Source organism: Nannobrachium achirus, assembly GCF_963921795.1.
Source record: "Nannobrachium achirus genome assembly, chromosome: 19".
NCBI lineage: Eukaryota > Metazoa > Chordata > Actinopteri > Myctophiformes > Myctophidae > Nannobrachium > Nannobrachium achirus.
In genome coordinates this window covers 32,668,114-32,956,471 of record NC_137826.1, presented here as the reverse complement: position 1 = coordinate 32,956,471, position 288,358 = coordinate 32,668,114, and the positions used below count along the sequence as shown (strand labels likewise).

The window sequence follows — 288,358 nt, the reverse complement described above, 5'->3', positions numbered from 1 at the left end:
GTTGCTGACCCCTGTCGTACGACTATGTATAAATAAGGCTAAACACAAAATACTTTACCGGTATATATATATACTTTTATATTAGAGCACAAACAAGGCCCTACAATTAGCACAACGATCCCCAAGGAACCGCAAAACGGCCCAAAGTACCGTTATGTGTAATCCAATGCACCCAAGAAATGTGTTTACTGTAGATGAACTTGACGCAAAGTATGGTTGCATGCCATGGTTGTATAGTGGTTGAGGATATGCACTGCTTTCCGGTGGTTATGGTTAGCGTCAAGCATTCTGAGTATGGTCATGGTTGAGTCGACACAGTCCACATTGGATGTAGTACAATTATTAATATTTCCGAGTCTTTCGTGGAACCAAATCAAATTTCTCGGCCACAGTGGATTTGACATGACAGTACCGTTTAACATGCTGCAGAATCAGAACGACAATGTGTTGCAACAAATGTACAACAAAGAAACAATAAAGTAACAAAACAATAAAGTAACAAACAAAACTGTCACAAAGCACTAATAATTGTAAAATTACTACAAATTAAATATGAAGAAATACAAGAATACTGTGTGTGAACAAGAACAAGATATCATTGGCATTAGCATTTGTCCAATCTGGCTAGCCATCGTCATTGAAAAGGAAAAAATCACACCCGTGTGAACTGAGCGGTGGTTTACCCACCTCATAGATCATGTGTACCGATTTTTGTGACATTTGAAGAAAATATGTAGGAAAAGGAGCAAAAAGTGTGTTTTGGAGAAAATTCAAGATGGCGGAAAATCTATCCTGGCGCAAATGGGCGTGGCCTATATGGGGAGATGCGTCTTGACCCAAGGAATCCAGGGGAAAAAGAATTTTAATTTTCCGATCTACGGTTCAAGAGTTACGGGGCAAAACGTAAAGTGGGCCGTTATAGCGCCACCATGAGGCCGAGTGATGTAATTATTTTTCGATTCATTCTTAAAATCATTATGAATCTCCTCTCCGAGGTTTGAAACTGTAGCTCCTATGGTTTACGAGAGAAAAATACTTGAAAGTGATTTCTTGCATTGTCCCATTATAAGTCAATAGGGACAATTAAGCGTCGTTTTTTGCCGATTACGTCGCCATGGTAAGGCGGATCGGAACGAAAAGTAATAGCACACCATTCCCGGCCGAGCCGCACATTTTGATGTATATATTGCGCGAGTGGCGTAAATGGTGCGGCACTAGTTACGCGCCGAAGTTTAGGCTACATACAGACAGACAGACAGACACGGACGGAGACCCACACACACGGCCACGTATAGGAGCGTTGTGACCACCGCTCAAAAACATTGTCATTTGTCTGTCTGTCTCTTTTTGTGTGCGTGATACAAAGAGTCAACCTCTCTCTCTCTCTCTCTCTCTCTCTCTCTTTCTCTCTATTTCTCTCTCTCTCTCTCTCTCTCTCTCTCTCTCTCTCTCTCTCTCTCTCTCTCTAACTCTCTCTCTCTCTCTCTCTCTCTAACTCTCTCTCTAACTCTCTCTCTCTCTCTCTCTCTCTCTCTCTCTCTCTCTAACTCTCTCTCTCTCTCTCTCTCTAAGCAGATCAAATCTTAAGTTCTAACAAAAAAACAAAACGACAAAAAACAAAAACTCATAAAAGTTGAGATCCTTCTTTCTCTGAAGTGATTGCTCCGATGGCGATATAAAAATAGAACTGCATTGTGAATTCATTGCATGCCTACGTTTGGACTAAAGTGTGAAGAGTTGCATTATATGATACCTGTACTGTGTGTGTGTGCTATGCTTTCATTATCTGCCTGGGTCAAGGCCAACTGAGGTGAACATACAGTATAATATGTTCATTCCCACAAAGTATTCCCACAGAGAGCAGTTCCAGAGATTTATGGCAGCTGGCAGCTGCCAATAAAATGTTTTATTTTCCATGAAATAAAAATTATATATACGGTGTGTGTGTGTGTGTGTGTGTGTGTGTGTGTGTGTGTGTGTGTGTGTGTGTGTGTGTGTGTGTGTGTGTGTGGTCTACACACACACACACACACACACACACACACACACACACACACACACACACACACACACACACACACACATACATAAGTATATACGTATAATGTATTTAAATATATTGTCGTTGTCGGGTGGAAACCTTGTATGTCCAACAGCCTTCCTTTTTTGGTTATTATTTAAAAATCAATTTAAAATAGTGAAAATATCTACAAGTGCATTGTTTGCTTGTAGCTCTGCTATTTTCACTACTTTTGTGCAACACTTTTGTATGATGATGTAGGGCTTTAATTTATGGAGAAAAAAAAACATACAAATGTGAATCTTGGAGATACAAGATTTCTGCCTGCATGACGATATATAAGTTCAGGGGTCTGCCATGAGAATAGTCACAGTAGGGGCCACAAAACTGACAACAGTCAGACACCAGGGGCCACAGGTGCTGTTTCTCCAATACACACCAAACTCTCTGGCATCTGCATTTCAGCCTCGGATCAATAAAGGTATCAATCTATTGATCCAACTAATACGGCCCTATATGCAAACAGTATTTGGAAATACCGTTGTCCAGACTGCATCCGACCACTATGCCCATATATGGTCATGCGCATATATGGGACGGGACCAACCAATGAGTATTGTATAACCAGGTGGGACATGCGTTCCCAGTTTGCATCATTCCTGACTTGCACGTAGGCCGGTGCACCGGTCTAGTATAGCAGGGCGGTCTAGTATAGTAGGGCAGCATAGCTCAGGGGTAGAGAAACCGTTATTAGAGCACAAAGGGTTCCCGAAGGGTTCCCAGTTCGAATCCGGGCTCCCCCTGAGTTAATGTCGAAGGGTCCTTGGGCAAGACTCTGAACCCCTAATTGCTCCCGGTGAGTAGGTTGGTGCCTTGCATGGTTTCCTCCGCCACCGGTGTATGAATGTGTGCATGAATGGGTGAATGTAATGCACAATCTATGTAAAGCGCCTTGGATAAAAGTGCTATATAAATGCACCATTTTGTATAAGTATAATAAAATTCAGCAATGGATTTGTTCTGTTATGGGGAAAAAAACTAATCGTTAATATACATAACGTATATCAGCAGACACAGGCTTGTTTCCAGTCCTTTAGACAAATTCCAGATGTACACAGTACACACGCAGATGAACTGTATGCACACACACACACACACACACACACACACACACACACACACACACACACACACACACACACACACACACACACACACACACACACACACACACACACACACACACACACACACACACACACACACACACACACACACTCACACACACACTCCTTCTTAAACCCAAATATAGGGAACCAATAAATACCCGGCATTCTTTCTCAGGCTGTATAAACTACAATTAGGTGAACAGTTGAACACTGTCATTCACTCAAGTATGCAAGGAAAGAATGTGAGTGTGTTTGTCTGTCTGTGTGTGGCCAATGCAAGGTGCCTGCGACCACACTCTCACTTCTGTTATCCTGTAGGTGTCCTTAAAACATATACATAACGTATGTTAGCGTGACATAGGTCCCCTAAACCACTTATATATACTTAGTTCCCCCAGGGCTGTTACTAACGTAATAGTGGAAGATAACGTCATTCTGTCATGCCCTGCCTGCGTTCTCATTGGCTGAAGTCCCGATAGGGACAGGATAGTAAATCATGTTTGGGGGTGAGCTTTTGTCCGAACTGTCACTCAAAGTGCCTCAAAGTGACTACTGGCCAATCACAGTTATGCCGTTATCTTCGACTATCACGCTGTATACTAGGGGCCGCTCCTTTTCCCCTCCAACACCAAATCTTTTCTGCGAAAATAGCAGATCTGCTATCTTCCTGTTGAGACACATTGCGAGATCAGCTACTGTATTTTTTTACTTGCGAGGTGTTATGAGCTTGTAGATCACTATTTTTCACTGTTAATATCATTAGAATAGGAACAATAGGATTACAATGGTTAAAACATTAAAACTTTTTAGATGAAACTTTCTTTTTCAGGACAATGAATCAGGACTTTTGCTCACTGCAGTCCTATCTGCACAATGAACCAGAGTCAGAGTCAAGGCTATAAGGATAAGAGCAACACCTCCTACTGATAATGCTGTTGCACTATCTGTGCACTGCACACACGTGCAGAGGGAAGAATACCATTTTAGAGGCAATGGTACAGTGAAAAGGGGAATGCGTATTTTCTTTAGTTCGTAAAAGCCTGCAGAATGCTCAATACAAGATTGTGTGTGTCACAGCAAATAACTCAGCAGCTGAGTTCCATAACATTTGTGGATTCAAATTTCTCATACATATTTTATATTTTTGATCACCAATAGAAAAATGGATTAGACATAATATTTGGTCACCAAGCAGGAATACATTTTGTGTTTCTATGTATTGAGCTGAAATAGAATTAGCAAAAAGCCACATTTTGTGCTCCTTTCAGCAAAATATCTCTGTAAAGTTAACAAGTAAGCAGAGATTCTAGCCCAGAGATTCTGGCTAAGGACATGTTCTACACTACCATTGAAGTGGGCTATGGTGCCACGTTTAGCCCTGGGTTTCCTTTTCAGTGCCCTAGAAATGGTTGAAATTAAACACGTCTAAATGGCTAGTATGAACATGGATAAGATGGGTAAGATTTTCACTGACAAATCACACACACACACACACACACACACACACACACACACACACACACACACACACACACACACACACACACACACACACACACACACACACACACACACACACACACACACACACACACACACACACACACACCTACCCCAGGGTTTGTACTACGCTCCAGGCCAGCGTAAATGTGTATGGACGTGGGCTAAGCCAGCCCTAGGCTATCCTTAGCCTGGGGCTTGCATTAGCCTGGGCCTAAGCACAGTATGAATACCATTATGGTCTTTTTTTAGATGAGCTTATACAAAGAGCTAAACAAATGTACCAAACTCATGGCGTTGCACCCATGAATAAAGACTGGCCAGCAGCACACGGCACATTCTGTGTTATGTTATTAGAGGTCAGTGTTCATGTGATTTGCTGAATTACCGTGAGGATAGTTATTTTACTCTGTATGTTTTCCTTTAGGGACTATATAAGCCCGCTACTCTGACACACTGTAATAAGTAAGCCTTGTTCAAGCTGAGGTGGCTGATAAGACGGGAGCTTATCTCCTGTACCTGCGGCGTGAAACAGCTTAACTACACAAGTACAATTTGCTGAAGAGGACACCAATCCATCACTGGGGCTTATCCTTCATCCATCTATTTGTCTGCAAACTGCCAAGTAGTCCAGCAATATGGGCTGATTTATTTTGTAAGGAACCTGGCCACGATTTAGACACGGCAACAAAACCGTAACCAGTAACAGAACACATAAATGGTAAAAAGACATTTTGTGTTATGACTTTAACCACTTAGTACAGGGGTCTTCAACAGGGGGTCCGGGGGTCAGGGGGTCTTAATGGATTTGTTCTGTTATGGGGAAAAACAACTAATCGTTAATATCCATAGGGTGTCAGGGGGTCTCAGAGTTAGAGTTACTGCAGGGGGTCCTCCAAATGTATGATAAAAGCATTTTTTCTCCTTTTTTATATTAACCACTTGAACCCTAGAACCCCCATGCTGAGAACTTTAGCAGATCTACAAGCTCACAACGCCTCGCACTGCGAGGCGTTGTGAGCTTGTAGATCGGCTATTTTCAGCAAAGATGTTTGGCGTAGAGGGGAAAAAGAGGAGAGTACAGAGTGAAATGTCAAGTTATGTATTGGCGATTCAAGTGGTTAAAGTTATACTATGTAACTTTTTTTATAAAACATATCTTAAAATTGTCCTAACTATTAAATCGCTAAAGTTTTAGAACCCCCACTCCGTTAATTTCAGCCCCAAAAGCCTTTTCTTTATATGTTTTCTACTTAGCCGTGACAGGGGCGGGATTTCGCGGCAAAATGACGTCATCTGCATCATCCGTATACGTTGTCTATACGTTGGCCAATCACATTGCAGATCATACACACATGATACACTACCGGCCAATCACGTCTCTTCAGGAAATAGCTTGCTTTCTTATTATAACTCTATGTCTAGAAGTCTAGCCTGTAAACTCCCCGACGCCGGTACGCAGAGGGACACGAGACACCTCCACGGATGCGTGGCGAGGCGGGCGAGCCGGCGAGGCGGACGCGGTGGTCTGAAGGCCCGGTCCGCGGCGAAAAACGGCCTAAAAAAAGCAGACGCGACCGCGGTTTGCTATAACGCTACTGACCACTAGTTGAGCAACTTACACAGTATAACTTTAAATAATAATACATCTGAAAACACAAATTGACATGAATCCAAGATACACTGATGATTGTGCTGTCAAACAATGAAACTATATGGAATCTATGAAAAGGTTGTGGGGGTCCCTGCTTCATCTCTCCCTCAACTAAGGGGTCCTTGGCCTGAAAACGTTGAAGACCCCTGACTTAGTATATCATTTGTTGAACGACGGACAGTGTGAAATTAGCCACAATGTGTCACGAAAAGTTTGAAAGTGGTTAATTTGCCAAATTACACTGGGATTCTTATCTTGTAAAAAGCACATGTCTGCATGAGCTACATTTGTTTTCAGCCTTGCCCCTGGTGATGTCATCCCAAACGTTAAGTCACTGCCATATTGTGAGAGACTCCCTACTAGTGCCCTGAACACCGAACACATCTACACTGCATATCCCTTTCATCAGCCACAGACTACAACCACACGCACACACCACACATACTGTAAAATCTGAGACTAGGGATGGGACGATACGCGATATTATCGTTTATCGTGATAAAAACACTCACGATAATATTGTGGAAATTTAATTTATCGTGATATCGTCCTCAGTCATGCACTGGGATCAATTGACCTTTTATTTGCCGAGCTGCATATCCGGTACCACTTAAAACCCTCTATAATTGGTAAAAGGTACTTATAATATACGTACTTGATACAGTCTTTTTTTCACTCTATCAGATGTCTTTGCCAAAAAATAGCCGATCTACAAGCTCACACGTGACGCGTTGTGAGCTTGTAGATCTGCTATTTTTTGGCAAATGTTCCGCCCCAGGATAATGGATTTTGATTATCGTGATAATATCGTAAATCGTGATTTCTTTTGTCACAATAAACGTGACGTGAAATTTTCATATCGTCCCATCCCTATCTGAGACCATCACTCACATGCATGCAAGCCTGGTTGCACGCACGCACACACACACTGGAAAATCTCTCTCTCTCACACACACACACACACGCACGCACACACACACTGTACTCTCATCCCTCTCTTCTTCCATGTTAGTGTTTATGGCTAGTGGACAACTGCCCTCTCCATATGAAGAGGCGGAATTAATGGCCACAGCCCCAGGTGTTACTGCACTGAGTGGGGATTAAATGGGATCATAGATTGCGGGCTTGGATCCACAGGTTTACCATCTTTCTCGGATATGGACAACCTTCTGCAGCCAAGCCCAATGACAGGGCATCTGCGACAGCACAATGTTGGGATTTAACACAAGCTTTACGGGGTGTTTAAATAAATATTCAACCGGTGGGGAAGGAATTGTTAAATATTGTTGCTCTGTTCCAGTGGATCCAGTGTAGTCATTATTGTGGGCTCGCCTAAAGGCGAGCACACGTATGTTATCTTCATTATTTATTTCTATACTAGTCAGTATCCTCAAAACTTTGGCGCGCTTCATCTCTTAAACGCTTACACCTTTCAACACCATTCAAATTTTTATGTGTTCAGCTTACTGAGGACAAGTGTGCGTGTATTTTTCTTTTTGAAATGTTTTGTAGTATAATTATAAAAAAATAAAAATGTTTAACTTTAAGCACCCAATGCATTTCCAATGGGTTTAGTGAGGAAAGGGACCCATGTTTATATTAAGGCGCTGTGGCTGCAATATTCACACTTCAGATATGCTATTTATATCAATGCGTTCACACAGGTCTGCTCTCTGATTTGATCCAAATATCTAAGCTGTGTGATGTATAAAACTATAGTTATAGTTAAAACTATAAATAAATGTCCCTCTCCACTCTACTGATTACACAGCTGTGATCAAGAATCAAGTCCGGGCGATGGGATGTAAATCCCATAGCCATATATCCTAGAGCCCGCAGGGACAGTCAGCCATATTAGTGGTTGTTGTTGGTTGTCAGGGAGATATCAAAACCAATGCATTTCCAAGTCAGATCCACAAACACAATAAAAGCCATGCTCCACTCCTCAGTCTGGAGTGGCCACATAGAAGAACGCCTTGGTTATAGACATAGTGGAGGACAGATGTGATCTGGGATTGTTAGCCTACAGTATATGCACTCAATATACTCCACTACAGTTGGAGTCCATTTGACAGTTGCTGGTTCCCAAACACAGAATCAAAAATGTAGATCTAGAACACATAGAATATGTACAGTACAGTAAGGTTCAGTAGAGTACAGTAAAAGTACAGTAGGGTTCAGTAGAGTACAGTAAAGTACAGTAAGGTACAGAAAGGTACAGTACAGAAAGGTACAGTAGAGTACAGTACAGTAAGGTACAGTAAAGTACAATACAGTACAGTAAGGTACAGTAGAGTACAGTAAAGTACAGTAGAGTACAGTAAGGTACAGTAGAGTACAGTAAAGTACAGTATAGTAAGGTACAGTAGAGTACAGTACAGTAAGGTACAGTACGGCACAGTAGAGTACAGTATAGTACAGTAAGGTACAGTAGAGTACAGTAAAGTACAGCACAGTAAGGTACAGTACAGTAAGGTACAGTAGAGTACAGTAAAGTACAGTAAGGTACAGTACAGTAGAGTAGAGTAAAGTACAGTACAGTAAGGTACAGTAAGTTACAGTAGAGTACAGTAAAGTACAGTAAGGTACAGCAGAGTACAGTAAAGTACAGTACTGTAAGGTACAGTACAGTACAGTAGTGTACAGTAAAGTACAGTAAAGTACAGTAACGTACAGCACAGTAAGGTACAGCAAGATACAGTAGTGTACAGTAAAGTACAGTACAGTAAAGTACAATACAGTACAGTAAGGTACAGTAGAGTACAGTAAAGTACAGTAGAGTACAGTAAGGTACAGTAGAGTACAGTAAAGTACAGTATAGTAAGGTACAGTAGAGTACAGTACAGTAAGTTACAGTACGGCATAGTAGAGTACAGTACAGTATAGTACAGTAAGGTACAGTAGAGTACAGTTAAGTACAGTACAGTAAGGTACAGTACAGTAAGGTACAGTACAGTACAGTAAGGTACAGTAGAGTACAGTAAAGTACAGTACAGTAAGGTACAGTAGAGTACAGTAAAGTACAGTAAGTTACAGTAGAGTACAGTAAAGTACAGTAAGGTAAAGTACAGTAGAGTACAGTAAAGTACAGTAAGTTACAGTACAGTACAGTACAGTACAGTACAGTACAGTAAGGTGCAGTACAGTATAGTAAGGTACAGTACAATACTGTAGGGTACTGTACCTTACAGTACCTTAAAGTATCCTATTTGTTGGGTTGGAATCGAGCCCACACTGTTTCGAAGGAACAGTATTTCTAGTTAGTCACAAGATCTTGTTAATCCCTACTACTAATTCAGAGCGATTATTTTTCGATTATTTTTAGGCAAACCCGCGATAGAATCACATTTACACTGCTTCTAAAGACTCCACCTTTTGCACAAAAATCGCGCATTTTTACCCGAATGTTCTTAGCTGCTTCTCCTGAAACTATGGTATTTGCACGATGTACACTTTGTACAAAAGTAATGTGTAAGTTTACTGAGCATATCTTTCCCGGAAGTTCTCCTACGCAATTTTCGTCACGAAAGTATCAGGTTACAGTTTGCTTCAAGCCTCAAGCAGCGACGCAGCGAGACTGGCCCCCCCCCCCCCCCCCCCCCCCTTCCTCCGAGAGAGAGGGAGAGGGAGAGGGAGGGAGGGAGACAGTGAGCTGGAATATAGGCTACCCCTCTCCCACTACTTACATTGCGCGTGGAATGGATCCAAGTACAACATTAACCTCTATGCTGGATGTGTGAATCACCTAAAAACAGCGATGTTTGACGAGACACACGTGTGTTTGTGTAGTCCGTTAATAACAAGCATGGTACGTTGGTAGCGATACTTTTGTACTTTTACTTGAGACCTGAAGTTGGGAAGTGTTACCGAATATGTGTCGTGTTTCTATGCGAGTCTAGAACGTAACTCGACAAGTGTTATCCTTATGCATAGATTAAAAGCTGCCATTTCATTTGCCTTGATGTTGAAAGTGAACACGTAACGTGTGAAATCAGTGGTGGACATTTTAGACTGAAGTAAAAGTATCAATGAGCAGAGTGAGACCAGCACAACAGAACAGAGTAGCTCAAACGGGACCAATAGTTTGTCAATAGACAGTGTCCACTCTTGCTGTAGCCTCGCGTAACCCATGAGTCCCTGCATGGACTATAGTGCGCACACATGACAGATTTGGTGAGAGGCTGATAGCCTATTCATTCACTTCACCTATATACCCAGACAGTACAGCGACATAACGCCGATACCTACTCAACCTCTGTAACGAAGGAGGTTTGCTCATTGGGATGATGCATTTGCGACGTCGCTTGCCACACGGCACGGATATTTTTAAATTTTCAACATGTTACACCCATAGAGTTATAATAAGTAGGTTACACCACGGACAACCGCTTTTCGCTTGCGTCGCGTGTGTGAGTGAGTGAATGAGTGAGTGTGCGTTCATGCCTCGGAGATAGAGAGAGCACAGATACAGACAGCGTCTATAAAGCTGCGTGAGTATGATGTTTTAAGCATTGTTTCCCAAGTACTGTGTGGGTCTCGACCCACGGGTGGCTCGCGAAATGGGACTGTGTGTGTGTGCCAATGTTGTGTATTGTAACTGCGTCTTCTATTGCAAACAGTGCTAAACTCTTCAATCAATCAATCAGTCTAGATACAACAACCTCGCAAATTTGCCTACAGCCCCCCCCACCCCCACACCACTCAAAAGTCCTCAATTCAACATATAGGCTACGTCAGTAAAAGTACAAAAGTATTGACTGTCAGCCCAGACTACACTGGACACCTTACACAATTGTTCCTGTTTCCTGAGTTATTGGTGTCCGACCAAGTGTGCCTTTTTGTTCATGATAGATATTGACAATAAGGTATTGAAAACATTTTAATCTGAATTAAAACCTAAACCCTTATGTTGATCAAATATAGAGCAGTCCTGCCTGAGCGCCCCTAAACCCCTTATGTTGATCAAATATAGAGCAGTCCTGCCTGAGCGCCCCTAAACCCCTTATGTTGATCAAATATAGAGCAGTCCTGCCTGAGCGCCCACAGGGCGCGAAGCCTTTCTAGTCATTTTAATTAGTTAAATATTTATATTTATTTATATAAATAAAATCATCAAATCAATTCTAAAACGAATAGGTAACTATTGAAGGGAGGCTAAAATTGGTGTAATGTTTTTTCTAGATTTTTTCACTCCTTTGTGCTTCTCTGGGGAATGTATGTAACCACTATAGTGTGTGAGGAGGAAACAGAAATCCCTTAACACCAGCGGAACTCTTCTTAAAATAATTCTGCTTATCCAAGGAAATCTGGGACCTTGGTCGAGTAGTGTTCACCTATATATCCCCAAACAGTCAGTTCAGATCTCTGCACTCACTCACACAGTGTCCACTGCAATGCAGACAACCAGAGTGTGTGCCAAGAAGACCTATAGGCTGAGCTTGTGATGCTCTTGTAGTACATTATTCAACTCACACTTCTATGGCTCAGCAATGCACAAACTCTTCCCATATACCTGTGAAACAAATCACCCTAAACACATTGCACAATCCATCCCACTGGATGCCCCAAAACTCATGCATTCAGTATAACACAGTTGAGCAGAGCTAAAATTATGAAGGCAAACGTTGTAAACTAATTTAATTTCACACATACCAAGTTTGTATCACATGACTGTAAACTTAGCCTACATAAGAGAATGTCTTTGAAATGTTTGCTTGTTATGTTTGGGCTCTTTTTCTCTTCTATATTATCCGTTTCAAATTTGAAGGCAGAGGCCTGACCACTTCAAAGGAAGCGCTGTGTCTCATTCATTCACTGCAGTCGAACCAAAGCACGCAATGCGCATCTCACCGCAAGCACAGCTGCAACCCAACTGTCAATATTTGATCAAAAGACACCTTTAAATTAGTAAAGAGACAGGTTATCTGATAGAGGACTGATACACTCATAACTGTGTGATAAGGCAAAGGAACTTAAGGACAATATTTCCATTTACGTACATTCAAGAAAATAAGGAAGAAAGAAAGAAAGAAAGAAAGAAAGAAAGAAAGAAAGAAAGAAAGAAAGAAAGATAAACATTTAACTCTTCAATCCTATGTTTGATTGGGGTGCCTCGTATTCTCTAAAATAATTCAGCAAATTTGATCAAATGAATTGCTGAACTTAGTGCACAATGAAGGTACAGTATTATATGCATCAATTAGAAGAAATTGGGTAACTCTTTACTCTTCCATTGTTGCTCAGAGTCTGGCTTATCCACAAAGTAAAATCAAATGAGGGTGCATTTGGTGTAGCCTACACTCTTGATGTTAAATTGACACTCTGGATTTCACAGCACACATGCATACACACCAGCTGAGCTGCACCCCCAGAAAGAATTCCAGTCTACTTTCCCCCACTGCATTTAACACAGACAATAAAACCAGGAGTACAAAGTGAAAAGTGGCAATAAAACACAGCAGCGAGGGCTGCCATGGAGTCAGAGTTCAGCACAGTGGAGAACAAGTGCTTCCTGAAGCTCCATAATAACCTGACCCCTTCTTCCACTGGAAACCTGCTAATGTCAATCACCACAGCATTTCCTCCTAGCTTTTCCTCCTAGTGTGACATTCCCTGATGAATTGCCTTTCCCTGAATTTCCTCTGCTTTTTGCGCCAGGGCTCAGGTCTAATGTCCGTCTGGGAAGTTGTAATGTCAACCTACAATGGGCTTGAGTTGAGGAAGTTGGTACAGCTCATCCCCTCTATTAGAAATACTACGCCTCATCTAATTCAAGGGCTTTATCATTGGCTGCATTGGTAGCGGGGGCCATCTGTCATGCTGGCAAGCACAAGACACGTGGGCTTTGATTGGAGAGAGGCTCCGTGCCCAGAGATGAAGCTATATGTATACTCCTTGCTAGCACGACTGACACCTGCAATGCCGGTGCCTGTTGACACAAATCACATGGTTAAGTGGAGTCCTACCAACAGGGTTGTGGTTGTCAAGTGTGGACATGACAACCATGTTATCTGCGGATGTGTGAAAATGCCGCAGAAGTCACTACTCACAGGGGTTATTATGTGGCTTTATGTTTCCTGAGTTTGGGTAAAAGCAAAAGGACCGGCACATTACAAGTTGCCACTGCAGAGTTAGTCAAGGGAAAAGTGTTTCCCTAAATACAAATACATTTTCTTGGCGTTTTTGTCTCTGTTCCAAACCACTTCTCACTACCTTATCAGCCATTTATAATCTCTTAATCTTGCAATTGTAGCTGATTATTAGGTAATATTTCAATGGCCCTTTCAGGCGAAAGAATTTAATATTGTTCCAGAAGAAGAGTTTTGGTAGGACTAAACTAGTGTTGATGTATGTGACGTGTTTCGTTAGCCCACATGCCAAATTGCCAACGACTGTGGAAAACAAAGCACCGGAAAATACCATCCATCCCTTATTAATTTCTTTGTGACCATAATAAACATATTACATAACACAATTTCAGGAATGGTACTTGTTGATGGAAAACAATGACATTTTGATCTCTATTAAAGTCATCTTTCAGACAGAGATGACGGCCAGGTAAAGAATTTGTTATTTACTTATTTAAAACAGCTGTGAAATTATGCACGTTAACAGTAACGAGCAACTAATCCTTGATGAGGTGAAACAAGTTCCCGGTTTGCGTTTGAAAATTGTATAGTAGCTAGGTGGTCAATGCTAAAACTAGAAAAGTGTGTTGCCTGTGCCGCTGGTGCAGAGGTCCAGGGAAACCTAGGCTCAGTGTAGCCTGACAGCATGTTGTGGGTTCGAGTCCCAATCCCGACGGCCTTTGCTGCATGGGAGAGGAAGATGCTCCCCATCTCTCTCCCCCATTTCCTGTCAGTCTACTGTCTATCTATATCAATAAAGGCATAAATAAAGTGTGCTCCTCTCAGGCCCGGTGCCAGAGGGGGCATAGCACCCTCAGTTGCAAATTCTGCCCCCTCGGTGTAAGTTTTATCTTCATATTATTTTACTATACAAACAATTATGTGCCCCCATGCCATTCTCCATCTGCTTCCTCATCAGCTCCTCTGACAATGATATCTGCCAGGCTGGGTTGTCTACCCAGGGACTATGTCAGTCAAAGGGTGCAGCCATCAGGACACAAGGAAGCACGTGGGGGGAATAGAGTTTGTAAGACAGACGGTGTGCCCTTTTTTGTGTTTTTGGTCTATGGGCAGAAGTGACTTTTGGAGGTGTGCTGTGTAGGCTATAACCTCAACATGCGATTCCAATTTGGGGAGAATTGCATGTGGTGTTCAAGCCTTCAAGGTATGCCATTTTGTAAGAAAACTAATTATAGACAAACTACATTTTGAAGTTTTCTGGCAAGGCCCAGCGTTGCTTTTTGGCAACATTTTTTAAACCATTTTAAAAGAAATGTTATAATTAGTTTTCCTGTTCTTTTTTCACATCACCATTAAATCCTATTGTTTAGTATTACAATGCCATTGGCCACGATATTTGCATATAAATACCCCCCACAGGGGCTGACATTCACACCTCCCAGAGAAGTTGAAATTCCAGCGTCTGGACGAACAACATCTCACTTTTTAACAGAAGCTATTCCTCACTAAAACATAAGTAAAATGCCTGTAATATTTTTTTCCGTGATCATTAGAATGTCTAGAACACGTGCATATGTTAATATTGTGAAACATATCCCCAAAATGCAAATTAGAGCATGATTTATGATTTATAGCTATAAAACCTTACACAAACATTATACATTTTTAACATTACATTTTCCTGTGATTAGGACTCCTACAACACCATCTTATTAAAAAAAAAATTGGCCAGTAGAAATTAATTCGGGTCTTGCAGGGTTAAAAGAGTTTGGGCTCTATTTTCGTCCATACCTTACCCCTTATCCCTAAACTTTTTTGCCATTTCTTTCTATTTTGAAAAACATTTTTTGAATATTTCAAATAGCTGATCAACAAGCCCACAATGTGTCGATGTAGATAGACTATTTGAAGTATTTTAAAATGTTTTTAAAAATAGTAAAAAAAAGGTCAAAGTAGTTTAGGGATGGACAAATGGACACAAATATAGCTGTTTGTCTTTTACACATATCTGAGAGAGTGGATGCTCTTTTCTCATCTAACTCATATTTAAAGTTCAGCACCTGAGCCAAACCTCAAACCAAACCTTTTTTTGAGCGGTGGTTACACCGTCTCCTATACGTGGCCGTGTGTGTATGCGTGTGTGTGTGCGTGTGTGTGTGTCTGTATGTAGCCTGCAGGCCTGCAGTACCTTTTATGACCACACATGTTAAGGGAGGGGCGCTGTTGTTCAGGCCAGGCCAGACCAGGCACACACACACGCACACACACACACACACACACACACACACACACACACACACACACACACACACACACACACACACACACACACACACACACACACAGGGGGGAAGGGGGGGGGGGGGCGGGTAAACCACCGCTCAGTTCACACGGGTGTGATTTTTATATCACTTGTCACTTAAATATCATTTAAACCAAGCTATTTATCAAGAGGCTATATGTCAATGCTAAGAGGCAGGCCGATGCATTACAAAGTCAGCCTCTGATTAATGAAGCTCAAGACAGGCATGTCCTATCTTTGTGATAACAAAGGTAGTCCTGAGGGCATTGCACTCACACAGGCCTGCTGATCAGCCAGTTTGCCTTCATCGCTAAGTCCAACGCTGCAGGTTTTACAGTGATCTGACAAGCAGAGTACAGTGAAGGACTCGTTTGGCTTTAGAAGTCTTGTGGCTTGATATTAAGGCGAGACGTGTGAAGAATCGCAACCAGCCAGGATGGAATGACAGCAGCCACTGGGGAGAAGCCCCGCTTCATCCATGCGATTGAGCCAACATGACCTATAGTAAGCTGTGCAACCACAGAGCATGGCAGGGCAAGCTAACACTGCAGTCGATATCGCACCACACTCTGGTACTAATTATGTTCACGACAAAGAAATACCGTTACGGTTACTTACGTATTTAATGTTACAAACAGACCTTCCTCCTCTCACGCAGGTTTGAATAAACGCAGCATGACTGCATGGTGGTACACTTAACAAAGAGGTGGTGGGGAAATTAAAGGGAGGAAGTCTTCAATTCCAAACAATTACCCCAACTATTGGAATCATCAGCTTGAGTCATTACCCCTTCTTATCTCTGGACCCCATGCAAGAGCATTACAGCTGCTGGCAAATAATTGATCTGCAAATTAAGTGCAAATTATGCATTTGTTGGCCTCTACAACAAAATGGAACAGTGCTGGTGGGAAAGTGGTTCTTTAGGATGCGATCCTTCAGGATTTGTGCTTGTCAATAATGACAGGGGAAGGGAACAGAAGAGAAAGAAGAACAAAAGAGAAGGAGACCAAGGATTGAGGGAATGGAAGGATAGTGTGCAATGTTCTGATTAACTAATCCCAGGCTTAATGGTCAAAGAGTCGTCCTAATCAGTATGTACCAGTATGTGTGTGTGTGTGTGTGTGTGTGTGTGTGTGTGTGTGTGTGTGTGTGTGTGTGTGTGTGCGTGCGTGCGTGCGTGCGTGCGTGCGTGTGTGTGCGCACAAGTAGGTGTGTGTGTGTGTGTGTGTGTGTGTGTGTGTGTGTGTTTGTGTGTGGTGAGCAAAGAGGTTTGCCACTGTTTGTGTTTATCAAAGAATGTGTGCATGCATGTGTGTGCAACTGTGCGCGCGTGCGCGACTGAGTGTGCAAGTGTGTCTGAGCATGCGTGCATACGTGTGTGCGGTGAGCAAAGACGTTTTCGTCTTTTCTTGTGTTTATCAATGAATGTACTTGCGTGCGTGCGTGTGTGTGTGTGCGTGCGTGTAAAGGAGGAAGGGACGGGGGATTGTGAGTGTGTGTGATGTGTATGTTTGTGTGAGAGTATAAGTATACAAGTGAAAGTGAGACAATTCTGGAGGAGCAACTGAAACCGTATTGATTACTGCTATTGATCAATTGCTGCCTGACTGAAGCTGCAATGGAGCTAACTGAATCCCTGCGACCTATGACCTTCTATCATCGTGACCTTTTCAAGCTGTCCTTTCAAAATATTAATTTGCCCAATTACCCCCGAAACCGAATCCTTATTGGATACTATAAATAGCATCGATGCGAATACGTGAAATATGCCAGTTCCTCCCTCATTGGAATTCTTCTGAGCAGATGGAATAGTTGTAGGGTCACATGGCGCTAACAGTATACTTTTCGTAGGGACACTTCTGCAAGTCTGGGAGTGAAGCCATCTGCCTCAAGTCCCTCAGTCCATCTTGACTGTGGGAGGAGGGGGCAGCCTGATTGCCCAGATTAAACACACACTCCAGGACTGGGCGCCTGTCTGGGATTCCTTCCCATATCAAATATAATGTAAACTTATGGCCATGAGAAGAAAGGGGGGGAAAAAGAGTTTATTTACAGACCTAATTATCCACAACTGACAGCTCTGCCTCAGCGCAAAGTCATAGCTAGACGCTGACCTGCAAACAGGAAGCGTAGGCCAAAAGAAAACAAATTGCCGGCAGAAAACCACAAACCCAGGAGAATCATTTTGGCTTGTAAGTTAGTAAGTATATCCGTAACTGCAGCCAAGTATGAAGTGAAGTTGTAATCACAAGTCAAAAGGACATCCTACCATTTTCCATGGCTTAAAGGGAAATATAAAGTGAACACTTCTTTTGTTTTCGCTAAGGTCAATGAATGGATGAATAGTGAATGTAGTAACAGCTACGGTTAAAATATATCAATTAAATGACTAAATGTTTCAGTGCACACTAATTCGTTTCAGCAGATTAACGTTAAATTAACCGAGGTGGCAGCGACACTAAAAATGTAATAAAACTTCATGCTTAGTATTTTAGCTTAATGCATGTATGCTCAATATAATGTGTCACTTAACATCTCAAGTCATTCCCGTGTTATTTATTTCGGTGATTAATTTTGGTTGGTCATTCATTATCGTTTTCAATATTAGCTAAATTATGATTTATGGGACCATATACAGCTGTGTGTGTGTGTGTGTGTGTGTGTGTGTGTGTGTGTGTGTGTGTGTGTGTGTGTTTTTTGTAAGTAAAGATGAACAGGGAGCAAATGGTGAAGGAGTAGAGATCCCATGGGCAAGACCCTCTATTCAGACACACTTTCCAGACACCTCTGTAGGGTGTGTGTGTGTGTGTGTGTGTGTGTGTGTGTGTGTGTGTGTGTGTGTGTGTGTGTGTGTGTGTGTGTGTGTGTGTGTGTGTGTGTGTGTGTGTGTGTGTGTGTGTGCGTGCGTGTGTGCGTGCGTGCGTGCGTGCGTGTGTGAGTGCGGGAGAGAGAGAGAACCTGTGAACTCCAGGCCCACAGGCGCCTATTAAAACGCTCCCTAGCTTCCCTCCCTTGGGGCAGGCAACCCTGCTTGGCCCCCACATGGTATCACAGGACAGACACCAAAATGTAAACAAGGAAAAGCAATAAGGAAACAGCTTTCAGTGCACAATCCAAGAGCACACATATTAAGGAGCTTACACAAACACTATTATCTATGAATGTATGCAATAACACTCACATACACAGGACAGGGAGATTTCCATTCACTGAGACACTACTTTCAGTGGTTTCAGAGGTACCTGGTAAGATGTACAGTCTAGCCTACCAGTGGTGTAAGTACATTTACTTAAGTAATGTACTGGAGTACAATTTTGAGGTGTTTGTACTTTACTTGAATATTTCCAATACTTTTACTTCTACTCCACTACATGTTGGATCCAAATATTTTACTTTTACACCACTACATTTATTTGAAAACTTTAGTTACTAGTTACTTCGTAGATTTTTAACCACTTCAGGCCTATATACATTTTGGCCTTTTGAAAATAGACGATCTACGGGCTCACAATGTGTTGCGATGCGACACATTGTGAGCTTGTAGATCTGCTATCTTCCAAAGATTTTTAGACATTTTATACATTTGAAATGGGACATTCTTCATAATGAGTACTTTCTACTTTTGGACTTTTCCTTTTAACTGGGTATTTCTACACTGCAGTATTAATACTTTTACTCAAGTAAAAACATCTGAGTACTTTTTCCACCGCTGCTCAAAACAGCCTGTGTCTAACAAAGCTCAGTTGTTATTACTTATATTTCCATAATGGGCTGCTCACCCATGTGCAAAAGATGTGAGCGTGCGTGCGTTTGATGTGAGCATTAGCAAAGCAAGCATAATGAAAGGTGAGACGGTAATCGCCTCACATATTCACCTCCGGGTGAACTCGGCCAACAAAAATACAACCTTCTGCAGAGCCTCAGACACCAATCCCAAACCAGGACGTCTGAGGGGAAGAGTGAGAAGGAGATGAATTGCTGCGAGACCATTACGGCACGGCTGAGAAATGAGCCTGTGTCCAGGATGAAGGAACACATATGCTCAAGAAGAATTGCCTTTTCTATAATTTTTTCTTTTTTAATGAAAAAGAAAAAAAAACATTTTCAAGAGACACAAAGTCAGCAGTGTCAGAAGTAAAAGTCTGGAATTCAACATTTACTTGAGTAAAAGTACAAAAGTATTGGTATCAAAATGTACTTAAAATACCAAAAGTAAAAGTACTCATTAGGCAGAATGTTCCATTTCAAGTTTTCAAATGTCTAAACATCTTTTGAAAACAGCAGATCTACAAGCTTACAATGGTCGAAATGTATATAGGGCTGAAGTGGTTAATGTATGTTTTGTAACAAGCCTTATTCACGGCCCGCCCACTCAGCAAATTTCTCAGCATCCCCCGGGTGCTGACATCAATTTAGAAGGGGAAACTATAACAGAAATAGCTGGACTTAAAGCCAACAAATCATTATTTAGAACGGTAAAGTAAATTATAATGCTTTGTGCCTTTTACTATCTTGTGTTCTTGATCATGCTAGCCGTATTTTATACTTTACTATTCGGAAATTGCATTAAATCTGCGATTTCTGTGTTAACTCTATAGGCTATAGTAGGATTTTCCCCTTCAAAATGTGACTTCAGCACCCGGGGGATGCTGAGTGGGCAGGCCGTGAATAAGGCCAACTAGTAACTAAAGTTTTCAAATAAATGTAGTGGAGTAAAAGTACAACATTTACATCTGAGATGTAGTGGAGTAGAAGTAAAAGTATTGGAAATTGGAAACACTCAAGAAAAGTGCAAATACCTCAAAATTGTACTTAAGTACAGTACTTAAGTAAATTTACTTAGTTACTTAACACCACTGACAGTCAGCATGGATGAAGCTGCAAGCTAATTGCTGCCAGGCAAGATACAAGTTCACAAACAAATACAGTGGAAAGGGGGGGTGGAGTGGGCTGGAGGGGGGTGGACGGTGACAACCCCCCTAGTTCCATTTCCCCAACTTCCTCCGCCCACATTACATCATGGTGTTTTCCAGCAAATATAAAATACATAAGTGGAAGATGCTTTCCAAGCAAACTGGACTCGGACGGCTCTTCCTCATTAGCCGTGTTATTTCTGGAGGAGAAGAACAGAAGGAAGCTGAAAGGTTCGTTGAAGAAGGAGGCTTATCAAAGAAGGCCCCGTTAGTGTAAAAAGATGTCCTGTCAGCTCCATCATCCATGGAGGAGAGCTCCTCATTAGAGGTGGTGCTCAGCTCATCACTGTCAGCATCAAAGACTACAGACTAGACCACAGGGAGCCTCATTAGCTTAGGGATGACATTGCAGTACAAACCTCCACCCCCAAAACCCCACAACCCCAAGTCAGGCCAGATTACTCAAGATCCACCATTCCATATTACAATTTTGACATTTAGCAGACGCCCTTGTGATCCACAGAGACTTACAAAGTGCAAGGTCTCAGAGTAAAAGCGGAGTGCCTCTCTGATGTTACGCGTGATTCACCACATGTGTACGTGATGTGCATGTACGTGCAAGTGCATCGTACGTGTCGTGTCACAACAACATCCTGACTTGAGTGTTCGGTAAGCAGCACAAGCATGTGTGCAGCATGTGAACCGTGCTCTGTATTGAGCTATTCCCAGCACGACAGCCAGGTGACTCCATGAAACCGTTCCCGAAGGAATACCTGTACGCCATGAATGGATAGAATCAGGCTGTGGTCCACTATTCTTCTCTTGAACATATTTCGCTATTGGCAGTGTAGTACACGGATGAGCTACTCTCACGCTAAATTAGGCCTCAGAGGATCTAGATATTGGAAAACCATATGCTCCTTTTGAAACCATTATGTCAAGGCTGCAATAGCCATTTAGACGAGGAGATACGTATAACGGATAGACCAAATCTCAATTCAACCCTGTTTCACATTTTAAAACATGGTTTTCCCAATCCAGAAAGGTGGTATGGGCTGGTATTGGGCTGCTTGGCATCAAGTTACTGCATCACTCCGGGGACGCATAATGAGTATTTGTGGGTTGAATAAATCTCTTCCTGCATAAGCATATGGTTTTAATGGGCACCATTTAGACTATTACGTGTCATCCAATTACTGTTGGCAGATTTATTATGCAGAGATGAAACTCATACGGGGGGGGGGGGGGGGACTTTACCAGGTAGCCCTACAAGGTTTGATGCCAGCGCTGTGGAGACCTGGCACACCTGGGTGTGAGCTCACTGTACTGCTAATGGGCCGTTGTTTGTTTTTACGATGCTGTTGAGGAGGAGAGACAAAGAGAACGTGTCTCATATATTTAAGACACATTTCTGAGGCACAACTGGATACAGGGAAACTGAGGCAAATATTGAAGGCCACTTACGTGAGCCCAGCTATCTCTGGCTCACACCTAACTTATACTACCCCCTGTAATCTGTTTTGTGATAAGGAGACAAGTTGGCAAGTGCCAACGTGTGTGTGTTTATGGAGTGCACACACATATATGGCTCAAATAGCCTGCAGATGGGGACTGTTGTGTACATCTTCAATCCCACTTATTCTGACCGCTGAACCATTTGACTGCTGACTCAACACTATTCTGTTTAAATCTGCCCCCCCCCCCACAGCCTGTTACTTGTACAGACAGTACTCATTCAACCAAAGTCATACTGTAGAGAGAATGACTGTTTCCAGCGCTGTCAATATTGATTCTCAATCATTTGGTTTCCAACGACAGCCCAAATATAGTCCAGATAGCTTCAAGCAAACTGTGCAGCAATTGTTTGTACCCATTCTGGTCGGACCAACGGGAGGTCGAACCAATAATCAGTCCCCATATCCCCCGCATGAGCGCCCAAATTTCTACTGTTGATCAATAACGGATAGCTCATTTTGGAAGGCGAGATGTGTATATTATTTCCCTTTTAAATGTTATTCTATTTCATGCTATTGGTCCTAGTCCGAACTCAGCCACAGCAGTTGTGTTAAACTGTATACCAGATTGTTTAAAATATTTTTTTGTCTGCCTACCAGTGTTAGTAAGAATGAACTCTGAAGCACCCGGGAGGAAGTGGACTAAGAAAGGGGAGGAGCCAAATACAGTTCCTGTTTCCACACTAAAAAAGGAGGTGGTGCCCCCAGAAGCAAAAACAAAGGGGGGCAATGTGTTCTCAGATTGGTTGTGACAGCTTACAGTCATTTTCAAAACAACTGTCCCTATAGGACCTCCTCCTCCAGGACCTCCTGGAAAATGCTGAGAGTTCATTTAACGCTTGATGGAGGGGAAAGGAACTGGTTGGAATAACGTGTTCCTTTCACGCGCTACGTCCATCCCGGGAAATCCCCACTGTCAGGTGAAAAGAAACAACTTGGACTACTCATGCATTGAAGGAAGCATGAGGTCAGTCCGTTGTCTCCCCAGGCGCGGCAGAGGGAGAGCAGAGCCCACGATTACATAGGCAATTGGCATATTTGTACACTCTCAAATTAAACACAGACTATTTTTTTTTTAGTAGCCTACTATGGAAATTCCAAGAATTCATGAATATGTTTAATTTGTTTTCTGTCAGTGTTGGAAGGATATTGTAATTGAATTTCATTAAAATGGTTTGAGGACTTCTATGTGTCCAATTAAACACAGTTTGAGCTTGCATTCTCTATATCTATGCTATTAAAAATGCTATTGCAATGGATAATTAATTTAGGTTTAATTTTAGTTGTCGTAAATAACTATTAGGCTACTGGCTACTATATATTCATGTTGAATGTTATCTCAGAATGGTATAGTCCGAGGTACAACATCAAATGTTGGGGATGTAGTAGGCCTAAACTGAAATGCCTATAAACAGAGAGCATATAACTGTATCAGCTGAATTCTTATAGCAAGATGCACAACTAAGCAGCAGGCATCATCACCTGTCCAGTCCCAGGACTCCCAGCTATATAGCTGCACCCTGGCTGGGATGTAATGGCATGTCAACATAGCAGCACAATGTGTCTGTTACTCATTCATCTGTTACTGCCCTGACCTCAGCACCCACTGAGGACAGGCTGCAGCCTGCTGACCTATGCCCTAATGACACTCTGTGTGTGTCCTCCTGACTGTCACTGTCCTCTTGTTCAATAGTATGCTACTGTGTTCAGTCTTATATGCACGTGATATAATGCATGGCGAATGAGACCTTAACAGTGTAGACCTATATTATTACAAGGCTATTGCTCTACCATTGGGGTTGATTGCTAAAACATGGGACGTCAGCAGCAATCACGGGCATGTAATGTAGCCTAATTCTTAGCTGGAAAACAAAGAAAAAATGAACAATTAGGATAGGCTAGTCAGAAACGTATGAACTTTGACTATGTTCATCTCTCTCTCTCTCTCTCTCTCTCTCTCTCTCTCTCTCTCTCTCTCTCTCTCTTATTTCTAATGTAAGTAAAGTAGGCTAACACACAAACACAAGCTGCATTCCCTGATTTGCAAACTTTTGAACCAGGCAGTAACATTTGCTATTTTCGCACAATAGCCCATTATATACACTTACCTGAACCAATCTGAAGAATTGCCAGTAGAAAGTAAATCCCAATTGAACTCGCTGTCATCGTTCCAGAGCAGACGAAGGTATGAATTAGTGAACTAATCCACAAACTCTACACAAAATATAAATATGTTCATCGACAAAGCAAAAAAAGGAAACTTTTACATTTGGTCCCTCCTAATAGGCTACCACACGGTCTCCGTTCAACTTCAGAGCAGAGCGCAAATAATGTCGATGTCGGGATGGAAGAGAAGCGATCGTCCTACAACCGGACGATACTGCTCAAATCCTCGAAATATGTCTCTTTCTTCCTCCAAACGCGCATCTCTTAAAGTTCAGGGCAGTCTGTGGTATTATTGCTGACTTCTGTTGGAACGCTCCACTTCTTAACATCACTTATAGTTGGAGTCCCGGCCAGCTCCGCTGCTCCGCAATTCCAGATGAAAATAGTTCATCATCATTCGATGATGATCATCATCAGATAATGTTTCCTCTCATGTAGGATCACAGCGTGTCACACAGACACACAGTGTAGGTTCATCTGTCCTAGCAGGATATCGTAAGTTATTATGGATCCAAACTACAGAGGCGTCCGATCGAGTCCAGTCAGTCCAGTCAGTCACACAGATGCTTTTTAAAGTGTGTTAGTTCAGTTGTCCCTGTTAGCGCTGGCTGGCCGTGCGCCTCTGTTTCTCCACAATGTTGGCATGCTTCTAGTCAAAGGCAGTGGTGTAAAGTAACTAAGTATATTTACTTGAGTACTGTACTTAGGTACAATGTTGAGGTATTATTTGCACTTTACCGGAGTAGGCCTATTTCCAATTCCCAATACTTTTACTATAGCCTACTCCACTACATCTCGGATCAAAATATTGTACTTTTACTCGGATACTCCACTACATTTATGTGAAAACTTTAGTTACTAGCTAGTTACTTTGCAGATATAAATTATAAAACATACGTAAACCACTTTAGCCCTATTTTATTATACCTAGGCTGTTTGAAAATAGCAGTTCTACAAGATCACAAAGCGAAGCTTATAGATTGGCTATTTTCCAACATTTTGTACTTTTACTTTTGGTGATTTAAGAACATTTTGATGCCAATAGACTACTTTCAAGTAGCCTACATTTTGAATTCCGGACTTTTATTTGTAACAGTATTTCTAGATTGCAGTATTGATACTTTTACTCAAGTAATGTGAATACTTTTTCCACCACTGATCATTTGAAGCTGAAAATAGTTCAATTTGAACTGTGTGTATGAGAGAGTGTGTAGCCTACTAAAGTGAATAGGGTTACCTTGGACGTTTAAGTCAGCTGTCTTTTGTGACAAGGTCGCGCGCTCCCTCTGCTGGCTATTAAGTAACCAGCAGTGCTTTCATTGGCCTTCACACAAGTTCACAGTAGCCTATGGTTCTCTAACTTCTTCATGTTGAGGACCCACAAATTGACACTTATTAGTACTTATTTTAAAAGATATGCCAGGGACCCCCTTAAGGGAAGATGTTTACGTCTCTAGCAGTGATTCTGCAGCATTTTATTTTCAAGGACCCCCAGTTTGACATGCATTAGGCTACGGACACCCATTTAATGGCATTTCTATCTCTGAGACCCCAATTTATAGCCTACTGTCAAATCAATGTTAATAACTACATACCCATAAGGCTCATTGGTTCCTAACTATCATTTAGCTGGAACCGGACCCCACTTTGAGATATTCACTGTGAAACTGCTGAAACAGTAAAACATCCTCAAATTCAGCATTTGTTACCGGTAAATTCGTTAAATTCTGCCACCCAACTTTTGGTGATGAAAAACATGTTGGTGCCCTGTATTTATTTATATGTAAAACAGCCATCTGATTCTTAGAGTTAATACATTAAAGAAAATATGATATTACTGTTGCAAATCGCTATAAACAACATTATTGTGCAATATAATCATTATTAGTAGCCTATTATTCTATTTAGTGTGAGAAGTCATGTTTAAAAACGTACTGTATGTGAAATGTGTACATTTTTGTCTATTCGGTGTTTGAATTTGCATGACTTTAATTTACTTAGTGATTATCACCAAATTTTAGTTTGGAGAGGGAGGGTGGGGTGGGGGGGTGGGGTGGGGTAACCAGGGGTTTAACTGCCACGGCTGGAAATATAGATGCAAACGGTTCTGTAATCAAAATACTCATGGGGACATTAACATTCATGTTATTAACATTCACTTCACTAGTCTCATCCCCAGAGGGATTATAACCTGACTAATGAGGCCACTTCTTCCATTTGAAACGTGATGTCCATCTTAAAGTTTCTCTGTTTTGTCATATTCTCTACACAGCAGCACCCTCTTACACATGTTCGTTCGTATATGTATTTTTGTCAATAAAAATGTCAATCAATCAACCAAAATGGATGTAAAACCATATCATGATCTACCCTGGTCTGTGTTTAGCGATTCATTTCACAGCATGATCAGCAACTCGTAAAACATGAGCTGTCAGCAGCACCTAGCACTGCTGTATCACACAGATAAAGGGGAAATGCACTATACCGGTATATTGTTTTTCTGATAATATCATAATCCTTTACATCTCTGCTCATAAATAATGGCTGTATAATTGGTACACAACAAATGTAAGAATACTGATTTAGTTATTTTGTTTAAAAATATGTTTGTTGTCAAGATGTTCATCTTGGAATGTTTAGCTAAGTAAAGTAATACACAGTTTCACTACCACGAATAAGATATGAACACCTACAGTACAGTAAATGACATCAGAAATGTATCAGTATTCGGAATGGAACGTTCCATATCAAAAGGCTGCTGTACATAAGGTCCATGAAGTCTGTTCATGGACACTGTTCTTGTGAAATGCTACATTTATGCTACTACCATACATGTGTGTCTATAAAGAGTGGTCTCCATTAGACTAAGTGACCATTATTTCTCTCAGCATGAACATGTGACACATTAACAGTGAATTAAAATGTAATTATATACAGCTGCTATCCAAGAGTATAATTACATTTCAGAATAACTATTCTGTATCACATTCCCTGAAGACACAGACCATATATGACGCACTTATTCTACTGTTGCAGTGGGCCAGTTTCTTAGTGTCTCCGACCCATAAGTCGTTTATCATATTATATATAGTTTATGCACTGATGCTCTCTTGAGCCATCTGAGCAAATGAATCACATTATGGCTAATATGAGGCATATGATCTCTGGGTTCAGCACAGTGGAGCTAGGTTTATGAATGTGTGTTCAGAAACATAACAACAGGTGCGATACACACAGCCAAGTGTGGAGTTTATAATTTCTACAGGACATTTCGCAGATGGTCTCCCTGACAATACGATGCCTCTGTAGGACTATATTCCCCGGAACAGATGGTGGAGGAGGACAGAAAACAACACAAATGACTGCATGGCAATGTATCACATAAAAGGGCAAGGATTCTAAGCATATAATGCCAAGTATTAAAACCCTATTGTTTTCAAGCCAAAAGTAACTCTGAGCCAACCAGCAAAAAGGCTCAACCAAACACAAGCTCAAATCCCAAATATATGACTGAAGTGCTATATAGAGAGAGCGAACACCAATAGCTTGCCTGAGGAGTGCTACTTTATGAACGCAGGTATCACAAACAGGTGCTCTTTGAATCCAAGAGCACAGAAAAAGCAAGAGGATAGACTTTGCTTTGTGATCAATAAGTCATAACCTAAAAATAAAATACAAAATGCCTTTAATAAATAAAAAACACCTTAGCTACACCTTTCACACCTCACAGCCTTCTTCGGGGCATATACTGTATAAAAAACAAGAGATCAAAGATATCATATAACAAGGCTGAGTTACATCCATGGAGCTAGCAATAATGCTTGGCCATGTGGTATACTTCATTTGAATTGCCTATTTGTGCCTATTTGAGTCTTTCTTTCAGTTTTAATTTTGTTCTCCCCTAATAAAAATAGCCATAGGGGCATTGTAGGTTGTTTTGAGTTGTTTTGTTGTTAATGAATCATTGTACAGTATATACCAGTAAGACTCCCTAATCGAGAGATAACGACCGCCACGTCGCATACACAAACTTTAGAAGACAATCGTAGCCAATCAGGAGGGAATATGGGAAATGGGACAGATGTTGATGACATGACTTTAGAGACACTGTGTAGTGCTTTGTGTGATTTTAGGCCAAAATCTAAAATGTGTTTTGCAAAAGTCGGCCTGATGGTGGCGCTAGAAGAGGGCCATGTGAGAAATAAGGTTGTGATTTGCCATCCAAGGAGTGTGTGTGCAAAGTTTGGCATTGATAGGGCCAACGGTGGTGGAGATATGAGTAGGGAAAAAGTGTGACGTGGCGGACAGACAGACAGTCTGACTGACAGCCGGTGGAGCTTTTCATAGTAACTGCGACCTGACAGTCCCAATTAGAATATAGTTTATTGTGCATACTTTATGTTGTATCTATTAATTTATCCTTGAACAAGCCTCGTGGTCTGCAATCGAGCAAGGTACCTTTATTTGTCTACTGGTAAATAGATATAGACCACCTTGTCTCCTATATACGGTAGGTGCTCTTCTCACACAGACAGCTGGTGCAGAGTGCAGACGGGAACACATCATCAAGAAATTAATAATTTATGTGATTTTCCAATTATTGATGATTATGTGCTTTATAATGTTGTACTGTGTCACAAAGATTATTTATTTTTGTTCCCCGTGCTCAAAATAGCATTATTGTGAGCTGAGCTGTCACTTGTATTCACAGTATATTCCCTGAAGAAGTGTTGAAACGCATAGGCACTAAGCTCGTTTATTTTATTCTGGGGTTTATGGCCTTGACTATTGATCACAACGTACAGTAAGTCTAACCTTTATCTCTCTCTCTCTCTCTCTCTCTCTCTCTCTGTCTCTCTCTCTCTCTCTCTCTCTCTCTCTCTCTCTCTCTCTCCTCTCTCCCTCTCTCTCTCTCTCCCTCTCTCTCTCTCTCTCTCTCTCTCTCTCTCTTTCGCTCTTTGGTCTTATAACTGAAGTGCTACAGGGTGTGGATTGATACTAACACACTGTAGCATTTTGCAGGACTGATAATCGTGTTAGGCACTCAAATCAAATGTATAATCATAATTATGTTAAAGAGCTGACAGAGCTGCACAAATCAGTTGCCTCTTTCACCACTCTGAGCTTTCACAACCTATGAAGAATTTGTTTTATTATCCTACGCCGATACCTCCACTCTCCACATCTCGGGCCTGATTTATACTCAGTTGTGCGCCAGTGTCACACACCAAAAATAGCCGATCTACGAGCTCAAAACGAGCTTGTAGATTGTCTATTTTTAGTGCGTGACATGGCGTGTGGCTGAGTATAAATCAAGCATTCCTCCCCTTCTTGTATTTCCATCCACTCCCATTTGCCAGAGCCCCTCACAGCGCAGCTCTCCCGCTTGCTCAAGGTCATGCAATATGAATAACAAATGTGGTGGATACCTTCACATTCCCCTCCCGCCGACCCCAGCTGGAATGGATGGTGTAGCCTACAAACTATGCATTTCCTCTCTTGTCTGCACACATTGGTGAAATATGGCAACATGACTAATAGACTTTTCCTTAATTTGTCAGTAAAAGGAATTGCAAAGATTATCGAATAGCACTTTTCTTTATTCTGGGATAGAAAAAAGATTATTACAAATATTTTGATCATCAGACAGTTTGACAGCGCTGAGGAAGATCACTTGGTCGAAACGTGTCCGTTGTTTCTGTCCATGAGAGGTAAAATAAACCATGAAGGACATTCATTGTATGCTGGCTATTTCCTCACTTTGATGTCATTATCGAGCCGTGCACCTTAAGGACTTTTATTTAGTCTGGAGTGTTGCAGGCTTTCTGCTTTATTGCAATCAAGTCCATTTCAACTACTCCTGTTGTCCACAAAGGTAACCTGTGGACCCTTACTGTTAATGTGGTTTATCATAATGTTTTTAATGGAGAATCAAGCTAGAATGCTATTGCTAATTAGTAAATCAAGACAAAACTTGAGTCTAAATCATTACAATTGAACTAAAGCTGATGATCTAAATATAAAAACAAAAGTATGTCCCAGTTTAGTCATTACTAGCTGACAACATGTCACAGCTTGTAGATCTGCTACTTTCGAATAGCTCAAGTATAAAAGGTGCACACTGCTTTGACACAGGGGGCGATGTCAATTCAGGCAAAGAGTGTTAGAGATATGCTGATGATTATGTATTGGACATATCATGAAAGTATAATGATACTGTAGGGCATGACATTTCCTCCAGGGGTAGGCTTGGTGAGCTGTGTGCTAATGCATAATTCTGGCTCTGTGTGAAGGTTTCCTAGAATAGGAGAAACGCTCCTCTCAAACGCCATCAGAGTCTTGAATAAGGAATAAGCTTTAACCGTATGAACCATAGCAACGTGACGTGCTTTGAGCTTGTAAATCGGACAATATTGGCAAAGAGATCTCGTTGTAGAGGGGAAAAAGGAGCTGACCTATCCCTGGGGACCCTGGCTCAGTGGTCAAAGGATTTCTTCAGTGACAGACTTTAACAAGGACCCTTTTTGGAGCGGTGTGTGTAACACAGCAGCTCCGCTATAGGCAGTAATGTGTGTCTGTCCTCACTAGTACGAGTGTGTCTGTCCTCACTAGTACGAGTGTGTCTGTCCTCACTACGAGTGTGTCTGTCCTCACTAGTACGAGTCTGTCCAGTCAAGTTTGAAGAGGATCTGCACATGCGCGATTTTACCACCCACACACACATACACACACACACACAAACAAACACACACACACACACACACACACACACACACACACACACACACACACACACACACACACACACACACACACACACACACACACACACACACACACACACACACACACACGTGCGCACAGCAGTTACACAACATTTCGGTACCTATCGAATTGAGTTCCCCTCCGCCCGGATGCATGGAGGCTGATGGGATACTGCAACATACTGCGTTATATAGATCTAAGACACAGAATTCAGATATCTAGAACACATAGAATCTAAAACATAGACCTGGAACTGCTTAAATTCACCGCTCCACTTCGAACGAGGTTTGATTTTTATTTGACTAGTGGTTGGGTGCCACCAAAGGAAAATATCACATACATACAATACATACCGTATTATGTTATCAACCATCCATCATTACTGTGACATTTGTTTATTAACAAAAATACAATGATAAAATAGCATACGTTCAACATTTCAATGGACTATATGCACATTTGGGTGGGTGGAGAGAAGTTGGGTGTTATCAATTATACTAATGAAGGCTCAATTGAGTCTATTCCATTTCACATAGCACAGTGGTTCTCAAACCTTTTATATCAAGGACCCCCATAACTCTGAGAGTGTACAAATGGAATCAAAAGGACCATTTGGTTCCATTTGTGCACTCTCAGAGTTACTCACATTTTAAGGGGTCATTTGGAACCCCCAAGGAACCATGAGGGTCCTTGGTCCACACTTTGAGACCCACTGGTGTAGCAGAGTGTTTCCAGTGAGCCAACATGCACAATATCAGCACCCCGACTCTGTAGGACCAGAATAGAACAGAGCCTTCAATAGCTTTAGGCCTATTTATTGGTAACACCTGTGAAGGAAGTGAGAAAAGAGAACCAACTTCTCTCCAAAATGGCTGCTGTGCATAACCTATTGAATACATAGATTCATATTTCTGTCAACGAGGAAGGGGTGGGAGTTGGCTGGGAACATTGAAAATTATGCTGGCAGCTGGCCACACCATTGTTGGTAGTAGCCTACACTATGCAGCCATTGGACCGTTTGTTGGTACACTATGCAGCCATTGGAGCGTTTGTATTGTCTGCGCCCAGATAAACTCCAGCGTGTACATAGCAGCCATGTTTGATGGATTATTTTAGTCCTGGTTTTCACATTTTAAGTTCCTTCTGCAGCGAGGTTTCTCCCAGTGACAGTACAGTGTATGGTATAATGCATTGGTTCCAAAACCTTTTAGCTCTTGACCCAAAAGAGAAATTAGATGTTTGCCCGGGACCCAAACTAGTGAAAATAGCAGATCTACAAGCTCTCAACGCATTGTCCTTTTGATCACCCCCTCAGACAGAACAAAGACTGGGTGTGTGATCAAAAACTATAGCGTGCAGTAACTGTAAAAGAAGTCAAATGAACATCATTTGTAACAGCCAGATTCCTGTTCTCTTTAATTTCAGTGTTTTTGTTATAAAATATTGGCATGACATTCTCACTGTACAGTAGCCTACATTTACAAAGGATGAAATGAAGAAATACACTGTATGTGTCCAAAACTGTATTATATCCAGTGTTGGCCAAAATAGTAATATGTTACTTATTAAATATTACTCCTTTAAAAAGTAATAATATTATATTACTTGGAATCAAGTATAATTGTAGTGTCAGAACCGTCACAGTCTTGTCCGTGTCTGTCTGTTTGGTCGTCCGGACGGGTAATGCCTGACACTGTGGTTCCCCTGACACATCAAAACATCACAGGTGACATCACAGTGATGTCAGATACTCAAGCAGGGATCTCCATATATGGGCATAAACAGCTGACACCACAGTGATGTCAGATACTCAGAGCAGGGATCTCCATATATGGGCATAAAAGGGAATCTAAAACAGAGCTGAGTATTCACCAGTGTTGCGGACTCTATTCATCTCTCATAAAAGGGATTCTGTCAGGGATCTCCATATATGGGCATAAAAGGGATTGTATCCCAGATGATGCCCTGTTAGGAGAACCACACTAACAGAATCCATATATGGCCAAGACAGATGGCCAAGACAGATGACACGACCTTGTCGCTTTTCGCCCTTAGGCGTCTTACTGGTATATTAAATTACATATTATATTACATGTTGCTTTTATTACTTTGTTTGGACTGGCACGCTTTTTTTATTTTTTTATTTTTTTACAAGGCAATGTTGCAACGCGTCTACAACATTATCTATCTCTTTCAGAAACAGAAAAGAATCACGTTCATTGTAACGAGTAATGCGGCGCCATTTAGATTAGTAATATGGTATAACATTTCTGTTTTGGCTGAGTAATACATAACACAACTCGTTACTGGGTAAAGTAATAAAATGACAGTAGTATATTAGTAACTGGTCATTGCCCAACACTGATTATATCATACCTGTGTATCCAAGAATGTTGCGATCTTCATGCTCAGATGCATGGGTAGGGGTGATATCCTCTCTAGTCCCATCCTGGTTGTCTGCATGTACTGTACATGTACAAGAATTCATAATCATAATTATTAGCCGTAGGCTGAGAAAACACAAGTCTATTTGTATGTGGTGGAGAGTAACTAAGCAGACTATTTGATAACAACTTTGAGGCACCTTTACTTTACTTGACTATTTCCATTATTATACTATGACACACTATTATCAGAGGCAAATATTGTACATTTTAATTCCACTACAATTATTTGAAAACCTTAGTTACAAGCTACTTTTAAATTCATAATCTATTCACATTTACTTTACACTTAAAAATGTTTTAATGCAAGACTTTTACTGCAATACTTTTAACAGAGATATAGTGGGATATTGCTATTTTTACTTAAATCTGAGTACTTCTTCCACCACTACTATTTGTGTGGCACAATGGCACATTTCATAAGCAAAGCATTTCAAAGTGATTTAAAGGTCTTTAAATACATAAAAAGGCAGGGTGCCTCAGACCAAACTGTAGGGGTTGGCAGTGTCAGGGACTATATGCAATGGCATTGATTAAAATTGGGAGGACATTTTAAAAGGGAAAAAGTTTAATTACCCTTTGGCCTTGGAATTTTCAAAGGGGAAGTAAAATGTTACCAGTTTTTCTATTTGCCATAACAGTAGTAATCTCTCAAAAACAGACTTCTATGCTGCGCAGAAAGGAACAAAACAGTAGAGGGCGCTGTTTTCCCTTTCTTTGATTTGGGATGGCTAACAGTAGTAACTGAGGTGTCAAAGAGAGAGTCAACTGGGGTTTGAGGGTTCTGTTTAAATTACACCACTAGAGGGTACTAGTACTCCATTGTATTGATTGGGTTAGCTGCAATACAACATAAGAGTACAGTAAGTAAGGGTTTGTGTTGGTCATGTGGTTCTGTTTCTGTCCTTGATTGATTGATTGATTGATTGAATACTGTATTAGTCCGAAAATGTAAACAGCACAAGGTACAATCAATCATTAAGGCTACAACACCAAAACGTCTTGGGAACTTGTTTATCATACCAGACACAGAGGCACACCTCAATGCATTTCCCTCAATGCTGCTAAAGACCTGAACCATATGAAGCCTGCCATCCCTATCCTGGTGAACTGAACATTCAGGGAACATTCAGGGAAAACAGAAGATCTACAAGTCTGTAAAGAGATGTGGTGTGGACTGTGGAGGGAAATATAAGGCCCTAGTATAGACGTGCAGTATGGACCCCGGGGGGAGTATAAGGCAGTTTATCATACGTGCCATTCCACCTCTTTAATTACCTTTCTATTTGATATATTTTTACTTCATTACATCCAGCAGTATTACTTCATTTTATTAGTGTGTTGCTATAGGCAACACATTATTGTTCTAGGTCAGAGACCTTTTTTTGCCAGCAAAGTGAACCTGTTTTTTGTTAAAGATGGGGTGCCATGATTTTTCCCACCCTAAAACATGATGATCAGGTGTTATGATTAAACTAGGAGGACGATTTTTTTCCAAAAAAAGTGTACATATTACATAAAGTGTTAAAATTATTATTTCTATGTGGTCACACCCACCAGTTCATTAAGTATTCCTGGTTGTCAGGTGGGTGGTGACCCAGCTGAAGTTAGCCACACCCACAGTGTTGGGTGTATGGTAAAAGGGGAGGGGAGGATCTTATGATGTCATTAAATCAGTGTTTTTCGATTGAGCCTTTTGACTCAGGCTTTCAGCTTTCAGGAAGAAACCAAAGATACACAGGGAAGGCAAATTTGCACATTATAACCACACCCGGTGGTCTATTAGAGTAATATTAACTCCATAGACACAAGATTGTGGCTCCACCTCTTTAACCTTTAGACTGAAGTTATCTGGGACTGGGATGTAAGGCCGGACACCCTGGACAATAATAGAAAGGATCCAATCAGAAAGGATTGGTCATGCTTCACTTGACATCACAATATATAATATAAATGGTAAGACAGACAGTTAGCTTACTGCAGAATATAGTCACGTCAGCAACCACACCTGCAGTTTCCAATTGCATCTTTTCTAGTTATTATTATTATTAGTGTGGTTGCCCAACAGGGCAACACATTATAGTCCTAGGGAAACTTTATAGACTTCTAGGGTAACTTTATATAGACTTCTAGGGTAACTTTATATAGACTTCTAGGGTAACTTTTTATAGACTTCGTCTTCTAGGGTAACTTTTTATAGACTTCTAGAGTAACTTTTCCGCACCAGGAATGCTGGTCCCTCATTGGCTGTAGGGGGACACAGGGATAGGGAATCAATATGGAATCAGTAGGGAATCAATGGGAGTGGGAATCAGTAGGGAATCAATGGGAGTGGGAATCAATAGGGAATCAATTGGTCGAGCTTCACATGACAGTTAGCTTACTGTAGAATATAGTCAGCAACCGTCAGCAACCACACTCGCAATTTCAAATTGCATTATTATTATTAGTTGTAGTAGTAGAGTAGTAGTAGTAGTAGTAGTAATTAAAAGTTTCTCACCTGCAACAGTGGCCCCCTGTTTCTGCAGTGATTGGTCGAGTAAGAGCAGGCTGATTAAGAAGACAGTACAGACAACCGATGGCATGATTTTCTTTTGGACCGGCATGCCTTTCAGATAGTTCTGGAATAGAGAGATAGGATAGAAAGAATAGCATTAGGTCAGGCTTTGTTACAGTACATTGCATGAAATGTGCAGCTTGTGCAAAATCTGTCAGGTTGAGAAATTATGCACTGATATACGTAGGCTACTTTTTTACACTGAATTCAAAGGTAATTGAAGATCAAACAGATTTGCAAAAGAAATTCACTCAAATAACAGAATAACAATCTGACTCTACACTGTATAGGTGTGGCAGCTGCATGTAGGTGCTTTTTCAGAGCGGTTTTAAAGGAGGTTAGGGAATTACTCTCCTTTAAGGCCTTCGGTAGGGCATTTCACATTTTAGTGGTATAGCAAATAACACATTTTACCCTTTGTGCCAAATCTGGGTTGGACATGGTCTGTGGCGCTGCCTCTGGTGTTGTAACTGTGGACATCCGTGACGTTTTGAAAGTATTTCGTCAATTGTCAGGTACGTGGGTATCTTAGCGGTGGATAAAGCGGATAAAGAGGTGAACCCTTGTTACAGAACAAACACTATTAACAATGATTACTAACAGAATATAGAACTTTAACTTTTTAACAAAAACATTTTATAATTACTTACAGCACCTTCAATGTACTGATTTACAGCACAAGACCTAATCAATAAAGTGCTGCAGGATGAATTCTGTTTTCTGCAATAACATCCACTTACAATTCAAATCATAATCATAGTTGCTTCAGGTATGCCTAACGTCCACATTACTAAGGCCCCTGCTGAAATAGATCGACTACAGACGAAACAGGCAGACAGATGGGCTTTCATCTGAAGCCCACACTACACCCAGTCACAGGAGCATTCTGAGTCTGCCGGCCTGTTTCAGTCTGATCCAGCCCACACATGCAGGGATAGGGAATACACATTGGTATGGATCCAGCTCTGCCTTTCCCACTCCATCTGAACACTTGTGAGGCACTGTATCTTCATAGTGCTCCAGTCCCTTGAGGGACTGTGTGTGTGTGTGGGTGTATGTGTGTGTGTGTGTGTGTGTGTGCGCGTGCGCGTGCGTGCGTGCGCGCACACTTGCATGTGTTGAACAGTACAGTGCATCTGGGCAGGTTTGTGTGAAAAGTGAATACAAATAATAATTTAGTTCTCCCCTTTGGGGTGTTTTTGTCACTGTATATTGTCTCTGTAGACACAGACCAACCAGCTTGCTCACTCTCCAGTGGGCCTCATGGTGCGCGTCTCAGTGACAGGTCCAGGCGGTGGGACAGGAATAGACAGTCAACTCTACTGATCAGCCATCTGTGATACAAATTGCTTGCAACTGGTTGTGGTGGTCTGTTATGAACCGCCAAATTCCTGGGCTATCTTGGCACCCAATTAGCAGCCTCAAACTCCATCCCCCACTTCACTTGGCGTTATTTGAAATGCACCAAATGAGTTAAAAAACCTGCCATTTACTAACATCAGTAGAAGAAGCCTTTCCTAAAAAAAAATCTATATTCTAAAGTCTATTCATGTTTGCTTTGCTTATCATCTCTACATCATTATGATACATAAACATGAAACAGTATTATATGTACTTTTTTTAAAGGGGATATGTTGCATTGAACCTGTTATAAGGCATAGAGAGATAGAGAGAGAGAGAGAGAGAGAGAGAGAGATAGAGAGAGAGAGAGAGAGAGAGAGAGAGAGAGAGAGAGAGAGAGAGAGAGAGAGAGAGAGAGAGAGAGAGAGACCCTCTGGTTCTTGTGGAAAATATAGTAATTAGAGCACCTTTTTTCTCGCTGGTTGCAGAGCTGTGGTACATCTTTTGACTATGACAACATGCAGAAGAAGAGAAGAGAAGAGAAGAGAAGAGAAACGTTTTACGTTTACGCTTTCCTGGACGCCTGAGGATGATGCATTTCCCACTGACCCTGCACATAATGTAGGCTTTGCCATAGTGGATAATAATGAGCTGCAAATGCACCATTCACTGTGTCATGGAGATGCTGTCCAAAGTATCAGACGTGATCTGTTCATTAAATACAATTTTAATAAAGGAGGGAGTTGCAGATCAAGTGAAGTGGAACTGCTAAACACATTGGTTTCTTTCTTCTGCACCGCTCATAGAGGTAATATGGGGTGGCATAGCTCAGGGGTAGAGAAACCGTTATTAGAGCATGAAGGGTTCCCGAAGGGTTCCCAGTTCGAATCCGGGCTCCCCCTGAGTTAATGTCGAAGAGTCCTTGAGCAAGACTCTAAACCCCTAATTGCTCCCAGTGATCAGGTTGGTGCCTTGCATGGTTTCCTCTGCCACCGGTGTATGAATGTGTGCGTGAATGGGTGAATGTAATGCACATTCTATGTAAAGCGCCTTGGATAAAAGCGCTATATAAATGCACCATTTACCATTTAATATATAAGGTCCCACTCCCATGTTCCTGATCCTCCAACAGAATGTCAATATCCAAAAGCAACAGCCACAGGAGTCTTCCTCTCGACCAACAGATCATACAGGATGTGCCAGACCATGAACCCAAGCAGCCTTCACCTCCACACTTTCATTCTCACATCACATGTTCTCTCCACTACTTCGCTCTACATTTTCTAAGTCATGGTCATGGAGACAGGCAGATGAAATGAAATTCATGTATTAATGTGAACTATAATGGAATAAAAACGGTGCAGGAAAGATCCCTGAATTTGGCAAGAATCAAATAAACCAACTTGACACTTGCAGTAAAACAGCTTGCAGTCGCAAAGAAAGATTGTAATACAAGCAGTAATTTGGCTAGGTCCGATAGGAACCCCTCCCCCCGATATATAGCTCCCAGATGAGGTTCTGCTTGCCGGCAGAGTGTGACACCGGCGGAGAGTGGCCAACAGTACCATTCTTTACCTTTCTCCGCGCATCGTATCCAAAAAGGAAAGTAGTAGTCCCTGCTCTCAGATGTTAGCACTTAGCACAGTAAAGTCAATTTAAGCGACGGGTTGAAACAAGCGTTTAAATAGCTTTTTTTAGTCAGCCAGCTCCAATTTTGTGTGTGCGACTTCTGGGTGGTATATAAACCAACCAGAAAATATGGAACTGGCTGGCTAAAAAGGTGATTTTAAACAAGTTTTTCAACCCGCCGCTTAATTTTTACCGTTAGAATTGCAAACATCTGAGAGCAGGGAGGATGACCTTTCTTTTTGCATACATGCGAGGGAAAATATAAAAATCTGTACATTTGGCCACAGTTCGCCAGTGTCACACTCTGCCGGCATCCTACAAAGCAGGTCCCCAAACTCTGAGCTATCGTGGAGGGTGAGGTTCTAAACAGGGCTATACTGTAAGTTGGCTAGAATTAAACTATTACTCCAATAGTTTCCAATAGACAGTACACAGTATCGTGGGGGGCAGACATGTGGCACACACGCACGCACACCGCACACACGCACTAACGCAAGCACGCACTCACGCACGCACACACACGTGCGCGCAGCCGCGCACACTAGGGCATTCACGAATATTTTTTTTTTGATTTTTAGTATTCTAATTATTCAACCTCAAAGTATTCGAATAGTCGAATATTCGACAGGACTGGCCAAACTCCCAAAACTCAAATATTCACAAAGCAAGAGGCAAACATTGTGAAAATAGCCGATCTACATGCTCACAACGCCTCGCGTTGCGAGGCGTTGTGAGCATGTAGATCTGCTATTTTCACAATATTTATCTGTGGAACCAAGTCACATTAATACCTACAGTTTACAGTTTAGGCATTTAGCAGACGCTTTTAATCCAAAGCGACTTACAATAAGCAGATTCCAAGTGCTTGTCAGGGTGGGGGTCCCCAGTTAAAATATTTTTATTTTGGGGGTCACGGCCTAAAAAGGTTTGAGAAGCCCTGGTATACAAACAAAAACATCCACCAGGGGCATTGACAACTCATTTAAAGAGAAAACAATAAGAAAATAAAACAACGTCGAATAGTGACTTTGACATTCGAATATTCTAATATTTGGTGAATGCCCTAGTCAAGTGCACACACACACATACACACACACGCACGCACGCACGCACGCACGCACGCACGCACGCACGCACGCACGCACGCACGCACGCACGCACGCACGCACGCACGCACGCACGCACGCACGCACGCACGCACGCACGCACGCACGCACGCACGCACGCACACACACACACACACACACACACACACACACACACACACACACACACACACACACACACACACACACACACACACACACACACACACACACACACACACACACACACACACACACACACACACACACACACACACACACACACACACACACACACACACACACACAGGAAGTGTGCATCACTGGCTGCTTTTTACTCAAGGATTCCCAGTGGGCACCGCAGCAGGATGTATCTGAGATGAGCAGTTTGTTCATTGAGCAATGAGCATCAAAATAAATATAAGAGGCAGACACCATGCAGTATCTGATATAATAAAGTTAAACACAAACCATGCAAGCAATCAGTTGCTAACCTGTACTATAACAGGTCTTGCTAACAATTAGCATGTAAAAACCTCATGAACCCTAGAATAACTATTCTTGGCATCACATAATAGGCACACATTCAAAGAAAATTGCAGATCTACAAGATCTCACAACGCAAAAGCGTCTATTTTTGGCAGAGAGATTTAGTGTAGAGGGATAGAAGAACATGCAACTAGGATGTTTAGTAAAGTGTTTAACTCATAAATAAGACTAATTCATATGCATTCCCAGTCTTTCACACTGCAGTATCACCTCATAGGAGACCGATTTCTGTGAGACCTGAGCCAGGGTTGGTGAGGAATGGGCCTGTCTGTGTAAAGACTGACAGGGAGACAGGCTTGTACCGCAGACCAGGCTTATGACACTGTATTAAGGGAGTTAACAGAGTGAGACACGGGTGAATATTAAGAGCACGAGTGGATATATCTGGGGGTCGGTCAGGGCTTCGCATTAAAAGTCACAGAAGGGCGAGCAGGCTAGGTGAGTGAGAAAAGACCACAAGGAGGATCTGTTGGTGTCAGATAGATGACCCTTAACCTCTGTAGATCCACCATGTATGCCAGCTATAGATAATATGGCTTGGACATATAAATGGCTATGTGTACTGTAGCATTCATGCTTAGGTGTGATTTCGAAACAGGTGACGTTCATTGTTATGAATTCCACAATGACCCCATTGTATCTCTCAAATGTAACCAATTAAGCCATACAGTAAATAATACACTGTACTTCAAACGACAAATAGCGAAAAGTGCTGACCAATGTGAAGGGGGGAAAGCATGATTATAATGTATAGGCGTAAAAACCGATATTTCGGGTAGATTAAATGCCTTCCTAATTTGATACCAGATTTTTACAGATTGTTTAACCAAAAAATTGTTAGAGATGGAGGCCAGGGGTCTTGACGTTGAAAACAAAAGGGCAGGTAGGGATGTGTTAGCAATGTCCTGTTCAATGGCGAGCCATGAGGGGGTTGAGCTGGTGATTTTGCCTGGGTAAGCGCCTATCCAGTACATTAAAGCTCTGGAATTAGCAGCCCAGTAATAGTGTTGGAAATTAGGGAGGCTTAAACCCCCAACATCTTTGGGTTTAGTTATGTGTTTTTTAGATATTCTGTGAGCCTTGAAGCCCCATATAAATGGCATTATGGTAGAATCTAGCAATTAAAAAAAAGCCTTAGGTAGAAATATAGGCAAATTTTGAAAAATATATAGCAGCCTTGGCAGAGTCACCATCTTAATAGCGTTGACACGGCCAATCATAGACAAGGGCAGTAGTCTCCAGGTTTCAATATTGGATTTCAATTTTTCCACCGCCTTTAGATAATTAGCTTTATATATCAATTTAGGGTCCTTGGGTATCGTGAGACCTAGATACTCAATTTGGTTTACAGCAGTACGGAAGGGCAAACTTTCAAGAAACGTGGAGCTCACTTTACCATTGAGGAGCATAAACTCACTTTTGTCCCAATTTATGGTATAACCCGAGAGATCTCCAAACTTTTTAATAAGCTCTAATAACAGGGGGATAGATCTCTCCGGTCTGGACACAAACAGAACTACATCGTCTGCGTAAAGTGAGATATGGTGGTCTATCCCGCCGAGGCGCACTGGGGAGATGGAAGGATGCTTTCGTATGCTAATGGCGAGTGGTTCGAGCGCGAGTGCAAACAATAGCGGGGACAAGGGGCAACCTTGTCGGCAGGAGCGTTGTAGTGAAAAGGGGGGGGATTTATTCTAATTAGTGATAACTGAGGCCATAGGACGAGCATATAACATTTTAACCCAAGAGATAAAGTCATCGCCCATGTCGAATTCCTTCATGACTGTTAAGATATACTTCCATTCTACCTGATCAAAGAGTGCTGACCAATGTTAGTTATGTTTTCAACTTACCACTATACTTCCTCTGATCATTCATAATCAGATAAATACTGCTTACTGTGCAATTATGTAAATCTAAAAACGTTCCTAAAATGCAGAATGATTTGATAATCATATTAATTTACACCCTCTGACGCAAGTTAATGTAAGACATGACGGAAAGGAATATGGGGACAAAGTTATGACAGCTGTTCTTTCTGTATACAGTACAGTACCTGCAGTCAAACACTGTTTTCAGCATTCTAAAATGCACAAGATAGGGCATTTATTGTGTACTGTAATGCATTGTGGTGTAGTTCAGTGATTCTCAAACGCTTTAATTTCGTTCCAGTTTTATACACTGTACATACAGTACAGACCGCCATTTGATATCATTTGTATGCCTGAGACCCCAATCTACACTGTAAAACCCTGTGTTGATTTATTTACAAATATTTATTTTTATTGAGGTAGCATTACACAAACTTTTATGTATAAAGTTTGTCCTCTTGTTTCTTTTCAAGACTTCCAAAGCCTTTGACACACTTCATCATAATGTTACAGGTCATCAAGTCATTAATACATTGGAGAGGAGGTTGCCAGATCTTATTGTCTACTCTGTTTATAAGCCAGAACCATATTCTCTCCAAGTGGGAAAGCTTTACCAGTTCATCTAGCCTTAATTTGGCCCATGTGACTTTTTCCCAAAACATTAGAATAAGCTTTTTTTTTAAACAATAAGTTGCAACACATTTGTCATTTGCTATTTCTGTATCCAGCTCTTGCTCCCAGCGTGCTCTGATGCCTCAGTACTAGTGATAATTTAACTCTGAGAGTAAATGGAACCAAATGGACACATAGATAAGGGTCCATATGGTTCCATTTCTACAGTTACAGACCTGTACAAGTCTATTTGGTTCCTAACTGTGATTCATTTAGCTGGGGACCCCCTGAATCCCCCCCAAGGACCACTGGGGGATCCTGGACCCCATGTTGGGAACCAATAGACTAGATGGTGGATAGGCCTAGTCAGGGGCGTCACAAGGGGGGGGGGGGGGGTGGGGGGGGTGAGGACTGAGTTACACACAACAGTCACAAGGTGGAGGGGCCTTAATTATTTTATACTTAAGCAATTGAAGAATAGCAGATATACAAGCTCACAACACGGCACCGAGTGCTGCGTTGCAAGTTGTAGATCTGCTATTTTTGAAAAGTCGTGAAAATGTGAGCAAATCTTTGAATATATGTATTTTTTAAGAGAACATTTGAAGATTTTGTTTCTGGAGGTCCCTGGAACTAAATATTTTGAGATATTTTGGGGGTCCCTCACATGAAAAAGTTTGAGCCCACTGACATAGAAACATAGGTTTTGCAAAAAACCTTAGAAGGATTTAAAATATTCAAAGACTTTGATATCGGTGCCGCGCTGTGAGCTTGTATATCTGCTATTTTTCAATAGTTAAAGCACAAAATAAAGTGTAATAATGCGTTCCCAGTCTAAATGGGTTAAACCTCCTCCCCCTTTGAAGAACATTCATGCGGGGGCCCGCAGTGAATGCTTGTACCCAGGGCCCAGAATTTGGTGCGACACCCCTGCTAGTGGATTGATTCCATTATCACCAGGAAAAGGAGAGGAGAGTTAGTCGATATATCCCAGGAGAAAACAGTGCTTATTGCCATTGAACTGCTGTTCAAATATGACATTCAACCCCAATTTCACTGGAGCTCATCCCTCCTTTGAACCATCATGAGGACGTTGCCAGACTATGCAATGATAGGACTATATCCACCAACTACAAACACACTCGTTATCTAGTACAGCAAATCATTTTTAGAAAGGTTTCAGAATGTTACAGACAGTATGTCAGAATGTAGACACAACCAAAATACACAGAGCAAATCATCCACAAAATCATCTTTAGAAACCTAGAGACATTTACCATAGAAATATAATGTATTTTGACACACGCTGGACAGAAATTATTACGGGTATAAATGACTGGAAAATGTTATAAACGCATAAACTTTTTACAGGCAGAAAATACATTATAAGTTGAATTGAAGAACTTAGGAGCTCACCCTTACAAGCTGTTCTTCACTGAATGAACAGTGTACATTTTCACTGTTGCTTTACAAATGTTCCATTTCCGCTGTGTTTCCCAAGTCGACCATCTAATCTTACCACATGAACAATTACAACATTATCAAAAAGGAAAAAAGGAACAAAGACTATGCCAGGCAAGGCCAGCGGAGTCCCTGCGAGAGTACTGCCTAATCCGTCTATGATCCGAGAGAGACACTACATGGACTACAATGTGAGATACAAACGGCAGCGCATACAAATCACCAATATACCTCTGCAACAGCCAACCACTTTCCTCTGGGTCCTAGGGCTGCACAATTTACTCTCACAGATTAAACTCCACTCATCCATACCAGGTTTTCATTTTGAGATTATCATTAACTTAAAGTTCCAAATGTTTATTTTTTATTGTTCTTTCCCCTTTATAAAATACGGTATGTAAATTAATTGTCGTCTGGTTATTTGAGAGAAAAGGAACTGGCGGTCCTTGGTTATTAGTAAAGAAACTATGTTCTCTGAAAGATGCACAAGGGCATAATATTTGCATGGAGATAGAATGATGAGATAGAACTTGGTGTAACACTGATACTGTTCAAATAATATTTAATACATAATACTAACAACATAACATTTTATAAAAACATACCAGCCATTTAGAATCCACAATCTCTAAAATATTTAATACATAATAATACTAATAATAACACATTTCTTTAATAAAAACCTTTTTTAGAAATCACAACCTCTAAAGTAAAATCCCCACTGCTCCATACCTGGGTAAATGCAAATCCTGTTCAGTTCCATATGATCCCAAATCATTACTACCATGGAACATGCCAGAATTTGGTAGTCCACCAACACAAATCCTTTAGAAAGAATTTCTTTAATTAGACTGAAGACAACCAAACGACTAAAATCACATCAAACTATTTCAAATGGGTCTCTATAAAGACGGCAGGGGTCTTCAACATTTTCAGGCCAAGGACCCCTTAGTTGAGAGAGAGATGAAGCGGGACCCCCACAACCTGTTCATAGATTCCATATAGTTTCAATCGTTTGACAGCACAATCATCAGTGTATTTTGGATCCATGTCAATTTGTGTTTTCAGATATTTGACCCCTTGAACCGTCAATACATAATAAACTTGACCTTTCACTCTGTACTTAGTCTGCTCTTTTCCCCCTCTATACCAACGCTCTTTGCCAAAAATAGCCAATCTACAAGCTCACAACGCCTCACGCTGCGAGGCGTTGTGAGCTTGTAGATCTGCTATTTTTGACTAAAGTTCACGGAATATGGATATATGGATATGGATATATTATATTATATAAAAAAGGAGGGAAAAAACGTTCACTCAAAGATTTGGAGGCCCCCCTGTAGTAACTCTGAGGACCCCCGAGGGGTCCCGGACCCCCTGTTGAAGACCCCTGGACTATGGGAATGCTCATCATTCAGCATGGACTTGTTCTGCAGCTAAAGCGCATTGGGGGATGGAGTCTCAGAAATGTGTTAACCCTGGCCGCTGTCCTCTCTCTTCTCCGGCTCTATCTACGGCTTCATCTCTGTTTCTTTAGCTGTATGGTGAATCTGTCACATAGACTAATGGCCAGGCCTTAGCACCACACTGGGGCACAAGCAGGGTTTATTTTCCATTCAACTCCCAAACAATCCCTTTTTTTGTATGTTTCATTGTAGCTCAGAATTGTTCTAGATCACTGCGTAATAAATATGTATTTAATACTTAGTACCTTATTTGTATTGTAAGTTTCATTATTATTATGCCTTATTTTTTTTATTTTTTTATTACCACAGCCAGGAGGAGGCTGACACAACAATATTTCACTGCACATAGAAAATCTCTTTAATCTTGAAAGAATGAATCGTTAAACCCACGTCTTGATGAAGACACAAATCCCATCTGTTTTCAGGGGGGAAAACAAACCTTCAAGGTTTTTTCTTCTAACTTTTGATATAACTTTCTATCTCATTTTAATTGATGCGTAAAGTAATAGTTAAAGGAGTAGTTCACCAATTTTCAACCTGTCTTCATATAATAGGTCCTCACTAATGGTCATGATAAAATATCACAATTCTTTTCTACTTAGTCCAAGTCTCCTAGGAGAGCTGTGGGAAGTTCAGAATCCATAGTCTTGTGACATCATCATTTTCCAAAAAAAAATTTTTATCAATATTTTTGAAAAAAAAAAAATGATTTTTATTATCGCGAGAACAATGGCTTCCACTTTAAAATTGCAATTTTTCAGGAATAGAAAGCCTGCAGTTTCTATAAGCTGGATTGGCAATCGATGATGTCACAAGACTATGGGTTTCTGACCTGCCCACAGCCCTCCTTTGAGAAAAAAAAAAGAAAAAAAAAAGAAAAGCTATTTTTGAGTGAGGATCAATTATATGAACATAGGTTGAAAAGTGGTGGAGTGCCCCTTTAAGAACATAACATTAATCAATTCAATAAAATAAAATAATTTGTATATTTTCTTAAAATCTTTTGATCCAGATGTGTAAGAAATATAAAAATAAATATTCGTGATGCTCCCCTAATGTCACACATGCACGCACGCACGCACCCACACACAGTCAGACATTGCTTTGTAATCAAAATGTCCTGTGGTTATATTACCATATATTTATATGATAATATTTTAGTCCTGTTTATGCCTTCTCATTTTCCCACTTTGTTTATGCTGACTGACAGTCGAGCTTCTACAAAGGAGGCCAGACGAGCCCATTTAACCAGGCTGACCATTATACAAAAGCTGCACATGGCTTCTAGGAAAATAGATCTGGGTGTCTCGCCCCTTCGCAATCTCCCTTGACTTCAGGAATTAATTTCCTCCTTTACTCAAAAGAAGAGCAGCCTTAGATTTCACACTCTTGTCACATTTATGGAAATCACATTTGCCTCTTTATCACTGATACTCTCCAAACAGTCCAGGTAAAGTAGGTAGGGCCTCTCAGGAGAGAGAGGGGGGGGGGGGGGGGATCAATATGGCGAGAGAAGAAGGAAGGAAAGAAAGAAAGAAGGAGGTGATTAGAAATACTGCATCAAGGTTGTATGTTTATGCTAACCATTAGTTCAAGTTGCTGTATAGTTAGAGAGGACTCTCAAGGAATTCAATAAATGTGTTTTTTTTGTAAATCAGTGACCTTGCCCTTTCAACCACCTACTTCTAATCAGTCATCCTTGATTGATGGACATTTGTGCAGAACGCCATGTCGATTCCCTCCATGCATTACTGAGATATCTACTGGGATATCGCTTATCACGAGGATGGGGCCGTCATGAGGACACAGTGACCTTGGCCTTTGACCACCTACTCTTAATCAGTTCTTAAGCTCTTAAGCTCTTAAGTTAGGAAACCTAACTTTGAAATGAAGTGCTCAAATCCACCGCTCACTTTCTTTTTATTTTTTCAATATTCTTTTTGGCTATTCTGCCTTTATTGATAGATCAAGTGAAGATAGACAGGAAAAAGGGAGAGAGGCACAGGGAGAGATGTGTACAGTAGCAAAAGTCATCGGGAACAGGACTCAAACCCGCGACACGCTGTCAGGCATTAGAGCCTATGTGATATGCGCCTGGACCGCAAGGCCAGCGAGTGTCCCCGATCAACTATTTCTAATCAGTTCATCCTTGAGTCTAAGTGGACGTTTGTGCCAATAATGTCATGAAATTCACTCCAGGTTGTTCCTCAGATAACACATTCACGAGGTTGGGAGGGATGCATGGCTGAAGAAAACATACAGCTGTCCGCCAGCAGAGGCATACTGTGCAGATGAATGTAGAATAAACAAGGGGAGTGACAGTGTGCATTGGTGCACTTAACATAGAAGGAGGTAGTTGACACAAGTCTTTAGCCAACAGAGATCCTGCAACATTGCCACAGAGAAGAACCTCGTCATGTTGGCTTTTCTTTTTTGCACAGAACCAAACATAGCTCTTGTAACGCCACCTGCTTTTAGAATGTATGCCGACATTCTGTGTGAAATATATAACAACAGTGCCAGTGTCTACAGTGTTGTTTGACACTGACAACGAAGTCCCAAATGCTACGCAACTGAAGCGTTTTCCTTCGCTGAGCGACATAAAGGCTGATTTTACAAATAAACTATTATTTCACAAAATAATAGTTCCTCATTTAAATGGAAAACAATTAAAATACTATGTCTGTCTGTAGGCAAGGTCAAGTTGTGAAAATGGATGCGTTGAAGCAGGCCAGGTACCGTAGTTGCAGAAACTAGAAGCAGTGCTCTTACGAGCACGTCTCCACCAGGTCAGGACGGTTATTCTGGCCTCCTGGTGGCGCTATAATAGGCAAATGTGAAAATGGTGCCAGGTCTTCTTCGGCTGCATGCATGATTTTGTTCCAAAAGAAATGTTTTGCAAAGGTCGACCTGATGGTGGCGCTATAACAGGCCAATGTGAAAAGGGTGGCATTTTGTTCCTTGATCTAATGGGAATGTGCACGCAAGTTTCACGGAAAGCGCAATCTGTGTTCATTATTTGAGGCATTTTGTTCAAAACGGACCAATCCTGCAAAGTTTAGAGGCCAATCTTAGCTAATCAGGATGGAATATGGAAAATCGGACAGGTCCATGTCGATCACATGACTGTAGAATGTGCCTGAGTACTGTCAAAAAATGAGTTTGACTAAAATCGGCCTCATGGTGGCACTATAAAAGGCCCATGTGAAAATGTGGGACAGAGGTTCTGAATTGGCATCCAGGGAGTGTGTGTGCACAGTTTGGAGCGACTGGGCCAACGGTGCCGGTGATTAGCTGGTAACAGACGGACGGACGGACACACGCACGTACACACGGACGGACGGACAGGGACGAAAACTCCCCATGCCTTTGGCCTGGTGGAGACAATTATTGGGTGGGTACAGCCTGTACCATACAGTATGTACGTAGTATGTACGGGTACAAAAAAGAAAAAAGACAGACCTGTGCATCACTACTGAGCATCTTACAACATGCATTATGTTGATGTGTAACATTACAAAGGCAGATTTGTGTGAGCAACAGAAAAACGCTGGAAAAGAAGTTTGAAGCAGAGCGCTGCCGCACTGGCTCTGTGACTACCTCTTCTCCCGGCATAATAGGGAAACAATAATACGGGGTGTACCGGCCCACACCCCGTTCCGTGCCCGTACATTTCAAACAGAACAGCGGGGTGAAATAACCAGTAGTGGAAAAAGTAAAAGTATCAATACTGCAATGTAGAAACACTCTGTGAAAAGTGAAAGTCCGGGAACTAAAAGTACAAAAAAGTATTGGCATCAAAATATACTTACTTACTTACTTACTATACTTACTAAAAGTGAAAGTACTCATTGTGCAGAATGTCCCGTTTTACACGGTATCAATACGTATAAAATGTATAAAAAATCTTTTGTAAAATAGCAGATCTACAAGCTCACAGCGCATCGGATCATGACGAAATGTGAGCTTGTAGATTGGCTACTTTCAAATAACCAAAGTTTAAATAGGGCTGAAGTGGGTATAATAATTCAAATCTAAATAGTAACCAAAGTTTTCAAATAATTGTAGTGGAGTAAAAAGTACAACATCTGCCTCCGAGATGTACTGTATAGTAGAGTAGAAGTAAAAGTATTGAAAAATGGAAATACTCAGGTACCTCAAAATTAGTACAGTACTTGAGTACATAGTACTTAGTTACTTGCACCACTGGAAATAACAATGCAACATTCCTGCCTTGAACATGCTGCGTGAAAGGGCTATTTGAGGCACAAAGCCAAGGTCAAAACCTTGAGTAGAAATAGAGAGGGGGAAGAGGGGCAGCGAGGGATGAGGAGAGTGATGGAAGGACTAATGCGGTAAAGTTATTGCTATTCCTACCCATACATACAGCATGCAGTCTTGTGTATGACATTAGATGGGAGCTCCAGCAGGAAAGCATACAGCCGAGGACGCTCCTGAATGGAAAGCACATGGGTTTCCACCAGGGTTCTTCTCTGCAGGTGTAGGATGCAAGGTAGAATGTTCCTTCCTTTTGTCAGGGGATCCCTTGGGGTAGAGAGAGAGAGAAGATATAATTATGCGCATAGAATCTGCCATGCATGCATTCTAGTTTTAATATATCTAACAGTATTGCAAACACTGATCATTTCCCTGTGGTGATGATTGTCACAAAGCAAATCAGATGTTTGTAGGGGCCTCCCGCCTTCGGTAGAAATGCATTTTTCATCTACTGTAATTAAGCTGATATTTGTGATGTTTAATATTCAATGCAGTCACAATGACAGCAGTACAAATGCAAGGAACAATAGGATTAGATTAGGATGAATCTGTCACTGTATTTGGAAGAGATGGCAAGATATTGTGATATCTGGTCAAATGTTCAATGTACAGTATGTTGTCAAATTTAGTAAGTATGGTAAATGTGCATATGATCGCAACACCTATCTTAATTTACTTTTAAAAGTTTAATTGCATTAGCAAATGTTAATGTAATGTAGCACTTTCAATAAAAACAGATATAAATAATATAAATAATATAAGAAGTAGAAGCTTTTGTGGCCAAAGACATACTCTGTATGCTCTTTTCCAAGCTCAACAGTTAATATGATACCAATGAAAATGAAAATAGAACATCTCTGAGAGCAAAGGAACAAAGGAATAAGGAAATCTCAATAATCATAGAGAAATGAATGGGAATTTCCTGAACCATTTCAGAAATCTATGCAAATTCTATGACAATGTATGACATCTCATCTCATCACAAGTTAGACGCGTGCTCTCGACAAAATAAAAGTCTGGGTTTCCGAGGCTAGACGTGCTCTAAAGTCTAAAATAACAAGGACAAGGCCAATACAAATGCTGACATGTCTAACTAATAACTATATTCTGCCGTTAGAGCTTACAGCTCTGCTGCAGAGCTGCTGCCCAACAGTCTGGCTGTGTGATTGTAGCAGAAGCATTAGTAGTTAGTTTACTATCAGAGCGGTCACAGCTTGTCCGTGGACAGGTAACGTCTGACACTGCGGTTCACCTGACACATCACTGTGACATCACAGTGATGTCAGATATCAGAGCAGGGATCTCCATATATGGGCATAAACAGGTGACATCACAGTGATGTCAGATACACAGAGCAGGGATCTCCATACAGTATATAGTATGGGCATAAAAGGGATTCTGTTAGGGATCTCCATATATGGGCATAAAAGGGATTGTATCCCAGATGATTTTCTGTTAGGAGAACCACACTAACAGAATCCATATATGGCCAAGACAGATGGCCATACAGATAGCGCGACCTCGCAGTTTAGGGCTTTTCGCTCTTAGGCATCTTACTGGCAGTGGCGGCTCCAGGGGGGGGAGGGGGCTAGAGGGGGCTTAGCCCCCCTAAATCCCCCCTCCCCACAAACCAAATTGTGATGAAAAATATTTAAGGAATAAATACATAAAATATATTTGAATATGTGAAAGACAATTGACTGACTTCTATGTAAACCATACTATGAAATCATACCTTTTATGCTGGAAAGCATCTTCAGCCTCACAAAAACCCTATCTGAACACCTACAGTCCACAGATTTGGACCTGGCATCTGCCAATGATCTGGCAGATGCGAGAAAATCTTGTTTGTCGTAAATTAGTATTATTCATTATTGTTTGTTGACAAAGTTTATTAGCCCCTGCTCTAAAAAAGCCATAGCCCCCCGTCACAATTCTCTGGAGCCGCCGCTGCTTCATGGTAGTAGCATATATAGACTACTCCAAGTGTGAGATAATAGAAAATTACCTGTTATAGGCCACAGACATAATTAGAGATCTGTTTCGGACACAGAACATAAAGAGTCACATAACCACTGCTCCTTTAAATACACCATAAACAAGAACAAACATCCCTGAGGGTCATCTTGACAACAAAAGGTGGGCTCTGGTCATCTGACCAGAGCCTACAGCTGCTGAATCTGAATGGAGGAAATGGTTCCCTCTGATGCCCTCGACTGGCGTGTCTGTAGTGTAGAATGTACCCTCATAATAAACAAATTAATAGTAAAATATAAACGTAAATAAAATAACTGCTGACAATACATAGAAATGTGTCAAACAGATACTGTAGTTATTAATTTATTTGGTTAGGTAGTAGGTTAGGTACGAAGGCGGGTGGGTAACTGGGTATGTATGTAGGCTACTATAGTTTGTTGATACAAGGGTAACAGGTCAGGTGGGCATCAAAACCATCTGGGCACTGGGGACAACTGAAAATCTAAAAACTACATGGGCACTAGGGACAACTGGACACCAATACCATATGGGCAGTGGGCACCTGAAGGAGTGGGCAGTTAGGGATGGGGATAACTGGGCACCTGGTGGTGGACAACTGGGCACCAAAACCACCTGGGCAGTGGGCACATGTGGCATGTGGGCACCTGGACGAGTGGGCACTTAGGGGTGGGGTTAACTGGGCATTGCGTTACAGGAACACAATGGGCCGTCCACGGTACACTAACTAAGCACAAAAATATATTACCTTTGGCTGTGTTTGTGTTGTTTACCCGTCAAATTGTGGCCGTGGAACCACTGGTGATTCCTCCTGTCCGTCTTTGGTTCTGCTGTTTGTTTGTTTTTAGTTATGTTATGGATTTTACTGTGAGTGGGTGTGTGCTTAATCAAGTTTTGATTGACTGGCTAATGCCTGCAGATGGCGACATTGTGCATGTTCCCTATTCGGAGGAGGAACACTTATTTATGGCGGAACAGACACACACGTCAGCACGACGAGCACGTAACGGCGGCACGTTGACGAGCCGTCGGAGAAGATAAACAAAAAGGAAGGAAACCTCCGGGCGGCCAGTCCATCCTATCGCGGCAAAATTGGTTCGAACAGTATTGTTAGCTTCGGGCTACCAGTTAGCTAAGAAGCTACATGCATGATATTGTGGGTTTAGGAAGCCAACGAGAAGGTCTACACAGCCATGGACGAGGCGCTTGTATTCCGCATGAGCGCGTACTCTCAGCAAGGAGGGAGGAAATATATGGAGGACAATTTCGAGATAAAAATCGAGTATGAACCGTCGCCGACGGAAGACAACTCGCACGACGGCGGGGAGCCGGAGAATAAAGCGGAGAGCGACCATAATAATGTGACTCCACAGTCTGGTGCTGTGAACACTGTCTCGCCAATCAGTGCAATGTGGGTTGAAAATATGTCGACCAGCGACGAGAGTGAACCAAACCCACGGCTAGCGTCGAACCCCGAAGCCACGCAGGACTCTGGTGAGAGTGTGGTTGTTGATACTCGGAAATCCGTGGCGTTTTTCGCGGTGTTTGATGGCCACGGGGGTCGAGAAGCGGCGGACTTCGCCAGGGATCATCTGTGGGATTTATTGAAAAGGCAGAGGGGGTTCTGGTCGAAAGATCACAGTGAAGTGTGTGCCGCCCTTCGAAAAGGATTCATCGCCTGCCACCACGCAATGTGGAAGAAACTACGTAAGTGTCGGTTAATGTAGTGTTGTTTATTAGTCGTTTATTATAGCATTTGCCCTTCAACAAGCGTATTTGGCCGTTATTAGCGATTCTGCTGACTGTCACTGTGTGTCAACGATCATTAAATGTCTCCGATCACGACTAGCACGGTCCTTACTTTGTATTGGTTGTGTTGCACCGAAATTGGTGACCTGGAGTCTGGAGAATCGTGTCACTCCAGAGGTCGTTGTTTCAGAATTCAGACTGCTTTCCTTTCCACTGTAACATATGACTCAATCCTGTTTTGAAAATGTTTTTAAGTGCTGAAAATTTTAAGATAGTACCTTACTGATTAAAAAAAAAGTAATCATATGTACTTTTCCTGTTAAGCACGTGTGCTTCATTTCTGCTCTGTAAAGTGCTTTGAAATGCAGCTCATGAAAGGTGCTATACAAATAAAGTATTATTATTATTATTATTATTATAGAGTACAGTGTTAGAACCGCTGCTGGCCTTAATCACTGTAGCCTATTAAGTTGAATATTTATATTGGCATAATGTAAAGCATTCGGTCATTGGGAGTACCAGAGTCAGCAGGAAAGTCCCATGTCTCTAGTATAATAAAGACAAAAAAAATACACCATAGGTGTAGCTTATATTTTCTGCCTAGGCTGCCTGATTGAAACAAAACTCAACTGTGTCTATCTTTATTTCAGAAATAATGATTTAATTCCCTATTTTTATAGCACTCAGCACTAGAAAATGAATCCCTTTATTCCTCTACCACCGCTTGTTAGCTGAGCATTGACACGATGCTTTAATGATTTATAATCACTTTTGTCGTACATTTTTCCTTTACAGCGGAGTGGCCTAAGACTCTCACTGGCCTACCCAGTACATCAGGTACCACAGCCAGCGTCATGGTGATAAGGGGGGTCCACATGTATGTTGCCCACGTAGGGGATTCAGCTGTGGTTCTTGGCGTGAAAGACAATGACTCTGATATCAAACTCCAGGCACTGGAAGTCACACAAGACCATAAACCCGAACTTCCTAAAGAGAAAGAAAGGATTGAACGGCTTGGTGGAAGGTGAGATGAGGATAGCACTTCTTTATTGTTAACCATAATAACTTGTGATCTAATTGTGCAAACACCAGCATTTGGCGGGTGGGAAAAAAAGAGATGTGCAAGAAGTTTGACCTCCTTTTCACCTGACAAAATAAACATTCTAACTGGGTCCGAGGTTATTTGCTGTTCCAGTATTTGTGACTATCAGTAGCTGACAGGAATTAAAGTTGGACCCAAGCTTCAAAACTGCTTTATTACAATTCATTTTGAAGCCATACCTGTGATGTGTCTGGCTCTGCAGTTGCCTTCGGTATCAAGGACATCTTTGAGTCTTGACTGTTCGTCATTAACCTCAGTCCACATTAGGACTTTGCTTGTTTTTATCCTTGTCTTTACGTACCACTCACTACAAGGTAAAGGAAAGTGTGTGTGTGTGTGTGTGTGTGTGCGTGTGCGTGCGCGTGTGCGTGCGTTAGTGCAATTTTATTGACAAAATCGGACGTATAACAGCACACGCAGTCTCAAAAGGTGAAAAAAATATAAGCCACGTGTCTGGTTTAAAAACAAGGCCATTGTTGGACTCTATTTTGTTCTCATTGATTTTTTTTTATTTATCCTTCTGTAACTGCAGTGTAATGAAGAAGTCTGGGGTGAACCGGGTAGTGTGGAAAAGACCCAGATTAACCCACAACGGACCAGTAAGGCGGAGCACTGTCATTGACCAGATCCCCTTCCTGGCTGTGGCCCGGGCCTTAGGTAAAAAAAAAAGAAAGAAAGAGTACACACAAGTCACACATAGTACAGCATGCTGCCATAAATCAACTCTCGTGACTATATTCATTCATCTAATTAATGTTACCTGTATTTTTGACAGGTGATCTGTGGAGCTATGATTTCTACAGCGGGGAGTTTGTGGTTTCCCCAGAGCCTGATACCACTGTGGTGACCCTTGACCCCAAACGGCATCGCTACATCATCCTGGGCAGTGATGGTCTATGGAACATGATGCCGCCCAAGAATGCTGTCAACATGTGCTACAGTCATGACAAAATGATAGTGAGTGTCTGAGTGATCATGTTCCTAACTACTTTACAACAAAGATATTGTATATTAAAGTTATTATTAATGCCAGCTATTAAAATCTCTGAGCTTGATCCTAGGCGGGATGTTTTTTTTTTACGGGATTTAAACAAATGTGAATTTACTGTTGCCCTTCTGCACATTGCTTCAAAGGGACCCAAGGGGATATCCTGTGCCACCCGACTTGGTGCCACGGCCCTTTTGTTTTGGAAGCAGCGGATGCTTCGAGCGGACAACACAACGGTCATTGTCCTAGCCCTGCAGGAGCGCGGGGGTCCACCAATTCCTATGCATCAAAATGAGATCGTTGTGGATATGGCAACAGGAATTGATCACGTTCCCTTTCCGGGGTCTCCTTATAACACGTGTAAAGTTTATGAGGTTAGTCACTCATTTTGTTGATTTTCATCTGGAGCAACCATATCTGTTAGATAATTTAAATATAAAGCTGGTAATGCTTGTGTTATTTTAGCTCTTGAGAGTATATACTGTATTTTAAGGAGCCTTTTGCACTGGAAAAATATACCGTCTTTGGTTATGATAAAAAAAAAGTTTGTCGTCATCAAGTTTTCTGTTGTTCTGTTTACATCTTTTCACCACATGCCGTAGTTTGAAGGGAACTGTATTCACTCCATCCATAGGCATACAAGTAGATGTTCACTAAAGATGGTCACACAAGGTGTTTACTTTAGTGGTTCATGGTTTATAAAGTGACTCTTTGTTTTCGGGACAGAATACTTGGCTAGCGGGCCAGGCGGAGGAGGAGGATGGCATGTTTTATGAAGAAGATGAGATATTTGAAGAAGACAATGATGAGGATTGGACATGCCTGAAGTGGTAGTGAGGTGACTTCCCAGAAAAATGAAAATGTACTGAACGGTCACTACATGGCCAGCCAAAAGATTAACTTGTTTATCAACCCAAGTTGGATCAGTTTAGTCATTGATTGAATTGCGTTTAAGCCAAGGCTCTTCTTGTCGGACCTGTTGGCATAAATACTCAATTCTTAATGGACTAACAAATACAGCACCTTCAGTTCCATACATTAACTATAGCTTTTTGCAGTTTGCGTTATTTGGATTGTTATTGTGTGTTACTATTAACATTACTAGTTATGTGTGTGCGGTGTTTCTTTTGTTAAAAAATAATTAACCTGTTTATGAGCAATAACTGTCAATTGTATTTTTTGTAGATCGTTGTTATAAACTGTGTCTTCTGAGTCCAGCTTGTTTCATAATTGGAAGTTTAAATGAAACTTTCAATTAAATCAAAAGTATTTTTTTATATTTTTTTAGATTATTTTGATATAGGAAAAACCTTCCCATTTGTTTATTTCATTTTATTTGTATTCTCAATTCAACATGTCAGGGTTTATTTTCTGTCTCCACATTTCTTCATTAGCTTCAAAGAAGGCTTGGACTGAAGTAGTAGAGTAGTGAACATAAATCACTGCCCTTTCATGTATTCATTGATAAAACATGCAGTTTATTAATTGATACAAGATGCAGTCTATTAGCTAACCAGGTGGTTGAACTTGTACATGGTTAGGTACTTTATATAACTCTAGGCTACCATCCTCTTACATTGCCAAGCTTGACTACGGTAATGTTTTCCCTTACAATGGTTCATAATGTTACTGTACATTTATAGCTTTCAGCGTTCACTGTTCACTTGCACACCTGCCATTCATCTTCTATTCGAGTGATTTCCTGCGTTTGAAATCCAGGAAATGAGACAAATCGTAATGACCATTTGTTGTATGTGCTTTGTGCCTACAGAGCCCTGAGGTAAACGTGTCCTCTGCATTCAGTGACTGCTCTTGGACTGCGGAGCAGAGGAGCGGCCCCTGTGAACCCCTTCTCTGTCCCACTGCAGAGCTTTCAGCTGACGTTGACTCTCAGAGGGCCACGCAGTCGCCTACCCCTACAGACAGACCCCCGAACATCTGTGAAAATGAAGACTGGAAGATTCCAGCAGAGTCCTCCACAATGACTCCTCCATTGAAGAGGCCTCATGGGTCCCCGAACAGTTCTCCCAACCTAAGACCTCCTCACTGTCCTGTTGACCAGAGCCCTGGCAAATGTTCGTCCCCCAGAAGAACGCCCCATCGCAGAGCATGTGGGCAAATCTGTCGGACGCGTGCGGGAATGAGACTGAAAAGCTCGCCCAGTGTACCTAATGTCGTGCCCCATCAGCGGAGGGGCGCCTTCCTTTCCAACAGGAATGGAAAAACGACCACAGACCTGCATCAATGACACGCGCTGATCTTTATTTAAATATGCATCACAACACGTCCGCTTTCCTCATGTACCAGGTGCCACCCTGGCCTTTAGTTTATAGAATGTAACAGCGTTTTCCCTGTGCCCGTCTAAAAACATTTTAACAATTTTAATGATGTACAATATTTTGTTTTAGCCTTCCCCCACTTTTTTTTAATGGTACATTTTGGGGATCAAATGTTAAAGATTTTTGAAATATTTGATCTATTTTCATACCTATAAACAATGTACAGTATATCCAAAGGACATATTTTCAGAATCGAAAATGATACTGATGATACTTCATCTGATGATGTTGGAGGTGGTTTCTTCAGGAGCTGCATTGTGGCACAAGGACACGAAGGGAGTCGGAGGAGATTAATGTGGCATTTTCACCAGTGTGTGGGGTCCTTTGTCTGTCTTTTTAGGTGGTTGTGGTACGTTTTGAAACTGGATAAATATAACAAAGGGTGATCCGAGGTCAAACTTTTTAAAATTCTCATCTTTTTCTCTCATTGTTTTTAGCATACATCATTTTTAATGTGTTCTTCTTAACGGCCATTTAGGTACTGTTGTCTGCTGTTATGAGCATGATTGCATACTACTGAGCTAAATGGTCAGTCTGGCATTCTAGCGGCAGCAAGATGTTGACGACACAGCTGCATTGGATTTTCTTTTCCACCTCTTGTGCTTTTATATTATTTGGTTGACAATTTGGACAATTCCAATGTTTTTGCTGCCATGGGTGTACGGTATGTTTTATTTTTTTCTAATGTCTAATAATAATCCAAAGTTTAAAAACCTTGTTCAGTGCCAGTGCCTCCATGGAAGATGGTCTCGAGTTAGCTTTGGCCCTTCTTGTATTTCCCATATTCGGTCAAACTTTTACTTGTGTCACTGTGAAGTAAATCTATTGTTTCAAAACTACTTTAATACAATGTCTTCCTCTTCATTTTCACAGTTTCACTCTAAGCATCGTTTTCCTCCATGATTTGTTTGTTACTTCAGATAACCGTGGTTAGGCATTTTATTGTTGTTCACCGTGTTGTGGATTGCACATTAATGTGTGAGTGGTTGAAGTTTAAAATGACAGAAATTTTCTTTATCTGCATATAGCTTTTTTTAATATTTTCTTATGAAAGGCACATATGATTAATTTTACATCCTGTTTTATTTTTGGAGACCTTCTTAACGCCAGCAGAGCGCACAAGTTCTGTGTCCGGTGCTGTCTGTTTCCGGCCGACAGTACAAAGGCAGAGCCTTTAGACAGTCTAGTTGATCCATTTGGAGAGAAGTGTCTTGCTCATCACACTTGGACACACGTTACTGTGTCGTCCGAAAGGCCAACCAGTGCTCTTCTAATTACCAGACGGCCTCTCCCCACTAAGCTATGGCAGCCCCTCATGGGTTACAAACATAAGTAGTATGATTTACATCTTTTCAAGTCAGGGACCTTTGCTTCTCTCAAACATCTCATTCTCTCAGCTCTGTATTTTACATACCATTATCAGTATCATTGACATGACTTGATTACATTTTAGCAGATTTTTCTTTTACAGTACGTTATGCAAAACACTTGTTAGATTTTTATTAATTGAGTCTGGCATGCTCAGGTTGACTGTGTTGTGATGGGTCCAGAGCTAATAACTGTTTATGGGCATGATTATTTTAACAATGTCACAATTTCTGGATTTTAATCCACTACATCCAGGTGTCATGTCTAAATAGCTACAATACTATGCCTTGAATGTGACTGGATCAGTGTTATAATAAAATGTTATTTCATTATTTTATATAATTTTGTTATTCAGTGTCTGTAGAATAACAGACCAATGACCATGCATTGATGCAAGACAAGTAACTGTTTGCTGATGAACCAGAATCTGAATTTATATTTACTTTGATTACTATGGCTAAATATATGGATATACCAATAACCACATGCCATAATTTATGGGATACCACAAGACTCTTATACATTTTCACCTAAATAACTAATTCCAATTTATCCTGGAATAAAATGTTTTTCAGCAAGCGACATGGTCATACAACAAGTACAAATTAGGTTTTAATGTTCAGACCTTTAGATTGCATTGTGAGCTTTAACATGTTTATCCAGTAGATGGCAGTAATATAAAACGAATTAGCAGCTCTATTTGGAGGAATTATACCCAATTCACTTACTGCATTTTTATCCATGAAAAGTAAATGAACTGTACCATAATCTGAGAATATAATTTCCAAAATGATAGGTTTGACGTGCTTATTTTTATACCCAGACAAGAGAAGTATTTACTACTACAGCTACCATAGAGTTGCAGTTTGAACTTTTAAAATAGCTGCAGTAACATGTTTATCCAGTAGATGGCAGGAATGTAAAAGGCTGCATTTGGAGGCATTCTACAATAATTTGAGATTTTAATTTCCAAAATGATAGGTTGTGACTGAAGTGCTTATTGTTTTATACCCAGACAAGAGATAGTCTTTACTACAGCTACCATAGAGTAATCATGTTCAATCCATACATTCATTTTATAGTTCATCCAATCCACCGCTACAGAGTACAGACCATACACATTCGTAGTACTCTGACGAATTTGACCCCACCTGTGTGATTTGAAACCCTGTAATCCAGACAGGCGTCTTGTGTGGGAAGGGGTGGATTAGGTCTTGAAGGTAAAACGGAGGGTGTGCCACCAATGCACATGCCCTGTTGTAGGCCATCACCAGTGAATGGAATGCAGAAGGGGTAAGATGAGAAACTTTAGGGAGGTTGAAGACCAGGCTTTGATTGATTTTAGACTTTATTAGAAGTTTGCATAGGAAACCACCAAATCTTTGTGTGATAGGATCATCATGTTTTTACATTAACCATTTGAAACCTAGCGTTCCTATTCTGAGTGGAACATTAGCCAGCTTGTAGGTGAGCCATTTTTGGCAAAGAGGTTTGTAAAGGAAAAGAGCAGATAAGTATTTGTCGGTTCAAGTGGTTAAATGTCTGAAAATACACTCCAACAAGACAGTGCTGTCAACAAGTCTAAGAAATCTATGAACATTTTTTTATCTGCAACACAATTTTATACAATAGTGGGGGTCCCTGACATTTTATGGTGTAAGGGAGGGGCCTTACACCATAAAATGTCCACCACTACCCACAGAAGAATGAACTAGGAGCCTAGACACAAGTAATTTGCATAGGCCTAGCCATACATTCAAGTAGAAGCGGACTTAGTTCACTTGGATTAAGTTTGGGGATAATACATGTACCAACCTTGGTTAGGGTTTTCTTAGTGCGATTTACATCAACAGCACAATAAACAATTATAAAACATTGTGTGGCCACTGGCCAGGACACCCATGAATGACCATTTAGATGACCCAATAATTACAAAATTAAAGCTTAGCCGTTTATTAGAAAAGTGAAATAAAAGATCCTTGACACATTTTAAAACACTTTAAAATTCTTGTGACTGGATGTCCTTGGCCGAGCCACCATCATCGTCATCATCCCTTGCCGCTTTGGGTTTGGTCTTCTTGGGCAGAAGTTGGGCCTGGATGTTGGGTACAACGCCTCCCTCCGAGATGGTGACTCCAGACAGAAGGTGGGTCAGCTCCTCATCATTCCTCACTGCCAGGAGGATGTGGCGAGGAGCTATGCGAGCCTTCTTGTTGTCCCGGGCAGCGTTACCCGCTAGCTCCAATATCTCAGCAGTCAGGTACTCCATGACGGCAGCCAGGTAGATGGGGGCACCCGCGCCTATTCGCACAGCATAGTTCCCCTTCTTCAAGAGTCTGTGGATGCGGCCCACAGGGAAGGTCACACCGGCCCTGACAGAGCGGCTAGTTGAAGTTTTGCCCTTTGATGGAGCAACCTTCTTCCCGCGGCCAGACATTTCCTGAAGGACAAAATGACATTAAACTACATGTTAAGTTTCAAGTCAGACGTCACACGTCACACATCGCCTGAAGCAAGTGGGTCAAGTTGGGGTACAAGTGTAACCAAGTAGGCCTACTTTTACTGATATACTACAGAGTATCTCCATTCACATGCAAGCTGGTAGATCAATCATCTTTTACTGGTTATCCAAGCCTATAGTGATGCCAAACCTATTTACTCAAGTCAAATATTGAATAAAGGACCTTTACTTGAACAGTAAACATTGTGGTATTGCTACTTTCATGCAAGTAAAACATCATTAGGTCTTCCACCACTGTTGAACAAATGACACTATTGGAGCTGCATCTATAGCCTTAGGTGTGACAATATGGAGGGATATTTCACTTTCAACACATTGGTGTCAAAAACAATATTTGGACGTTTGTTGGCGAATTTGGTATAATGAATATGACATTTTGCAAGAATTAAGTCAAGGTTGATATACATTTTGTCTACATTCATTTTATCATTTGAAAGACCAAAATATGCCGAATATGTAATCAGTACATTTTGGAATTCATAAAATTTAGATCCATCCAAAAGACTTGTGTAAGTGCAGTCACAAAACAGGTAAGACAAAGTTTAATCAGCATTTCCAGAAGAATGTGTAGGCCTATTGCCTAAATTGATAACAGAGCTCATTTAAAAAAATGTTTCCCTTGTTTTTATATTAATGTGATTGCTTGTTGTCCCATTCTCTGTCCCATGTATAGCCTACTGTGATATTTTGTAAAAAGAAAAGAAAAATCTTGTTTGGTGTCATTTTAACATCCACTCATGCTTTTATGAACACTAGACAGTTAAGTCGCTTGATTCAGTAACATTTATCCAAGTTACTTATTTTTTCAAAAAAAAAAGAAAATTAGTTTAAAGTTACAAAGGGTTTACAGGAAGAGGGCAAATATTACTGAATCAAAGCAACTAAAAAAAAACAATTAAGCCGTAGGCCTAGAAGTTAGCATACACCAAACCACCAAACCAAACATATTTGAAGGTGATATCCCATTCGCTTTTTCACCAACAGGATGAAGGCACATTTAGCTGCACGAAAAGACTCAAGTGACTCAACAAAATTTTAACTTAATTCCACCACAAACCTTTCAACTTCTTTTTCTGTAAAAACCTTAACGGCAAGGAACACAGTCTTCTGGTCTAGTGAGTGAGGTAGATTCTCCTGGAGTCTGGGCTTTATGTGAAGCAGCTAATGATTAGCAGATTGATCACACCTGTCCACTCTCGTCTCTCGTTGTGTCCATGCAGGTTCATTGGGATCTCAGCTGTGTCTCTCTCATCTGTAGGCTGTAGCCGATATATCACATTGGGCTGTGTCCATAACCGTCAAATCGCAGTTACTATCAAAACCTCCACCGGCTGTCAGTCAGTCAATCAGTCAGTCAGTCAGTCAGTCAGTCAGTCAGTCAGTTTGTCCGTCACGTCACACTTTTCACCTACTCATATCTCCGCCACCGTTGCCCCGATCCATGCCAAACTTTGCACACTTGACTGCCAAACCACATTCTCACATGGCCCTCTTCTAGCGCCACCATGAGGCCGATTCTTGCAAAACATATTTTTGGACACTGCTCCTACAGATTTTGCCCTAAAATCACGCAAAGTGGTAAACCAAAACCAGATTAATCTGCAGAAAATATCCATACATGCACTGTGACCTTGACCAATGACCAATTTCAAAAGGTAACAAACAAGGCATGGTAACAAACAAGGCATGGTAACAAACACGGCATGGATATACTCATCACACTGTGAAATCAAATAGCAATATTAACAATGATATTTGAGGGGTGCTACCAAACATCAAACATGTGGCACTCTGTTTACACAGGACCACAATAGAAAAACGTTGTGTTGTATCCTTTCAACAGATAGTGTACGTGAAAATATATGTTCATGTAAATGCCATTTTATCAATAAAAACATACAATAGACCAACCAATCAATCAATCAATCAATCAATCAATCAGTCGGTCTTCAGTTTCTTTAATGTTTTTAATGCCAGTGTTCTATTGTCCAAGGATGGTTACCAGCACATGTTTTTGCCAAATGTTCACCTTTATGACATGACCAGAACAGCTACTTCTCGTGTTTGAGAAAGGTTTTGAAAATCTGGCCCCTATTAAGAAAGTGAGAACTTTATTGCGACTGTCAGGTCGCAAGTTACTATGAAGCTCCACCGGCTGTCAAACTTTGCACACACACTCCTTGGATGGCAAATCACAACCTCCGCCCCTGATTTTTCACATGGCCCTCTTCTAGCGCCACCATCAGGCCGATTTTTGCAAAACACATTTTTGGACACTGCTCCAACAGATTTTGGCCTAAAATCATGCAAAGCGGTACACAGTATCTCTAAAGTCATGTCATCAACATGGATCTGTCCCATTTCCCATATTCCCTCCTGATTGGCTACGATTGCCTTCTAAAGTTTGTGTATGCAGCGTGACACTCACTTATCGCCCGATTAGGGAGTCTTACTGGTGTGTACTATCATCAATATGATCTTCTCTTTGTAGTGAAGCTTCATAGTGTAATACATGGGCTAGGAGAACAGTGTGGTCAGGTGGCAAATGGAAACATGCTTTGTACAGTATAGTCTTCAGCTAACATTGCCCTACCCTGTGCTGGCTTTTTACAAGTGTCAGCAGTAGTTACATTCAGCTGTAGCGGTACAGGAGAAGATGAAAAGGTGTCAGTGTAGGTCATACAAAGCAGACGTTTGACATGCTATACGTGTGCTCCCTCTCATACATGCACACACATATGGACCCACCACACACACACAGGCACAGGCGCACACACGCACGCACGCACGCACGCACGCACGCACGCACGCACGCACTCACACACACACTCACTGCCCAGCCTCAGAGTGCCCTATGAAATTTTCATGATGAAATTAGGCTGTTGTTCATCTGGCACCTTCAGGCTCTTAGTGTGGACAGCACAGGAGTGGCGAGAGAGAGAGAGAGCTGTGAGCATATCGTCGTTGTCGGGTGGAAACCTTGTATGTCCAAGTTTCAAATTTGTACGTTTATTCGTAAAGTAAAGCCCTGCTTCGTCGTACAAGACTGTCCACAAGACTAGTGAAAATAGCAGATCTAAAAGCACACAACGCCTCGCGGTGCGAGGCGTCTGTGCTTGTAGAACGGCTATTTTCACTATTTTAAATCGTTTTTAAAATGACAAATCCAAAACGAACGGTTTTGGACATACAAGGTTTCCACCCGTCAACAACGCTATAAGTGTCTGGGCCACCGGTGGACCACTCCTGCTCCACTTCACCCATCCCTCCCTTCAGACAGCATCAGAAACACTTCAACAGGCCTTTAATGGCCAGCCCGCTGCCACTCTTGGGAGGCTCTAAAGTAACTGCTTTGAGTGGAAAGGGTTTCTCAAAATGATGGGAGATGACATGCCCTCCTTTTCTCACGTCGCTGCTGGCTCCTCCAGCAAGCAAAGCGGCTCAGCATAAAACTTTACCATCCACAGGTTTCTGTAACGGCCTGGCAAGAGGTGAGCCTGTAGACCCGTTCTAAAGCACTGTTTCCCAAACACTGGGTCGGGACTATTTTGGGTCACAGACTACATTTTGTTTTTAATTATAATTATTTCAAAATATCTCAAAACATTGCCCACGAAGCTAAGATTTTCATGAAAAAAAGCAATGATGCATTAATACATAAAAGAGAAATCTAAGAAATTCCATAAATTAGAAAACAAATGTTTAAGAAGTACTGAAAGTAGCCAAGCTTGTCACCAAGTCACCCAGCTCCGTCTCCCCATCACCTCCTGATAGGAGCTTTTTTTTGATTGATTGAAGAATTTATTAGAAGTTTGCAATAGAAAAAAAGTACAGTTTCATGACAGTACAAATCACTGGTACAAGGTCAACTAAAAGGAGATCCTAGAAAGCCGAGGCTTATTTCCACAGGATGGGAACCACACTTTAAGTATCTCATATAACATTGAAAGACAGACGGATAGAACATAGTACTTTATCTAGGATAATATCAGCTTAACAGAGAGATGGTCTGTGTTCTGTTTACATGGTCCAGAGTACACTTTAAAAACACAGTATGCTGCACACGTTTGCACAATGTATACGCTGCAGATTTCTTTCTTTCTTTTTTTAACCCTTTTTACTCATTCTCTACTGTATATCATGCCCATCCCCCCTTCACAGCTCTGTTCACACTGCAGTCTCTCCCTTTGTAACCTCTTTCTCTCTCACTCACTCTTTCTTTCGCGCTTGATTATCCACTCTCTTGCTCACGTACACACAAAAACTCGCAGAGACCCTCATGGCCAGTGCCTGCAGCAAATATGTCACTTATTCGTCTCATTGGCGCATGTGAGCGTGAAGTGAAAGTAATCTGTCAGAAAGCATCATCTCATACCAAAGGAGGACTTTCTGTGCACAATATTCACACCCTACAAATAGTCCATGGGCCATACGAGATGTCGGTATCCGAAAGGTGGCAAAGGTTACCATGCATTTTTGAAAAGCTCTATATCTGTAGATTATATTTTGGTATGATAACCCTTTCTGAGACACAGCCGCTAGAGTTGGTGTTCCATTAACTTTACTATACAGGGGGGGAAAAAGCAAAACATTAATCTGCTCTAAGTAGCATAATATGAGGGGTCGAACTAGGGGTTTTTCATAATTCTGAATCCATTGCAAGCATCTGTTTTGCACGAAAAACATTCCTTGGGCTAAAAACGTCCGTGAAAAAAACGTGATGAAAACTGATGAGTCATCACTTTTCACACTTTTGTGGAGGCCGTTTTAATAAGGGGGCAGGCAGTGGCTTATGAGGTAGAGATCTGGGAACCTGAAGGTCTCTCGATCGATCCCCGGCACCTCCTCGCTTTGTACTGGCTGGATGTCAATGGAATTTACTTTGAAACCCAAATAACGCAAATAATGTTGGTTCCATGGCCTATAATGTTCTGTTTGCACAAATTCTGTATATCTCAAATTCGAATGGGCAGATTGCTATGAAACTGAACTGCCTTCATACTCCACTGAGCTGCTTATTTTTGGAGACTTCATGGCCTTTCCAAAACACTGTTTCACTTAAAACAACTTTAATAAGTGCATTTATTCTCCCTGGAGGTTATCACCATTTGATTGGCCTCATGACCTTTCATCTATAGTGTCAAAATGCCAACTTTGCACACACAGTATGTCATAATCAATAGACCAAGGGCCTTCAACAGGGAGTCCGGGACCCCTAAGTGGTCCTCAGAGTTATATTACTGGGGGTCCTCCAAATCTTTGTGTGATAGAAACTTTTTTTTTCTCAGAACTTTTGCCAAAAATAGCAGATCTACAAGCTGTGAGCTTGTAGATTGGCTATTTTAGGCAAAGGGGTTTGGTGTAGAGGGGAAAAAGAGCACACTAAGTACAGAGTGAAAGGTCAAGTTTAAGTATTGACGGTTCAAGTGGTTAAATATCTGAAAACACAAATTGACATGAATCCAAAATATACTGATGATCGTGCTGTCCAATATACTGATGATCGTGCTGTCAAACGATGAAACTATCTATGAACAGATTGTGGGGGTCCCTGCTTCATCTCTCTCTCTCAACTAAGGGGTCCTTAACGACCTTGCCCTGAAAATGTTGAAGACCCCTACAATAGACAGAATTCAGTGGGGCTTTGCATCTTCCTGCCACTTCCAGCCACTCTGGATTTCAGAGCGCAAGAGTCAACAGCAGACCTCTTACATGATTTAGCATCACATATTGTAATTCCCTTATTCCCATGTTTAGCTTTTTAGCTCCCTGAGTCCTAACAATTAAATGTATGGTATTTCACAGTTTAAGCGTGTGTTTGGTAAGTGAGCTAATGATAAGCCTTTTTACAGGATTAGGAGAATGTTGGCCAGCCACCACAAGGAAGCACCAATACAACTAGAAATACTGTTCCTTCGAAACAGTGTGGGCTCGATTCCAACCCAACAAATAGGATACTTTAAGGTACTGTAAGGTACAGTACCTTACAGTATTGTACTGTACCTTACTATACTGTACTGCACCTTACTGTACTGTACTGTACTGTACTGTACTGTACTGTACTGTAACTTACTGTACTTTACTGTACTCTACTGTACTGTACTTTACTGTATTCTACTGTAACTTACTGTACTTTACTGTACTCTACTGTACCTTACTGTACTGTACTCTACTGTACCTTACTGTACTGTACTGTACCTTACTGTACTATACTATACTGTACTCTACTGTACCGTACTGTACCTTACTGTACTGTACTCTACTGTACCTTACTATACTGTACTTTACTGTACTCTACTGTACTTTACTGTACTCCACTGTACCTTACTGTACTTTATTCTACTTTACTGTACTTTATTGTACTTTACTGTACTCTACTGTACCTTACTGTACTGTATTGTACTTTACTGTACCTTACTGTACTGTACTCTACTGTACCTTTCTGTACTGTACCTTTCTGTACCTTACTGTACTTTACTGTACTCTACTGAACCTTACTGTACTTTTACTGTACTCTACTGAACCTTACTGTACTGTACATATTCTATGTGTTCTAGATCTACATTTTTGATTCTGTGTTTGGGAACCAGCAACTGTCAAATGGACTCCAACTGTAGTGGAGTATATTGAGTGCATATACTGTAGGCTAACAATCCCAGATCACATCTGTCCTCCACTATGTCTATAACCAAGGCGTTCTTCTATGTGGCCACTCCAGACTGAGGAGTGGAGCATGGCTTTTATTGTGTTTGTGGATCTGACTTGGAAATGCATTGGTTTTGATATCTCCCTGACAACCAACAACAACCACTAATATGGCTGACTGTCCCTGCGGGCTCTAGGATATATGGCTATGGGATTTACATCCCATCGCCCGGACTTGATTCTTGATCACAGCTGTGTAATCAGTAGAGTGGAGAGGGACATTTATTTATAGTTTTAACTATAACTATAGTTTTATACATCACACAGCTTAGACATTTGGATCAAATCAGAGAGCAGACCTGTGTGAACGCAATGATATAGATAGCATATCTGAAGTGTGAACACTGCAGCCACAGCGCCTTAACATAAACATGGGTCTATTATCCTTCTCTCCACTCTACTAAACCCATTGGAAATGCATTGGGTGCTTAAAGTTAAACATTTTTATTTTTTTATATTTATACTACAAAACATTTCAAAACCAAAAATACAAGCACACGTGTCCTCAGTAAGCTGAACACATAAAAATTTGAATGGTGTTGAAAGGTGTAAGCGTTTAAGAGATGAATCGCGCCAAAGTTTTGAGGAGATACTGACTGACTATAAATAATGAAGATAACATACGTGTGCTCGCCTTCCAGGCGAGCCCACAATTAATCCCTGGAGGGCAACCAAGCAACAAAGCATCATCTGATATTTTCAGTGTTTGACTCTTTATCAGTCTTCATGCCTGTGTGTTTGCAATAATGCTTTGAAAACCAATCCTCATACCATCCAAGTAGGAATGCCTTAAAGTCTTCGCACTGGTCAAGTTTTAGGCCAGTCACTGAGACTTTATGAGCATTCATCCTGTCCTGCAGGGCACTATTATTGTTTCCGTTGGAGGCTTGACGTAAGGGAGCGCTTGTTTTCAGTGGAGACGACGGAGTTGCACCGTCTTGTCGCGTTGTATTTTTTTATTTATTTTTGGCTAATTGGCTTGCAGTATCTAAAACAAAACAAAAGATTGTAAAGAATCATGGCAAAAAAAAAAGTTCCACCTCTGAATCCCCTTTAAGGTAGCAGTGAGGCATGTCTACGTGCAATCCCTTTGTGTGTGTGTGTGTGGCGGTATATGGCAGTGACAGGATCTTAAGCAAATTATATGAAATGGCTTGTTTGTGTGCTAATATATTAACTCCATACATACGCACTGTTGCACTGCAGTCAAACAAAGGGTTATTATAACAGTGCCAAGTTGGAATGCAAGGCCAGCAGCATTAACATGGTATTCCAGCCATGTCGCATTAGGGGAGGAGAAAAGAGCCTTTAAGTGGCACCTCGATGTCTGACTCTTGGTCTTGTTTACCAAAGAAGATTGAATAGGCTAATAAATGCCGACATACTTCCCGTTTCATCCATTATATAAAAAGAAAAAACTGTGAATGGAGGGTGCCTGGTGGTGGCTCAGCCAGTTAGTGCACAGACCACAATGCTCCTTGTGAGATGTGAGGACCCTAGTTTGAATGTTGTTTAGCATGTCTCCCTTCTTGCTGATGTTGGTTTCCCGTCGCTCTACACTCTTCTAAAGCAGTGGTTTTCAACCTTTTTCATATCAAGGTCCATTACTTATTCTGCATTTGAGCCACGGACCAACATTTGATGACATTTAGCCTCTCAGACCCAAAACGTAGAACATTTTCTTATCGTTGGATAAGATTTTGTCCACAATTCCGTGCTGTATTGATGTTTGTACCATAAGACATGCAGGCAAATGTTGATCAAAATAACAATTCTTCTACATTCTTTTGTAGACTTCTTGTAATGCTGATGTTTAACATAATTTAACTCTTGAGAGCGTAAAATGAAACCAAATGTACTCGTAAGGGTCCATTTAGTCTCGCGTAGCCAGACAACTATTCCACAATCTCCGAATGCTATATGGAACGGCAGCTCCCGAACGGCGAGTATCGGAAGTAGCCAGTGCTGCACTGAACTGTAGTCCCATTGGAAATATAACAGAAATACAATAGCTCAGACAAAGTCATTCGAGCGGCCTATTCTTGTTATGAGTGTATAGTTTAAGAAAACGTTTGAAAACAACATGGAAGTAACACCAACAACACCAGAGAAAGACGAAATAATGCCCCAAAAAATAAAGAAAGGAGACATAACGCTTCCAGTAGGACTTGTTATTGCTACTGCACCAAGGGAGCGGTTGCGTCACATCCGCTTTATCTCGCACTCATCATTTCTATTCCGGTTTGCCAGACTGTATGCCGGGAGCATTTGGCCAAATCGCGGAGGCAACAGTCTGGCCACGCGAGACTAGGGTCCATTTGGTTTCATTTTACACTCTCTAGAGTTAAAAGATCTAATAAGGGTCCATTTAGTTACCAACTCTCCATCATTTAGCTGGGGACCACCTGGAACCCCCCCAAGGACCACTGGTGGTCCCCGGACCACTGGTAAAAAAAAAAAAAGAGTAAACAGCACATTTTATGACTGTGACCTTGTTGAAAAGCATAACATGTTTAACACTTTAAGCAAGAGCCTGTCTATGCATACTGCTGGTGAACTGAGACCAGCGCTCTAGGAGAAATGGGAACCGCCCTGCGGTTATGGAAATCAGAGGACTGAGGCCATTCTGATTGATCCATAATTGCTATAAATGACTCCAACTCAAGTTCGGGCTACTCTGCTGTCGTGCGCACAGCTGAAGACACTGTCGGGCAGAAACCTTGTATCTCCAAGTTTCATTTTTGTACGTTTTTTTCCTCCTCAATAAAAGCCCTGCTTCACCATACAAGACTGTTGCACAAAACTAGTGAAAATAGCTGATCTACAAGCACACAACGCCTCGCACCGCGAGGTCTTGTGTGCTTGTAGATCTGCTATTTTCACTAGTTTAAATATTTAAAAAAAACTAATGAACACAAAACAAACCGTTTTGGACATACTGTACAAGGTTTCCAACCAACAACAGCGATTTATAAAGGTGTCTGAGTGAGTCTGTGTGAGGGTGCTGGCTCTGGCAGTGACAGAGTTGGACAGTTCCCTACTGGGCTACAGTGTTGTCCTGACTTCACCTTAACTGAAAATAGGACGCATTCTAGGGATAGAAAATTGACTTAAGAGCTGCCTCCAGGAATTATATGAGTCAACTGTTTCTTCTTACTTATTATACCTTCTGTGTATGTGTGTGTGTGTGTGTGTGTGTGTGTGTGTGTGTGTGTGTGTGCGTGTGCGTGTGCGTGTGCGTGTGTGTGTGTGTGTGTGTGTGTGTGCGTGTGCGTGTGCGTGTGTGTTTGCAGTGCTTCATTTGTCAATGAATAGGTGCTAGTCTGGATCCCAGGCTGCACCCGCGCGCAAAGATTTGCGTTTTTCTTTTTTCTTTTTTTTGCTGACCTAAATGTACGCACCCAGAGTAACATTACCAGCAACATTTGGCACATGTGGCCCATGAGAACACTGGTAGCATTCTGAATAACTGGCATATTCAAAATTCTATGACACCATGTATGTGTGTACTTGTCTTTGTGTGTCACTGTCGCCTATAAAGCACCACATCAGAAGAATTACAAGAAATGTATCAAAAACATGAAAATATAAAGTAAAGAAAGATGCTGCAGCCAAAAAGGTCTCTATTTGGAAGGATGAAAACATATATGACCAAACAGCACTATTTTGATTGATAGGGAAGGTCCCAGATCCAATCAAATAGGTTGCCGGATCCAATCAAAGTGATGGTGAGGTGAGGAAGCTTGTTCCCCTTGCTCCCCCACAAATTAAGCACTGTCTGTGTGTGTGTGTGTGTGTGTGTGCGTGCGTGCGTGCGTGCGTGCGTGCGTGCGTGCGTGCGTGCGCGGGGCATGTGGTGTGACAAAGACAAAAACTAATTCAGACAAAATGAGTTGATTCTTTTGTTTATTTTGCATGTATATTCAGTACCAGGGAATCCCTGTCCAACAACGGAACTCACAATTGTCTTACTATTTTAATACAATTAACTGTGTTTTGTACAATTTTTTTCAAATCAGTCACACATTTACAATGCATTCTATAATGAGGTACAACAGCATTCAAGAGACCTTTACTGTCTAGGAGTTCAAAAAGGATTGGTGCGAGATGCATACTAGTGAAAGAGAGCCGCATTCCTTTGACATGGAAGAGTTTAAAAACACAGTCCTGCAATGAAATGAGTTTCCCAAAACATAGTCATGACCTATTTTGGGCTGCAGACCTGTTTTCATTTTTATGGACTAATTTGTATCTTTCTTTTTTCCAAAATAAATTTCACAGGCAACATTTTCTAAAGATTCTGCAATTTTCTAAATAAATAAAAATAAAAAATCGTGAAAATATAGCAGATCTACTCGAACGCTTTGGCTCACAAGTCAAGTCAATGCTTGTACTGTATCTGCTTTTTTGCAATAGAGTTTAAATGGTTAAGTCATTGATGCCTTTCATAAATTTGGGTCCCAGGGAGACAAACTGAAAAGGTTTGTGAACCCCTGTCACACATTCTTTTCTGAATGTCATGTAATATTGAATATGTCTGAGCCACTCCGCCCCCAATCCCCATCCAACTAGTCTCATACCCTCAGGCATGGAAGCAGGCTTGTTTGGATATGAAATGTCCCTTCTGCTTCCATGAAGCAAGCACAAAAGGCACCAGCATTGAAAGTACTGTGCTCTTTGGACATTTAAGGTACTCTCCCTGCTATGAAGAGTTTGGTTGCCTGAACTTTGAAGAGGTGATAGAACGTAGAAGAAACAGCAAAAACGCACGTCTATGAAAGAATGCAGAAGTATATCCAGTAATCCCATTGACCGGATTATTGACACTTTTAGAACCCTGGGAAAGCATGGAGGCTCAAAGCGAAAAAGGAGTAAATCATGTACTGTAACAGCAAATATTCATGCTGTATGACAGGGAGAGGCCTGTAGCATCCAACGTGACTGGCAAGCTGAACCACTTCAATCAGTGGTTCTCAAACTCTTTCATGTCAAGGACCCCCAAATTGACACTTATTAGCCCGTGGACCCTCATAACAGAAGATATGCCAGGGAACCCCATGAGAGGATTTTACGACTCTAGCAGTGATTCCCGAACATTTTAATTTCAAGGACCCCCAGTTTGACATGCATTAGGCTACAGACCCACCATTTAATGCCATTTCTATCTCTGAGACTACAATTGTTATCGTAAAATGAATGTTAATTTAACTCGGAGAGTGTACAAATGGAACCAAATGGTTCCTAACTATCATTTAGCTGGGAACCCGGACCCCACTGTGAGAACCAATTACTTAAATCCTACATACTTAGTTGACCTTTCTTCCCTCTACACCACCATACCGGTATATATCTTTGCCAAAAATAGTCAATCCACAGCAGATTTTCCTAGAATTTTTGCTTATTTTGCAGAATGTTTGATGGAATCCCCGAGGTTATAAGTGGTTAGGTAACTCCTACTGGCCTCAGTTGACTGTGGAGGTCAAAACTGTGCACAAGACTGTAGGTGATTGCCCCTGTTGAACTTCAGGATGATTTAATTTACAGAGAGATCATCATGCCTAATGTTTGGGTGCTGGGTAAATCCCCTTAGAAAAATCCACCTTTCACAAACACTTTTCTCTTCTTTATTTGTCAATGGTTCGGTCAGATAAGGATCTTCATCAACACCTGATTTAATTTGGACCAATTTATTTGCAGTCTGTAAAGCAGGAGCCTCTGTGTAATGAGATTAGCTCTGACTCCCAGAGACTGCGCTGGTCCCTTGGTTGTAACATAAAATTCTCTTGTGATTGCATTTAGCCTTATGTGTCAGACAATGGGGCTCTCTCACAAACATTAGTTAAATCTTTAATGTGCACAGTAAAATAGTAAGAGAATAAAAACGGACCCATTTCCAAATGCCTGCTTAACCTTTTAGTAATAACTTAAGTGTTTCATTGTCTCACTGACAGCACAGTATACTGTACAATCAATGGAGAAATTGTCTCAGTGGGAGCCAGGATTGTGCTGAAGAAGAATCAAAGACTACATACATCAGTGGTGGACTGGTGGTAAAAAAGAGAGGACCAAGACCTGGGCCACTGCATGGCATAGTGGGGCGGCATAGCTCAGGGGTAGAGAAACCGTTATTAGAGCACAAAGGGTTCCCGAAGGGTTCCCAATTCGAATCCGGAGTCCTTGAGCAAGTCTCTGAATTGCTCCCGGTGAGTAGGTTGGTGCCTTGCATGGTTTCCTGCGCCACCGGTGTATGAATGTGTGTGTGAATGGGTGAATGTAATGCACAATCAATGTAAAGCGCCTTGGATAAAAGCGCTATATAAATGCACCATTTACCATTTATAGTGGTTCAGTATAGGCTGGTAATCTGGCCTGACAGCCGTGTTGCGTGTTTGAGTCCTGATCCCAACAGCCTTTGTTGCGTGTCACCCCTCATCTCTGTCCCCTATTTTTCTAAGGCCCAAAAGGCCCCCAAAAGGATAAGAGTGGACCAAGTACAGAGCCGACCCTGATCAACCAAGTAGGGGTAAAAAGACTTGGAAGGTTTACAGAATATGGCAAACATAACACCTTTCAATGGACGTAGCATTTCTAATGATATGATGAAAGGTAATTTGTCTTGAAAACCACTTACACAATGGGGAAGAGGTCAACTGTGCACTGAGTTGTCTGACACTGAAGGCAGATGACTTTGAATCAGGTACAGCATGTCCACTCATCCAGTTACTTGAATTTAATTCACTCTAAAATGACAGAGTGGATGGGATTGCAATTAACAGCCAGCTGTGAATAAATTCCATTAGGAGATCCTCGTGGAGGCAGACGCCTTTCACTCTAAAATTCATGAAATTGCATACTTTTGAGTTGAGCAATGCTGGTGACTCACCTCTGCCTAAGCCAGGAAAAAAATAACACGCTACCTTTGTTTTCTTTTCTTCCAGTCTCTCTGTGACCTCTTAATATCCAAACATGCACCCAGGAAAATAATGAGAGTTAATTTAACTCATAAGGGCTGCATTTCATAATAAGCAGGGTAAGTGATATATGGATTTCTTCAAATAAACCTGTGAGAGGACGTTTTCTACAGGTGCGGCTGCTCAGACATCAGTCGACCCAAAGCCTTTTCATTCTTAATGCTTCTTTATGGTTCAGTGAAAACTAATATGACAAAAATGTATTTGGTTTACTCAAGATTTGCTAAGAGGGCACGCCAACCATCAGATGTCATATCTACCTTGTGGCCTTGGCCTCAAGATGACTTGCAGTGGAATCCGGTTGACCTTAGCGTTTCACTTAATGTGCCCCAGCTGTTGGTTAAGCGGAAAACTGTGCTCCATTGTCCAGATTGATTGCCTTCCTTCCGGCCGTGCGCCTCATCTGATGTACTGTTGGCTGCCAGGGAAATATGGCACGACAATCAAATGTTCATCCCACTCAGGTGAAGTCATCAGAGAGGAGAAGCAAACTCCAAACGCCACTGTCGCTCGCTCGCTCCCATCTCTCATGTGCAATTTATCTGAGACAGAGTTTGATTGATTGATTGATTGAAGGCTTTATTAGAAGTTTGCATAGGAAAATGTACAGATTCATGACGGTACAGTTCACTGGTACAAGGTCTACTAAAAGGAGATCCATGAAAAGACTAAGCTTATTTCAACAGGAAACCATTTAAGTATCTCATATAACATTGAATGACAGACAAATAGAACACAGTACTATGCAGTAGATATGTAAAGAAAAAAAAGAAAACAGTAGGTCTATACAATCAGTAAGTACAGTATATACAATATATACAAGGAAGGGGCAGGTAACAGTAAGTCTAAACAATCAGTATGTACAGTATACAGGGCTGTATTAACCATTGGGCCGGTGGGGCCGTTGCCAGGGGCCCTTGGCTCTCAGGGGCCCTTGGGGGAACTGGCCTGCGTGGTCAATGACAATTTGCAAAAATTAAATGTATATTTTAAGCTAAAATCAAATGTGTGGGCCCCTCCTCTGTTGTCTACAGGTGCTTTCTTGGTCCACAGATGATCATCATGGCTTAAAGGTGATACACCATGCATTTAAAAAGTATTTATGTCATATTGTTTATGTCCCAAAAACGTTTTTCAAAAGGTTTGAGGCTAAATTACCTCCTGAATAGAGAGCCTCTCATTTTTGAATGGCTCTCAGAGCATTTTCCAGCTGCAGTACCACCTTTGGCCTGAACTGCGCCCCCCCCAAAAAAAAAAAAATCAAAAAAAATTTTTTTTTGAAAAAAAAAAAAAAAAAAAAAAAAAAAAATTTTGGGGGGGTGGGGGCCCCTAAAAAAAAATCGGCCAGGGGCCCTCGCGGGGGTTAATCCGTCCATGACAGTATATACAAGGAAGGGGCAGGGAGGGTAGGGTTGGGCTAGGTTTTTACCAGTTGTGAACGGCTGCTGCCTGTAAGTGGTTTTTTAGGGCAATTTTAAAGGATGCTAGTGATCCACACTCCTTTATGGCCTTCGGTAAGGCATTCCACATTTTTGTGGTGTAGCAGAAGAACGAGTTCGACCCTTTCTTTGAGTTGACTCTGGGTTGAACGTGATCTGTGGCACTGCCTCTGGTGTTGTAATTATGGACATCCTTAACGTTTATAAAGTATTTTGACAGGTACTTGGGTATCATAGTGGTGTAGTGTATCTTGTACACCAGGCCCATTGCAAGTTGCTGTACTCTGTCATCTACTCTGAGCCACCCCACTCTTAACTGGTGAGTAGCGGTGAGGTGAGTCTGATTGGGAAGGTTAAGCAGGACCCTAATTAGTTTATTTTGGGCTGTTTGGAGTTTAGTTTTAGGGCTTGTGGGGCGTCACGATACCATACGTGGACTCCATAGTCAAAGAGGGGCTGGATTATTGCACCAGCTATGGTCTTCAGTGTGTTGAAGTTGACCATTGGGGCGATCCTCTGTAGGAAACGAGTTCGTTGGTTGATTTTTTGTATTACTTTTGAAGTCATCTTTTCGCTGGAAAGATTAGCTTCAAGGATACATCCTAAGTAAGAGATTTCGTTTTTTCGTGTTATGACCTTGTCACCCACTTTGATTGTGAAGTTCTCTACCTTTTTGAGGTTATGATTTGATCCAAAGAGGATGGACTCGGTTTTGCCCAGGTGAATTGATAATTTGTTGTCGTTAAGCCATGTGCAGATCTTACTCAGTTCAGAGTTAAGTGTCTTTTCAACCTGCAAGTGGTCCTTGCCCGAGACTAGGAGAGCCGAGTCATCCGCGAACAGGAACAGGTTGCAGTCGCAAGCAGATGCCATGTCGTTCACGTATATTAGGAACAACAGAGGTCCCAGTATGCTACCTTGAGGAACTCCACAGCTTACTGGGAGGGGGGGGGACAGGGTACCGTTAATCTCCACCACCTGTTCCCTCCCCACCAGGTAAGATTGCATCCAGCTCACTGCTGCACTGTCAAGACCGATGGCTTTTAGTTTCTCAATCAGAATAGCATGATCCACGGTGTCAAATGCCTTCTGGAGGTCCATCATGACCATGCCACTATATTTGCCCTGATCCGCTTCGCGTTTGATTTGGTCAGTCAAATAGAGAAGGCATGTGTCAGTGGAATGGGATTTTCTGAATCCAGATTGGAACTCGTAAATCAGATTATTCTCATCGAGATAACTTGCAATCTGTTCGTAGACTATTTTATCCATGACTTTGGATATGGAGCTAAGAATGGAAACGGGGCGGTAGTTTCCAGGGTCTAGTTTGCTACCTTTTTTGTGCAGGGGGGTTACTTTTGCTAGTTTGAAGTCCTGGGGGACATGACCCTGTTCGATGGAAAGGTTAATTATGTGGGTAATGATTGGAGCAATGGTGGCGGCTGAATCTCTGAGAAATCTAGCTATGGGATTTTATCAAGGCCAGTGGCCTTGTGCTGAGGTAGGGCGCTCAATTTTTTAAACACTTCATCAGTTGTCACTGTGGAAAGTTTAAAGCTGTCTTTTCTGACGCCCAGTTTTTTGTAGAATTTTTTAACAAATTCTTCACCATACCGCCCAGATGGGGCGACCAGTCTTTCGACCAGTGAACGGGCTGTGGTGGTAAAGGTTTTGTTAAGATGGGTAGCCACTTCTCCTTTGTCAGAAATGAGAGCGGCGTCCGTTTTGATGTTTATGTTGTGGCATATGGTTTTTGATTTTAAGCCTAATTGGTTGTTAAGCAACTTCCATAGGTCTCGTGGTTTGTTTTTGTATTCCTCGATTTTGTCGTCGATGTAGTTTTTTTTGGCGGATCTAACTAGGGCGGTTGTCTGGTTTCTAAGTTTCTTGCATTGAGCAGTAAGATGCTCAATGTGGATTTTGAGGTCATGGTTGTATTTTTTTCTAAGCTTTTTGCAGCACTTTCGTTTTTCATCGTATTTTTTGTCTCTGAGTTTAGCTGATTCTGCAATATCTGAGTTATACCATGGCTCTTGGCGGGCTTTAACCCTGGTGGTATTCAAGGGGGCCACGTCGTCTAGAGCATTGGTCAATTTGGTTTTAAAACCACACCATGCTTCTTCGACATCTGTACACTGTAGCTCTGGGGAAAAGTCTACACCCGCTAGTTTGAGATTAAAAGCCTCACTGGAGTAGTTCTTCAGGCTTCTAGCAACGACAGTTCTGTGGCCACTAGCCTTGGGTTTGTGTATTTTACGGGTAGAGTAGATCATATAATGATCACTAAGACCGCATACAATAGCCCCGCTAGCGGTGACTTTGGACTTGTCAGTGGTTACGACGAGATCTATGAGGGTTTGAGAGTGCTCTGTCACCCTGGTGGGTACTGTGACAAGCTGAGTGAGGCTGTATTGATTGCATAACCCATCAAAGGACTTGAACATGGGTGCGTCTTTACGCAAAATGTCCACATTCCAGTCGCCCAAAATGTGACACTCAGTACCGTCCACCTTTGCTAAGCTCTCATCAAACAGCTCAAAGAAGTCATTCTGATCAGGTGGTCTATAGACAGCGCATACTAGTATGTTTTTTGCATGTTCAAAGATTACCTCAATCCATACAGTTTCAAGAGAACTGTGGTGTAAGTCTGGACGGGGCATAAAATTGACATCATTATGCACATACATGCAAACTCCGCCTCCACACCTGTTTCTATCATTTCTGATTACAGTATAGTTGGCAATTTCAATGCTAGCATCCGTAAACGAGTCATCAAGTTTAGTTTCAGAGAAGGATAAAATCTTTACCTTACCGTCATGAAACATTCCCTTAATTTGCTCCAGTTTATTGGGATTCAAGCTATTGATGTTTAAGTGGACTAGATGAAGTCCTGGTTTAGCAAAAACAACAGAGTGCATGTTCTCTGTAGTGATCGAACCAATGTCGGAGCAGGGGGGCTCCTTGTCCTCGACCGAGACAGGAAAGTTTGTCGTGGGGGGGAGGTGGTCATCATAGTCCGGTTGTAGCTGAGACTGAAGTGTGGGAGCGGTGGGGGTGGGGGTGGGGGGAAGCTCAGGTTCCTTTGTTGACTGTGAGCTCAAACAGGAGGAGATCCATGCCTTTTCGACCGCACGGGGGGTCGATGTGGCGACGCCGACAGCTTCAAAGCCAAGATATTGCGCCAGCCACGACTGATCTCGATCCCTGGTGGGTGGCGGGACCAGCGGGGGGGCATCCGGCTCGACGGACATCTCCGGCGATCCAGCGGCTGCAGTGGCTGCGAACTGTGCACCAGCCTCCTCGGTGACGGTGGGGGCGGCAGGGGGACATCCAGGGGGACATCCAGGTCCACGTCGGCACTGTTATCGGGCGGCGGCTCGGAAACCACGGCCGCGAGCTGGTCACGAGTAGCCTCGATGCTGGAGCTCTGCTGCAGAGATCCGCGTTGGCAGCCATAGCACTCGTAACCAGTAGAACCCGTATCGATGTTACCACCGCTGGGGTTCTTTGTCTCCGAAAGCAGTTGTTGTTCCCTCGTGAGACGGGCGGCTTGCCGAGTGACTACGGGCCCTGGATGAACCTCAATATCACCAGAAAGAAGCAGAATAAAGTAAATGATGGACCGCCTGTCCATTCTGCCTATCTGGGGTTTGTTCTTAGTCAGCAGCAGCGACCCAAGGACCGTCAGTTTACCGAAGCCGAGATGTTTTGGCTCCGATCCAACGTGAAGGAAAAAAAACACTGCGTGATTCCTCTCCATTCCGCACGTTGGCTCCGATCCAACGTGGAGGAAAAAAAACACTGCGTGATTCCTCTCCATTCCGCACATAATTCTCCGTATATACAATTAGTACAAGTATACAGTACACTGTATATCATGCCTAGGGCTGGGTGCAATAACTGCAATACCACCATACCGCGGTTGTGTACTGCATACAGCGGTGTGGAGTTCATAACCGCGATTATACAGCGTTCTTTTATGTATTAAAAAGAAATACGAAAAAATAAAAATAATTCTATTAAAAACTACCTTTTTTAGGAGATACAGTGACTTATTACCGCGATAACTAAAAATCCATACCACCACAGCCCTAATCATGGCTATACGGTTGGCACACACTACTGTACATGTGAAATATTAATTGTGCAAATAAGACACACCTTGACACTCTTTCTTTCTCTCTCCATGACTCCATCACTGTCTTTATGTCTCTCTCTCTCTCCCCTGTCTGTCTCCCTCCCAGGCCAGAGGAAGGTGTTTGATGAGTCAGACAGGAAATGTCCGCTCATGCTTCGTTGTTTGTTGAGGCAAGAATAATACATTCCAAAGCCTCCTCTGTTGACCATACATCTGTCTCATGATGTCGCTGATTGCAAGTTATTACCCTTTATTACCAGTAAGACTCCCTAATCGGGAGATAAGCGACCGTTGGTCGCTTATCTCCACAAATAGGCCAAAAGTTTGTTTTACCAATTATCAAGACATACGGGCAGTTGACAGTTTGCCATGGTTACTCATTGAAGTTGAATCTCCATATATGGAGATAACCTACGCATCACACTAAGTCTGACCTCACCAGCCCATATTTGGGCATGAGCAACTTATGTCTCCATATATGGAGATATGATGACATCACACAGTCCTCAGCCGATGATGTGGCGTGATGTCATACAATACACAAACGAGCCCTACAGTATAAAGGGGCAATTCTTGCCAGGAAAGAAGCATTTCTTCGACTCAGACCTTATAGCCAGGGTTGGCTTATAGCAGCTGTCGGTAGGACCATATATGGATTCTGTTAGTGTGGATCTCCTAACAGGGCATCATCTGGGATACAATCCCTTTTATGCCCATATATGGAGATCCCTAACAGAATCCCTTTCATGCCCATATATGGAGATCCCTAACAGAATCCCTTTTATGCCCATATATGGAGATCCCTAACAGCATCCCTTTTATGCCCATATATGGAGATCACTAACAGCTAACAGAATCCCTTTTATGCCCATATATGGAGATCCCTAACAGAATCCCTTTTATGCCCATATATGGAGATCCCTAACAGAATCCCTTTTATGCCCATATATGGAGATCCCTAACAGAATCCCTTTTATGCCCATATATGGAGATCCCTAACAGAATCCCTTTTATGCCCATATATGGAGATCCCTAACAGAATCCCTTTTATGCCCATATATGGAGATCCCTAACAGAATCCCTTGTATGCCCAATGCCCATATATGGAGATCCCTAACAGAATCCCTTTTATGCCCATATATGGAGATCCCTAACAGAATCCCTTTTATGCCCATATATTATGGAGAAATCCCTGCTCTGAGTATCTGACATCAGTGTGATGTCACCTGTTTATGCCCATATATGGAGATCCCTGCTCTGCGTATCTGGTTGCTATGGTAAACAGTTGGTTGCTAGGGTAAAAAAACATGGTTGCTATGGTAAACAGTTGATTGCTAGGGTAAACAGTTGGTTGCTAGGGTAAAACCATGGTTGCTAAGGTGGTTGCTAACGTACACTAACAAACCAGCAACAACAGACTGTTGCCACAGCAACGTACACAAAGGTTTGTGTACACATGTGGTGTGATGTCATACTGATGCAGAGATATGAGCAGGGCAAAGGTGTGACGTGTGACGTGTGACGGACGGACGGACGGACGGCCGGTGGAGGTTTTCATAGTAAACTGCTCCCTGACGGTCGCAATTAACCAGTAAGACTCCCTAATCGGGAGATAAGCGACCGTTGGTCGCTTATCTCCACAAATAGGGCAAAAATGTGTTTTTCCAAAATCTTACTGGTCCATGTTGATGACATGAGTGTAGACATGCTGTGTAGTGATATTCGTGCATGAAAGGGATTTTGTTTCTGGAAATATGTCTGTGGGGTGCCACATTTGGAATAAAACACTTACATCACACATCTGGATATCCATACAGCCCATCTAGTTTGCCTGTGTCCATTTATGCCCATATATCTGATGACATTGGGACAATGATCTCCATATATGGGCATAAAACTTATGTTAATTAGTAAAGCCTGGGGATCTCCATATATGGGCATGAGGGGTACCCTAAAAGGGCATCATCTGGGAATAGCAAATATAGTTATCCTAGAAAGTGAAAATCTTACATCAAAGGCCATAACTACCTACCTACCACCATACTGCATTCCTCATTAAACTACCTACCAGTAAGATGCCTATAGGGAGAAAAGCAAAGGGCGAGGTTGCACCATTTCTTGGTCTTCTGGCCAGTGATGTATATCGGACCATTTAACCATATATGGAGACATCTGGTACCCAAAGATATTCACAGATATGGGCTTAATATTGATGACATAAGGGATCTCCATATATGGGCGTAAAAGGGATTTGGTTCCCCTGGCATCACAGGGATCTCCATATATGGGCATAAAATGGATTTGGTTACCCTGGCAACACGGGGATCTCCATATCTCCATATATGGGCATAAAAGGGATTTGGTTCCCCTGGCATCACAGGGATCTCCATATATGGGCATAAAAGGGATTTGGTTCCCCTGACATTACAGTGATGTCAGTGGCTGGTTCTACAGAGGGGATCTCCATTTATGGGCATAAAAGGGAATGTATGTATGATGATGTCAGATATCATAGACGTCATAGGACTTTCACATAACGAATAACTGAGTAAGCATGTAAACCCGTAAAATCTATATTTGGGCATGGCTGATTTATGACCTCATCATGATGACACGAGCAAACACAGCTGAATTGTATAAATGATCAGTGCAGAAACCAACAGAAGTATTTGACCAAGACTCTTCGATTTAAACATCAACAAAGGTGTGACGTTTGTTGATGGTCACAAAGGTGTGACGGACGGACGGACGGACGGACGGACGGACGGACGGACGGCCGGTGGAGGTTTTCATAGTAAACTGCTCCCTGACGGTCGCAATTACCCTTCGCTTTGGGAGCCATACATGTATATGTGAGCAGTCACTTGCTAGAATGAGTCTTCCCTTACCAGTAGAAACTCCTCTCCACACTTCCTTTGTCATTTCACCCATCCAGTGAAGAATAGAGGGTATGCGCATGCATAAAGTCAATGGCAAATCGAGTGACAAAGTTGGTGGTAAAGTGAGTTTAACGTTGTTTAACATTGTTAATCAATCAGTAGGCGTACCCGCATAACTTCAGGGTATGATGATGATGTCACGCGCATACCCTCTATTGACGGACAGTGATAGGTGATCATCTTTTAACAAAATATCTGAAAAAGTAACAAACAGATTTTGTGAAAAAGTTGGTTATGGACCAAGACAAGAAATTCAAAGAATAAAGCTTTAATTTCCTTCGTCCGACAGGCGTGGGTGGCTGTGGGTGTGGCCTATCATAAAAAGGTACTTAACTTCCGTACAGATTAAAGTAAACCAACACCAACTTTGAAACAAGGTTTGTCATGGGACAAGGAGCACCTGCTAACTTTTCGATTGATTGACATCTCTAATTGATCATGAAAAAGAAAAAAAACATACATCTGACCCATCATAGTCAAATGGATAGCCAGTTAACTTCCAAAGGCCATCTCCAAAGCAACGCACTAGGCATTGGCATCAGACTTGGCTTAGAGCCACCAACTTGTCAGTCAACCCACCGGGCCACACCCCTTTCACCCCCTTCTCCTTCTTGGAATGTCTCCACTAAAGGGGTCCTCGTGGGTGTCATCTGACTCTGCTTAGAGATGCTGACACACTTGTCGACCTCTCGTACCACACACATTTTTTTAACGTCTCCAAAGGGGTCCTTTTTGGGGTGTCATCACTCCATCAGACTGTGCTCAGAGCTGATGACTCACTACTAGTCCAGTGGTTCTCAGTGGTCCGGGGACCACCAGTGGTCCTTGGGGGGGTTCCAGGTGGTCCACAGCTAAATGATGGACCCTTAAAGATCTTTAACTCTCAAGAGTTAGATTATTGTTAAACATCTGCACAATTGTTATTTTGATCAACGTTCATCTCCTATGTTACCAACATTGATACAGAATGGAATTGTGGACACCATCTAATCCAACAATCACAAAATCATCTAAGTTTTTGGTCTGAGAGGCTAAATCTCAACAAATGCCGAATAAATAATGGACCTTGACGTGAAAAAGGTTGAAAACCAATGCACTAGTCAACCCCTAATGCCACAAACACTTTCCGGTTTTTGGCGTGTATTCAAAGGGGACCTTGTGGGGTGTCATTGGACTCACCTCGGACACCCCGGGGCATGCCATCCCAGGACATTTGCATCCCCTGACTGAAGCCTTTAATCGAGAGAGAACTGAGGAGAAAAACAGAGAGAAAAGGCTTCAAACATGCATACGCATCGCATCAGACAAACGGATAGTTATTTGACCCCAATGAATCACTTTCAACTGAGTCACGTTGAAGCTCTTTGCGTGGCCAGGCGTATATTTAGCGGCCTTACTCATATGGTCAGAGAAGTAGCTAATAAGATTTAATAGACATATATTATTTTTATTATAAGCGCTGTCTCAGTTTTTATTTACAAGCTATTCCCTTTTGCATTTTTTCAAAAAAAGTCATTACTAGTGCACTGAGGCTATTTTCATGTCAAATTGATATGTTAGGCCAGTGTTTCTCAAATGGGGTCACGTGTACCCCTAGGGGTACGCAGAGGTACTACAGGGGGTATTTGAAAGAACATGTAAAATGGAAACATTTATTTTACTGTTATGTTTAATGATAAAACATTGACAAATGTATGTGAATGTGCTGCTCTGTAAAGCTTTAAACTAAATTAGGTAAGAATGTTACTGTTACTGAATAGAAAATAGGCTACTTATTTTCAACATATTGACTTAAAAACTGGACTTTTGATTTTGTAGACTTTATAGACTACTCCCTTTTTTAAAGATTCAAAAATAGCTGATCTAAAAGCTCACAATCGCAATGCCTTGTGAACTTATAGATCAGCTATGTTTGAATAGCTAAAGTATACAATTTTGATGCTATACTTTTCCTGGAACCCGCCTCCCTCATGGACACTTGGTGCCGTTGGTGGTCCCCAGACTCCCCAGGCCATTTCAGGGGGTGGTCCCCAGACTCCCCAGGCCATTTCAGGGGTCACCGTCATGCTGGCTTGTGATGGACATTTTTGTTACAATTCAATTCTTGCCACGGACATACAAAATTAGTTGGACAATAATATTACCAGAAACACATGAGTCCTGAATGACCATAACAGGTCTGTAACTCTGAGAGTGTTCAAATTGTACACTCTCAGTCTCAAGAGTTAACCTGGTCCTTGCAAATAAAAAAAATGTGAGTGTGTAAAAAAGAAAATCTAAAATTTCCCATGGACAAGGACAATTAAGTCTTTGTCATGGACACATTTGTAAAATATTGTTTAACCGTAAACAGCATCATTTGTTGTGGGTATAAACCTATAGGAAAAGAAGGTGTTGTCTGAACACACAAAGATCTCCAGGATAGCAATGGGCAGAATGCAACCGTTTACAATAATCCATTCCAAACCCCCTGTTAGTTTGCAGGTGGCCCAAAGAGCAACATTTTATTTTTCACATGTCACAATAGTGGCCATGTCCTCATGTCCAATGGTTTAAACATTTTAATAGGCAAAATGATTCAGAAAAGGTGCAGAATTGTACAGGCTATACATTTTATTCTTCTTTTATCTTTTTTGTGCACTTATAGGCCTATCGATTTACACACAAATCTCTACACTTCTAGCATACTGTGAAGCATTTAGTTTATAACCAGTAAGACTCCCTAATCGGGAGATAAGCGACCGTTGGTCGCTTATCTCCACAAATATCACAGCCTCCACCTCTCACGTCATACGGGCAGCCATAGTTACACCTGGAATGTTGAATCTCCATATATGGAGATAACCTACCCATCACACAAAGTCTGACCTCACCAGCCCATACCTGGGCATGGACGACTTATATCTCCATATACGGAGATGGCCATATATGGAGATACGATGACATCACAGAGTCCACAGCTGATGATGTGGCGTGATGTCATACAATACACAAACAAGCCCTATATAAAGGGGCAATTCTCACCAGGGAAGAGAGCATTCCCCACTAGCTGAGTATCTTAAGATGGTTGGATGTGATGATAAGCCACAAATAGGCCAAAAGTTTGTTTTACCAATTACCCTTTTATGCCCATATATGGAGATCCCTGCTCTGAGTATCTGACATCACTAATCCCTTTTATGCCCATATATGGAGATCCCTGCTCTGAGTATCTGACATCACTAATCCCTTTTATGCCCATATACAGTATGGAGATCCCTAACAGAATCCATTTTATGCCCATATATGGAGATACCTGCTCTGAGTATCTGACATCACTGTGATGTCACCTGTTTATGCCTAAATATGGAGATCCCTGCTCTGAGTATCTGACATCACTGCGATCTCACCTGTGATGTCACAGTGACACATCACCTCAGTATCTGTGATGTCACAGTGACACATCACCTCAGTATCAGGCGTTACACGTATACATTGAGCAGGGCAAAGGTGTGACGTGTGTGACGGACGGACGGACGGACGGACGGACGGACGGACGGACGGCCGGTGGAGGTTTTCATACTAAACTGCGACTTTACGGTCGCAATTAACATTTCTAACATTTTGTAAGGACGAATAACAAATACAATAACCTAGGCCTATAATATTTTCGTAAAACAAACATTTTCACTTTAATGTATACAAATTAGTGTTAGAATCATCACTTTAATCAATGAGTAGAACTATTTCAATTGTATAAAGAAATGTTATTTGACTACACAGGGATAATGTCACACATTATTTTGAGTAGCCTAATCAATGTTCTGGCTTCCCTCCTCTATAATTAACGGCCATAGTTTGATCAAATGAAACGAGCAGTATAGCCTAACCACGCCCATCGAGCTCTTGGTTAACCCGTCCCATAGGGACGCTAGACGAGATGATAAAATCGTCAGTCAATGGAATTTGACTCAATAGTCTACAATGAGTAAGGGAAAGGAAGGACATAATAGTCTAAATACTAATAGGCTATTAGGCTAAAAATACTTCAATTGATTATAGCTGGAGCCTGGAGCCTGGATCTCTTTGCTCTCCACATTTTCGCGTAAATAGCCTCCCCTCCCCTCAACTTGCCGCCAGTGGACATCTGTCTTGCCCAGAGTCTTAAGTAAAGTATCCTGAAGCAAATTCTTCGGTGTAAAGTGACAAGTCTAATCGCTTATCTGTGATCGCAGATCTTGCGCACAATGCGCAGTGAATTTGGACATGGAGCTGAGCTTCTCTGGACAAGTTTACAGCCTAACTCCATAGTGTGCCGATTGGAGTGACCGCGCGCACTGATGAGAAACCCAACATCCACGCGTCTGTCATGGCTTATCATCCAGTCCACGTTCACGGGCCGGCCGGGTTTTCTATGTCATCTTTCCTTGCTCAGCCTTCGTTTTTTCCTGCGCTGACGTATCCTCCAGGCGCCCTCATCACCAAGCCTGCAGCGGACAGGCTGGACAGCGCCAGCTGCGAAGCCGCAGACGCTGCAGGGCTGTGCGCTGCTCTGGGGCATCGCCGTGGTGACGTCCCATTTAAAAGTTTGTGGTCAGAGGATGAAGTGGACGAAGATGAGCTGAAAGTCTCGCTGGACTCAAAGGATCTGTGGAATGAGTTCCACGAAATGGGAACAGAGATGGTCATCACGAAATCGGGAAGGTAATGTGTATAGTAGGCTAAGATCCCTCAATGTTAGTCAAACTAGGCCTATACAAATGTCAAGTGCATATGGATATGATGTTGATGTACTACTTTAACTTATGACTGGATGAGATCATACATTTTCAAAAGTAGCCTAGACCTAACGTATTAATCTTATATCCATATATAGGCTACAAGCCTAAATATTTGTATAATGTTTATTGTGTAAATTAAGATATTATCTTTTTAATTGAGAGTTTAAACATTTGGTGGCAGTGGTGGAAAATATTACTTGCATTTGTCACTTAAAAGTAAAAGTTAAAGTATCAATGCTGCAATTTAGAAATACTCTGTTTAAAAGTCCGGAATTAAAAACATAGGCCTATTGTGCAAAAGTACAGAAGTATTGGTATCATCAAAACCTACTTAAAGTAGGTACCAAAAGTACTCATTATGTAGAATGTCCCATCATGCATAGATGTCCCATTTCACAAGTTTTAAAATGTATACAAATCTTTTGAAAATAGCAGATCTACAAGCTCACAATGCCTGCATCTAGAGCATTGTGAGCTTGCAGATCTGCTATTTTTCAAATGGCTGAAAATGTATTGGGTTGAAGTGGTTAATTTATGTTTTATAATAAGAAAAGTACAATAGCCTATTTGGATCCAAGATGTAGTGAAGTACAAGTAAAAGTAGGCTACAGAAAATTAGAAATACTCATACAGTGAGTATACGTAAAAGTACCTCAGAATTGTACTTAAGTACATTTAAGTAAATGCACTTAGTTACTTTACACCACTGTAATGGGGATCCAAATAAACAATGACATAATGCATATAATCGTTTATTTCGCCTACACACACACACACACGCACGCACGCACGCACACACGCACGCACGCACGCACGCACGCACACACGCACACACACACACACACACACACACACACACACACACACACACTGTTAACATAATAGCCTGCTTTTATTCTGTTCTACAGGAGAATGTTTCCTCCTTTCAAGGTCCGCGTCAGTGGTCTGGATAAGAAAGCAAAGTACATTCTACTGATGGACATTGTGGCTGCTGATGACTGCCGCTACAAGTTCCATAACTCCCGCTGGGTGGTGGCTGGTAAGGCAGACCCGGAGATGCCCAGAAGAATGTACATCCACCCTGACAGTCCCTCCAAGGGGGAGCAGTGGATGACCAAGCCAGTTGCTTTTCACAAACTCAAATTAACCAATAATATTTCGGACAAGCATGGATTTGTGAGTATAATAGCAGGCAACATATTATTATTATTGCATCTTTTTCTTTTTGTGTGTGTATTGTGCCTGCTTGTCTACGGGGGCAGAACTCCGAAGGACCCCAACCCCATGGAACTCCCTCAAGGACCCCCTGGGGTCCCCGGACCCCACTTTGAGAACCAATGTTTTATTGTATGAGTCAGATTGCACACAGCAGCATGTAGGCACTAGTACACTGTCCATGGTGCGTGCGCGTGCATGGTTTGTGCTGTGCAGGACAGGTGCCATGGGCAGGCAGTGTAGTGTAGTGTTTGTTTTCCTGTGTCTGGTTTAACTAATAATCAAACTACATTAAAATGGTGTAAAGAGCGGTTCATTAAAGGTTGGGTAAGTGATTTTGTTTTGGTTAAAGCAAAAGAAAACATGATAAAAGGTTAAAGCACTATATTCTTATAGCAATCAGTGTTTGTTCAGGGGTCTCCCTGTCTCTCCAGCTCTTCGATGAACAGAAAAGACCTTTTCAGGTATAGGTGACACAATGTCAGTCTGTCAATCAGGAGAGACTGATCAACTTCACTTTTGTAGTGTTCCAGTTCCAATTGTGTCTGCTCATTTCTTTCACTTCCAATTTCACTTGTTTAATCTGTATCCTGACTGAGTTCTGGTTGGATAAAATTGTTATCCTGACCTGAAAAATCCTTTTCTGTTTAATAAAGAGTTGGAGAGAGATGAAGATACGCTACAGCGCTATTTAACACTTTTTAACCAAAGAAATCTCTTACCCTACCTACACCTTTAATTATGTGGCCTAAGTGTTTTGTCTCAAATTCTTTGAACATTGTAAGGCTTGTCTTTAAGTGACGTAAGGTCAATCTTTAATGGGTTTATTTACCACCATAATGCAACAGTGTAGTGCTTTTCTGAACCTGGCTTGTGCCCCACATAGGGGGCTGTATTAAATATCTACAAAGCATTATATGGTTGGGGATTTGGGGAGGGGGGTTTCATCTTCACCACAATCACCACTCACATACTGAAAAACAATGTGATGCACTGTCTTTCTCTAATTTTGCAGACAATCCTGAATTCTATGCATAAATATCAGCCCAGATTTCATATTGTGAGGGCTAATGATGTAACGAAGCTGCCCTGCTGCAACTTCCGGACTTATGTCTTCCCCGAGACAGAGTTCATTGCAGTCACAGCGTATCAGAATGATAAGGTAAACTTTAACACTCTCTCTCTCTCTCTCTCTCTTTCTCTCTCTCTCTCTCTCTCTCTCTCTCTCTCTCTCTCTCTCTCTCTCTTTCCCTCTCTCTCTCCCCCCTATGGGCATGAATTCACTTGCTGTACTGTATAGCCTAGAAAATGTGTAGGTAATGTAAAGTTGTATAAAGTACATTTATTTTACATAATATGCACAATGACAGCCATATCTTTTCTTCCCTTCTTCTTCAGATTACACAGCTAAAAATTGATAACAATCCTTTTGCTAAAGGATTCAGAGACACAGGGAATGGTAGACGAGAAAAAAGGTAGGCTGCTACATATCCTGTGTGCAATGAGCAACTTGTTTTGCAACCAGAATGCATATTAAATAGATTGATCTCATTCTTACCACACTATAATATTGATGTACAGGTGAATTTATACTAATCAAAGGTTGATTTACAGGAAGCACCTAAACCACCTGTCGCTGCACAAGGAATATCAGGAATGTGCAGACTCTGATGAGTCCAGTGATCATCCAGGTGCCAGGGTTCATTCTCCGCTTGAAGTATCTAAACCTGCAAGTCGAGGTAGACATGCAATAACCCGCTTTTAATAATTAAAATGCATAAATAACATAGTCCTGAAGTTATACATGAATGTTGAAAGTGTTCTTAAGCTAGATTCAGGCTACACTATTACATTTTCTGCATATAGTGTCTTCTTAGAAAGCACTGATTTGGGGAAAACGAAAAGTGAATCTATACATAAAAACAACCTTTACCCAAAGGTCGTTGTTAACAAGGTTGTTTTTAACCATGGTTAAAATGGACTTCAATCGTTTATATTGGAGTTTGGGGGCCCTGGGGGTGTTGTACTGTCGTGTGGGGGGGTTAAGAACGCTGGAATGAGAATGCGTGTGTGTGTGTGTGTGTGTGTGTGTGTGTGTGTGTGTGTGAGTGTGTGTGTGTGTGGTCACCAGCGGTATTGCAGTTCGTGATACGGACATGGCCACATAGCCAGCCACGGACAAAGCTACCACCGCTCAAAAACGAATCCATACAGGATTGTACAAATTAAATAGAGTAGGCAGTTGGTTCTAGTGGCTACTGGCCACAAATAGGCCATTAATAGGCATGGTAATTTGAAGGCAATATAAAGCAGCTCACAATACTTGCTGCAACAGTGTAACCTTTCTCTGTGAAGCTCAATGGATACTCCATCACACTTGCGGTGTCACTTGCCAAAAAGTACTGATTTTCAACCAACCAAAACGTAATGTGTTCACTTTAGTCCGGATTGGGAATCGAACCAGCAACGCCGTCAGGCATCAATGCCTATGTGGCATGTGCCTGGACCAGTAGGCCAGTGGGTGCCCTGTCCTAATGCTCTTCTAATAATCTCATTGTTCACTTTGATTCAACTCATTTCAGATATTTATTATTTTTCCTCAGATGAGAAAAACAGCGACATCGTACAGAACGTTGAGTCCCAAGATACTGGAACCTGTGCATCTCCTTTGAGCCAAAAGAGCAAGGAAACACCAAGGAACAATACAGACCTCGAGAACAGTGACTCTGGGTCAAGGGAAGACAAATCTTTATTCAGTGTCACAGACATTAAGCACCACAATAAGAACAATTTCCAGAAGAGGGGTTTAAATTGTGGCATTTTAAGTGAAATAAAAGATGGAATCTTACCTCCACTGGTGCCAACAGAGAGCTCATCGCCCTTTAGTTCTTGTTACCTACAGCGCTTGGTGATCCCAGATTTGCAAAGTCAACAGTTTTTAAAGCCATTGAATTCTGGACAGTTTGCAGTGGTTCCAGAATCGTTGTCCACTGTTGGTAAGGGACACCTGTTTGCCTGTCTGTCAAGGGCAAATGGACTTGAGAACAGATGCTTAACTTCTCAAAGCATCAGCTATTCGAGTTCCTTCCTGTTCCACCTGTCGCAGCACATTTTGGCATCTCAGGTAGGCTTGAAGCATTTCAAATGAAAGTACTTTTAACTAAGCAGTTGTATTGAGTAGGAGAGCAGACTCCTTTTGCCAAATCACGCAAAGCGGTGTATACATGTGACCTGACAGTCGCTTATCTCCCGATTAGGGAGTCTTACTGGTTCAGAAATCCTTGAAATCTATTTTGGTAACAGTGATAAAGTATTTTCATATCTATCGTCATATAATTGGTCCTCTCTAATTCGCTCATTATACGATAGCACCATTTCTATCTACCTGCTCTGTGTCTCAGAGAAGGGCTGTGGACAGTTCATTAACCTGCCTACCAGTAACTTAGGCAGGTTTGGTCATTTCAAACATGATTTTAGTGCAAGAACAATGGCTTCTATTTCAGCATGCTAACTTTGCGGGAAGTGAAAGGCTGTAGTTTCTATCACCTTCAAATCCCAATTGACCATGTCATTGGTATAGGCACGTTAAGGAACTTGCCCAGGAGATGCAGAATAAGCTTATAATGAGCATTCTTGAGGACCAATTATTTTGCAGATATGGTTGTAAATGGGTGAAGTGCTAAAATAACTTGCAAAATGGTGACAATCCATTTGTGTCGTATATTTTCTTTCAGAGAATTCCGGCGACACCTTTTGGAGGACTCTTCCCCTATCCATACAACTATATGGCAGCAGCAGCCACCATGGCCCCAGCGCTCCTCACCTCTTCAGCAACCTCTGTCCTGTACAGAAATAGCAGGCTCAGCACCTCTCCATCAAGCTTGCGATTCAGCCCCTATCAGATCCCTACCTCTACTGCACCAATCGAGAATGTTCCCAGCACTGGACTGTCTGGCAAATTAAATGCAGGATCTATGTCGTTCAAATCAGACAGCACAGATTCCATTCCGGTGTCTGAGTGTCATAACACTGGGATCAACAAGGTTTTGTCACCTAAAAACTCTTGTAAAGGTTTCTACTAATGAGCTGCAAAGTATATATAGTGGACTTGAGAAAACAAAGATGTCACCCATAAACATGTGTGATGAATAAATCCATTCACAAATAATTTCACAATAGTCTCCTAAAATGATCTGCAGTTAAAGCCCTCATTGTTTAAAATCAAGAGCTATCCATCCCGGCCAACAATATCTAATTGTAAATAGTTGAAATATTATATAGACTATTTTGGGGTAGTAATGCTTGGCAACACTCAAAACCTATTTTGTAAATTATGTTATTACCTCAAGATTAATAATACATAACTTATATTAATTCTTTTTTAATTTACATTCATATAGATATGTAATATTCTTTTTACACACGTAAACAAAATAAGTCATTTGGGGCAGACAAGTTATTGTAAGTGTATAATAATCTGCCCATGAGACATGAAGGTAATTGTGGACATTAGGTGATTATAGTCCAAAACAGTTGAACATTGATACATTGCAGGAATAACTCAGGATGCTTTTTCACCAGCACCAAAGAATCTCTCTCTCTCTCTCTATATATATATATATATATTATATATATGTATATATATATATATATATATACTGCCACATTCTTCAGATTATTTGATTGAAAGTTGATGGTTGTATTTTTCCACATTTAAAATATAAATAAAGTTTATTATTAGACGTATATTTTGTGGTATGTACTATAGGCTACTGTAATATGTATATTTCAGGAATTTATGACATCACTCCTATCCATATACAGTATATTAATGTCCGATAATATGAACTAGCTTTCTGTTGCTCAATATCAGAATCAGAAAGACTAAAGTGTCACACCTTGAAGAATACTTTACAGTAGGGTGAAATTAATTTGCTATAAAACCATCAGAACATAATAAAAGCTAAAGTGTTAATGTTTGTATTGGATTTTAGATGCATTACTAAAGTAAGCTCTGTTGCAAGTAAAGAATTATATTAACACGTTTTGTTCAGCGATATAATCTCCACAAACCAATTAACAAACTTTTATTATTTATGATGAACCAACCAGGCAATTACTATATAGGTTTTAAAAATCATCATAGAACATCACTTTATATAGGCTTATGTTAACTACAGACTACACTGTGGCAAAACAGCACTGGAAATTTGATGAGGGAACCCATTGCAAATCCACTTCCTCAGGATTACAAATTGTAGCCCTCTATTATCTACTGCGAAGATCTGCTTTGGGTTCTCATTAGTCCAAACAGTTTTCCTCCCATCATGGAGCTTCACTTATGCATATTAATTGTTATACTTAGTTTGAAAATTGCAGATCTACAAGTCACAACTCATCCCCTTTGCTGCCCTTTTTGACCTTGTAAATAAGCAATTCTCAGCCAAATACAGGTCAATTTGGGGGTCTTTGATATTAAAATGTTTGAGAATAATTTAGAGGTTTTAATAGACACAAAAATTACAATCCAAACCCAAACAGATCCGGTTGTGTTGAAGCCCAAACCCCCATTTCATGAATCTGATATTGGTGAAAGATCATTTTTGGATGGACTTCTTAAAAACTGTTTTGCCTGGCTCCCAATTTTAAGTTCTTGAGATGCATTGATTTGATTTCCCTATATGAATAGCTTACAGAGTCTAAATTAATTTAATTAAACCATATATTTAAAATGATATCTGTGGCTGTAGTTTTGCTTCCTGGCATTGTGTTACAATACCTCGCTGCCCCATTCTCTCAGCAAGTCCACTGAAGCTGACAGTCAACAGCTCTGTATAGGACAGGGAGGCCCATGGACCTAATGAGGTTGATTCTGATGTGATGATTTTGGACAGCGATCCTATATTCTCTCTAGAGTAGACCCAGCTCCCCTTCCCTTCTTCCTCTCCTGCAACATGTGACTCATTAAAGTTCTTCACAATTACTTTCATGACAGATAACCAGCACACCTATGACAGACTATATTTGGAACATGCAACTAATCCAAGTGTTTTTTTTTGCTAATTACCACAACACGCCATGCTATTTTTGTGAATGTTTGCCCAGGAATAGGGATGCTAAGGTTCAGGTGGTTAAAGCACATCCATCTATAATTGATGACAGAGAGTTCTGTGTTTTACTTAATATGGATACTGAGTGTGATGTGTGAAAGTGTCTGTGCTTGAGGTCTCCATGTGTCTGCATGAGCAAGAACATGAACATTTCTGGCACTATTGAATTTGTCCAGGAACACAATTTACAATTTAGGCATCTACTGTAGCAGAGATCAGAATAGCAGAGCAAGCATGAACTCTAGTCACATACAGTAAGTAGAGTTCAAAGAAAAATGTAATGCCTCAAAGTCAAAACAACACAATGTCTAAATAACATTTGGGGTGAAAAACTAACTAAATACTAAACTAAAAAAGATCTAAATAACAAAAACCTGAGAACAAGTGACCAAGATATAACTGCATATACAGTAGCATCTACCGAAAGAAGGTGGCAAGAAGGAATATAAAGAGAGGAGTGCTGAGAGGGGGCGAAAGATTGGGAGTGAGTCTGCAGTTCTGACTGAAGTGCAGAGTTTATTCCACACACACAGTCTAGGAGGAAGAAGAGTGTGGAGCGTTGTCCAGGGTGTTTTATGGCATCAAAGTGATATGGACATAATGGACTTACAGTACTTGCACATTAGGCTGCAAATAACAACAGGCCATTGGTCAGTTCTCATCTGGACATCTTCTGTGAATAGTTTACAGTAACATTAATATCAGCACCATACAGATACAGCTTGAGGGGGGTGCTGTATCTAATAAATGGGTGGGGTTGGGGCGGTAGGATTCAATCTGATCTATTCAGTCATAATGTGTCATTCTTCTGGACTCTGGAGGAACGTGTTCACTTACTGCTTACTGTTCACTTAAGTGCTCTCTGTCAGTTATACTCATTACGGTCGGAATCCATGCAGGACTGGGGTCAGGCAGGTCATCTCCAGATTTGCGTCAGTGTCCTTGGCTGGAGCCACAGTCCAGCAGTTGTTTGGGTTTGTGTCAAGTCAGCTTAAGCACCAAGGTGCCTAGATTCACAACAACTGAAACAGCAAATTTGGGGGAAGTACTAATTTTGTCCATGCCAGGCATTCCCTTGGCTACATGTCAAAAGATTAAACTGTTGACATTCCTTCATGATTGGTGAGTGAATGGCATTTCAAAGTATAGATAATACAAATAATTACCACAATAACAAATGTACTTCGGGGTGGATAACACTGCCTGTACATAGGTTAAGTGATCATACATTTCAGACAGACATTTATAAAGCATAAAATGTCCTATGAGCATAAGTATACAGTACATATTTTGGAGCCAAAGCTCTGTCTCAGCTCCCAAATAACTCCCTGTAAGCATGGAAATATTTATATTAATCTGCCAAATAGATATTACAGAGAATGGAATAGCAGGACCTCTCTAAGGGGATTATATCCAGGAGTTTCCCCATGAGGCCTTGTGTGAATTATGGACAACGTGCATGTTGCAGTTATTTCTGCACAAGGGGGTTACTCCAGATACTTGTTCACATACCTTTGCCACACAGGTATTAAATATTGGATTATTTCCCTCAATAAATACATTAATATGTATTATATTTTGTTGACCTCTCTTTCATTCACCACAGGTCATATTTGTGTAGAAATATAGAACATTCTAAAGGGTTCACATTAAATCATCTCTGAATCTTGGAATAGCTACTGTAAATGACTAGAGCAGGATTCTTATTAAGCATCCACCATCAACACCCTTATGGAATCCTGGCCTTTTGAGTTTTGGCTAAAGTTCACACTTGACCCAGATGACAGGTTGCAAGGGGCAAGGAGGGGGGTGACCTTCTAAACAGGTACACAGAAGGTTACAGAGACTCTGGGATATGATGACAGGTAGAGCGTCATTGTGACAGAAGGTCATGTCACTTTGGATATAGAAACACCATTTGGAAACACTCTTTAAGACCCTAAACCACACTGACAGCTGTCATTCTACCCAACACTGTGAAGAGTGAAGAGAAACACCTCTATATCTATGGCATTTCCCAACTGACACGGGATGATCAAATAGTTCTAAGACTAAAGTCCCCATTTTAAAGAACTGTGTATATACTACATACAATATTATTACTTGCGCCAGCAGAGCATGCAAGTACTGCGTTTGGCAGGGTATGTATGTTGTGTACTTCTTTGATTAAGCCCGTAGCCCAATCAGTGACCAGCATTTCTGGCAACGTCATCATCAACAGCCATTGAGGGACCAGCATTCCTGGTGATGCCAGTAGTGATATCACTGGCATCGCCAGTGCAGTGGTGATGCCAGTGGTGAGCGCACCTCATGGTGTGTTCTGCTGACGAACACAAGCAGCAAGTTGGCACCTCGACAGAGTGCAGTTCCAGTGTAAGCTGTAACCAGTAATAATGGCTGCTTTTGGAAGCAATGTGGCAAATGAGGGAGCACAGACCAGACAAGCCGACGGCAGAAACCACAGGTTATCAAACATGTCTATAAGAAAATGAACGCAGCTGAAGCCACCTATACAGTAGATGTGTTCTGGTGGTGGAGTAAATCTATTTGCAACGGAAAGAAGAACATTGCAGAGAGTCCTCATATGAATTCATTGAGATTGACCCTCTAACCCCTTGTAGGGCATGGAGCTTATAATTATTGTAAAGGGTCACTAACACTTGGGTATAGTAACACGTGATGTAGCATAGAACACAATGCACATAGCAGTGTGGATATATCTAGTAGAAGTATAGAGTCGAGGAAAGTGACATGTTGCAGGTGTCAGTTTGATGTCCACTCATACACATTACTGAACCTCTTATCTTCTCACCCCTTGAGCTGGATTACCCACGGGGCCTATGAACAAGCTGTAGAAATCCTTTCCCCCAGAGGTATGAGACCTGTCAAAGGACACAGCTCTGGACACTGATGTGAGCATCTGGAGACTGTTCTTAATCATCAGCTCATCTCCGCATGGACATGGGCCTTTGAGAAGAAACACTGAAGCGATGTGACAGGTATAGGTTGAATGATACAAAAGGATAATATAGGGGTACAATCTTAAATATTATTGTGTCAGAGAGTGTTTAGGCCTTTAGGGCAGTGGTTCTCAAACTTTTAAATTTGAAGGTCTCCCCTTGACTTTGGCAGTGTTCAATTGAACACTCTCAAAGACTTGCAATTTAGACCCCCATAAAGGAACCTAGAGAGTCCCTGAAATACATTTTGAGAACCACTGCTTTAGGGGATCAAGTAGTTAATAAATGGACCCCACATACTGTATCATCAAGTCTTACTGTCAAACACAGGGATAAAGAACAAATAAAACAAAGCATTAGTCAAATATAACTACATTTGGGTTAAAGCCTAAATGTAAAAGTTTATACTATGGCATCCAAAAATCCCATTAAGCACATGGTGTCGCACACCGAATATAGCTGATCTACAAGCTCAAAACATGTTGCGCTGTGATGCGCTGTTAGCTTGTACATCGTCTATTTTGGACACGCAACAACACACAAATAACAATTTGATATTCATCACAAACCTTTCTTGGTTGACCGAAAGGAAATTTTTGATTAATCCATTTCTGAGTGAGACATTTGTGTATCACGCATATTTAATGAGAAAATGTGAACATTTGAAAGCATTAGCAGAAAATAACTAATATAGGTCATCCAACTTGGTTGAATGAATATTTTATCTCATAATGATAATTGTAGTTTAACCATATAGGGCATGTTTATGATGGTTAATTTGCATAAATGGTGTGTATGTAACGAGTAACGACACCTTGCCATTTTCTGTTTAATGTTTTTCAAAGTAGTCTACTTCTTTTTATTCCTATATAGGCTAAGTATACTATACTGCACTGATCACTGAGGTAGCCTAACACCTTCAGCACCATGGACAGCATCCATTGTTCAAGCAAAGGGCAGTGCAGAGGCCATGCAGCTGATGGCAGGTAGCCCATAACCTCTGATATGCTCTGGTATGTATAACTTTTGGTGGTCTTTATCAGTACAATACATAAACTAATGTTATGGTATGTGTAAAATAAGGAAACCTCGTAGGTATGATTATACTAGCAGTGGTTTACATCATGAGTAAAGAACATTGGTGATGATACAAGAAATTGTAGACTACAACATGGCTACATAAGAGTCAATGTCGTCAAAGGCTAATAGGCCTCTGAAGCCATCTGGTGGATAACAAATGATACTGCCGTAGCATTAACTGTACTGTAGCCTCGGAAACACAGACTTTAATTTTGGCGATAACTGTACCAAGACAAAATAGCTCAATGGACGCTTTTGATATTAATGCCATTCGCTAAAAAGTGTTGGATATTTTACTAAATACAACGCAGGTGTTGATGACAGTGCTTGTGCTTTACAGAACTTTCTCTTGTAGCCATTTGAAGATTGCCTATCTACAAGCTCACAATGCCTCATGACATGAGACACATTGTGAGCATGTAGATCTGACTTAGATCTGCTATTTTCAAACCTTAAATGGGACAGAACGAGTAGCCTACTTTTATTTGTGTCATTTAAACCAATACCAATTTACACTACTTGTGCACCTTCTCCCCAGTAAATTCTGACTTCTACTTTAGAGTATTTCTACATTGCAATATTGAAACATTACCTTTACCACCACTGATAAATACAGTTTCCTCAGTAAAGTAACGAGTTCTCTATATTTGTCAAATTATTTTTCTCCCGTGACAGTGTCAGAAACAATGTTGTGCTGTGGTCACATAGCTAATGTTACTCCGTGGCTAGTCTCTCAAGAACAGACAAACTGAGCTCAAGTCAAGTGAAAAGAACCTTTTCTTTGAAGATGGCTAGCCAGATTGCTCCGTGGCTAATCTGAGTTCCCAGAACATCTGGGCCAGAAGTCCTTGTTTTACTCCGTGGCTGTTGTGACAGCTTTCTCTAAACTCATTGAACCTCACCTCAGACATAAATGTCTATGAGGTTCAAAGGGTTTAGAGAAAGAATGGTTAGAGCGTTACGCAATACCTAGGTACTGGTAGACAGTAAATAGACAATAATAAATGAGCACGCTGGGCAGCCTTCAGCCATGCACTCAACGAGGAAGACGTTCAAGACGAGCCTCCCACTGCTCACTTCGTCGTGCTACGGTGTTGTGGGTCAAATATAGCCGATCTACAAGCTCACAACAAGTCGCATCGTGATGGATCGTGACGCGTTGTGAGCTTGTAGATCGGCTGTATTCGGCGTCAGGCTTCACACACCCACGGAAGTCGTCGAAGAATCCGATTGGTCCGCCACAATATGGAAACCATAGTAGAAATAGAATGAATAGAAGCTGATCAACACTTTGGCTGGTACATGCAAAATGTCTGCCAGGTTTCCCAGTTCCCCATGAATTCAATAGTCCGACTGCACATGAACTGGCCATGCCAGAGGGGGATTATTAATAAGAAACCCTTTATTTTTCAATATCTCCTTATTTCACTATCTAGGGTACGTGGCGTTCAGAAATCTGAAGTGTACTCAGGCATATTTTGGTTTAATTTCCTTTGCGAATTAAATGTTGAAGGCAGCCATTTTAAGTGTACCTTATTTTTAACTCCATGCTTGGAGAGGAAGATTGGCCCTGGATTCCATCGCCGGGAGGGATGGTCTCGTGGCTGGTTGGTTATCAGGCAACAAATGACGATTGACAGAATCGGTACATATTGTACAATTCACACACACACACACACACACACACACACACACACACACACACACACACACACACACACACACACACACACACACACACACACACACACACACACACACACATACATATATATATTGCATAGGTATATTTTTGCCTATAGACATAATAGATAATAGAATAGGCCTATAATAATTTAGTCTGGATAATGATGCAGACAGTGGTCAGATTGATTGATTGATTGATTGAATACTTTATAAACAGGTTGTAAATAGTACAGTGGCACTGTAGTACGATTATACAATGATGCTAAAAGGATAACATAAAAAGACCTAAGGGCTTGTTTCCATTGAGGTCCTGTATGTATTCAATTCATCAAGAAATCATAAACAGAAGTAGCAGTAAACATGAATGTACAGAAAACAATGGGAGGGGTCAAGCTTAGAAGACATTTCAGTTGAAAATTGCAGATATGTGCTCTTTTATGGCGTTTTTGAAGGAGGGTATAAGCAAGGAGTCACATGATGGCTGTCGATGGGACATTCCACATGTTGGTGGCATAACAGCAGAACGTATTTAACCCCATTTTTGTGCCGAATCTGGGTTGAACAAGATCAGTGGAGCTTCTTCTGGTGTTGTGCCTGTGTCCTATGTGTGTCAGTCAGTGTCTCTCACGTTATTGACGTGAAGTGAACTCTGCAGGAGATTCAGGCTGCCGACTGTTTGTTCAATTATGGTGGAGGATTGGAGGATCGAGGTCACCATGTGACTATTGAGAGCAATGGGGAATACACCTGTGACCTGATGAGGCCTTTGTTGAGTTGCACAAAAGTCATCCCATGCAGCACTGCAGAGTGCCGCCATTTGAATCTAACCCTGGGGGTTTCAACAATCCCTATATATTGTTCATCCAGTATGCCGATACTCTATTGAACAAGTTACAGTACATAATATAGGCCACCTCATCAGTGGGGTCCCACGGGTCCCACAACTTGACTGAGATGCCAATGCCATCACTTAATCAGATGAAGACGCAAACGCTGCAAGGATTAAAGAAGGATCCCTGAACCATTGTGGTGATTTCGTCCTTCGATTGTTTTGAAATGTAAGTGAAGTATTAGGATACAATACATGCGTGAAGGTATATATGCATTATTGTGGGCTCGCCAGTACCTGGCGAGCACACTTTAGATATTGTCATTATTGTGGGCTCGCCAGTACCTGGCGAGCACACTTTAGATATTGTCATTATTTATTTATTTATTTATCTAGTAAGTAGACGGGATTTTCGGTTCCTTTCTACTCCTACATACTTAGTGAGAAAATGAAAATAAAAATATCAATGTGTTCAGCTTACAGTGGGGAAGTGTGCTATTACTTTTTACAGCAATCGGCCAAATGGTGGCGCTGTAGGAAGCCTTCGAAAGTACGATCTTTGAACAGGTATAGCTCATGCTGTGTTATACATACAGCCATGAAACCTGTATACACGTATGCGTCTCCTCATGCCGAACAACTTTTACCCTCTGACTTTTGACCTCTGACCTTTAGGTCTCCCACAATTTTGAATTATATGAAATACAGTAAAAATCTATCTCCTCCTGGGATTTTTGAGTTAAGCGCACAAAACTTTTTTCACATGGACTTTGGACCAATACCTATACAGTCTATGTGGTGAGAAGTTTGTACGTTAAACCATTAATTTTTAATAATTCAATTCATATTGCGGTTTTATGCAAATTATTATTCTGCCTCTAAATCAAACATGCAAAGTGTTACTTTCATGGCATTTGGCAAACATGTAGAGGGTTAGTCCAAATATCCCTGAAACCAATCTTATTCCAATTGGCCAAAGGGGGGCGCTATACGAAGCGTTTGAAAATTCAAACTTCAAACGGACATAAGTCTTGACTCGTTTCGTTTGAAGACATGCAACTTGTTACACGCGTGCTTTGACTCAAGCGGAAGACATCTGTGTCGTTGTTAAGTAAGCTCCGCCCTTTAATTTTCCGCCATTTTGAGCAGTTTGTAAAACGCGTAAACCCGCTTTTATTCTGGAATTTTCGCGTCACGTGCACAAAACTTTTTTTACGTGAACTTTGGACCGATATCTAAAGATCTGTCAGATCGGATTTCTTTAACATTGAAACATGCTTTTTTAAATAATTCAAACAATATTGCATTTTTATGCAAATGATTCTTCTGCCTCTAAAACATACATGCAAAGTCACATTTTCATGACAAAATAGTGTAGAGGGTTAGTTCAAATATCACTGAAACCAATCTTACCCCAAATGGCCAAAGGGGGGCGCTATATAATTTTGAGCAGTTTGTAAAACGCTTAAACCCGTTTTTATTCTAGGATTTTTTTTGCAATTTGCATGAAACATTCTACACGCAATCTAAGGACCTTTATCTAACATGCCTATGAAGTGCACACAAAAAAATTATAAAATAATAATAATAAATATAGCTGCAAGCAGCGATAAAGTGTCCAAAGCCAAAAACACCTCAAATCATGAACACAGCCTGGGATGTGCGTGAAATCTTGCAAGCACATTCCCAATAGGTCAAGGAACAGATACCAACCTTCTCACATTGGCCTGTTATAGCGCCACCAGCGGGTCAACCTTTGCACAACACATTTTTGGAACAAAATGGACCAATCTTTGACGTCAGTAACGTCAAAGAGAGCAATGCCTGCGATCTTGACATTTTGTGCTTTTATAGCCATTGTTTTCTGGCTTGAAGCGAGCCCACAATTGTTTCGAAGGAACAATATTTTTCTAGTTTATTTATTTATTTATCTAGTAAGTAGACGGGAACTTCGGTTCCTTTCTACTCCTACATACTTAGTGAGAAAATGAAAATAAAAACATCAATGTGTTCAGCTTACAGTGGCGACGTGTGCTATTACTTTTTACAGCAATCGGCCAAATGGTGGCGCTGTAGGAAGCCTTCGAAAGTGCGAACTTTGAACAGGTATAGCTCATGCTGTGTTATACATACAGCCATGAAACCTGTATACACTTATGCGTCTCCTCATGCCGAACAACTTTTACCCTCTAACTTTTGACCTCTGACCTTTAGGTCTCCCACAATTCGGAATTATATGAAAAACAGTAAAAATCTATCTCCTCCTGGGATTTTCGCGTCAAGTGCACAAAACTTTTTTCACATGAACTTTGGACCAATACGGTCAGATTGATCAACCAGATTTTTTTTAAAGTGAAATATAATTTTTTAATGATTCAATCAATATTGCGGTTTTATGCAAATTATTCTTCGGCCTCTAAATCATACATGCAAAGTTACACGTTCATGGCATTTGGCAAAGATATGGAGGGTTAGTCAAAGTATCACTGATACCAATTTTATTCCAATCGGCCAAAGGGGGGCGCTATACGAAGCGTTTGAAAATTCAAACTTCAAACGGGCATAAGTCATGACTCGTTTCGTTTGAAGACATGCAACTTGTTACACGCGTGCTTTGACTCAAGCGGAAGACATCTGTGTCGTTGTTAAGTAAGCTCCGCCCTTCGATTTTCCGCCATTTTGAGCAGTTTGTAAAACGCGTAAACCCGCTTTTATTCTGGAATTTTCGCTCCACGTGCACAAAACTTTTTTTACGTGAACTTTGGACCGATATCTAAAGATCTGTCAGATCGGATTTCTTTAAAATTGAAACATGCTTTTTTAAATAAATTCCATGAATATTGCAGTTTTATGCAAATTATTCTTCTGCCTCTAAATCATACATGCAAAGTAACATGTTCATGGCATTTGGCAAAGATGTAGAGTGTTAGTCCAAATATCACTAAAACCAATCTTACTCCGATTGGCCAAAGGGGGGCGCTATATCATTTTGAGCAGTGTGTGAAACGCTTAAACCCGTTAGGATTTTTTTTTGCAATTTGCATGAAACATTCTACACACAATCTAAGGACCTTTATCTAATATGCCTATGAAGTGCACACACACAAAAAAATAATAATAATAATGAATATAGCTGCAAGCAGCGATAAAGTGGCCAAAGCCAAAAACACCTCAAATCATGAACACAGCCTGCAATGTGCGTGAAATCTTGCAAGCACATTCCCAATAGGTCAAGGAACAGATACCACCCTTCTTACATTGGCCTGTTATAGCGCCACCAGCGGGTCAACTTTTGCACAACACATTTTTGGAACAAAATGGACCAATCTTTGACGTCAGTAACGTCAAAGAGAGCACTGCCTGCGATCTTGACATTTTGTACATTTATAGCCATTGTTTTCTGGCTTGAAGCGAGCCCACAATTGTTTCGAAGGAACAATATTTTTCTAGTTTTTTGATGTGATAGTTCACAGATTCTGTGTACTGCTGCTATTGACTGAGATTAAAAGCTACATTGTTGGCATGAGTTTGTTTGTTGTTAAAAGTTATAGGGTAAGTGATTTAAAAAGTTGTTAAAATAAGTGTTAAATAGCTCTATAGGCCTATATATACACACACACACTCAATTCAATTTTCAATTCAAAGGAGCTTTATTGGCATGAGAAAACATACGTTTACATTGCCAAAGCAAATCACAAATACAATAAAAAAAACAGTTGAAAATGGGGAACATATATAGTTGGAGGGGGTACAGCATTGTCACTCACACACTCACTCACAAGCACATGCACACGCAAGCACGCACGCACGCACACACACGCACGCACGCACGCACGCACACACACACACACACACACACACACACACACACACACACACAGAGTCAGGGGAGAACATAATAACACAAATAGAATAGATACGACATAGGTCTATATATATTTATATATATATATATATATATATATATATATATATATATATATATATATATATTATATATTATATATATGTATGATAATGATTACTGTCATTCAGAAAATCAGAAATCAATGCAAACAGTTCCAGTACATTTTGTACAGCAGGGAAGTGTCTCTCTACTCGTTATAGTTCTATGTACGGAAGCGTGCGGAGGGAGGGTTCAGAGGTGAATGGCCACTAGTAAACCCGCTGGCTGCATCATCACATCATGATCACACCACTTCTCTGCTGTCACACACCGGCCCTTGTAGTTGTATGTATGGGCTCATCATACTGTGACTTTCCTTTTTTTCCCCCATCGTCATCATCCGCGTGAAAGAAATGTCTAGGGAACAAATTGAGTAACTTGCCTTTTGGGATCAGCGTTTCAGGATTACGTGTCGGTATATCTCAGACGGTGAGTTAATCTGCCTGTCAAACTAACCCCTAGCTAATCTAGAATAGACCACGCGTGGGTATCTCTGTTTAACCAGTGACCCATCTTAACTCTATTGTCTTAACTCGCGACCAGAACCGGACCTGTATTGAACAGTTGTGTCTGCAAGCAGAGCTCATGTTAGTATTGCATGGGAGGATAGGCGATAAGCCTGTGTGGCAGTGTCCTTAATCGTCTGAATGCAGTCGTCTATATCTGTTGGTGATGTATTATAGTTGGCTTACATATTGTCTGACTGCTACACTGCTCGGCTTGTTTTTCTGGTCTCGCAGGCAGCTATCGATAGGTAAGGAAGGTGTGCCCCACACACACACTATACTTGTATGACCAGTGCACTTACTAAACTTGCATCAACACACTGTCATTTTGTGTTAGTGAAACTAGCCCCAGGGTATCCTAGAGGGGATGATACATTGGTCACATTCTCTTCTCTGGTTAATTGGTTGCCACAAATTCAATGTTGGCAATGCATCCCTCCCTAAGCGGGCTATTATGCCTAGCTATATTTAGGGAGACAGCCTGTAAGAAGATACTAGATGTGATGTACAGTATAGATAGATGTGTTGGATAGATACCATCATGCAGTGCCTTTAAATCCTATTCAGAGCAGCATTCGGAATTGTGCCATGTGACATATTTCTTCTTCAATAATACTCATTGAAGCTCCCTGTTTTTTTCAATTATGACTATGTGTTTAATCTGTTTATATTATATATTCATAAAGAACTGAGCAGAAAAGGTTATGGCAGGTGGGATACTTAACGTTAATAGACAATACAGCTTCAACAGTGGCACATACTGTAGGAGTTATTAAGCAGAACTATAAATGATATAAAGTTGCAGCCGGCAAAGACAACATAATAGAGGTCTTGTTGTGTGGGTGGGAGGGTGGGTGGAATGGCAGTGGTGTGATTGGAGGATATGAAGGTGCGGTTCAGTCAGTGTGGGCAACATACTGTAAATGGGATGGGTGATGTGCCTGCAGGGACATGCTGGGCCCCTGATTCAGCCCGGGAAAAAGAGTTGTAGAGGCCCTCATTGCGCGCTATAGAGAGAGATCTCTCTCTATAGCGCTGCTGCTACTCAAAGATTTGCCATTTCAGATCATGACAAGTGACAAGCCAGTGGGCCAATTACATGAGTTATATTTCATCATTGTCGGGTGGAAAGTAACCTTGTATGCCCAAAACCATTTTAAAAATGATTTAAACTAATGAAAACAGCCGATCTACAAGCACACAACGCCTCGCACCGCGAGGCGTTGTGTGCTTGTAGATCTGCTGTTTTCACTACTTTTGTGCGAAAGCCTTGTATGATGAAGCAGGGCTTTGCTTTGCGAAAAAAAATACAAATTTGAAACTTGGAGATACGAGGTTTCTGCCCGACAGTGACGATTTACTTTGTTGGCCGCCCAGCCCCCAAAATGGAACAAAGGCCGACATTTTATTTAATTTTTTTTCCTAATGGCCAGGCCGGGAATGAACCGGCCGTTCGGGAATTGTCCCCCTTTTCCCAATGGCCAGCACGTCCCTGTGTGCCTGGGTGTGCTTCGTGCCAAGGACCACCATCTGAAAATGTTTTGTGCCAGAGACCCCCAGAAGAGAAGATTTGTGTTAGAGTAAAAATATTCAAAATGTCAAGATTTTTCAAAAATCACAGCGCGGCACGAAGTGACCCGCTGTGAGCTTGTACATGTTTGAATATCCAACGATAAAATATGGTTAAAGTGGTTAAAATGATTGTGATTCTGTATTAACACATTTAGCCAGGGACCTAGAACCCCCAGGGGGTCCCCGGACCCCACTTTGAGAACCAATGCCCCAGAGGATGTCTTCACACTCCAGATAAGAGATAATGATAAATGATAAAACCTTGCCACAATAGAGTAGTATCTCAGTATAACATTATTATCCAAAGGGTCACAATCTGATTTCCAAACCATTTATTGTCCTTTATAACATTAGTAGGATATTTGTATGGAGTCTTGTCAAAGCCATATTTTACTTCATTTGTTCACTGTCGATCAACATTCTGGGAAGAGCCAGCTTTGTTCACTGTTTCCATAAAAGGTGGCACCTGTTCAGAAACTGTACCCTATGTCACAGACAGTACTCTTTGGCTATAGTTCGTTATAGTTTTGCAATATCTCTTGCATTATCAATATCTTCAAAGTTTGTGCAACCCACTGATGCAATATGGCAAACATGCAGGCCTGTGCCAAGTGTCAACCAAGGCAGTCTCGGGTCATGCTGTGCTTTTTGGACTTAGTGTCTCCTTTATAACCATACCACTGCCCCTGTCCCCTGCACAGTGTTTGCAGCCTGTTCGTGTCGTCCAGCCATGGCACAGCAGGACGCACCTGCTAAGAAGAAGAACCCCGCGGTCGCGGCGCTGCACTCCCACTTCATCGTGGGCTCTGTGTCGGAGGAGAACTCTGAGGCTGAGGATGAGACCCTGGGGAAGCCAGAGGCACCGCTGGGGGAGAAGGAGGTTCGCTCGCTGTCACCGTCATCTGTTAGTTCTGACAACAGCAGCAGCTTTGAGGTGGGCTTTGACCACATCGATGGCCCCTTGCACAACCTCAGGTCAGGATCGGCCCTCTCACATCCTCTCACATTCATCAGTTCTAGTCTGACAATATTTATTGTCGGTGTTATTGAATCAAATATTTAATATCTATATCTCTCTATATATATTTCTACTGTATATACATAACAAATTAGTCTATATACAATATACAGTACACACACTGTATATGCATTTATTAATTTATTGCTGTACAGTTTGAATAAGATGCTCTGTGAACAATAAAAGGCAGCCTCCACAATAACAGCAAAAATCAGATTTTAATTGCTGAAAGTACTTAAATATCTGATTTTCAGAACAGTGTGCAGAGGCTGCCTTTTATTGTTTATTTGTTTTCATCCAAGTTTACTGACCTATGATCAATGTTTTATCACAAATAAATATATGTGTAAATTAAAACCTAGCGGTGGTCAATATTGTAGTTTAAATATTTTTTTGGATGCTTTGTGCAGCTCTGATTGATCATTGGGAATAGATACTTATGCCATTGTAGCCCCCACAGTTAGTACCAGCCATGAACCAGCGACAACAGCCCTGCTAATCGGGCTCAGCCCTATTAGCATGACTGGTTGTGCGCTGGACTGGCAAGTGGGAGTCCCGGGTTCAATCCCGGCTTCCGCACATCACTACACCAGTATCACGGTGCAGTCTGTCTACTCTGTATAAGTATCCCCAATATGCTTTTCTGAATTGGACAACGATTTGAATGACAACTAGAAAAATATTGTTCCTTCGAAACAATTGTGGGCTCGCTTCAAGCCAGAAAACAATGGCTATAAAAGCACAAAATGTCAAGATCGCAGGCAGTGCTCTCTTTGACGTTACTGACGTCAAAGATTGGTCCATTTTGTTCCAAAAATGTGTTATGCAAAAGTTGACCCGCTGGTGGCGCTATAACAGGCCAATGTGAGAAGGGTGGTATCTGTTCCTTGACCTATTGGGAATGTGCTTGCAAGATTTCACGCACATCCCAGGCTGTGTTCATGATTTGAGGTGTTTTTGGCCTTGGCCACTTTATCGCTGCTTGCAGCTATATTTATTATTATTATTATTATTATTTTGTGTGTGTGTGTGCACTTCATAGGCATATTAGATAAAGGTCCTTAGATTGTGTGTAGAATGTTTCATGCAAATTGCTAAAAAAAAATCTTAACGGGTTTAAGGGTTTCACAAACTGCTCAAAATGATATAGCGCCCCCCCTTTGGCCAATTGGGGTAAGATTGGTTTTAGTGATATTTGGAATAACACTCTACATCTTTGCCAAATGACATGAATATGTTACTTTGCATAGATGATTTAGAGGCAGAAGAATAATTTGCATAAAACTGCAATATTGATTTAATTTATTAAAAAAGCATGTTTCAATTTAAAAAAAATCCGATCTGACAGATCTTTAGATATTGGTCCAAAGTTCACATAAAAAAAGTTTCGTGCACGTGACGCGAAAATTCCAGAATAAAAGCGGGTTTACGTGTTTTACAAACTGCTCAAAATGGCGGAAAATTGAAGGGCGGAGCTTACTTAACAACGACACAGATGTCTTCCGCTTGAGTCAAAGCACGCGTGTAACAAGTTGCATGTCTTCAAACGAAACGAGTCATGACTTATGCCCGTTTGAAGTTTGAATTTTCAAACGCCTCGTATAGCGCCCCCCTTTGGCCAATTGGAATAAGATTGGTTTCAGTGATATTTTGACTAACCCTCTACATCTTTGCCAAATGCCATGAACGTGTGACTTTGTATGTATGATTTAGAGGCAAAATAATTATTGGCATAAAACTGCAATATTGAGTGAATTATTAAAAAATAATGTTTCACTTTAAAAAAAATCTGGTTGATCAATCTGACCGTATTGGTCCAAAGTTCATCTGAAAAAAGTTTTGTGCGCTTAACGCGAAAATCCCAGGAGGAGATAGATTTTTACTGTTTTTCATATAATTCCAAATTGTGGGAGACCTAAAGGTCAGAGGTCAAAAGTTAGAGGGTAAAAGTTGTTCGGCATGAGGAGACGCATAAGTGTATACAGGTTTCATGGCTGTATGTATAACACAGCATGAGCTATACCTGTTCAAAGATCGCACTTTCGAAGGCTTCCTACAGTGCCACCATTTGGCCGATTGCTATATAAAATAATAGCACACTTCGCCACTGTAAACTGAACACATTGATGTTTTTATTTTCATTTTCTCACTAAGTATGTAGGAGTAGAAAGGAACCGAAGTTTTGAGGAGAACTTGATATGACGGTTAGATATTGTCACTAGAAAAATATTGTTCCTTCGAAACAATTGTGGGCTCGCTTCAAGCCGGAAAACAATGGCTATAAAAGCACAAAATGTCAAGATCGCAGGCAGTGCTCTCTTTGACGTTACTGACGTCAAAGATTGGTCCATTTTGTTCCAAAAATGTGTTGTGCAAAAGTTGACCCGCTGGTGGCGCTATAACAGGCCAATGTGAGAAGGTTGGTATCTGTTCCTTGACCTATTGGGAATGTGCTTGCAAGATTTCACGCACATCCCAGGCTGTGTTCATGATTTGAGGTGTTTTTGGCTTTGGACACTTTATCGCTGCTTGCAGCTATATTTATTATTATTATTTTATCATTTTTTTGTGTGCACTTCATAGGCATGTTAGATAAAGGTCCTTAGATTGCGTGTAGAATGTTTCATGCAAATTGCAAAAAAAATCCTAGAATAAAAACGGGTTTAAGCGTTTTACAAACTGCTCAAAATTATATAGCGCCCCCCTTTGGCCATTTGGGGTAAGATTGGTTTCAGTGATATTTGAACTAACCCTCTACACTATTTTGTCATGAAAATGTGACTTTGCATGTATGTTTTAGAGGCAGAAGAATAATTTGCATAAAAATGCAATATTGTTTGAATTATTTAAAAAAGCATGTTTCAATGTTAAAGAAATCCGATCTGACAGATCTTTAGATATCGGTCCAAAGTTCACGTAAAAAAAGTTTTGTGCACGTGACGCGAAAATTCCAGAATAAAAGCGGGTTTACGCGTTTTACAAACTGCTCAAAATGGCGGAAAATCAAAGGGCGGAGCTTACTTAACAACGACACAGATGTCTTCCGCTCGAGTCAAAGCACGCGTGTAACAAGTTGCATGTCTTCAAACGAAACGAGTCATGACTTATGCCCGTTTGAAGTTTGAATTTTCAAACGCTTCGTATAGCGCCCCCCTTTGGCCGATTGGAATAAAATTGGTTTCAGTGATACTTTGACTAACCCTCTACATCTTTGCCAAATGCCATGAACGTGTAACTTTGCATGTATGATTTAGAGACCGAAGAATAATTTGCATAAAACCGCAATATTGATTGAATTATTAAAAAATTATATTTCACTTTAAAAAAAATCTGGTTGATCAATCTCACCGTATTGGTCCAAAGTTCATGTGAAAAAAGTTTCGTGCGCGTAACAAAAAAAACCCAGGAGGAGATAGATTTTTACTGTTTTTCATATTATTCCGAATTGTGGGAGACCTAAAGGTCAGAGGTCAAAAGTTAGAGGGTAAAAGTTGTTCGGCATGAGGAGACGCATACGTGTATACAGGTTTCATGCCTGTACCTCAAACACAGCATGAGCTATACCTGTTCAAAGATCGCACTTTCGAAGGCTTCCTACAGCGCCACCATTTGGCCGATTGCTGTAAAAAGTAATAGCGCACTTCGCCACTGTAAACTGAACACATTGATGTTTTTATTTTCATTTTCTCACTAAGTATGTAGGAGTAGAAAGGAACCGAAGTTCCCGTCTACTGTCTGACTGACTGATAGATAAATAATGACAATATCTAAAGTGTGCTCGCCTTATAGGCGAGCCCACAATGAAACGTGAAATGCGAGTGTGGGCCTGTGGGGTACCCCATATGGAGGAAGATTGGCTCTTTGAATGATGTCGTCACGAGGCGGGTCTGTGGGAGCGGGTCTGTGTTTTGACAAACGCTGAAAGTACACCATGTTCAGTTGAGCTCCGGGCCCCCCCTCTCCCCCCTCCCCCACACACCAGACTGGATGGCCCCTTTTCTCCAGCAAGCGTGTGTGAAAAAAATGTGGTCTCTCCAGCTTTCCACTTCCACAGTGTATCTCTGTATGCTCCTCTGTATGCCGAGAGGTTTTTTGCTCCTGAGGCTGAGAGGTTGAACCTGCCAGCTCCAGTTATTTCACCGAGTTGCCCTTTTCATTCCACTACTCCAGTCCTTTCACATACCACTGTATCAGCTTTCTGGACGTTGAGGCACTTTAGACACTGCAGAAAACATTTAGGTTCAACATTCAAGATTTGTATTGTTACATCTTACAGTCTACAAGTACACAAGAGTGCATTTATTTGAATTTTGTTCCTCAACATTGATACAACAATACCAGGGAAATAATGATAATAATAGCAGAATATGTACAATAGTCATAGCTTGAAGGTGCTGTGTGCATGGTTCGTACTTCTCAATATTATCCATCTGTATGTGCTCACTGCACAATATATGTATATAAATGCCAGCGCTCGACACTGGACTGATTATTGGTGCTTCCACCCCCCCCCCCCCCAATGCAAATGCAAATGATATAACAGCTAGAACCTGTGACAGCTAGAACCTGTAACATCTAGGTTAAAGTCTAATTCAGAAAATTGCATCACTTAGCCCAAATCCTGGACGATATGTCCTCGTAGTCTATCACTATATCGAGGATATTGATATATTGCCCAGCCTTACTTAACAGTGTAAGGTTCATGTGCAACATTTAAGCAATACCCTAATACAAGAGAGGGAGTGCTGTAGTGCGATATTGGCACTGGTGTGTGCTGCGGTGGTAGACACAAGACTGATGGCTGAGCGCTGTGGATCAGCACAGCTGTGCCAATATCCTCAGTGGTACAGTATATCACAAGCTTGAGTGTTATGATTAAATGGCAAATAAAGCATATCAATAATTACAGCTGGCAGCTAAGTAAGTAATAGCAACGGTGCATGCGTTCAGACTCGGAGTGCTGTTAATATTGATCGATATTTTTGACACTCATTATGATGCCTCTCAGCCAATTACAAAGCAAGGTTGGAACTAGCTGTGGTATAATCGGTATTTGATTAGGAGCTTGTTGTCCCTTTCTTGTGGACAGTGATGGACTGCGTTGCCTGACTGTTATGCTAAGCTACTCTGTAAGCAGGCTTCATCTTGTTGTTGATCCTGATTTATTATGCCTGATTTTTATACTTGGTTGTGCGCTGAAAATAGCAGATCTACAAGCTCACAACACGTCACATATGTGACAAGTTCTGACAACGGTGTCAAATCAAGCTTTAGACCTTACATCTTAGACTTAAGAATCTCTCAGGTCTCAACGTAACTAGCAATGTTTGCGTGGTCAGCTTTAAAAGAGTGAAAAGGGTTGCACGAGGCTAAACAAATAGATGACAGGGGAAGAACGCTGCTCTGGTTTGATTGATTGAATATTTTATTAGACAAAAATTAAGAACAGTACAAGTATAGTAAATAAAACAAATGTAGTACAGTACAAGTACAGTTAAACACCATGCCTAAAAGGAACACCCCAAATAATTCTTTTTATGGTCTTGTTTACGTCAGAGGTCCTTGGTATCCAATTCATGGATATGGTCTTTGGTTCCATGATTGGTCACGTTCAAGGAATCGACGCTTGACCGCATGGTCTTCTCAAGGAATACATGAACACGCATTCAGCCTGGCTTTGCGATGCTGGCTCGACAAAGTCCCTCCCTCTCAGCCTGGCTTGGTTTTGGTGGAACGGAATAAACCAGGCCGCAGGCCTTTGTCAAACCTGGATTTGGCTTAAGTCCTGGCTCTTTTAATTCTGCCTTCGTGAAACACGCCCCTGACTGTCAGAACTAGAAATACTGAATTGGGCCATGTGCTTCCCCTCACTAATTTTGTCTGTCACCCTTTGGCCACGCTGAACCCATTCAGCTCTGTACAGAAGCTGCATGCCCTGTTTACCCTCAAAGCACCCCTGTGACGCAACCGTGTTGTCATGCCACTCTAGCCAGCCAGCCAAACTGTCTGTCTCAGACACTCACACGCTCTTCCCTCCCACTGTACTCCTCTTTCTCCTAATGGCTCACTCTGAGGGTGGAGTTTTGTTTAGAAACTCAAGACACTTGCTCAAGCCTGTAAATACGTTCCAAGAATGAAGCCAGCAGGGTGATGATTAGAGGGTGATGATTAGTTTCTTCATGTAGACATGAAGACTGGGCTTGTCCTGCACTGTTGAGCTCTGTGATCTGCAGTCCCCTCGCACAGTGAGTTCATATCGTTGATCTGTTTACAGGTTCTCTTTGACAGATCCTACCACTACTCACACCAGTAGTTATCTATCCTATTGAGAATATTTATCCACTCTTACTGTAACTATTTCTCCAGAATGTAACCAAACCTAGGTGATGTGTATATTTTATCTTTGAGACAGTATGGGTCTACTTGTAAAAGCACCCAGCTACTGTCTTTTCATATGACTGTAGAACAGGATTTATCTGTACTGTACTTTAGTTGATAATTTATACTTGTGGGGATGGTGCCATCCGGATTTGTCCTGTAGTATTGCCACATTGGGATTCATGCAGCTTTGTTTACACTGTGTGCACTCCACACATAGAACATGACTATGGATAGCTAAACTTTGAGAAGCTTCTCTTTTTATCTTACTTCAGCTATCTGTACTCAAAATAAAATCCTAAATGAGTTTGTTCATCATGGCTCACTATGTACCCACTGCACTGCACAGCGCATTGTTATGGAACAATCTTAGATGAGAAGAACAAAAAAAGTAGCTCACACTCACTTTTTTAGTAGCTCCAGAATTTATTGACAAGCAGACAGATAAAAATAGACGTTTCGACCGGTGAGGTCTTCTTCAGTATCTATCTAGTAACAATCTTAGATGAGACCTGAAATAATAAAAGCTAAAATCCGACTGCAGTTGAAAGCTTTCATTCTTTGCACGGACGTCTAGTCAGACAGGCTGTCAAAGCCAGTCTCCCGTGTAAAGGCAAGATGACGTCATGTCAGGCTGGTCACTTAATTACACTTGAGTAGTGAGTACACAGGTCATGTGTCTTATCTACAGCATACTCATCGCTATTGGCAGACAGGTGCAGGCCCTGGCAGGGTATAATTGACGTCAACGTCATTAGTAGCATCGTCCCGAAGGTTCTTCAGCTCTTTAGCACAAGGTGTCACTAAGTCATAGCAAACAAATGTTGTTTCCACTGCATCACTTCCATTACAGCATTCATTCAACAGGCTATTCTTCTTCAACAGGCCGAGCATGTCAGGGCTGCACTTAGTGAAGCAGGGAAGGGACCGTCGTCGCATTGACCTGCAGAGGGACTTCACTGTCGCCTCCCCTGCTGAGTTTGTCACCCGTTTTGGTGGCAACAAGGTCATCGAGAAGGTATTAGTCGCATTTATTCAGCAAGTTATTTAGCATGTTGGAACTTTGAACAGCCTTTCTGTTCTTAACCCATTAAGACCTGAGGCAGATTCTACAAATGTCTTCTAAATCTAAGGTATTTGAAAAGCCTGAGTGTTTCTATGATCAGTTGTTCTCAAACCTTTTCGTGGCAAGGAACCCCAAAATTATATGTATTTGGCCGTGGACCCCCATCTGAAAATATGTTGTTCCAACTTCCAGGGACCCCCAGAAATAAATAAAAATAAATAGCTAAAGTATAAAATAACAGTTAAAGTGGTTAAAATCCAAAGTGTCACAGATGATTTCCAACTGTACACAGTTCTGTGGTTGATGTCTGGTCTGGCCTGTGCCTGTCTGTTAAATATTTATGTAATAATGGCTCAAATGTTTTGATTCACCCACCAGGTCCTCATTGCTAACAATGGCATTGCAGCAGTCAAATGTATGCGCTCCATCCGCCGCTGGGCCTATGAGATGTTCCGCAATGAGAGGGCCATCCGCTTTGTTGTCATGGTGACTCCTGAGGATCTGAAAGCCAACGCAGGTGAACTTTGCGATGCCATCTTAACGCGATAAAAGCTTTAGTAAATGTGCTCACTGTGAGTGGTGCTTAATGTCACGGCAAAACACCTGACGCAGCCAAGCTGTGTTCCTAATTAATTTATTTGAACAAAGGTTAAGTAAAGAGTGGAAGCTCAGATCGATCAAGTAAAGCATCCCATTAGCAAAAATTGGGCTACAGTAGTTAACACTTATGTTGCAATGATTTTTTCTCTTCAATGTCTCGCGTTGCCATGGTTACCATAGACTTCCATGTAATTGTGCAATTGTGTAAAAAGTGCACGCCCATGCCTAGATGATGCACCACGTGTGTAGATGCTGTTCACAGCTTTCAAACTAAAAAATCCGCTTGGAAATCCGTTCAGGCATTCATGATTTATGGGCCATTATGTTTTCTTCAGATGTAAACAAACATGGCTGCCATGTTTGAAAGAATGGGTTGGTATGGGGGTTAAACATGCAATTTCGCGATCGCGATCATGCCTAATACATTTCTGGAGGTCCAAAAAAAAAATTGAAAAAAAAAAAATTGTTTTTTTTTTTTTTTTTCAAAAACGTCCCAAACTCGGGAAACTCGGGGTTGGCACAGCGTTGGTATCAATACAAACTCGGGAAACTCGGGGTTGGCACCAGATGTGTTAAGATCAGGCCACTCTAAGTATGAATATATTCAAGTTAAATAAAATTACATTTGATAATGTAATATGGCAACATCCGTAGTTGACCACAAGCTGTAAAGTAAAAAGTGTGCATTCATTATAAACGTGCGCTCATGTTGTCACCTGTTCGTATCCCACAGAGTACATAAAGATGGCTGACCATTACGTGCCGGTTCCAGGAGGCACCAACAACAACAACTATGCCAATGTTGAGCTCATTTTGGACATTGCTAAGCGCATACCTGTTCAGGTAACTTCAGGAGTTCCCTTTCCATCTCACGCATACACAGTAAAGCCTATAGTGTTCATTCAATTCAGTGAGTGTACAAATGGAACCAAAGGGTTCTATTTTGTACACTCTGACTTAAATGAACACAAATGATTTTACTGTGTACATTTTCAAAGAGAAACTGGGGCTGTGCTTTGGAGTATTTGATATTATTGAATAGCATTGTTTGTATGTTCTTATTATTGAATAGCATTGTTTGTATGTTCTTTACAGGCAGTGTGGGCTGGATGGGGCCATGCCTCTGAGAACCCCAAACTCCCTGAGCTGCTTCACAAGCATGGCATTGCCTTCATAGGTAAGACAAGGCTGCAGGGACGTGCTGGCCATTGGGAAAAGCGGGACAACTCCCGAACGGCCGGTTCATTCCCGGCCAGTCCAGGCCGGCCATTAGGGAAAAAAATTAAAATAAAATGTTGGCCTTCGTTTAAATAATTTTTAAAATGGTTTTGGACATACAAGGTTTCCACCCGACAATGACGAAATATAACTCATGTAATTGGCCCACTGGCTTGTCACTTGTCATGATCTGAAATGGCAAATCTTTGAGTAGCAGCAGCGCTATAGAGAGAGATTTCTCTCTATAGCGCGCAATGAGGGCCTCTACAACTCTTTTTCCCGGGCTGAATCAGGGGCCCAGCACGTCCCTGCAAGGCTGTGCCTTTTACTTAGTTTATTGTTGTGTAGTTGTTCTTTTGTTGCCTTGTTGTTTTGTCCAGTTGTTTGAGTGTTGAATTGTTGGTGGACCACGATGGAAACAAGCCTTTTTGTGTCATCCATTTGACATGTTTTTTTTTTAAATAGCAATAATAGAATTCAATCCATCAATGAAACAAAATGATCTACCCTTTTTTTTGTATATAGTAAACAGGTCAACTTGGGCAGCAGAGATACAGAAAATAAAAAATTACAATGCAACATTTTTTAAACACTCATTATGTTACGGTTCATACAGTCCATGGGTGAGAGGTCTTATTCCATCACAACTTCAGTCTTTCATTCTCTTTGCCTTCTCTTTCGCAGGTCCCCCAAGCCAGGCCATGTGGTCTCTCGGAGACAAGATTGCCTCATCTATTGTGGCTCAAACAGCTGGCATTCCAACCATGCCCTGGAGTGGCACAGGTAAGGTTTTGTCTTAGTCACGCATCTATGGATTCAAAATGTAATTTAGATAGCATGTTATGTAGAGTAGACCGATGCCAGGTCATGTGTAGACCTGGCATCCTATAGTAGTGTGTATTGTTTCAATTTACAGATTATTGATTTATTTTATTTTATATCATACTGTTTAGACTGATGATAGGTTCTTGGTTTACCAATGATCCTAGATCACTATTTCTATGCGTTTGATGTTTTACCTCGTGTTTTCCTAGCTTACTGTCAATCGCTCTTGATTAAGAGCATCTGCTAAATGCCTAAATTGTAAACTGTGTTGAGAGCTTACTCAAGCGCAACATGGAAAGTGGTTTGCGTATGAGCGGCCTTCAAGCTCAGTGGACCGCAAGGAGGACAGATTACACAGTCTTACCTAATGGGAGATCACTTACTACCAACGAAAACAGACAACCTTACTCGCCATGCATAAACTATAGGGGGGGTGGAACCACACAGCAACAGCACGCCATTCAAACAAACTAGAGCAGTGGTTCTCAACCTTTTCAGGCCGTGACCCCCAAAATAATCATATTTTAACTGGGGACCCCCTCACCCTGACGAGTACTAAGAGTTGAGGAATTACATTTTGTACAACACGGTTCTATTGTGAAAATAGCAGATCTACATGCTCACAACGCATGTAGATCGGCTATTTTCACATTTTCTGCCTCTAATATTTGACAACATTATATACTTATATGCCACTTGAAAATGAGTATAGTAAAAATAGTTTGATGTCTCTGTGCTTGTGTCTCAGGTCTGACTGTAGAGTGGTCAGAAAGTGACCAAAAGAGGAAAATCATCAATGTCCCCTCTGATCTGTACGAGCAAGGCTGTATCCATGACGTGGAGGCTGGCCTGAAGGTGATTATTTCACCTACTTGACGTGATGCTTGCAGTTAACCAATAGCCTGTGTGACATTTTGGCCTTATGGTTGCATGTATGTTGATGAGCTGTGTGTGTGTGTGTGTGTGTGTGTTGCTGCCAGGCTGCAGAGAAGGTGGGCTACCCTGTGATGGTGAAGGCCTCTGAGGGAGGTGGCGGAAAGGGCATCCGCAAGGTCAACTCCGCCGATGATTTCCCAAACCTCTATAGACAGGTGAGTGCAGACTTCGTCCATAGTCGAGCTGACATCGCCCGTGTTTTGTGTAATGTAGTCTGTCATTGCTTTATCAGGAAATGTAATAAAGAACCTGTGTTCAGATGGATCCAGTGTGGTTATTATTTAGTCACTGGCTCTTGTTAATACTTTTCATTGGTTAAACATTTATAAAACGGACAGACAGAATTTACCATTTTCACTTTCAAAATGTTTAAAGAAATAGCAGATCTACAAGCTCAAAATGCATCATAATGTGACATGTTCTGAGCTTGTAGATAGGCTTTTTATGCTCTAGTTCTGTTCACTATTGTACGAAAGAAAAAGTGAAAAACAGACAAGGTCTCTGACTAACAGATATGGAGTAAGTCAGGGGTCTTTCAACGTTTTCAGGCTGAGGACCCCTTAGCCGAGAGAGCTACCTTTTCATAGATTCCATATAGTTTCCTCATTTGACAGCACAATCGTCGGTGTGTTTTGGATTCATGTCAATTTGTGTTTTCAGATATTTAACCACTTGAACCGCCAATACTTTTTCGCCTCACCAAACCTCTTGGCCGAAAATAGCCGATCTACAAGCTCACAACGTGAGCTTGTAGATCTGCTATTTTTGGCTAAAGCTAAAGGTAATATAAAAAAGGGTCACAAAGATTTGGAGGACCCCCTGTAGTAACTCTGAGGGGTCCTGGACCCCCTGTTGAAGACCCCTGGATTAAGTTGAATTTCCTCCTCGTGTCTCCAGGTCCAGTCAGAGGTTCCAGGATCACCTATCTTCGTCATGCAGCTGGCGAAGCACGCGCGCCACTTGGAGGTGCAGATCCTTGCCGATCAGTATGGCAACGCCATCTCCTTGTTTGGCAGAGACTGTTCTGTACAGCGACGGCACCAGAAGATCATAGAGGAGGCTCCCGCGACCATCGCTACCTCGGATGTGTTCGAGGACATGGAGCGGGTATGGCCCCAATGTTACACTCTGAAATCTGAGCGTTAATTTAAGTCAGAGACTACACACATTCTATGACAAAATTCATTGAAACGCACACAGACCCTTTAACCCATTCAGGCCGGGTACACATTTTAGTGTATGGGAGGGGCTTACAGTACATGTACAGTATGTAGCAACATATTTGTTGTTGTAGGCTAATTTCTGATTTAGGCCTAACTATAGGTTAGGCCTAAATGGGTTAACCCATTAAAAACCCATTCAGGCCGGGAACACATTTTGCTGTTTGGGAGGGGCTTACAGTACATGTACAGTATGTAGCAACATATTTGTTTTGTAGGCTAATTTCTGATTTAGCCCTATTCTATAGGTTAGGCCTAAATGGGTTAAGACCTGAGGCAGATTTTACAAATACCTTCTAAGTCGGTAGTTCTCACACAATGATGTTCAAATATATAATTTTTTTAGTTTCGTTTTTTTTTTCACCCCACCTTAACCACTTAAGACCTCTATATACTTAACTCCATCTTAGGACAAAAAGTTAAAACGGAGGTAGACTAGACAATGTACATGTCCTATTTCCGAATCTTTAAGGATTTCTGACAATTTATTTTTGACAATCTGTATTGTACATGGTGCCCATTTGAAAGTTGTAAATGACTGACTTGAGGTTTTCTCCCCATCCAGTGTGCGGTGAAGCTAGCTAAGATGGTGGGCTACGTGAGCGCCGGTACGGTGGAGTACCTCTACAGCCAAGATGGCAGCTTCTACTTCCTGGAGCTCAATCCTCGTCTCCAGGTGGAGCATCCCTGCACCGAAATGGTGGCCGACGTCAACCTGCCCGCTGCACAGCTGCAGGTGAGTCTCCCTGACACAACGCAGACACACACAGACACGCACTACAGCAGAGGTTCCTAAATGTTTTAGCTCGAGACCCAAAAGAAAGATTAGACGTTTGCCCGGGACCCAAACTAGTAAAAACTAGCTTGTAGATCGGCCATTTTCACTACTTCTTAAACATTTGTTTTCTTATATATGGAATCTCAGTGATTTCTTCATGAAATCACTGAAAAAAAAAGAATAGAAAAAAAAATGAATTTTGTTTTTAACACCTTCTAAGCCTGGCCGTACTCCCTCGGACTTCCTACTTGGTCCAATCAGCCACACGTCTATTCCCGGACTTTTGATATAAATGATAATAATCAAAAAAAAAAACATCTGCCATTCTTCTCTGTGTCATTTTGGAGCCATCTGAAACGGTTAATATCCTCTCTCAATCATTTTCTGGGACTGGGTGTGATGCTCGTAGTATCCAGCAGGCCGCGCCGTTGACTCACATTCTGGATGGATGGGTGGCTAGGAGTGGCCTCCTACTCTCCACGTTGTTGAAACTCGACAAGAAGGGCACACAACATGGCTGCTCTTTGTCTCTGTTCGTGGATCGCGGTCTCAATCATGTTCGGGCGCCGCTTCTCTATCGCTCCTTTCCCTGCTTCGCCGCACGTAAACGAATGGAATTGATCTCCCCTCCGCCTCGCCAAAGTAAGATCGCCGACCTCTGCAGGATGAATATGTACGCTGTATCGAGCACTCCATTACGTGTTGTTATCATGTGGGCTTTGTTTTTTTAAAACATGTTTGTAAATAAATGGCTTATTTCTTCGGCGCTACCTCTGTTCAGAGGGTTCTGCCGCAGCTTTCAAGGTGTTAATTCATGAAAATGAGAAATGTTTTTTCAAAATAGTTTGAATAATAATAATTTAATACCAATATATATATATATATAGGAAACAAAAAACAAATAAAGGGACCCATAAAAATCTGTCTGCGACCCACAAATGGGTCAGGACCCAGTGTTTGGGAAATAAAGGACACAAGAAATCTCTCTCCCCCTCTGTTGTTGGTTTCAACCCGTCGATCTTATGTATTACTATGAATGTCACTTTACGTGCACGCACATGTGCGTACGTACGTGAACTGCTTGGGAGGGTATGTGTTACATCACGTGTTATCTACTCGACCGGTGTGTGTTTAGTTTTGGGACAAAGCTGGCACGCATCACCGCCCAGCGCTAGAGCTAGAGTAGGCCCCTTGTCTCCATGGCAACAGACCAAGAAGGGAGGCGATACACACACAAACCTAAATAGCAGCCTAGTGCAACGTTTCTGCCTGTGTACAGTACAGTGTATATAGGTCAGCTGCACTCAAGCATCCATGCGGCCACGCACATCAGGCCTCTGTGTGTATCTAGTATCCTCTAGGCAGGATTAGAGATGAGACGATCGGCGATATTATCGTCGATCATGATAAAAAACACTCACGATATCGCATCGTGGAGATTTCATATATTGTGATATTGTCCTCCGTCATGCACTGGGATCAATTCACCTTTTATTTGCCGAGCTGCATATACGGTACCATTTAAAACCTCTATTGGTAAAACGTACTTATAATATACGTACTTGTTACAGTCTTCTTTTTCACTATCTCTACCAAATCTCTTTGCCAAAAGATTGCCGATCTAAAGCTCACAACGGCATCGTGTCGCAACGCGACGCGTTGTGAGCTTGTAGATCGGCTATTTTTTGGCAAATGTTCCGCCCCAGGATAATGGTTTTGATTATCACGATAATATCGTGAATCGCGATTCTTTTCTTTTGTCACAACAATCGTGATATGACATTTTCATATCGTCCCATCCCTACGCAGGATGTCATCCACAGTCATTTCTCAGCCAATATCCTTTCTGTTCTTCGCTCTTCTTTGTATTATCTCTTATCTGCAATACAGAGCTGTGTTGGGATTCAAAATATCAACAAATCTTAGTGCCTGGTTCATTCATACATGAATTGATCTGCAAGTACTGCATGTACTATGGTCAAAACAGTCTACATCCGTAATAATTTTGAAAAATAGCAGAAGTTTAAGATTGCAATGCAGCACGTTATGAGTTTGTAGATTGTATTTAGAAAATATATGAACATGAACAACGCTAGCCTAGTAAACCTGACTCCTCCCATCAATGAAGGCAGGAAGAGTATGGTTTAGGAGGCTAGAACAACGCCAGGATTGTATACAGATCAATAGAAACTATTCTAATGATTATGCAAAAATAATTGCGATCAGCTCGAATAGTTGCACTCGGGCGACTATGTAATACTTGTGACAGGCCTATTATTACATAGCCCTGGGTGTACCACCCTGCCTGGCGGAGATATGTGCTCTGTGGCGTTCCCAGTTCTAGTTTATCCATGTGTAACTCAAAGAGTGTACAAATGTAACCAAATGGACTCTGTGAAGTCAGGCGTGGTGGCAGCAATCATCTATAAAAGCTATTTAAAGCCATATAAAATGCTATTGCATCATGTCACTGTTATATTTAACTGATAGTCGTTCCGTATTTCACAATGTCCAGAGAAGAGCATCAACTTGAACATGTTAACCCATACATTATTGTGTATCATTATTTTATGCTTTAACTATTGAAAAATAGCAGATATACAAGCTCACAGCACGGCACCGAGTGCCGTGCTGCAAGCTTGTAGATCTGCTATTTTTGAAAAATCGTGAAAATTAGAATTTTGACCCGATTCTATTAGTGTCTTTTGAATCTTTCTAAGATTTTTTGAAAAACCTGTGTTTCTGTGTCAGCAATCTGGCCATAGCCATCGTCAAAGAAAAGGTCCTTTTCACTTAAATGGAGCTCAGTTAGTCTGTTCTTGAGAGACTACTATGTCAGTGGTTCTCAATCCTTTTCATGTGAGGGACCCCCAAAATTATATTTATTTGGCCACGGACAGTCGGACACCCATCTCAAAATATTTAGTTCCAGGGACCACCCAGAAGCAAAATTTGAGTTACAAACGTTCGCTTTGAAAAATAAATATATTCCAAGGTTTGCACACATTTTCACGTCTTTTTGAAAAATAGCAGATCTACAAGCTCGCAGCGCGGCACTCGGTGCCGCGCTGTGAGCTTGTATATCTGCTATTTTTCACTGGTTAAAGCATTCAATAATTCTAGGCCTTAATCCTTCTGTCAGATTTCCATGGGAATCCCTCTGTACCGCATCAAAGACATCAGGATGCTGTATGGGGTCCAGCCCTGGGGTGACTCTCCCATTGACTTTGAGGGTCTGGTCTCGGCCCCCTCGCCTCGCGGCCACGTCATCGCAGCCCGTATCACCAGCGAAAACCCTGATGAGGTATGTGCAACTGTAATCCCTCCCCAGAGATTTGAGTAAAAAAATGTTTGCTTTAAAAAAATACATATATTTAAAGATTTGCACAACATTTTCATGATTTTTCAAAAATAGCAGATCTATAAGCTCATAGCGCAGCACTCATTGACGAGCTATGACGCTTGTATATCTGCTATTCTTGAATAGCTAAAGTATAAAATAACGGTTAAAGTGGTTCAAATCTAAAGTGACTCAAACGCTTTCCAGGTGTTGTACACGGTAAAATCCTCAGAGGTAATTTTACTTAATACATTGTCTAAATGTAAGGGCTCTGATTAAGTATTTGTGTGATGTGTTGTTGCAGGGTTTCAAGCCGAGCTCGGGGACGGTGCAGGAGCTGAACTTCCGCAGCAATAAGAACGTGTGGGGCTACTTCAGCGTTGCCGCGGCCGGAGGCCTGCACGAGTTTGCCGACTCCCAGTTTGGCCACTGCTTCTCCTGGGGGGAGAACCGCGAGGAGGCCATCTCGTGAGTACACGCACCCTCACTGGATCCCACATAGGGCTGTCACAATTATTACATAATCGTCTAATCGCCATTATTTGACATAATCGTGATTATTTTTCATAATCGTTTCCATGTAAAAAAAATAGTGGAAATAGCAGATCTACAAGCTCACAACGCGTCGCATCGCGACGCGTTGTGAGCTTGTAGATCGGCTATTTCCACTATCAATGTTCTTTTTTAAGTATGAAGTTGTCAAATATGTCAGTAATTTCTTTGTATATTTAGGTTATGTGTCATATCTGCCATGTGTAACTTCAAAGCCTAAAAGCCAAACAGAAATGTAATTGTCAACGACAAAAACACAATTAAATCGTTAATCGCCAATTATTTGAGTGTCAATTAATCGTCATGTAAAATGTCATATCGTGACAGCCCTAATCCCACAGACAGTGGAAATGTCAATTCTCCCAAACTCTCGTTGGAGAGTTCTGTTTTTGGGGCAATTGCACTATTTTTCCTCCTTGAAGATGCAATAGACATTCATGAATTGAACTCAATAAGCTCACCATTCAGGATCGCTTCAAACTGCATGCAGTGACATTAATAAGTTGTTAATGAGTTTGTTTGACAATGAGTAAATCAGAAAGAATAGTGCAATTCCCCCAAATCCAAAGTCCCTTAAACTATTTAACTACTTAAACCTTATATTGTTTGCAGACCGATCGGTCTACTACTTTATCCATTCTTTTTTTTCCCCCTCTACACCAAATCTCTTCATCTGTAATGACAATAAGTATGATGTGAACGGCACCCAGTGAGATGTACAGTACTTACAGTTGTCTTTGTCTCTACGCAGCAACATGGTGGTGGCTCTGAAGGAGCTGTCTATCAGGGGAGACTTCAGGACCACAGTAGAATACCTCATAAAGCTCCTGGAGACAGAGAGCTTCCAGCATAACAGCATTGACACTGGCTGGCTGGACAGGCTCATCTCAGAGAAGATGCAGGTACAGCTCATATCTCCCATTTCCTTGAGACCTAAACATCTTATTTTGCCATTATGTCCCCATGCTGTGTTCCTGTAACATCTCGTCAAACTGAGTATACGCAGTCAAGGGCACGATTAGACCAGGGGTTCCCAAACGTTTTTGTCTCAGGGCACCCCATGAATATTTTTTTAATCCGAGGCACCCCTACATTATAATTTTCACTCCCAGCACCTTATATTTATAGCATATCGCCGTTGTCAGGTGGAAACCTTGTACGTCCAAAACCATCTGTTTTGTATTTATCATCTATAAAATGTACTAAACTAGTGAAAACAGCAGATCTTGATCTTACTGGCATTGTTCTAACACATGCAAATGGCCACTTTGTTTTAGTTTTATGATTAAAATGCATGCTCACTTGATAAACGAAGACTGAGTTAATCTGAGTGTAATGCTTTGTGCGCAGGCAGAGCGTCCGGACACCATGCTGGGGATCGTGAGCGGTGCTCTGCACGTAGCCGATGTCAACCTGAGGAACAGTGTGTCCAACTTCCTGCACTCACTGGAAAGGTACAAAAAAACTAAAGCCAAATAATAACTGCCCCCAGGCCCAGATCTGTTTGCTGATAAAATAGAAAAGAAAACGCATCCACTTGGGCATCAGGGTGGCACAGCGTTGAAGTTCCTGCCCGCCACTGCAGAGACCAGGTGTTTGAATCCTCCGTGGACGCATCAGGCTTGGCCGGGCTCTCCAGCAAACACAATTGTCTGTGTTTGCGGGTGGGAAGCCTGTCTGAGCGGGTGACTTTGTAGCGACTCCTACAGTTTGGCCGGCGTCTGTTCAGTGGGATGTGAAACTGAGAGGAATGGCATGTTCCACCACATGCGTTCCACTCTCCCGATGAAACTCCTCACTGTCGGGTGAAAAGAAACGGCTAGCGACCGGCCCGTGTAGCGTTAATGGCAAATTACAAAGTAAACACATTTTCTAATTTGACCTCATGCATGAACTAAAGCTGCATTGCTTTTATTTTTATGTTTTTTATTCACGTACATATGGACACAATACGTACATCAGCACGTGTGCGTGATCATTGGATGTTGTCTCAATAACAAGCAGGTGGTCAGACTGGTCACAAGTCAAGACGACCTGCCTTATTATTTCAAAATAAATTGGACTGCGGTATTTATTTACTGACGTCAGAGGTAAAGCCATGTGTTTAGTTTTCAGGGAGCACATCTTGCGGGGAGCACTGCCTTGCACTGCCTTGTTCATGTGGCCCCATGGAAAAAATAATTGCCCACCCCTGACCAAATACATGCCTTGGCAGTGACAGGGATTTGTCATAAGAACTAAATCGGGAAAAGGGGAAAAATAAATATAAATAACCACCCACTAACACGCACATATCTGCCCACTCTCTATGCCAGAGGCCAGGTGTTGCCTGCACACACGCTCCTCAACACGGTGGATGTGGAGCTGATCTACGAGGGCACCAAGTATGTGCTGACGGTGACCAGACAGTCTCCCAACTCCTACGTGGTCATCATGAACAAGGCCTCCGCCGAGGTGGACGTCCACCGCCTCAGCGACGGAGGCCTGCTGCTCTCCTACGACGGCAGCAGCTACACCACCTACATGAAAGAGGAGGTGGACAGGTACGTTACTGTTTAAAAGCTTATTTAGCCTCCATCGTATGATGCTGTGGCACGCTGAAAATAGGCGATCTGCGAGCTCACAATGCGTCGTACCCAGGCGTATTGTGAGTGATCAATGCCTGTTGACCTTTTTGGCATTTTGTGCAAAATCCTCTCTGGCCATTCTGATTTGTATATACCTTATTTAATGGTTTAACTTGGTTATTATTGGTTCTTTTGTTCTGTGATGCTGGCCTTCAAAGCAACCAAGCAACCAGGTATGGCATCTCCATACCTTCAAACTCAAACCCCACCCGTTCACTCAGATCCCCAAACTGTGTAATAAAATCCTCATTGCAATTAGAACTGCAGATTCACTCCCTAGCTTCCGCCGTGGTCTGAAGACTCGCCTTTTCAGACTCTACCTTAGACCATAGCACTTAGCACTTGCCTACCATCAATGACTATACATGTAATTTAGATAGCATTTTTTATGTTTTTGTTTTTTTATACTTTTTACTGAATACTGTAGGTGCTTGGTCTACCTAAGTTTTTCTCAGAATACTATTTCTATACAAACTACAATATTGATGTTGATGTATAGATGTATTACCTAGCTCTGGATTAAGAGCGTCTGCTAAATGCCTAAATTGTAAATTGTATTTTGCAGGTATCGCATCACCATCGGGAACAAGACTTGTGTTTTTGAGAAGGAGAACGACCCGTCGCTGCTGCGCTCGCCCTCGGCAGGAAAACTCATCCAGTACACCGTAGAGGACGGTGGGCACGTGTTCTCTGGCCAGTGCTATGCTGAGATCGAGGTGTGATATCCAAATGAAAGATGCATTAACAGCAAATTTGCAGTAATTTCATAGACAAGGATTTTGTAGATATAAATTGCGTTGACATGTTTGTTTTCCAGGTGATGAAGATGGTGATGACTCTGACCGCTGCAGAGTCTGGTTGCATTCATTACGTGAAGAGGGCCGGGGCTGCTCTGGAGCCTGGCTGCGTCATCGCCAAGCTCCAGCTGGACGACCCCAGCAGAGTGCAGCAGGTATTTTATCTGGACTACTCATGTTCTTGTGTCCATGCATGCAGTACGTGTGACAGGTTTTTAACCACTTATATTACACTGACCGGTGTCCCAACAGGGGTCTATACTTGTCCCCCTCCTTTTTCTCCTCCCACCAAATCGTGCCCACGGTCATGAAATTCCTGGAAATATTTTGAAATTAGAAGTTTGGGAATTGATCAAGGGTCCTGGAAGGTCCTGGAAAAAAATAGCAATGCATTGTTTTTGATTATTGATATTTTAAACTCATTTACTGCCATCATAAATCAACTTTGAGGGTTCCCTGCCACGATTTTCTTACCTTTTGGCGTGGGCACGTGCGTGTCCATCGTGCACGATCCGCACGCACGCCACGGCCTGTTCGCAGCGTGCACGCTTTATTTTTGCTACACTGCCTGTCTTTGGGCATTGCACATAGGAGTAAGCACTGAATTATTGTTACTAGACCTTACCCGTTCGAATATATGTGCTGCAAAATATGTGCAGAGTGTGGGTTTTGGGGAAAGTAACTGTAACTGCATGGTGCGTGCGTGAGAATATGTGGGAGCATCATAATGTAAGGAGCAGCCCATGGAGGAGTGTATATTTATGATGGATACAAATAATTTAACAGCTAAATTAGGTGAATAGAAGAATGAGGATGTAGGCCTATTTGCTCCACATAAGTTTTCTATACCCGTTGGAAGATGAGACACACATCACCCGTTGCATGCGTGACCCATGGATATAGTACTGTAAATTGGCTTAAATATTCTGGAAAGGTTTGGGACGCCAGGGTTCATTCATAATGCTAATTCTTAGGGATGGAAATCGGAATCGGCCAATATAAAAAATCGTCAGGTATGATATCAAACCGGCCGAAAATACCGGTTTTATGCCAATTGTGTCTGTCACTGCACAGCATGATGCTCGGTCCTGTGACTAAAGTAAACATTAGCAAGTAGCAGCCAGTCTACTTAGTGGCAGCCTACAGAATACAGATGGTGCTGATTACCTTTGCAATGTAAGGATATATTCCATAATCCTGTGTCAATGTCGACTCCAAAAAGAAGGGGGAAAAAAAGCATGCGTCACCTGCTTTCCTCCTGCCTAGTCCAGACGTTCATATTAGACTGGATATTGTCTGTGATTTTGGATATTGTACTATTGTGATTGATTTGGCATTAGTGTTCTTCTAGCTTATTGGTACTCAAATTGAAGTATGTCTTGTAGGCCTACTTGGCCTGAAGAAAAGGGTATTGGAGCAACCCTATTTTCTAGTTCTTAGCTAAAGAAATCGGTATCGGAAAAATCGGTTTTGGCAGGTCAGACCTTCATAAAACCGGTCCATCTCTAATTCTAACTACTGTATATGTGTTTTTCTTTTTTTCTCCCCAAGGCGGAGCTGCACACATCGGCCCTGCCCACCATCCAGGCTGTGGCGCTGAGAGGGGAGAAGCTCCACAGAGTGTTCCACAGCACACTGGACCACCTGGTTAACATGATGAACGGCTACTGCCTGCCCGAACCTTTCTTCGGCATCAAGGTCTGAGTTCAACGTGTGCATAAGAACCCAATCTATAGCACAGGGGTCTTCAACAGGGGGTCCGGGACCCCTAGGGGGTCCTCAGAGTTACTACAGGGCGGCCGCCAAATCTTTGTGTGATAGGATCATGTTTTTTACATTAACCACGTGAACCCTAGCATCTCTATTATTATAAAAAATATATATATATTTTCACAGGAGCATCCCTATTCTGTGTGGAACATTACCCAAATAGCAGATCTAGCGGATCTACAAGCTTACAATGCCTCGCAACGCAAGGCGTTGTAAGCTTGTAGATTGTCTATATTTGGGTAATGAGCAGACTAAAGTATTTGGCGGTTCAAGTGGTTAAATGTCTAAAAATACACATTACTCCAACATGATGACAGTGCTGTCAAACTAGTTTAAGCTGTCTCAGAAATCTATGAAAATCTTTCTTCTGCAACACAATTCTATCCAATATGTAGTGGGGGACCCTGCTTTATCTCTCTCTCTCAGCAAAGGGGTCCCTGGCCTGAAAACATTGAAGACCCTTGCTATAACAACAAAGTGCCCTAGTTGATAAACATGCTGTTCTGTTGTATCTCCCCAGCTTAAGGAGTGGGTGGAGAGGCTGATGAAGACCATGCGAGACCCCTCCCTGCCTCTGTTGGAGCTGCAGGACATCATGACCAGCGTGTCGGGTCGCATTCCCCCCGCCGTTGAGAAGGCCATCAAGAAGGAGATGGCACAGTATGCCAGCAACATCACCTCAGTGCTGTGCCAGTTCCCAAGCCAGCAGGTTCACATGATTCTTATCTTAAAAATGGAGCGAAAAAATATGTTAAGCCTTTTTGACTTCTGATCTAAACATGTTGGTTGGGTTAGTTGTTTTTTCAGCTACACTGTTCTAATTACAGCTCAGGCCTGAAACAGGTTTTAAATTCCTTGTTTACATTTTGCCTGAATACTTCTAACTGATGGAATGCTAGTCTGAATGAGGGGTAGGAGGAGAAAGAAAGCAGCAATTCATAGACCTGAATACACACATGTGGATATAGACGGGTTCTTTCTTACTTCAAATCAAGACAGATGGTTTAATTATGAACATGGAATGTTATCCCTCCTTTCCAGATCGCCAACATCCTCGACAGCCATGCTGCTACCCTGAACAGGAAGTCAGAGAGAGAGGTCTTCTTCATGAACACCCAGAGCATTGTCCAGCTGGTTCAGAAGTGAGTATATCCAAGGATAGTTAAGAAAAAGTCAAATTAACTTAAGTTATCCATTTGTAACTTGGATTCAAATGAACACTCAAGGATTTTGCTGTGTGTAGCCCTTCCCGTCCTAAATCTGAAGCTCACGTCATTTTGAGATGCATCAACTGTTTATTTTCTTGTCATTGGCCCCCTCTGCTCTCTGTATGCTATCCATGTGTGTTGTTGTCACACCACATTAAGGGTGACGTCACACTGTCCACCTGTTATGAAGAAAAAGCGCAGTGCTGAGTTAAACTGCACCAAACTATTCTCACCTTTTGAAAGCCCTCCATGTGGGTAAAAAAAAAAGCTCAATGCCCAGCGCCTTTTAATGGTGGCTGCCTTCTGCGTTATGCGTTGCCTTTTGCTAATTTCTCATTGGTTTCTAAATGTAAAAAGGTGGTGCCTATATTTTGTTTAGTTAAAGGAGGACAATGTAAACATGCCCTAAGTAGTTCTCTTCACCTGATATGACTGCACTTGTCTGCCAGGTATCGCAGTGGCATCCGTGGTCACATGAAGGCTGTGGTGATGGATCTGCTCAGACAGTATCTGAAAGTAGAGATCACGTTCCAGAATGGTGAGAAATAGCATCCGTTTAGCTTTAAGGATGTGTTAACCCATTTAGGCCTGAACACTTTATGACGCAATATTTTATGCTTTAAATATTTAAAAAATAGCAGATACACAAGCTCACAGCGCGGCACCGAGTGCCGCGCTGCAAGCTTGTAGATCTCCTATTTTTGAAAAATCTTGAAAATTCGAAATTCGAATTTTGACCCGATTCTATAAGTGTCTTTTGAATCCTTCTAAGATTTTTGGAAAAAACCTATGTTTCTACGTCAGCAATCTGGCCAGCCATCGTCAAAGAAAAGGTCCTTTTCACTCAACTGGAGCTCAGTTAGTCTGTTCTTGAGAGACTACTATGTCAGTGGTGCTCAAACCTTTTCATGTGAAGGACCCCCAAAATGATATTTATTTGGCCACGGACCCCCATCTCAAAATATTTAGTTCCAGGGACCCCCCGGAAGCAAAATTTGAGTTACAAACGTTCGCTTTGAAAATACATATATTCAAAGATTTGCACACATTTTCATGACTTTTTCAAAAATAGCAGATCTACAAGCTCACAGCGCGGCACTCGGTGCCGCGCTGTGAGCTTGTATATCTGCTATTTTTCAATTAGCTAAAACAGTCAATAATTCTAGGCCTAAATGTACCAGGTAGTTGTGTGTGTGTGGGATAATGTATGCATGCGTAATGGGGTTTGGGGCCCTATCTTGCTTTACCCCTGGCTTAAAATATTACAAATAGACGATCTACAAGCCCACAGTGTGTTGATGTAGATTGTCTATGTTTTTAAAAGTTTTTCAAGATAGCAAAAAAGAATTAGGCATACGCATGAGGAGTAAAGTGGCAGCAAGGTTAAGGCCCTTGGTCTCTTTTAGAAGTGTTGCAGTTCCTTAATTGAACCAGTTGAGGGCACTGCCTCACAATGAATGTTTTGTACCATCTTACCACATTGCCTGTAGATGTCCAAAAACTGTACATCCCTTAATGCATGTCCTTGTTCACAGGACACTATGACAAGTGTGTATTCGCACTGCGTGAAGAAAACAAAAGCGACATGGGCAACGTGCTCAACTACATATTCTCCCACGCCCAAGTTACCAAAAAGAACCTCCTGGTCACCATGCTGATTGTAAGTGTCTAGTAATTCATCCATGTGTAAAGGGTCATTCCCACTGGGCAAGATAAAGATAAAAAATATCGCTCTCAATTAAAGTGAATGGTAGTGTCCATTCTGGACGCTACCACCCACTCCCATCCGCTTCAATTGAGAAATATATTTTTTATCTTTACCTTTATCTTGCCCGGTGGGAATGACCTTTAACTCTGATAGTGTAGAAAGTTGTACACTCTCAGAGTTTAATGAACACTGTGGATTTTACTGTGTACGTTGTCCTCTTGCGTGTCTAGGACCAGCTGTGCGGGAGAGATCCCACCCTCACAGACGAGCTGATGACCATCCTGACCGAGCTCACCCAGCTCAGCAAGACCACCAACGCCAAGGTGGCGCTCCGTGCCCGACAGGTCTGACTCCTCCCACATTCCATTGCTACAGAACACATACTGTACATTCACCCCTCCTGAAATAACGGTCCCCACGTTTCATTGCTACAGCAGCTGCACAGCACACACAGCCTGGTAACCACGGAATTCAATTTCATTTTCATTCAGCTGAATTTAGCAGCATCAACTTCTTCTCCGGCTCCTCCTCTTCTTCCTCCTCCTCCATCTTAATCCCCTTCATCCTCAGCGTCAGTGTCTTTTTCCTTGTTTTTCTTCTCCTCCTCTTATTTTCTATCCTGCTTAACTTAGTACTTAGGGCCAAGTAGTACATTTTTCCCCCCAGCAGTTGGATCTTCTTCATCGCCTCTTATGGCACTGATCCTGCTCCGTGCACACAGGGGCCTCTGATAGTCATGTAACCGACGTAGGCATCCTCTGAGCCCCCCATCAAGGCAATCACAAAGTGTCTGGTGTTCTCGATCACCACCATGTCAGCGACATTACATTATATTCATTCAGCGGTATGAAAATTAATTTGAATTCCGCGACCAGGAGGGTTTACCAGGCTACAGTCGTGTCACATCACCCCCATTCTAGCCTCTCTGCACTGGCTCCCGGTACACTACAGGATCCATTTCAAAGTCCTCACGTTTACCTACAGAGCAATTCATGGCCCAGCCCCTACGTACATCTCAGAAATTATCCGTCCCACCCCTACCACTCGCTCACTCAGATCCGCTGACAAACACCTCCTTGATGTCCCTTGGACAAATCTAGTAACCAAGGGCGACCGAGCCTTTCAGGCCATAGCCCCAAAGCTCTGGAACGCCCTCCCCCTGGACTTAAAAACGTCCCCTCAGAGGCCTCCTTTAAGAGGCATCTAAAAACGCACATGTTCAGACAGGCCTTTGGTCACTTATAGGCATCCCTGTTTTTACTGTTCTTTTGTATTCCTTGTTACTGTGGGTGTTTTAATTTATTGGTGTTTTCTCTGCAACTGTAGAGCTTATTCTTATTTTTATTCTATTTTGTATCTCTGCAACTGTAGAGCTTACTTTTTTTATTGATTATTGTGTATCTGTAAAGCACTCTGTGCATTCGTGCTGTGAAGATGTGCTATATAAATAAAGTTCATTCATTCATTCATTCATTCATTCATTCATACAGCACACACACACACACACACACACACACACACATAAAGATGCACCATGTGAAAGGGTGACGTTAAGTCACCCCTTGATCATTAAGGGGTGACTTAGCAGGATGCATTAAGATTTAATGCATCCTGCCGCAGCTATATTAATTTTTGGCCAACTGAAAATAATTGATGCCCAAATTATCTCCCACTCCTCCCCCAGGTGCTGATAGCCTCCCACCTGCCCTCCTACGAGCTCCGACACAACCAGGTGGAGTCCATCTTCCTCTCTGCCATCGACATGTACGGCCACCAGTTCTGCATCGAGAACCTGCAGGTATGAGCCAAGAGGGCGATAGCAAGAGGGCGGAACAGACCCGTTTCTGCGTGACGTAGGTGGATACCTTTTTGGGAGGTGGAAGCATGTTTGGAGTCATTCATTTACAATGAGAGAGCTAACTTGAACACAGAGCAAAATAATAGTTCAGAAGCTATGGTCACTGAACTAAATATTGGACCCAATCATCACAAGCCTCATAATATTAACAAAATTGTCATACTAAAGTGGCTTTATTCAGCGACACAACAAAGGAGAAAATCAACTTTATTATTGCTCTTTATCTGTCCCAGCAACACACTCTCGCGGGATCTATAGCACCAGTAAACAGGACGTGTGCGAGATTTGCCGTCAGAGACGGCGCCCACTTAAGAGTCTATTTGTAGGATTTGTGTACAATGTCGCACTCTAGTGGATCCAATGAGGTTGAGCTATCTTCATAAATTAAATATCTTTGGTATGAGCCGGGGCGACGAGACATCAGGAAACAGCTTGTGTCATGTGTACCATGTGATCTTCTGACTGTGAAGCGACGAATTGTCTCCCTCTTTGCAGAAACTGATTCTGTCGGAGACGTCCATCTTTGACGTGCTGCCCAACTTCTTCTACCACAGTAACCAGGTGGTCAGGATGGCTGCCCTGGAGGTAAGAGTGCCTTTGTCCCCGCTCCACCCCATTTCTTTTTGTTCAGATTTAGTTTCATTTTAGTTTCATTTTAATTAGTTTTTAAAGCAGGTTTGCCTGCCAGGTTTTAATTGGTTTTGTAAACACAAAATACAGTGGTAATCATTTTGAAAAGACTACCCCCCCCCCCACCCCCCCACCCCCCCATTAACTTACAATGTTTAATTATTTTTTTTAATCCAGCTTTCATACTTTTGTTGTTAATGTCAATAGCCTTGAGGTTGTAGGAGGATGTACTGTAGTGCCGCGACCCCCAAAATAAGGCATTATTGAGGCATTCGATTTTGTGAAAATAGCAGATCTACATTCTCACAACGCCTCGTGTCGTGAGGCGTTGTGAGCATGTAGATCTGCTATTTTCACAATTTCTGCCTCTGATATTTGACAATTTGGCCAATGTTTAAATTTACATTTTAGAGGTATTAAAAAGTCCTTAATTGTCACTTTTGAAATGTGCAGATACCCTCTATACTTAAACTTTATGTTGGTTTGTTTACTGTTCAGTGCTGTACTGTACAGTATGTGGTCCACACATCCTAACTCCCTGCCCTCTCCCCAGGTGTACGTGCGCAGAGCGTACATCGCCTATGAGCTCAACAGTGTTCAGCATCGGCAGCTGAGGGACAACACCTGTGTGGTAGAGTTCCAGTTCATGCTCCCCACGTCTCACCCCAACAGGTAACACACATTTATCTCTAAGAGAGTACGAACGGTTGTACCTTTTTGTTTTAGTGTTGTTAAATGAACGCTCTGATTTGCAGGGTACATAAGTAAATACATAAAGTCACTGACTCTGCATTACAACTCCCCTGCTCCTGACAGCTGTTGTTGGCGGGTGATGGGGCAAAAATAAAACCACTCATATGTATTGACTAGCTTCCACTACATCTTGTTGGGCACCTGAGAACACGTTGGTCTGTGTTTTTATATGGACCATAATGCCTAGCAGCGTCCATAGTGGCCACTTGCCAGACGCCGTGCCCGTAGTAGGTTTCGGCGCAGCAGTAAATCGTTGCTCATTAAAAGCGAGGTTGTGTGATCATATTTTGATTTTATACAAGAAAAATCACACTTGTGTGAACTGAGCGGTGGAGGCTGCGTGTGTGTGTGTGTGTGTGTGTGTGTGTGTGTGTGTGTGTGTGTGTGTGTGTGTGTGTGTGTGTGTGTGTGTGTGTGTGTGTGTGTGTGTGTGTGCGTGTGCGTGCGTGCGTGTGTGTGTGTGTATTTGTGTGTGTGAATGTGAGTGTGAGTGTGCCTAGCTGGCCTGAACAACAGCACCCCTCCCTTAACATGTGTGGTCAGAAAAGGTATAGCAGCCAGGCTACATACACCACAGGCTACATACAGACAGACAGACACACACACACACACACACACACGGATACACACACGGCCACGCTATGGAGACGGTGTGACCACCGCTCAAAAATGGTTACAGTCACAATGAGTCCGGATACCAGTTGGCTGCCACTCACCACAAAAATGTACCTAAATCCAGCATGCAACCACAGCACAGAACTAACCTACAAACACAGATACACACAGTACATGCACACTGATCTATATACATCCTTTATGTATTAGTAGCTACTTTACAGAGAATCAGATACATACCCATGCTCATACACAAGCAGAACAACCCGTACATATTGTACATAGTATCTTAGTTTAGTTTTTTCCAGTCAACAACCATTGTATTGTACTTTAAAAAAGAAATGAAAAGTTGGTAGGTGCTAAACCAGAAACTGCTATGGATGGCTGCTAGACATAAGGTCTCAGTCTGTAGACACAATATTTGATTATTTGATCCTTTAAAATTAGTTTATTTCGACATGGAAATAACTGGTAACTGGAGTCAAGGAGGCGTGGGGAACGTTGGGAGCCAGTGTTTCTTGTTTTGTTTTTTGTTTTTGACAAAATCCACCAAATCCTTCCACGCGTGCCTTTGACACCCTATCCCAATCCCCACTCCCCACCTGTGCTGCCTGTGTATGTTTTATTCCATGCAAATGATCTTCATGTGCACAAGAAAGCATTTGACAAAACTAAACATTATTTTGCCTAGTGCCATGTGAGTCACAAGTCCCGGAGGTGAAGCAGTTGCTTCTATGCCAGATGGAATTTTGGAGATACCGTACTAGGGGCAAACTACAGCAAAGTTTGTCGTACGTGCTCAGCATCTGAGAAAGTGACCTGCCCTACCCTGTCAATTACATTTTTTTTTCTTAACATTCTACAAGTTGTGGTTATTGTAGTCCCTGTGTGTGTGAATGCATTGGATGTATGTTGTGACCATGTATTGCATTCCCTGCTTGCTGCTTTGCGGTGTACATTGTGCTTTTCTTTGTTGTTGAATCGCCAGGATCAGGTGTGTCAATGGAGTTGGACGCAGTCATGGCTTCTAACAATCAATCAATCAAACAAACAATTGTATGCTTGTTTTATTGCATGCATCTGATAGGCCATGTTGGTCTACTGTCTGTGGACTAATCCCCCCCCCCTGCATGGTTGGCTGCTAATGATCAACAAAAAGCATGAGAATGTTTTCAAACTGTGACATGAGAACGTGATGTGGTCGCTCCAGTCTGGGAGTCTCCTACTCTCTGTTGAATTTAGCCTGAGGAGATCTCATGTTATGGAGGTAGCAGTCAGAATGGGAAATGTGTGTGATTTAACGATTACAATAAGGATGTCATAGTAGGGATGGGATGATATGAAAAAGTCATATCACGATTATTGTGACAAAAGAAATCGCGATTTACGATATCATCGCGATAATCAAAATCCATTATCCTGGGGCGGAACATTTGCCCCCAAAAAAGCAGATCTACAAGCTCACAACGCGTTGTGAGCCTGTAGATCGGCTATATTTTGGCAAAGACGTTAATAGAGAGTGGAAAAAAGACCTCAAGTATGTACCGGTATATTATAAGTACCTTTTACCAATTTTATAGAGGGTTTAAGTGGTACCGGATATGCAGCTCGGCTAATAAAAGGTGAATGGCTAATAAAAGGTGAATTGATCCCAGTGCATGACGGAGGACGATATCACGATAAATTAAATCTCCACGATACGATTATCGTGGGTGTTTTTTATCACGATAAACGATAATATCGCTTATCGTCCCATCCCTATGTCATAGTTTCCTTTATTTTACTGCAGTTGCAACTGAGGCATTCATTTGAATTTTGAAAAACACAACCGGGATCTTTGACTTTTGAAAAATACAACCGAGATCTCTTTGACTACTACTTGCAATGCAGTGTGAAAATGAAAATGATCCGTACACACATATTCCTAAATCTTGACTGTTTTCTGATTGATTGCCTGCCACTAACCAATTAGTAATCGATGTTGTTTGATTGCAGAGGGAACATCCCCACTCTAAACAGGTATAGTAACTGTTCTTCCTATTGAAACCTAGGTCTATATACTATAGACTAGCTAGCATGGTCAAATAATCCTCCACAGAATAAATTCATGCTATTGACAGTTGGTTGTTTGGCTATGCTACTTATTGGTATTACTATAATGAATCTGATTATCTGAACCCTGGACTGAGGTCTGGCTGGTCAGCTTGGTATTTCTTAATTTACTCACAAGAGCATGGCCTTTGGCGGTTCAGCCTCCATGTCCAAACCTTCTGAGTCTGTGTGTGAGTGTGTGTGTGTGTGTGTGTGTGTGTGTGTGTTGTGTTGTGTTGTACATGTCTAAATATTGTGCGTGTCATGTATTTGAACACTGTCGAGTGAACTGCAATATACCCCGGGAACAAATGTTATGTAATTTCACTACTGTATACTGTAAAACAAAACATTTTAGACTTGTGGTGGGGAAAAGTACAATGTTTTACGGTTTCCTGTATGTGCACTGAAATGTGTGACTGTCCTGCCAGGAAAGCGTCTGCTCCATATATCAAAGTCATGGATGGTAATTTACAAGCAGCTAAGACCAAGGACGTTAAAACAGAGGATAGCAAAACTCAAGATACAAATACAGAGAAGAGTAAAGCTTCAGATTCGGAATCTGTGGACAGGTTTGGCCCTCAAATAAATATCTCCTCTAAAAACTGGGGCAACCCTCTTTCACTTAAAGGGACTAACATTCAACAATGTGGAACCCTTTTCGCATAATAAAAGCTCCCTGGTGGGACCTGGTGTCTTTCGGGTTTCTCTACCCCTATCATACCTGATATGTTTGGGCTCACGAATATTGCAATCACTTTCGGTTTGACTAACACATGGTCTTTCCTGTGTCTGCTGCACGTGCCTTCTGAAATTCTCTTGAAGTAATTTTCATTGATATATATTGATATTAGGGGTGCAACATATCGAACCGAATATCGAATACCGAACCGAAAGATCCTGTACCGAACCGAATGACCCTGTACCGAACATTACAATACCACTCCACATCCACATTCCCTTGGAACCCCCTCCGCTGTGCCCACTTGGAGAACCACTACCCTAGTGGTTGGGTACCTTATTGTTCAAAGTTAAAACAAAAAAATACTTAGTTATAAAAATACATTTATAAATCAAGGACATCGAACCGTGACACCAAAATATCGAACCAAACCGTACATTTTGGAAACCGTTGCACCCTTAATTGATTTAACAATGTTTTTAGTGAAATCCAAGAGGGAATCCTTTGTTTGAAAGGCACTTACACTGCTTTTTACTCTGCTCTGACCCTCATTCACAGCAAGGTTTTCTTTACATTGTACATGCCTCCAAATTTATACGCAATTTACTTGTTGTTTTATTTCACATTACTTGACACGTGAATGGGGAGCCAGGTTGCTGTAGCAAAGCAGTCGTGAACTGCGGAACTGAACTACAGTAGATATGGGGATCATGAAGGCGCAGGGGGGGAGGATGAACCCCCTCCTCTCGCCACTCTGTTAAAGCTCTGGGTCTGGGGGGAACTGTGTACAGTTGTGTCACACACACACCTCCTCAAGTGTGACGGGTGTTCTGTGTTGCCATCTCCAGGATGTCGTTCTCGTCCAACCTGAACCACTACGGCATGGTGCAGGTCAGCGACGTGCTGCTGGACAACTCCTTCACCCCGCCGTGCCAGCGCATGGGGGCCATGGTGTCTTTCCGTTCCTTCCAGGAGTTTACCAGGTCAGTCCTGCTACCTGGAAGTGGAATTGTGTACCGGTGGTCAAAATCCTCAGTGTTAATTTAACTCCTGACAGTGTACAAATGGAACCACATGGACACATGGATAAGGGTCCTTTTGTACACTCTCAGTGTACAAAAGAGTTACAGATCCATAAGGGCCCATTAGTTTACTAGCTATCAATAGTCAATAGCTGGGGACCCCCTGAAACCTAGGAATGAACAAAGAAAGGAAGGGACGCCAACAATATTTTCTCTACCCTGCAATTGTGAACATGATGTGTTATGAATGTAACTGTGATTGGCCTCTTCTCTGCAGGAACATTAATGATGTGCTGAGCTGCTTCTCAGACTCTCCGCCAGCCAGTCCCACCTTCCCAGAGGGAGGGAACCCTGTACTCTACGCGGAGGAGGACATCAAGGTGAGAGAACGGGTGGCAGGCAGTGGTTGGTGTTGTTTGACAGTCACACACCGTTCCTTGTATTGCATCAAAACAAATTCAATCTCTCTGACAACATTGCCAGGCTTGATAATGGCTGTTCCTTTGCCCCCCACAGAGTATCCAGGACGAGCCTATTCACATCCTGAACGTGGCTATAAAGACAGACAGTGACATCGATGATGACGGCCTGGCCGCCATGTTCCGGGAATTCACTCAGTCAAAGGTCAGAGCGGAATGTACAACGTCACACCATTCGTTTTTACAGACCGCAAATGAAGCCTATTTTTCAGCAATTGCAAATCCGCCATCTTTCCAGAAATGAACACGGAAATGAATCAATTGAATGCTATTGGCTGGAGGGCGGGTCTTCACTCTGTATAACCAGTAGAAAGCCTAGAAACTGCTTTTTAAGATGAATGAGACCATAATTTACTAAACGTTTACTAAGATAACTAGTAAGACGCCTCAGGGCATCAAGCGACCTAAAGGGCAAGGTCGCGCCATGTCTTGGCCATCTGGCCAGTGATGTATATCGGACCAGTTACCCATAATATGAAGACCCCCGGTACCCATATATGGAGATCCATGTACTCATAGAGATAGTGGCTTCATTTCCAGTGAAGGAAACTAGCCCCTTGGTCTGCGACCGTTCGTTTTTCAAGAACTACGCGACACCCAATGCAAGGCTCTCCGCAACACATTTCTGCCGCTTTGATGATACATTTGTTGTGCGATGCGTTGTTCGGCACAGCACAAGTTTACCTGTTATAGGTTCTGTTAGAGTTAGAAGAGATCTTCTCGTCCTAACAGGTTTCTTTGTTTTTTCATCCTAGAAATCGGTGCTCTTTGACCACGGCATCCGCAGACTAACGTTCCTAGTGGCTCAGAAGGTGAGGACCTCCTTTCTTATCGTCCCAGTGGACAACCCTGTTCTCCTTACAAGCCCCCTCCCTTGCTTATCACTAAATGCCTTCATCTCAATAGAACGTATCAAATGTAGCACAAATTGAATGTAATCATTCTAATTTGTTTGTGTGAAATGACGTTATTGTGATAATTTAAGCGAATTAACTTTGTCAAATTTGGCTGCCCCCCCCCTTTCTGCCCATGCACCCGCTCATTATCTCCTTCCCTGTATCTTTTTCTCTTTTTGCCTTTGCTTTGTTCACGCTGGCAGGATTTCAGGAAACAGATCAACTATGAGGTGGACCAAAGGTTTCATGTGAGTAGACGAATGAAGGAATAGAAGATCTAGTTTACGCATCCTGTGCTCTTTCCATGTGTTCATAATTATAACATAATAACATGACATTTTAGTAAATGTTTATGTTTAATTGTTTTTATATCCAAAAGGCCCTTACATTACCAAGCTCGGTGGTGTTACTGCCATGTTCTACAGCAAGGGTTCCCAAACTTTTGGCTCGGGGCACCCCTATAAATATTTTTTTCATCCGAGGCACCCCTACATTATTATATTCCTAATTTTCACTCCCAGCACCTTATATTTATAGCATATTTTAGCGATTATGTTGCGAGGAAAGCAACATAATAGCCATTTTGGTTAGAACTGACTGAAAATAACTTTGTACTTCAAGTTTAAAATGATATTAAATATAAAATATAATTAAATATATATTTTGATATTAAATATAAAATATAATTAAATATATATTTTAAATGTCTAAATACATTTCAAATATTATCAAATTATCTCGCGGCACCCCTGGACTGCCGTCGTGGCACCCCAGGGTGCCCCGTCACCCACTTTGAAAACCCCTGTTCTACAGTACATAAGTATTACTATGCAGGTCCATGTTCAATCGGCCACAATCAAGCCACGTCAAAAAGTGCACCCACTCATTTCAAATAAAATGTGTTTTTACCCTAAAGAGATATGGGGGAATGTTCTTTTGCAATCATGCTGACAATAGTCCTTTGATTTTCCTGGCCTTGGACAACAGGCTCTGATGAGAATGAATGGCATCCATTTTCACGTCACCATCATTAGGTGGCACTTGTTACATATAGAAGCACTCAGTAGCTGTTGGATAAGCCTGCTCACGTTCTAAAACCAGACTACAGTATGTGATCACACCATTATGGTTCTCCCCTCGCTGCATTGAGTGTGAATGTGATGCAGAAGGAACCCAGCATTAAACCGTGACCATACAGGTTTTGCTGTGCATGTACAAATTACGGTCTTGTTTTCATGCAGGCTTTGAGTTTGGCGATTGCGCGTGCTGACAATTGGTCCGGTATTGTCCTGACAAGTGGGCACTTCTCCCGGTTCTTCTCGTCTAATGAGACAACCGATTTACATTCAGAAATTCAGATACATCGCTGGGAAAGAGGAATGTTTTATTCATTGGCATCGGGAATGGTGCTCCAAATATTGTCCATCGCCGTCATAATGTGAGCATTTGATTGAATGCACTGTGATTCTCCTGTGAGATGGACAACAACGGCACCATTGGAAGAGCACAGGGTAAAAACAAGCTCCAGATGATGGAAGAATAATTAACCCTATTTGCTGTTGTAACAGTTCAGGCAGCATCCATCATCTGCAGTTGTTAGCTTTCAACAATGCTGCATATACTGTACTAGCCCTTACCCGTTCAAAGATATGAGCTCCAAAATGATGTGCAGTGTGTGGGTTATGGGATGTGCACTGTGCACACAGTATATGAGGGATGGAAAGTAACTTTAACTGGTGCTTGCATGATGTAGGAGCATCAATGTAAGAAACCCGTTTCGTTTAATGGCTACAGAGATACTGTCCCCCCCCCCCCCCAGCCCGCCCACCCGCCTGCACACACACCCGCCTGCCTGCACACACACACACACACAGAGCTGGTTAAACATTTTGCCCCAAGCTAGATGCAGAATAGATGTGCCTCATGCTAGATGCAGAATAGATAGTAGATACACCATAAAAATGCTAATATACAGCATACGATTTGTGAAAGTGACAAACAGGCTTCACAGTTATGTCAGGTGTGTTCATATGCTTATGGTGATGCGATTTCAGATCAATTGCTCCAGCCACTGAGGAGAAACGCTGTGACAGACAGACACTCACTCACTCACTCACTCACTCACTCACTCACTCACTCACTCAGACATTCGCAAAATTATAGTATAGATATAGATGTGGCTGTTTTTTGTTTTTGTTTTGTTTGTTTTTTTACTCTCATTCCATGCATGCACTAACCAGAATAGCTGGTATTATACACTACCATCTGTGAAGCTCTTATACTGATGTTTTGTTTTTCTTGAATTTCATAATTTCCCCTTTTTCCATTCTCTTGTCTCTCTGTCTGTCTGTCTGTCTCTCTCTTTCACTCACTTGCTCTCTCTCTCTCTCTCTCTCTCTCTCTCTCTTTCTTTCTTTCTTTCTCTCTCTCTCTCTCTCTCTCTCTCTCTCTCTCTCTCTCTCTCTCACTCTCACAGAGAGAATTCCCAAAGTTCTTCACATTCCGTGCCAGAGACAAAGTGAGTATCTGCATCTGTGTGTCAGTCCTTGAATCTGAAGTGTTGGTGAATAGCAAGCTCGGTGCACAGAAAGAAATGAACAGGAAAATGTTAGGGAATGCCTAACCGAAGTTTTAACACCAGATCATTTGGAGATAATTGAACAAGGGTCCACTGACCGGGTTTATGTGACTGCTATGGCATTCACAAGTAGAAGATGTGAGAAATTACCGTCTCACCACTAAAACTCACTCCGTGATCGGCAATGGCTCTTCCTCTCCACTGCCCCTGATAGTTTTGATTTCATTTACTTAGTAACCACCACAGCTCGCAGGCATCTCTGGAGTGCCATCAGAACACAACTAGTGAAAGGAACTTTTGAACAAATCGTTTTACAGGCTTCATATGAGTATGACTTTTTTACATGACCGTGTCCCTAGGGCTGTCACGATATGACATTTTACATGACGATTAATTGTCACTCAAATAATTGGCGATTAACGATTTAATTGTGTTTTTGTCGTTGATAATTACATTTCTGTTTGGCTTTTAGGCTTTGAAGTTGTACATGGTAGATATGACACATAACCTAAATATACAAAGAAATTACTGACATATTTGACAACTTACTACTTAAAAAATAACTTTGATAGTGGAAATAGCCGATCTACAAGGGCGACGCGTTGTGAGCTTGTAGATCTGCTATTTCCACTATTTCGGACATTTTTCAACATTCACGATTATGGCGATTATGACAAAATAATTGCGATAATGTCAAATAATCACGATTAGACGATTATGTAATAATTGTGACAGCCCCTGTGACATGACTTTTCTACATGACCGTGTCCCAACCTGCTCTGTGTAGTTTCAGGAGGACAGGATCTACCGGCACCTGGAACCGGCGCTGGCCTTCCAGCTGGAACTCAACCGCATGCGTAACTTTGCCCTGACCGCCATCCCCTGTGCCAACCACAAGATGCACCTGTACCTGGGGGCCGCCCGCGTGGAGGTGGGCACCGAGGTCACAGACTACCGCTTCTTTGTCCGGGCCATCATCCGCCACTCTGACCTCGTCACCAAGGTGAGCAAAACAAAGTGGGAACAGGTGGCGTGTTTTTAGCTTTCTTGATTCGTCTTTTCCTAGGGTTAGCGTTGATTTTCCATTACCTTTTATTTTCTGTGGCTCTTGCATTCATAATAATGTGGTTGTATTTCCTGCGCTTTGAGCTTTGTGTGTTTCACATTTCATTCTATTTTGTACTCAAACCACAGGAACTCTAGTGTCCCCTTTCTGGGGTCATAGTAGGTGAACATTTGCTGAAAATAGCACAACTGCAGGCTCACGACGCAGCGTGTTGTTGGCTTGTAGATCTGATATTTTCGCCGAAGAGATTTGGTCAGGTGTAGGGAGGGGAATGGAGGGGACCAAGTGTATACCCCTGGGAATATATACAGTATTTATAGGGTTTAAGTCAGGGTTCCCCATTAGTTTTCGCCAAGGGCCGAATTAAAGCTGAGGGCCACAACATTGCATGGGGCGATGGTGGCGTTCCCACTACTCCAGCGACCGTCTTCGTCGTTGTCGGGTGAAAATCTTGTATGTCCAAAACTGTTCGTTTTGAATTTATCATTTTAAAAATGGTTTAAACTAGTGAAAACAGCCGATCTACAAGCACACAACGCCTCGTAGATCTGCTGTTTTCACTACTTTTGTGTGACGGCCTTGTATGATTTGCGAAAGAACGTACAAATTTGGAGATACGAGATTTCCACCCGACAACGACGATATACTAGTGTTGTTGCTGCTCTTATACCACCATTATTACTGGGGTTGGTGTGGGCCAGACAGTAGCCCCCCGCAGGCCGCAAATGGCCCGCGGGCCGCCTATTGGGGAAACCTGGTTTAAGTGGTTAATACTATTAATTTCACCTGCCCTCCGTTGACCTTTTGGCCCTTGCTTCTCTGTAGGAGGCATCGTTTGAGTACCTCCACAACGAGGCAGAGCGCCTCCTGCTGGAGGCCATGGATGAGCTGGAGGTGGCCTTCAACAACACCACCGTACGCACGGACTGCAACCACATCTTCCTCAACTTCGTCCCCACTGTTATCATGGACCCGTCAAAGGTTAGTCAAATAATCACACACAAGACAAACCTGGAGATTAAGTCATTTAAGACCTGGAAAGCATCTGCGTAATTATTATTCTTAAGCTATTCAAAAATAGCAGATCTACAAGCTCATAGCGTGGCACTCGGTGCCGCGCTATGAGCTTGTACAGTAGATCTGCTATTTTTTTTAATCATGAACATTTGTGCAAATCATGCAGACTTAAGGTTTAATACATATAATTCTAGCGGTCCTTGACATGCGAAAGTTTGAGCGCCACTGATATAGAAACATACGTTTTTTTCAGCTATTGTGCCTATTGCTTGTTTCACTTGTGTTACAATGGTCCTCCTACTGTTTCTCACCCTGATCCGTCATGCCTGTCCTCAGATCGAGGAGTCGGTGCGTTCCATGGTGATGCGTTATGGCAGCCGCCTGTGGAAGCTGCGTGTCCTGCAGGCCGAGCTGAAGATCAACATCCGCCTGACGCCCACGGGCAAACAGATCCCCATCCGCCTGTTCCTCACCAACGAGTCGGGCTACTACCTGGACATCAGCCTGTACAAGGAGGTCACTGACTCCCGGACAGAGCAGGAGGTGGGGCCCAAAGACCGACAGGTGGGGCTCATCTCTCATTTCATTCATTTACCATCCACAACTTTGTCTAGTCGGCTGCAGGCAAACGGCTACAGCCCATTTTTAAGAAACGGGCCTCAGTATGTTAAAGCGACTCCCCGAATAGAGCCACTTTTGTAATAGCGAAAAACATAATAATAATAACGAATAACTTTGCCATATGAATTATTGACTGGGAGCTGAGCATAAGAGCTATCTGACAGCCTTTAGCCTGGTGGACAAATCTGTAAATAAGCACATTTTACTTGATATAGCGTAACAGGTACGTACATGATCCATTCCATCCCATTCCATCGCCACAGCAGGAGGGCAAAGGCTCCTTCATTGTATTGGACATCAGTAAGGATTCATGGGCCATTTCTCTGAAACTAATGCTTATAGTTGCTGGGCAAACTCAGTGCCCCGATAAATTATCACACCTTTTTTTCCTGCAGCTTTTATGTGGAGTTTGGAGAATGTTTTTTATTTGGAGCTTCTATTTGCGGTTGATCAAGAGCTATTGAAGTTAGACCTATTCATTATTCACACCAACTGCAAAAGCTTGATCTTGTCCAATACAATAATTTTCCCTATGGATGGAGCTTTGCAATGGTATTGACAGATTCCAGCTCTAGTTATAGTAATGAGTTTTTATGCATATTTAAAAAAGAATGTATAAAAACCCTGCATAGATATTCAGTAAGCCAGTTTTGTGAGTCGCAAGTTCAAATTCAACCCTCGTCATGTCTTGCATGTCGCCCCTGACTCTACCCTAAGGTTTCTCTAAATAGAGCATAAAATGCAGGGGAAACTAAATTCTTCAGAGAAGTGACACTCTTCTCTGTCCCTGTCCAGATCATGTTCCAGGCCTATGGAGACAAGCAGGGGCCTTTACATGGCATGCTCATCAACACACCATACGTCACCAAGGATCTGCTGCAATCCAAACGCTTCCAGGCACAGTCCCTGGGCACCACCTATGTTTACGACTTCCCTGAGATGTTCAGACAGGTAGGATGTCACATGGCATGGACGTAGACCTTAACCCCAGTGGATTAACCCATTTAGAACGGGCGCACATTATTGTGTATCGTTATTTTATGCTTTAACTATTGAAAAATAGCAGATATACAAGCTCACAGCGCGGCACCGAGTGCCGCGCTGCGAGCTTGTAGATCTGCTGTTTTTGAAAAATCGTGAAAATTAGAATTTTGACCCGATTCTTAGAAGGAGTCTTTTGAATCCTTCTAAGATTTTTTGAAAAACCTGTGTTTCTATGTCAGCAATCTGGCCAGCCATCGTCAAAGAAAAGGTCCTTTTCACTTAAATGGAGCTCAGTTATTGTCTGTTCTTGAGAGACTACTATGTCAGCGGTTCTCAAACCTTTTCATGTGAAGGACCCCCAAACTGATATTTATTTGGCCACGGACCCGCATCTCAAAATATTTAGTTCCAGGGACCACCCAGAAGCTAAATTTTAAGTTACAAACGTTCGCTTTGAAAATACATATAATAGAAAGATTTGCACACATTTTCACGACTTTTTCAAAAATAGCAGATCTACAAGCTCGCAGCGCGGCACTCGGAGCCGCGCTGTGAGCTTGTAGATCTGCTATTTTTCACTGGTTAAAGCATTCAATAATTCTAGGCCTAAAGTTGCTTTTTTTTCTTACCAGGCTCTGAGGAAACTGTGGCATTCCACCGAAGCCTTCGCCGACCTGCCCAAATGCCCTCTACCCTCTGAGCTGCTCACCTTCACAGAGCTGGTGCTGGACCCCCAGGGTCAGCTGGTGCAGATGAATCGACTGCCAGGGGGAAATGAGGTGAGACCTCACTTTTAACCCCACAGGCGGTGAAATTCTAAACAAATGAAGGAGGAATATGAAAAAGTATACTCTTAACAGCCAATTACCATGCCAAAGTGGAGCTTTTTAACCAAATGGATGATGTCCCCTGCCCTTTATTATGTGCACTTTTCCTTCCCAGCTCTAGGGGTCTCTGTATTTCTTTGAATGCATTGCTTAGTGGTTACCGGTATTTTACATCTTAATATTATGTTGCACAGAAGGTAAAAATCAAACCTCGGTTCGAAGTGAAGTGGTGAACTTTTATTCTATGTGTTCTAGAGCTATGAACTCTGTATATACATTTGGTTTGAAGTGAAGCGGTGAACTTTTATTCTATGTGTTCTAGAGCTATGAACTCTGTATATCCGTGCGTATGACGTTTTGTAGGCCGATTTGGAGTTATCGGCCTACAAAACCAGCGCCATTGCTGAGGGGGACCAGTCAAAAAAAAAAAAAAAAAATTGCTGTAGTTGCTTCTTGTCGGTGAGGTGGTGTGTAGGCTGGCTGTGTACATTTGTGTACATGTGTACTGACTAAAGTATTCAATCAATCAAATAACAGATGGCCTCAGCAGTGCACTGAAGCATTAACTCATATGCTGCCATTTAACAATACCTTCGTACTCTTTAACTGCCATTCGTCTCCATAGACTTCCATGTAATTCATAGTGCACGGATCATGCACACCCATGCCTAGATAATGCACCACGTGTGTCCACATTGCTCACAGCTTTCAAACAAAAAAATCCGAATGGAAATCCGTTCAGGCATTCATGAGATAGCAGCCATTATGTTTTACACTGTTGTGAGCTTGGAGGTCTGCTACCTGAGTTGTATGGGGGTTGTATGGGGGTTAAACAAGCAATTTCGCGATCGCTATCATGCCTACTAACGTTTTTGGGGTCCCAAAACATTTTTTGAAAAAAAAAATTTTTTTGAAAATTTTTTTTTTTTTTTTTCAAAATGGCGGAAATTCTCGGGTTCCTCGGGCGTGGCAGGGAGGGACATCGCGAAATTCTCGGGTTCCTCGGGTTTGGCAGGGTATGAGTTAATATGTTCTCATTTCCAACTTGAAGCAACAGTACTGAGAGATCAGATGTTGAAACATTTTCCAGTGACTAAATATAAAATAGCCTACAATTAAAAAAAAGTGTCCCCATTATGCAAGTAAACAACATTCGATTGTGGTTTAATAAATAGGCTTAGGCCTAAAGAGATTATATTTTAATCGGCAATGCAACACCACCGTCTTACTCACAATACAAAGTGAAGCTCACTCGACCATTTCTCTCTCTCTCTTTCTCTCTCTCTTTCTAGCCTGCAACTATTACAAACAAACGGAAAATGACTTACCTCTGTATAGAAAATAGCCTAAAAGCATTCCTTTCTCCCTGGCTTTTGTTTCAATGTTAATATTATAGATTCTAGGCAACCAACCAGCAGCATTGGACAATAATAAGTCTACATTACATGATAAAGTTTACACCGCTCTGACTTCTGACAGTGCCTGTCAATCAGTTCACACAGCTGCAGACAGTATGTTAGATTGAGTAGACCTCACCACATGAAAGGCAGAGGCACGCATGGACTTTTAATAGCCTAATAATAAGCTAAATGCTCGGGTCTCTCTGAACCTCGGAAATAAACGGATTTCAGGACAATGTCACAGGTCTCAAAAAAAAAAAAAAAAAAAAAAGAATCAGAACGGGACGGAACTGGACGTGGCCAAGACCATTACGGTGACACTCGGGTTTGGTTTTGTAATTTGGCATAACAAATATATTTCTATTGAATATATTATAGGCTTGCTTGACCATTTCTCTCTCTCTCTCTTCTGTTGGATAATTAGAGAAAGCGCACCTCTCTCTCTCAATACAAAGTGATCCTAGCTCGACCACAATGTTCTCTCTCAGATGATCTGCGTAAAGTGGCAGAGTTGACTGAAGTGTCTATAGACTATAGGCTAATACATATTACACGGGAGGTTGAGGCCAGTAAATCTGTCATAAAAATATATCTATTGAATATATTATAGGATATAGCCTACAATGAGATTGAGCAAACAGTTCCTTGTTAATGGCTGAACAATGAACGCTGTCTGTCGACAGACCCATGATGTTTACCAGGATAAGAAATAACACTAGAAAAGTTGTTATTTTGAGAGAGAAATGTCCCGCACACTTTGATGTGGTTTATTTTGATGATAACTGTTGTAGCCTACTACAATCTATCTCAACATACAGTAATAGGATCGTCATGGAGGTTGTGTAAACGTTGTAGTGCACTTATTATTATTATAAGTGACGTCCCTCGAGGATGGCGACGGGAAATACGTCATCTGGAGCGAAACTCCTCCCTAACTCCGCCTTACGCACTAATTCTATACATTCGGTTCGAAGTGAAGCGGTGAACTTTTATTCTATGTGTTCCAGAGCTTCAGAATTCAGAAGTCTGAATGAATGAATGATTTTATCTGGAGGGCCGAATTGTCATGTGAAGCTTGACCAATCCTCAAAGTATGGTCTCATTGGACATTTTTAATCATCCAATCATCAGACCGGGACGGACACTACACACGTATATTCTGGACGTACGGGACAGATAAAACCTGTTCATTCTGGACTGAAATGTCCATATATGGACACATGGGACACACATGTACGGACAGATAAAACCTGTTCATTCTGGACTGAAATGACCATATATGTACATGAACGGGACACACAAAGCCACTCCTTGGAAGCGGCTTTCACCGCTTCAAAAAAGAACATCTTACTCTGAACCCAGAAGGATATATATACTATATAACATAATATTATGGATTTCCAAAGTAATCTCAGGATGGTTTAAGGGTTTCAGCCGTGCTAAGCATTAGCTCCTGAACAGACTTTATCCACATCTTATATACATATCAGGAGCTTCCACATATAAGATGGTCTATGGTTACTGACCTTTGCCAAGCCCCCAGCCATGGTGCAATTCTTCCACAGCAACAGTCACATCAGTCTATGTGTTTCCTAAGATTAGATGAGCAGAATGAAGATGTTCTGCCAGCAAACTGACGTTGGCGGTCGAGGTGACCTGTCAAGTGTTCTATAAATGATCTGCAGGGTTAAGGCAACATATGTCTGAACTTGTGACTGAACTAGGCCGAGGACTGGCAGAAGTCAAACAATCATTACGTTTGCTATAGAGCAGGGGTCTTCAATGTTTTTAGGCCAAGGACCCCTTAGTTGAGAGTGAGATGGAGCAGGGACCCCCACAACCTTTTCATAGGTTCCATATAGTTTCATCAATCATCAGTGTATTTTGGATTCGTGTCAATTTGTGTTTTCAGATAACCACTTCAACCGTCAATACCTAAACCTAAACTTGACCTTTGACGCTGTACTTAGTGTGCTCTTTTATCCCCTCTACACCAAACCTCTCTGCCGAAAATAGCCGATCTACAAGCTGCGAGGCGTTGTGAGCTTGTAGATCAGCTATTTTTGTCTAAAGTTCTCAGAATATGGACCTTAGGGTTCAAGTGGTTAATATAAAAAAAGGAGAAAAAAAAAAATCACACAAAGATTTGGAGGACCCCCTGTAGTAACTCTGAGGACCCCATGTTGAAGACCCCTTGCTATAGAGAATCATAACAATAACATGTCTGTGGTGTTTCCGCTAGATCGGTATGGTGGCGTGGCGGATGACCCTGCGGACTCCAGAGTACCCGGCAGGCCGGGAGATCATCGTCATCAGCAACGACATCACGCACAAGATCGGGTCGTTCGGCCCCCAAGAGGACGTGCTGTTCCTGCAGGCCTCTGAGATGGCGCGAGAGGCTCGCATACCTCGCATCTACATCGCCGCCAACAGCGGCGCCCGCATCGGCCTGGCAGAGGAGATCAGGCACATGTTCCACGTGGCGTGGCAGGACCCGTCCGACTACTACAAGGTCAGTCGGCAGCTATTCAGTTTACCAGTGCTATAGGACAGTGGTTTTCAACCTTTTCAGGCCGCGACCCCCAAAATAATCATATTTTAACAGGGGACCCCCCCCCCCCCCCCCCCACCCTGACGAGCACTAAGAGTTGAGGAATACAATTTTGTATAACACGGTTCCATTGTGAAAATAGCAGATCTACATGCTCACAACGCCTTGCAATGCGAGGCGTTGTGAGAATGTAGATCGGCTATGTCCACAATTTCTACAGTCATTAAAAAGTTCTTAAATTGTCATAAAGAGCTCTCCATACTTCGACTGAAACCGCCGTTTTCGGTCAAAAGGTCCTTTTCTACCATAAAATGATATCCCTCGGGACTTCTGAAAAGCATTGGACCGAACGAGAGTTCGGAAATTTGCACGTCGGAAAACACAACTCACCGAACATTTCGGTCGAAGTATGGAGAGGCCTTTAGACATACAAGCTCACGTCGCGTCGCAGAATAGATGCAACCGTTGTGAGCTTGTAGATCACTCTCGGAAGCCGGAAGCTGCCTGCACATTCTGCACAATGCACGATGGGATGTTGGAAAGTTGTGGATTCAAACTGTTGTTTGTTTTGATGACAGGGCTTCAAGTACCTGTACCTGACACCCCAGGACTACAAGAAGGTCTCAGCCTTAAACTCTGTGCATGTTGAGCATGTGGAGGATGAGGGAGAGTCAAGGTGTGTATTGTTTTAAGGTGTTATATGTAAAGTGTGAGATATATATTTTTAAGTTTAAGTTTAGATAAGGATGAGGGGGAGGTGAATCTCTATCCTGTCATCGAATTTAGGAGTGTGGGGGCACCGAGTGATTAAGCACCACACCAGCATGACAGCGGGTCGCAGGTGTGATTCCCGAGCCTGACGACCTTTGCTGCGTGTCACTCTCCGTCTCTCTCTCTCGGTTTCCTGTCACTCTTCACTAGACTGCCTTCCAATAAAGGCATGAAAATCCCCAAATATATATATATATAAAAAAAAAGAATCTAGTGGTGCAAAAGTTAATCGAACTAATCGATGTAATGATTAACACATCTACTGCCTCTTAATCTGAAGGTTGCTTGGTGCCTCGGCGCCACGTCGTTTCCTCCGTCGGCCGCCGCTATTATTTTGAAGGGCCGGAAGGGGGTTGTTTTTGTTTTTTTGGATTATCACTTGACGGCAACGATTACGTCATCTAGTCACATGACAGTGTGCGACAAGAAGATGAAGATGGCTGCGCCCTGCCTTTTGCCTTGTTTACATTTAGATCTGCTGCAAAATGTCTCAAAATGGCTATTTTGTTTAAATGAAGTTTCTTTATGGGCCTCGCCATTGACTTAACATTGAGGAGCTTCACTTCGCGTGCACGCCCAACGTGCGTTGTAAACAAATCGCAGACATTACCGATGCGAGCGGGACCGGAGCGACATTAAGTAAGTAATAATATCTTTACTGTATATACAGTAAGATTCACAGTCCTCACCGTCAACGGCGCCATGGTATTAACCCTTTCAATGACAATCCTCACCGTCAACGGCGGCAGATGGGTTAAAATGATCAATTCATCATTTATGCTTATTTTGGGAATTTGATTATGGGTGGTCATAAGCGGTCATTACAAGCTCACAATGCATCGTGACATTTTTTGAGCTTGTAGATTGGCTATTTTTGCATGACACCGTCATACAAAGTATGAGACAAGTGGTTAATAGATTTGTTGATGCTGTATATAAAAACATATCAATAGTTGCAGCCCTTATAGAATCAACAGACTGTATGACTAGACACCTGGTTAGCACAGCAACTACAGTACATGGCTGAAGTTGAAAGGGGTGAGGTTTGGTCTGACGGGTGTCTAATGTTATGTGGGTGCGTGGTCTTGCAGGTATAAGATCACTGACATCATTGGGAAGGACGAGGGGCTGGGCGTGGAGAACCTGAAGGGCTCTGGAATGATTGCAGGAGAGTCCTCTCTGGCGTACGAGGAGATCATTACTATGAACCTGGTAAGAAACCCATAGAGGACACACACGTGTGCAGGGCCTTCTACTCGCCTTGTTATCAAGGAAGACATTTTCTGAAATATGTGTTTGTAAAGGCTAGGGCTGGGCAATATATAGATAATCGATATCCTGATATCTGACTAGATATCGTCTGTGATTTGGGTTAACGGAATATATTGATATGGCATGTTTTCCTGGTTTTAATCACCATTTATACTATACATTTATACTACTATATACTATATAAGCTCACAATGTATGTTGTGAGCTTGTAGATTAAAAAAAAAAGAAAAAAAAAGAAATACAAAGTATATTGATATTATAGTCACAATTTAATCAAGGTATTTGGTCAAAATTATTGTGATATTTGATTTTGTCCATATATCTGATGTTCTATCCATGCTGTACTGCTTAAAGACTATGGGCTTTGGTCCTTTTTACATGTCATTGTGAATTGTGGATGTTGTTGTCCTACAGGTAACATGTCGAGCCATAGGGATTGGAGCGTACCTGGTGAGGCTGGGTCAGCGCACCATTCAAGTGGACAACTCCCACATCATCCTTACTGGAGCTGGAGCTCTGAACAAGGTACACATTCCTTACAGTTGACAACATTTGGGAAACTCATCCTGTCAAAGATGTCGTTCTAAAGCCACATTTATGCAGCCATTCAGAACAGAGATGTACGTATGTTCGCATTGACTAATTAATCCGCTAAAGATCAGTGGCAACACTTTCTGCAGACCTACACAAAGCAATACAATGTCTTGAGATTGCTGGTCTATCGTGATTCACACGCAAAACTGCATGCTAGCCTATTTGTTCAGCATGAGACATCATGATTTGTCAAACTGAATATAAATACCACATATTGGAAAAACGAAAATTTACTGTGAGCTCAATCTTGTGATAACAAGGAATTTAAAAATGAACAGATTTCGCTGCTATGTCTGCAAACTTGCATTTTAAAATGGTAGGGCTTTAGTTTAGCCTAGCGCTGTGTTCCTTCTGGTTCGTTCGACCTTCTTTCTTCTTTATCTTTGCTGTTCGATGTGTCCATCTTGAAGGGGATCGCTACTACAAGGATAGAAATGTACCCAGAGTACATGTGGAAAGCCCGATATTGTATCCAACTCCTCCGTACACTACATAAAGTGGGCCATAATGTGCTTCCATCTTACTGATCTATGAATTGTGGAGATACGACAAAAGAGCCCATTTCTACTGCAGGACAAAACATGGCAATGTTCCGTTCTGCTCTCCCGATACACTGTCATGTGTTCTAAAATATAGGAGGCATGAAGAATGTAATTGTGGGCTTGTGCACTGTGCTCCTTCGGTGCACTAAATGAATGCCATTAATGCATCTGCATTTTAATCTTCAAATGTACAACTGCCATGTATTAAACTGCATTTATTCTGGCAAAGAAACCCGATAAGGAAGCGGATTGGTGGTCACGAAATGGGAATTGGGAGTAAAATAAAAGAATGCATTCTGAAAGGGCAAATGGCAGCGCACGCTGACGTCTAAATCAAAGACATTGTAGTGTGTGTGTGTGTGCTGGTTCCAGCTCACTGGCCATGCGTTCTCCAGCCATGGGCCTCTTCTACGTGGATTCCCTCTCCATCCCAGCCTGCCCCGCTGCTCTGACTGGAATAATTGAAAGTGAACCGTGCAGTTGTTATTTGCATAGAAATGGTGTGACATGCCGGAGGCTGCAGGCCGGGACACTCATATCATTTGTCTCTAATCAAAATGAAGTCTCACCGAGCGAGGCACATTGTTCTCTGTGTGTGTGTGTGTGTGTGTGTGTGTGTGTGTGTGTGTGTGTGAGCCTACGTGTGTGTGTGTGTGTGTGTGTGTGTGTGTGTGTGTGTGTGTGTGTGTGTGTGTGTGTGTGTGCGTGTGCGTGCGCGTGCGTGCGTGTGTGTGCGAGCAAGCGTGTGCGCATGTTTCCATCTCATGCCAATTCTCATGGTGTGTTGCATCAGGACAGAACAAGTAAACCATTTGCACCTTTCTTTGCTGGAAGCACCCCTGCTTCTATAAAGACATAATGAAAAATGCCTTTTTAACCCCTTTAGATCACATCCCTGTTCTGCATTGTGCTGCGCCTATTTAATAATATATACTGCTTACCAGAACAACATTAAATCCACGAGGGATGTCCCGATCACGGTCCCAATCACATATTTTTGCTCCCGATTCGATCCCGATCCTTCTCGATCCGATCTTTCCGCAGTGCATTAAGGAAAAAGAAAAGAATTCATGCTTTTATGTTGTCCGTTACGTTTTTTTTTTTTTTTTTTTTTTTAATAACAGTATCCATTCTATCCGAGCTTCTTTTTTCACTTAGTGCAGCATTGTATCAAAACAAATACAAAATGAAGCTCATCAGCTTATGTTTTTTAAATATATAAAGACAAGGCGTTTCCCGATCTTTTTCTTCCGATTCCAATCTTTTGAAATCGGCCCCGATCTCCCCGATTTCCAAAATCCACCATGTTATGTACCGCCCTGCCTATATCCTGCTTCACTAAGAAGGTTTGATACCACTCAAACCCTACTCTGGGGCTAGCGTTCTACAAAAATCCAAGGAAACCTTGTGTACTGATTACAGGAGTGGCCATTGAAAGTTGTATATCGCGTGTAATTCATAGCATACATTTAACATAAACCACAATGTTTACTATTATTGTAAATGTGTCAGGTTCAACTGTGAGCTTCAAAGTGATACGTTTAACGACTTCTCTCTCGAGTATGGCAGAGGGATAAATAATATCCTACATGTTTCTGTCATGACTCATGTCCATATGTTACGCAGCTTCATGGCTATTAATTCTAACTTAATGGAGAGGAGACCTGCATCCAGATCCAGAGATCATAATTTCATTGAACGCAGTGGAAATACCTCGGTTTTTCCTTTATGGGGACTGAATAGTAACTACTAGCATCCAAACCCCCCAGTGGACATCGAGGTGCCCCCCCCCCCCCCCCCCCCCCCCCCCCACCCCACTTCTCCTCCTCCTCCTCCTCCCAGTACACCTCCTCCTCACTCCCAGTCCCTCCTCCTATTTCCTTCTCTGCTGTCTAGTATGGAATCTTAATGAAGCAGGCACTCGCCGCAGGCTATGGCGTTGTGTGTGTGTGTGTGTGTGTGTTTGTGTGTGGCTGTGTGTGTGTGTATGTGTGTGTATGTGCACGTGTGTTCGTGTGTGTGTGTATGTGTGTGCGTGTGTGTCAAGGTGACTGCAATACTTCCTGGGGCCACAGTCTGTCCTGACAGCTTTAGGAGAGTGGCCCAGATTTGTATCCAGACACATAACCATTAATGGTAATAAAGAAAGTAAATGATGGCCGAAGAGGTGAGAGCCGAGAGTAAAGGATTGAGCTCCTTTCAGATTTCTTTTCTATTTTTTATTTTCTTTTTCCACATCTTTTTTTTTTTTCTTTTTTTATGGAACCGTGTCTGGTCCGGGCCACCTGTTCCTGGCCACCCGACAAGAGGGAGCGCTGAGATAGTGTGGTGTTTATGGGTCGGGGTAGTTAAAGGAGCAGTTTGGATGCCAAAACGAGTTCTGTGGCCTCCGCGTCCTTCTCTATTAAAGCCCTGCCACACCTTGGGGATGCACTGTAAACCTAGACAAGCACGCTCCAATATCAGCACTGTCAGCCAGAAACCTTGTATGTCCAAAAAGCTGTTACTTTTTCAGGACATGGAAGAAAAGAACCTGTACTCCAATGGATCCAGTGTAGTTAGTGTGGTTGCTATAGGCAACCAGACTATTGTTATTCTCCATATTTATTTCACCTATAACAAACCTTAGGTTTTTTTCCGTAAACCCATTTCACCAAACTAGAGTAAACCTTTTTTCTGTTAAGTCCATTGAGTTCAATGGACCCTTTTCTGATTGGACGATATCATGTCCGATGTCATGCTTCACGAGACATCGCAATATGTAATATAAATGTTAAGACGGAATTCATTTCCCAGTGGATTCCTTGCGAGTCGCGTTTGTGCAACCACACTTGCAATTTCCCTTTCTAGTTTCTAGTTATTATTTAGTCACACACTATTGTTAATATGTTCATTCATTCATTCTAAAACCCACAGACACACCTAACCACTTACACTTTCGAAAATGTCAAAAATAGCAAAAAGATTGCTGATCTACAAGCTCACAACGCCTCACAGTGCGACGTGTCGGGAGCTTGTAGATTGCCTATTTTTGCTACTTTTGTATGACGAAGCAGGGCGTTAATTTACGGGGGGGAAAGTGTTTAAATATGCAGATACAAGGTTTCTGCCTGACAGTGACGACATGCTATGTGCGTACACGTGCATATATTCGTGCGTGTGTCAGGGGAAAATATAAATAAAAATCAACATACGAGGCTGGCCGGGGCAGTCGATAGTGTGTGTGTGAATGGAGTATCTGGGAAGAGAAAGGGCAGGTGTTAATTCACTCCGTCTGTCACAAACAGCCCTGAGGGGAGAGGCAGGTGCTGGCGGCCCCCCAGCCTCCGCTGTGATGGAGGGATCCCTGGCTGCCCGTCAGCGCTATCGACGGGAAGCTGGGGCTAAGTAGCCACGGGGTCCACTTCCCCCCCGGCACATCGCCGTCGTCCTGTAGAACCGTGGTTCTCAACCTTTTCAGGCCGCGACCCACAAAAGAATCATATTTTAACTGGGGACCCCCAAAATAATCATATTTTAACTGGGGACCCCCAAAATAATCATATTTTGACTGGGGACCCCCCCTCCCCGACGAGCACTAAGAGTTGAGGCATTACATTTAGTAAGATAAACTTTATTTAGCCACACTTCTCCTCCCACAGTTTTGGTGGCATGTCAACCGGCTTCATTGGTTGATTGATTGAAGATTAGATTAGAAGTTTGGATAGGAAAAGGTACAGTTTCATGACGGTACAGTTCACTGGTACAAGGTCACCTAAAAGGAGATCCTATAAAAGCACTTGGCTTATTTACACAGGAAACCATTGAAGTATCTCATATAACATTGAAGGACAGACGGATAGAACACAGTACTATGCAGTAGATATAGTCAGGAAAAAAAGGTAACTAAAAATAAAATAAAATAAACCGGAATCGATTCCTTGCATCGATTCCTTGCATTTTGCTAAGAGATAGTTTAATTTATATAAATGTATTTGTGAGTGAATACATTTTCACCATTGACTTTAATTAGAAATCCCAAATATGGAGATGACTGATAGCATAGATGTCTGACATCATAGACCACATGAGACTGAAAGAGTACCATATGTCCATATATGGGCATTCCAAGATATGGGCTTAATATTGTTGACATCATGAATCTCCATATATGGGCATGAAAGGGACAAGGATAGAATGGTTAGCACCACTCAAATAGGGACAAGGACTGACAGATACAGAGATATAAGTGTGACTCGCCTCAAGGCAACCACACTTGTAATTTCCAATTGCATTTTTCTAGTTACAATCAGTGTCTTTATTTAACCTACACAACACTTATTCAGAACTGTGTTTAAACATTACTTGGGGTTAGTAACGGCGACCCGTCGTTACATACAGTACATCCAAAACCGTTAACTTTTCAGGAAATGGAAAAAAGTACCTGTGTACCAATGCATCCGTTGTCATTTATTATATAGCCGGAAGCTCTTGTTAAAGGAGCTATAGTCAACTTTTTCTTGAAAAACGGATGCTAAAATAAATAAAAAAATCGAAAATATTTTATAAAAAAATAAGCTTCATTCATGTGTTTCTATTCAAAAATGACCACAAAAAGCGTAAAATAATGATAAAATAATCATTTTAGCCATTGTCGGGCCGACACTTTGTTTACATCCTAGACCTAGTCTAACACTATCAAAGAATAGATTAGAATGGAAACAAAGTGTCGGTCTGACAATGGCCAAAATGATTATTTTATCATTATTTTATGCATTTTGTGGTCATTTTTGAATAGAAACACATTTATGAAGCTTATATTTTTATAAAATATTTTTGAAACATTATTTTTATTTTAGCATCCGTTTTTCAAGAAAAAGTTGACTATAGCTCCTTTAAAATTTATAAAATCCACCATTTTAATTTTCAAAAAACTTTGAAATCTAGAGATGCAGGGTCCTCTGTGCCTGCGTGAGTGTGTGGGTGTGTGCCTGCGCGTGTGTGTGTGTGTGTGTGTGATCCTATTGATCCTATTGATCCAGGGCCACCGGTACCACAGACCTGGTGACAAGCCCCTCCATGTTCCTCCTTGGTGGCACTATATCAAAGCTGGTACTCTGCTGGCCTGCTGGCCGTAATGGGTTGGGAGGATTATTTATAGAGGGAGGCTTGTTGTGCAGCCTCCATGTTAGGCAGTGTGTCAGCCCATGAAACATAGTCTATTTTATACCTCTTTAAAAAAGGTTGTATTCTGATGACGGAAGTTTCAAAAAGAAAATCTAAATCGAGTTTATCTATTGTTTTATTTAGATTGTATAATATTATAGATATTGTAGAAGTCATTATATATCGTCGTTGTCGGGTGAAAACCTTGTATGTCCAAAACCCTTGGTTTTACATTTATCATTTAAAAATGATTCAAACTAGTGAAAACAGGCGATCTACAAGCACACAACGCCTCGCACCGCGAGGCGTTGTGTGCTTGTAGATCGGCTGTTTTCACTACTTTTGTGCGACGGCCTTGTATGATGAAGCAGGGCTTTACTTTGCGAAAGAACGTACAAATCTGAAACTTGGAGATACGAGGTTTCCGCCCGGCAACAACGATATATAAAAAACGATGCTTCAAAGGTGTGTTAAAAAATTCCACCAAATATTCAAATACTGCAAGTGGCTTTCGGGCCAGCACTAATATACTAAGTTGTCCGGGGTCCCGCAGGTTGCTAGGGTTCATGTGGTTATTGTATTGTTGTTTCCTCTACAGGTGCTGGGCAGAGAAGTCTACACATCAAACAACCAGCTGGGTGGCATCCAGATCATGCACAACAACGGGGTGACCCACAGCACCGTGTGTGATGACTTTGAGGGCGTCTTCAACCTGTTGCAGTGGCTCTCCTACATGCCCAAGGTAAGCTGATGTGTTACGCATTACTGGGACAGGATATAAGAAGACAGTGATTGTCAGCCCTTTTCACTTCAAAGACCCGCAGCTTGTTATGCTTTAGTCCAGTGGTTCTCAATCTTTTTTTCACAAAATAATCATATTTTAACTGGGCCCCCCCCCCCCCCCACCCTGACGAGCACTAAGAGTTGAGACATAACATTTTGTATAACGTGAGGCGTTGTGAGCATGTAGATCGGCTATTTTCACAATTTCTGCCTCTAATAATTGACAATTTGGCCAATGTTTAATTTGTCATTTTAGAAGTATTAAAAAGTCCTTAAATTGTCACTTTAGAAATGTGCAGATACCCTCTATACACTTAAATGTTATGGTTGTTTGTTTACTGTTGAGTGAGAAAACAATGTTTCACATTAAAGGAGCTATAGTCAACTTTTTCTTGAAAAACGGATGCTAAAATAAAAATAATGTTTCGAAAATATTTTATAAAAAAATAAGCTTCATATATGTGTTTCAATTAAAAAATGACCACAAAAAGCGTAAAATAATGATAAAATAATCATTTTGGCCCTTTGTTTACATTTACAGGGCCCGTACTTTGTTTACATCCTAGTCTGTAGACTAGGATGTACACCTACAATGAAACAGTTGACTATAGCTCCTTTAAGTTAATCATCTGGGGACCCCCCAAAATAATTTGGGGACCCCGCTGGGGGTCCCGACCCACAGGTTGAGAACCACTGCTTTAGTCCACACAGATCCCCATCTGAAACAATGTTTATCTCTCTGACCCCACTCTGCACTGTAGAATCCTCAGTGTTCATTTAACTGTGAACCAATGGAACCAGATGGACCCATAAGGGTCCATTTGGTTTGATTTGTACATTTAACTGGAGACACCCTGAACCCCCGGCAAGGGTACAGGTCCCCGGACTCTATGTTGAGAACAAGAGATGTAAGATACTGTGTCACTCATTCACTGAAGTCGATGTGTGTGGTTTTTTTGTTGCTCTTGTTAAACACGGTTTCTTTTATTTCTTTTGACTTCCTTCAGTGTCGAAATAGTCCTGTACCCATCCTCAACGCCAAGGACTCCATAGACCGCCTGGTGGAGTTTATTCCCACCAAGGCTCCTTATGATCCTCGCTGGATGCTGAGTGGACGGCCTAGCCAGAGTGAGTACATGTTACATCAGTTGTTCTTAAACTTAATCTCAAGGAACACCAGATTCGTATACGTATTATGCATATTAGGCCATGGGCCACCATAGCTCTCAGAGTTAGACCTGTAAAGGTCAATCATTTTCCTGGGGACCGCCTTGGAACGCCTCAAGGACCCCTGGGAGTCCCCAGACCCCCACATTGAGAACCACTGTATTACACGAGTATAGTTTCATCTTAAAGTGGATAAAACCCTGAATAATATTCGGTGTTCTCTGTATATCCTCGCCAACACCACCACCCACATAAATGCTGTTTCAGCAATCTGTGAAGAGCCAGACCTTCATATTTCTCTTTGCGTGTGTCATTTAGAGGTAAACACCGGGTGAGGACAGGTGTTATCATTTCGGGCAGATATCCGCAGGGTCAAGGGTTAAGCTAATTCATGGCTAGGGAGGGGCCATTAGGAGACGGGAGGGCACTTATTCACTCACTAAAAGAGGCCCAGACCGGCCCAGCATCACGCCACGGCAGCCCGGGATCAAGATAGCTCCACGATGGATGTTTTACACAGCGGGTCAGGACCAGGCAGATTCCATATCAATGTAATTACAAGTCAGGGACGAAAGGAGATTGAGCACGGCGAGGGGAGCCGGTCCACGTCTTTAGTGGTGATGAGTGCCGCGGCTTAAGCCATTTAGACTTGAAATTAATTTGATGCTTTAACGATTGAAAAATAGCAGATATACAAGCTCACAGCGCGGCCCCGAGTGCCGCGCTGCGAGCTTGTAGATCTGCTATTTTTGAAAAAATCATGAAAATGTCTGTGAAATCTTTGAATATCTAATTTTTAAAGTGAACATTTGTAACTCAAAATATTTGCTTCTGGGGGGGTCCCGATACGAAATATTTTGAGACGGCGGTCGGCGGCCGAATACATGTAATTCTAGGGGTCCTTGACATGAAAATGTTTGAGAACCACTGACATGGAAACGTTTGATTTTTCAAAAATAGCAGATCTACAAGCTCGCGGCGCGGCACTCGGTGCCGCGCTGTGAGCTTGTATATCTGCTATTTTTTAGTAGTTAAAGCATGAAATAATGATACGTTATAATGCGTACCCGCTCTAAATGGCTTAATTGAATGGTAACCTCTCAGGCTGGCCAATGTTTCTCTCTCTCTCAGTCTGCAGGCAGCACAAGCGCTGACCTAGCCTCTTTATACAGTCATCCATCATGGCCTCTGCCAAGATCACAGATTACAGGTGAACAATACACAACTTCTGACTGCGCTGAGATGACAGCGGTGTATAATCGGGAAACACCGCAGGAGGGTGGAATGTATTTACTGAAGGGGGAAAAAAGGACAGAAATGTGCGACGATATTTCTAGCGTGGCGCGAACGGCCCCGGACACTGAATTAAGTCTGTTTCTCTTCTTTTTGACTGGCTTGTCATTGTAACCTTTCTATTGCTGTCATTCGCCCATATATCCAGCTAGGGGTGGGCGATATGGTGATAATTATCGTTGAGACGATACAATGTCTCCACGATATGCCTTTTCAGAGGTATCGTATACAGTATATCGTGATACAATTGAGGGAGCCTTGTAAGAAATCCTGTTTAAGCGTTAATACAGAGATTCATTGCAGAATTCAATTTAAACCTGCATTTTGGTCTAAATCAGTAGTTCTCAAACGTTAAAATGTCAAGGTCTCCATTTAACTCTGACAGTATACAAATGAAACCAAATGGACCCTTACGGGTCCATTTGGTTTCATTTGTATACTGTCAGAGTTACATAGTTGTAAAGTTCAATTTAGACCTCCCAAAAGGAACCCAGAGAGTCTAGTTTGTGTCAAGTAACTTGAAAAATAACCATAAAAACCAACGTGAAAAAGAATTGTGATAAAATCGTGTATCGTGATACAGCTTGGGAAAATATCGTGATATTGTATTTTTCCATATCGCCCACCCATATATCCAGCGCCAAAGGGATCGTGGCAGAGTGGATTCTTCGACCAGGGCTCCTTCATGGAGATCATGCAGCCATGGGCCCAGAGTGTAGTGGTCGGTAGAGCCAGGTAAGTGATTACAATATTAATCATAATAACCTGTTCCTACAACACTTTTCCAATATGTCCAAGCACGCCCGGAAGCCCTAATTTAGTTCAGCAAAGTGTTTGTGTACATTAGTGCCTTTAAAGGAATAGTTCTGCCAAAAGATTACTTTTTTTCTATCAATTACAGTTTCCACACCCCATGAAGCCTTGAATTCGGGGAGAGAGATTGTTATGTTTTTGTTGCATTCCTAAGCCAATAATTTGATGACTGGAGTCTAAATTGAAGGTCAATTTTGTAATTGATAGAAATTAAGTCATTTTTGGGTGAACTACTCCTTTAAACTGAAGATGAAGGTATGAGCTTTCTAAAACGTGGTTTTTGACATGGGTTTAGGTGAGCTCTAGTCCATTTATAAGTGGTCTCTCTCTCTAAAGGCTTGGTGGGATACCTACTGGAGTGGTTGCTGTGGAAACCAGGTGTGTTGAGCTCTCAATCCCAGCTGATCCGGCCAACCTGGACTCGGATGCCAAGGTAAGGTTTGATCATGGCATAGGCTTTATCGCCCAAAAGTTACAGAAGTATATGGTGCTGACAGAAATTCAGTTGTTTAGGCACTATTCCAGGTGTCTTAAGTCTTAATTCCTTTCACAAAATGCACATACTGTAACTACATTATTAAAAACGCTTATAAAAATAGTTCTAAACAGGTTCTGGTTCACTTCTTGTTGATGGGCCTGATGTTTACCGACAAAATATTTGCTTTAGCGTTGATTTTATAGAAAAGAACAACCCTTGCTTCAATGGAAGACAATAACTGATGAAATGTTATGATGAATTGACATTGTTTACTGTCGTCATGTTGAAATACCTTATTACTTTCTTTTATACTGGATCAGAATTGAGAGGCGAATATGGAGCTTGTCGAACTCCATATGGTTGTCAATATGACATCAGTACTGTTCAGTATAGGAACAGTATGTTAAAGTTTGCATTGATCTGTGTCTAGGCCTGTCACAATTATTACATAATTGCCTAATTGCAATTATTGTGCATAATCGTCATCGTCATAATCATTTCCATGTTGAAAAATGTTCATATATTTCAAACATTATCAAAAATAGTGGAAATAGCAGATCTACAAGCTCTAAACAGTGTTTAGCTTGGAGATCGCTATATCCACTATTCAAGTAGAACGTTATTAAAAGTATATAAGTTATTTGTCATATCTGCCCAGTGAAAAGTGTCTATTTCCTCTTCTTTGTAGCTTATCCAACAGGCTGGACAGGTTTGGTTCCCAGACTCTGCCTTCAAGACGGCCCAGGCCATCAAGGACTTGAACAGGGAAGGCCTGCCTCTCATGGTGTTCGCCAACTGGAGGGGTTTCTCTGGAGGAATGAAAGGTACGTCTCATTCTCCATGGAATCACTGGCTACTTTTGAGACTTGTAAAAATGTATTCACGTGGATCTCTGGATCCACATGGCAACGGCATGGCTCCAATGTGGATATAATGGCATAGCTAAGACGTATGACTCCAAATGTGGGAAAGGTTGAACCACAAAACGTAGAACATCATGTGAAAACAAAATGCATGGAACGCACAGGAAATGTGTCCAGCAATTTGCAAGATTTGCTACCCCCCCCACACACACACACACACACACACACAGACCAAACCTCTTATAGACGGCTAGCCTCCTACAGAGCCACACCTTAAAAGTGTGAGTGTGAGAGTTGCAGCTACATAAATTAAGCGTTACATGAACACAGTAATGAGGAAATCACTCATATCTCAGTTTTGATCTAGGTAAGAATATGAAAACACATTGGTTCTAGTGGTAACTGCCAATTTGCTTTATCCATTTGACAGTTTACTCAATTTTACAGTTAACCCCACTGTTGGCTATTCATCTGTTAGCAGTTGTTGAGAAAGTGAGATGAGGGTTTATAGGAATTAGTTAGTATTGTCTCAAAGTCACAAGACTACTACTACAGTATGTGGAAAATCCTGTCAAAATGACCATGTACAGCCCAACATGGGTGTTGTATGCTTATCCCAGATAATATTGAGGTTTCTCATAGCCAGGATAAACCTTTGCCTGGATTATTATTGTAAACATGACATTTACATGCAATAGCGCTTGTAACAGCTGCCTTAGTAAAGTATCTCGAACATTAAGAGGATTGTTTTTGCCCAGTTGAAGGCAGGACAATGTCAGTCAGACGATTGGTTGGTCAGTCCATCTGTCTGTTGGTCCTGAACAACACATGTTGGCTTTTAAGGTCTTATTGATGTGCAGTTTGCCAATGAAGAAAATGGAATTGCACGTATTCAGTCCGGTATATGGGAATCCTCTCTCTCCTCAGATATGTACGACCAGGTGTTGAAGTTTGGGGCCTACATTGTGGACGGCCTCAGGGAGTACGAGCAGCCGGTGCTGGTCTACATCCCTCCCAACGCTGAGCTGAGAGGAGGGTCCTGGGTGGTCATAGACCCCACCATCAACCCCCGCCACATGGAGATGTATGCTGACAAGGACAGCCGGTGAGCACTCGGACCCGACGCTCAACACACGTCCTGTAAAACAAAAAATAGAGATGAAATCATTAATCGCTTCCTTGTCTTCCTTGTTGCACATAGAACACACTGTGATGATGTTTACAAAAGTTAAGTACATTACAGTAGCAACTACTGGAAAAATATGCTGTTGGCGTATAGAATATGCCAAACTTTTTCCACATGTACATCTGAGGATACTCTTTTCTTTTCCTGTTGCTCTTTTGCCTTTTGCACTCCTTTATTTTTCCATCTTTTTTTTACGTCTTACTATTATTTACACCTTTTTAGATTATTATTATTAATATTTTTAGATGTGGTTTGCTGTTATTATATTGTTTCTTGATATACGACTGCATTGTCTGAAGGATGCCAAACAAAAACAAATTTTACTCTTATGTACCTGTACAAAAGCTGTAACAATAAAGTACAACCTTGAACCTTGTCTCCGCTCCTCTTGCAGAGGTGGAGTTTTGGAGCCTGAAGGCACCGTGGAGATCAAGTTCAGGAGGAAAGACCTGGTGAAGACCATGAGGAGGGTAGATCCCATCTACATGGGCCTGGCTGAAAGACTGGGTGAGTCCACAGCTTCATTTTCTGGTCTGTGTGTGTGCAGGGGCGTCACAAGGGGGGGGGGGAGTGGGACTGAGTTACCAGGGCCCAAGGTGGAGGTGCCTTAATTATTATATACTTCAGCTATTGAATAATAGCAGATATACAAGCTCCAGGGCGGCACCGAGTGCCGCACTGCAAGCTTGTAGATCTGCTATTTTTGAAAAGTCGTGAAAACGTGTGCAAATCTTTGAATATACGGTATGTATTTTTTAAGCGAACATTTGTAACTCAAATTTTGCTTCTGGGGGGCCCCTAGAATTCATATTTTGAGATGGGGGTCCGTGGCCAAATACATATCATTTTTGGGGTCCTTCACATGAAAAAGTTTGAGCACCACTGACATAGAAACATGTTTTTTTCAAAAAACCTTAGAAGGATTTGAAATATTCAAAGACTTGCACAAATTTCACGAATTTTCAAAAATAGCAGATCTACAAGCTCGCAGCGTGGCACTCGGTGCCGCGCTGTGAGCTTGTATATCTGCTATTTTTCAATAGTTGAAGTACCCAGGGCCCAGAATTTGGTGCGACACCCATGTGTGTGTGTGTGTGTGTGTGTGTGTGTGTGTGTGTGTGTGTGTGTGTGTGTGTATGTGTGTGTGGTCTTACCTCGTTCTTATTCATAGCATCTTCCATCCCTCTCCCGGTAAGGAGAGGTAATACATCAGGTATAGGAGCATGTGCAGTGTGTCACCCTCGTTCTTTATCTGAGCTTGATGGTATCGTCCCCGCCTCAACCCCAACCCCCCCCCCCCCCCCAATAGGGAGACGTGTCAATCACAGCAGGCTCAGATCAATCAGCAGCTGCACTGTCTCTCCTTCTCTGCCTATTGATTTTCCCCAAGGCCCAGAGCGGGGTGGGGGGGGGGGGGGGTTGCGGAGGGGGGAGGGGGGACTGAAGGAACGGAGGGGTGACCAGGGAGGGCTGGAGGGTTGAACGATTGGAATTGACAGAGAAGTCAAGTCAGCCCAGGTCGTTTGTGGAGGAGACTAACCTGAAACGCTAACCACCGGGAGCTAATTCAGTCCTCCTCCACTAATAATATTTGTGGGCGTTAAGGTTTGAGATTCTAAACCTGAGCAGCTTTAGGAAGCTCAACTAAAACATACGACCCGTTGCGATGTAAGGTTAGAGTGAGGAGCCTCCAATCAGCCTCATGGCATTCAAACTAAAGAGCCGTTAAGGGCTTTAACTCTCTATTATTTTCTTACTGGTTATTCTCTGGATAACCTTTTAGATTAATCGAATAATCAAGAAGGGCATTTTTTTATATATTGTTTTACATTTTATATATATATCAATGAATCAATTTACCTCTAAAGCATTGTTTTATACAAATATAGTTAAAATAGCAAAAACGCATTGTAATTGATCGATTGAATACTTTTATTATTCAAAGATGTAAACAGTGATGCAATGTGAGCTTGTAGATTGGCCATTCGGTGTGTATAAATCCCCAAAAATGGATTGATTCTTTTATTAAATGATTGATTATCGTTTTTTTTATAATGTACAATCGATTAGTTCAATTAACTTTTGAACCCCCAGATCTGAATCCTGACCTGTGCATTGTTGTGTGTTTTAATGTTCCAACAGGAACCCCAGAGCTGAGCCCCACAGAGCGTAAGGAGCTGGAGACCAAGCTGAAGGAGCGCGAGGAGTTCCTCCTGCCCATCTACCACCAGGTGGCCGTGCAGTTCGCCGACCTCCACGATACCCCGGGCCGCATGCAGGAGAAAGGCGTTATCACGGTAAGGGGGGCAGGGCCGTCACAAGGGGGGGAAAAGTGGGACTGAGTTACCGGGGCCCAAGGTGGAGTGGTCTTAATTATGTTATACTTGAGCCATTGAAAAATGCTGCGAGCTTGTAGATCTGCTATTTTTGAAAAGTCGTGAAAATTTGTGCAAATCTTTGAATATATGTATTTTTTAAGCAAACATTTGTAGGCTAACTCAAATGTTGCTTCTGAGGGGTTCCTGGAACGAAATATTTTGAGTTGGGGTGTCCGTGGCCAAATACATATCATTTTAATGAGGGTCCTTCCCATGAAATGTTTTGAGCACTGACATAGAAACAAAAAGTAGGTTTTTCCAAGAATTTCACGATTTTTCAAAAAATTGAAGATCTACAAGCTCACAGTGCCGTGCTGTGAACTTTTATATCTGCTATTTTTCAATAGCTAAAGCACAAAATAATACGGGGGTCGGTGTGTGTGGTGTGATTCATGTGAGATCACCATCAAAATCAGATCGGCATCCGCGTGCAGCACACAGCACGCGACCGTGGCGGTCATTTTCAATCAGTTTTTGTGTTTTTATTTATGTTTTTTAAGCTATCTGTGTCGTACATGCAGAGGTAGTAAAGTGTGGTGTGTGAATAAGCAGTGCTGCTGCGTGAGCCCGCCTGGAAGCAGCCTGGAGGCCAGTATCAGTCTAGCTGCGGCTGCAGCTCCCCAGTGAATAATGTTGTAATCTCGCTCGGCGCTATGAGACGCGTCTTCACAATTATCTTCTGATGACCCTGGTCAATCACCTCGGCGAGCCCAGGCACAGACCTGCCCCGGGCTACCCCCATCCCGCTCCATCCCAAACCCATCCTTCACACATAAATACAAGCGTGCTTGCTCTCTTTCCCTCTCTCTCTCACTCTGTGCGTGTGTGCGTGTATATATTTTGAGCCCAACGCCACAGATTGCCAATGTTTTGACCGATATTTGTACGAATTACAAAATCTTTACATCAGTTTGGAAAGCGTATAGATTTGATTCAAGTTTCTATTTGAAGCAAACAAATAAATGAATAGGGGAAACAAACTTAACTTTTGATGGATATTGTTTTTATATACTATATTAAACTGCAATATATGAAGAACACATAACTTTAATTATATTATTATTATAATTATTATTATAGCTGATACAAATGTTGCCCAAAAAGTACAATTATGGGCCAAACCGATATACCTGTATGGGTCAGCTCTAATATATATCTGTATGCTAGTCACTAGTGTGCTTGTTTTCCTCACACGGTCGATTCACTTTTATAAAATTACCAATTAGTTTCCAAAAAGTCAAGCGTGTATAACAAAGTTCCTCCTTCATTTCTAACCAATACATTAAATTACCGTTCTATCCAATTTCAGGATTGTTTAACCTTTCCGCTGCTTCATGTTAGGAAAGTGTAGACAAGAAAGAATTGAAGAGAAGCAATACAGGTCTCAGAGTGGGATTCAAGCCTTGAACATTGTGCTTACATGACAAACCACCCAACGTCTCGAGCTTCCAGGGTGCCTCAGAATCTGCTATTTTAACATTTTGGATTAATAGATTCATGTGAGAGACGAGATATTTTTGCCAGTGAAAATCAGATAATGTTGTTTTTTTGTTAGTTTTTTTCACAATTTGTGTTCATTTGTAAATTTCCCAGGACATCCTGGATTGGCAGACATCCCGTCAGTTCTTCTACTGGCGTCTGCGGCGTCTGCTGCTGGAGGACACGGTGAAGAAGAAGATCCAAGCGGCCAACAATGAGCTGACTGATGGCCAGATCCAAGCCATGCTGCGCCGCTGGTTCGTAGAGGCAGAGGGCGCTGTCAAGGTAAGAGCTCCTGCGGCCCTCCTTCCAGATCCTTCTCACACAACAATTTACAATTTAGACATTTAGCAGACGCTCTTAATCCAGAGCGACTTACAATCAACTATCAGCAACACTCACTGATACATACAGTACATTGTACATACATACATACATACACACAAAGTCAGACATAGGAGCAGATCGCACCGCTCAAAAAGTAGGGTATTATAACTGTATTATCCAGTTTTATCCATTCTCATGATTTTCCTACAAATGCAAAAACAATCAAATAATAATGATTGTCTTGGCATTTTTCATTTAAACAGTTAATCAGCTGTTTTTGATTGCAACAATCAACACAAGAAATCCTGGGAAAACCAGACAATCTAGCTCTGATAATTATTGCTTTCATTGTACAATTCAGCCAGCCATAGTGTGACATAACTAAGGTCCAGCTGACCCACAAAGTCCATGGATATCCATTTCCACTTCAGTTACAGGGGTTTCAAATAATTGCTGGGTAATAACCGCAATATTATTTTTAGTAATGTACAGTCAGACAAATAAACCGTAAGCATTCTTATTTACTGCCTGGCAGTAATCCTACTCCAATGTAAACAATCGTTGTATGATTGTTAAGTGGAGCTGAATTGACACAGTATGTAATGAAAAAAAACGACGCCCCATGTGGAGATAAACGCTGTCCGCCGCGGGTCAGACTGGGGCTAGAAGACTAGCCGCAGGGGTTACTGCAGCCAGAGCAGCTTTTGAAGAATCTCAAGGAGTGACCCTCTTGTTGGCTAATGCATTACTCCAATTGGGATTGCCTGTCTTAAGCTACAATTAATCACATCCCTGGCACGTGCAGATAGGAGCGCAACACGCTGTTTCTTAATTAAAAGCAAACAGATTAAAAATGATTAATAAGGGCATTAAATGTTCTAGTGGACTACGAGCAGGAGTGTTCATAAAAAGGCACCAGACCATTAACGCCCTGGAAATCTTTGCTAAGCCCCCAGCCTGGCTTTGTTTGGGATCAGGCATGCCAGCACTCATGAATACTAATTTTTTTTCAGTACCAGGTCCAGTCACAAGACATTAAGCTTTTTCTTTTGATGGGGGTGTGCGTGCGTGCGTGTGCGTGCGTGCGTGCGTGTGCGCGCGCGCATACGTGCATGTGCGTTTGTGTATTGTAAGCTAATTTCTACAACAGCTGCCATTTATGTTTATTTACAGCTAATTTCTACAACATCTGCCTTTTAGGACCATTTAGTACTTGGCTGTATCAAAAGTAGATCTTTATTTTCTTTTCACCGGATCTGGGGAAAACACATGACCCTCGCTTGTCAGCATGAATCAAACCCTCTTATTTCTCCACGCCTGTTTGCCCATTCAGGGGCGTCACAAGGGGGGGGGGAAGTGGAACTGAGTTACCAGGGCCCAAGGTGGAGGGGCCTTAATTATTTCATACTTTAGCTATTGAAAAATAGCAGATATACAAGCTCACAGTGCCGCGCTGCAAGCTTGTAGATCTGCTATTTTTGAAAAGTCGTGAAGATTTGTGCAAATATATGTATTTTTTAAGCGAACATTTTTAACTCAAATTTTGCATCTGGGGTGGGGGGGGGGGGGGGGGGGGGGTCCCTGGAACTAAATATTTGAGATGGGGGTCCGTGGCCAAATAAATATAATTTTGGGGGTCCTTCACATGACAAAGTTTAAGCACCACTGACATAGAAACATTTTCACGATTTTTCAAAAATAGCAGATCTACAAGCTCGCAGCGGCGGCAATCAGTGCTGCGCTGTGAGCTTGTATATCTGCTATTTTTCAATAGTTAAAGTACAAAATAATGCGTAATAATGCGTTCCCAGTTCATGGGGGGCCCACAGTGAATCCTTGTACCCAGGGCCCAGAATTTGGTGCGACACCGCTGCGCCCATTGTTGATAGCTGATCTCATGAGGTCTGGCTGAATATGTGAGCCCTGGTTTCCAATGCTAAGTCCCAGTGGTTCCTGGTTGCAGGCCTATCTGTGGGACAGCAACGAGGACGTGGTGGAGTGGCTGGAGAGGCAGCTAGCCGAGGAAGAGGGCGCCAGGTCCGTCATCGACGAGAACATCAAGTACATCCGCAGAGACCACATCCTCAAGCAGATTCGCAGGTGACACCTCTCAATAATGCACTTTGACAGAAGTGGGATATTGCTTTTTGCGACACCAATTTCCACTTGTCCTTTCTCCACCGTATAACCCCCCTCCCCGAGCACCACTTGCCATAATGGCATTATGACAGTCGACCCCTGAGTCGAGAGAGAGATGAAGCAGGGACCCCCCACAACCCATAGATACCATATAGTTTCATCGTTTGACGGCACAACCTTCAGTGTATTTTGGATTCATGTAAATTTTGTTTTCAGATATTTAACCACTTGAACCGTCAATACTTAATAAACTTGACCTTTCACTTAGTCTGCTCTTTTTCTCCTCTACAGTCTACACCAACCCTCATTTAGCCGATCGTTTAGCCGATCTACAAGCTCACACCGGCGTTGTGAGCTTGTAGATCTGCTATTTTTGGCTAAAGTTCTCAGAATATGGACACTAGGTTCAAGTGGTGTACAAGTGGTTAATAATAATAAAGGAGAAAAAAAAAGTGAGGACCCCCTAGGGGTCCCGGACCCCCTGTTGAAAGCCCCCTGCATTATGATATCATTTTCTCACATGAGTGTCCTTCTCCTTCCATTCCTTCTCAGCTTTGTTCAAGCCAACCCAGAAGTTGCCATGGACTCCATTGTTCACATGACCCAGCATATCTCGGCCACACAGCGGACCGAGGTGGTCCGTATCCTGTCCACCATGGAGGCGCCGGCATCCTCCTAGAATGACTGGGGGAGTGGAGGGGAGGGGAGGGGGCTGCCCTATCTCTCCTGCCTGGCCCTGTGCTCAGCCCACACCCCACGTTTAGCCAGATCTGACCTCCTGACTACACGGTAGGACCTGGGCTGGAATCCAGAGCTGGAGGAGCCAACCTGACGGCCCTTGACGGCAGCCAAGTTACTGATGATGCTGTTGGCAATGATTCTCAGGCAGGGGAGAAGAATTAAGAGTGACTTGATATCACCGTTAACATGTTGTAAATGTCTTGACATGTGTGGCTACAGTAGTGTGGAGATAGTTTAATTGTAATTGTGTATTTAAGTGCAATTTGAGGAATGACACAAAGAGACCAGAAATATCCAGTAACAAAAGTGTGGGTTGTTGTAGATGTTGCACAATGGGCCAACGAAGGGGGTTGTAATTGTTTTGTGATAATCAATTGGGCCTCTGTCCTGTTTGAACTGGAAAATGCATAGCAATAAATTCAGGAATTCAGGATGTAGTCCTAAAAAAGGTACCTTAATTGTTAAGGTTTGCACATAAATATTTGAAGCGTTTAATGCAAATTTGGACAAAGTTACAATGTCTTGCCCGTGAGTGATGGCAAAAAAAGAAAATCACACTCCTTACTAGGGAGAACTTAATTACTGGTCAAAAAACTGGGAGAATGTGGAGGGGAAGCACCATAGCATGTAGGTTTGGGGGGGGGGGGGGGGGGGTTGTCTGCTTTAAACACGTGGACAGAAGAGCCCAGCGGGGCGTAGGTACAAGGTCCCATTCAGATCCTCGCCGTTTCCCAGGTACCCTGGAGTGAGCTGTGGGCAGCCAGCCACACAACAAATCCACGGGAGACGGGATAGCAGCTGCCACCTCTGTTCTCCCTCGCACTGCACACACACACGCTGCTTTGAATGCACTTTACTGCTTACTGGTCCCTCACACTGCATCCGGCAGCACACGCACAGTGTTGCAGTGTTGAATCGGGTGTGTGTGTGCACACACTCTCCCTTTCTCTCTCTCTTTCTCTCACACACTCACACACACACACACACACACACACACACACACACACACACACACACACACACACACACACACAGTTGATTATGGCAGTAATGGACGCATACTGTTTCATAAAGTGGATTCTCCTCCCTTAGGCTGCATTTTCTCCAATTATTGAGGCTTACCCCCACCAAAAAAAAAACAATCGTTAAAAAGAGAAGCTTCTCTAGCAGTCTTTTTTTTTTGTACCTAGAAAATATTTTTTCAATTTATTGCAATTAAATGACTAAATTGTAAAATATTAGTTATGTCAAAGAACATAACTGCATTACTGTATGTCACTCGACTTACACACGCTGTGTGACTTAACGTGTGATTTTTAACTTTTAATGTAATCTTAAGTTAACTGTTACGTTTGAATTATTGGCTTTGTGACTTTTTTTTTATACAGACCTTCCTAGAATTATACAAGAGCATTCTGTGTTTTGATTAGAAACGGGGATACATCCTGGATATGATATGGTACAATTGTGTTTAAAAAATATATGTAAAACGAGTGGGAATCTTGCAATACTTGATGCTGACAATGATGCTTCATTCAACCACAGTTCATTGTATCCTAAACCCTGCTGAAAACGCAAATATTAACAACGTTGTATGGCTTCATTGGAGCTTATTTGGACAAATGGTCCTGTTATGTTACAAGGTGGCTAGTTGTTTCCTGGTTGAGGATGGACAGTAGGTAACAGTTGAGTCCTATCACATTGCAAACTAAATAAATGTGGCCGAACATATAATAAATAATATGCCGTTTCATGTGTTTTGTAAACTGTGTCATTGTTTAAAGCATAATATACAGTAGCTGGAAGTAAGAATACAGAATCAACAAAACAACTGAAGTCGTTAAAAGAAATCGCACTAATTGAATTTCTCAATTACTAGCTTTTTTATGTATTGATGCTCCTCAAGATAGATAATCACATCACTGGAAGCCTCATTAATTAGAGCAATCAGAATGAAGTCTAATACACTGGAGAGGCTTTTTCTGATTGCTCTAAAATGATAGTCTCTTCTTCGGCTACCCACAGACGATTAGTGAACATCTCTTTCTTCTGGATTTTAAACTTCAACCGTCTTAAGGCGGATGAAACAGCAGATCACGTAATAGTGAAGGGATCCATCACAGCTGTGTGTGTGTGTGTGTGTGTGTGTGTGTGTGTGTGTGTGTGTGTGTGTGTGTGTGTGTGTGTGTGTGTGTGTGTGTGTGTGTGTGTGTGTGTGTGTGTGTGTGTGTGTGTGTGTGTGTGTGTGTGTGTGTGTGTGTGTGTGTGTGTGTGTGTGTGTGTGTTTCATATCTTCCCCTTGGCTCTGTCAACTCTATTACTGTCCTACCAACAAATATGTAAGACAAATTGAGTTGCATGCACCCAATACCCACCACAATTATTGGAGGCCCAATAAGAAAATGACTCATTTGGTGTTATAATTGGAAATGTGACTTGCCTGGTCTCTCTGCTCTCCCAGAGGGCTTTGCTCATTTGTGGAGGCATGCTAGGCTGGCTAATTCTTCTTTTAATCACAGACAAACTGCAGAACCGGGTCCTTCCTCTATAACATTTGAATGGAGGGATGGGGATTTGAAAATAGAAAGAAAGAAAAGAAGAGAACAATGTTGCCACAGGAAGCTGTTTGTGTTACCATTCTTCCCTAAGTTTAAAATGAGATGCACCACTTTGTTTCCCAATACAATGCATCCCATAACCCGTCGCAGGTGTAAGGTGTTATTACCATTCACTGTTCAGGCATAGTCAACTTTGTTATAATATTAGGCTATTATTATTACTGTCTCACTCAACGGTAAACAAACCAACGTAAGTGTATACAGGGTATCTGCACATTTAAAAAGTGACAATTTAAGGATTTTCAAGACCATTTTAATACCAAACTGGCCAAACTGTCAAATATTAAGTAAGCAAGAGGCGAACATTGTGACATTAGCAGATCTACATGCTCACAACGCCTCGCACTGCAAGGCGTTGTGAGCATGTAGATCTGCTATTTTCACAATATCTGTGGAACCGAGTCACATTAAATGTAATACCTACAATTCCAAGTGCTTGTCAGGGTGGGGCTCCCCAGTTCATATACTGTATGTTTATTTTGGGGGTCACTGCCTAAAAAGGTTTGAGAACCCCTGAGTTAGACAGAACAAAATGGATGGAACAGTGGACAAATAGAGATGGTGACAGACAGTCTATGACAGAGATGGTGGGGTGGGGGGGGGGGGGGTCTGTCTGGTTGATGGTGAGGGTAGCATAGGGATAAGTGAAGGGAAGCAACCCAATCATCGTGCATCCGAGACGAGCATAATTCCACATTCACGGGTCTCGGCGACTTGACTTGAGAGACAATGCCGGTGACCCAGTTGCAGAATTCCAATTAGTGTGGGATGTATCTGCAACAGTTGAGATGAAAAGAGAACAACCATCTTTACAGAGCCTCCGGGTTCTGGAGTCTGGAACCCCACAACGGCAGCCCGATTTATACTTCATCGTACCAGGGCCAGTCCCTGCTGCTATCAGCAATATAAGCGGTCGCTTAGGGCCTCAACCACCTAGGGGGGCCACATCACAGGGAAAAAACACACAAAAACGTGTTTTGTGCACGTGTCAGTGGGAACCACCTGAAATAATCTTGCATAGGGCCACCTGAGTCCTAGGACCGGACAGTGCATCGGCAATGCATTGTGAGCCTCTTAGGTCAGCTAATTATCGTCGCGCGACACCGTCGTACCACGCAGCCAGGGGTGTCGCACCAAAATACTGGGCCCTGGGTTCAAGTCTACAAGTATATTTCAAATCCTTCTATGTCAGTGGTGCTCAGAATTTTTCATGTGATCCCAAAATGATATGTATTTGGCTACGGACCCCCATCTCATAATATTTTGTTCCAGGGACCCCCCAGAAGCAAAATTTGAGTTACAAATGTTCGCTTAAAAAAAATACATATCATTTGCACACATTTTCACGACTTTTCAAAAATAGCAGATCTACAAGCTTACAGCGCGGCACTCGGTGCCGCGCTGTGCGCTTGTATATCTGCTATTTTTCAATTGCTTATGGATAAAAAAATTAAGGCCCCTCCACCTTGGGCCCTAGTAACTCAGTCCCACTCCCCCCCCCCCCCCCCCCCCCCCCCCTTGTGACACCCCTGCACGCAGCATAAAAGAAGCAGGATTGAGACGGTGACACCCAGGCCCCAGCTGTGCTCTGGCTCTCTCCAGACAGAAGATTGAAGAAGCCTCATCTGCAAGACTGCAACCATGTGCCATTTTCAACCGCGTCCTCAATGCAAAGCAGCCTATTCAGACCCGGGTATGATTTCACATCGTTATTTGAGGGTGTTTGTCTGTATGATGAGCACATCTGTTGGAGAGCGTCTGGATAAGAGATAGAGCCTATGCAGCACATGGTGAGATGGATCCGTCTCACACCTATTGAGGATCATTTGAAGTATTTTCAGGCCGCGACCCCCAAAATAATCATATTTGAACTGGGGACCCCCCACCCAGACACACTAAGAGTTGAGGTATTACATTTTGTATAATTTTGTGAGGCGTTATGAGCATGTAGATCGGCTATTTTCACAATTTCTGCCTCTAATATTTGACAATTTGGCCCATGTTTAATTTGTAAATTTAGAGGTATTAAAAGGACCTTGAATTGTCACTTTAGAAATGTGCTATACACTCAAACTTTATGATGGTTTTCTTATTGTTGAGTGAGAAAACAACATTGCACATTAAGTTAATCATCTGGGGCCCCCCAAAATAATTTGGGGGGTCCCGACCCACAGGTTGAGAATCACTGGTCTAGGCTATGTGTCTAGGAGCCTGTGGAGCAGACACTAGATGGCAGTATGTGATGTCCCCAGGCCAACACCACTCAGCACATCCATGATCTATCAGTTGTCAGGGTGACTTACAATATGAATACAAAAAGAAAAAACTTTTTTTATGGCTAGTAGGGACACAAATTAGAATCATTCACAAATTAGAATCATTCTTTCATCAAGGATGTCAAATAACAGCGGTAAAATATATTTTGGAAATTAACTTGAAAGACTGTTTCTATCTATCTATCCATCTATTCATCCATCCATCTTTCTATCTATCTATTGAGATGCTGCTATTATTTATTTATTTTATCCTATAATATTTCTAGACAGTAAACTAGAACTCCATTTCTTTTAGGAGGCTTTACATAGGCTGTGCTTGCCAGCCATATTTGGGCCCTAACCCTGACCTGTGTGTCAGGGTTAGGGCCCAAATATGGCTGTCCTGTAGGCCTATGTTGATCTGTGATATTATAACATTCATAAAATGATTCCCATCTATCCTATATAACCTATCCCAAATTCAAATAAATCATGTAGGGCCTATTTTCTCAAACTGTTTAGTATCCTTAATGCAGTGGGGTTAGCATAGGCCTACAGGGGAGGCTGCACGTGTTAAGCTGAAAATGGTTGATTTTCAAGCTAACCATTGCCATGCATTGTTAACTTGATATTCAGTAACTTTTCAGCGAGCGGCACTGTGGTGCTACAGCGTATAAATAAGGCTTTACTCTCTGGGGCCAAGAAAGCAGTCTGTCAACCAGCTTTAGGCTTAATCCCTAATCCCCATTGGAAATTTGCCGCTGGGGTCAAAGATTACAATACATTCTGATCATCACCACATAATGCATACATTCTCATTCTGCCCGTGCTGAGTAAACAGTGGCTGGGGAATACTGAATAGCAGGAGGACTGGGGTGAAGGCTAATTCACAAGCTGCTGAAGACCGGGGAGGGTGGGTGGGGTATTAGAGCGAGGCCAAACAGAGGAGAGGTTTTGAGGTCTGGGATCAAATGACCCTTCAGAAACACTATCCTTTCCTTGTATACATTATGTTATATGCCTGATCACCACCAGAAGAAAAGAAAAAAACACTGTAATACATGAATTACTTTTAAACCCTATTGTGATCTCCTTGCTGTTTATCTACAGTTGAGGCAGGCGAAACCCTACAGCAAATGGAAAGTGACACTGTGACGAGTAGGTAATTGATATTAGGCCTATATATTGCATAATTGCATTTTTTTTGCTGCCTGTCCATCAACAGTGACAACAACAAAAACTTTTAGGTAACGTCTCTATAGCCTATTCACACACTTTGCTGTACAGCCGAATAGTAGACGAGACCGGCTTATGAGGTATAAAGCTACAGTAGTATAAATTAGGCTTTAAAACGTGAGCAGTATAGTATGCACAATAATAACAGCTTTATGGATGAACCTGTGCCGTGCAGACCAGGTGAGATTTCTCTGTTGGCCATGCAGGCAGCTCTTTTCTCCTCCTTTTTTATCCCCGGCCTGACATTAGCATTCATAGAGGCACTGGAGTGTGGCGAGCTGCGACCGTCAGGCCAGCTATGAAATGCAGCAGTGGAGCGAGGGGAGGGAGGGAGGTGAATGGGGGGATGACAGGGGCGTCAATTGGGTATGGCAGGGGTATGCAGCTGCCATACCCTGGGTCCAGGGGGGAGAATACATGTTACTTTAAGATATAAATCCACGAATGCCTCTTTGTCTATCTGTGCTGGTTATGTTGTTAAATTACATTAAAATAACTACAAATGCAAAATTTAACAAGGTATTATAATTATATTCTCCACACTTTTATTCTCCCCATCTTGACAGAATAGTATATTCCCAGGTTCCGCAGGTCAGCTGCACAGGTGCAATACATTATTGTTAATTGTGGCACGTTTACTATATTATGCCGAGTTTAGCCGCACTTGAACAACTGTTCCAGACTGCCATGTCCAGCCCAAGAAACCATAGACATTTTTTGGGGGGAAAATAGAATGTACCTACTTCTTAAAATAAATGTAAACCATAGACATTTGGGGGAAAAATATAATGTACTTCTTAAACTAAATGTATCATGCCTGTTGCTAAGGTATGGCAACATGACTGGTGTCTTGCACGCGCGCCTTCGCGCGCGTGCAAGACACCAGTCATGTTGCCATGTTGCCATACCTTAGCTTTTTCTGAACTGACGCCACTGGGGGCTGATGGTAGAGGTTGCCCAATGCGGGATTGTGGGAAAGGTCAGTGGCCAGTGTGCCGCGCTTGTGGCACATACATCACTGTTATTACTGTAGGTCATTGATTGGTATGGAAATGAGGGGAGGCAGCGGCGGCTCCACATGGAAGGGTGGGCCGAGTGTGGCAGGGCAGGCCACTGAGAAGTCATTACCCTATTTAGAATGCCTGTCATCTCCCTGTGAATAGGCTGGGCTACACCAGCCCAGTCTGCTGCTAACCACAGCACCATTCATTCGCCCCAGGTTTTCTTTTATGCACTGGCAATTTTTATTTTATTTTGCCATTGTTTTCACAGGCAAATTATTGATAGGGGGAAAAGGTGGATGTACAGATAGGACAGACTGATAAGAGTCTATCAGCCCAACACGCATGTGAGCGCATACGCGCGCGCACACCGCGCGCGCACACACACACACACACACACACACACACACACACACACACACACACACACACAGAAGCCGGGAGAGAGAGAGAGAGCAAGAGAGAGAGAGAGAGAGAGAGAAATGCATTACACAAAATTAACAACAAATCGAAAAACAGGGTTCCAGCCCTTTGGGCCTGAACTAATAGACAAAACAAAACTTTGTCAATTAGTTTATCGTGGGAGCCAATAAGAAAAAAGGAGGAAAAAAACAGAAACCCAATTACAACATAAATACAAACATAAAAATTAAGACACCAAACAAACAAAGACATTATAAAGAGAAGAACATTAATTTGGTAAAGTGAAACGAATTGCTTGAATTAAGGGCCTAAATTGAACTTCAGTTAATTGACTGAAGGCTGCATAATGATAATGACTGCGTTTTGGTGACGCTTATCCTATACCCCATGTGTATCGCTAATGGTTCCACCTAAGCTGTATGAAGTATGGAGAAAGTCCTTGATATAATCTAAGAGTCAGCATCGTGGTGCACCTACACCTATACATTGTACTGTAGGCATCTAAACACACACACACACACACACACACACACACACACACACACACACACACACACACACACACACACACACACACACACACACACACAGTCAGTGCAGAGTTGCTGACTAAAAGAGTTTGCCTGAATGCAAACATCAGTTCAGCACTGGCCCACTTTGAGAGGTTAGTCACATTAAAATGCATGCATTACAGGCATATCACTGGAGCGTGGAGAGCCAACTCCCTATGGAAATGTCCGTTTACTGCCTTTCATAGGTCTTTGGAATGGTAGGATTTGTAGCCAGTGTCCTCTGGCTATGAAGGACAAAGGCAACCAACCAGGGAAATCATTGTGCTTCACGAGACACAGACAGCATCGGTGCCATCCAACAATCTTGTGGCACAGGGTTCCAATCATACCAACAATCGTAAACACACTGCACTCAAAAAGGATTTCATTGATCACACAGAATTTCTCTGCTTCAGAAACGCTCATTAGCAACATTTTGTTTGGCAAAAGTGCTACTCAAAACTTAACATGAATTTCTTCATTATTAATCAAGTCCTCTGCCATATAAGGAGTGTGGTGCTCTTCAGCATCGGCAACAGCTCACATTAGAAGAGAGAGGTGGGGGGAAGGGGATGGAGGGGGAGAGAGAATGATTTCTGTCATGTAGTGCACAAGGTGAATCCATAAAGTCCAGATGTAACCCTCTAGATAAACAGTGTGCTATCCAGATAAGGTGACAGCTCAGGAGGAGGAGAGAGAAGGATGGTTGATCCCAGCCATAATCCAAAACTGCTGAAAGCCACTTCTCGTCTGTAATGTATGTAATGTATTAACCTAGCCATGAAATATATGCGCTTTGAATCATTTCGGTCTGCAAAATCACCCACCTTTCAAGTTAATGTACTTCAAATGAAGCTGTTGCCTGCTTAGATTCAATTAAGATACTGAAGTTAAAGCATCTTGTTCAGTTAGTGCTGTAACAGCTTACTGCCCAGAGCTGAGTTGATACAAACACTATGTGTTTGTATCAGACTCTTAGAAACACCTAGAAACATATTATTTTCTTACAAATGACAGATTGATTGAATACTTTGCTTGTCAGAAATGTAAACAGCATGTGGCACAGTAAAAGGATAACACAAAAAATGACCTACTGTATGTATTCAATTCATCAACAAATTAACACAATAATACATAGAAATACAAACATTACAAAATACAACATTTAAATTACATTTACCTCCCCTTGTGGACTCCTGATAGCATTTTTTTCAGGCCAATTTGGAAAGAAAACACTTTTACACATCCATTCATGGATAATGTCAGGGCATTCCACATTTTGGTGACAGAGTAGTAGAATGAGAACTTTCCCGGTACCGCTATGGTGGTACCAGATCATGGTTGCTCCCTTTAGTGTTGTGGCAGTGGGTGTTTGATGTATACTTGTAACTTCGATTAAACCTCCATAAAGTAGAAAGAACTTAAAGATCAAATGGGGAATGGGGCCTGTTCCTCATTGGTAAAGTTCTTGGGAGGTGTGGTTCTGGTTTCCCCTTAACTCTGCAGAGGCCTGGGTGCAACATCACCGCTATCTATGCATCTTGGATCCAAATAAATCAAATACTCAAAACATATGGACAGGTAAAATAACCAAATACTTATGATTCTTAATCCCAATATTACAGATTTGAACTTGAACTCTCCATTCATAGAATGCTATAGAACAACCTGTCAATCTATTATTCTACAGTAAAAACATATATCCTCCATCTAGGATCAGCTTCAATCTTAGTTATTTTATTCAGTATTTAGGTCCAGACTCAAGACCCAGTTACTTAGCATACCTGACAATGACAACCGCCTTTGCCTTACCCTCTTTATTTTCCACCTCCCCTCATCTGTTGCTTGAAGGCCTTCTGAAATGCTCTTGCTAGTCTTGTACGTACTGTATCCGCCCCAGCACTGAAGTATTTCACATGATTGATTATATGCACAGCACATATAGCTCTACTGACTCTCTTGATACTGATTTGTGTAAGTAATTCTTAATCACATTATTTCTGTGCATTTTATTATATTTAAAGCACGTTGTAGCAAACTTTTCATAGTGTTCTTAAATAATATTATATGTAAGTTGGTTTATGTAGTAGTGACATCTATTTGGTAGTTTAATCTGATCTAGAATCAGGAATATCTGCCTATTATAGTAGCTTATTGAACTATGGCAAAATATTCTCTACACTGCCGCCCAATTCATGCAGTGTAGGAATGAGAAAGTAGGTGGGGAACACTTATGATTCTGTCCTCTTCAACTTTAATCAAAAGTACACTGACATGCTTCAGCCCCCTCCCTTCTTTTCATAATAATGGACCGCTAAAAATTCAGGAGGCAGGCTCCACATCAATCACTCGCCAGATTTGAGTCCAATGCAATAAATATGCAAATGAGGAGAAGCCAATGTCTCGTAGCTTTGAGATCAGCGCAAGGAGAAAAAAAAGGGAAAAACTGTATTAATTGCCCATGGCCAGAGGAATCCTATTACTGTGGGCATTGATTATAAAATTGTGTATGTGAGTGATTTTCATGAAGGAAGTGGAAGCCTTGAGCAAAAAAAAGAAAAGAAAAAAGAAATCAAATTAGAGAACTCGGGCCAAATCGATCAACCACAAAAAGGGTAAATCTAACTTCAAATAATATTTCATTCAAAAGCTAAGATTTCTATCTCAAAATGCAATAGAATGTTTTTCAGGAATAACAACTTTACAACAACATCGTCCACACATAAGTGTTCTACCATAGTAGGAGTTAATGCTATTCTTATATTCATTTGGTCCAGATTTATTAATTGGCAAAACCCAAAGGCCAAACAACATCTCTCACGTTTCCTTATGGAAGCTTGGTTATTTTTCAGTTCGGCCATAAAGGAACTGAGTTGCCTAACAATTTAAGTGTCCATTCTGTAAGTTCATTATCAACAATGCTTAAAAGGATATTGTGAACGTCTGCTCTGCAGCATACTGAGCTTTACTAGCCCATACTGTACCATATGCATGACTTGTGACAATGTATGCAACCTCAATAATAGGCCTTGACAGGTAAGGTGATGTCCTGTCCCACCACACAATAACATCCTACAGCAAGACTATCCTAATTGTGTGATCTACCTAAGAGCTTAATGCAATAATCAGTGTCAGCTAGGTTTAAATTGATTAGCTGGTTTGTGTTTGACTTGCAAATCTCTGTCTTAATCACAGTTGGATAAAGAAGGATTAGTTTGATCAACAGCAATCCATTATCTCTTTCAAACAGAAAAGAAACAACATGAAATGCTAGGCTTAAGTTTGTTTTACACTTGTAGGCAAAACATTAGAGATTTTCAAAAAAAAGAGAGAGAATCCTTGACCTTTATTGTAGTTGGTCAACACTTTAGATAAAAACTCCTTCTTTCAGATTTTCGTCAGAAATAATAAAATGCTGAGATACTTCATGGGCAACCAACCCCATTATGGGACTGTTTGAGCCATGTGATGATAGCCCACAGATTACGTACACCCAAAGTGAGTTTGTAAACAACACCAACGACAAAAAACTCCCATACCTACTGGGAGAAATACAACAATGTGTGAACACAGCAGCAAGATTTGTGAACTGTTGCCATAAAAGAAAGCTAGAGAATGGAATACAACCACCCTAAGGTCTACAAACCATTGAACAGCATCCAGACCTACCGCACATACAGTACAAACAGAGCTGCTACCTTTAAACACGTTTTATTTATGTATTTCCTTTATTTGTATACTATTGAAATCGTATTGAGAAAAAAGAAATGCTGATATTTGTTCCAAAAAGCTTCATACCCTGTATATACTATACATAACGACAAAATGTGACATAGCTCTGTTTACACAATGCCGTAAACCCTCCAACTGTATAGCCTATATGTTCCCCATTTTCAGCTGTTTTTATTATGTTTTGAATCTTGCTTTGGCAATGTAAACGTAGGTTTTCTCATGCCAATAAAGCTCCTTTGAATTGAATTGATGGCCACATGGTGTCTCCTTGCTAAGTTGATCATGTGATGAACAGCCCATCATTTCACTCATGGTTGGGCTTGAAGGACAAAGTGGCATTTTTTGGGTGGATCAGCTGGGCTGAATGTGCTATATGTTCTCTTTTATGTTTCTCGTTTAGGATTAGGCATGGGGTTAGGGTTATCTTTATAACATAGGGCTGAGGGAACTTATAGGTACGCTCCCTTTTTTGCTTTCCCAAGTACTCTGTTATGTTATTCCTGTGCAGGTACAAAACATGTGTGAGAAAACAGGTGAATGGTGCACCGACTGCACCTGACCTAGTCACAAATAAATCCCTCCCAGTAGAGAGCCATTTAGACTCTGCTGCACATGATGGCGATTTCCCTGTCATGCAGGCCGAAGCTCATAGTTTAATAAGCCTTGTTTATCAGCACAGAATAGTCGACCCAGAGATCTCTATACAGTGAATGAGCAACATTCAAATGGCTAGACAGAATTAATTTGCAAGTGTGACTCGCGTCACGGCAACCACACTTGCAATTTCCAATTGCATCTTCCTAGTTTTACAGTGTGACTCTGTTCTTTCCGGGTTCGCCCTGATACACTCGGCCTCCTTTCTATCCTGGGATTATGCCCTGGTATTTTTAACCAATTTTTTATTCTTGTGTACTGTAGATAATTTCTATTTGTAATGAAGTGTGTCCCAATTTGCATAAAATGCCTATTTTAAAGTGTTCCTGTTTTGAGGAGACATTTGGTCACATTACACATTGTTGAGGGTAGGAGGGGTTCCTTCTCCAGAATGACCCATGCTTTCATTTCCTTTTTACTATAACTCAGTAGTCGCGTAACCTTTCCAAACCACATGATCACGGGCAGTGGTGTAAAGTAACATTTACTTAAAGGAGCTATAGTCAACTTTTTTTGTAGGGCCGACACTTTGTTTACATCCTAGTGTAACATAAACAAGAATGTAAACAAAGTCAGCCTGACAATGGCCAAAATGATTATTTTATCATTATTTTACGCTTTGTGTGGTCATTTTTGAACAGAAACACATATAGAAGCTTATTTTTTCATAAAATATTTTTGAAACATTATTTTTATTTTAGCATCCGTTAAAAAAAAAAAAGTTGACTATAGCTCCTTTAAGTACTGGTTCAATTTTGAGGTATTTGTACTTTACTTGAGTATTTCCAATTTCCAATACTTTCTACTCCACTACATCATCTCGGATTCAAATATTGTACTTTTACTCCACAATATTTATTTGAAAACTTTAGTTACGAGTTGCTTAGCAGATATAAATGATTATATTATAAAACATAAATTAATCCAACTTTAGCCCTATATTTTATACCTTGGCTGTTTGAAAACAGCTGATCTACAAGCTCCCAACTTGTGGCATCGCAAAGCGTTGGGAGGGAGTGTAGTGCCCAGGATTACATTGGACAATTGACACTGGGTGAAAAAATGGGTTACAAAAATCGTGGGATTAAAAAAAAGTCAACATTACTTTAACAACCTAATCCTATAGGCTACTTTGCTGCCCAGGGTCCCGCAGAGATCTATACTTGTTTGGTCCCCTCCTTTTTTGCCTCTACACCAAATCTCTTCACCGAAAATAGTTATGTTATAAAACGTTGGAATGTTTTAAAGATCTGCTATTTTCACAGAATGTCTGCCTATGACATATAGGATGTATAGGGTTATTGTGGTTAAATTGGAGATTCATCATGGGGGATGATGCAGACAGTTTGATTGAATTCATTACCCCAGCACAATTAAAACAAACCTAAATCTATACTGAAAATGTATAAAACCACATTAGAACTAACCAGTAAGACACCTAAGGGAGAAAAGCGACCTCTTGAGGTCGCGCCATGTCTTGGCCATCTGGCCAGTGATGTATATCTGATCAGTTACATGTGGAGACCCCTTCTTCTTTCGTGGTACCTACCCATAGATATTCACAGATATGGGCTTAATATTGATGACATCAGGGATCTCCATATATGGGCATAAAAGGGATTTGGTTCTCCTGGCATCACAGGGATCTCCATATATGGGCATAAACAGGATTTGGTTCTCCTGGCATCACATGGATCTCCATATATGGGCATAAAATGGATTTGGTTCCCCTGACAACATGATGTCAGAGTGGCAAACCCATAGACCGTAAAAAAGCGTACACGGACACGGACATGATGTGCCATTTCTCATAAACTGCAACCTTTGGTCGCAATCATAGTAAACTGCTATCTTCGGTCGCAATAATGACTAACTATTTTGCAACTCCTGAGAATAATTTAATTCCCTTTTTAGAACGGCTTGCTTGTTCATACTTTCTGATCATGTGATTGCATCTCAGTGACTGATCGAGGTTCCTTGACAAATCTCCCCTTTCATAGCGCAGCTGCAGCAACACCGAACCCATGTATAACCTTTATATTTTTGTCATCTACTTATCAGTTTTGAAATTTAAGGAGGCATAGTCCAGCATATTGCAAGTAATGGCACGGCATAGCTAAAATGAGATTGTAAAATGGTTGGTTTAGCTACGTTAGGGTTACCCTGAATTACTAACAAAACCCAAATCTGAAGATTTACAACTTAATCCTCTTGGTCCCTTGTGGGATTTAAGACTACAATGAGCTACATCATTTCCTATCCGTGCAATGTGTTGTGCCTTGCCCAAGTGAAGTTCCTCTTGCCAGATCATCTGTCACAGACACAGTTCTGCCCCAGGTCATTTTAGGTATCCTTTCTTTTGCCTGCCAGAGTCCCATCACAGGCCAATTTAGGGGATGAGACCCTGCTCCATTTGGAAGATCTGGACCAACAATCAGATTTCTATAGGTTTTATTTCACTATTCTAGCTATTGTTCTGGTTGTAGAGAAAATCTGTATGAAACATCTACCAGAGCAAATCTGTGTGAAACATCTAATGATAAACGAGTGTGAGCTAGTGAACTGTCCACAGTCCATCTCCTATTGGCTGGTTGATACAGGTGATGTCCCCATTTGTTATAGAGTGAAATCACATATCACACTGCAATAGCAAGGCTAGTCCAACCCTGCCTTTTCTTTTTTTCCTTTTCCAAAATTTTCTCCATTTTGTTTTCTATTCCCAACATGTACTGTAGTTCCTGTAGGTACCACTGTTGGCTTGGGGATGGTCTAGATATATACCTCCCCCATCACATGTGCACATTTCCATGCTGACCAGGTGCCCCGAGCAACAGCAGGGGTTGCTAGTGCAGTGACAGATTCTTGCTGCTTTCCCACAAGTGCACACATGTGACAAACATTTATTTCATGTTAATGAGTCGCCACCAACTCGAGCTAGTGCCGTGCCATAATGTATAAAATCCATCTTTTCCCATATTATGGGAAAAAAGATGCTCAGCGGATCTCCAAAATTATAATAACACAAATCCCCATATACGGAGTAAAGTGATGTCATCATCAATATGACAGAACTGAGGTCATAGACTTGCCTGACCTCCATATTTGGGCATACCTGACACGGCACTTCCTATAATTGCGACTGAAGGTCGCAGTATACCATGAGAAATGTTGCAGCTTGTCTCCGTCTGTCTGTCTGTCTGTCTGTATCAGTCATTCAGTCAGTCAGTACATATTTTACCAGGCTATTGGTTCCCTTGTCACTGTGACATCACTCTGACATCATGCTCTGATGTCAATGTTCAGGGGAACCACTCTTAACAGAATGGGTTTGCTGCTCTGACATCACGCTCTGGCTTCATGTCCCTTTTTTTTTTTCTTTTTTTTTTTTATGCCCATATATTTTATGCCCATATATAGTCGACAATGTGATGTCAGAACATGCCCATATACTGTATGGGCATTCCCAGATCACACTTGCAAATTAATTACATCCTTGTCCGTGTTATGCCCATATGGAGATCCCTATCCCAGTGTCATCATTATTAAGGGCATATCTGGGAATGCCAATATATGGGCATGTTCTGACATGCCCATATGGGCATATTAAGGGCATATCTGGGAATGCTCATATTTGGTAATGCCCAAATATGGACATATTCTGCCAATCTCAACAGGCACTGTTGAGATTGGTTAACTGGTCCGATATACATCACTGGCCAGATAGCCAAGTATTGGCGCGACGAGGTTGCATGTCGCCCTGAGGCGTCTTACTAGTAAATATAGAGCATAAAAGGGCCTCTAATAACTATTTTAAAGAGAATACACATGTCAGACCCCAACAATTGTTCCAAAGAATCTGCTCACAAACACTGAAGTTCCTACACTATGACTGCCATATCACCAGTTGCAATTCAAACATACAAAATCAATATATTTAAATGTACATATTCAACATTGAAATGAGCCTATTTCCAACTCTGTCATTTCTCATCGAATTACAAGTGAAAATATGGCTGATCAATGCAGTAAATACATAAGATAGCTTTGGAGCAAACCAAATATTATGTAAACAACCTATCAAACCAAACCAGAATCTCTGTTTGCTCTCCATGACCTCAATGCAGCGGTTGATGCTTCGGTCACCAGATTTTTCTGAATCAACTTCCTTTCATTATTGACTTTACAAGCCCTTCCCAACAGATGTCTCTCTCTATCAAACTAAATGATGATTAAGAGCCACAATGGAAACAAGGGGCTTTAGTATTATCCTTTTAGCATAACCTTTGACTGTATACTACTTTGAAGATACTATAATCAAGTGCTTGGGTCACTTTGATTCACACTAGTGTATCCCTTTTTGTCTTTTGTAAATGCCATGTTGACTTGCTTGTCCTATCGGTCAATAGAAGTGCCTCAATTTACCACTTTGAGTCAGTCTGCATGGGACAGTTCGGTCGAACAAGCTGTTCCTTATTGTTTGCAGACCCCCACTTTCTACCCTGCTGTGCAAATAACAATAAATGATGGGGTCAATACAAACAGTTTCCCACTATACATAACCAGTGCGAAAACGTTCCATATTGGCGTGGAACCTTGAATGTGTTGCTGTCTAGCAGAAACCTGTAATATCCATATTTTAACTTTTATGGATTTTTTTTGTCATACTTCATTGTCGCACAAAAGTAGAAGAAATAGCCGATCTACAAGCTCAGAACGCAGCACATTGTAAGCTTGTAGATCAGCTACTTTTGCTATTTTTAGATCCTGAAAAGTAACAGTTTTGGACATCCATCTGACAGCAACAAATTGTAGCTATAGCTAGATGTCTTGTCTACCTTCTCAAAACAACAAGGCTGTTGGCTGTAAGGTGAATACTTCAGACAGGACACAATAGTATCACCAATCAGAATATGTTGTTCAGGACAGTGCAAAGTCAGAAATACACAAATATATTCATAAACAAATGGCTGTCAGTCTGGTAGCCTCCAAATGTTAAAAACATCAAAATAGGTACTTGAGGTAAAGGGGACAAATCATTTAAAGTATAGATTGATGAGCTAATTTACTCGAACTTTCATTACTTTCATCATTCACAATGGAATAATAATTATTAATTAAATACAATAGGCAGTGCATCATAGTGTGGGTTTATGATTTTACTACAAAGAAAATGTTAACATTACTTTTTGAAATGTGTCATAAATAATGTATTCATGTTTGAGTGTATGTATTGAGTCTATGCAGTTGAAACAAATGTGTTTTTATTAAGAAAGAAAACATTAGGGGTAATTGGACTTTAAGATGCTTTAAGCTTATAGTTTCAGACTGGTGGCCCTGCAGTCTGGACACTTGACCAATGCACAGCTTACTTCATTCTCCCATTGCCATTGAATAATCTAGAGGGTATCTTAAAGTTGCCAGTAAAATTCCAAAATTGTCAAGAAATAATTCCATTAGATTAGTAAAATAACCTAATACGAAAATAATAAATACAATTTAATAATTATAAGGCCTGCATGTCATCACATTTCAAGAAGCAAGACCATGCTGTGTGTTATGAAGGCTTAAACAAAATGATGAAAATGGTTTATTTTGAAAATGTGTCACTAAGTCATTTAGACTGAATAATATTTATCTGTATGTCAATGGGTCATAAACGTAAATGATAGCATATACTGTGAAAGTGCAAGAGAAGCACCCTTGACTTGCTGCTATTCCAAGTAAATCTGCAGAAATCTTTTTTTTTTCTTCCAATGTTTTATTATACAGTGAATGGTCTTCTACATCAGTGGTTCTCAACCTTTTCAGGCCGTAGCCCCCAAATTAATCATATTTGAACTGGGGACCCCCACCCTGACGAGCACTAAGAGTTGAGGCATTACATTTTGTGTAACACGGTTCTATTGTGAAAATAACAGATCTACATGCTCACAACGCCTCGCAAGGTGAGGCGTTGTGAGCATGTAGATCGGCTATTTTCACCATTTCTGCCTCTAATATTTGACAATTTGGCCAATGTTTAATTTGTCATTTTAGAGGTATTAAAAAGTCCTTAAATTGTCACTTTAGAAATGTACAGATACCCTCTCTACACCTAAGCTTTATGTTGGTTTGTTTGCTGTTGAGTGAGAAAACAATGTTGCACATTAAGGTAATCTTGCAGGGGGACCCCCCAAAATAATTGGGGGGTCCCGACCCACAGGTTGAGAACCACTGTTCTACATTGCTGGTCAAATAAGCCTCATATCAAACATAATATCATGTGAACTTTGATGTTTCAAAGACACAGCTGTTGAGCATATCTGACCATCAATGTTTAATGTACTGTATATATACTGTATATAAACATATTTAAAGACAAAAATCATTTTATTTTTTTCAATTTAACGATCTGCCATTAATTATTCTCACAAGGAACATCTTCGAAGAATCAAAACTAGTTCTGAACACTCTAAATAAATGCTATGCATTTCCGGTGTTCAACAACTGAAGGTGCAAAGCACTTGCAGTGTTTGTGCTGTGGTCTTTATTTGGCAACTGTTTATTTGTATTTTCTAAGGTTTTTTTTCTTTTCTTATGTGAACACATAATACAAACTAGCACAGTGAGGAACCACATAAATAGAATAAATACAAAAGTTTGGTTTCTTGCATTAAATTATTTCTCCATCTGAATCGAGGTTTCACGCTATGCTGATATCCAAACCCCTGAAGTACTGTACATTTTCGTAAACAGTTGACTGTCCTATACATTTCTTCTTCTTTTTTTTTAACGAGTCTGAATTAAATAAAATGTAAATGAATTGTATTTTTGTTGTTGTTGTTATATACGGGATTCCAGCTTCTTTCTTCAATGTTTCTACTTGAAGGCAAAGCTTTTGCTGGCAAATCAAATAATATACAGCAACATGTCCAACACCATCAGAGTCCTGAGAAAGGCTTTTGGTCAAAATGTATTGATCTGCTGGATAATAATGTGTTTTAATTTCATAATACAGGAACAATGGGTGATGATGGGCCTCATTTATCAATATACATAAAATGTTTTAAAGAGGCAACAGTGCTGAGTTACATGCATCTCATACCAGTATCATAACAGAACCAACAGGGTCTAATTCATTGGAGAAATTCATTTTGTTTCACGTATTAAGAATGATTTTGGTAGCCCACCATGTTTTTTTATATTGTTTGATCAATGAAGCCCATAACTTCAAAACAATTACTGAACTGGTCTGACCAATCAACATATCAATTATTAAACAACCGATAAACTCAACAGTAAGTAATTAAGTACGTAAATAAATAAGTAAATACATAAATAAACGAACAAATAAATAAATAAATAAACAAATGAATAAATAAATAAACGATTGCATGAATAAATAAATAAATACATAAATAGATACCTCTATAAATAAATATTTAAACAATGATATCATGAAACAAAAGAGGGGTTCTTTTGCCTTTTTTTTAGAATGTGCCAGTGTCCATTAGGTTCCATATACTGTACGTTTCCCCCATCAGACCATATATCACCAGACAGTTCCTTCGCTCAGTTCTGAAGAAGGCTGTGACAGTTGGTTGGCGTATCCGTTCTCACTCATGGACAGGTTGGTGTAGGGCGTGCCGGGCCCACACATCTCACTGGAGGCACTGTGCATGGAGCCCGGCCCGCTGGGCTCCGGGCTGGGCGAGTCTGCCGGGTGGTGCTGGACACCGATAATGTCCGAGTAACAGTGCACGTCTCCGGAGCAGTGGTGCCCGGGATGGTGGTGGTCTAGCGCCGCTAGCGGGGTGCCAGCGGGGACGGAAGAGGGCACGAAGCCTAGGTCTGCTGGCGTCTGTGCCTGCGAGGACGGGGGGCCTTGGTAGTACTCGTAGTTTCCTCCTTGGCCATAGTATTCACTCTGGTAGTCTGCAAAGGAAGAAAAAGAAAACATCCCAGCTATAGGTTTTATTTGGAATAAATGCAAAAGGACATTAAAAAAGAAGATGAAACAGAACTTATCCTCTCATAACAGCATCTGGACAGACACTTTATTAATCCACATTACACAAGTTATAATGTTCAGTAATATTAACAGATTGTTAATTTAACATAAATGCATGTATAAGAATGCTCATCCATGGGGGTCCAATTTAAATGAACAAAAATGTTAAAACAACACTTGTTGTATTACATGGGTCTACATTCACAATATTTAAAACAGATTAACTTCAGTAGCATTTGTCAAGTTGTATACAGATGCAAAATGTGATAAGTTGCCTGTGTATCAAATATGAAAGGCAATACAGAAGTTAAAAAATAAATAGCATTTGTCTATTCTTTTCAATGTTATCTTTAAATATGACATAATAACAACAACAATAATAATATAATTAATAATTGTATATTTATGAGGTTTATCAATATAATATCTTGTTACCTCCATAATAAGAGAAGTGTCCGTTGGGCAGCAGCTCCCCAGGTTCCAGTCTGTCTCCCAGCGTCCTCATTCTTCTTGGGCTGCGGAAGAACGCGTGTCTCCTTCCTCCCAGAGCACTCAGCTGCTTCATCCTTCTCTCTTTAGACCTTCGGTTCTGGAACCACACCTGTAGTATAGAGAAAAAATAAATATAGCAGGTGATGATGTCGTCCAACAATATTAGATACATTTATTATTTGACCATTGTAGACTAGCCCTAAAAGAGGACTGTTTGATTGCATGGTCATATATAGGCTATGGAAGTGGCTGTCATAAAATGTTGGCCACATTTTTTGAGAGAGTGCAGGAAATCACTTCATTGCAAATGCAAATATGCCTATAATTGCCCTAATTTTTACTTTCTTGGTTTTATATTCACACACACACACACACGCACGCACGCACGCACGCACGCACGCACGCACACACGCACACACACACACACACACACACACACACACACACACACACACACACACACACACACTCTCTCATGCGCACACACACACACACACACACACACACACACACACACACACACACACACACACACACACACACACACACACACACACACACACATCCTTGGTTTTCAACTGATTTTGATCCAAGGGACCAACATGACTAGAGCAAACTGGGGTCCATAGATAGCGCCGCCCATGGCTGCTGTGGTGACTACGTGTGTTGCGTTTTTGTTTATGTTATAGCCTATGTGAAAAAATTGATTTGAATGCAAAAATGTAGTATGCCAAAGCAAATTCCTATGTGTATTACACAATGGTTAATAAAGAAATCTGAATCTGAATCTGAATCTGAATCCATCATAGACCCATGCACCTGATTCAACAGTCCGTTTTCAAAGCATTTTATTACCAATATATAGAGCAGGGATATCGTTTTTATTTATCCAAATGTTTTGTTGGATACATATCAGCCATATATTTGAATGATCAACTAGGCCTATACAGAAGTATGTTTTGCCTGCAAGCACAGCAAGAAAGAAGATGGCAAATAAAGTACAATTTAAAAAGCAAATTCCCTTTCTTAAAAAAAAAAGAATCTGAATGCATGGGGGGGACCACCTGCAATACCATTACCTCCGCGGACCACCGGTTGAATATGGGCAAGGAAGATAAAAGATATAAGACATGTTTACCTGTATGACTCTCATGTTGAGGCCCGTCTCCTGCGCCAGTTGCTCTCGGATGTGTCTGGTGGGTTTGGGGGTCGCTGTGAACGCAGCCTTCAGCGTCTCCAGCTGCTTGGCCTTGATGGTGGTCCGCGGCCCGCGCCGCTTCCCACCGACCCCGTTCTGCTCGTCGTTCTCGTTGACGCCCGCCTCCTTATCGGACGAGTGTCCCATCTCCGAGTCCTTACCGTCCTCCTGCGGGTCTTGGTGGGAATCTGGAGACATACTTGGGTCACTACACGTCGTGACTGCGATGCGAAAACAAAAAGAATAAAAACCTTTATTTTATTTTTTGTTGGCGAGGTATAGACCTATGGATCTGTGTGTTGTGTAATTAATTGGATATGCTATTAGGCCAGTACGTGGTTCCCAAACGTTTTAGGTCAAGACGACCCAAAGAGAAATTAGACATTATGCAGGACCCAAATGGTGAAAATAGCAGATATAGCCTACTACAAGGCTCACACGCTTCGTGCTGCGTTGTTAGCTTATGCTTATCGGCTATTTTCAGTTTTTCACTACTTCTCTTAAACATTTTGTTTTCTAATGTATGGAACTTCTTCGAATTTTGCCTTTGATTTCTTTATGAAATTACTGAAGAAGTAATAGAAATTCGTTTTTTAATTCATGAGGGGAAAAGTATTTTGAATAATAATAATTAATAAACAAAGAACGAAGGGACCCATAAAAATATGTCTGCGACCCACAAATGGGCCCCAACCCAGTGCTTGGGAACCAGCTATTAGGCTAATAGACTCGCCCCTCCCCCTCCTGCTTGTTTATTGAATTGCTTTTATATTGTGTGGAATTTCTCTACATTATTGGCTATAGGCCTATTGATACAATAACATATATTTTTTTATTCTACATATTATAGGCATATATCAGTGATTTTCAACCCTTTTCGTATAGGACCTATTTATTGGGCATTTGAGCCACGGACCACCATTTGATGAGATTTTAGCCTCTCAGACCCAAAACTCAGAATATTTTTTGTCCTTGGATAAAATGTTGTCCACAAAAATAACTAATCTTTAATTGAGTAATGCAGATGTTTCAAAATAATGTCACTTTTGAGAGCGTAAAATGAAACCAAATTGACCTTTTAAACGAATTTTTTCAAAGGGATTCATTTTTACAAAAATGACAAAACCTTAAAAAAGGTAATATGTAGGCTAATATATATTTTACATAGTAATATGGTATAATATTACTGTTTTGGCAGAGTAATACGCGTTACAACAACATTGCAGTATAACGTCACTGTCGGGCAGAAACCTCGTATCTCCAAGTTTCATATTTGTACGTTTTTCCGTAAAGTAAAGCCCTGGTTCATCACACAAGACTGAAGACTATATTGCACAAAACTAGTGAAAATAGCCGCTCTACAAGCACACAACTCCTCGCACCGGCTATTTTCACTAGTTTAAATCATTTTTAAAACGATAAATACAAAACGAACGGTTTTGGACATACAAGGTACCCGACACTGCGAATACCAGTAGAGTCGCCGAAATGAAGGTCGCCCGGAATGGTCGCCGACAAGTGTCGCCGACGTGTTTGGAATAGTCGCCTGGCGTTATAGAAAACTCATCCAGGCAGTGAGAAATCTCATCGAGAATGGTCGCCGACGTGTTTGGAATAGTCGCCTATATTTATAAACCATTATAGACAACAAAGGTATAAAGGGAGTGAGTGAGTGAGTGAGTGAGTGAGTGAGTGAGTGGGGTATATAGCCTATTTATAAACCATTATAGCCTACTTAGCATTTAAAACTCTGATGCCCAAAATAGACAACAAAGGGAGCGAGTGTAGGCTACCCTACCCATATGTCACCCATTCACACGTTACAGTAGTATACTACTACATGTTTTGTACCTGTGCTATTTAGAGAAACTATAGGGTCTAAGCTTTATAACTGTACAAGCTGGCTGCTGGCAACTTTGTCTCTGACCAACGACTACAACGTATTGGATGCACAGATCGCTTCGTTGGGATTAAAACCGCTCGTAGTCCTACCATAGTGGTGCGGTGGTACGTGGCTTTGGAAATAAACGTCATGAAACTTTACCTTTTTCTATGCAAACTTCTAATAAAGTCTTCAATCAATCCATTTCATCCTCCATGACACAAACTACTTTAACCGAGCCTATGCTCGCGCCTCCGACCAAGACGACACGAGGAAAACAGTGTGCATGCACTCCGTGCAGCTGTCAGTGTGTGCCAGGGACGTGCAGAGAATGTTAGAGAGGCAGGGGCTGACACTTCTAAAAGAGGTCAATTCTTTCAACATACTTGCATTCAAGTTCAGGAGCTGCATTCAGGTATATGGCACGGAAAAGGGCGTTTGCATTTCTTTCACCATAGTAAAAAAAACGCATTCATGGTCTAGACTGGAGAGCAGTAATGGCGAGTGCCAATGTGCGGCCGGAGGGCACTTTTTGCCAGTGGATAAAAGGGCAGGGGCTCAAGCCCCTATGATGTCTAATGTGTGCACGTGCCACTATGTGCTGAGTCGCGGCTCGCAACATGATGCTGTCAGACAGTAAAATAAAACTTTGTGGATATAGTTTGATATAATTAGGCCTACATTTCTGTTGATGTTTCAACCAAGGGACGAGTTTATTTTATTTGTGATTCCCCCAAAACACTCATGATAGCTGATACAACAGAAGTAAATGACATTTCACAGAAGATCTTTTTAATTAAAATGGTCGGATATTTTCACTACTTCATAATTATATTTTTTTATTTATGGAATTTCTTGTGATGCGTTTGCTTGACTGAAAATAATAATAGGCCTACATAATCAAGCGGTCGATCGGTGAACTGATGCACAGAGGAGGCATATAGCCTACACACTGGACCCATTGTACTATAGGCCTAGCTATAGCCTAGCTTTTGTCTTGAAATAAAAGATAATTTGACAGACAACAGCCTGCATACTGACCATAATGGAATGTTATTGCAGTCGGGGTTAGGCTATATTTCTTGCAAAAGATTTTAAGACAACGGGTGTGTCCGCATAACCTTATATAACGAAGTTGCTTTCTGTTTCACCAAACAGAAAGATTAATAGCCCACTTTGAAATTCAAAGTAGGCCTAAATACAAAGTGCATTTTGTATGGACATTCAACAATCATAGGCCTATTAAGAAAACAATCCCAGGCCAGTATGAAATAGTATTAAATGAGAATAGGCGCAGAATTTTTTTCTTTCTTTTTTCTAAGATTCGATTAAATCAATGCATTCTGAGAGAGTCTCAGAATGCATGTCACTGCATGTCACTGGTATCAAATAGAAATAATGTACTAAATGCCACAACTTAGACCTGACATTATAGAGTAGGATATCACATGAATCTTATAGCTTTGCGTCAAGAGTTAGGGATTAGGGGAACGTTTAGAGTTCACGTCATCACACTAATTGTAATATTAGGCCTACATCCCAGCCAATTATTGTAGGCTATTACAATAGGCCTATAATAGGCAATTTGTGTCGGAGATAAATCGCTGTCTGATATGACGGTAAAAAACAATTGAAACTCAGCCTGCAGCCCTGCACAGGACCTGCCAAACTAAACGGACGTGGGTACCCTTTTAATTGATTGACTGATCATTTACAGGCTACAGCTGATGGCTTTGATTACTTCTACATGGCCCCGTATAGAGAAATCTCTCTGTCCATATGGCAATGGCAAAACGCAATTAAATGGGCTGGATGGCATTACGCACGACGCGTAATGCGTGCCATGTCTCTCCATTAGTGTTCCACACATCATTGTTGCATCAATTGCTATAATATAACACCCCTTGTCTTAAAATCTTTTGCAAATTAAAAAGATCTTCTGTGAAATGTAATTTACTTCTGTTGTATCAGCTATCATGAGTGTTTTATATGGATATGGGGGAATCACAAACTCGTCCCTTGGTTGAAACATCAACAGAAATGTAGGCCTAATTATATCAAACTAGACCTATATCTACACAGTTTTATTTTACTGTCTGACAGGCATCATGTTGCGAGCCGCGACTCAGCACATAGTGGCATCGTTTGTGTCATGGAGGATGAAATGGATTGATTGAAGACTTTATAGTTTGCATAGAAAAAGGTAAAGTGTCATGACGTTTATTTCCAAAGCCACGTCGTTGCGAGCCGCGACTCAGCACATAGTGGCATCGTTTGTGTCATGGAGGATGAAATGGATTGATTGAAGACTTTATAGTTTGCATAGAAAAAGGTAAAGTGTCATGACGTTTATTTCCAAAGCCACGTCGTTGCGAGCCGCGACTCAGCACATAGTGGCATCGTTTGTGTCATGGAGGATGAAATGGATTGATTGAAGACTTTATAGTTTGCATAGAAAAAGGTAAAGTGTCATGATGTTTCACTCACTCACTCACTCACTCCCTTTATACCTTGTTGTCTATAATGGTATAAAAATAGGCGACTATTCCAAAAACGTCGGCGACACTGTCGGCGACATGTAAAAGCTGTCGGCGACAATTCCAAATCAGGCAGGCGAGAATTCCACCGAAATTGGTGAGCCTTCCTCGGCGACTCTTCCACGTTTTCCGGCGACCTTCATTTCGGCGAGATTACCTGTTACCGACACTGCTGCTCACTTGAGAGGAGGATGGTGTCTCCTTGCCGTTGCTATAGCATGTATTATTATCATGTATATTACAGTATATTAATGTATTATTATTATTATTATTATGGTCATCACCTGACAGCAGGATGGTGTCCTTGCCGGTGCTGGCCTGGTAGTCCTCCTTGCAGAGGAACTTGACCTCGTCCAGGACGTACAGCTCCTCCCCGGTGGACAGCTGCTTGTTGCACATCACGCAGGTGAAGCAGCCGAGGTGGAACACCTTGCTCTTGGCCTTGCGGACCAGGTCGTTGGGCGAGATGCCCTGCGAGCAGCCTCCACACTTTGTACCGAATTTTCTGTGGTGGACAAAGACCAAGAAATATTACCTATACGGTTTAATACACGCCAGAAAACACCAGCTATTGCCTGGTCTTAAGCATTGGCCAGATTATGTTTTTATTATCATAAAGGTATACATAATAGTACTGCGATAAATGAAGGCTGAATGGAATACAACCACCCAGGACTACAAACCATTGAGTTACATCTACACTGCACATATAAACAGAGCTGCTTTGAATGTATTTTAAATATGAGGCTTTTTTTGTAGTAAATGCTGCTATTTGTAAAAAAAAAAAAGAAAAAAAAGAAGCTTTATAATAACATAATATAGCCTATACACAATGTGACATAGCCCTGTTTACAATGCTGACCCCATCCAACTGTATGTAGCCTAACCCCCTTTCAACTGTTTTTATTATATTTTGACACTTAGTTTGGCAATTAAACGCATGTTTTCTCATGCCAATAAAGCTTTTTGAATTTGAATTTAAATTGAATATTGCTTGGTCTTGTTAAGCATTGGCCTATAATTATGGTTTAATCATTGTTGAGTAGATATAGCCTACATAAAGGTATACATAATGCTACAAGTTGTCCCCGACCCCCCGTTTCAAATAGCACTGTGCATTTTGTTCAAACGTGACTTTGAATCTGAATTGCTGTTATAGGCCGCCTGTCCTCCCTCTCTAATGAGGTAATGTTAAGTGGCTGAGTCTTTTTTTTCCGCCAATGCCAGCTGCAAAGGTTTATTTGAATATTCAGAACAGCTTGTCTTGTGTTCCATATGATTTCATATTGAGTTTTTTTCTTCTTCTTTTTCTTTTTTTTCAAAGCGATTTATTATTCAAATCCACTTATCATCACATTTTCACTCGACCTTCTCGGCAAACAGCCGTCTCTGCAGCGTCTGATTGAACTTCAAGGCGGCATACAATTCTCAAACAGCCTGGGTGGGTATTATTTATATAGCTTGTGTCCTTGCTTTCTAGGCTGATAGTCCTAGTGTGTAAACAAAGGACAATTTAGCTGAATATTGTTCATTTTAAATGTATACAGTCGGTATAATAATACAGGCCCAGCACCCTCCCTTGGATCGGTCCCTAATCAGTAATATTTTCGTTTTAATCGCTCCGATAGGTAATCATTCCATCAACCAAAACTATTCGTTGATCAAAATAACTATTCTTTAATGAAGTAGGTCTAATGCATATGTATAACATTAATTTAACTATTGAGAGCCATATTTAACCAAATGGAACCTATATGGTCCATTTGGTTTCATTTTACGCTCTCAAGAGTTAAAGATCTAAGAGAGGATCCATTTGGTTATGATTTAGCTGGGGACCACCTGAAAAAGGATTTGTGCTATAGCCTAATTAAGCTCATTTATTAACCCAACCTTATTTGTAATTACACTGAGCTTAACAGACAAGCAAGACAACCAACATCTTATTACAAGCGCAAATAAGGTTAAATTCTCAGTCGGGTCCTTACCTAAAGAAGTCGTTTTTACAGTATAACCTCCCTTCTCGTGAAAAACATTTCTCTGTCAAGTTGCATTTACAATCACAGCACTGAACGCACTTGATGTGCCACGGACTGTCCAGAACTTTGAACAAAAACCTATCCAGAATAGGCCTCTCGCAGCCAGCACAGTGAACCATTGTTTGGTAAAATGTCCAGACCAGTTGTTGGTTGTATTTATGTTTGTCGCAGCTTGATGTTGCCTCCCCGGTGGTGTGTCTTCAGTTCAGCACTTGCTTGAGTCTTCTTATATGATCCGGAAAATATAGTATTCATCCAAATAATTAATCTGGCAAGAATTGATCCGTGAGATTATCATGTATTGCTCTTCTGGTCCACAACAAGACAACCATCCATATTTGATCAAGAGCCCCCCGAACGATAGCTTACAAACAGGAATGACATTTCTGACATAAAATCACAAACTTAGGTCCCATCGTGATGTGATGATCCAAGAGAAAAACTGTCGTTTGAAAAATGTATCGATAAGCAGCCAGTAACAAAAAAAGATGAAGAAGAAAAAAAACACGCCTAGGATTTGCATGCAGCTTACCGCCGAGCGATAGGCTTAATAATAGCCTGGGTGTTTTCTAAAAAAGAGAAAACGTGTAAATACAGTCATCGTGTGTGACATTACCCGCTGATCAGTAGTAGTAGGTTACAGTATACACTGTCTAAGAAGCGCCAGCAGCACAATATGAGAGCTCTGAACGGCTGTGTGCGCTTGCCTATTCACACCCCCGTGACGTCATCTCCTATCAAACCCTATGAGCAGCCTGCCACTCTCCTCCACGGCACGGAGCATCATCAGGGTCTACTCTGCTCTGTCTGCCACTGTATGCATGAGTATAGGTCCTTCCTAGAGAGGCCTATATTATACACCACTGTCTGGTACTCAACATCTGGTGCGGGGCCCACTAGGTGGTCGATTCCAAATACAGCTCTGATCTGAGGGAGCCTAAGCCTACACATTGAAATATTTTTCAAAATTATTTGGGACAGTGGCATGTAGCCCGGATTTGAATTTTGGGTATATGGGCAAATACATCTCGGGGCAATGTGACTCGTTTACATTCTCACTTTGTAAGGGCATGATTAATTAATAAGCTATACACATTATCACAATTTAGTTTGATTCATTTCTGCATGTAAATTGCAAAAAAAATAGTTTAGGCGTTATAGACATGTATTTATTCTTTATTCATTTATTTATTATTAATAAAAAAAAAATCGTTATATTTAGATAAAAGTGCATTATTTGCAGGTAAGGGCATCAAGCAGCTAAAGCTCATCCATTCATTTTCTGAAAATTCTGTGTGCATCTGCCTTGGTATCTTGTTCTGGCACTAGGCTATCCTACAGGTTAGGCTATAACTATTAGGCCTGTATTAGGCTACGGTTAAAACGACGACATGAAGAGGATGCATGGGCCTGGTTGCACTTGCATGTATGCTTAACGACGTCTATCTCATATGTTGCTATCTCCCTTTAAATTGCACAAACACGAACAGATTGCACAAACGTGTGTGTGTGTGTGTGTGTGTGTGTGTGTGTGTGTGTGTGTGTGTGTGTGTGTGTGTGTGTGTGTGCAAGAGACGAGTAAGAATAGCCTATATATATACTATAGGCTACATTTCTAATTCAAAGATCCTGCAGTCCCATTAGGCCTACACGTTTGCATTTTTTACATTATCTAGCCAGGCCTATATATTTCCTGCATTAGGCTACACACAATTATGTCTGCAAGGCTAAATGGACCAAACCACCAAAATGTAGCTCATGCACACAGCTTTTAAAATGTTTAAGCTTAGTAAACTAGGCTATTTCTGAGCCTATTGCCGGCACTTAAACAAAAAATAGGACCCTATAAGAAAAGGAGGGGAAAAAAGTCTTGATACATCTAAAATTATTCAGGTTTCAAGATCGCAACACTTTCTTTTATGTTTCATCTTGCAACGACTGATTGTTTAGATTTCCCCCGGTAACAGCTATCGGGGCTCCACAGAGCTGGGAGCCTGCTTGGCAAAATCCGCTATCTACGTTTCCAGCCCAGCCCCGTGTCCCCAGTGTGCACCAACCCAACGCACGATAACATCTTTAAGGGAGCGCATAGGCTATATATCGCTAGATGGTATAATCATTAGTGATCCTTGTGTCCTTTCACACGTAATGAAAAATAATGTTGGGGCAAACATTAATCTATATGTGAAAAGCCTGTTTTCAGTGTTCCCTTAGCCATTCTCTTCCCACATCCCGAGAATCAAATCCAGATCGTTTATCATCTGTCACTGATTCAGTTTTATTCACATGCACAAAACCCCAAAAGCTTCAAAGGAAATGTTTTGCCCTCTTCTATTAGGCTACAATTCTTATTTTAACAATATTCCTGCTTAAATAAATTATTTGTAGCCTATATAGTGTTAAGTAGGCCTAGCATATTTTATTATTGTTGTCATTTTTATCTCAAAACGCCAACGGCAGATTCGATTCGAAAACAGCTCATCTTGCAGCTTTGTGGTTTATAGGAAGCTATTGTGTGCATGCATGGGCCATCCACTAGCGGTTTCCATACTCTTACCCAATGAGTAGTAAGGCTGCACACGCACGCACGCACACACGCACGCACGCATACACACACACAAGCATGCACATGCATGGGGACACACATTGTCACTGTACTGCACTCATATCATGCAGAATGGATGGATGAATGAATGAATGAATGAATGAATGAACGAACGAACGAACGAACGAACGAAGGAATGAATGAATTAATTAATGACTGAATAGGGAGTCAAAGACATAATGGGTTCAGACCAGGAAGAAGTGTTGAGCTTTAATTGGACCAAATACAGTCTATTTCATTTAATATTTCCTGTGAAATTTGTTTAAAAATATTGTGGACTCATGATGACCCATGCCAACACAGGCCATGCATGTTGGCATTTATATTCAATGGGATCTCTATAAGCAGAATCGTACAATCACATATTATCACTGTTATTTTGACATTTGAGTTATGCCTGCTAGTAGCTGCAGGAAGGACTATATTTAACTGATGTTATTTGCCAAGGTCACATATTGATAACATGTAAACTATCAATCAGTATGCCACTTTCTCATGCAGTCCAGTCAAAAACCTTCCAATGTGTTGGTATTTTTCTATACCTGCATGTGCACTTTGCACTGAATGGGCATTCTGCAGGCGATGAGCAAAGCACAAATATTTATGCAATGATCAGATATGTAAGATAAATGATCATTCTTTAGGGGAGTCTTCTATTCTGCAGTCACAAGGGGTGCATGGGCTCTGAAGGCAGACTTACTGTAGGTCTCTCACTTGAGGTGATCCCTCTTGTAAGGTGCAATGAAGTGGTTGCCCATGTGGCACATGTATAGCAGACATTGTGGTGCTGCTATATTCACTGAACTAATTCAGTATCAGTGCTGCCTCATTTGGGTGATGGGGAGAGACACATTCCCAATTTGAGGTTTAATTATGTACAGTTTCTCTACACATTTATGCTGTAGTGTTTGTTTGCAACTTTTTGTTCCATTTCAACATCACTAATCATATCTATTTTACCTCAGTTTTGTAATTTTGTTAAAACGACTGCTTTTTTTGTTGTTTTTTTAATTAGGCCTAAATTAAATGCATCAGTATAGGCTACATGTGTTAACCATGTACTATGTAGAGAGAAAGAGCAGGAGACCTGGATCTGTCTGTAGGTTTTTTACCAAAATTATAGCTTCCAAATAAGCATTTGCTGACCAAAACTGTTAGTCTAGTCAGTGAATCTACCATGAAACGTGCAGTTCAGCACCTTGGACAGTGCCTTGTTTAAAATGAAACCATTCCATTTTTGAATGGTTCTTCTAAAACTGGCAGTTGATTTTACCAACCAGAACAATATAATCCTGTTGGACAAGTGGGATAAGTTAATTGAATCAGGCAGCCATTCTTTGACTGCGGTGTCTTTAAGCATTTTTTTTTTAACTTCAGGTTCCTATTTGAAAATAGGAAGGTGTGTTTCAGAGAGTTTTTGAGCATGCTGTTTAATGACCGCAGTAAAATTTGTGTCAAATTGTACAACCACAAACACCCAGTAATATAGTATATAGTACTACATTCACCAGGTCCTCCATTCTGTAGTCCCCCCCAAAACATTGGCAAAATGTTGCTCTAAACCACCGTTTCCCAATCAGTTGGTCGAAACCCATATGTGGATTGCTGACCAATTTCTATGGGTCGTGAGTACCCCTTTATTTTTAGTTTCCTACGTTTAGTTTTTAATTAGCCTATTTTTATTTCAACAGATTTATTTTTAAATTAAAGATTTTCACAAGATAAAAACAAATTCAAACTTTTTTTCAAAATAATAAAAAAAAATGCTGATTTACAAGCTAACACGTTGCCTGTGATGTGTTGTGAATTGGTAGATTGGCTATTTTCACTAGTTTGGCTCCTGGAGAGACAGACGTCAGATTTCTCATTTGGGTCTCAAGCTAAAAGGTTTGGAAACCACTGATCTAAACAATAACATTGATGTTCACATCTCTGCAGAAGGACATTATCCATGTGCATAACGACCGAAACGTGCCAACACCCTCAGAAACATGTGCATAATGACAGAAGCCTGCCAACATTCTCAGAAACACAAGCCAAGAAAGTTGAGGGAACTAGATGAAATACACTCATTAAGCCTTCATTCATCCCTCACTCTATAAATCTGCACCTCTGAAAAAGTAAGGAATAGATAATCTTCGTCAACCTAATAACAGCAATAATTACCACAGAAGGTATGGTTAAGGATATAATCATTTAATTCTGAGATGTATACAGTGCGCTTCTCTACGAGACTCCATTACCTCTGTATAGCTACTGTATATGTAATACCAGGTATCAAAAGAGGGTCCAGAAAAGGATCATCTTGGATGCTGAGTGTTAGCTGTGTTGTGCGGATGAGAGGCTCCATCTGGGTTTGTGTTTCATCATGAGAGGTGTTGATTAGCAGACTGGCCCAGTGTGCTGGCCCCCAGCACCACTCCAACACACAAGAGGTCTCAGCAGCACTGGAATCTGGCAGGGTGCACACTGTTTGCTTTGGACTGAAAAAGCATGTCATTAGTCTGTGTTAATTGCTGCTAATTGGCCCTAATGAGATGAATAGGCAACCCACTGGGACCATTCAAACAAATAATTTGCAGAAAACAAAAATTAATTACAAGATGCTAATTAAAGCTAATTAAAGCTGATTAAGCAGTGATGATGGAATGTGAAAGTTGTATAGAGCAAAATACATGACATAAAGTGGCAAATATAACTTGAAGCTCCTCCACACTGTGAAACAAGATGACCTACTCCTTATTCAAATCACACACTCTTAATGCAGTTAAACAGATCACCCCTGTGGTTGGAAACAAAGACTGTGCCAAGGAATTCACATCAGTTAGAGTTCCACTATTAAAGAAACCAATGGCAACTGACTGAATACTCCAATGACACCAGGAAGTGGAAACAGAAACAGCAGTTTCACTGAAAAAAGGAAACGAAAAGCACCAAACGTTAAGCAATTTATCAAGTATTTGAATTACAAGTCCAAGTACAACATCATTGTAGCCCTGAAGCTAAGCACTCCATGTAAACTTGTCTATTAAATGATGAAATGCACACAGAAAACTGGCAATGCCTCATTGTCTAGACGCTTTTGTGTTTGATGGGTTTGAGCATATGACGGTTCTTTGTGGAGGCTCCTAAACCCCAATTATTATATAGTGAAATTATTTGAATTGATAAGCTCAGCTTGATACTGCTGCCAAACGTCAAGTATTCTCATATCAAAATCTATGTCTAGTAATTATTCATAATGTTTATCTCAGCAATGAATGATAATAATATTGTTTGTGTCTCTGCTCTATGGTGTGTAAATAACTATGTGCTTTTTTCTTATGGTTTCAAGTGATGTAATTAACTTTAATTGTATCCACAAGTTACCAGAGTCCCATCATGCATTGCACAGAAAATGGGTGGCATTTCCGGCGCGTAACTGCGTCGCAGTCGAGCCGAGCCGAGTGTGACGTAATCGTAATCCTGACCGTCGTTGACGGCCCCAGAATACCCGGATGTGTCCCACACATCATTTTACAGTAAATTCCCACAGGAACAGGTGGATATTGACCTTACTAAAGTGTTGTCGGCTGAAACATAAGCCTCATGAAAGTGAGCTTCAGCATTGTCTTCCTTGCCTCCTTCACTTTGGTGCAAAATGTATTTCCCATTATGGTCTGCTTGAGTCTTTATTCTTTATTCTAATATAAATAATCTGACTAAACACTATCCATTTTGATAAGTTAGTTATGTGGAACATAATTTAAACACTTAAACTCACTTAAATCTCTTGTTTTCGCTCTACACTAAATATCTCCGCTGACCGTTCCACCCAGAATAGGGATGTTGGAGTTCAATTTGATAAATTAGCTAAACAAACAACAGCCCAGGATTGACTGTAGCACTAATAACCAGTAAATTTGCATCTACCCTATGCGCTATTATGCTTAGTTTACATTATATTCTAAATGTACATGAAGTGAAAAGTACACCAGCTATATTGGCATTATTACTAGAAACAATGTCAAGCTGAGTTTTAAGCATCGCTTCCTAATACAAAAAGGCCACCTGCACCTCTTGTCCTCTGAGGAAAACTACCCTGAAGGCCTTTGAGAAATGACGTACTTCAGCAATTTTCAGAGTGGAGAAAATGGAACAGCTCAACAACTCTTACATGGCACTGCATTTGGAGTACTCAGCATAAACACATAGCCCCATTATAATCTTTGAATAATGTGTATATTTCTCCAAATGCAACATCCAGTTGGCAGACACAATGCAAGACAAAGCAATTATAAAGGTAAAGGACATTCAACCTTTTACATTTTAGACCTTTATTGGACATCTTTAAAGCAATGTAGAATGAGCTTCAGTTCCTGTTACTTGATGAAGAGATTAGTTTTCTTTAACTTGTTTATTTATTTACACTACTCCTTACCTGCATATCCTTATCCGTTAGAATATTGTGTGTCTGGTTGTGTGGTACCCGTGTGGTTGCATATTTATAGGCTGGATAGCCAAAATTTCATGTGAAGATTGACCAATCCTCAAGCTTGCATACGGGCATATCGGACAGACATCAAACATGAGACATTTGGTCTATTGACCAGATATAGACCAGACCCGGCACCCTCAGTGGCGAATTCTGCCCCCTCAGTTCACGTTTTATGTACATATTGTTTTACAATATGAATACTGCTGTTCCCCCTCAGTCATTTCATCCTTGAGCCGAGCCTGATATAGACACACACGGAATGTCTAGCCTACTAGCAAGCAGCATGCAGTTGAGCCATTTACTGAGGTGCTGGAATTCAGAGCTCTCACCATTCCCTGAGCAGGGGCCAGTGGGGCAACCCGTCATTGACAGAGCCAAAAGCCACAAAGAGGAGAGACTTAACTGTAATCCATATTGACCGCTTCTCCCTTCATCTACCAATTCATACGGATTTGTCTCATCCAATGACTTGCCTTCATCAGCCCTGTGTTAATTCACATCACTGATAGCTTCGGCTGCCACTGTGATCATTAGAGCTGTGCCAAAACTGACAGGGGGGGAGAGGGGCAAACAAACATTAATATTGCAAAGCCACCCAGAGAGTGAGAGTAGACTACATTAGGTTAATGTAGCACTCCCCAGCGGCTAATCAAACAGCCATTGTGGATGGGAGGAAATCAATCCAAAAGATCATGATCATTTTGCAATGGAAATAGACAACAGTTTGAGAAAACAACACAGATTAATTAACTGTACCTGGATGACCTGGTCAGTTTTCACAGTGTTGCGGTAAGCTGTTGAAGCAATAGCATGCAAAGACAACGACGAGAGAAACGGGCAAGATTATCATAAGAGGCGTGTTATGACAGTGCCACAGTGTTCATACGTGATGGTGACTGCAGACAGATTATTATGAGGAGGGAAGGGATGGAACAGAGAGGAGCATATCGAGGAACCAAACCCACAAAGGAAGAGAGAGTGTTCTGCCTGAGGGCCAGGAGGGGCCATGCGGTGAGAGGACCCTGGGGACAGAGTGCCTGGAGCCCTGGTGATGATGGTGATTGATGCAGCCACAATTCAGACACCCCAGACGCTCCAGCAAATTAAAAGGCTATTTTGTAAAGTTGTAAAGGAGAAGAATGGCAGAGGGGGGGGGGGGGGGGGCTGAGGAGCCCCCTGCCTCTCTTTGTCACACATCAGCATGTGTTTGGTTCCTTTTAGAGGCATCCATCCCTTGGGGAAAAGAGCTGTTATAAGCCTTTCACTCTCTTTGGTCCCGGCGACATCTACTGCCTCAGTGCATGTAGCTACTGTATATGCATGCGTGTGTGTGTGTGTGTGTGTGTGTGTGTGTGTGTGTGTGTGTGTGTGTGTGTGTGTGTGTGTGTGTGTGTGTGTGTGTGTGTGGATGGTTGGATATGTTTCCCAACACCAGTGAGACATTGTATGCCAATGTACAGTATGATACAGTAGAGTGCCTATAGATAAATGTCCAGAAACAAATATTGATTAAGGATCAAAAACAATATGCATAATCTTGTCTAACATACACACACACATGCACGCATGCACGCACATACACACACACACTCACAGGGAGAGAGACTCGACAGACAGGAGGCATTGTAGCATCTGCAGCTACAAAGCAGAGTCTAGTACCTTATCTGTACATAATTTACAAATCATTTATCTTCAATTTGAATTTAATTGACCTGAGGTGACCTGAGGATGCACCCTGTGCCGGGGCAAGCATCATGCCTGGATGCTTTGTGTGTGTGCGTGCGTGCGTGCGTGCGTGCGTGTGTGCGTGCGTGCGTGCGTGCGTGCGTGCGTGCGTGTGTGTGTGTGCGTGCGTGCGCATGTGTGTGTGTGTGTGTGTGTGTGTGTGTGGGAGAGGAGATAGAGAGACAGCCTGTGTCAGGCCAGGATGGGTAGCCCTCAGGGAGGACAATCACACAGCAGAGGTCAAAGCAGTGTCAAGTGGGGAGTGAGGCCATATGAGCTAGCCTGGCCCACGCTTTGTGCTTCTTCAATGCAGCTGCAGCTGAATACCAGGGGTGTGGTTTGGGGGCGTTGGAGGAGCGACAGCGTGCTTGTTTGCGACTTTGGGGAGCTCAGGGGCATGTGTTGACTGGCTCGGAGAAGGGGAGTTCTCCTGCCGCTCACGCGACATGTGCCAAGTCTCTCACAGGCCATCCATCCTGTTTCCACAACCAGGGGTGTCGCACCAAATTCATCATGAAATCATGAAAAGTCTTTAAATATTTCAAATCCTTCTAAGGTTTTCTTTTTGGTGCTCAAACCTTTTCATGTGAAGGACCCCCAAAATGATATGTATTTGGTCACGGACCCCCATCTCAAAATATTTAGTTCCAGGGAGCCCACAGAAAAGAAAAAAAAAAAGCAGATCTACAAGCTCGCAGTGTGGCTCTCGCGCGCTGTGAGCTTGTATGTCTGCTATTTTTCAATAGCTAAAGTATAAAATAATGAATGCCCCTCCACCTTGGGCCATATAGTAACTCAGTCCCACTTTTCCCTCCTAATTGTGATGCCCCTGTCCAGTGTCCACACCCCACCAGTACCTTTGCTTTTGGTAAAGCTGAGTATTTCAAGCTCTCTTAATTTGTTCAAAATGAAAGTGTACGACAACCTAGCTTTCTTTGGACCGATACAGAATAGTCAATAATAAGACATGAGAAAAGGAAAATAAAAATGTATACATTTATATGTTAAATATGCTAATTGTCTGAAAGAACATGGTAAATCTTGTGTAAACAACAAATAAACACACCATCTCACCATGGAGGACAAACAGATTATCATCATTCTTCATGCGACTATGAAGCCTGATTTATGCGTTGACGTGTGACCCGAGTCTTGGGTCTAAAACAGCCGATCCACAAGCTCATTTTGAGCGCGTAGATCTGCTATTTTAGGAACCCCACTAAAGTCTAAATTAAGCATTAATATGCTCCCGGTCAGGGGAGGTACCTATGGCTCGGACTTGGAGTGCAAGGGCCTGATTCTCAGACGCGGCATGTAGCCACGGGTGAGGTATAATCAGCCCTACTGCAGTAGGGTCACGACTCCTGCTTGAATGATTTGACTGGCCTGCTGCAGCTTATCATCTGCTCCCACACTGCCCAGCCCCTCCGGTGAATGCAGACAACAGGGAGGGAGGCCACTGTATGAATCGATCTGCGCTCGCACAGATATGTCGTGCTCAGGGGTCACCAAGGCTGGATAATGTGTACTCTGACAAGCCAATAGCAAAATATTAGCCAAACTGCTTAACAGAGAAGGGGGGGAAAGCACGCACACACACGCACGCGCGCACACACACACACACACACACACACACACACACGCATGCTATATGCATGGATGAAAGGATGGATGCACACACACACACATACACACGCATGTGCACACATACACGCTATATGCATGCATGAAAGGATGGATGCACACACACAGACACACAGTGACCCGCCCCACCCCACCCCAACGCACACAGTCTGACTCCTGTGGCTGGTCTGTCAATCCCTGATCTCAGAATTGTATGCAAGGAGGGGAGTCATCGAGGCTACATTAGAATAAGAGCGGACGGCAGAGGAGCCAAAGACAGACCGTGTCCTAATGCTGCCGCCCACCCTTGTGTCTTCAGCTGGGCCTTCTCTCACTCACCCTTTTCATCCCATCAGCTCTGTGGGACTGGGCTCGTCCCAAAGCACTAAACAGATGGGCGCCTCACAAAGGGCCCCCATTCTCGGCAAGCTGGTGTCTTACATGGCTGATTACATCTACAGAATTGATACAGTGGCTCATGGGCATTTTATGTAATGGGTACAGGGCAAACAGAACGACCGCAAATACATCCTTTGGTGCTTTTCTGGCGCAGCACATGGAGGCAGAAAATGATAGGTAAATAATTGACACACTACTGCGAGACCATTCAGAAGCCTTAACCACTTGCAACCTGGTGTCCCTATGTTAGGCATGCGTGTCATTATACAGTAGGTGGACATTTTCAAATCATTTTGTTAAATACCAGAAATCTCAAAATGTTCAACGTTTTTGAAAACTGAAAACAGACAACAGACTATAAATTATATAGGGCTTAACCACTTGAACCCTGTGTCCTTATTCGGGAAACAATAGCGGCCTAGAATAGATCCCTTGAGGACCCCAGTCAAATAATTATACAGGGTTTATTTTGGTGGTTAAACGACAGATTGGATGAATATCATGCACATTAATTCACAGAGATGACGTGAATGACTTCTGTGTTAGAAAGATATTGTGAGTTTAGTTATTTGACAAAGCAATTCCACATCTAACTTACAGGTGAGATGCTGTGTAAGTTAAAAGGTTGCTGTAACTTGCATGAGGAAATAAACGTTTGTGGTGTGCTGTGAAGTGCACATATACTGTAGTTGAAAACAAATTCACGTTCACAGCCTCTCCTCTACAAACCCAGCAGACAGCCGATTGTATCTGTGGTGCTGCAGCTGCAAAGCATCAACTGATAGAGGTTATTGACGGGAGGCTCAATGCATCAAAAGGCATGCATGTCCACAGAAAGAGTTACTGATAGAGTAAGATTTAACTATCTCTAGCATCCCCATTTCTGCCCCAGAAAATAGCAGATCTACAGGCTCACAGTGTGTCACAATCTGATGCATTGTGAGCTTGAGGAGCGGCTATTTTCTGTGAGGAAATTTGGTGTAGAGCTAGACTATGTACAGTATGTATACTGTATGTGTGTGTGTGTGTGTGTGTGTGTGTGTGTGTGTGTGTGTGTGTGTGTGTGTGTGTGTGTGTGTGTGTGTGTGTGTGTGTGTGTGTGTGTGTGTGTGTGTGTATGTATATAGATAGATAGATATATGCTGTTTGTTTTTCCACAGTAGGTATGTTTTTTAAATATGCTATTTACACAGATGCTAGTTTAGATGTATCTAGTATCTATCTTCTTGGCACTCTATTTACTTGACTGCTTATACCCTGTTGTTGACCAGAGCATATTTACAAATTTATCTTATAAACAATACTGCATACTTCTTAGAGTATGTGTTAATGGCCTTTAATAGCCATTCTGCAGCATTCTCCCTATTGATTATCCTCTCATTCTCACCATGACCACAGAAAGGATTGTTATTTGCGAGTATAAGTTTGTGTGCACATTGCATGTGTGTGTAGGCTACATACATACACACCTACACATATGTGTCCGTGGCATGCAAATGCAAATCTGAGCCAATCTGTGCAAAAATAAGACAGAGTGGGAAAGAGACGGACATGAATACAGGCCTGCTGCGAGACTATCCTCATTTTTTATCGACATAAAAAAAACAAGCTGGGTTTCTTATCAGCACCTATGTCCTTTACTCCCTCCCAGACTGCCCTCCCATCCCTGTCTGGCCTCCCAGATATGCTAATCACTATGTAAGAATATCCTGTTGGATAATTACCATACATTACCCTGTGCTCATCTCCGGATTAATTCTTCATGTGCATAATCGCATTTGTGGCTTCTTTTCGAGCCTGATGTGAAAGGTGGAATGCGGTAAATACAATTTATCATTGATCGAGTATCGTGGTGTTGTATGGAATGTGTTAGCAGTTCTTAGCTCCAGGATATTGTCTGCAGACGGAGATGGCTGATTGAAGAGGATTATCTCTCCAGCCATAAGCTGTCCAGACTGCTGGATGGTAGACAGCTATAGTGCCACCTCCAAAAGATTGTTTTAAATAAAGGAAAACCCCAGCATTATCCTATTGATTGCTTGCATATGCATATGCATTCATTTGATTTTATTTTAATTTTATTATATAGACCTTGAATATATGCTGATCAATGACAGATCAAAACTGACATAATTCAAGATAAATATCTTATCTCCTATCTAGATACAGATATTTAGCAGACACTCTTATCAAGTGCAAGATGTAGATTTCTTTTCTTCCTGATATATGTTGTTTTTGTGATGCACTTTTATATCTTGTTCTGTCTGTAAATGATTGCAGAGAACATGTACATGACATGGTCTGAGAGGGTAGGGAAGCATCCAACTAGGTAGAGAACAAGCACAATCGTGGCTGTGACGGTTGAAAGCAGCAGAAAAAATGAATACACCTGTAATATTGTTTGGGATGTCACCTCACATAATGGAATGTCACAGCCAGGACAGGCTACGGTGGACATTTCCCCCTGTGATGGCACAGGGTCGGCCATGCATCCAAACCCTCCTCCCTCCCTCCCTGCTAAACAAGCCATTGTTGGTTATAAATGATAGTTTGTTTCAGAATATCATATTATAACGCTTTTACAGTACCAGCGACCTTTCACCTCTCTTTTGTAACAAATGGATGTGTTCCTGTTATGAATGCACTATAGCAGGGGTCTTCAACAGGGGGTCTGGGACCCCTATGGGTTCCTCAGAGTTACGACAGGGGGTCCACCAAATATCTGTGTGATAGAAACCTTTTTTTCTCCTTGTTTATATTAACCACTTGAACTCTAACATCCATATTCTGAGAACTTTAGCCCAAAATAGCAGATCTACAAGCTCACAACGCCTCACGCTGCGAGGGGTTGTGAGCTTGTAGATCGGTTATTTTCGGCAAAGAGGTTTGGTGTAGAGGGGGGAAAAGAGCAAACTAAGTACAGAGTGATAGGTCAAGTTTATTAAGCATTGATGGTCCAAGTGGTCCAATGTGCTGTCAAATGATGAAACTATATGGAATCTATGAAAAGGTTGTGGGGGTTCCTTCTTCATCTCTCTATCAACTAAGGGGTCCTTACCTGAAAATGTTGAAGACCCTGCACTATATGGCTATAGGCTAGGCCTATAGCCCGCTGCCATGCACCCACACTTATTATTGTCTTTACCTCAGTAGGCCTACAGAATTCCTACAACAATATGAGCTGAAGGTCAGGCTCCAGGTGACCACTGAAACCCATAGACGGGTTTCTTGTTTACAAACATTGAGACTAAATGCACAGCTGACTGTATCATGTAATCAATTCCTACCAATCCCCAAACCTGTTGTTTTGGGGAGCGCTGGTTTCATTGGCTAATGTTGGTACGGACCCTGCGCACGCATCTAGTTCTTATCAGTGTAACGTGGACCAGAAACCCGTCCATTGACCACTGGTTTCCAAGCACTGGGTCGGGACCCATTTGTGGGTCGTGGACACATTTTTATGGGTCCCTTAATTTTTGTTTCCTACATTTTGTTTTTAATTATTATTATATCAAAACATGTTCAAACAACATTCCCAAAAAACTAACATTTTAAAAAAATGAAATGATTTTTCTAAATAATTTCATTAATGGCCTAAATAAAAGCTAAGGATAATCTAAGAAATTCCATACATTAAAAAACTAATAATAAGTAGTGAAAACTGCAGATCTACAAGCTCATACGCTGCATGTTGAGAGCTTGTAGATCTGCCGTTTTCACTATTTGGGTCCTGGACTCCTGGGACAGGTCTATTTTGCTCTTTTTTTCCCCCTCTTTTTTTTAATCAACAATTTGAACATTTTCATAACAGGCTTAAAATCACCCATCACAACCAACACCTTGTGAGCTTGTAGATCTGCAATTTTCACTATCTTTTGGGTATGCTAAAACGTTAATTGGGATTTGGGAACCACTGTTTCATGCATAGATGGTTTGGTTTCATGTACGATTTTACTGTGCATTCAATTCTATGCTATTCAAATAGCCCAATAGATTAATATATTCATGCTTTGATTTTAAAAATGCATGTTATAAACATATCTTATTAACTGAGAACCAAACTATCAATCTATCACTAACAATCTGTCAACTGCACAATAATGTGATGTATACAAGCTATTCAAAAGAGACAGAATTTAAAGACAAATTAAAAAAATTCAACAATTTCGGGGACCCCCTGCTGTATTCTCGCGGACCCCCAGGCTTGGACCTTCTATTGAAGACCCAGCTAGGCTACACAGATCTAGTGGTGTAAATAAAGTCAATGGATAAACCCATTGTGACTTCAAATTACATTTTAACCATGGACTAGACTCATAGAGCTAAAAAGAAATAAATAAAACAGACCATTACGCAAAAAAAATTGCCTAGTTATTTTCTAAACGCTCTGGGAGCATGAGCTGGCTCCGTTCCCTGCCCCCCTCCCCCCATCTCCACACCTGACAGACAGACAGACAGACAGACAGACAGACGTTTGACTCAAGCTCCGTTATATTTGGACGTGCGTCACGTAAAAGACTCAAGAGAGTGAAATAAACTCCCCAAGTTGCCAGTGTTGTCTGGTAAAGCATGCGTGACGAAAGAGAAGTTAATTATCCAACATCATTCATCACAAAGTGCATTGGTCATTTTAATATCCAATTGGATTCTCCAGGTGAGTTAGCATTGTTAGCACAGGCTACAGTAGCTCTGGTCCATAGCGTTAGTGTCAGAGCTAAGGCTACAGGTGCTTTTAGCCCTGAAACATGACGGTCGTTGATAATATACGGCCGTCATTATTTTGTCAGGGCTACAGCCTAAACATGTATTATTCAATGCAAAAGCCAAGGGGCCTTAATTGTGTGTAATTTCAGTGTCATATTTTAATTGGTAAAACCTTTCTGAGTGGATGTATGGGCTGTCACTACTTGGTGTTGCAACTCTAGATTCAACATATTAAATCTTTCCTATTTGATAATTAGTTCACTCATCAAAAAACACAGGTCTACAAACTTAACTCACAACTCTCCTAAAATGTTTCATATATTTCAGCTATTTTTAATGCCAGCCTAAAATGTTGATGTCCTCACATAAGCAGCTCTGTGGTTGAAATGTTCTTTCTTTCTTTCTTTCTTTCTTTCTTTCTTTCTCAGATACTTAGGCTTATGGTGTCCCTCCCAACTTACTCTGGGCTTAGGAGCCATGTAGCCTACATGGGTACAAGAGCCACGGTGATGAGCCCAGATGACAGCATTGCAGAGTTTGACATCTTGACAGGGGCTTCTTATGCACTTATGCAGGCTATGGAGGGGAGCAAGAACCTGGCTTCATTACCCTCAACAGACAGTAGACTGTGCAGATGACATATGCCTGCTATCTGACCAATTGATTGTTGTCTTAACTTCAACGCAGGTGCTCTTGACCAGAGTTGTGTCAGAGACTATTGTGCCAAGGTTGTTCTTGCGATACATGCCACCTATAACACCCTGACAGTCCATTCCACCTCTAATGGCAATAGGAGGAAATGCCCTGAAAGAAGTACCTGCATGGGCTTGTGGGTCAACACGACCTTAAAGTGAGGAAATAACTTGCATGGAGGGATCTGAAGCCCTTCAGAGCCCTCCATGAGCTACACAGATATATGGAGGATGGAGATGACTAGAGACTGTGCTGCTGGAGGGCTTGTCTCTGGGACAACCTAGAGAGAGTCAAGTAAGTCAAGTAGAAGACTGCTCAAGGTAGGAACCTTGTAGGAACCCTTTTTTTGTTTTCTTTTTGCTGGGAACAGTGTATGTGTGTATGTGCCTCTTGATCACTTCAATTATCTTATTTGCGAGTTTGCCATTCACTTGCGGCAGGCCCAAGTTGGCACCTCGGCAGAGTGCCAACTTGCCCATCCACATACATACAAACAACACCGAACAGCACCGATCACAGCACTTGCACGATCTGCTAGCGCACAAGTAGGCCGCCCATACTGTATATGGCCACGAGTGCACAAGGCACAAGTTGGCACCTCGACAGAGTGCTGTCTGGTTCCTTTAAAGTTCAAGCTAGAGGTTTTGGGCTTTGACATAACACCCATCAATTCAAAATGTTCTTTTGGAACTGAAGACTGATGTGGATCTACACTACAGTATGTGTGTTGTCTTGTGGCTTATGTTGAAGGTTGTGAGTAGTGACACAGGATGGCTGACTGGCTGCATTGGTTCATCATGACTGGCTTGGTGGTCAAACTTATGTTATGTCTATGCACGCTGGGCGAGACCCGCGCTGTGCGTCGTCTTAACGGAAGTGCGGAAGTGCTGCGTTTATCCCCCAGAAACAAACAAAATTTGATTTTAGCTCTTAACACGCTCTTATTAGGTGTAACTTTGTCAGAATGCATGTTTTGTTTGGATTTTGTTTATTGCAAGCGCAACCGAAGGAGCAGGAGAAGTAGAACAGATTTCTTTTCCAGCAGGTAATACATTTGCAGGAACACTGCACTGTGAAAATCACACGGCGGAAGTCTCACATTTCTAGGCACTCTCTGCCTTATGTGATGACCAGGCCTTTCTCTTTGCAGAAGAGTAGGCCTGGCTACGTGAGGTTAATGTCTATGTAGGCATATTCCTCATGTTCGTTCATTCATTCATTCATTCATTCATTCATTCATTTGTTCATTCATTCATACATACATACATACATACATACATACATACATACATACATACATACATACATACATACATACATACATACATACATTTATTCATTCAACTGCATATTGTTCTATGCTGTGTATACAAATGTAATTCATGCTGTTGCTATGTCATGAATCAGTTATTGTGTTTTGCTAATGTGATTCAAGCTTCTGTGAGATCTGCAGGGGACCGCTTCTGCTTACATGTATAACATGCATTACATACATTGTGTTAAAACTTCTCCAACCTATAGTGTTCATTTAGTGTGGTCTGTGGATGATTTTTCAGATTGCAGAAGTACGTATGTGCCTCACGGATATAGTGAAGTGGATACAGAGTCTAAAATATGTTTCCATTGCTCAGAGAATCCTATTCTCAGGTTGGTCTCAGAAGAATGCCTATTCCTAAGCTCATTACAACCAGCTGGATTTCTGCAGTTTTAATATATAGTCATATATCATTCATTGAAATAAGACACTTTTGATCTGAGTTGAGGAGTGTCGATAAGCTTCAGGCTTGAGAAAGGGGGGGAAAGGTTTCTGCACAAAATGTCTAATCTGAAGAAGAAATTGAAGAGGTGCTGTGAGTTCATATCAGCGAGAGTTCAGCAAACGATGAATTAGAGCAGTGGTTCTCACACCTTTTCATATCAAGGTGGATCCGGTGGACCTCAATCCGTTACAAACCTGTTACAAAGGTTACATTTTGCATGGGGAAAAAGAGACTAATGTTTGTCGTATTGTCGCTATGAAACTATTGAGGGTGTTGCGTTGAACTTGATGTCTTTTTCTTTTTTTTTTTTTTTTTACTCTTCAGTAATTTTTCTTGCCCAGTAATCTGTATCTTAACTGCCGTGCTGCCTTTGGTGACTGAATTTCCCTCATGGGATCAATAAAAGTCTTATCTTACACAATTACTGCCTTTTAATCTGAAGTTTGCTTGGTGCCTTGGTGCCGCGCCGTTTCCTCCGTAGGCCGTCGCTATTATTTTGAAGGGCTGGAAGGGGGGTGTTGTTGTGTTTTTGGATTATCACTTGACGGCAACGATTACGTCATCTAGTCACATGACAGTGTGGGTCCAGAAGAGAAACATGTCTGCGCCCAGCCGAGTGAATTTTGTACAGGAATCAGCCCACTCTTTGGCTCAAAATGTCTCTTTTTGAATAAATGAAGTCTCTTTATGGGCCTCTCAATGGATTTACTATGGCGGACCTTCACTTCGCGTGCACACACAACGTGCGTTGTAAACAAATCGCGGACATTACCGATGCGGGCGGGAGCGGAGCGGTGTACTGTAAGTAATTGTACTTTTACAGTAAATACAGTAAGATTGACAGTCCTCACCGTCAACGGCACCATGGTTTTAACCCTTTCAATGACGGTGAGGATTGTCAAAGGCAGCAGAACAGTTAAGTGACTAGTAACTAGGACCAATTATACGAAGATAAGGTTGAAAAGTTCCCATTTAAGAACACATTTTTGGTCGGTCTGCATAAGACACAATGGAAATTCTGGGACCGAGATGGTTTATACGTGCAGGGTCAGACAGGCTGACAGATCAGAATGAGGCATCCCAATTTCCCGTATAGTGTTTTAGAGTTTAGGTCACAAGAACTGTACTGCATTTCTGAGAACGTGTGCTTACAGGAGCCTATATTGTCTTACGTGCCTACATTTGTGTGTGAGTGACATTGCTGTTGTGCTCTAGGCCTAGATTTGGCTATTGATTTGGTTTGGTGACAGTGTTTACAGAAACATGTCAAACACAGACCTCTGCCCAGGCCTAAAAACCTCTCCAGTTTGCACATTTGAAAGTTTGGCCTGACAGTGGGATAAAGGAGAGGTCATGGGGTCACAAAGATCAATGGCTTTCTTCCTCCTGGGAGCATGAATTTGCACTGCAAATTTCATGTCAATCCACAGCCATTACTTTTATAGATGCTGACCACAGACAGACAAACAGATGGGGAGTAAAGGTAACCTCTGTGGTGGTGGTGGTATAGGTCTAAAGCACTGGTTCCCAAACACTGGATCAGTACCCAATTGTGGGTCGCGGACCCATTCTTATGGGTCCCTTAATTTTTGTTTCCTACATTTAGTTATGTATTATTATTACTTGAAAACATATATATATATATATATATATAATATATATATATATATATATATATATATATATATATATATATATATATATATATATATATCAGATCAAAAGAACATTCCCCCAAAAGCTAAGATCTTCATGAATTAAAAAAATACAATAAGCAATAAGTAATTTCATTTAAAGATTATGGAAACTCTAAGAAATTCCATAAATCAGAAAACACATTTCAGGGTTTCCTGCAGGAAAAAGGCTTGGCCAGGTGGTAAGTGTGCCTGAAAAATTGAATTAATTAATTAATTCATTTGATTAAATTAATTCCCTTAATTTTAATTCATTCTTATTTTTGCCCTCAATATAGGAGGAGAAGTTGCTTAAACAAACACAAAAGTATAGTTTATTTTGCACGTTTAGGGAGGAATTTTGCATAATCTTCACCAGACTCTTGGCCGGGTGCTACAGATTTTAGGCCGGGTGGCCGCCTGGCCAATAAAGCGCTGCAGGAAACCCTGCATTTTTGACAAGCAGTGAAAATAGCCGATCTACAAGATCACAACGCTGCGTGGAGCGACATGTTGTGAGCTTGTAGATCTGCTGTTTTCACTAGTTTGGGTCCTGGCAAACATCTAATTTCACTTTTGGGTCTCGACCAAAAACGTTTGGGAACCACTGCTGTAGACCACTGTTGGAGGGCAGTGAGGAGATAGAGGATGTCAGGTAGATAAATGACTGTAATGACATAAGCTAATTTAATCTCCAGCGTGCAAAACTTATACCTATATATCTTATGGTTTTATCCATCAGCATAAATTAATATGTACGAGATCAGGATGTTCAAACTAAATTAATAAAATATAAAAAGCTTGAGTGATCATCAAGTATTGTTTGTCATCAACAATGACAAACAAAACAAAGTTTTGCACTTCTGTTACTACCATTACAATATTACGACTGGGAGAATGTCTCATGTCTTTGGTCCAACCCTGTTTTTTCCTCATCTCATTTGAATATATTGAGTAGACCATCTGTAAACCATTTATCTACATCAAAAAGCCGTTAGGACGACCGCCTCCTCCCCCTATACACCCCCCCCCCCACACACACACACACACACACACACACACACATAGAGACACATACTTTGTGTCTGCCTTATCAAACCAATCTTTTTCCATCCATCCATCCAGTAGACTTTTTATATTTTATAAATTCTTCCAAACCCCTCATTTCTGCAACTGGATGTACACTGTATACTGTAGATGTGTGGCTGATATCTATAGTACCACCAACCTTATCCACTGCCCACAGGATATTTCATATCATCCTTGCATCCTAGTCTCTGCGTCTCTCTCTCTGCAGACTGTGACTTGCTGTGGTGGCTGCACACATGACCCTCCCAGACTCACCGTAAAAGCTCGATTACAAGAGTAATGACCAAATTTAACAGTTTGCTTCGGCACACCTGGGTTCCAGACAGGGACCGTATTTCTCCCCGTGCAGTCCCACATCACTGTGGAACGCAGCCAACCAGAACCTAACTGGCAGGGTCAGTGTCCCAGGAGAGGGAGAGGAGTGTTGCTTTTTAAAGATGTAGCATGGATTTTTTTTTTTGTGGGCGCCCATTTTCGCCCCCGCACGTCGTAGGCCCAGAAGACATGAAGAAAAGGATATCCTCACAGAGCTCTCGATGTTAATTCTTAATGCACAAAAATGAGACTAAATTTAAAATGGCCTTACCCGATACAAATTCATCATCCTAGTTTGTGATGTTCACAGACTACTTCCCAGTCTCAGTGGGCTTTCACCTTTTAATCTACTGTGAGACTTTAAGAGGATGAAGATGGTTGTATTTGTGTGTGGGGAGGGAGGGGGTGACGTTGAGGGTCCCTGTGTCCCCGTGTCCTTAGGAGTTGCTGGCTGCTCCATTCCCAAAATGTGCTGAAGAAGTATGAGAGACTGATAACCATTTAAGCCCTATACTTTGTCGAACGACAAATACCTAAATTAGTCGATCTACAAGTGACACGCTGTGTCACTATACATCTGAAAATGTTTTAAAATGTTTTCCCCCTAAAATTGCATTCCCGAAATAGAGTTTTCAGTTAGAAAGTTGTTACAACTAGCGATGGGACGAATATTATCGTTTATTGTGATGAAAAATCGTATTGTGGAGATTTAGTTTATCGTGATATCCTCCTCCGTCATGCACTGGGACCAATTCACCTTTTATTTGCCGAGCTGCATATTATTCGGTACCATTTAAACTCTCTATTGGTAAAACATACTTAAAATATATGTACTTGATACAGTATTTTTTTTCACTCTCTACCAAATCTCTTTGCAAAAAAATAGCCGATCTACAAGCTCACAACGCGTTGCGACGCGTTGTGAGCTTGTAGATCTGCTATTTTTTTTTTGGGGGGGGGGGGGGGGGGTTCAAATGTTTAGCCCCAGGATAATGGATGTTGGGGATATATTGATTGTCGCGATAATATCGTAAATCGCGATTTCTTTGGTCACAATAATCGTGATATGAAATGTTCATATCTTCCCATCCCTAGTTACAACGTCCCTGTGCCAGCAGGGAAAGGGTCTGGATGACGGGCCCAGCTGATGTCAGTGAGTGGTGTTTTCTCTTTGATAGGCAGCGGGGCCCGAGGCACAGCCAGAGGCCTTTCTTCCTCATCCCCCACAAAGCTAATGTGCTAATCTGTTTTATCCAGCATGCCCCAGGGCTCTCTCTGGCCATAAAATAGTCTTTACCTCAAATTGGTTAATTGGTCACACTATAGGAGAGGGCAGGCATGTTGACAGGGATGTTGTGCGTTCACTAAAAGCCGTGTCTAAACACGGGGAAATGCTGAAATCATTTGCAGTGTTCTACGTTGTATGTGCACTTTTTACATTTCCTGAGCTTAGCACCCCACCCCCCATCCCATGTCATTTTATATGATCTGCCATTTGTGGTGCTATGTCTTTGTTTTCCTTTTGTTTGGCAAAGCACCTTTTCATCTGTTTGTAAAAAAATATATATCAAAAGGTCGCAGTTAACTATGAAAACCTCAACATCTTGTCCATATGTCTGTGAGTGAGTGAGTAACGCCTCAATGTCTATAGCTGCTGACCTGTTGTTGACATCACATCGTTGTGACATCACATTCCGTCCTCTTCCCTTGTATGCCCATTTACCCATATATGGATATCCCTGATGTAATCAATATTAAGCCCATAGCTTGGAATGCACATATATGGACATATTGTGTGAGTCTCATGTGGTCTATAACATAAGACATCTATGATGTCAGACGTCATTCATATCCATATTTGGGAAAATATTTAGTCCACATTTTGTCCAACTTAAACAACCAACGGCAACTCGAATCACACTGGCAAATGAATTCCGTCCTGCGCCCTTTAGGGCGAGGTCGCTTTTTGCCCTTAGGTGTCTTACTGGTTGTTATTATTATTATTATTATGTAAATAAATGTTTATTAATCCCATGTGGAAATTCAGGCGTCATACCAGCAGCAGCAGTAAAAAATGAAACACAGGATAGATGTGCACATCTGAGAATGAGAAAATAATGTAAATAGTCTGTATATTCTATCAATAATATACTGTAAGTAGTTCATGCATCACCAGTGAATGAAAATACAATACATATTGCCTATGAATGAATGTACAGAATATCAACAGTGCATATGACATATGTACGGTGTTAACCGGCCTTCAACACTTTGTATCTGGATAATATGTACAGTCTGTCAACAGCGAACAGGAGTTCATTCTTGCTTAATACTATTATCAATAATATTAAAATAGGAAAAATGGGCCTATTAACACTATGCAAAAACATAAGTAATGGACCAATACGGTGAGTAAGTTGCCAGAAATGTACTGAGAAAAATCTGATGAGTGGAACCCCTTATAGTCTGAAATGCATATGTTACATTATGTAAGTGATATAGTCGTATAGCATTCAGACTACTTTATGTTGACACAGAGCGACAGTCAGTGGGGCAGTGGGTAGTGAGAGCCATGGGCGTGCAGAGAGAGACACAGAGAGAGAGAGAGAGGGAGGGAGGGAGGGAGAGGAGGGGGCGGCATGGGGAGTGCTAATGGAACGACACAGTGGAACAGCTGATGGCTGCTTGGAGGCCATAGCAGCCTGTGCCTTGTGCGGCGGCTGGCTCCATGCCTTGTCAGAAAGACATATGCTCATAACAAAACACATCTAAAGCACGGCCCCTGTGCTCTCACTGCTCTCTATTCAAGCCTCCTGCAGTGCCCCCCCCCCTCCCACACAACACACACACACATCTTACTGCCCCCACACACCTTACTGACACAAGACGCAACGTGTCCCGTCAATGCTTCGCACAGCAAAGAGACGGCTGAAGCCGTGAAAATGGGGTCGTAGGGTAGGCTGCTGCCCAGCCTGGGGTGGGGGGGTCTGGCACGACCCCAAGACTATGGAATAAGTAGCCTGTTAATGTCCACTGTCTTCTATCACTTCCCATGCAAATGTACAGCTCTGATTATGCAGACCAGTAATGACCACACATCAGCAGTGTCATTTGCAAACACTGCTGCTTGTGTAGAAAACGGTTATTCAGTCTTTAATTCACCCTCCCGTTTATTTTGACAGCGTCCGCCTCTGTCCAATTTACGGCTATATTGCTGTGCCAACTGTTTGTCTGTGCCGCCTCATCAATGCAGATGTAACATTTGTCATGTCAATAAGGCTATTTGCAGACCATTGATCAGCTTCAGCCTCCTTGTTCCCACGGGGCGAGAGAGAGAGAGAGAGAGAGAGAGAGAGAGAGAGAGAGAGAGAGAGAGAGAGAGAGAGAGAGAGAGAGAGAGAGAGAGAGAGAGAGAGAGAGAGAGAGAGAGAGAGAGAGAGAGAGAGAGAGAGAGAGAGAGATTCATTCTACCCGATCCCAGATTGTATCACTAGTCCTGCGATCAGCACCTCTCGATGGCCTAGCCACCCCAGTGCTGCTCCTAGTGCTACCGCTCCCTTGAGATAGTCTGTGATAAAAGAGCTCCTAACATCCTCACTCTCCTTCGGCCATAGCCAGGTGACCAGCATCAACACCCCTAAGGAGACAGAAAAGGCTTCTGGGAGAAAAAAAAATGTGGTTGTAACAGGAATGGATCTGCTGCCTTTGATCTTCCACTTTATGGGCTGCATCTTTTTTATGGTCCAGCGACTGACGCTCATGTTTTTACGACAAACTCGTCGAATAAAAATCAGCCCTCGCTCTGTGATGTCTCCTCCAAGAGGTTTGTATGTGAAGAAGGCATTGAGGCTGCATGTGATTTCCACTGGTCCTGAGTGATCCGATGTATTGCCACTCAGACAGAATGCTCTTGGCAGCCTCCTCCTACTTTGGGAGAAAAGGAAGACGTATCTGTCATTTGAACAGAGCTTTCCCGTTTTGGAAAAAAGGAGGAAAAATCAATGGCTATCTCCAGTCGGAGGAGACACAATCGATGTTGTGTGTGTGTCCTATCCCCTCAATGTGTGTGTAAGTGCGTGTGTATGTGTGTGTGTGTGTCCTATGCCCTCAATGGAGATGAGGGGGCAATAATAGAATATGGTCATTTCAGGGTCACTACAGTCTTTGGGAGATGGCCTCTGGATGAGGTGTTTGTGTTTAAACTAATGCTCTACTGTGTATTATTGATGTCTCTGTGATTCCCAGAGCCGCTGGGTTTTTCCTGCAGACCATCGGCTACAGTACACTGTAATTGAGACCGCATGCACGACTGCTCATTTTACTGTCTGTGTGTGTGACCTCTTTCCACACTGTTGTCCTTCGTATGATGAGGTTACCGCTCATGGTGCCAAAGTTTGTTCCACAACACCATATACGCCTCTCATTATATTATGGAAACTATGCTTTACTGATTTCTGATCCTGGAGGGTGTTCTAGTAAGTCAGCCTATTGCTAACATTAAAAGTAAAGAGATGCGGTAATTTAATCAAGCCATGATAAATCTACACTCAAAATGGAAAAAGTTTGATCTCCTTTTTTTAAGGCCAATTTAATTATTTGTATTGCCATCCTTCCGAGTTAAGTTATGCAATTCACAAACAAGCTTTCATTTATTTTTTACCACCTTAACCACAAAATATGTAATTCCTTCGTGGTTCTTGGTGTGTTTGTCATTTTTAAATGAAAATTTGTATAACTTTAAACCAATTGACAAATGTTTTTTTTTAAACGAAACCCACTTTATGACACATTATTTCTATACACTTTTATCGTTGTGTGTACTCATGCATTTTTCTCTATTTATGTACTGTATTCTTCAAAGCACTATTACAAAATGTTTAAGTGCTCTAAAAAGCTTTGTGATATTTATAGTGCTTTGCCTCATTGTCAGTAATAGACAGGACGAGTAGATGGTTACAATCAAACCTAGGCTAGGAAACCATTAGCTTAATCAAAAGCTGCATCATTGTCTTGTTTTTCTTGTAGCTAATAATTGCCTGCAGGTCTCACATAAGTCATGAAGCCTTGAATAGTTCTATAATTGGTAATCTTCCTATTACTTGTGATGTGTGCTTAATTGACTATAAGATTTTATAAGATTAATTTAGCTATAACAGAGCCTCAAATAACCAGTGTTATTATAATGGTGGAAATATGTATCTGCTGCAATGTTGATGTTACAAACATAAATTCAACCTAGTAGTAGGTAATGCATAGGATGTTTTATAGAAGTGATAGCAACCATAAAACAAGTTATTGAATAAGTGGTTAAATTCCCCTGCAGTCACCTAGCAGTAATAAGTCCTCACATAAATAAAGTGTAGTGGTGAAAGGTACATTTACAAAGACTACTGTAGAGGAAAATGAACAGTGTTAAGTTACACACATAAAACAGGTCTCTGCCAGGCCAGATTGCCTACCCACTCACTACCCAGTCAGCAAACTTTGGTCATAGACACTTGGAATGGGATCTGAAAAATCTAACTTATCCATTTTGACCATGGGACCCCAGAGATAATGTGTACCAATTTGTGTTTTGGACAAAATCTGAGTAGCAAAAGTAGCAAAGTTGTTTTGAAGAAAACGCACAATGGCAGAAAATGTAATCTGGCTCAAACAGCCCTACAAACTTTGAAATCCAATCATAGGCAATAGGAATGGAATATATGAAATGTGACAGATGCGTCTTGATCACATGACTACAGAGATGACGTGTACCGATCTGTAGGAGTGATACCAAAGAATGTGTTTTGTAAAAACACCTCCTGGTGGCGCTATAAAGGCCGATTCAGAGCAGAGGGCCTCTAGGGAGTGTGCGTGCTGATTGCTCCAGTTATTACGATCTTTTTATTTTCCGATGTTTTCTGTTTCACTGTTTGCTAGGTCAGTGGTTCTCAACCTGTGGGTCGGGACCCCCAGGGGGTCCCCAAATAATTTTTTGGGGGTCCCCAGATGATTAACTTAATGTGCAACATTGTTTTCTCACTCAACAATACAAACCAACATAAAGTTTAAGTGTATAGACTAGTATAGAGGGTATATGCACATTTCTAAAGTGGCAATTTAAGGACTTTTTAACATCTCTAAAATGACAAATTAAACATTGGCCAAATTGTCAAATATTAGAGGCAGAAATTGTGAAAAAAGCCGATCTACATGCTCACAACGCCTTGCAATGTTGTTGATGAGAGGGCTTGCAATATGGTGTGATGGTCTTACAGTAAATACAATGTGAAATCTGTGGAAGGATGTGTTGAGGGCTGCCAGTCAAATCCACATCTCTGTGATTGTTGCATGAAACTAGAGCATAGGTAGGTAGGGGCAAAGAGCTGGCAGACATTCGTCATAAAGTCCCGTTGTGGCTTTTGGTTCTGACTTTCATATATATTGAGTACAAAAGGACCCCAATGCAAACAAGCCACAGCGCTTCCTTGTGGTCTAAATCCTTTTAGTAGACCTTGTATCGGAACTGTACTGTCCTGTACTATTCCTACGCAAACTTCTAATAAATTATTCAATCAATCAATCAAACTGTGACTGAGTGACAATAGATACAATGTTGCATATTATTTAGAGTTCTCTTCAGTATATATACTCTTACTCTCTTTCTAATACTCTATACCTATCCTTTCCCCGTTTACTTCTAATACTCCGATACTCCGGTACTACTCCTCTCTACAAATGTTGTCTAGTGTTCATCAACTCTTAAGAAGAGTAATAGTTATTTATCCAGCTAAGCAAATCCCATTGCATTATTTCACAAAGCCAAAATCTTCTTTTCTCAGAACAAAAAAAGGCTCTCCACAAACAATTTCAGTGTTTATATTGATTGTTGGAAAACAAAGATTTAGAAACAAATTCTCAGAAAAGCAAATAAATTGCTACCTCAGTTTAATTTCCTCATCCACTTGGTTCAATGTTTCAAACCGTTGCTACTTTTTGGTGGGAACAAAATATTTTTGCTCTCTGCGGGTTTTCATTTGGGTCCATTATGCCTCATGCCAAAGTCAATACATAATAAACTTAAGTTAAATATATACAATATATATGTTACTTCTAAGTCTACCTGGAGACAACTCAATCCCATATTTGAACTAGCAGGAAGTATCATACAATCCATTTGTAATATGCAAAAGTTTCCGCCCTTAATACTTAAAATGCAGCTTTTTATTCTTTGATTGGGTGCCTTATCTGCTTTCCTGATTTATTCCTGGAAGGCGTCTTTGCATATTTCAAATAATCTCATTATGAAGTATAATTAGCTCCAGTGTAATTTGTTTCAGTAATTTCAAACCAAGGATTATGTTCACAGACATTTCACATCCCCTTCTTGCCTCCAGGTTCCACATTAGAGATACTCTCTTACTCCCTTGGACACTGGTGTTATCTCGGTCTCATATGATCTCATGCTGCCCTATTCTCCTCTGGGAGGCTGGGATAAAAGGGAACTTGTGTGTGATTTCACTCATAACTGGTGGGAGACGGTCTTTAACGGGGTTTACTTAACCTCTTCATGTGCCTTCTGAACAGGATTCTTTTTTATCATGTTGCAGTCAGGAAACATTAAAAAAGGACCATACTGGTGTCGATACATGTCATTGTCTGTTCAGAGCTCATATCTTACACAAACAGACTATTTCCCCATTAACGGCTTTGTATTTTATATATTTTAAATTCTCACATTTATTTCTCCAAAGTCATTAAAAGGTTACCAAACGTAAATGAATAACTGACTGAGTCAATGTTGGCTAAATGATTGCATGTTTGACAATCTTTTCTACAGGGACTATTAGTACGTGCTTTAAAACATATGTTTAACAAAAAATAGCCATGGAATGATATTTAGTGCGTTGGATTATTTACATGCCGTATCTGAAGCAGGATTTGTGTGTCTGCCAACAAGTAGATTTTAATTGTCTATTGAAATAAGTACTGCATGTTTTGAAAAATGGTCAGCAGTCAAAGTCTACTGTCATAGTGAAGGGGCTAAACATTTATTTTATTCATGATTTTTTTCATTCATCTACAGATTATGCTCAAACATTAATGGTGTGAGTTCTGTGTGACCTTCCCCATAGATTATGAACCTCTTTATATTATAGTCAAATCATGTCCCCGACTATTTGTGGAATGTTTTGTATAGTTTTCTATCACTAAGGGATAGCTGAAGATGCTTTCTCTTATCACACACACGCGCACACATACGGCATGCACACACAGACACTGTCCAACCGAGTCCTCTCCGATCTCCAATGGTTTAAAGATCTGCATCTGACATTACCTTTGACTGAATACCCATGTTTCATACCCATTACATCATTAGGTGCAATAGAAAGGATCGCGGAATGTAGACTCAAACATTACTGTAAATCTTCTTACACAAAAAGAAGTTTGAATATTAATACTATAATGTCTGATGAAAATGTCTGACTGTGGTAGGGCCATGTGACGAATCAGTGGTTAGACATGGGCTACGGAGATGCTCTAAGGTCAGGAGCAAAAGAATGTATGACATTCAGAGAGCACAAAGTGACACAGTGACACAAATCCCTCTTCCCTACTCTTTTGTTGCGCCTACCCTCTTGTGCATCCAGCTTCATTTCCACTTCAATTTTATCAACCTTCCACTGGCCTCTCAAGGAGATAGGATACACACTCTGACATGAATTAGCCCCAGATTGACCGATACCGCTTCACCCCCCGGGGAATTCATGGCCAAAAGAGCTCCTGCCTTCTTTCTTTATTCAATACACCTTTTTTTCCATTCCTCCTCTTTCTTTTTTCCTTTTTGCACATACCACTGCCTCCTATAGAGTTCCTTCATCTTGCTCGTCCTTGTCACTCAGCCGTCTGCAACACATCCACCCTCTGCATGGTGTGACGGGCAGGTGCCGACAGCGCCTGACGGAGTAATTTACCGCAAATTTACAAAACATGACGCATCAGAGAAATGTCAGCCAGGGTGGCAGGGAATGCCAGAATGCTGAGGGATGGAGCTGAAAGGTCTATTTCTAGCCACTGCCAGTACTGACAGACCATCCCAGTCCTCATTTTATCACATTCTGTGAGCTTGGTCGGCAGATGGACTGATTCCTTCTGTTCTTTGAGGTCATTGTTCATTTCCACGTTGACATGACACCTGGATCCTAATGCGCATTGGAAACATGAACTTATTGTACAAACTGTACATAGATTTGTGAAACAAGTGTGTAAACCCTTTGAATAATCATATTGGTTAGTTAGGGGTTATATTTCACTAAATCCTTAAAGCATATCCAACTGTTCAGTTGAATCATGACTATAATCGGATATACCATATTAATGAGCACTCTAAATTCAAAGTCAACTGTTCATTTCTTTCATTTTTTGCCCAGGTTGCTGATTTAAAGGTAAAGAAATTGACCTTCTAAAAAATGTACTGATAGACGTAGGGCACTAGGAGCCCCAGGGCAGGAAAATTACTTCATACAATTTGAGACAATTTATTATATGATTTGATAGTTTTTGGTGTGTAGCTGGAGGTAGACGAGCATGTTAGCAAAACTGAGCATAAACCATATTTGGTGCAATCTTGCAAAGAGCATAATGACAAGGTCAATGATTAGGAAATAAGAAAGAATATATAGAATATGGATTCACTTCAACAGATTTTTCAACTGTGGCTCACATACAGCATTTGCATGTATCACATGTAGCCTTGGTCCCATAGCAACTGTTTTTCAGTAGGTGTAGCCAAAGCTGTCTCACCAGAACAAAACAAAGATACTGTAAGATGTTACGATTAATCAACTGCATTATATCAGCACAGTCTTTTGTAAGATCACATCTATGCTTCAAATTAGGGATGTCCCAATCACATATTCTTTCTCCCTATTCGATCCTGATCTTTCCTGATCCGATCTTTCATTATGAAAAAAGTAAAGAAAAAACAAAAAAATCTATCTATCAAAAGAAAATTCCGATCTTCTCCCAATTTCCGATCCGATCTTTTTCACGATTACACAAAGTAAGACATGTTGCACAATAATGGTTGTATGATCCTGTGAGAGTGAATCAAAAATGAATCATGATGCTGTCTGTTACCTAATTAATTAAAAGGAAAATAGAAATGATAAATCATACAAACTCCACATGAGAGAATAGTTAAGTTTAGTTTTGGACTTGCTTTGCATTCAAACAAAGGGCTAATAGGTAAGGGTATCGCAATCACTCCTGTCTGTGCACAAAACTTGATAACAGATGGACAGATGGAATACAAAACAATGGAGCATGCATGAAATATATGATTTCACCCACTGCTTTACCCCTGTAAGACTGTGGTGTGACAATAAGGGCCTTTCTGTGTGGAGATTGCATGTTCTCCCCGTGTCTCCTACAAAAAACATGCAGTAATACTGCCTCCCCCTGGTCAGCCGGGGCGCCTGATGGAGGGGAAAGGAACTATTTGGAATAACGTGTTCCTTCCACGCGCTACGTCCGGCCGGGGAAACTCCCCTCTGTCAGGTGAAAAGAAGCGGCTTGGACTCCTCATGCATAGAAGGAAGCATGAGTCTGTTGCTCTCCCCAAGTTGGCAGAGGGAGTGTAGCGCCCAGGATTACATTAGACAAAAATAGGTTACAAAAATCGTAAATACATTTTTTGAGAAAAAAAAAGTGTGGTGTGATAAATACAAACTGATTCTGATTCTGTCAAGGTCATACATAAATCGATCATATACTGTATCTCTGGAATGCAGATGTTGCCGGGTTGACACCTCCAGCTATTTATTTATTTAGGACTTATTTATAATATAATGATCATGAAAACTACCTTCACCCTGCCATGACCTGATGTTTCACACATTAACTGGACCTAACCTACAGATGCACCACCCCAAATGACAGTATGTTCCAGCCAGGGCAATGACAGTCACTGTGTCAGACACAAGATACATTTGAACTGCAACAAATACATTACTATGGTCAGATGTTAAATCTGTCAGCCCTGAAAAGAATTCCATTAGTCCATTAATGAGGTTGTTTGATGTATTCAGTGTTTCTGTTTTATTGCAGCTTCAGCATAATAAGAAATTATTCAGCTTCAGCATAATAAGAAATTATTCATAGAGTATGCTCTTGTTATGGGAATCTCTCTCACTGGTCATATATATCCTAATCTTAATGGGGACATCGTGTTCAAATTGAAAACGTCCTTTATTTCAAGCATTCAATCATGGTTTTCCTTCCAATTAGAAAAAAAAAAGAAAGAAAAAAAGAAAAGCCCAATCAGCAATGTTTTGGAGAAACAAAGTGAATTGCACCCTGAAATACCATGAAAGAAATTACACTGAAAGTCGAATTAATTAAATGTTAAAAAATAACAAAATTCAGTGTGATGACATTATTCATTTACCATTCATTGGCTGTTGACTGAATACAATTTGGACAACCAAGGAAGGCATTTATCCTTTTTTTTAAATATACATTGTACAAATTGTGGAGAAACATGAAAACTAAGGAATTGATCTAGCTAAATTAGTACCTCCAATAATAAGTTACAAAGCTGAAACTAGTGATATAGTTAAAGATGTTTTTACAACCAACCAATTAAATAAATAGTGTTGGCAATTATTTCACTCAACGTTGTAGACAAATGTTAATTACGGTATATTTGAAAAAAAAGTATTGGCATCAAAACTCATGTACCGAAAGTAAAAGTACTAAAATGTTTGAAAATAGCAGTTCTACAAGCTCACAACGAGTCGTGACCCGTTGTGTGAGACATGATTCCGCACCTTTATAGAAGGACGCATAATTCTTTTAATATTTTTGGAGTGGGGGTGGGACATTGCTGGATGAAAAAATATTCCAATTAAAAGGCTTCCATAATCTTGTTCAAAACAGATGAGATTATTTTTCAAGGTCAACTGACACATCAGTTTGAGATGGAAGTCATTTTTTCCAGACATTTGACCCTGTTTTAATCTCACTGTGCTATCTACAAACAGTCTGCGTGTGCCAGTAGCAGCCCTTTTAGAAAGATCCACAAATATGTTAGTGATTAAGATAGACATGGGAAAACTGTAGTATAAACAGACTGCTGGTCACGTTTAATCCACTTCAATAGGTAAAGTTAAACAGTTTTCCTTCTGTCTGAGCATTAATAAAATATTACAGAAATATTTTAACAGTAAGATTTCCTGAACATTTCAAATGAAAATGTTTGTTTACAGGAATCACATAGGCCTATGCATACAACAGCACATTGTTTGAATCAAATGTTTTGCATCTTTCTTTCTCCTTTTCATATCCAAGGTACAGAGAAGGGCTAATTGCAGTCTCACCTACCATTTCTCTATCTCTAAAACTATACAATAATAAGTGGTTGAACAGGAAAACAAGTAATACCTGTCAGATGTTTTCTTTAAATCTCCCCTATGGCTACAAATTAATTGAACTGTCATAAAGAGATACAGTATAATGTCATTGACTGCCATAAGCATATACTCACTTTAATAAGCTATCATGAATTGTCTTTTTTTTGCTGGACCCAGTTCCCGGATAGAATGAACCCATGTTGCTCGCTGAGTCGCTGACTGACGTGAGCAATCATCCCTCCAGGCTATATTGTATGTAGTGTATCAGTTGGCCTTACAACAAACTAGACAATTGCAGAGCAATCATCCCTGAGATACAAAAATAAAAAAAAGCTTGTGAGAAATGTCAATATTACCTATATAGGCCTACAGTTGACAAAAGAATCGGCTATCTAATTGATTAATTTCATCTGCATGGCTAATTGAAAAGTTTGTCAAGAATATTCGGTTTCTATTAAGGAAAAGGTTTGTATCTGGTTGCTAGCTCGTCACGTTCAACAATCTGATTTCTCCGGGTGAGTGTTACCAGATTACCACTTACCGTATTCAAATAAAAAGCCTCTCTGTTATAATGAAATGTCCTGGTTTATTTCTCTATTAAATAAAAATAATACATAATACAGACATGTTACAGACATGTAGCCTACTGTACAGTATGTAACAATATTGTTAAATGGGAGTTGGTGCTCAGTGTCCAAGTCAACCAATAAGGAACATGGAGAATGAAGTTGTGGCGAGACAGAGTGTATGTATGAGAAAGAGAAAGTCATGGAAGATGTGGAGAGAGCGCACAGTGACAGAGGTGAAGGGGGCTTATGTCAGCGGCAGGTGAGAGAGCAGAGCAGATGGTGAGCTTTTGGGGCTCCGTGGGGTGCATAATGTGCTCTCAGACCACAGGAGCCATGTCTAAATTAATATGATTTGCACACCTTTGATATTCAAGGAGGATTATGCCATGTGTTCAAACACTGGTTTGAATGGACTGGGATGAAAAGTGCCAGTGACCTGAATGGAATTACTAGCTGCTTAAGGACTTTGTCATTCATTGTTAACTCATAAAAAAAAACCCTAATCCTTATTAGGGTGTGAGTAAGGCAGGTCTGAATGGGCTGGTCGCTGCTGTTGGGAGCATGTGCGTCCATTGTGTGGATGACGGTTAATCACGCTGGGGTGGTTAGATTGGGGACCGGGGACAGGAGAAGAGTGGGAGTGTGTGTGACGCATGTTCAATACTACCTTCATCACGGTGCAGGGCTCCTTATAGCTCTGAGTCTGGCAATGAGATGATGATGAACTGTCCCATTGCCTTCCAAAGTTCCAAGTACCATTTCCAGGGGTAACTGTGGTAACTAACACATATGGGCATCGATCAAGGATGTCCCACACCTACGGTACCTACTGTACGTGAACGTGTTTAACAAAGAAGCACAAACTAGCCGGCCAGATGTATGGAGAATCAAGATGAATGGAGACACCGATGGAGGGCTCGTCTGACGATGACAGAGAGAGAGAGAGAGAGAGAGAGAGAGAGAGGGAGAGCGAGGATGGTGGACAAAGTAATCAACACGAGTATTTGAGTCAAAGTATAGATACTCCTGGTCAAATATGACTCAGCTAGTGACAGTTTCACTGGAAATGTGTACTTGAGTATTTAAAAGTATAAATTACAACGTACATTGCTCTCATTTCAATGCATTGCTGTATTGAAATTTTGAAATTGAAATTAACTTAAAATATAGTGAAGCTAGCTGAATAGACAGTCGCATTCATGTTATGTGCTCTGTGGAGGATTTTGAATGACAGAAGTCATGTGCCTCACATAGTGGAGTGAGCAGTTAAAAATATGGTCCAGTACAAAATAGTTGAGATTACATTCTATATTCAAGCCACTAGGGAAAGCAGCCATGTGGGAACCAGAAGGTTCTCGGTTAGTTCCCCGGCCTTTTCCCCTTTAACTCCTTGCATGGTTGGCTTCGCCGTTTGTGTTAGTGTAACACACATTTTAAAGCAGCAGTGCAGCACTATGTAACTTTCGTCTTCTACCCCGGATTTGAACCCGCTTAAAGGGATATTACACTTTCAAAGTAATTTTATCGTCTAATCAGGCTTTTATGAACACCCTGAACAGTTTTTAATTTGCTTGATTCAATATTTAGATATTTGATGTAAATGTTACCAGGCCCGACACGCCCAGGCCCTCTCCACATACACACCCATTGTAACTTCAAACTCCATTTTAACCGTGATAAATTCATTAAAAACAACCATTATTTTTTCTGGTGACTCAAACTACCCTCCTAATACGTGAGCAGGCCGTGTTTTTTCGATAACCTTTTTCATTTATTTTTAATAATCCATTTTTGTATTAAATATTTTTCATTTTCCCAAATAATTATTACAAATTAATGAAAAAAGTTATCGAAAAAACACGGCCTGCTCACGTATTAGGAGGGTAGTATGAGTCAACAGAAAAAACAACAGGTGTTTTTAATGAATCTATCATGGTTAAAATGGAGTTTGAAGTTACAATGGGTGTGTATGTGGAGAGGGCCTGGGCGTGTCGGGCCTGGTAACATTTACATCAAATATCTAAATATTGAATCAAGCAAATTAAAAACTGTTCAGGGTGTTCATAAAAGCCTGATTAGACGATAAAATGACTTTGAAAGTGTAATATCCCTTTAAGCCTGCCTGCTTGCAAGGGATACATTGAATCTTGACCATCAGGTCAAAACTCTTGTCAGATTCATGTGTTTAGGTGAGACATGATCTTTGACACAATATAAAGATGAGGGGCGAAAATACAACCACCCTAAAGTTATATTGTATATACATATTGGATAGAATCAAATTTTATTCATTAAAAAAAGTGACATAGTGCTGCTTTAATGTACTTCACATGAAGGCTTCATATGAATGTAGATTTAGTCCATTTCATTTCTGACTCATGTTGCCCAAAATTTGACAGGTATGATTTGTGGTATTTGAAAAGTGTGGCAGAAATTCACCTGACACTTGATGGAAACTTTATTAACTCCTGACATCTATTTGTCTTCCTTTCTATTAAGATATCAATTAAAATGACATTAGAGATATCCATTTCCAGGCCACAAAATAGAGGAGAGCGATATTGGGACAAAGCACCCTGTTAATGACTTGAAACATCCACTTTCATTTAACTTTAGTACCTGTACTCCACAGAGTGGAGCATAGCGGTCCGGGCACCTAGGCCCAATGTTTAAGTCCCGATCCCGACGGCCTTTCACTCCCCATCATCCCCATAAAGGCATAATAAGCCCAAAAATAAATCACAAAAAAATGTTAACCCAGTCTTAACTTGGCACAACATTGGTGGAACGCCAATTCTCCAAAGGGAGTTGATAATATATGAAACTGTTGGCACATAGATAGTGATATTGTTTCTCTATTTATACAGCCTAAGTTGACTGAGCACTAATTCTTTTCAGCAACCTACTTCACACTGATTGATTGATTGAAGACTTTATTAGAAGTTTGCATAGGAAAAGGTACAGTTTCATGGCAGTACAGTTCACTGGTACAAGATCAACTAAAAGGATCAACACCTCAGAGAAGCTTTTGGGCTTGTTTCAATTGGGGTCCTTTTTTTACCCTACGAATATATACATTCACACATGAGATCTGCCCTGTACAACCACAGTCTTCATTGGCCACTGAGTAGTTCTTTGATCCCTAGTGTCCCTATTCTGGGGGCCAACATTTGGCGAAAATAGCCACAATGCAACATGTTACAGTATGAGTTTAGCTTGTAGATCGGCTATTCTGCCCTACAAAGGCAGAGTGCAGTAACTACGTTTTCGAATTTCACCAAAAAATGGGTTTAAAAGTGTTACAGCTTATCAGCCAAATGAGATAAAGATATAAAAGTGATATTACACTGATTGTACATCTGTTCTTGAGGTAATTGTTCATCCCCCAATATCATGAAGGCTAATTTGACCGTTGGGCGACACAAATAAGTCGGTGTGTCCCAAAACGTAGTTACTGCACTCTGCCTTTGTAATTTTCCGCAAAGAGATTTGGTGTACAGCAGGGGTCTTCAACGTTTTCGCCCCTTAGTTGAGAGAGAGATGAAGCAGGGACCCCCGCAACCTTGTCATAGATTCCATATCATTTCATTGTTTGACAGCACAATCATAAGTGTATTTTGGATTCATGTCAATTTGTGTTTTCAGATATTTAACCACTTGAATCGTCAATACTTCTCCCCACCTCTTTGCTGATAGCTTGTAGATCTGCTATTTTTGGCTAAAGTTCTCAGAATCTGGTTAAGAATCTGGCTAAAAAGGAGATTTTATTTTTTTCATAATCAAGATATGGAGGACCCCCTGTAGTAACTCTGAGAATCCCCTTGGGACCCCCTGTTGAAGACCCCTGTTGTACAGGGAAAAAAAGGGAGTGGGTCGAGTAAAGACCCCTGGAGGACTTCAGTCTCAAGTGTTAACTCAACAGTGGATACAGCCACAAGTATTCTTCTCTAACCTTTAGGCCCCAACTGCTGGATACACTGCGTTAGCAAGAGAGAGTGAGAGATAGTGACTGTACATAGAAGTGTCATCATTATTTTTTATCTTGAAAACTTTTTTTATTCAAGTTTTTACTGTCCATAAGAGTTCCCAAATCCCTAATGGGAATATTGTGTCATCGTGGGTAGTGATAAGAATGTGACACTATTACCCTGGGAAGTGGGCACTGATCAGAGAATTACATATTTATGCCAGTAGAGTTTAACAATATACTGACTTTAATCTATAATTGCCATGTTGTAAAGGCTCCCTAGAAAGTTTTATCAGAGATATCCTTTAGCAATTGCTACTCAATGTTGATCGTAGTCATCAGTAACTCGTTCAGTGCTGCACATAAACTACTTTTAAGTGGCCAGTAGTTTAGCAGTTACTACTGTATTGTACATAGCCCTTTTTGACTGTAGGAGCGAAGTCAGTTTTTGTTTGAAAGCACAGCTCACCCCAATCTCAACCCTCTCTAATTTCTTCATCCATTCAGGAAAGAGAACCCATTTGTAGTTCTTTAATGTACATTTATAATGTTCTAATTCTAATTGTCTGCTCTCTTTTTTTGTAAATATCCTTATTCATGTCAGACAGTTTTAACAATTTCACAGTTTAAATCAGAGGAGTTAAGACATTGTTTTTCCATTTTCTCCTCTTTCCCATCCCTCCCCCCACATTGCTATCGCTCTCTTACTTTCTTCTTATACAATAAAATTACAAAAGTATTTTCATCACATCCAATGTTCCATTTTTATTATTTATGTTTATTCTGTATCCTATATGGGTTCTCTTTCATGATTGCATGAAATTGGTATCACGGAGACCCTTGTTACTGAAAACACTCTAGTGTTTATAAATGACTACTATCTGAATATAAACTACTTAAGACTTATAACAAAAATAGCACTTTCGTTCCCGTTAAATTCAAGCACATTTACATTTTTATGGAATCCAATAGCACTTTTTATTTTTTGTGTGCAACACGCTGTAACTTGTACATGGGGTGCACTAATGGAGCATGAGATGTGCAGTGGTGAACAGTGGGGTGTGTGATCATAAAGCAATAATAACACAATAGGATTGTTTTCATTGTGATCATGATCCTGGCATGATGGTGGATGACATACAAGGCACAGCCAAATAATCATCAAGTACTGTATACTGTAGATGTGTGGATGGTACATTGGTGCATTTAACTGCTGCTTCATGAATCAGCATTGAAGCCAGTTGAATATGTCTGTCTGTCTGTCTGTCTGTCTGTCTGTCTGTCTGTCTGTCTGTCTGTCTGTCTGTCTGTCTGTCTGTCTGTCTGTCTGTCTGTCTGGTACCACACACACAACATAGAAATTAAAACACACAGAACCATTTTGTTAAGAAGTATGTATTGTAATAATAATACAATACCGGCCATCTTCACACCCCTTGGTGGAACTGCAGGTGGAGGCGCAGTGCGGGTAGTGTGATTTGCGTGTTGTCAGGATTTTCATTTTGTCAGGACTCTGGTAGTAGTCTGGAGTAATGGCGCGTTGCAGCAATGGCAACAGCACAGTCAGTTTAGTGCTCCAGTCTAGCTCCCATCCCCTTCCCAATGAATAAGGAGTTCCAGTCCCTCACCTAGTTTTAAAGTCCATAAAATGGATGATAATGATTGAGACGATGATTGAGATGTCGGCGCTCATAGCATTATGTGTGCATGCGTCTCTCTCTCTCACTCTGTCTGATCCATTCCGTTTTCATCATGCCATGGCAGCTTTTTAGTTATGTTTGATTTATACTTGGTTGTGCACCAGCTGATCCATAAGCTCACGCACCGCACTGTACACATCGTGAACTATTTTCAACATTTGTGTACACATTTAACCAAATGGACCTGTTCCAACACAGAGGATTTTATAGAGGCTTCAGGAAAAGAAAAAGTTAAAGCAATTGAATTTTGAACAGAAAGGATGCAATTACCGTAGCAATATTGTGGGGTGTAACCGAAAATTAAAGAGAAGTGTAACTAGTTACCGTTGGCGAGGAGTAATAAGTAAAATTATAATATTACTTTTCAAAGAGTAATTATTTTTTAAAGCCCAACCCTGGTTGACTGTTGTTACCAAGTTACAGGACTGGTCAAGTTTCTTCATGTTACAGCATTGGTCTCGTCTGCTTGTACTTCTTTATATGTGGGACTTGCATTGTACTATGCACTATCCCCTCCTGCTCTCTCTCTCTCTCTCTCTCTCTCTCTCTCTCTCTCTCTCTCTCTCTCTCTCTGTCTGCCACCTCTCTCTTTCTCTCTCAGCCTAACCAGTCCAGGCACATGGCCACCCACCCACACTCTGGTTGTTTTCCAGATTTATTCCTGTTACACAGGGGTTTTTCCTGCCACTGTCAGAAAGTGCCAACTAATGAGAGTCTGTTGTGTCTCTGTAAATTACGCCCATATGCTCTACCTGACTGCTGCCTTGACATAATTGCTGTTGTGATTTTTCCATTATACAAATACTTTACTTCACAATACAACATAATTCATACATTTCTCTCTTTATTTTATTGTCTGATAAATATATAATGAATGTGTATCATTTTGCGTAATTATAATTCTCTTTCAAAGCAAACATCTGGATAAGCACAGTCATGATGATCCACCATTTAACAGATTAGGGCAGAAACTCTTGATGTGCCGAGAGGGATGAGGGAGAGTGCACAGTTAAGGCATCCCAAGTAATCCCTGACAAAACACCCAATACAGACTGAGTCGGTATTGTAAAACTAGATACATCTGCAGATAGAAACAAATTAAACAGTACCACTGACTATCACTATAACACATTTCCCACAATTCTGCACATTAAGGTTCTGCCACTGGCATATACCCAGTCTTGTTAGCACGAGTATGAAACTATTGTAATCTGTCTGCTGTCTGTTGGTATATGTACTGTACAGTAGCCTATGCTGTAGGTGTGTATATGAGTATGTACAGTATGTATGCTGATAACACCATAATGAATTGAGTGTTGAGAAAATCGACACAATCATGCTGCAACGTGTTTATGAGCTGAACTTGTAGATCCGTTATTTACCTCACGCGACAACAGCGCGCAGCCAAAAATCACATGTCAGCTACACACAGTGCCATACCTCTAGGTTGCCTTGTCTTCTCAGATAAGGAGGCTAAAGTAACATGAATGCGGTTCACACTGCATTCATATCTGCTCTCCCTATTGTCTGCATTTGGTAGCTCCTCTTAACTTGCTTCCATCTAATGTCACAGTGTGTTTGTCTGGCCCCAACATGCACAAAGAGACATTGTGATAATCCTATCATGTAAATGAAGCCACGCTCATTTTGAGTGCCCTGGGAGATCACTGGTTTATCAGGAACATGTCTGCCAGGGCTGCCTGGGATTGTCCATTTACACCCTGTTAGAAAGCGCATGTGGCAGCCCTATTCACTGCTCAAAGGTCAACACCCCAATGCACGATTCTGACAGTGGCTGCATGCAAACAAGACAAAGCAGGCTGTAGGCTAGCTATACAGTAAGAATGTTATCATGCTTAGAGGGTTTAAAGGAACACCACCATCAAAAACAGAATTGTCTCGTCAGCTTTGGCCATACTGTATCATACATAAACAGACCGTTTTCATAATGGCTTTATTTTTTGCAGTTGTTGCATTTTCATGTTAATGGCTATTTTTTTCTATTTTCCTTTCTTTTTTCCCATAACGTTATCAAACAAGCTGAATAATTGAATCAGTGTTGACTGAACATAATGTGGTTTCTTAAATCAATCTATTCTCCAAGGACTATACTTTCAGCTGTACCTTTAAAATCATACTATACTTCTTTAAAATGCATACAATGATAGATTAACTTTTAACTAAACATAACCATTCAATGATATTCATATTTTGGATTATCTTAAGAACGTGGCATGTCCATTTCAAGTAGATTTTTATAACCAACTGAAATTAACTAAATCCAAGGGCCTCCTTAAAAATCAAGCTTTGGGAAATAGCTGGCAGTAAAATCAAGTATATTGTGAGTTGCGGTCAATGGACCCCACTCCTCCTATCCTTTTGCTTGGATTTTAGCTTTATCCACTAAATGAAATAAATTGTAGTAGTATACATATCACAACAATACTAGCCAGGTGGTTTCTGTACAAAATGGAGTTATTGATTTTATCCAATTCTATATTTGCTATAGAATCATTAGAATGTGAGCCACGCTAGAGCATAAATGTAACTGTTTGGTGCCTGTATCATCAAATGTTAAATGAAGAAATTCTAAATGTGCATTGTGCTATCATGCCCACTGTGACAGTAGTTTTGTGTGGCATATGGATTCATTGGAATGTAGAACTATATATTTTGCATTCATGAGTACCTTTCTAAAAACATCCAAAACCATTAACTTTCAAGGAATGGATTTTTGTTTTACCTGTGTTCTAGTGCAGGGGTTTTCAAAGTGGGTGACGGAGCACCCTGGGGTGCCGCGACGGCAGTCCAGGGGTGCCGCAAGATAATTTGATAATATTTGAAATGTATTTGGACATTTAAAATATATATTTAGTATCATTTTAAACTTGAAGTACAAAGTTATTTTCAGGCATTTTGAACCAAAATGGTTATTATTTCGCTTTCCTCGCAACATAATCACTAGAATATGCTATAAATATAAGGTGCTGGGGGTGAAAATTAGGAATATAATAATGTAGGGGTGCCTCGGATGAAGATAATATTTATGTGGGTACCCCGAGCCAAAAAAGTTTGGGAAGCCCTGTTCTAGTGGATCCAATGTAATTTAGCTATTGTTTAGTCACAAGCTCTTGTACTTTGCAACTCAGCTTCTTCTATGCGACGGTAGAGTCTGTTCTATATGGCAGTGAATTCTGGACCCTGAAGCCAACTCTGCAGAAGTCTCTAGACGGGTGCTACACCACAATGTTACGTGTAGTGCTCAACATCAGCAAGAGTACACATGTTACCAACAAGAATCTGTATGCTGGAATATTAAGGGTGAGCGACAAAATGGCAGCCAGGAGAATGAGACTTGCAGGACACTGCCAAAGACACCAGGAGCTGAGATTTGAGTGTGGTCTTTTGTTGTATTGTATCAAACATATGAGCTCCGAAATGATGTGCAGTGTGTGAGTTATGGGGTGTGCACTGTGCACACAGTATATGAGGGATGGAAAGTAACTTTCTGGTGCTTGCATGATACTATGTAGGAGCATTAATGTAAGAAATACCCGTTTCGTTTAAAGGCTACAGAGAGAGATACTGTGTACCGATCTACATGACAACATCTGAAAGAGGGCCAGCCAACACCCCCCCCCCCCCCCCACCCACCCACACACACACACACACGCACGCACGCACGCACGCACGCACGCACGCACGCACGCACGCGCGCGCGCGCGCGCGCGCGCGCGCGCACACAGAGCTGGTTAAACATGTTGCCCCATGCTAGATGCAGAATAGATATGCCTCATGCTAGATGCAGAATAGATAGTAGTTACACCATAAAAATGCTAATATACAGCATATGATTTGTGAAAGTGACAAACGGGCTTCACAGTTATGTCAGGTGTGTTCATATGCTAATGGTGATGCGATTTCAGATCAATTGCTCCAACCACTGAGGAGAAACGCTGTGACAGACACTCACTCAGACATTCGCAAAATTATAGTATAGATGTTGTTTTGTATGTCTTTAAAAAAAACGAGAAAAAAACAAAATAAACCTATTGTTTAAAAAAAAAAAAAAAAAATGGTGCTGTGGGGGACCAACACATGGGCACCGGTCACGAGGACGTCCCACACTAATATACGTGGATGTACTCAAGAAAGACACAGGAGCGCAAAGCACCAACGAGCTGGCCAGATATATGGAGAACCGGGATGACTGGAAGCGACGATGGAGGGCTCGTCAGAGGACGACCTAGAGATTGGTTAAACCTGGTTAAACTCAGACAGACTTAACAGACAGACACTTTAACTTTTCAAAATGTCGAGTTAAATCTTTGGTATCTCCATTGTGCAGGAATGCAGTATGTACATCAGTGGACCAGGTCCACTGGACCTTAATCAGCCGACCATTTGTGACACATTTCTATAGGCATTGTGGGACTTTTGATCCAGAGTAGAATATGAATGACATAATGTTGTAGGCTACTAAGTTTCAGCAATTATTTCAGGTGGTAATATCATCTTGAATGCAGCAATAATGAAATAAAACCTTAATGCTTACATGTTTGACCCATCTCTCTGTGTACCGGTAGTAATTATAGGACAACAGTTATCTTTGGCTTAAGATATACACAGGAAATGCTCCTTTCTCAATATAATGTGCAAGCTTCTATATCTAAAACATACCCTCTATAGTAACAGAAAACATGTCTGACATTTTCCATACAAGTAACTGAGAATTTGAACAAGAGGCCTGAACAAATGACCTACTTCAAATTTGATGACATTGTTCACTTCCATTTTTCTGCGGTCAGTTTTTGTCCACTGTGTTTGCAGCTTTTGTAATGGGTGAAACAGCCACTAATACAGTATCTGGCTTAAAGTCCTGTTCGCAATTTGGTGTTAGGGGAGTTTCTCACCTGAACTGAGTCAGTGGGTCCCTAGACATGACAAATCACAGAGGTGCTCGTCCGCCATAGTGCCAGGAATGGTGCAATGGCCAAATCAAATATGGCTGCCATCGGCTATGATGAAAATCCAACTTTTCTGTTTCTGGGTGTATATGCACATGTAATACCTCTATTTGGACTAATTGTGGTGTGGGGAATTCATTTCTGATATTGTTTTGACCATTTTGGGCGATTTGGACCTCAAAAGGTCATGGTCAAGGTCATTTTGCTATTCCGAAGACCGTGGGCCATAACTTGGCCATTGTTAGGAGTAAAAACAGGTGCAGTAGGTCTAAATCAACTAATGCTGACATGTATAATTCATTTCTGACATTGTTTTGACCATTAAGGATCATCTTGTCTTTGAAATATCAATGTCAATGCCATTTTCTAAAAACGATTTTGTTCATTACTTGCACTTTTATAGTATTTTTTGTAAGTTTGTTACTATTTTATAGTAAGTTTGTTTTGTTTATAACAAAAGACATACTAGTGGGAAATACAACAAGTAAACATCCACATTTAACTTTAAAGGGGGGTTTTAAATGGGTGTTTAAATGAGCAAATAAGGTACGAATAAAAGTGACAAATAAAATCACACAACAAAAGCACACACAAAATTAAATAACAATTTCCAAAGTGCACCATATTGGGATTGTGTGCATCCAAGTTAGTATGATGTGTTTTTACAGGATGTATTCAGCAAGGCAGCCATATCCTCGAGAGTCGAAGTGTTCCTTGCATCCGTCCATGTTCCATTGGTTCTAGTCTTTCCTCAGGTTCCTTGGCTGTTGCAAGCAGGTGGCAAGACATGCACTAGAAAGGTGCCTTGTTGGTCTCAGGCAGCAGTTGTACTTCTCTGCTACCAATGCTGTCTTGTTCTGTCAAGGTCTTTGCCTCTCCAAAGTTTGTTAGAAATTGTATTCGGTCAGAAGCCATAGCTGCATGCTTAGTCCCCACCTGGCCCATACAGTCATCTCCAGTTTCCAAGGCATATGTCCCCTGATCACTGTCTTGGCTAGTGGTGCTCCAAGATGAGAGACTGCTTGATGCTGTAGAAGCATGTGCCGCTGCACACCTAGTGCCATACTGCTACCAGATCTACTTAATCCCCAGTGCTTGGAAGTATCACTACGACAACTCTCTGGGGTCCACTCATAATCCTGGCGACCCATTATTCCCTCCATTAGGTTAGGGTTATGGGTAGGTTTAGTTATAATAGGGCCAGTTGACTCCACATGTACCAGCAGCTTGGTGACAGCCTCCTCAATCTAGTTCAATCTTTGGGATCTCTTCATCTCCAGCCCCTTTTGCAGGGAGCCACTCATCATCATCAGAGATAACAGAGTCGATAGACGCACCCATCCCTCATCAACTTTACACATTCTGGGTGTCTGAGGTGAACAAACAGCTCTCCAGCTGTGTGTTCGGAATATGGTGGCCATTCAAGCTTGTGGCGATGTAGGTAGAACGGCTGCCTTGGAATCTGAAGGTTCCAGGGTCGATTTATGTCTCCTCCTGCTTATTTGTCGAAGTGTGCTTAAGCAAGACACTGAACCCCTAACTGCTCCCGATGAGCACCTTGCATGGTTTCTTGGTGTGAATGTATGTGTGAATGTGTGTGTTAATGGGTGAATGTGAAATACATTGTACAGCGCTTTGGAGAAGAGCGCTATATACTGTAAATGCAGTCCATTTACCATTATCAGCTCTGTTGTCTCTGTTGATGATGTCGCTAGTGGAGAAGAGATCCCAGACATCTTGAATAGGATTAAGGAGGCTGACACCTGGTGCATGTACAGCCTCCATTATAACTAAGCCTATCCCTAACCTTCACTAACCTAATGGTCAGAATAATGGGATGTCGGAACTATGAGCGGACCCCAGAGAGTTGTTGTCTCCTTCACATTACTGCTATACTACACCCCATATTTCCAAGCACTGGGGATGAAGGAGATCTGGCAGCAGTATGGCACTGGTGAGACTCACTTGCACTGCATCAAGCAGTCTCATCTTGGAGCACCACTAGCCAAGACAGTGATCAAGGCACATATGCCTTGGAGACAGGAGATGACTGCATGGGCCAGGTGAGGATTAAACATGTAGTTATGGCTTCTGACCGAGTACAATGTCTAACAAACTTTGGAGAGGCAAAGACCTTGACAGAACAAGACACAGTATTGGTAGCAGAGAAGTACAACTGCTGAGACCAACAAGGCACCTTTCTAGCGCATTTCTTGCCACCTGCTTGAACAGCCAAGGAACCTGAGGAAAGACTAGAACCAATGGAACATGGAACAGGGCATGACATAAAGGCTTGTCCTGTTGTCCGGGACAAGTGCCCATACTATGGAGTGGAGGGAGCAAGGGGGGTCATTAGCCGTCCTTTTGTTATTATTTCAATGTATGAAATTTTTATCCGGACAAGTGACTTTTGTCTCCGGACAAGTGAATGGGAAATATACTTGTCCAAAGGACAACTGCCTCAAAAAGTCAATGTCAAGCTCTGATGGATGGAAGGAGCACTTTGACTTTAGTACACTCCTGCCATGTCTGAAGCAAGACACTCGACACTGATGGAGTTCTGTGCATCATATTTTGCCATGGAACAATGCCAAATCAATCCTGTAAAAACACCTCATACTAACTTGCATGCACACAATCCCAATATGGTGCACTTTGAGGGAAATTGTTATTTAATTGTGTGTGTGATTTTGTTGTGTAATTTTATTTGTAATAGTCTTATTTGCTCATTTAAACACCCATTTTAAACCCCAATTTAAAGTTAAATGTGGATGCTTACTTGTTGTATTTCTCACTAGTATGTCTTTTGTTATAAACAAAACAAACTTACTATAAAATAGTAACAAACTTACACAAAATACTATAAAAGTGCAAGTAATGAACAAAATCGTTTTTGAAAAATGGCATTGACATTGATATTTCAAAGACAAGATGATCCTTAATGGTCAAAACAATGTCATAAATGAATTATACATGTCAGCATTAGTTGATTTAGACCTACTGCACCTGTTTTTACTCCTAACAATGGCCAAGTTATGGCCCACGGTCTTCGGAATAGCAAAATGACCTTGACCATGACCTTTTGAGGTCCAAATCGCCCAAAATGGTCAAAACAATATCAGAAATGAATTCCCCACACCACAATTAGTCCAAATAGAGGTATTACATGTGCATATACACCCAGAAACAGAAAAGTTGGATTTTCATCATAGCCGATGGCAGCCATATTTGATTTGGCCATTGCGCCATTCCTGGCACTATGGCGGACGAGCACCTCTGTGATTTTTAATGTCTAGGGACCCACTGACTCAGTTCAGGTGAGAAACGCCCCTAACACCAAATTGCGAACAGGACTTTAAGCCAGATACTGGATCACACCCCTCCCCTTTATTTATGTGTACTAAATTGCAGACACATTATGCTTTAAGGGACACATCCAGTAACAATGAAGAGGAGACTATTCAACCTCTTCTTTTGTTCAGCAACCAATACAGTCACACAAGTCAATAACACAAGCTGTTGCTGTTGCCATTTAATGTTCCCACATTTTAATGTGGCTAAATCAATAAGGGGCATAATTGTGGCTGTTAGAGCAAATTATGACATTTGTGTTGCAATACTATTTTTTGTAAACTCCCAGTAGTTTAGAGAGGCTTTCTGACATAGCAAAGAGAAAACCAAAGAGGGAGCAGGTGGAAGGAAAAGATGCTTAAGCCATTGCAAAGTGCCATAATCACCCCTCTATGTAGTTACACATAACAGCTTCCATTCTTCTCTGCGACACTTCCTGCAGTTTGCTGACCCACTTATCTTCATTTATATAAGATGCGTTGCATTATGTTTACTGTGATTAACAGCATTGTGACATAACTCTTGGAAAGCACAAGGCACCTATACCTGCCCAACCAGCTTTCATTTTTAATCTGTTCAGTCACGGTAGTTATACTGGACACTACATTTCCCTGGTATACCGTACCAATGGTCACGACCCCTGTTTAAAAGTTAATTTGTTTTATTAAGCCACATTCACAAAGAGGGGATAATTGTATAAATCTACCTTGGAAAACGTCATGTCACTTGTGCTTAGCGTGTGCTCAGTTGCAATTTAATAGATTGTACGAATCATTATTCCTTGAACAGCCTCCTACTCCTGCCTACCCTTTAGAAAACACACAGAAGTTACAGTTTAGAGTTGTATGGACTCAGTTGTCCCAGTTGTACGCTCTGTATAATTCTCTTCATTCCTGAATACTGTTTCCAAAGCACCTGTTCACATGTATTGTTCAAGTGTGCAGCAGTATTAATCTTTATTTAAGTTAACATTACTTTTTATTTAAAGAAAATATCAGGAAGAGCAGTATTTGCTAAGACCATGCGGTCTACAGTCTACACAAATGCAACATCAATGTGCTGTATCCACCGGTCTTTGAATTACTATCAATGACAGCTTTCTATTGAACGTGTTCCATTTCCGAACCCTCTTCTCCCAAAGTTGGCACAATTAGAACAATTACATGAGGGGAAGTGGAGTGAGTAAAAGACTGAATGTGGCTCTGGCTAATTACTGGTCCCACTTCATTCTACAGCAGTAATGAGACAGAAGTGGGTAGTTTCCTAGGTCAGGAGGAGCTGTAGCAGGACTTCTGACACGATGGCATACATTACACTATTGGTGAAATCTGATATAAAGATAATCCACTATACAGCATGCATCATGTTCAGCATCGGTTATTAGAAACCATATCATCACATACAACATTAATCAACAACACAACAACAACAATGCGAATTAAAATATACTAATGGTTCAATTTGATAATTTGTTTAAATGTTAACAAGAAGCCCCACAAACAGTAGTACTTCTGCTCCTCACACCCAGCCAGATCTACATAAGCAGTTTGAACCAACCAACAAGAGGCCCACATTATCACTAGAGGAGCTCAAATAAAAATGGCAAATCTGAAATATACTGTATATAGGCCAGGTGAATGATGAGGCTAAATGCACCCAGCAAGCACGGTCAGGACCTGGACCAATCAGTGACGTCTCGATTGGGGCCAGATCAAGTCAAACCATGACTAGTCAGATCTGGCCTAGAATGTCACCTGATGTCAACCAACATAAATCCTGCCCACGAAAACGGACATCCTGGATTAATCAGAGAGGGCCCGATCGAGGCCAGATAAATATAACTAGTCAGATATGTCCCAGAATATAACTCATATTTCAACTAACATAACAAACAATAACAATAATCCTGAAGTCCATATGACGTGACGTCCTGGTAATGACGTCAAGATCATCCCCATATGGGCTGTGATCTGGCCTAGTTCTGAACGCCACCGGAGGACGTTATCATAACGTCATCATGACTTCATTTGGCTTGCAGGGCAGCTACAATACAGTAGCACGTTCATATTTAGCTGGACATAACACTGAAACGCTAACGACAAATTGCCTTTATCAATTTGTATTCCTTTTATAGGCTATTTGAATAATATAGTCACAATTTTGAAATACAGTATATGCATGATGTGTTGGCCTGTTTGTGGGATGGTCTGCAATGCTCTCACAAGAATATTTTAATAGATTAAGTGACCACGGTGGTTTTACACTTGACCGATGTGGTGTCAAATTTGTGCAGAGAGGCCATTATGCATTACACACCCCTTCGTTTCTGTGTAATGCCTTGAATCATTGTGTAGTCACTGTGGGTGCATCTGTCAGCCAGATCACTGAATAGTGGTCATTATTTAGCAGATTATTCAATCAGGAGTCCTATCCTGGTTAGCCTCTAATCACATATTAGAAGCTAACCTGAACGGTGTGATGCGTTCATGTTGCTTGGTTTTCTAAGGTCATGCTGCTCCATTTGGAAGAACTTGAAACACAGGACTTATTTCTAATGTCACATGACTACAGAGATTATGTATATCGATTTGCGTGAGGTGACTAAATCTGTAGGAGTAGTAAAGAAAAGTGTTTAGCAAAAATATGTCTCATGGTGGCACTATAACTGGACAATTTGAAAGAGAATGTGTGTTTCCCACCGATTGGCCCAGCAGTACTTGTAGCATGGCTTGCAAATCTGGCCCCTCCAGCAAACTTTATAAAAACACACACACACACGCACGCACGCACGCACGCACGCACGCACGCACGCACGCACGCACGCACGCACGCACGCACGCACGCACGCACGCACGCACACACACACACACACACACACACACACACACACACACACACACACACACACACACACACACACACACACACACACATGCATGCTTGTTCTATAATTGTTTTTAATATCTTTTCTCCTTTATTAGAAGAGATCTGACAAATTCAGCCCTGTTTTCAGGGTCACAATTACAAGGGGGTGTCTGTAATCCTTCAAATACACATTATCATCGTTATAACACAATGGATGGAAAATAACCATTGTCTTTCTTGTAGTAATCAAAACATTTTTTACAAACAAACACGCTAAAGCTACCCTTTGCCCAGGCTTATGCAGTCTGTGTGCAAACCCCATTCTGTTTTACACATGAAATGTTAATTCAACCAGAGACTTAACCCACTATAATAGAGCCATCAGGTAGCATTATTAAAGGCAAACTTCTCGCAGCCTTCCCACAACAGAACGACAGGATTAAGGTTAGAAATCGGCGAAGTTTCCCTTTAAAAACACAGTCATAACTCAGCTGCTTCTTTTGTGGCCTTTCTCACAGACACAGGCCACATTTTCTGGTGAATTCACAAGGTATAAAACCTCCCTGGTTTATGACATCTCTCCTTCTGGCTTTATGTGAACCACGTAGTCATTGGCCCAGGAAGCTCTACACTGTCATCTTTATGTGTTTTTTTCTTCATGCAATATATCACTAGCAAAATATTACCAGCGTGAAGTACAGTGTATATTGTACATAGCTGGTTTACAGTTCATGGATCTACTGTAAATAATACATCTTATAGAGTAGTGATTGCCCATAGAGCACACATTGAGTATTGACTTCCCCGACTACTAATCAAAGCATTCATGATCTATTAACTATTCAATAATCAATCTGTTTCTTTGTTTTAGTTAAGTTTTTCCTTTGCCATTTACTCCTGTAAAACTCCAAAGTAATTTTTTCAGAACATTCATAAATGTTTACTTAATTGTTGGGAGTCCATCCATGGATACATGTCAAACTGAGGGTCCTTGAATTAAAAAAGGCGGAGAATCACAGATCATTTACAGTATGTGTTTTTACACCATATTTATGGAATTAGCCTACATTTTTGTCTCTAACCAACAATCTCACTTGGATGTTACCGAATCTGAAGAAGCATGTCCTTTTAGCCTAATTTATGCTGTTATATGATGGTGGCATGCCAGAAATAGCAGTTTTTAATAGCTATTTTCGCCTTGCAACACCATCGTAAGACAAAGTATAAATTGTGCATTAGAGGCATCAAAGGTCAAATCTACTCCCATTGTCATCCTTTAAATAATGTCTCTCAAAACTCTCTAATTTTTCTTTACTGGCTCAATGTACACTAAGTATCAGTCAGTTTGTGATGGAAAAAGTACATTGTAATTTTATCGTACTATTTTAAAGAAAGAGTTTGAAGTAGGAAACATACTGTACTGTACCCTATAAAAGCACTGCAGGATTATGAGCAATTTTATCTTTCTTTGTTCTGTCTCTGCTTAAATACCAATCAAGATGGTGTCTCTGACTGTATTAAACTATTCCCTGAAAGGGGACCTGGTTGACCCAAAGGACATCCACACTCAAGTCATCTCACTTGGTGAAAATATTCATAGAAAAAGGGCCAATAACACTGCTGAAGAGCTAATTAGTGAACAGAATAAAAACCTTTTCCTCTAATTAGGTTATTGTGGGAGAGAGCAGTGATAATCTGGGGAGTGTGAGATCTGTGCTGTAAAACTAATGGCCAAGGAGGCAGCATACACATAATCCTGAGTGTTAATTTAACCCAGAGAGCGTACATCTATACATTCATTTGTTACACTCTCGGGATTTTACTGTGTGCCTTTCATTTGTACAATAGTTTCAATTATTTAATTCCTGGTATTCTGCAATTAGGCTTCCAAGTATGAATGATGGCATATCTGTGTAGACTTCAACTGTTAGATGTCACACGGTAAAGAGTAAGACTAAGTAGACATAATTTAACAAGACCAGTCTGCAGAGAGGCACTGTAGATGAGAGGTTTGGTCTGAAGTGGAGGAGGGACCAGATGGATCTCTTTTCCATCCACAAACATCTACAGCAGTGGTTCCCAAATTGTGTGCCTTCAAATGATTTTTGGAGGTCCCCAGACAGATTAGCTTAAAGGATAATAATAATTTGTTTTTTTTACAACAAGGGTTTCTATAACATTGCTTTCTATTGTTTTAGTGATTTTAATTACTTTGATTTCAGTGGTTGGGGGCATGTGTGCAAGCTAGTGGCTAAATATGTCTTTTTCGTCACCTTTTACATCTTCACGTTGCTACATATTTGCTTTCAATGACATCTTTGATGAAATATTATGAAACATATTTCGTCATGGAAATAAGACTACCATAAATAAAAAAACTTTTTTTTCCTCATTTGAAATATTTGAAAAACATTTCATTTCTGACGTTCCTAGAGGGTCGTTTTAGAATTTTTATTATGAAGTGATGTACATTTCAGGAATATGAATATATATTTTAATGATACCCTTTGGTGTTAAATAAAGGAAATCCTCTGGTTCATGTATCTTCAGTGCAATAGTAACTGTAAAATGTATTATAATGCAACCTGAAAATGTATTTGCTGCATGGTGATTAATCAAAAAAGAAAAAATCGTAAAACACAGCCGACTGGTAAAAAATATTAAAGAGCTTATTAATTTTTTATGTATAATTATAAAAAGGGGTGGTATTAAATATTTACAACTCCTAATCATTCGGGTACTTATTTGGAATCTCATTTGTAGTGTTAATGTTGTCTTGTGTAGTGTCTTATGAGCCCATATTGGGGGTCAGGTGCACAGGGGACATTCATCATTATCATTACCTTACATGGTACAGGAGAGTCCAATAAAATGATTGATTGATCGATCAATCAGTCTGTCAATCAATCAATCAATCAAAAAATAAAGAAGTCTCAAATATTTCAAACTGAAACACAGTTAATCAGGCACATTGATTAAGGATCAAGAAAAATGCTTTTTTTTTTTTATTGGTGACTTAACATGTCAGATACATTTCCTGGCAGAAAAACAGATGTATTTGAACTCTGCATGGTTGCTTTTGCACAAGCATTGTTTTATCTGAAGCAAATAGACTACTACAAACCAACTCGCCTTGTCTGAACACAGAATACAGTCTTAGACAAATCAAAGTATTTACTTTATTTGCACTTTCCCTCTTTTATATTACGGGCAACATTGTTCTAAAATGTTCACAAATAGCAAAAATAGCAGATCTACAAGCTCACAGTATGTTGCATCACATCGGATTTTGTAGATCTCCTATATGAAAAGGTGCTCGACTTGATGTCCAATCGGCTGAGAGAGTCTTTCGCATCTTCCGCTTCCTGTCACTGGTCCAGCCAGTCTTCAGTGTTTACTGGTGTTTATGATTCCCTCCACTGGTTCTGTGTCAGGCACAAATGAATAACAGGATAATGACAGTGTCCGTGCTGTGTAGCCATCCATAGTGTTTATGCTCCTATGTTTCTCATGCATCACATTTTTTTTTTTAGCCGGGAAGAGATGGGAGGGGAAAACAAAAACAAAGCGTTATCTAACATGCCATGAATTTCAAATCAGCAATGTTTGATAATGATTTTGCATCAGTGCACCCAGCTGAAAGGTGAGAAGGCAGAGGGAAGGAGAGGCTGAAATCGATGTGAGCGGCGCATTCTTTCCCTCCATGGCAGAGAGGGGATCTATTATGAGGAAATCATGATTTATGTCAGTGGTGGAAGAGCTGTCAGGTTGAGCACGGGACGGAGGTGCGCGCCAATAATGATGAATGCCCCCTATTCACATCCCCACCCAGCCCCCAACCCTCTCCTCTGTGGCTGGAGGGGAGAAGCCCCTCAGCGCTGCTCTCTGTAGCCCTCTCAACAACACCTCTCCATTGTGTGGCTCCCTGCTCTGTATCTGAGCCACGTTAAAGGCAAATGCACACTTCGCCGAACGACAAGAGCGACATATTTTCATCTGATTAAAGTGTCGGCTAGTTTTGCACTGCCATGTCTTTCAGTTGAATATGTGTCGTTTTTCCTGGCACAACGTGGCTGATGTTCGTTAAATCATAAATTATAGCCTTTATTACACTCTTCTTCTCTCAGGGCTCCTCTGCTCTCTCCTTTGTTCATCGCTCCTTCATCAGATATAGTCCCTTCTCTTCTTCCTCTGTTGTGTTGCCCATCTGTTGTTGTCCATTCCCTGTGATCCGTCTACGTGAAGCCCGGTGCTGCTGGCCATGATGGATTCCAATGATCCAGCGCTTTGGGGCACAAGGAACGATGCAGTCACCTTTAAGCTGGGGCTGGGCCATCTGTCTCTGTCAGCCATCCCCCCGTACACGGACCATGGGCCAGACAGTGAACAAGAAGGAGAGAGGGGACAAGGAAGAGGGATGGAGAAGATAGGAGAATGGAGAGGATCAAATACACCAAATGGAGATAGAAATGAAGTATCGAAGGAGGAAGAGGCACACAAGCTCTTATCTGGTACAATCAAATACCACTTCTCATGTTGCAACTGTTCTCACTAGAGAGGGAACACCACGCGTGCATAGCTATCCAACCACAAGGCAAAAAGACCCAACTCCCAATGGTGCGACCATTATGCTAGATTAGAGTTATCCAATCATCACACCATTAGCCAGAGTATAACGGGCAATTAATAGACGATTTCACAATGAAGTAGAGATGATGGGGTTTGATTTAATGTAGATCACCATTAGATGAATGCATACTCCAGTCCTATACATTACATTAACCAATTGGCTTATTCTTTCAGCCTGAGAAAGAAGATCTAATGCAGTGCAGTGCACGGATTGTTGGGGAAAACAACCTCCAACAAAATAAACAGGCAATTTATCTATTATACAGCAGCACCACATTTCCCTTTGACAGTAACGGCTATAGGCTGTTATAGTCTGAATGAATACAAACATACAACTCCAAAAAACATGTAATTATCAGTAAGACGCCTAAGGGCGAAAAACTACCTCGTCTGGATGGAATTCACACAGGACGGAATTAATTTGCAAGTGTGATTTGAGTTGCAATGGGTTGTTTAAGTTGGACTGGTTAAATGGACACAATATGTCCATATATGGACATTCCCAGATATGGGCTTAATATCGATGGGCATGAAAGGGATTCTATTAGTGTGGTTGCCCTAACAGGGCATAACATATCCATATAAAATATAGAGGTTACAGTAGGCTGCAGGTATGTCAAAGTGATGAAGATATCATGGTACAGAATCCATAAAACTATGTTTTTGTTTATTCACATGTCTCTATTCTCTTACATTCAGACCTATTAATATATCACTATAGGCAAGTTGTGATCCAGTGCAGTGCAGCGGGATCTTCCACACGAGGACCTGCTGTCATTGCAGCAGTCGTCCGGGACAGGATTGTTCACAGGCATCCAGGCAGGAGTTACACAGAGACTCAGGGGCGTCACAAGGGGGGGAAAAGTGGGACTGAGTTACTAGGGCCCAAGGTGGAGGGGCCTTAATTATTTTATGCTTTAGCTACGGGTAATGTTCTACTTGCCCCAAAGGTCATGCCCATGAATTAGTGTTCATTTTAACACTACATTTTTTTGTGCGATAAAGAAAATGTCATACCTCCATTTGTATTCCAAATATCCTACATAGATATGAATATGACTATGGGTTCACACTTGTTATTTTATAATTGTAAGTGTTAACAGTGAAAACAGCACATTATAGGTCAACAGTGCTCTTAGTCCCGAAAGTTTTATTTACCTGCCAAGGGCAGGTGGGCAACCCTTAGTGTCAACACCTGTATTGTGTTTGTGGATGCATGCTACAGCAGGATGCATGATAGGGTGTATTTTGATTGTGTGCTACGGCACTGGTTCTCAACCTGGTCCCCAGATGATTAACTTAATGTGCAACATTGTTTTCTCACTCAACAGTAAACAAACCAACATAAAGTGTATAGAGGGTATCTGCACATTTCTAAAGTGACAATTTATGGATTTTTTAATACATCTAAAATGACAAATTAATCACTGGACAAATTGTCAAATATTAGAAGTAGAAATTGTGAAAATAGCCGATCTACAGATGCGAGGCGTTGTGAGCATGTAGATCGGCTATTTTTACAATAGAACTGTGTTTTACAAAATGTTATGCCCCAACTCTTAGTGCTCGTCAGGGTGGGGGGTCACCAGTTAAAATATGATTATTTTGGGGGTCGCGGCCTGAAAAAGTTGAAAACCACTGTGCTACGGTAGGATGCATGTTAGGGTGTATTGTGTTTGTGGATGTATGGAAGGATGCATGGTATGGCACCCTACAGAAGGCCCTGCAGAAGGCCATGAAGCACCTAGTGTGTAATTGACAGAGACAGATAGCAGTCAGATGTGATTAGTTCTGGTTTGGTAAGCAGTCCATCAATGGCGAGGCTGACAGAGGAAAACAGAGAAGTGCAAAGGCAGCAGTAGAAAGAAATTAGGGAAGCAGTTTGATCCGAGCTGCAAGGAAAGCAGCCTATAGCTGACTGTCCCATACCTGTTCACAGTGCAGCCCACTTCAACTCTCAATCCACCTGCATCCATTCATTGGACAGCGGTCATACTGCCGTAAGAACAAAATCACACATAATGTCTTTTAAAACCAGCTTCCCGTTATCCCTGCTGTCCCGAATCTCATTCAGATGTAGGGATTCCATCGCTGTGGACCTCAAAAAGTAAACAGACCTTCAGTAAGCAAGAGAGCTGTAGGGGCATGGTGGGTACCAAATACTAACTTGATTAAGGTAACTGACAGGGATGGTGGGATAGACACAAACATTATCCATTTATTCATTGAAGTCCAACATTTAACCACAGTCCTATATTTCATCGTATGACAAATGGTTAAAATGGCCGATCTACAAGCTCACAAAACCTTTTTGCAGCACACCGTTTTGTGAACTTCTAAATCGACCATTTACGATACGTGACACTAATAAGTGCAACTATTAAATAAACAACTATAAGTACTGTATACCAAGACCTTTAGATTTCTTCCCTTGCTGCTGTATAACAAAATATCACTTTCTGATATTAAGCTCTTGGTTGGAGCCTTGGAGGGTTTACTGCAATGTAGATAGATACACTACTGTAGTGACTACAGTATTATTGTATTATTGTATTATTGTGCGCGTGCGTGTGTGTCGTGTTGTCAGTGTGAATGCTGTGTATGCGATAAACGAACACGTTGTTCTGCATGCCCAATGTGAGAAGTTGCAATACCTTCATTCTTGCCATTGCCATTCCTATGACATAACACATAATCTATTCTACTCATACAGTATGTTGGGAAGATCAGATCAAAAAATACAATCCGGGCTGAATCTGAAAAGTTAATTAGTGATTAACTATCACTTCGGTAATTAGGCCCATTAAAGCTAGAGTATCTATCTATCTATCTATCTAGGTCGTCCTCAGACGAGCCCTCCATCGTTGTTTCCAGTCATCTCGGTTCTCCATACATCTGGCCAGCTCATTGGTGTTCTGTGTCCCTACGTCTTCCTTGAGTATGTCCACGTATGTTTTTGTGGGACGTCCTCGCGGCCGGTGCCCGTGTGTTGGCTCCCACAGTACCAATTTGCTGGCTGGAAGCTCCTGGTGTCTTTGGCAGTGTCCTGCTAGTCTCATTCTTCTGGTGGCAATTTTCTCGCTTACCTTTGGTATTCCCTCATACAGGCTCTCGTTTGTAACATGTGCACTCCTGTTGATGTTGAGTACTGCACGCAACATTCTAGTGTAGCACCCGTCTAGAGACTTCTGCAGGGTTGGCTTCAGGGTCCAGCATTCACTGCCATAGAGGAGAACAGACTCCACCGTTGCAAAGAAGAAGCTAAGTTTGATTTGGCGGGGGAGGTTAGAGTTCCATACACTGTTCATGCCGTTCAGGGCCCTCCAAGCGAGTGCCTTCCTTACTTTAAGGTCTTTCTCAGTTGAGTCGACCCATGCGCCCAGGTACTTGAAGTCCTTGACTTCCTTCAACACAGCTCCTTCTGTTGTTGTCAGAGGTGAGTGATCAGGTAGGTTATAGGTGATAACCTCAGTTTTCTTAGCGTTTAGCCTGAGACCAACTTTGGCACACTCTATCTCCACCCTGTTCAGGAGTTCTTGTGCTTGTTCCATGCTGTCGGAGAGCAGGCTGATGTCGTCCGCATAGTCCAGGTCTGTCAGAACTACTGCGGGATGCCGTCTTGACCTCCTTGGTGTTAGCGTGAAGCCAAGCTCTTGTTCCCGTCCCCCTATGGCTTTCCTGAGCGCATAATCTAGAACTATGATGAAGAGGTAGGGGGCTAGGGTGTCTCCTTGCATTACCCCAGCTCGGATGTCAAACACCTCACTGCTGCCATCTGGGGTCACCACTTTGGCCCTTGTTTTTGCGTACATGGTCTCGATAGCCCGGAGAATGTTGGGAGGGACATTGTAGGCCTCAAGGATCTTCACCATCTTGCTTCTGTGGATAGAATCAAAAGCCTTTTTGAAGTCAATGAAGCACAGTACAGCTGCTAGGTTGTTCTTTTTCACCTCCTCTATTAATCTCCTTAATGCCAGGATCTGTGCTACGGTTGTTCTCTCCTCTCGAAAACCATTTTGGTTCTCTCTCAGGTGAGGGTCGATGGCATGCCGTATCCTGTTCAGTATCATTCGGTTGAAGACCTTAGCAGTGATACATGTCAGGCTGATGCCTCTGTAGTTGTCTGGCTTTGAGAGGTCTCCAGCTTTAGGCACCGGGATGATATTAGACAGAGACCATATTTCAGGTTGCTTGTTGTGCTGTAGAGCATTGTTGCAAAAGTCTAGGATGAGGTTGTCTAGGTCGCAGTTCTTCAAGACCTCTGGGGGTATGCCATCCGGCCCAGCACTCTTTCCCTCTCTTAGGGTGGATTTTGCCCTGGCGAGCTCGCTGATTGTGAAGGGTCCATCGTCGATGTTCAGGCCCTGGAGGACTGTCGGTATATTTTCCTCCTCTCCCTCTTCCACTGATGTTCCCAGGAGCCTCTGGAAGTGGTCGAACCATGTTGCCACCCTCTCCTCTGGACTGTGTCCCTCCACCTGGCCCTCCTTGGCCCTCTTCCGCCCTGTCATCTCATTTATTACCTTCCAGGCCTCCCCGTATTGCCTTTCACCTTGCGCTGCCTGCACTCTTCGCACACTTTCCATCACTTCTTCCCCTTTGATGGCGTCGTAGGTGCTGAAGAGAGACTGTTTGGCCTCGTTCAGTGTCTCGCGACCCTCCTCTGTTGGTTCACGCTCAAAGTTGAGTCGTGCTTCCTCCATCCTGCCTCGTGCTGCTACAACCTTCGGGTGTCTGGACCGTGGTGGTGCTCTTACTCTGTTCAGCACTGGCACGCACAGTCTGGTCGCCTCCTCATTCGCTGTGATGAATCTCCCATATTCACGGCTGGGCTCCTCTCCCCTATCCAGCTGCCGAAAGCGCTTCCTGACTTCCTCCGAGTACCTGGTTTGGAGGCCCGGATTGGTCGTGAATGCCTTCCAGTCATGCCGAATCTTGGGGCTTGGCTTGGGGACCCTGAGGCTCAGTCGTACCCTCATGGAGACCACACGGTGGTCAGAGCCTACAGAGCTGAACGTGCTGTATGGCTCAGCGTTCAGGATGGAATTCCTCCACTTTTGCCTCACTAGGATGTAGTCCAACTGGTATAGCCTAGGTAGTTCCCCAGGCCTTGAGGCTCGGTCTCGGAAGGTCCATCTCTTCCCTGTTCTCTTCCGGAACATGGTGTTCGCTGCCAGGAGCTGGTGTTCCATGAGAAGGGCTGTGAGGTATGCGCCGTTGCGGTTGGTAGACTCATGGTATGGGAATGGAGCGTCCTCCTGTCCAATCCTGGCGTTGAAGTCGCCAAGGATTGCCAGGAAGTTGTGCGCTGGGACACCTCGGACTGCTGCTGTGAGGTCCTCATAGAACTTCTCAACATCCTCATGCGATGCCGTGTTAGTGGGCGAGTACACCACTAAGACTGTTGTTACTGGGTTACCTGCAAACTCAGCCATTAGGATCCTTTCGGTGTGCTTGTGAACCCGTCGAAGGGCCCTGCGCGCCAGAGAACCCAGCATTAGTCCTACACCCCCTGTTGCAGCCTGGGCCCCGTTTCGCCACGCAGATGCAGTGATGAACGTGCGTTTCTCCACTTTGCGGTAAACTATCTGGTCAACTATCTGGTCATCAGTGGGGTCAACAGTGTGGACTCTTCTGTGTTCCTGGACTCCCAGGATCTCTACCCCCTGCTCTTCAGCACAGTGTGCCAATTCCACCAGTCTAGCTTCTTCTCTCACTGTGCATGCGTTGAAGGTCCCCATTACAAATGGTCTCCGACAACGCATGAGTTGGATGTAGTCCAACTGGTATAGCCTAGGTAGTTCCCCAGGCCTTGAGGCTCGGTCTCGGAAGGTCCATCTCTTCCCTGTTCTCTTCCGGAACATGGTGTTCGCTGCCAGGAGCTGGTGTTCCATGAGAAGGGCTGTGAGGTATGCGCCGTTGCGGTTGGTAGACTCATGGTATGGGAATGGAGCGTCCTCCTGTCCAATCCTGGCGTTGAAGTCGCCAAGGATTGCCAGGAAGTTGTGCGCTGGGACACCTCGGACTGCTGCTGTGAGGTCCTCATAGAACTTCTCAACATCCTCATGCGATGCCGTGTTAGTGGGCGAGTACACCACTAAGACTGTTGTTACTGGGTTACCTGCAAACTCAGCCATTAGGATCCTTTCGGTGTGCTTGTGAACCCGTCGAAGGGCCCTGCGCGCCAGAGAACCCAGCATTAGTCCTACACCCCCTGTTGCAGCCTGGGCCCCGTTTCGCCACGCAGATGCAGTGATGAACGTGCGTTTCTCCACTTTGCGGTAAACTATCTGGTCAACTATCTGGTCATCAGTGGGGTCAACAGTGTGGACTCTTCTGTGTTCCTGGACTCCCAGGATCTCTACCCCCTGCTCTTCAGCACAGTGTGCCAATTCCACCAGTCTAGCTTCTTCTCTCACTGTGCATGCGTTGAAGGTCCCCATTACAAATGGTCTCCGACAACGCATGAGTGCATTGGGTGGGATGCTGTGGTCAGACAGAACCCTCCCTCGTTCCCGTGGGTTTGAGGTCCTGTCGTCATGATGTCCTCCGGAAGGAGGACCAGCACCACCATCCGCCGCGATGCTCCTGCGGACTCCCGCCGCTGGAAGTATAGGATTTGGGATGACTTTGTTCTTCATGGTTGGCTTTTCAATGCTAGTTTAAGGACTGTGGGGTCGCAAATTCTCACAGTCCTGGTTTTTACCTCAGAGTGACCTTCTCCTAGGTGGGTTGCCTACCATGGCTAGGAGCCCCACCCGCCCCGACTGATAGCTCAGATTGCTGGATCTGAATGGTCCACTTGCTGATGTTTTAACTCACTGGATGGCTCTAAATCAATGAAAGCTTCTAAAGTGTTGAAGTAATCACCTGAGAGTTTCCAGCTGTGCTCCATGTGTCCCTCCTGAGCCATGACTGTACAGGCCACTCCAATGCCTCCCTTTATAAGCAGTGTGACATGCTCATTGGGGGGAGGAAGTGGGAACAGGCCAGCCACTCACAGAGTCAGATCAGAAACAATGGGGTTTACAGCTAAAAAGCTCCCATAGATACCAAACTAGCTAACTCAGTACAATTGCAAACTACCTTAATCACCTGAGAGTTATACAGAACTAGCTAACTCAATACAATTGCAAACTACCTGTAAGCTCTAAATCAATGAAAGCTTCTAAATGTTAAAGTAATCACCTGAGAGTTTCCAGCTGTGCTCCATGTGTCCCTCCTGAGCCATGACTGTACAGGCCACTCCAATGCCTCCCTTTATAAGCAGTGTGACATGCTCATTGGGGGGAGGAAGTGGGAACAGGCCAGCCACTCAAAGCTAGAGTATATTCCTTTATAGCAGGGGTCTTCAACGTATTCAGGCCAAAGACCCCTTAGTTGAGAGAGAGATGAGGCAGGGACCCCCACAACCTTCTCATAGATTCCATATAGAGGGTATGTGCATGCATAAAGTGAATGGCAAATTGAGTGGCAAAGTGAGTTTAATGTTGTTTAACATCGTTTAATGCATTCAAATAGGACTTTTCTGTTTGGATGTATGGGCCGTCAAGGCCAGAATGTCGTACTTTGCCAGTAGGCGTTCCTGCATAACTTCCGCATATGACGATGATGTCACGCGCATACCCTCTATAGTTTCATAGTTTGACAGCAAAATCATAAGTGTATTTTGGATTCATGTCAATTTGTGTTTTCAGATACTGTACGTATTTAACCACTTGAATCGTCAATACATAACTTGGCTAAAGTTTGCAGAATATGGACACTAGGGTTCAAGTGGTTCATATAAAAAAGGAGAACAAAGTTTCTATCACACAAAGATTTGGAGGACCCCCTGTAGTAACTCTGAGGACCTCCTAGGGGTCCCGGACCCCATGTTGAAGACCCTTGCTTTATAGTGTTGATACTGTATGTTTAATCATTTCAGATTTACAGTAAGCCAGGAACACCATCTTTCTCTTGAGGCATTGCCTCAGCTGAATCTTCTCTATATCTCCTCAAGGAGTATATCCCCTCTTGGAGTGTTAGACACTGGTCCATCCCTGCTAACCAGAATGCACAGGAATTTTAGAGCAAAGTGAGACACTATGACAGTGGCGGACTGGGATGTATGGATGAATAAAGATTACATGAGAGTCCATCACACAGTGCCGGGCAGACAGGGGAATCAATTGCAGAGGCATTAGTGTGCAATGTGTGCGAGCAGCTGACAAAATATCTTTCCTGAGCAAGTGCATGATCTAAATACTAATCAAACATCATTTACAGCTGGCTTTATTTGAGCCTCTTGGGAGATTGTCCCTTCGTGCCTCTTTGCCATAGTAACCGGGGATTCATTTCGGAGGTGTCATGCTGCATTATCATCTCACCAGTTCATCCAATCCCTTCCACCCTCACTGTCTCGCTGCCTTTTGTTCCTCCTTTGTTTATAACCCTCACAGTCAAGCCCTCCCCAGCGCGCTGAAAGGACGACTGTCTTCTATCTATCGCGACATATGCAAATTAGGGTTGCAAGTAACAGTTAATCGAACTAACCAATTATAGAAGACAATCAATTTTAATAAAATCGAATTTTCAAAAATGGACGATCTACAAGCTTTTAGATTGTAAGCTATTTTTGCGACAATGTATGAAATATGACTTAATCTGTCTAATCGATTGAGGCAATTTTATTTTTTGCATTGATTAGTTGATATACTGTATATAGCCTTTTTTATTCTTATAAAAAGCTTCTTGATTATTTGATTAATTGAAGAAGTAATTGATAGAATAATTGCTAAGATGATTGACAGTTGCAGCCCTAATGCAAATGCACTCTCTCTTTTGTGTGCATGTCCAACAAAGATATTTGCCGATTTCTTTTTTACATGCATTGCTTTTCAACTACAATCCAACTTTCCAATTTTTAAAGAGTTATGGTTAACTTGGTATAGTTTTGAAAGGACAGATTATGGTCTACGTCAGGGGTCTCCAATGTTTTCAGGCCAACGACCCCTAGTTGAGAGAGAGAGATGAAGCAGGGACCCCCACAACCTGTTCATAGATTCCATATGTTTTCATTGTTTGACAGGACAATTGTCAGTGTATGTTGGATTCTGTCAATTTGTGTTTTCAGATATTTAACCACCTGAACCGTCAATACTTTATAAACTTGACCCATCACTCTGTACTTGGTCTGCTCTTTTTTCCCTCTACACGAAACCTCTTGCTTGTAGATGTGAGCTTGTAGATCTGCTATTTTTGGCTAAAGCTCTCATAATATGGACGCTAAGTGGTTAATATAGAAAAGGATATAAAAAAAGCTTCTATCACAAAAAAGATTTGGAGGACCCCCTGTAGTAACTCTGAGGACCCCCTGGGGGTCCCGGACCCCCTGTTGAAGACCGCTGCCCTAGGCCAAACCTTAAAATGCAAATCATTAATGTTATTATATCCCACCGTAGCACTCAGTTATGTGAAATAAGCTTTACCCCGAAGCTCAAGTTCAAATAACCAAGGTTCTTCTGACCTGTGATGTCATCACAATCTACTGCTTATAGCTTGCTCCTCTGACAATGACAAGGACACTAAACCTATTGTGCACAGAGGTCACTAAACCAATGGACAAAAAAAAGAGCCTCACCTCCTCACAACAACTCCATGTGTAACTATAAACAGTGAATCATAAGTTCTGACACAGCAAATATTTTTCATCTCTGTTCCTTCTCTATGGCATTGGTTCTCAACCTGTGGGTCGTGACCCCCTTGGGGGTCCCCACATTATTATTATTACTATCTGCAAATTTATAAAGTAATAAACAATTTAAGGAAGGAATTTTAATACTTCTAAAAAGATAAACTAAATATTGGCTAAATTGTCAAATATTAGAAGCAGAAATTGTGAAAATAGCCGATCTACATGCTCACAGGCGTTGTGAGCATGTAGATCTGATACAAAATGTAATGCCTCAACTCTTAGTGCTCGTCAGGGAGGGGGGTCCCCAGTTAAAATATGATTATTTTGGGGGTCCTCAGTTAAAATATGATTATTTTGTTGGTCGCTGCCTGAAAAGGTTGAGAACCACTGCTCTATGGAACTGTAAAACATTGGTGTGTACAGGAGTGTTCTTGAGTGGCTATCCACCGGGCCACCTTAGAAATCATAGTGATGATAGGTCAGTATAGTCAAGTTGATCAACTGAATGGTGCTGAAGCACCAGGCTTTATAGCAGGACACATGGGAAATATCTGAGAGGAAATGAACCGTTCCATCTCAAACTAAAGTGGGCAGTGCCAAATTTGTTTTCCCTTTCGGAATTCTGCATAAACAAACGCTTTAATGACAACGGAGGGAGTGTCGCTAAAACAAAAAAAAGAAGGAAAAAAAAAAGAATACCCGAGTGTGACTTTAAGCTTTTTGTATTTAAAGGGATCCCTGGCTAATGCGACAAATATGCCTTAATACATTATAATTGTCCTCCATAACTACAATGTAAAATTAAAAACACCTTAAATATTTAATTTCTTTTAGAAATAGCTAATCTTTCACTCAATAGGGGAAATGCCCGTCGCAAGTTGATGATGCCATACATGTCATGTGTGATCTATCCCTATGGAATTTATGGCATGCATGTGAAAATAAAAACAAATGTAATACTTCCTATGGTTAATATGACCATCAAATCAATATTTCAAATGTTATTTTTGCACATGCATGCCATAGATTCCATAGGGATAGATCAAACATGACATTTATGACATCATCAACTTGCGACAGGCATTTCCCCTATTGAGTGAAAGATTAGCTATTTCTAGAAGAAATACACTATTTAACACAGCGGGTGCCCACGAGGTGTATACACACCAATCTCTTTGATGTCTCTGGAGGCCCACGACGCGTTGACGTGTTTACTGTATTTACAGTATTAACTTTAAATCTCACCGTTACGTTGGGGCTGCGCCTGGATGTAGCCCATTAGCCGCTAGTCGCTTCGAGTCGACGCTGAGAGCATCGCGCGGCCGTTTTTCTCTGTATACTCCAATGCATTTCCCCGTCTTTAACGCCCTTTATCTCTGATGTTTGTTTTATGGCTAAAACTGTGGCCGCGTGCGGCAAAATGTCCAAATTTTGATCGGCAATGAACAGCTATGATCAACACTGGCCCATACAGTAAGTTACACAATAACATCCTGTCTGCGCTCATGTGACCAAGTGACGTCATGACGCATGCATTGACGCAACAGGGCCTTGTATTCTTCTATGGAGTTGGCTTTGGGCACTTAGCTGGGGCTCTGGCGCCACCTTTTGGGCAGCCGATGTGTTAAGGTGTTTTTAATTTTACATTGTAGTTATAGAGGACAATTATAATGTATTAAGGCATATTTGTCGTATTAGCCAGGGATCCTTTTAAAACTAAAACGGTTAAGTGCAGTATAATGCTGTAGTGCATTACTTATCTGTGTGGTACAGTACTATATACGGACGTGAATCTGTCAGAATCTGTCATCCGAATAAACACATAATTCAGTTAAGATGGTGTCATATGCTCATATCTAAGTGTTATATATCACAACCTGATGTTATCTTTATCTTGGTACCACAGTCTACTTGGTAATAGATGCCCCTTGCTCACACTCTCAAAGTTACGTTGCTTTGCTTCTTGTTGGCTTCACTGCATTGAAGACAATCGATTAAGTTTCACTCCACATTCATCTTCCCCACCGTAGTACAGTGGCACTTAAGCATTCATACAGAGTACTTGTGCTGGCACACTTATATGCATTCATTCTCCCCTCCAGAGTACATGCTAGGGCATTCACCAAATATTCGAACATTCGAATATCAAAGTCACTATTCGACGTTGTTCACCGAAGTCGAATATTCGATTTTATTATTATTATTATTGTTTTCTCTTTAAAAAATATATAGTTTATAAAGCTTGGCTAGATAGGAAGTCATAAGAATGAGTTGTCAATGCCCCTGGTGGATGAATTTGTTAATGCTTTATACCAGGGGTTCTCAAACCTTTTTAGGCTGTGACCCCCAAAATAAACATATTTGAACTGGGGACCCCCACCCTGACAAGCACTTGGATTTGTAGGTATTACATTTAATGTGACTCGGTATTGTGAAAATAGCAGATCTACATGCTCACAACGCCTTGCAACGCGAGGCGTTGTGAGCATGTAAATCGGCTATTTTCACAATGTTCGCCTCTTGCTTACTTAATATTTGACAGTTTGGCCAGTCCTGTCGAATATTCAACTATTTGAATACTTTGAGGTAGAATAATTCGAATTCTAAAAATCACTATTCGTGAATGCCCTAGTACATGCCGGCCGCTTACAGTATGGTTTCAAGTCTCAACAAAAAGATCCTCTCTGATGCATTTCTATAAGAGCAATTTTGAGATAGTTGTTCAATTTAAAATTAACAAACAAACAAACAAAGAAGGTGAATTAAATAAAAATAAATCAAGATAATAGATTGGTTTCATAAGCACCCGACACTAAGCAACACCTCAAATCATTCTATTCGTGTCATTTGAATTGACATGCTTACAAATGGGTGTCACCTTTGGAATGCATCCACTCAGCAGATTTTCATCCTTGGAATCAGGGAAGCTTGTCAGGGTATCTGTTACTTGTTCTGAGGCAAATACAGTACCTTATTCTTCACATTAATTCAACGAACACTCTAGTTAAATGAATGTATTGTTTTAAAAAAATATGAATTGTGTTAGCCTACATATCGATCGTATGCTTATCTTTAGACATGGTGCATTTGAAAGCACATTCATAATAATGATGAGGGAACTGCAATGTATGGTGGTTCCTCAAATCAAGCACCTCCACTTACTGTAGGCCTACTGCACCAGGCAAAACTGATTTAAAATCTAAATCTTTGTCTATGAACATTGTAATGAAAAACCTATGAGTCGTGTCTCCTCCGCTCCAATTCATGAAGAGAATTGATGAAAAAGTATTTTCCCCTCTGTCTGGGAAGACTGGGATAATCCATGCCAGCGGTGGGTCTGATGCTGGAGAGACAGACGCTAATTTGTACATTTGTTTACATGAGTCTGAGTGATTTGAAGCATTAGGGAAGCCGCTGCCTCCTGCATACACCGGAAAGTGAAAGTTGGCGTCCAGCCACATCAGGTAATGCCAGAAGTGTGCGGAGGGTTTACTCTTTGTTTTGTGCAAAATGGCTTCCTGAGGCTGCAATTTGTAATCTCAAGTACAGTGTAGCACATCTCCGAGGTGTGACACGGCCTCCTGCCTTGTCAGCCATAGCCCCCCAGGGGGTGCTACACATAAGCAAATTGGAGGACATCCTGGGGTGAGGACAAGATATGCATGAATAAAGAGGAATATTGTGAAAGGGGACCTGTCCCATTTCCATAACATCAGTATGTTAGGTTGAGTGCAAGGCAGGCAATCGCACGATAAAAAGCAAAAGTAATACAATTTCCTGCAAACATAGTGGTGTGTAATTATGCACTGTGTAGGCTGCGAAAATATGAATGGAAAAATAAAACCATGGAATGTTTCTTCTCTCTGCCTTCAGGACACTATCACTCTATGAAATATCCAGTCTGTCACATTCATTAATTATGGCAAGGTAAATGACACAAATAACTGTTTTATTTCCTTTGAATGATTTTTTTTTGGAACCCTATGAATGAATAGAGAATGAAAAATATCAATTATAATTGTTAAACTGCTATATAAACTTCAAGTTGTGGCGGGCGGGATGCATATACAGTAGCCAACTCACACGTGACGTGTTGTCAACACATCTATATAGGAATGGAACAACATTCTATGTTCTAAGAAAAGATTTGACTTCATTTGGTGTTTTGATGATTGTAGTGGTCTTAAATCTCCTGTATTTGTTGAAGTTGAAGTTTGACTTCAACTGGGTTGTGGTGATTGTGAGAGGCCGATCATAGCATGTGATTCATGCAAATTTTCATACTCCTCAAAACATCCAGTAACATGTTGTTCCCTGTGAACGGGGTCATTGTCATCTTGGAAGAAACAACTCCCATCAGGATAGAAATGTTTCATCACAGGATAAAGGCAATCACTCATAAAGTTGTATTGATTTGCTGTATCCCTCAAGTCTAAAACGGGGGTCTTCAACAGGGGGTCCGGAACCCCTAGGGGGTCCTTTTTTTCTCCTTTTCTATATTAACCATTTGAACCCTAGTGTCCATATTCTGAGAACTTTAGCCAAAATAGCAGATCTACCAGCTCACAACGCCTTGCGCTGCGAGGCGTTGTGAGCTTGTAGATCGGCTATTTTCAGCTAAGAGGTTTGGCGTAGAGGGTAAAAAGAGCAGACTAAGTACACAGTGAAAGGTCAAGTGTATTAAGTATTGACGGTTCAAGTGATAAATATCTGAAAACACAAACTGACATGAATCCTGGTCTAAAGGAATAAGTGGACCCAAACAATCCAGTAAAATCCCCACCCCGGCATAACATAGCCACCGGACCCCTTCACTTTTGGAATTAACCATTCAGGCTTGTACTGTTCTCTTTCTTTCATACGCCACACAAGCACACCCACTTGTGGAGAATATGGTGACGGATGAATTATCTGACCATATCGCTTTTTTTTTATCCCACATCTTTATAGACCAGTGCTTATGTTTTTTTGCTCCACTGAACTCTCAATGTGCTTTCTTCTTTGCAATGAGCAGTTTGTGCACTGCAACCCTACTACTATAACATCCCTCTCTATGTAGTTGTTGACAGACTGTTCTTCTTGCCGACACGGTCTGATCACGTCCTGCTTTGACATTCTCAGTCACACTCTGTTGCTCTTCTGTTTTTCCTTACGTCATGAGCATGACCATCACGGTCGTTGAATGTGGACTTTCGAACAGAATTTCCAATCCTATACTTACTGATGTATTTCCCATTGAGCTATATGTTCGTCCATGCCCCTTCACCCTTATCCCTAAACTTCTTTGCCCTTTTTTGCTATTTTGAAAAACATTTTTAAATACTTCAAATCTACATCTACAGCCAATCTACATCGACACGTTGTGAGCTTGTAGATCAGCTATTTGAAATATTTAAAAATCCTTTTCAAAATAGTAAAAAATAGCAAAAGAGTTTAGGGATAAGAGGTAAGTCATGGACGAAAATAGGGCCCTTATGTCCATTTAGTCAATTCATATTGAAACATTAGTCCAGTGGTTCTCAAAGTGGGGTCCAGGGACCTTCAGGGTTCACTGAGGGGGTCCAAATGGATCCTCGCAGGTCTGTAACGCTCTCAGAGTTATGGGGGTCCTTGAATTTAAAAACTTTGAGAACCACTGCACTAGCCAGGTGAGCATTCTTTGTGAGTGATCCATCCATGCTCCAACAACAAACCCTCTTTTGTAGTCACTCAGATGTTTTCCTCTTGTCATCTTGATCCAAGATTAAGGTCAACTGGGCCGTTTTATACATGTCACAGATCATGATAGTGTGTTATTTGCTTATTTGTATCGTACTATAGTACATCTATATGGAAGCAGATGTAATCATTATGTTTTTCCAATCACTTTTGTCCTACTTGAATTGGTTACCTACTGATTACTGTCTATTATAAAGAAAAAGAACGAAAGTGGAGTGCACACTGCACACCACACATTTTAAGTGTGTATGGAGTGAAGTAAATACTAGACAAAGACAAACATGGGGGCTAACCTCATTTGTATTTGTATTTGAACATGTTAGGAAAACAGTGCTAGACCTTATTCTCTCATTGTAAATAGTAAATAGTTAGAGATTTTATGCTCAGCACGTGTGTACTGCCGTACGGCTGCAGGTGCCTCTGAGATTCACAATTGAGTGCTACAGCAAGCGTATCATCACTACATTTCTTTTCTACCCAAGGCTACAGCACACAAACATCTATAAATTGTAGTGGTCTGAAAAGGCTAACTGAACTAAAGGTCAGGTGTGCAAGGGTCATAACCTTACTCTACTATGTCCCTTGGTACAGCAACATTCATCCGGCGTCCAACGCACACTACTGTCTGCCCAGGCCACTTCAAACCTGTCCACATTCCATAAGTGAGCAGCCCCAGTTGTCCTACTCCAGCTTTTCAATGGCATATTAAACGGATTCATAGAATGCTGCAGAGCTGCCGGTGGAACCCAGCTAAAAAAAAAACACAAATCAGAAAATTAAAGGCGAACTGACAACGCTGATAAAACAGAGTTAAATCTCACCTGTAATGAGGGGAAATGGAGATTGTCCTAAATATGTGTTATCTTTTACAGCCATATGAAAATGTAAACCATCAACACATAGCTATTATTTGGTGAGCTCAGTGGAGGGTTTGCTTAAGTAAATTTCTCTTGGAATAGCACATATCTGGACTTATCTCAGGCAGAGAGGATATCAGCATTTGAATTAATTATATTTAGAACCCAGCATTTAGTATCATCAACATTTAAAGACAAAAGTGACAAATGATTCTAAACAGCACTTACTTTTTTCCCCCACAGTGACGTGAAGAAATATCAGGATGGATGGAAACGGATAATACACAAATGCCGTAGAAACTTACTAAACCACCACAAATCATTCCATGTGCTAAAAATCATTGAATGGGTCATTACATTAAACTATCTCTTCTAATATCCCACAGCCCCATGCTAAGCCTGTGCCCTGAGGCTGCCGACACAAGGAGGGAGGTCTAATGGTCTACTGTATTAGTGGGTTAATTGCCATGTCCTGGTCTCCGTTGGATTGTGAGCAGGGCCCGTTTTAGTTTAATTGTGAACCATCTCGTTCCATAACCCCCACTAAGCATGCCAGCCACCAGTGCATGGAGGGAGGATTAAGTGTCAGAGGTGTCCTTTATGGTGCATAGAGACAGACAACCAGCCCGGAGGGTTGACCCAGTAGAACACTGCCATCTGCTGGTACATAACCAAACACACCAGTATTTATTTATTTATTTGTTTGTTTATTTATTTGTTTTAATGTATTTATTTGTAATATAATTTTTAAGCAGATTTAAATAGAAAGGACATTGCAGAGAGAGACATGAAACCGAGTGACAGGTAGCCCCGTTTGCAATAATAACTGCAACACAATATCGGTCTTTGACTGCTGGCTTCAGGTTTCATTAAAGTTCTACACATGCTGCTGCTGGCAGCATCTCTTCCACTGGTTCATGCGCTGCCTTCACCTCTAGTCCTCTCACACCTCCTGGCTTCTCCCCTCATCCCACTTGTCATTACCACTCGTTCAGGACTCATCTCGTTCCTAGACAGCCACTACCCCACCTCATCTCTGTCACACACTGTATCAGTACCTCTTCGCCATCTAGGGGATTATCAGCGCCCCTCTAGGGTGTCCGCCCAGGCCAGACTGTCACCTCTCATTCTCCTCAAGCGCCATACGAGTAATTTGAGGGGTTGTGAAGGCGGGGCAGAGGGGGAAAACTGGCTTATGACCTTTTTTGATCCTAGGTTTGAAGTCCTTGGAGAGAAAGAAGCAATCAGCCCAGGTAGAAGTGACTCCCTTATCTCGTAACACTACCGCTCGTCTCGAGAATGACAAAAACCTGTTCATCGGTTTACAGAGAAGCGTTCTGGACAGGAACCATGTATGTACTGCACCTTGAGGAGCAAAAGTAGAAAGATGTCTATAGATTATTGGTCAAATAAATGCAGCATAAGATGCATGTATTTAGAAAATTAAAATGAAATCAAATCTAATGTTGAATTCTTGGGATTACACTTCTTACACAGTGTAATCATGTCATCTTTACACAACACCTACCTTTTCCTTGATGTATTTCTGTTGTTGTTCTAGACCGCAACTGCCAGGATGACTTGCAAACTGTTTCCACTGCTATCTCAGATATTGAGAATTAATCTAATATGAACATTCTGTTAAAATGTGATACTGAACTGACAACTGTTTTCTCTTTATATTTGTAGTGTGGCTTCGGTGTTACAATTTGACCTCATGAATAAACAGTTATTCACTTTCACAAAAGTAAATTATTTATTTGAGACTGGCATCTTATGCCATTTCCAAGATAGTGTGACAAACCATACATTCAAGATATTGATTAACTGACATTTTATAAAGGGAATGCAGCCCTCGCTTCTTTTAAGCATATTAACCTAGAAATGTGATCAAAAGGTCAGCCTGTTTGTATTCTAAATGAGAATACAAAGAATCAAGCCAAAAGGGTTATCGCCCTTTCATGGAAAAAGACAGGGAAACCTAGCATCACTCAGTGGTTTAAGGAACTGTCTCTATGCCTTCCTTTAGAAAGAATTACATACACTCTCAAAAACAAACAAGAGCTATTTGAGAAAATATGGGGAAGTTTTATTCAGTATGTTAAGGGAAATGACCTTTCCTATCTGATGGAGGAACCTGAAGTGGGGTAATTGTTTATTTATTTTGTTTTCTCTCTACAGTCATTAGTCTGGCCTTGTGGCTTATGAATCAGGATGTTGATGTGATGTGCGTGCTCTTTGTTTTATGATTCTTTTGTATTCTTTGGGTTTTTGCTTTTTGTGGGGTTTTTCGTTTGTTTATTATTTCTGAGTTTTGCTTTTGTTGTGCTGTGTGTGGTTGTTTTGAATGTAAAAAAAAGAAGAAAATAAACATATTGTTTAAAAAAAATAAAAAAATAACAAGAAATGAAAACGATAAGAAAAACAGCCTTAAAAAAAGCCTAACACAAAACAGTTAATATTGAGTAAATTCAACGTTATGCATGTCACTTTAACAGCACATGTATTACATTTGTTTTTATTTATTCAAAAATAGTCTCCAATAATGCAACAGACTTCCCTGTCTGTGGTAGCAGCAGACATGTGGGCCCGTCTGTTTCGTCTATCTGTGATTAACACGTGAAATGAAGGGGACAAGCTGACACATTTCTGAAACCCTTGAGCAGGCCCTCAGTCCTCCTCCTGAGCCCAGACCCACTGAGTGCACATGCAGAGAATTTACATTTTAATGGCTAAGAGCTGCCTGCTGCCTACTACTGCTGCTGCATCAGAGTGCAAGCTCAGCCAAAAACTGTGGCTGGCTGCTCACAGAGTGAGTGCACACAATAATAACTCCCTGAGACAACCTAACTCATATATTGTCACTTGTCATGCAGAAACCTTGTATCTCCTTATTTCATCTTTTTTTCCTTCCATAAATTAAACATGGTGCACTGTAAGTGATATTTATTTGTTAAAAAATACATGTTAAAAATGGTAGGCATGCAACAAAAATGTCACAATATATGTGATGGCATCTACCATAGGGGGTTCTGGCTGAAAATGTTATTTGAACAGCAGCAGAGTAATGCCTCTATGTTGTAGAGACTCTCTCGCCGATGGCTTGGTTATATTTAGCTATACCTCTAAGTCAGGGGTCTTCAACGTTTACACTCCAAGGACCCCTTTGTTGAGAGATTCCATATAGTTTCATTGTTTGACAGCACAATCATCAGTGTATTTTGGATTCATGTCAATTTGTGTTTTCAGATATTTAACCACTTGGACCGTCACTCTGTACTTAGTGTGCTCACCTCTTTGAAGAAAATAGCCGATCTACAAGCTCACAACGCCTCGCAGCGCGAGGCATTGTGAGCTTATAGATCTGCTATTTTTGGCTAAAGTTCTCAGAATATGGACGTTACAGATAATACAGATAATGCTATAAAGAGTTTGTTCACTATCTCTCTCTGTCTCTTCAGCCCTTTAGTAAACAGAAAATCACACCGGTGTGAAGTGAGTGGTGCTCACTCCACGCTTCACACTAGAAAATACTGTTCCTGAAGAAACAGTGTGGGTTCGAGTAGCATGCTACAGTATGATGATGACATACCTATATCTGGCATACATCATTATATTGTCCAATCAGAATTCTCCAATCAGAATCTTGTGGCACTGTTTAAAGACATTGTGCCGTGATCCCCTCTCCTCCCCCCATAACATAATCATCAGGTATTATGATTATAATACTTTTTTGAAGCGGTGAAAGCCGCTTCCAATGAGTGGCTTTGTGTGTCCCACGCCCATATATGGTCATTTCAGTCCAGAATGAACAGGTTTTTTCAAAAACAAAATGTGTGTTTCATGTCCATATATGGTCATCCCAGTCCAGAATGAACAGGTTTTATCAAAAACAAAATGTCTGTCACCTCATGTCCATATATGGTCATTCCAGTCCAGAATTAACAGGTTTTATCCGTCCAGAATATCAGTCCAGAATGAATAGGGTTTTTCAAAAACAAAATGTGTGTCCCATGTCCATATATGGTCATATCAGTCCAGAATGAACAGGTTTTATCTGTCCTGTCCCGTCCGTCCGTCCGTCCGTCCGTCCGTCCGTCCGTCCGTCCGTCCGTCCGTCCGTACGTATGTGTGTAGTGTCTGTCCCGGTCTGATGATTGGATACTTTGAGGATTGGTCAAGCTTCATATGACAATTCGGCCCTCCAGATAAAATCATTAATTCATTCAGAATATAAAGAATGTATAGATCACAGAGTTCATAACTCTAGAACACATAGAATAAAGGTTCACCGCTTCACTTCGAACCGAGGTTTGAATTTTTCTTTTAAGTGTACAGAAAGTGTACCTGTGGGGCGTGACGGTGTAGTGTTTGCCTGGCTCCAGGCAATAGACCCACCCACTCTCTGAGTGGACTGCTTCTCTAGGTTTGGAAGTGCCATATGACGCGCCTCTTTCTGTCGGTGTCTTGGCACACCGACCAATGAAATCAATGCAAGACGGAGGAGGGGTGGGTCTAACTTTTGAAAATCAACAGAAACAGTGGAGGAGGGAGGGGTGGCTCACCAGAGCTCTTAATTGCTCCCTTTGAACTTCAAAGGGGTTCTGAACTGCAGTCATTGATTGAGCCATACAAGTGTAAATAGCTCGTTAGTGCTTCTCTCTAATCAATGAAACACCAAAGACAACAACTTGATTCCTGTCATACAGGGGTAGCCTGGTTAATAAACCAGACTGCACAACACCACCCCCTGTTGGTAGTGGTGGTGTTGTGTAGTCTGGCCCTTCACATTAAATAAGCTTTTTCCACCAGCCCTCAGAGAGGGCGAGCCAATCAGGGCTGTAGGCTTGGGGCACGTGGTGAGTGGTGGCCTGGTTCAAAACCATTCAGCCAATCAGGCGAGTCTGTGTGTATTCAAACACATTCCCCCCTCCACTCTTATTACAGACATCAAACAGATTGTAGTCTTTGATGCTTTCAGTGACTAACGAGCTATTGACACTTGTATCACTTGTATAATTACAGCAGCTCACATGCCCTTTGAAGTTCAGAGGGAGCAATTAAGAGCAAGTCAACTTAACATTTTTTTAAACCACCCCCTGCCCGCCCCCCCCAGAAGTGGAATGTCTGCCCGAAATCTCAGACTCTCTTCCCAAAACGAAGTGTGTGATAGTCTGACGCTTGCAGTCAGGCTAATACAGGGGGAGGGGGAATGTTTTGTGTACACAAGTCAAACAACGCCTCCCACCAGATCTCTTGTGATTGGGAATTTCACATTTTAAATCCCCTCCCCTTTTAAATCAAATAGAATAGGGACAACTTCAGACTCGAGCTCCAGCGCAGAGTCTGAAATCAGGCTAGTGTAGTGTAGTGGTTTGTGCATACTGTATGCCCTTCATGCGTATGGTTGAGTGTTTCAAACCCTGCCTAGGCCGACGTCAGCAAGGGGGAGAACAGCCACCTCATGGCCTCCCTTAAAGTTGTACCATGTAACTTTTTTTATAAAACAAATCTTAAAATTGTCCTAACTGTTAAATCGCTAAAGTTTTAGAACACCCACTCCGTGAATTTCAGCCTGTAAAGCCTTCTCTATATATGTAAACTGCGATCCTTGCCGGGGACCGGATCTCGCGCCAAAATTGCGTCATCACACTACCGGCCAATCACAGCGAGGGTTATACAACTGCCGGCCAATCACAGCGCATCTTGAAGTGGGGTCGCTATGGCAGCCATATTTGTTGTCGCCCGTTTGTACCATCCCTTCTCTAGGTAATTTCGCCTACCAGGCAGGGTGAAGGAGTCCGTATCTCTGGAATTACTGAACGCACAGGAACAAGGGACCCCTCAAAAGATAGATCTCAGCGAGGTGGAGGCAGACGCGGGGGTCTGAAGGTACGAAAAACGGCCGAAAGACGCGGACGCGACCGCGGTTTGCTATAGGGCTAATGACCACTAGTTGGGCATCTTACACAGTATAGCTTTAAGTAACAAGAAATCTTGTTAAATTAAATGTCGCCAACAAAATCATCAAGGATGATGATAAACGAAAGAAGATGACCCACCTGTTCGTTAAGTATGCTTGGTTGTCAGATGGGTGGTGACCCAGCTGAAGCCACACCCACAGATGTTTTTGGATGGTGAAAAGGGTGATATTATGACGTCATTATATCGGTGTATTGCAACTGGGCCTTTTGACTCAGAGGCTTTCAGCTTTCAGGAAGTAACCAAAAATACACAGGGAAGACATATTTGTTAACACCATAGACACAAACAAAACAGAAAAAGTACAAAACAATGGCACCACCTCTTTAACCTTTTTTGACAGTGACTGTGGAGTGTGACAATCGGACACTGCATTCATGATTTGAGACATTTTGCTACATGTTGTAAAACCTCTTCAACCACCACCCAGTAATTCTTAAACCATATGAGATTCTCTTCTTAGACAAGTGGACATCTGACTGGATTGTGGATTTCAGAATAACACCAGTTCAAGGCCACCCCAGCTTTCATTAATTGATAACTCTGTTGGAAGTGCCAATAGTAATCAACCCCAATTAACAGTAAACATGAGGATGTGTATAAACTGCTTATCAAAACTGCCTGGCTAAAGTAATTACTTAGCTCAGTACCTCAGGCAAAATCAAAGACTATCCTTTGTTACACAGGTAAACTCAACAATAAGACTGTGACGAGAGAGAGAGAGAGAGAGAGAGAGAGAGAGAGAGAGAGAGAGCGAGAGCGAGCACAGGACCCCCCCAACACACACACATCATTGAGTTTCATCATGTACTGTATGTAACGTTTGACTATAACTGTTCATAGACAGGCAATGAGTGTTAAGAGTACCTTTTATGCATTGAGCCATTACAAGAAAAGGCCCTGCTAATTATGTATGTATTTATATTACTCAGTAATGTGTTGGAGGTTATGGCAGACAGACATTGCAGTAGTGCAGACAGGCATACTTATGAAGTCCTTGTTGTCTAAATGTACTCTCAACATGTGTAAAGCAGCTGTTAAGACTATGAAAGATACATTGGGTTATCACCGGTCATGTCACATTCTGCTAATGAGTTTTTGTTACTAGAAATATGCCAGTATTTCTATGTGCATTTTCTCACCTGTCCTAGTTTACTGGGTTTAATTCAGCTTAAGGATATACAGTATGTGATCATTTAATAGTGGAATACATGTTCTATATTTCTGCTTGAAATGTTCAATGAATGGTGATTTTGGCCGTATGCCGAATTAACACTGCCACCTAGAGGTGGATTTGAACACTTAACAAAAAGAAAATACAGATGTTTATCTTTGAGCCTCCTTGCGGAGGACTAGTTAGGAGGGAACTGTTTGTGCATGTCTCCTCTCTCCTCCTTGTCAGAATAAATGTATCTGTAGTTAAACTGGACAATCTGGAAGAAGGATGAGTAAGAAGCTGGAAGCTATTCTGATTAACCCTCTACGATGAACTGTACTGTAGCAGGGATGAGGGACACCTTCATTTACAAACTCATTGCCCCCTGGCACAGTAGTTATGAGTTTATTTATGCCAACACAGTCCAAGTCCAAATGGCTAATTTAAAGTCTGTCTACCTATTCTTGTTGCATTGTCATGACTAGCCTAGCCTATCTTGTATAAAATTCCATATTTACTGTATGTGTAACAGATTTACACATAAGATAGGCAGTTTATTGTTGATTGTCTCATTCTTAGTGTCTTCATTGATTTACATTGTTATTTAGAGATGTGTATTTTAGTACCATCATTCAAAGACTAATATAATACATGTAGCCTATAACACTTGATCAATCACTGTTGACTTCTGGCTCCAAAAAGTAGCCTACAGAGAAAAAAATAATAATACAAACGCCACCAAAGGTCTTTAGCATTTTACTTTATAAAAATAACATTATGGCAATCCATAGATTTGCAGATCTGATTGTGGAAAGAGAAACATACAAAAGCCCACAAAAAGGAAATATTTGGGAGCAAAGTTGCAGGGAAAAGATGAGAAGTATGGAGAGACACTCAAAAAGGCGAAGCTTGAAGCCTAATATACTGTATGTATACTATATACTGTATATGACTGTGTTGCTCGTGGAATATAACTGTTGATCCAGCTAACAATGCAACAATGTTAGCTAGTTAGCCTGTAGTAATTCTGGCTTTTAGGTGTCTAAAGAATCTCTTTAATGTGTCCTGTAAAAACCACACAAGCACAAGGAAAGGTAATCGTAAAGGATGGTAAAATGTTTACAAATAAATATTAATTTAGTGATATACACTTGTACAAACTACCCTTAATATACAAAAAACATCCAAACAATTTCAAAACAAATGCACGTGTGTTCTCTCTAAAGTGTAAAATGAGCTACAATAACTTAAGTAATGTAACTGCGATGGTCACAATGAAAATTGTAGGCTTTATATGTTGTGATCAAGAAAATAGGGTTTATCAATCTTGGGCATACCACCATTAAACCTGGAATTGGAGTATATATAGTATACCAATATGTGAACAAGAGCATGTCAGAAACTTGTAAGTTAATAAAAGTGGTTTTAGAAAAGGATTGGGACTTTACTTTAGGGGGCACATCCATCTAGACACCTCAATATTATGCACTTAAAATGATTCAGGAACTAATTTATATTAATACATCATTTTAATATGGGTGTTCCAATTAACCATACTGGATATACTGTATACCTGTAGCTAGCGATCAAGTAACAGGGTAACAAACTTAAAATAATTTATGTTACCGTAAGTAAGTATTGTGTTGGATAATATCAAACATTGCTTTTAACAATTGCAATTTTGAAATTGTTATAAACAAATAGATTTTGTAGGGATGAGTTGTTGTCAGTGTGTAATAGTATTAAAAACATATTGCCTACCGAATAATCTTTACATCTCAGGAGGTAAACATGGTGGGCTAATGTAAAAATTCTTGATTTAAATAATAGTTATTTACAAATGTATCATCAGTGTTGTTGTTGTTTTTTAAGAACACTCCTGATCGCTTAATAGACTATTTGTCGTAGTATGCCCCCTATAATAAAGTACAGCATGTTGTATACTCTCTTGATAAAAAAAAAAGTCACAAGCAGCTTTAATAAAATGTAGTGGTATAGTATACTAACTCACTGTGCCCACACAGTACCTTCACAATACTATGGTACAACAGCATCACAATTGTATCAACCTTTGATGTGTTATATAATCAAGACAGAGTGGGCTGGGTGGGGGTACAGGGGTGTTCATTCAACACTGAGCGTGTACAAATGTAATATTGCATTTTTACACTCAGAGTTACATATGGGTAGATTTATCACTGAGGATTTTACTGTGTAGGAAAAACTGTCTTGAAGCACTGTGATTGTTCTTTGAAAACAATACAGATATTGAAACCATGCACTATTTTCAAACTAAAGAGTAGCTGTGGCAAAGTAGTACGTTAGTGATTTAAAACACCCTTCAAGTTTTTCTTTTTTTTTCTTTTTGGTTGTTGTTCCCTTGTGATTTTTTTAATGACAAAAGATTACAATCTCAAAGCACACCCATCAAGAAATGTAATGTTAATATTTTGTCTTTTTTTCCCAATCAACAACACCAAATTACGGTATAGCAGTTAACATATGATAATTGAAAGGAGAACAATCACTCCTTTTGATCACCTGAGATGCTCCTGGGTGCAAAAGGTACATGCATTATACTAATAAATGTAAGTGTCCATAATCCAGCAGGCCCAGGGCCCTAGCACTGAGAGACAGAGAGTGAGGGTCTAGACTAGAGACAGTCCCTGTGAAGTCATAACAAGCCTCTCTACATCAGAGTCAATCATTTCACCAGAGCTCCCTAACGAGACACCGTTTGTCTGGTTCATTCAAAGCTCAAGATGAAAAATAATACCAAACGTGTTGTCAGAGCACAAGGAAGAATGTCTTCGCTTTGATGATTTGAGAGTTGGAAAAACTCTGAAAGGTGTTTCAAAACACTGTTTGTTGGTTCAAAGCATCGCGTTTTTGTTTCACAGCAATTAGGTTCAGACAAATTTCTGATCGGTCGCAGGCATTAACACCATATTCATTATTACTTCTTATACACTTTATTTTGTCAGTGAAAGTGGGGAAAGAGTGCGGGGAGTACATTGGTTGGATCGGTTTGCAGAGCAGTTCTTCTTTGAGTTTCTGTCAGTAATTTTAAGGGTGGAAGAGGTAGTCAAACCTATATGGCTGCAAGGGCAGGTGACATTGAGTGAGTTGAGACGTGTTCTTTATGGTGGACTATCGGGCTTCAGAAGGAGACCTCACCTCATGACTCTTCTGCAGTGCAGCCGACGTGGGACAGACATACTGTACATTGACCTTAGTATGATCTATAATGCGTCTGCCGATGCTGAGGGAGGAGGGACAGAATGGGAGGATGCTCCAGTCAGATTAGATACTCTACATCAGTGGTTCTCAAACTTTGAAATTTGAAGGTCTCCCCTTAACTTTGACAGTGTACAAATGGAATCAAATGGTCCAATTGGTTCCATTTGTACACTGTCAAAGTTACAGACTTGTAAGCGTCAATTTAGACCCCCATAAAGGAACATAGAGAGTCCCTAA

At 41.5% G+C, this 288,358-nt stretch overlaps 6 protein-coding genes across 10 annotated transcripts in view; 3 read left to right on the top strand and 3 right to left on the bottom strand.

Annotated features, from left to right (window-relative positions):
- The window catches only part of LOC308303956 (roundabout homolog 1-like), a 160,681-nt gene extending 124,537 nt beyond the window's left edge, over nt 1-36,144 (bottom strand). The window contains exons 1-2 of the mRNA XM_080748501.1: nt 36,036-36,144; nt 33,468-33,557 (exon numbers count right to left, since the gene is read on the bottom strand). Coding sequence (XP_080604627.1) covers nt 33,468-33,557; nt 36,036-36,141 — 196 coding nt within the window. The 5' untranslated portion in view covers nt 36,142-36,144. The remainder of the gene's footprint in view (nt 1-33,467; nt 33,558-36,035) is intronic.
- Nucleotides 36,145-53,434: 17,290 nt separating this feature from the next.
- Nucleotides 53,435-60,264, top strand: LOC308304470 (protein phosphatase 1D-like). 2 transcript variants are annotated; one of them, XM_080749072.1, is made up of 7 exons: nt 53,435-54,083; nt 54,921-55,149; nt 55,760-55,884; nt 56,003-56,184; nt 56,362-56,589; nt 56,942-57,053; nt 57,987-58,117. In XM_080749072.1, the coding sequence occupies exons 1-6, from the start codon at nt 53,570-53,572 to the stop codon at nt 57,047-57,049; spliced, it is 1,386 nt and encodes a 461-aa protein (XP_080605198.1). In that variant the 5' UTR covers nt 53,435-53,569; the 3' UTR covers nt 57,050-57,053; nt 57,987-58,117. The 2 variants fall into 2 exon arrangements, with proteins under 2 accessions (XP_080605198.1, XP_080605197.1); XM_080749071.1 differs by lacking the exon at nt 56,942-57,053 and having other exon boundaries at nt 57,987-60,264.
- Nucleotides 60,265-61,921: 1,657 nt separating this feature from the next.
- LOC308304291 (histone H2A-like) lies at nt 61,922-62,359 on the bottom strand (the record flags this gene model as incomplete). The annotated part of the gene is made up of 1 exon (XM_080748861.1): nt 61,922-62,359. The coding sequence occupies one exon, from the start codon at nt 62,357-62,359 to the stop codon at nt 61,922-61,924; it is 438 nt and encodes a 145-aa protein (XP_080604987.1).
- Nucleotides 62,360-88,983: 26,624 nt separating this feature from the next.
- On the top strand, nt 88,984-94,692 carry LOC308304780 (T-box transcription factor TBX2b-like; the record flags this gene model as incomplete). Its single annotated transcript, XM_080749410.1, has 6 exons — nt 88,984-89,318; nt 90,304-90,571; nt 91,626-91,772; nt 92,009-92,085; nt 93,638-93,734; nt 94,345-94,692. 6 exons carry the CDS (start codon nt 88,984-88,986, stop codon nt 94,690-94,692), a joined length of 1,272 nt encoding a protein of 423 aa, XP_080605536.1.
- Nucleotides 94,693-107,500: 12,808 nt separating this feature from the next.
- On the top strand, nt 107,501-179,134 carry LOC308305174 (acetyl-CoA carboxylase). 4 transcript variants are annotated; one of them, XM_080749877.1, is made up of 55 exons: nt 107,501-107,650; nt 110,001-110,274; nt 117,581-117,713; nt 118,140-118,278; nt 119,095-119,204; nt 119,457-119,538; nt 120,264-120,362; nt 121,153-121,259; nt 121,385-121,495; nt 122,238-122,447; nt 123,126-123,296; nt 126,481-126,642; nt 126,983-127,146; nt 127,982-128,132; nt 128,581-128,684; nt 129,546-129,773; nt 130,423-130,573; nt 130,675-130,809; nt 132,206-132,352; nt 132,945-133,133; nt 133,466-133,566; nt 134,082-134,170; nt 135,168-135,292; nt 135,571-135,684; nt 137,025-137,138; nt 137,694-137,783; nt 138,382-138,500; nt 141,192-141,215; nt 141,719-141,859; nt 142,818-142,952; nt 143,269-143,371; nt 143,508-143,615; nt 144,226-144,282; nt 144,570-144,614; nt 146,843-146,884; nt 147,732-147,947; nt 148,836-148,991; nt 149,364-149,591; nt 150,444-150,599; nt 151,265-151,411; nt 155,102-155,371; nt 155,989-156,086; nt 157,273-157,393; nt 157,868-157,978; nt 164,333-164,476; nt 165,525-165,645; nt 167,616-167,712; nt 168,127-168,223; nt 168,957-169,092; nt 170,059-170,236; nt 170,712-170,824; nt 172,460-172,614; nt 174,289-174,459; nt 176,465-176,601; nt 177,193-179,134. In XM_080749877.1, exons 2-55 carry the CDS (start codon nt 110,030-110,032, stop codon nt 177,317-177,319), a joined length of 7,224 nt encoding a protein of 2,407 aa, XP_080606003.1. In that variant the 5' UTR covers nt 107,501-107,650; nt 110,001-110,029; the 3' UTR covers nt 177,320-179,134. The 4 variants fall into 4 exon arrangements, with proteins under 4 accessions (XP_080606003.1, XP_080606002.1, XP_080606004.1 ...); XM_080749876.1 differs by lacking the exon at nt 107,501-107,650 and adding an exon at nt 107,838-107,975; XM_080749878.1 differs by lacking the exons at nt 107,501-107,650; nt 141,719-141,859 and adding an exon at nt 107,838-107,975.
- An 18,248-nt stretch (nt 179,135-197,382) lies between these two features.
- Nucleotides 197,383-206,105, bottom strand: LOC308304270 (LIM/homeobox protein Lhx1-like; the record flags this gene model as incomplete). Its single annotated transcript, XM_080748837.1, has 5 exons — nt 197,383-197,765; nt 198,277-198,442; nt 199,472-199,752; nt 204,235-204,455; nt 205,936-206,105. 5 exons carry the CDS (start codon nt 206,103-206,105, stop codon nt 197,383-197,385), a joined length of 1,221 nt encoding a protein of 406 aa, XP_080604963.1.
- Between the last annotated feature and the right edge of the window lie 82,253 nt (nt 206,106-288,358).

Bases quoted from the DNA above. Each gene is read 5' to 3' on its own strand.
- LOC308304470 (XM_080749071.1), top strand. From the start codon at position 53,570: ATGGACGAGGCGCTTGTATTCCGCATGAGCGCGTACTCTCAGCAAGGA. The intron at 54,084-54,920 runs GTAAGTGTCGGT...TTTCCTTTACAG, and splicing joins CGCAATGTGGAAGAAACTAC to CGGAGTGGCCTAAGACTCTC. The intron at 56,185-56,361 runs GTGAGTGTCTGA...ATTGCTTCAAAG, and splicing joins ACAGTCATGACAAAATGATA to GGACCCAAGGGGATATCCTG.
- LOC308305174 (XM_080749876.1), top strand. From the start codon at position 107,894: ATGTATTATAGTTGGCTTACATATTGTCTGACTGCTACACTGCTCGGC. The intron at 128,133-128,580 runs GTACAGCTCATA...CTTTGTGCGCAG, and splicing joins TCATCTCAGAGAAGATGCAG to GCAGAGCGTCCGGACACCAT. The intron at 135,685-137,024 runs GTCTGACTCCTC...CTCCTCCCCCAG, and splicing joins TGGCGCTCCGTGCCCGACAG to GTGCTGATAGCCTCCCACCT.